The following is a 288,358-nucleotide window of genomic DNA, read 5'->3' as shown; positions in this document are numbered from 1 at the left end:
CATGGAAAGTTGTTCCAGTGAAATGTGCCCCCTCCCCGCCCCGCCTCCATTTGCCATAAAACAGTACGGTTTTTGGTAAATGCTGTCAGTTGTTTATTTTAGAAAAAAAAAACTAGTTCTCCACAAGTCATTTGTAAAGCCAAGACACAGTTCAGATTTCAAAATTTGTGGGAAGTTTTTGGTATTTATTTCCACACTTCCCATAAAAGCTCTGATACTCTTATTTCTTATTAATAAGCAAAAGCAATGACATAAGAAATTGTTAAAGATTCAGCACATAAGACCTTAAACACCCTTATACCTAAAGAAAGGGAAAAGGAATGTAAACACTGACAAAGTGAGAAAGCAGCTATAGCATGTTTTACCAGTGTCAATCTTAACAGAGTTTTCACTTGTTCCACTGAGAAAAATAGACTTCCTCATCATCCTTTCTTAGTTTTAACACATTTGCCAAGAAGAATCTTTTCATACTAGAAACCCACCTTCATTTTTCTTTTATAGTGTACTGTAAACCCACCTATATTTAGTATCTTGAATTAGTAAGGAACCCTAGTCTCTTGGAAAGGGTTTGCTTTTTTTTTTTTTTTTTTTTTTTTTTGGCAGATTCCAAAAGATGTAAGTACATCCTAAAATTTGTCTTACTAACAAGTGCAACAAACATACATGACAACGCATCTGAACTGATGCTGCTTATGTCATGTGGTGACCAGAAGTTACTAGATAAATAAAACAAGCCTAAAACAAACATAAGAATCTGAAAGAAGAGAGAAAAAATGAAATGCATAATATGACTGGCAGGCCAAAAATGAAAAACAATGGCTATATCTGCTCTAGTAATTTAAGCATGCCAGAATGATCCTGGCTGTGGTAAACAACTGACATGTCCTGGACCATGACCATATTATTAAATTGTCTCACCCTCCAAACATGGGGCTGCATGCAACATACGATTTGGAAATGGTCACTGGTGTGTGCCAGCTCCTGCACCGTGCCCAGAAATTGTCTGGCAGTGCCAAGTGGCCCAGGCCTAAAATCATGCTCGGGCAGCTGTAGCAATTTAACAGTACAGGTGATCAAATCCAAGCAGCCAGAAATATTGCCTTGACTTATGACTATGGATGCAGCCAGTGAAGCCACACTGATCATTAATAATATATCACCCTTCTGTTTCTGTGGAAAACACCAGCAACCTTTCAGAGATACAGCCCACTGCATTATTAGCTCTCTATTTTCTCTTTATTTAGTATATTCAAGGAAAAGGCCAAGTCAATGGAAAGTTGTCATTTGAATTGGTGGAATCGTTGGAAAGGAAACAATAAACAAAGGAAGCAGAACTGAAATGTGAGTTAAAGATGTCACTTTTCAGTTTTCTCCAGGGCTGCCCTGGAAAAGGTTATTTTTAGGATTATCTTTGTAGTCCTATGTAGTACTTGCATGCCTTTGCTGCCTTTATGGTTATATAAAAAATGTATAAGTACAAAACCAAAATACAGGTTTCTTAGGCATTCCTTTGCACTCAAGGTCATGAGTTTTCTTAGCTATCTCCAAAACTTGTTTGATTTGGGATTATTATAGGACTTGAGTAGAAATACCTTTTTTCCTTTTAAACTTATATCAAAAGGTAGATTTAGCAAAAGTCATTTTACTGGTTAGCAAAAAAAGTAATGATGTATTTTAACTTATGGTTATATCATTAGGAATATATATTTCAGGGCTGCAACCTTTCAGCTGCAAAATATAGAACTAGTTTTACTTCACAAGCATTTGTCCAAACATTTTCTTTCATTTTGATCCAAATAGTTTCACACCCACTGAGTTAGACTTTGACATTCAGGTTCAAGCAAACCCAAAATTTCAGTCCGCTCCTCAGCTAGAGTAAATTGGTGTAGCTCCACAATGGAGCAAAACACTGACTTCAATGGAGCTACACCGATTAACACCGGGTGAGGATCAGATCCTGATCAAATTGAAACTCAATTGGAATTGCTGTGCTTCACCTGGTGTTTATTCACACCTCACATCAAAACCATGCAAAGCTATGAATTTTGCATTATTCTGATCCAAAGCCACACACCATATTTGCTTAAAATTGAGTTCAGGTCATTCAGAAGTTCCTCAATGCTAAGCAAATCTTTTGATAAATATGGTTTGTGTTACTAGTTTGTAACAAAACTCCACACCAGGTGACTTTTGTGTGGTCTGGTGTTTCATTGTGAACATTTTGCACTGCTCTAATGAAACATGATTTCTAAGACAACCAGGGGATAAAAAAGAGTTTCTATTCAATATTTTACTCGTGAGTTCTGCAATATGCACACAAACTAGGACCACAACATTAAACTCCCAGTGTCTAAACTTTGAAACCTAGTTCCCTATCAAAGGACCTAAATAATGCTGGTGTGATCTTCTAGAGGTTCTGTGCAATGGACTGCAGCTCTCATTAGCAGTAGAACTGCAAGTCAAACCCCTTTGCCTTAGGTCTTTACATAGTCTGGGATTTCACCAGAGCTTGCAAAGGGATTGAGACTAGCTTCTCAGGGGTATTTATGCAGAAAAGTACCTGAAAGTGCAGGTGGCCATCTAGGGCTAGATCCAGTGTAGGCACTGGCCTCTTTAGAAAGCAAAGGAAAGGCCCTGTGTGCAGAGCTCACCCAGTATCTGCCAAGAAGTAACACACTGACAGAAGCCCTTTCACTCTCTCTGGAGCTTTGGTGGCAGTCACAGCGCTGGGCATGTGGGATCACGAGCCTGGAACATAAGGTTGCTTAACCTAGACAAAAGTATTTGCATACACTCACACATTTATTGCATGTACATGAGTCTGCTGCCTTGCCTTTTCCATGCAAGAAATGTGTATGCCACATGCACAGTAGGCCAGATGCCTCCAAGAAGCTTTGAACTTACTGTATTTGTCCTGGACGGCTGATTTGTGTATGTGGGGTAGATTTGATACACACAAGCAAAATGCACGTCTGGGATTCCTGGATTGCTCTAGACAAAGTTTTCAGGTAGAAGAAGAAGATAATATCGAGGGAAACTGACAAATGGCAGACTTATGCTAGTGAGGCTTACAACTTCTTTCGCTGCACTTAGTAGAAAAAGATAAAGACAAAGTCAAGGGCAAGTATTCCCATTCAGATGACTCCACAATGTGGTGGGCAGCAATAAATCCCTTCAGGTGAGGTGAGCATAGTATGTGGGTTCTTCCCTGTAGAAGTGTGCTCTAAGCTATATGCTCCTGTATGCAGACCTGCCATGCTGAGCCTTTCCAAAGAGATGAGAGAGGAATGTATTATTTGATACTTCTGATGAAGCTTTGGAGGAAGATGAGTACCCATCTGCTCAGTTAGGCAGGTGCAGCAATACAGACAACCAAAATTCTAGCCACATGGAAAAATTAAAGTCTACAGTGAGAGGCTACCTGAACCGAGGTGATTCTAGGGTGAGACAGCACTAAGAAAGAGACAATCTCCAGGTTTCGTGTGGCTCAGTTCCATGCAAGAAATTCCCTAATCTTTTGCTGAATGTAGCCTATGATACATTGTGTAGGATTTAAGAAGAGCTAATGTACTGACAACTTCAACAGGGAAGTTCCTTACACTCCTGAAGTTTTGCTATTGTGCCTTTCCCAAAATGCCACCATCTTAACATGGCTGAGCCATACAGGATCTGTTTGTATCTGTACCTCACTAAGCCACTTCAAGTCAGCATTGCTTTCTAAAACACATCATCTAGCACAAGACTGATAAGTCCTCATAAGGCATATAGCCAAGGCCATCTTCTTAAAAATCCTTATTGTGAGAGGAAATGTTATATTTTAGATATAGTTCAATGTTTATATCACTCCCAAAGTACAGGATGCCTGAGGAAAACCCTTTCCTAATCTGTAAACCCTTGAATTTATGTATTCCATCTTTTAGCAAAGTGACAAGCTATGAAAATTCTGCGCATTTCTGTCGCTTCATTTAAAGATGCATCAACATGAGGTTCATCAGATGAGAGCAGATGACCCAACAGCTGCATTACTCCCCTGTTACCAATAAAGATAAACTCCTGGGAAAGGGCAAACCAAGGGAATGAGTCCATGGACTTCTGCTCTCCAATGCCTTTCAAATAACCCTGTGTGGGTCCTTTACTGGAATTTTCAGATATGCTTTCTTGTATCTTTGAGAATCTTGTCCTTAGCACCCTATTCTTATCGCATCCCAGAGTTCAGTGGATTTAAATGTAAGCATTCACATCCTGGCTTATACACCGATTGGTCTCATGTTATTATAATACTCTGAAAATCTCCAATGGTGATCTGACCATTAAACCAAGCTGTAAATTAGACAGATTGGATTAGCATTTTCCTATAGGGAAATAGCATGCTGCTTTATTCAGCATAAGGGCTTACTGCTGGCATGATTCTTTAGGCATGAAGACAAGAATGTATTATACTCAACAATGGTACAGATGCCTGAACAAAACATTATGTCACTCAATTCTCTTGGAAGATTCTCGTGTTGTTTGGATTGTAGCCACACTGGTACTTGACTCTTAACTTCCACTGTCTTTCACAGAAGAAAGTGATGCAGGAACTGGGAGACAACAAGATAAAAATAGCTAAGCTTTCCCCATTGAAATTTCAAAATGTGAGAGAATGGAGAGAACACTTCCTCTGCCTCTTAGGAAAATTAGTCCTGTTATTGCCAGCACCAAACCCAACATCTTCTGTGGTCTAGCGTAAAATAGTTCTCTGGGTCAAAATTACGTGACAAAAATGTTTATTTCCAAAGGCTTTCTATTTTGGGTCTTCAGTGTGTCCATTTACAGAACAGGAGAGCACTAAAAGTTTTGCATAGTACAGCATTTAATTTTACTTAGGCTACCATCCCTTCCCAGTCCCGTAAAAAAGTTTACATACAATAGATCACAGAGACCATAAACTAAAGACATAGATCTACACAATGCTGTTGAGGTAATCCTTTGTGCTCTGCGCATACCGGTGCTGTATAATATTTGAGGAAAAGCATAATAAACTATTATTTCAGACATCTGTTTTTAAGGTTGCAGAACACTACAATGTAAAAAGCAGATGATACAAAGCACTCACATTTCCACCAACTTCAAATGATCCTGGATATTCAGTGGAGAGCACCAAACTGAGTAACTGCTCTCCCAACTGACAACAATAGCATGATGTTAAATGAGACAAAATCTCATGCTGCCAGTATGTTGTACTGTCATGATTTCTTTGCTCTACATATGATGAAATAGGTGGTAAGCGGACTTTGACAACTGTGCATTTGCCTTATCATATTCTCTGTTAATTACACTATTAGGTACTATATCAGATTTCAGTGCCCTGTTTCTAAGAGCACAGCATCTGCTTATCAGAATTTACACCACTATCTCTAGTCAACAGACAGTGTAAATTCTAAATAAAACTGCTTACTACAGCTAGGTCTGTGATTTCTTCCAATATATTAAATACTTTATCAAAAAACAATTCAGGGATCATGTTATAATGAAGCTGAAACAAAGCAGCTTTCAGGCAGCTGCTCAGCATTCCTCCTTCTGCCTTGTTTTCTTTTCCCTAAATGAAAGGAAACAAAGGTTCCTGTTTGTTCTCTAAACCTCCTGCCCATAGCACAGCGTCCTCCATTGCAAGCCAAAAGCACAGCAGCCATCAGCGACATAGCTGGGCTATGGTGAACGCAAATGCTTCACTAAAGTACATTATTCCTTTCAGGCAAGTAAAACAAATGCATTATATCACCTCCACAACTTTTAATAGTCACTCAAAATTCTCTATCATCTCGAGTAGAATGTTTAAAAAGCCTTCTCAAATTCCACATCTGCAGATTCTGGAGAATGCATCGAGGTGAGGATGACTTGCATATATTTGATCCAAAGAGGTCTAATTTTCCCTTAGTGAGAAGAATTCTAAGACCCTTCAGCTCCAAGAGACTTGCACAGAGTTCAAAAATGCTCTTTTGTCTGCTACCACTTTCTGCCATCTTTTCTATACTGTAGATCCTAAGTACTCAAGTCAAAGACTGCTACAAAATACTCCAGGACTTTGTGAAGGCACTCTACCACCTACAAAGCAAAGATATTCTTCAGCTGCTTTGCAGTATATGGCTCAGCAGTGGGCTTCCAGCCAGAGGTCTGCATAGTGATCTTACAGCACTCCAGATTCTAGTATGAAAACATTTGGGGGGTTTGTTGTTAGGTTTTTGAGTTTTTTTCTTAAAGGCTTCTAAAGTGTATTCTTGAAAGAGGGTTTGGCTTATGTTTTCTGTACCCACAGGAAGTATCTAGAAAAAAGCACTAAAAACTAGCAAAATATAGCAGTAACCACCATATACCTAATCAGATGAATTTTTTTTCTTTTAGTTATCAAAGAAAACCTGCCAGTGTCTCTGCTTGTGCTATAAGCTGTCAGTCAACAGCTGTTAGCAAGCCAGATTGTGGGAAGCTAAGGCCCTGCATATTGTGTTCCTTCAGCTGAGGATAATAGCACTTAACTACAGCCTAGGTAATAATGCTTGAAACCTTGGTTTGATTCACTCTTGTTCTGGAGCAGGTAAGTGTGAAACTAACATCTAGAATGAGCTTAGGTCATGGCAATACCCTGAGTAATTTGGTAGTGAATAAGAATGTGCCTTACAGCCTGCTCTCAGGGTTTTTCTTCTGGACAATTAAACGACTCGGGAATTTATAAAAGACTTCAGTATGAGTTTTGCTCTGAGAACATGCTTAATCAATCCATATTCTGATGACAGTGTACCAGTATGGGGACAGATCTGGCTGCTGCCCCATTCCCCACCCTTCTTCCCATGTACATACTCCTGATAAATAGCAGCTTGTAGGCAATGGCAGCATAAAAAAGTTTTCTGAGCAAACTTACCCCTGGTAAGACCTGCTGTGATGAAAAAGTAAGAATAATCCAGATGTCAGTTTAACACAGGGCTAGTCTGAAAAGGACCCAATGTCTTTATGACCAATTATGGTCAAAGAAGCTTTTGTTTTGATAATAGCGCGTTTGACAATATCTGTCTTCAGAAGGAGGATGTAATGTTTCCTATATGACATACCTTCTGTATTGTGTCTTGTTTTCCTGTGTTCTCTCTTTTCCAGGTTCTATTTGCCTCTCAAATCTTTTCTTGAGTGATATCCCATTTTTGTTTCATTGCTTTTTGTTCTTAGAATAGCAGATCATTTATATTATGTGTTGGAAAAATGTTTTTATGGATGTTCTGTCTGTCTCCTGTGCTAAGTAGCACATGAATGAATTTACTAATCTGACAGAATTGAGACTAAAATATAAAGGACTCTCTTACATGTACAATTTAAGTGAAAAAAAAAATCTATTAAAGAAACCTTAGATGTTTGGCACCAGGGTTTTTCTTGCTCAGTATATCTAGCGCTCTGCATGGTTCATCATGAACATTCATTTACATGCTAGACAGGGCATTTGTATATAGTTTTTTCTTTGTTCTCCATCCTAGGTATTTTATATTCATAGAGGCTATATCCATCCTGAGTAAGGATAGGAAAGAGGGGTGCTCACCGACATATTCTGGAGGGGAAAGTCAAATATGCCCAACTCCTGCCAGCTGAAGCTCCCTCTGCTGTGCCCAGAGGAGCTGCTGTAGGTCCAATGTGGCTGCTGAACAGTCACTACCAGCTGGAAGGAGTTAGCTACTAGAAGTGGCACATTCAAAGAGCAAAGGTTGTGTCCAGCAGCTGAAATGTGTCTAGCTGTCAAAGCATCTCAGGGCACTTCTGTCTCTGCAGGGTACATTCCAGGTACACAGACATTTCACAGGCAATGGAAGAAAAATCTACATGCTGCAGCATGCCTTTCAAAGTTGATATGTGTCTTTTCCTTGGAAGAGAGTTTGGTTTTTTCTCTGTAAGTTCCTCAAAACAGGTTACCCTTTACCACTGTGCAATTATCAGAAGAGATACAACTTTTATCTGAGTGGAAGAAAGAGAAGGGCTGCACAGTGATGTGGATGCAAACATACCATGAAACAGTTGTGTATGCCATCCAGCCAGAGCTTATGGACGGATCTCTCTAAAACATCTCTACCCACGTCATTAAATGTGTGTCCAATTACACTCGGTACAGTGTGGACTGGTGTGAGTGGGGATCCTCATCTCTACACAGCTGAAATCAGAGATGTTAGTTCTTTTGCAGGCAAATATGGATATCTCAGTAAAGAGAATGGCTTATAAACTAGTAAAGGTGTATATAGACCTGTGACAGTAATCATTCTGCATGCAGCAGACTCATGTGGATGGGAGTTGTTAGCAGTTCATTTCCGTTTGAGAACCTGAATTAGTCAAATGAAGCTGCAATAAGGTTTATTGGTGCTCAGGCACCACTTCTTACCATGGCCCTGCCCTGACTTTCTTCCTGGCATGGCTAGACTTGCCCTGGCATGCTCTCCCTTTTGAATGACTGGCAACTTCTTCCAGATGTGTCCACTACAGCTGTCACAGCCCAGAAACCTGGGCAGCACTGGTAGCACATGAGATTCAGGCATGTTTGTACCCAAGTGGCATCCTTTTTTTATTGATTTTTTTTTTTTTTTAACATTTCTATATAAAGAACACATTTATAGGAATCAAGTTTCATTTCTGAATAATTACATATATGAAAATGAACTGAGTAATTGAATTCCAATGAATAATTCAAGCAGCCGTAGTATTTGGATCTATAATCTGCCAGAGTGTTATATGATCTTATTTCCACTTGATTCCTGAGAGGAAGTGCCTTACAAGCACTGGTACATAAAGTTGTCTCTAAACACAGACACCATCCGTCGTAAATGTTTAATGTCCAATCATGAATTACAGCACCTGTTTTAAGTGATCAGCTACTAAAGGATATATAAAAAAAAGAGGACGGAAATAGGGGTTTCTTTCAAGGAAGATTATTTCCTGCTGTTGAATTTCTACATCTCAATAAAGTGCCAAATTCAGTCTTTGTTCTTGCAACATCTACTGTGCATATAGCTGAAAACTGAAACAAAGATCTTAGCATGGGATTTCAGTTACAACACCAAATATTTCAACCTCATTTTGCATGCACAATGATTTAAAGCCTTGGCTATCTGTATACATGTGATATACTACAAAACAGGACCCATGAAGCATTGTTCACTTTCTCAATGATTTTTTCATCAGTCTTGTCTACTATTACAATTGGTTTTAGCATTCCTTATAATTCGTAAAATGTCATTTCTATTACACACACCCATATTCACATGCAAAAAATATATTCCACGGATCCTCTATGAAAAATTCCTTCTAATCAGGATAATACCTTGAGAGTTGAGTAACATATAATGAATAATGAAAAGTCACCAATAAGTGGCAAAAGTCAGTGCCTTACTAAAAATAAATAAAATACAGAGGGAAGTAAAAATAATAGGATATAACAGAGAAAGGGGGGGGGGGGGGGCGGGAACCTCACAGACTGTTTTGGAATCATTCACATGCAGAAAAATGGGGAAAAATTCACAGTGGATCTGTTTCTCAGGGAGTTTGGTCCAAGTCTCACTGGCAAGAGTGAAGAGGCAGACTTCAGAAATATGAAGCAAGGAGAAAGACATAAAAAAAAATGGAGTGAGGGGAAGGACTTCGTGCCACTTTTTCCTTTTGGCCTTTATATTCTACACAAATTTTCCTTAACCTTACTCATACTCATTTGTCTGGGGGAAATGTTGGGATTGGGAAGTGATCCATGAGAATGAAGCAGCTTGAAAAGCATTATATTAGTCTGTGGAATAAGTAATACTTCAACCAAGTGAAGTAATGGAAACCGCTTCACCCAAGTCATTTAAAATTGGACTGAATAAGGCACTGGAGATTATGCTGAAGGGAACAATTCTGCATTGGCAGGAGTATGGACAAGATGACTTAATAGATCTAGTGTCCATGTGCCAAATCCTGAGATCCGGATCCAGTTTTTATTACTCTATCGTTACTAAAGTTGAACTTCCATTCACGTTATTGGGAGCTCACCCTGACACAAGGGAAAAATAACCAAGAGCTTCAGGATTTATGCATAAAAACACAAATAAAACTACTCCCGTATCATTTAAAAACTTAACTTGCTACATAATAATTATAAACTTTGAGTGCAAAAATAATAGTTCTATATAGAGCACTCCTTGAATTATTCTTAACAGCCTGCCCACAAAAGTTACACAGAGTTTAACTAGTTTAATTGGTTAAGACTCGCCAGAACCAGTGACAACCCTACTGCTCACTTGAAATAAGTCTCTGTGTGTATGTTATGCTGTTCCTGAAATGGGTGAAAATATCTCTGAATAAAATATTACAATGAAAATTAAATTTTAAGTGTGCTTTGCCATTTAAGCATGGGAACAGTATTAGAAGCTGTCATTAAAAACCACACAATGTAAATATAAGGAACAGCATTTCTCCCTTTTCTTCATTAAATATCAGTGGGATGTTTCAATGTAAATGACAGAAGATTTCAGCTAAATGGAGTCTGTTTTCCTCAGTGTAGAAATGTGTGTAAAGGAATCAAGGCTCTTCAGAGATTGTGCTAAATTCTGATTTGTTTTAGTTTTAAAACAAAATAGTACTAATTAAACCAAAATTTGTCCAGATATGCTATTAACACATTTTAAATGAGAGATCTGAGGGTGCTCTGGGGACAGAGACGCTTATGTCTTTTTATGCACAAAAGGGCTGGTTTAGATGCAGTTAAATAGTTCCAATTTTCACTTCATTCCCTTTCACACCAATACCTGTTGCCTGCTAAGATAATTCCTGACGAGGAAATGGTGAATCAGTTCTCCCTGGCACACTATAGAATGATCATAGACAGAAAAATCAAAGGCCATATTGAGTATATTGGGAAAAAAGCAGTCAGAAAGATAGCTGAGGTAACAAATTCTTTATTTTGTGATATACAGAGATATACATTAGTTACACTAAAGTTAAAGCTTCCCAGTATGGGGGAGAGGATTGGGAACTGTAGGACAGTGGAATTACTTCCCTCCTAACAAAAAAGTTAAAAGTTAGTTGGGGTCTTATTAAAGATTTTTACACTATACTGAAAATTTTAAGAGAAACTTTCTAAAATTTGTCTTTTTAGGAATTCTTATTTGTGCTTATACTGAGCACTAGCGTGCATGAAGGAATGAGATTTTTCTCATATCTTTCTGGAGTAAGGCTATTGCCCAATGCTATAAGGCTATGAAAACTTACATGTGTTCCCAAAATCGGAAGAAGGGAAATCTTATCTGAATATTTCTTTCTTTTCTGGTTTTTGTTTTTGTTTGGGTTTTTTTTGTTGTTGTTTTTTTTCTAGATCTACATAGAGGCTGTAGGAAACCTGACATATTATCTTTAAAAATATCACTAAATCAAAGTGAAACTCATTAGTGAGCACATACGGATATGGAGGAAAGAGCTGCTGCCTTGCAGCAGCCGGAGAAGAGATGATGGTGATGAACTAACCTTGGAGGGATTCGTGGTTGGCCCCTGGGTGTGCAGACAGAACAACATGTAGCCTGATCCTGACCCTACCCCTGTCCAGATGAAGACATAAGCGGGAGGTCCCCTCTTCTAGAAGGTAAGGCTTAGCTGATGCAGCCAGCTGCATGGCTCCTAGCCACACAGGTCAAAGAAGTTTCCAAGGCTAAATAAAAACAGATAGATCTGTCAAGTCTGAGGAGTCAGTGGGACTCGGGCACTGGCTCCTCCCTTGCATGCCCCTGCAAGTGAGGACGCATTTCACAGCACAGTGCAATGCTTCTTCCTCGATGGTCCTACGCGTCCTCCTGGCAAGGGCACAGCATTTTAACTGCAATGTAGAAAGAGGAAGAGAAGGGGATCAATGGCTCCTGCCATGTCCCAAGCTCAGTGGAAGACGGTCCTGAGCTGCAACTTAGCCAAGCTAAATTTGCCCACATGGGACACAGTTTCCCCCTTCCACTGGCACAAGCTCATTTTGAAAGGTATTTTAATGGACACATTGAAAAACTGTCACATGCCAGAGACAAAAAGGTGTTGAAGAAGCTGAGGAGAAAATACAAGTGGTCTGATACTGTTGCTCTGATGGAAGAAGCATTAGGCAGCTAATATTGATTGCACAATTTTAGAGGAGCACAACGGCTGCTTTAATTTGCGTCACCTACCTAAGCAGCTGTGGTTGACCATGGGCATGGAGAACAAGGACAGAAGACATGCAGAGATAGATATTGTTAATATTGTATTATTGCATTAGTACTTCACGAAGACCAAAGCATGTATCAGGTCTCCCCCCAAGCTGTTCAAGCACAAGACAAAAAGACTAATTGCTGCCTAGAGAGCTTACAGTCTATACAATGACCAGTACTCCTGCAGTCCTCCCCAGCTTCAGCTATACCCTGTGGATGCACCTGATTGCTTGGACCATCATTATTTTTAAAGCAAATAAAATGTCTTTCTGCTTCTTTGGGGATGGAAGGCATCACTTTCACAGTATGCGTCATCTGGAATTGTATTTAAGTAAACTCAAGAGAGCATAGTCTATATAGGCAATACAAAATCATGTGTGATTTTTTTGTTGTTGTTTCAATAGACAGGGCTTGAGTAATGTCAGGGTTTATGGCTTTTATTTTATTTGGAGGGACTACTTTTTAACGGAAGCAGGAAGCAGTCCTTGGACACAGTAAGTCACAATGTATAAATAGCTCTACTGAGAGTATAACAAAGGCTCTTTTGTGCTTTTTTACCAGCACAGCCAATCATATATGCAACTTAGTAACATAAAAATACCTCATCCCTACTTATGACACCTCTACCTTATAAAAAATTATTAAGACATCCATTTAGAATTTCTACGAAAAGCACATTGTTTTCTGTGCATTGCTCAGGAGAAATCATACAGGAGTTGAAATTATTTTCTTTAATAATTGTAGAGAAATTCAAGAAATTTGCTGTTTTCTGATTACTAAATAGAGCATACAGTTAATTCATCTTGAATTGGAATACATTTGTGGAAATATGCTTCTCCATATGGTTTCATATTTATTCCTGCAAGGTGAATACAGTGACAGGATTTTTTCAAATCAGACTATACAATTTTTTTATTAAATCAAAACCAGTAGAGTTCCTACTTAGCAAGCATTCTGGACCTCATTTTAAGCCATTTGAAGGAGGTCTGAAGTTTATTGGATTTTAAATACATCCTTTTCTCCATCAAGAGTCTTTTAAAGGATGGTTTAATCTGTCTAATTTACATTCAGGAATTTCATTTTACATGCCAGGCTCTGGGACTGTCAAATCCTTCGGCTTTTCATTCTTATCAAACATAATAAAGTGATCATACATAACCAGTACGATGTCTTTTTTTGATTTTTATCCAAATGCCATTTTCAAATCCAATTTAGGTCATATAGGATGCCAATTTTGTACAGTTAAGAAGTTAGACAGGTTTTCCAAAGAAAGATTATCAGTAGTAAGTATAAACATATGTCAGTTCATTAACTCTTTCAAAATATCCAGCACATCAGACTTCATTCCGTCCTACATTTTCAAATAACACAGTAGGTCCTATCTGAGGGTCTGTAAGGTCCTAATACAAAGACTCCCCAAAACAGTGGAAATCTTTTGCTTTCCTAGTGGGGTTTGTACTTAGGCAAATTCCAATACATCCAAACATTTTATTGAGTGGGATTGATCACAGCTTGAGTTTTGGGACAGGTAAGGGCCCCGTACAGCCTATTCCAGCCACTGGTTAGAATAGTTTCCAGTGAAATATTCTCCAGCTGCTCCATAACTTAAAGAGTTATTATGTCCTACTTACAACCAGAGATGGAAGCTAAATTTGCCTATTGTCAGTCAATCATCCCCTATTCCCCCTCTCTCCTGCAAATGTAATATGCCATTCTTACCTGTCTAATAAAAGAGGCTTTTCCCCATTTTGTTAAAATCAATACAGCTTCTACACAAGGTGTTGATTTGCATTTGTTAATCATGAATATTTTTTTTCCAGTGTTATGATAGAGCTTAGGAAGTATTTTTGTCTCCCTGTGCTTTGAAAAAAAAAATAATGTTCTTTTATTTCCAACTTTAGGAGCAACCAGATCTAAATCCATGCTAATCCCTGAAGTCAAGTAAATTCTAACAACTCCTTAGAAGTAGTACTAACATTACCAATTACTTTCTTCCTTTGCTTAGTGTGATGCAAATTGATACAGACCAATGCAAGTGGGTTTGATTTCCCTGTGCAAATGAATTAGATGGTACACCAAAAATCAGTAATACACCCAACTCGAATTATGTGCTAAGCATCTTATTCCTTGTACACACAGAATATTTTCAGATTAATAAAGTATTCATATATTTCTTAGGCTTAGTAATAAAGTGAGTGTCTTTAGTGGAGCTTTTTACTCTAATGGGGATAGACAGGGTTTCTGCCAAATCCAGTATGCAACTCACATAAGCCACGTGAAGTTTCACTGTTAGCTGTAGTTAAATAAAAGTTATGAGGTAGAATTTCTTATCTCATGTACATGAATATATTTGGACATACAGAAGGAGGACAATCCCTCCTTTCCGCAGTCTTCAAACAGAAGGAAAAAGAGCCTGAGGACTGACTTACTTATTGCTGGTTCTTCAAGCATTTTCTACATCATTAAATCAATCTTTAAGATTTTTTCCAATCCTTTTTTTCTGCAGCCAGCCAGCCATACAGTACCCATTCAGACATGAGCCTGGTGGATACCATGTCTTAAGATGATAATGAAAAGTCATGTAAAAGCCTACACCACTTACTTTAAATTCAGGGATAGCATAATTAATAAAACAAATAACAGCACTTCTCAGCACCCTTTCACAAGAATGGAGCACAATTTTCAGTCTTAAATACATTCAGATCCAAACATTCAAAAGCTTTCAAGCAACCACTTCCGTGCTCTTAAAGGAAAATGTGAATAATAACTCAGAGGGTTAAGACTGTCCCACTACATGGCCCTATGTGAGAGGCACCTCATAGCAGCCTTCTCCCTAGGGCAACCAAGAAAAGGGAGCAGGATTCAAAACGTCTTCCTGGCTCCTTTCATGAGCAGCTGATCTGGTCCCCCTTGAGCAGTCAACACCCTAATCTTCATGCTAGCTGATTTATAGCAGCTGGTCACTATTGTTGTCCACTGAAGTCTTCTTTCACCTCCCATTGCTATAAGCCAACTCCTGCCTCTAGTGACAGAGAGAAAAGGAAAGTAGGCACCCAGGTCATGCTCACCTGCTATTGCCTGGGCTTGCACAGAGGTGGAGAAAGCCTCAATATTTTTCCATCTCTGGGTCTATCCCAGTGTAAAGGCTGTTAGGATAGCATAGCATCAAACTCGCTTCAGAGGCTATGGGCCAATATACATCAAAGGTAACATAGTAAGTAAAAATATGATCTGGACTCACATTCAGTGGTATAGAGTCATCAGCAAACATACAGGGTTAGAGAGAAAGCTCTTCCCAAATACATCACCTGGGGTTTTTCGTATTGCACCTCCTGGGTATAGAAGTGTTTGACAAGATTTATAAAACTGAATACATCAGAGAAAAAGAACCTATAGGTTTAGTAGCATCCAGTCACGAGTCAGGTCAGAGAGACATGGAGAGTTGCTTGTGGTGTCAGGGTAGGTAGTGTCCGTAGTTCCTGATTGTGTTTCCAGCAGCTATCATTTAGAAAGTCTATATCACCTCCAACAGAACAGAAAGCCAATATAAAAAAATTCACTCCAGTATCACACAATATCCACACTTCCACCAGCAAGTAAATAAGATTCATTTTACATTCACACTTGAATTACTGTTGCATGGCCAATAAAAACAAAATATGAAGCCCTACTGAAGAGCAGTTTTAATTTGACAGCATTTCTGAAGTGTCTGGGGAAATCTGCTGTCTATGAATGCTGCATAAATTCTGCCGTTGTTTTCTACTGTACTGCAAAAGGAGAACTTCCAAGTGTCGTTCACAGCAGGAAATGCCTTCAGCCTATTTCTACCCACAACCAATAATTCTTAAGTTAATATCTGGTGGGCCCCTCCAAGCATTTCAAAATAGTATGCTTTCTGCAGTGGTCTGGTAAGTACTGTATGAACTATAAAAATTGGTAGCGTGAGTCGTGCCATTTCATAATGATGTGTTCTCATGTCAGTTTTGTTTACTGTATCAGTGATGCAAGTTGTAATTAGTAAAAAAGGCGCACACAGTAATTAAAAGAGATCTTTTCCTTTTTATGCTTTTTTCCTCTTTCTTTGCAAAAGAAAAAGAAAAAATCCTAGTCAGATACCTACTATCCTATTCCTACTCCATCCTTCCTCAAACCCCTCAGTCATAAATTGTTGATGGTATTCATTGAGATTTAGAATACAAGACTGGGATTTTCCATTCTGCTTATCACTGCGTTAAACTTGCTTCCCTTTCATAAGAAAGTTTCACCCTACCTGTTTATCTTATTATTTATTATCTAATACCAGACTTAAAACACCCCTGTATTTACAACCTTCTTTTATGCCATATGACTAAAAGAGACCAAAAGTCCATTCATTCTGGTAATAGTAACTAAAAAGAGATATCTACCAAGAAATATGAAAAACAAGGCATATGTAGCATGTTTATGTATTCAAACCGATATCACGATTCATACAGATGATAATGACAACTGCACTGATAATCTCATTGTCATCTTGTCCACCAACTTTTGCATCTTTCAAGCTGGCCTATTTCTATTACTCGTATAGCTAGAACTTGAAGCAAGCTAATGGCTGTGACAATTTACGCTAGCTGAGGATCTAGTTCTAAATTTCTAGCCACATCTCATTTAAGATTAAAAAATCCACATCCTACCAAATAAATCAATATGATATTATGAAAAGTGTGTTAGGAAACTAAATTAGATAATTTCTAAAGTGTTTGGTTTGGGGTTTGTATTTTTTAAGAAAGCTGCATGCTGGAAGATAGTTTTATTTATTAAAGTCCATTTTTTTCTATGAACTTTTAAAAGTTCAAAGTAATAGCAACACAAAAACCGCAGAGTAAAAGATAGAGCATTAAAATCTCATTGTGGTGTACACTAGAGTCATTTGGATGATTATGCGAAAAATGAATTTTCAAGCTACTGTCCTGTTCTTTACATTTTAACATCAGCTTCGGGATTATGCATTTCAGAAGCAGACAATACCCACTCAGTTAGAAAGAGATTACCTTAAGTCTACTTTATGAAAAACCAGGGAGAAGTAGGAACCTTAAGCTCATAGCTATGTCTGTTTTAACAGTGCTGACCCCGTTTGTGTTTCACTGCATTGATGCTGAGAACCTTGCTCTGATTTGAAAGGTCAGAGATATGAGGAGCTATTCCTTATGGACTGTGTTCTTGTTTCTGGCTATTTGATCATAGTACTTTTAAAACGTTCACCAAGTAGACCTGCGTTTACATTTTTCAAATTCCATTCTTTAGAAAAGAAAAAGTAATCTTCTTTCAATTCATAAAGCTAAAAAAGTCAAGTCAAAGTACAGAAGTACAACTTCTCAGCCTGTCTGCTCTATCCTTATTTGTTCCATTTTTGAGTGACTGAGTATTTGATTCAGCTCAGGCAGCCACCACTCCCAGTTCCTGAGCCTCAGCCAGGTCTCTCAGGCCCATTCACAATTCCAGCACTAACTTTCCATAATTATTTTATTTCCTTAATCTTCCCAATGGCTGGTTCAGCCCCAGGTGGGCCTCATTTCTCTCCAAGTTCAATAAGACAGTCTCTTACTCCCTCTGCTCTCCTGTCTCCTCCAATTTTGGTTTTTGCTGGCAGCCTCACAGTATCTCCTCTTCTCTCTCTTTTACACACACACCACATGCACGCACACACAATAACATGGGAAATACCACAACCATTTGGAGAGAAACAATGGCAAATTGCAATTTTCCACACCTACAGAAGAACGGAATGAACCAAAGGATGACCAAAAAAAAAGAGCGTGAGGGAGAAAGGAGGACCACAAAACTTTACAGAAGGGAAATGGAATGAAAAACTAGAAGAGTTTAAATATAGCAGTATAAAAACATTGAAAAAAATGTTACTCACATAGGTAAGGATAAGAAAAAAAATGTAAGATCTATTGGAGATGAACAGAAAATGTAAAAACAGAGAAAAACCTTAAGCCCAAATAACGCAAAGCTCAATGTAGCTACTGCAATTTCTACCTATCTGCACAAAATACCTATCTCTTGAAGTATTTAAAAAGATGCAAAAATCCCCCAACCAGTCTCATCTTATTGTCTCAGTCTTAGCTTATCACACAGTATTCCCAAAGTTGAAAATGTTAAATGCTGGATCCTTCCCTCGGCTTTTTCCACAACCTGGAGTTAACCTGGAGTGCAGTATGTATCATTATGCAAGCGTAATGCTGCATGCTACACCCTGGTGTAGCATCTAACTGTAGTCTACAGAGACTAAGTCTGTTGGCTGCAGCTTAATAAACTATTTAAATACATGGCTGATTTAAAGCTATGGCTCTGTCTAACCTGCGGAATCCAGGCGTGCTTCCCAGCTCCTACAGCCGTGCGTGTGTGTGTGTGTGTGTGTGTGTGTGCCCCAGCTGCACCCTGGCTCCACGCTAACTCCCTTCCACCCTCCTCCCCCATGCCCCGGTTTCTGGCCCAGCCAGGTCCCCCCCGGATGATCGGGGACATGGCTATGGCGCACACCCCACAGTTTAAGAGAGTTCCTCTGGGAGTCATCGAGTGTTATGTTTGCAGCAGCCTGAAGCAGAGCTTTGACTCAGGGTAATTATTTTGTGAGCTGAGCCGCGTACGAATATTGTCCGCTAATAGTTTTGCTGTGAAAGAGCATATCTTTTCTCACTCTAAAAAGCAAAACCAAGTTCAGTTCATTTTTTAAAGAAATTCCTTTAACAGCTTGTGCCATATGTAGGCAAAGGAATACTGAACGCACAGCAGGGCCAATCTGGTAACAAAGGACACGCTGGTTTGGTAAAAGGAACCAGAGCATTCACAAGGCCACATCGCCATGCACTGCACTGGAAGTGTACTCCTAGGTGTCAGTAGTTCATGCTTGGCCATCTGTATTTTGTCAACAATAGCAATTCACTTTTTAATGGATGTTTAAAGTCTCAATTCCCCTGGGAGTAACCGCTATAGAGAGCATCAGCTATTGCTGAAAGAACAGGGATTCTAGGAATAAACAGAATATTGTGGAATGGCAAACGGGAACCAGTGACCTCATTATTCTGGAAAATGTCTCCTTTTGAACCACAAGGAACTCTGACAATTGTAAAGGCTTAGTCTTGAACAATGGGGTTTCGCAGAGATAGAGTGAAAGCAAAATTGAGCCCCCAGTGTACTTATGGCAGTTTTTTATTATGTGCCATATATTATCATGTTGTGTTGTGTTTTGCTTTATCGTTGTTGCATCTTTATTAAAGATGGGCCAGAAATAAAACCCAGATGCAAACATACCTGCCTTTCCAAGGCACTTGGCTTTAGCTAAGAACACGGCAGCTGAAAGCCATCCTCAGCACATTTTTTTCTAGAAGGTTTATATTCTTCTCTTAAAACAAAAAGCAAGGAAAACATTTAAAATAGCAAATAAAATCTCACTGTTGTAAAATAATTATGTATTTTGTTGTTTGCTGCAGTTTAAAGGAATCTGGTCATGTAGGTATGGGCAATGACTGACTTTAAAGCGAAATGAAGGAGGATAGCAGTTTTGCTCCCTAGTCTGCAGAATACTAAGAACACAGGACACATTCTTGTCCTGAAGTCAAGGGATTTCCTTTGTTTAGGCTTATTAGGCGAATTACAGACCGGTGTCTTGCAGTCAGACACTGAGGTCTGCACTGGATTATTGAGCTGTAGGACACAAAACCATATAAAGCAAGAGACGTCATTATTCCAATGACAATGGAGGAGAAAAATATCCACTGCTGACAGGCCTACTCACTCACAAGTCCATTGGTGTCAAAGTACATAGCAGTAGAGACAGAATAGCTTAGGAAAGAGTTTGTTACATCTGGTTAAAAGGGAAGTGTAAGAGCTAAAGGGGAGCAAAATACTGTATGTCAATATTTGCCCTACTGAGGAACAGCAGACACATACTGGAACTGAAGGATACCATACATAAAGAAGTAAGTAACCACATGTATTATTTCAGCCCTGTGCCCCAGCTGTAAAACATTATTTGAAGTTATAAGGTTATAATAGTTGCACAGCTGTGGGAAGGTGAGGGTCATCCATTTTACATACATATTCAAATTAAGAATGCAGGGCTGCTGGCACAGAGCAACAGTAATGATATGGCCTCAAAGGTAGGAATGTACAGAAAGACAGTCAAAAATCTCTTTTTGTTTTTTCTTTTGGAGATGGATGTGAACTTTTTCACTCTTCTCTTGGTTGTGCATGGTTAGGCCTGAAGATGGAAAATTATGAACAACCTGGGCACTTAAAGTACAGATTCACAGAAAATTCAGGAACCTAAGTAAAAAAAAAAATCATCCAAAAAGGCCTGATTTACACCTAAATCAGGTGGTGCCTAAATGCCTGAAGTGCTTTCTTTTTTTGATATTCAAATGTATTTCTTGAATCACACATCTGTTCATGGCTAGAACTGCCCTGGCTAGACTTTCCTTAAGCCCCATCTGGATCCAGAAACTAGATGTTTTCCACATATGAATATGCCTGCACAGCAATACACAGGTCATATGTACCTCAACTAGCTCTTAATGAACTAGTCTGCGTACCAGAAGCTTATAATCTATCACTCCCCACTGACTAATTTTTCTTCTTTTGATATGTCTTCATGACCTTCCACTATGTCAAAGAAAAACGGAATTGCTGAGGTTGGAAGGGGCCTCTGAAGATCATCTACTATGAATCCCTGCTCAAAGCAAGGTCAACTAGAGCAGGTTGCTCAGGATCATGTTCAGCTGCATTTTGAAATATCTCCAGATATAGAGACTCCACAAACTTTCTGGGCATCCTGTTCTAGTGTTTGACTACCCTGACCTCAGTGAAAGAGCTTTTTCTTATGTTTAAATGGAATCTCTTCTGTTTGAGAGTACTGATTGCCTCTTGTGCTGCTGGGGCTCAGGCTCATCAAGCTCGGGTTCTGCTCTAGGCACAGCTCCCAGTCCCTTGTCTGCAACCAGGGCACTGAACTTTTTCTGTAGCTGCAGATTGGCAGGCAGAGCAGGAGCCATTTGCCTGATGCCAGAAGTCAGAAGCTTGCAGCCTTCACCATCATGGGGGTCTCTGACACCAGTGGCTCTGCCTGCCTGTCCCTTAGTACAGTTGGAGTTCAGGCTCTTGCAGCTGCAAGGTTTTAGAGAAGATCTCATCAAGCTCCTTTTCTTGCCTCTGATGCTACGTAGCCTGTAGACCTCCTCCTGAAGCTCTTTTACTTGGTGACACAGATAGATTCTCTATCAGTACACACCGCCTGCAGCCAAGGACACCATCTTCCCCAGCCTCACTGAGGCATCCCTGCACCCACGGATCTGCAGAGCCGCATCCTCTCTTGGGAGCCCAGGTTGAGCTGATGCCAGAGGAAGTTGCTTTAGTTGCTGCCCTGTGACAGGTCACCACCATTGCTGAGCATGTGTACACCATCCTCAACAGGCTTTCTGGCCCCCTTCTGTGCGCCCATCTGCCCAAATTGGCACAGACTGCTGCATCTCGTGGTCACCTCCGTCAGCTGCACTCTGTCACACATCTGTATCACACAGGTGTGCCTAAATCTCCTGAGGGACATAACCCACCTGGTTCTCTTAGTACAAGACCAGCAAGACATATCTCCCTAAAAATACATTAACAGATGCTGTCTTCAACAATGCCAACAGAAACACTGGGGAATTAATTCTTCTCCCCGGGATTTGACATTATTATTTGCTGCATATTGGTACAGTTCTAGCCATGTTTAAAAAGCAGACATTGCTATCCTCTATTTTTACTCTGGAGTGGTTTAAAACACTCAGGTAAGCTCTGCTCATATCATTGAAAATAGTTTAGAGGCATCCTTTGACCTTCAGGAAATGGGTAATACCTATTCACCTGCTCTGGGCAGTTCACTGTTTTCCTTTTGACTTTAGGTGCTTCCTTGGTCAACTAGCTAAGTAGTCTAGATTCCGGTTTGAAGCACCTATCTGCTGGGAGTCTAGATACCTAACTTAAGGGACTAGATATTCTCATACAGATCAGAAGAAAAATACTTAAAAGTAATTATAATTTTAACCTATTGAAATTTCTGGAATTTAGATCTGTTGTGGTTTAAGCCCAGCTAGCAACAAAGCACCATGAAGCCGCTAGCTCACTCCTTCCGCTCACAGTGGGATGAGGAGGAGAAAATATAAAGAAAAGCTCGTGGGTCGAGACAAGGACAGGGAGGGATCACTCACCACTTACGGTCACGGGTAAAAGACAGGTTCAACTTGGGGAACACAAAATCAATTTCATTTACTACCATTCAAAACCAATTTCATTTACTACCATTCAAAACCAAAACAAGGATTCTGAGAAGTAAAGCCAAATTTTAAAACACCTTCCCCACAGCCCTCCCTTCTTCCCAGTTCAACTCCACTCCTGATTTTCTCTACCTCCTCCCCCACAGCTGCACAGGGGGATGGGGAATGGGGGTTGGGGTCCGTTCGTCACATGTTGTCTCTGCCGCTCCTTCCTCCTCAGGGGGAGGACTCCTCACACTCTTCCCCTGCTCCAGCGTGGGGTCCCTGCCATGGGACACAGTTCTCCATGATTTTCTCTGGTGTGGGTACTTCCCAAGGGCTGCAGTCCTTCACGCGCTGACTGCTCCAGCACAGGCTTTCCCATGGAGTCACAGCCATCTTTGGGGGCATCCACCTGCTCCAGTGTGGGGTCCTCCACGGGCTGCAGGTGGGCATCTGCTCCCCCGCTCATGTCCATGGGGTGGTGGGGGGACAGCCTGCCGTCTCACCACGGGCTGCAGGGGCATCCCCTCCTCTGGCGCACCTCCTCCCCCTCCTTCTTCACTGACCTTGGTGTCTGCAGAGGGGTTTCTCTCACATTCCAATCTCCTCCCTCACTGCAGGTTCCCCTTCTTAAATATGTCATCCCAGAGGCACTACCACTGTTGTGGATTGGGTCACACAAACCCAAAACAAGGTCCAAGAAGAAGAGTGATGTCCCTAAATACTACTGATGGTATAAGGCCCAGGTCCTTAAATCTCCAAGGACTAGACATTCAGATGCTCAACCCATCTGCTCAGTGCATGAGTCAATGCAGAGTCCATTGCGATGACAAATGAATAAGAGTTAGGAAGCTAGTTCCTGGTGTTGGATTCATAATTGTTCAGCACTCTCCATGAATGTAATTCTCTATCTCTCTATTCCTATTCTAGCAAAGATGAAGAATCAGTAACTATTAGCTGCAGAGAAGAAGGATTTAACACCTTTGAGAAGCAAATTCTACTTTTAATTACGGCGGTGAGAAGAGTAAATGGACCGCCACCATCATGTAATACCCTGTGGTCAACAAGGAATAAAGATAAACTAAGAGCAGTGTCAAGATGAGAAATTCAGTCATTCGTTCTGTATTGGGAATTGTGAGACTCCAAAATAAATCCACCAGAAATAAATTATAAAATATTATATTATATATAATATATTATATAAATTAAGTTGTTTTAGTTCCATTTGGTAAAAGATGTCAGAGTCTGTACAAGTAAAATTTAACAGGCAAATGACCATTCTTTGCCATTAAGGCCAACAATATGGAATTGACTGTGCATATATATTTAAAACCTCTTCAGTTTCCAAAACTGCCTACTGAGAATGAACCATGGTCTCTGCTAGCTTCCAAATCATGCCCAGCTGCTCTTTGGGAGATCAGTAATTGTCTCAGGACAAAAACTTGCAGGGGACTATTCCAACACTTTAATAGCAGAGACAAGCCATTCGGGCACTCATATTATTCCCTGGAAATGTCTAATTTTCCAATATACCCATGACCTTAGAAACTGCTAAATCTAATACCGATTTTAAACTTGAAAAGAGGAAAAGAAATTTAAAAAAAAAAAATCTAAATTCATTAGTTTCTTTTTATTAGGAAATGAACTTAAAGACATAAATTTTTAAATGGAAAATTAGTATTTTTAGTTTGATTTTCCAAAAATAAATCATCTGTAATAGTGCTGTTTGCCTATCCATCTGTCTGTTCAACCTGCCTGTCAGTTCTCCAAAAACTTTCAAGTAAGTGAACATAGAATACTAACCCAAGGAGCCAGACTTTATTAATATTCAGAACAATCTGTATTCCTTAAAGTGAAGTCATTATGTAAGATGTGATCCTCTCTTAAAAGCTTCATTTCAAAGGATAATGCTAGAAGTCGATGTAGGCTCCTTATCTGCCAGCCCCATATAGGTGTTCCAGGTACCCTATTGTGTCTCAAATGGCACCCACCATCTATGTTTAGGCAAGTGAATTGAACCCAAGTTGTTCAGACCAAACACAAAATTTGTGTAATCTTGTCCCACTTGCCATTGTGGAAGCTAGAGCTGGCTCTTTTGCAGTCCCATGTTATATTTCTCTTCTTACCCTCCTCACACCTCATGCTATGGTGGGATGAAGTAAGGGCCTTTCAAAGAAAAAAGCAAAGAAAGGCCTTATCACTTGTTCCAGAGAGAAAGAAATAACCTGGTGACTCAGGCAGCCCAGGCAGTCCTAAGATTTTTCTACTTCCAAGCCAAATGCTTTTGACTACAGAGGTGACCTCAGACACTTCCATCTTTCTCTCTGGGTGTTAAATTATCCTCTTCTTTGTTTTAAATAATATCCATTGAAACACTGGGAGGAAGAGACTACCCACGTGTTCTGTGACTGGAGCATTCACCTTTTCTGAAACCAGAGGGCAGACCTTGCTTCAGTTAATGTATAAGTCTTTATTCACCCCCCAAAATCCAGTAGCCTGAGGCTAGACTATGCACATTTGATAAGGTACAGGCAAGAGACTGTGCTGGAATTTTTTCAGATAAATTTCAGTGAAGGAGAAAGGTGTGGAATATTTTCTGTATGAAGAAGGTTGGGCAGATCAGGACTGTTCTTCTTGGAGAACAGACCACAGAAGTGGTAATAAAGGTCTAAAAAAAACATTGAATGGCAAGAAGAAGACGGATAGAAATAACAGTTCATGGATTCTTCCCATACAAGAACTCGAGATTATCAAATAAAAGTAGTGGCTGGCAAGACCAAAGTAGAGATTTTTCATGCAAGACACTTCATGCAAGGTACATGGCAAGCTCTGTGAATCCTTTTTACAGGGTGTTGCAGGTGGTACAACTTTATATTGTGTGAAAAGTGATTAGAAATATTCATGGAAAAATTGTCAAGGACTATTAATTACACAGTTAAATGGCACATGACTGACTCCAGTTTGCATTGGGACAGAAAATTTCAGTATATGTTTGGCCTTAAGCAGATGCATTCCTTAAGCATGTACTACTGACTACTGTCAGACAGCTGCTGGGTTGGAGAGGCCTTTGGTTTCTTTGATGTGGCCATTCTTATATTTTTAAATCCCTTACCTGAATGAAGCAGAGCTGCACTTTGCAACAAGGCTGCTTCCAAAGAGAGAATCCGAAGCTAACATATGGCTCTGTGATTTTGAGCAGAAACACCACCCTGCAGTTCCAAATCTCCCTTCTGAAACTTGTTCATATATTCCCAGCATTATCTGATGAAAAGAACAATAAAAAAGAACACTTTGCTTAAAAAGTCCCAACCAGCTCCTCTGTTATCCAAACCAAAACTCCACACTTTCCTGAGGTTTCCCTGCCAGAACCACAAAAGACGTTGGCACGTTCAATAGGCTCAGGCACCAGTAAAATCCAATACGTATCTAAAGAAGACTGATTGCCTGTCCTTACTGCAATGATTTTAAGGCCCAGTGCTCCACAGGGGAGAGACACAAGACAGCCAGGAAAGACATTGTGAAAACAGACTGTGAGCATATAAATCACCAGTGCAATTCAGACATGGAAGCTAGGAAGATGACTCCTATTTGGAAGATTAACTACATTCTACATGCTAAGGCAGAGCAAGCAAATCTTTTGATATAGATAAAATGCAGAATACTGCAGGGACAACAAATCCTTCTGCCCCCAGTGAAAACATTGGCTTTATTGAGCCAGGAACTGGAGAGGGTTATTTTTTCTTGTGCTGAAATATAACCTCCAGACCATAGCTGGGAGGAGGACTGGGGCACTTGCCTACGATGATTCAATCTAGAATGGAAAAAATATATGTTCTTACGATGATTTTCTAACACCAACGAATTTGTCTATTTTAATAAGCCCAGAGAATCCAGGTGTCTGGTGATTTCTTGTCATAAATCAGGACCTCATTAAAAAGAAAAAGTATGAAAAGAAGGCAAAGATTCGGGCAGGAGTCTTGAGAAAGCAATTGAAAAGCATTTTTGAAGTTTCATTCATTTTGGTGCAGTATGTGCAAAGGCCACAGCTCTGAGCACTAGTAGGTCTGAAGTGTGCCAACAAAGCCCCTAAAAGCTCCTGAATCTACTGAATTTTAGACCACGGATTCAGTTTTCCGCCTGCGTCTGGATATTGCCTGCTTAGAACGAAGCGCAAAGCTGTGGTTGTGGGAGGGAGGTACAGAAAGTCATGCTACCTGACCAACAGGAAATTCAAAGTGCATCAATTGTAAGAGTCCAAAGAGCTGTTGAAAAGTAAGATAAGGTTCAGAAGGGGATTACTGTGTCCTAAATGTGATATTTTTATTGAGAGGGCAGTGCTTAAATTACATTTTTATGAGCCAGCGTGGCATACCATCACTTTTTCATTTTACTGGGAAGCTTGCTGGGACTTCTCTGGTTCACAGCTGCAGAACGGATTAATTTTATCCTCCCCTGAATGAGACCTTCCGTCCCACCGTAGCTTCTAACTTGGAAGCAGCGTGCAAGGATACTACAAGACCAAAATTATTGCATCATCAGACAGAGTAGAAGAGAAACAGAAACAAAAATTGATAAAATATTAAGATTGATTCAGCAAAAAACATTTATGTGCATGTTAGCCTTTAGCATCCCTGTTTAGTGAAGCACTAAAGCATGTTCTTGGGCTTAATTGAAGTTAATGGGATTTACACAGGTCCTGAAGGTAATCACATGCTTCACTGCTTCATTAAATCCCAATATACGTATTATAGGGCAAGGTTTATCCTCAGGGAATTCCATTGAAATACAGGGTGATACAAACCTATAAATCATTTTAAGGTTTTTATTATTAAAATGCATGCGCAAAAATGTGCTAAGAGAAGTGCAGGTTGCATGAGAGCTGAGCCTCAGAACAGCGCATTGTTTAACAAGATATCTGAGACATAAGACCTGCTTAAGTGTAAAATCAGAAGTAACTACAATGAAGCCAAGGCCGATGCAGCCGAGATCAATATTAAACCTCAGAGAAGGGGATTTTCTAAAAGTATGGGGGGAAGGGAAGAAAAATGGAGAACAGGTCCCCAGAGAACGTGATAAATGATGATGGGTTAGGCAATATAGTTCTGCTTCCAAAAGCCAGGCTTAATCCTCACTCAGGAGTAGACATTGTGCCACATATTTAATCTATCCCTTAGAGAGAGTCAAAAGGATCAAAAGCATCACACAGATATTTGAAGGGAAAGGTCATATTCCCATTGAGGACTAATGACTATATCCGTTCCTGCAAGCATGGGGATTCTGGTGAGGGAACTAAAACTGCAATGTTTCCAGCATTAACTGTGGCTGTAGGGTGTCTGCTGTCACATCAGCTTCTTGAACCCTTCCCCTTCACTCCAAACTACCCTCACACTGTGAGCTTGCAGCTCCCCGTGTTTCTCCTACAGCTTTTCCATACCTTTCAGCAAAGGGATTTCTTTAACAAAACTGAGCCCTGTGATCAGATCACCCGAAGCCACTGCAATGTCTCAAAACTACCAAAGCCTTTGTGGTTACAGAAGAATTGTAGAGAGCTGCTATAATTTAAGAGCAGGGATTTTTTTTCCACTGTAGTGGTTCAATGTGTGTTGTGCGCACACATGTGCTTCAGCACAGATGGAGATTCAAATGAATATCAGACCCTTTGGTGTGAGTTCAAATTTCCTGAAGGTGTTGGAATGTCTGTAAAACATCAGATGCCCTTTTGGTTGTTTTTTTATAAATACATTTTAATTCTCTGCTGATTTGACATTTCACTTTATTTAGGAAAAATGGGGGAAAAAATGACAACATATTGAAAAAAGTTATTACGGAAAAAAAGAATGGGGAAAGGGAAGGAGGCTTGTATGTCCCTGGCAGCTACCTGCCTTTCTTATACAAAGCCACCTATGATTCTTCTACAACCACAAACAAGCCAGGTTTTCTTTGTGCTCTGTCCAGAAAGGAAGTTCAAAATATGTACATCTACTCCAAAGCTATTAATCTTTTTTACAAGATTATTGAGGGGAGTAGAGAACCATTGTCATCTTTCTTAAAATAAATTTTCCCCGAAGCTTCAGGAATCTTTAAAGTAAGGTTTAAGATATTCTTGCTTTTTTCTCTCCTAACACATTCACCTCCTAAAAAATAGTTACCTTCTGACTGATTTACTTCTGTATTAATGATATCTGTTTCTCTGTTTCTTCAGGGGGAAAAAAAAAAAAAAGAAAAAAAAAAAGGAAATCTTTCCCAGCCTGCTGCATTTAGAGCTTTGCATAGCTGGCTTTAGTTTCAGATTGCTACTGTCAACCCAGACCCACAGGGCTGGAGAGGTTGTGCATCCTCAAAGGCTGAAGGGTGTGTAGCATGAAAGAGTTTCTAAATGGTCAGTAAGACCAAAACCACAACAATCTCTGAACCTTTAGATTTTTCAAAATGGTTTCAATTGCATATTGAAAGTAACATAAGGCAAAACAGCAACAAAAATCAGAGTCAGGCCCCTAAACAAATGTCATCACTGCTCAGACTTCAGTGAGGGTGTTAATTATTATCACAAAGTGAGGAAACCACAGAATTGTTGGACCGAACACACGTTTCATGTGGAGAAAGTAGTACAAACAAACCAAAAACATACATCATTTTCTATGGAGCACAGAGAAGATCCATCTATTTATTCAACAAGCCTTAGGGATCCTCCTCCTGTACAAACTATCTAACCTACTACAATACAACTTGCATCCCAAGGCTATTGCAGCCTTCCATATGCCTGTAATTTATTAATTATCTCAGTTATGAGATTACAACTGGAATAATTCTGAGTGCCATTAAGGAGCTTGTTGTGTAAAATCTACGTACACTGAATTATGACACTCACACCAGAGAACCAACCTTCTCCCATATGCTCACATTTGCAATTCTTTAAGAAGCCTTCTAAAGTGAACTTAAGCTACACAATTATTCTGCCTAGCTATAGGACATAGGCTATAACTACAGGAAAGAGTGTATATGCTATACCCTATGGCCATCATGCACATAGTGAAAAACATGCACTATTCTGTGCAATATGGCATAGGGAGAAGTGATGCATATAGTTCAAAAGTTATCCCAGAGAATGACAAATACCAGGGACTTCAAATTAAGGTAGTAGAAAGGGCACAGTAAGTAGTTTTTGAATAATCTGTCTAGAAGGTATCCTCCTTCCCCCTTCATTCTCAAGGTGATTTGTTACCTGAAGCTGAATAAACCATAACATATCCTAGTAGGTATCTAATACAGGAACATTATCTAGCCGTGCCACAAAGATTTTGTTATTTATGGACCAAGCTAGCAATAAAATTACTTATGATGTTGAGGGAAAAATAGAGATTAGGCAGTTCACTGATCTGTAGTCTCAGAATTAAGAAGGACAGATCCTTTCCTGGTATGCGCTCATCACAATGAGCAATTTTTATAGCACCTCTTTGCTATATACTAATGTCATATATAATAAAAAAGCTAAGCTGACAAACTTAGGTTATGTCTCTATTACCACATTTACCTAGATCATAGCCATGCTGCCTGATCTTAATTTTAGACTGAAAACCGGCAACATTTTATAGATATGCACAATGGCTGTACATTGGTTCCAACAGGCAAAATCTAGGTGGAAAGAAGGCAAGGGAAAATCTGCAAGTGCCTTACAAAGGTGATAGAACAAATTTCACAAATTGAAACTACAAGTCAACCTTCTTGAACCCCTAGAAATTCCTAACAACAAAGTCCTAAAACTGGTGTACTGAATACAGTTAAACCACTTTAATTAAAGTAACTTTTAACTGAGGTCATTCAACATTAGCAATTTGAACCAACTTATCTACCTTAAGTTAAACCAGGTTTAACATGATCTAGTTTTTCAACTGGCCCAAAACAATTCAATTCCTATATTTTCTAACTGATGTAGGAATTATTTTTTTAAAAATGTCTCATATTTAAAAATTTGCAAGCAAAGCCAGTGCTGTACAAACCACACCTTTCCTTTAATTTATTGCCATCTTTTTAGAAAGTTTATTTAAAAGAACATAACCCAAATATGTGCTTTTCTATGAAACGTACTTTTCAGGTTCATTTTGCCAGAGAAAATACTTATTTTCCAGAATGGCATATTTCATTTGCTACCAAAAAGGACTGACTGTAACATAAAGCTAGTGGCTCCTTTAGAAGAAAGAGAAACAATTTGACATGGTAGGTCTGGTATCCTTCTGCAATATCAAATGAAGCCCTACATTTTCAAAATGATGCATGGGAATTTAACCACGTGGTGCCCATTAAAGTCAATGCCAGCGCTCATGGTTTATGAGGTCACCAGAAGTCCTTGATGGAATTACACTCCCGTCCTGCACGGCTGATTCTCTTGTATCACAGACGGGGTCTGAACCAAAGCCTATAAAGTCAACAAAAAATGCCTGCAGTCAGTTTGGTCAGGTTTGGATCAGGTATTTCCACTGGAAAGAGAGAAACAAGAGAGAAATAAATTACTGAACAATTTCTAGTTTAACAGCATGGCATGGGTCCTATGTTGATACATATTCCTGTATCGTAAGGGGGAAATAATGTCTTCCTGTGGTCGTGCTGGAGGCATCTGATGGAAAAGAGAAACACTGGGGAATATTCCTTGGAAAAACAAAAGGACTTCCTGTGAGAATGCAATTACAAAGTAATTCTTTAAGCATAGCTAACAGCTATCATACAACACACCAAAGACAAAAAACTTGAGGAATAAATATCCTGGGCTCTGTGCATCACCTGCATTTTTAGAATTTGCTGTACTGGTGCACATCTGTCAGGTTTGTATTTACTGGACTGAATCTTTCAATATCCATCACACACTAACAACATTCAACTTCCAGAAGTGAAAAGTGGAATCCAGTTTGCACAAAGACTTTGCATGTTGTTGTATTTTAAAACATTCAGTAGTTAATAAAGGACTATGGTCTATTGGTGTATTGATTTTCATATTTTCTCAGTTGGAATATGCTCTTGCTTTAGCAATAAACTGATATGTTGATTGAATACTTTCCAATTCTCTAGATTTCAGGTAGTGTTCCTGGGGTTATATCACTAGCAGCAGAGTGACTTGGTATAGCCTCCTGAATCTGTGTACATAAGATATAATAAATTTATTTAGAAAGTAGGTGTTTGTCAAGCTGCATGATGATATTCAACATTAAAACATGGACCAGCTAGTTTCCAGAAGTCTGTGTGCCTATCTAACACAGTCAGGATTCCATCCGAGTACAAAGTATCCTAAGCTAGTCAAGAATTTGGGGAGCAATTTGTACGCACACACACACACTAATACATGCATACCTTGCAAACAAAGGTCTAGAAAAAAAGCAGACATGCTTATGGAAGGAGATTTGCACAAAGCCAATAAATAATCTCTCTGAGCGAAGCAGCAATTTGGAAGCATAACAGCAATGAGATGAGGATTATCGCCTGGTGTTTCCATGGGTGCATGGTGTCTGTGGTTTAGTTAGGTGTCTGTTACCCAGGGCTATATAACACATGAGGGAGGTACCCTGGCCAGCCAAAAACAGACAGTGCAACACTTATTTTACAGCAACCCACAAGACCAGATCAGACAGAGAGCAAAAAAAGCTGATGCTTTAACATGGCGCCTCTCTGAACGAGGGAATATAGATGATACAAATATAGCTGTACTGCTTCTGGATTCAGGTGTCTTCATACTTACTGCCCCGTCTGTCCACAAGCTGGATAGGTCACCCACCAGATAAGTGTGAATTAACCATACAGGGAATGCAGCACTATATCAAATGAATTTCTGTAGCAGCTGTGGAGGCTGTGGCAAAGTTTCAGAGCCTTTAAATGGCTTATCCCAGTGGTACCATGGCTTTTCATTTTCCAAGAAAGATTCTTTTAACACAAGCTGGAGTATATTTTCTTCTGTCTTTTGTTTTAGTCTCTGTTATTACTATTCTTCGGAAAGAAAAAAAAAAAAAAAAATCAGGAAAGTTCAGAGTGGGGCAACTTTTTCATTACAGAGGATTGAATCACCCAGTAAAGGACAAAGTTTACAGCAGGAATCCTGTGAAAGAAGCATTGTGTACGTATGTTCACATCCAAACCTTATGATATAGCCTGTAATATTTTACCTTTTGCAGCGAGACTGCTTCCCTTGCCTTGGCTTAAACGAGCAGTCAGAATACACACAGCTGGCCTGGGTTCTTCCCCTCTCCCATCATTTCTTCACCCCTCTGAACATCAAGCTCCAGCTAAATGTTACCGATGGAGGCAACACTATGCAGAAGGAAAAATACGCATTCTTCATTCTGCACAGCTGAGCAGGGCTAAATGGCTAATAAAAAGTCCTGGGCATCAACTTAAAAGGGGGAAAGGAAAGGGCTGGTGCTGTGGGTGGAACTGGGAGGGGAGGGAGGCTGACGCGGTGGGCTGCGGAGGGGGACGTGTCAGTCCTTGAGCTGGAGCCAATGCCAGTCACGCTACACGGCTTGAACAGCGCTACCTCCAAAGCGCGTGTTTATTTCTGCAAAGCGTTCGACTTCCGTCTAGGGCATTTTGCATGAGCTGAGACGAAAGCTATTTGAAGTCATTTTATAAACAGCGTAACTTGGGTAAGTATTTGACACGGATAAATACTTTGCAAGCAGCACAGAATTATTAATTAGGAATTTGCAGCCTCTCAGCTTACACTTGTGCTCCAATGCCCTGCTTCTGAGGAAGTCTTCACAACCTCGCTGCAAAGGCTGGGCACGCAATCACGGCGCCCAGGCTTTCAATATGCTTTTTAGAAGGAAATAAGCACCTCGGGGCTGTCACTTGAACGCAACCTTCGGGTTCCTTTAGCCTCACCCTCTAAGGGGCTAGTGTCACGACACCCTCGCCACGACCGCCGGCGTGCTCGCCCGTACAGAGCTCCCCTGTTCCTTCCCGTCCTCTTCAACCGGCCGGAGCAGCGCAGCATCGCGCAAACCCTCAACGCTTCTCCAGCGCGGCTTGGGGGAGAAGCAGGCCCTCACTGCCCACAGCAGACGTGCGGCGCTGCTCGGCCGAGAGGACCCTCGGAGCACCCTCGGAGGAGGCAGCTGAGCCGACACCGCTGGCGGCAGGGCCCGTCGCGCCCGTCGCGCCCCGCTGCCGGCCGGCCGGCCGGCCGCCGGCTGCCGCCCCGGCTGCGCGGCCGCGGCCGCTAGGGGGCGCCGTGATCGCCGCCGCCAGGCAGCGCGGGCGCGGGCGCGGGCCGCGCGTGGGGCGAGCGCGGGCGCGGAGGGAGGACGGAGCGGGAGCCGGGGGGGGGGGGGGGGGGGGGATGGAGGTGGTGGGGGGGGGGGGGGTCCCGCTGCAGGGGCAATGTGGAAAGCGTTAGGGAGTCTCAATGTGGAGGGCAGATTGGTTGCCGTTTAAATCGGAGTGATTTCAGGGGAAAATCCAACACTCAGCCGACACATTTCAGAGGAGAACGCAGAAACTTATGAAAGCCATTGCCGAGGATATCACATTTAAAAGCTAATTAAAACAACCCTTTCCGTGCAAAATCTTCAGGTTGCAAATGGAGTGGCTATTAGGAACACTTGCTGGGAATTCAGCAGAGATCTAAAAGCAAAATGTCTTCGTAATTCACAAGTAAAGGAGACATAGCTGAGGAAAGGCTTTCTTTTTTTTTTTCCTGGTGCTCTAAACCCGTGTTTCTTTCTGAAATGTATCCACCTTTTCTTATTCAGTATTTTAAAATCGGGTTTGTTCTTTTTTCTGCTTCAAATAATTGATACAAAATGGATGCATGAAAACAGATTGATGTAAGCTCTGAGATGAGGATCCCAGGGCTATAAAATAGGAAAAACTGAATTAATTATCCAGTTTAAAACAAAACAAAAAAAAACCAAAAAAAAAAAACCCCATAACTCAAAAAGATATGATTTACTAGGAGGAAAAGTAACTCATGCTTTCCTGTTAAGTTATAATATGAATGGTAGCATTCTGAACTCTTGGCCTAAAATAGTTATATTGAGCTTTGATCCTTAGGACGTTAACAGACGGGAAGCAGAGGAGTGAATTGGGGTGAATTTAATAGTATCCAGAGATAGAATAATTAACTCTTATGGTGCCTATTAGCAGCTAGGGTCTGAAGGAAAAGGATTTAGAAAAATAAAACCAGGAAGGGAAAAGAAGCATTTCTGAATATTGTTAGGTACATAAGTTATTGGAGAGAAAATTATTACATCCTTCCTTAATATAAGTCATGAAATGAAGGCCAAGTTCATCTTCTTTACCAGCCACCAAAGAGGATAACTGTCTGCAAAGAGGCTGAAAGGGTTGTAGGCCACTGGTTGCACTCACTGCTCATTTCTTCAGCTTTTATTCTCTTCTTACATTAGTCAACTTTTCAGTAAATCTACTCTTTTCACAATACATGTATGAGTACATGGAATAACAAGCCTTCTTATGAATCATAAGAGCTACAGATGCTTTTCTTTCTTTCCAGCCTTGTTTGTAAACTAGATACCGAATCCTATTTGGTTAACACAGGGACTAGAGCTGTGCAGGCTAGCCCAGCACAGGACTTAGCACTATTATACTCCCCGATTTACTTCTAAGTGTCCGCATCAGTTCATACTGCCCAATGTAGCATCTCTTCCCTGTTGTAATAACGACCCGAGCTCAGGCTGCCTATAAATGCAGCGCCTTTGTGCCTGTTCAGTGGCATTAAGACCCTTCAACGAAGGACTCTGAAAGTAGCTTTTTTTTTGCCAACAGAACATCAATGGGGCTTGGAAAGGGTGTGTTGACCACAGCACAGATAGGCCTAAGTGCAGGTTCAGACCTGTGCTGGAAACACAGGGTGGCTGAACTGATGTGTTTCTTCCTGTTTAATTGCTATGTTAAGCATTGGTCTGTTCCTACAATAACCATCGAAGTGCCTGAAAACAACATGCAGGACATATTCTGTAGCCAACGGAAAGCCTGTAGACTGAGAGGTAAAATAAAATGATTCCATAAATACCAGAGAGTTGTTCTTTACATCAAAAGAAGAAGCACTTCATTTTTCAAAGGCTAAGACATCAGCACAGGTGACAATGTCTTTCAAAGTGTAGAGTAGATATTAACCCACTTCACTAAAGCTACACAAAAACTCAGAAAGATGTACTTCACATGATTATGTATTATATACCAAAGGGCAAAGGAAGGAAGGAAGAAGAAATCTCCCCAGCCTTTCTGCAAATGCATACAATAGAAGTCATTGAAAAGCCTCTCAGTATTTTGCAGTACTGGACAGTAAATCAATGTAATCTGCATTTCTGCAGTAGCAGGAAACTTTCCAAATGATCGCTATAAATGGAGCACATGTTTTACGTATAGGTTACTATTTTTGGCAGTCCATCAAACCCCTTTGATCTGTAGACAGTGGGGTTTCATCCAGCCAGCAGGACAAGAATAAAAGGCCCATATTCTGCCTTGTGCCAAGATCCATGCTAGAGCAGGAGATGGGGAGCCGCTTACAGTCACACACGTCGGCGGCTGCTCCTGTGTCAGCCTGAGCCACAGCAGAATTTAGATAAGCTTGTGTAGTTCGAGTACACCCTAACTAATCCCAGCTCATTTCAGTCCCCGAGATGTACACGTTAAGAACCGAGAGCACTCTGTTCTGCTTCTGTGGGTCTCTCAGTCACTCCCTGTGCCAGCATGGGGAGAAGAATTGGCACAAGAGCTGTTTATACCGCTTGCGCTGGCTGCACAGCTCCCTACGCAAGGGAGCATCCCCTGGGGGCCACTTAAGCCAGAGCTCTGCAACACCTGCACAATACAAAGTGACGGAAACCAGCACAGAGAGTCTGGCCCGTGAGTCCTCAAAATGGAAAACGGCAGATGAAAAAAAAACCCCAACATACCAAGGCAAGGGAAACTAGGCAGCACAGGAGGATTACAAAGAAAAGACCAGAACGAATATTTATAAAATGGAGCAGATCGCTTCCTGACTGCAACAGAGCTGAACTTCAAAAAAAGATCCACTAAGCCCACAGTGCTGCTGCCCAGGACAGGCAGCATGTGAGTGTCCTCCCTCTCCTCTGGTTCCTCATCAAAGATGATGTCAAGATTTATGTCTCCCTCTCTGAACAGTCTGGGAGTTTAAACTGGGCCTGAGTCCATTACAGCCCCTGTATAAAGGAGCAAGCAGCAAAAAGAAGTGTTTTGTCCCACATGGATAATGCACTATGGGACACGAGTGTCCAATATCCATGATTTCATGGCCCTCCAAGTTGATTCCAACCATAGAGAGAAGTCAGTGTTGAAAAAGAGAATTACAAATATCTAATTTTCCCACTACATTCTTTTTTTTTTTTTTTTTACCTCTGAAATTCATTACACTCATGGCACATATATAAAATACATTTTCATTAGCTCGTCATCAAAGCACCCAAATCTTAAAACCCCTCTCCTGTTCTGAGTGACATATTTCAGGAATAACTACTCAGAAATAACTGCTGTAGATGTGTCTGGCTGCTGAACATGAAAGTATGGGTGCTGCTGACTGCCTGGCAGCTGGCCCAGCATTTAACCCTGCTGTTTTAAAATGTCGTAAAATAAGCACAATTTAATCTTTTGAAACCTTTTGGTCAGTGACTGTGATTTCCGCAAAAAATGACTTCAAAGGAAAGACAGGCACCTTTGTTGATGCCTTTTTAAGCAGTCATGAGTTCCAAATTATTTTAAAAAAGGGAAGCAGAAACCTCAAAGTGTGTAACACCTCCTCAGGATTAGATGCTGAAGTGATATGTAAACTGGGCTGTAAAAATCGATCCTCCACTAGCGATGTGGCTCAGAATGATATAATTAAAAGATAATGTCAATGGAAAAAGAATATCATCACAGACTAATGGGCTCCTCCTGACACAGAAATGCTGCAGCAAAGCCCCAATTTTAATGAAAAAATACCACTAAGAAGCCAAGTTATTTTATTTTCAAAGCAGTATGTGTTGAAAATGTTCTACTTCTGTTGCTGTATTTCTATTTTGCCGAATGTCTGACACAGAGTTAACACTTCCACCTTGCAGTGTTCATATAACACACAGCATTCCTCCGTGCCTCGAAAGCACCGTGCTTTACCTGTGCAAAAAGCAACCTACTTCTGCACATAGTGTTCCTTTCTGTTAGTAAACTGCAATCTTAATTTAGACTGAAGGTTTTATTTCTGAACTTAGATGTGGGAAAAAAAATGTCCGTATTTAATCATTTGACATAGATTCCATTCAACTTGATTTAGGGAACGCAGACATTCCTAGCCATGGGACTACGGATAAGGTAACTATTTTTCACCCCAGTCAAAGCTGAGTTAAAAAAGCCCTTTAAACACATAGGAGAGATAAAAGGGGACGTGAAGATACCTTGAATAATTAAACATATTTCCAGTCTACATCAAATTACTCTCTTTACCGTCATAAAAAAAGTAGCCTTTCTTCTCTTCTTCTCAGATTTGGTTTGGAAGAAATGCCTTTTGGCATTTTAGTATTAAAGCAGAGTGATGTGAAGAGCATTTGATCCATCAGTGTATGCTAGGATCCTCTGAAAACGCCTACCAGATGTGGCCCTCAAAAGTCTTAGGCGTCTTCTGCTTAGCTCCTGGCTTTAAACCAGTCTGAGGAAAGAAAGAGCTGATGAGCTGCTCAGACCAGGCTGATCTGGACACGATCTGGACAACTATTGTCACCTACAGAACTTTAAAATCAAAAAGGGAGGTGCCTTGCAAGACTAGGCGCCTCCAGGATTAGGCAGCAGCCAAGCACGGGTTTCTGGAGAGTACTTTTGGATACTGTTCCACCTACATCCTGCCTTAGGTGCCTAAGTCCTTTACTAGAGCTAGCCAGAAGGGCTAGATTCCCATTGAAGTCAAAGAAGGATTTACATTAACTTAAGTGGATTAGTTCAGGCCTTAAAATGAGAACCATGTGTACATCCTTATGAAGAATCTCATCCCTTCTGTTTACTCATTGTGCCTTCTTGCTACATTGAACTGTTCACATGCTCTATTCCACAAATAATACGTCAAAAGACGCTTTGGAGAGTAAGAGAGTTGTGGACTTTCATGCCCATAGCCTGTGCTATTCTCAGCAGTTCTGGAAGCGCAGCAGCCACCCTGGCTAAGAGGCCAGTCAAGCCACATACACCATTCAGGTCATACATAAGCTCTAATTGTATTACTCCTTTGGCTCGTCAATACTTTTCCATGGAGCTGAAGGAGAGGAGGGCATATGGAATAGAGAAGCAGGAAAACTAATGAATGAGGGAATATAACTTTCAGGGTTCTGGCAATGTTTTCACATCCATTTTTTTGCTCCACTCCCCTGAGGTCACGAAAAGCAAATGGCATATTCATTTCCTTCCATCTGTGCTATTCTGAACAGCAAATGGGAACTAATATCTAAACTTTCCTAATAAGCAGGGGTGGGAGGAGAGCCGGGTAATTATTAGCTACTGGCTAGCGATGCCTTGTAGATTATGCGACTCTCAGAACGACGTTCATTGTAGACTTTTTTTCTCCTCCCTTCTCCTGCTTTGCAATGCAGTGACACTTTAAATTGAAAATTTAAAAAAAAAAAGCCCGAGTTCTCCCCAAACCCCACACATCCCGCACGAAGCAGCAGGAGCAGACCCGTGCAGAGCCAGGCCAGCACTGTCCCATTTTCCTTTAAAACGCATGCAATTCCTTGTAAGCACTGGGACGGGGTGGCTGGCCAGGAAGCCCTGCTGGTGTCGGAAGTGTGGCGATGGCCCCCCTTCCCCGGGGAGACGGCTCAGCTCCAGCTGCAGCTGCCTCCCCCCGCTCCGCGCCGCGCCGCTCCGCTCCGCTCCGCTCCGCTCCGCGCCGCGCCGCTCCGCCGCCGCTGGCTCCGCGGGAGGGGGCAGCTGGCAGGGCCTCCCCGCCACCGCGCCGCCCCGGCAGCTCGCTCCCCCGGCCCTGGGCCGCAGAAACCAGAATTTAGTGGCCTGGCGATGCAGCAAATAAAGAAATGAATGGAGCTGGAGAGCTTTCTGGAGAGGGCTGCGGGCCGTGCTTCCCAGCGCGAAGGAGAGGAAAAGCGCTTCTGTAGGCGTCTGGCTGGCTGGGTTCCTGTCAGAATAATGATTTCAATGTTACCGTGACTTCACCGAGCGAGCGGCACGCTGGGGCACCTAGGGTCTTGGTAGGCAGTTTTTTACCGTTGTGAATGTAAATAAGGGATTTATTCAAATTAACCCTCTATTATACGGAGAAAACAGAAGTTGAGAGGAAGCATTGCCGCTTGAGTACCGGATCGCAACGCATTTTTACAGCAGGGAGCAAGCTGGGTGCTGCGCATCACCGCCAGCATTTGCATTTAAAAATGGGATTCACGGACAGTAATTCTGCCACTGACCTGGTTAGCGAGGCAGCTCCACGCCTTAGCTTCCAGTCTGTAAAATGGGCATAATGACCATGCCCTTGCACAACCCCCAGAAAAGACGTTTGCGTGATACGAAAGCACTGGACACACACTGGGCGGGAACTGTATTTCTGCTCCAGCACAATAGTCACATTTCTGAGGACAAAAAGGACCACGCAAAAAAAAAAAAAACCCAACTTCATATTCTGAGGTATTTCTTTAACTAAAAGACTTCTACTAAGCAGCATTGTACTTATCTCATCCTAAAAGATTTCATGTGAGAAACTATTTACATTTTTTTATGCTTCAGTTGGTTTGTTTTCCAAAAGGCAAAGTAATTTCAAGCCAGAGAAGCAGGATGCTATTTTTAAAAGAGAATAAAAATGGAAGGTTTTGATCAATGAAAGATTCTTCCAGATCTTTCATGTCAAAAAATGCATCCAAACCCTTTTCTGTGGGGAAGTTTCATTTTCAATCAACTGGCATTTTTATAAAGATCCATTCCATTAAAAGTTTTCCACCTGGCCTGGTCCACTAAGTACTACTTTGTACCCGGGTACTGCCAAACCTCTGCTGGGCTGTACTCTGATGCCCAGTGAGCTGAGGTCAGCTAGAAGGATCTTTCTGAGCTTGATGAGTTTCTGCCAGTTCCCTGATACCTAGGAAACAGCACTCTACCTCTATGGCAAAGCCTGCCCAAGTTTAAAAGAAGGGCAGTTCCTGCCTTTGGTTAGGCCACTTTTTTTTTTTTTTTTTTTTTTTTTTTTTTAATTTTAAAAACATTTCCCCTTTATTTTCATGGCAAAAGGTATTTTCAATATTTTACAAGAAAATACTGAATGTCCTTATTAGCTTTAGGCCATAAATGCCACAAAACAGATTTAAAAACTGGAATAAGCCCAACATAAATGCTTACTATTGGTGAATATAAGGGCATACAAAACAGGGCAGTAAAGTCACTATACAATATCAGGAAAACCATTAAAAAAATCTGGAAAAGCATCAAGATGGCTGGCCTCTTTGTAGTTTCAGCACAAAAAATTGAGCCTTATTTCTAAATATTTTCCCTGGTGGGAAATAACAGCTTGAAAATAATCCCAGATGTATTCATTTGTGTAACATTTTTCTGCTTGCAACATATAGGCATGGAAAAATTATTGAAGGTTTCAATTCTGGACTTGTATTTTAAAAATGTCAAGCTTTTGAAAAACAGCATCATTTTTCCTTAAAAGCTATTCATTTACCTGGAATGTTGGCCAGCAGGCGTACATTATGGACTTGGTTTAGTTAAGATTGAAAAATTGCCCAAAGGCAAAAGAGAAGTAGGCAATTTTTGTGGCTCAGACTATATACCAACACAAAATACAGCTGAATTGATTTTTGCACTGGCATATAAAAGGATTTTGCAAGTGTGGGATCTTAAAAGTGATCAAAAGCTATCTGAGATTTTTAAAAAGCTCAAGGGTTGTTTTATTCCTGTTGTCTTCTTCACAACCAAAATCTGTATCCTGAAGTACAATTAGAAAGCTCTTATTAAATGGCTACTGAAAACAATAAAATAAAAGCAACCCAAGCCCATAAGTAATAATTTCCAAAGAAGACCAGATGAAAGTATGTTTCTGTTTGCTCTACAAAACAAGTTGTTTACTAAAATGTTCCCATTTTGGGTAGATATTAAAAAAACCCCAACACATACACTCAAAGCTTCAGGAAGTTGTCTTGGTAAAGGAATCACAGTTTTCATTTGTATGGTACAATCTAGACAATCATTTGAAAAGCTATTTGTCTGGATAGTATTTACAGCCCAGTTTTCCGTGACTCATTTTCTGTGACATACAGTAGGTGAGGTTATCATGATATAGTGGCTACATATAATTTTAACAGGTTGGACTTACCAGCGTGGAGGTTTTTTTCCCTGTATGTATACAAAATCTATTTTTTTATGCAGGGAGACTCTTAAATAAAAAGAAAGAAAAGTCAGTGGAAATTCAGGGAATCGAATTATCCTTCAAGAGCCAAAGGTACAGATGTGGGAAGAGGTATAGTGGTCAAACCAATGCACATCAACCCTATAGGGCTGAAGAAAATGCCTATACTCTGAAAGGAGGAGCCAAACTCATGATGAACTAACCAACAACAAGACCAGACAAACTATTGCTGTGTCAGTGCACTGGTCTATATAAGTTGAGTAAATGAACAAGGCTGAGCAGTGTGGACATAATGCCATATGGCCAGAGCTCCTCTGGCTTGGCATGAGTATCTTTGCACAGTGCTGCTGTCCTGCAGGGTTGTGCCAGCCTGCCTGGAGCCTGCCTGAAGAGGTCCAGTGCAACACACCTACAGCCATAAGGAGCATGGCGATCCAGGGCCATACAGTCTATCCTGTTCCCACAGGAATCATTGCCAGAACTTCTCTGGTTTTCTGTTTGAGAAGAATCAAGTCTTTAGAGAGTGCCATAGAGGGTACCCTTCAGGAAATGTAGCTGTTACATGGCTAGCAATATCCAGCTGGCTGGTTATTCTGTTAAAGTTGGTCCTTTTCCTTCTGGGTGCGGACTGCTGCTACATGTGCAGACTTCCTCAAATGCAGAGCATTGGGAGGAGCTTCAGACACAACCTGAGCTCAGCAAGAATGACTCAGAGAGCTCCTGGGCTTCTGGTACAAGGTGTAAGCTTTGCCCTGATGGAGTGAATGTCCATGCTCAGGTCACACATGATACAGGAATGTGGTCCATGTCCTGGGGGAATGGTGGGAAGTGCCATGAGGGTTGTATTCTCTCTCTTCTTCACCAGATGCAATATCTCCTCAATGACAGCAAAATCTATTTCCTGGATACTTCACACTGCCCCCTGTATTATCCTACTGGCAACAAACAGTGGCTCAGCCATACATCTCCTCTCCCATGTGCTTCAAGAAGTATTTGAAACAGCCAGTCAGACAAAGTGGGAAGAGCGAGTTCAGGGGCAGAGCTTCCATATCTGTAATACTGAATCTAGATTAAATGTGAAAGGAAGGACTTCTGACATTTCTTCTAAATGCTTTTCCTTAACAAAACCACAGTCCTCTCTGAAGAAGAAAATGTGAAGAAGACATGCTGATGTTTCTGCGCTACTGAGCTCTCCACCAGCATGCTGTCAGAGAAGAAAAAAAACACTGGAAAAGTACAGTCAACAAGGTCTTATTGTACAGCTGGTGAAGCTGGCAGAGAAGTCCTACCTGATGCCCAGGAGAGCAGTCAGGCCACAAACCTGAGACCTGTAAAAATGCTGGGTGCCCACAGCTCCCAGCTGCAGGTAATTAGCATATCTGAATAGTCAGATCAATAAATATCTCACTGCAAATTAAAGAAAGAGAATTTGTGTAGACATCACTGTTGTCCCCCTGCAGACCAGTTGCAGATGTCTTGGCAGATCAGGGAAATCGAGATATGAGGCCTCTTGTTATATTCTAAGTATAACTTGTTTTACTTACACATATAAATAAGTCCTGGAACAGAGATAATCAGTGTGCAAGCAATTCCCTTGTTCAGGAATCTCAGCTCATCACTAAAATTGGGATTACAAGCAACAATTCCACTTGAAGAACAGAGTTTAATATGAGAACAAGGCAAATAGCAAACTTGCCTTCCGATAACTCAGCTCCCTTCACACACAACTGTATATAACACAAATTAAAAAAATGAGTATATCTTCCCATGAATGAATATATACTTGCATGCTTAAATAAAATAAAAATTAAAAAAAAGAGTCTGGAAGATTGAAATGGCACCACCTGGTGACACCTGCCACACAGTATGAATGGTTGCACATTAGTACTCATGAAGCTACTTTTGTTGTTTGAAGTTTTGTTCAATAGCCTGGTGTATGACTGTAAAAGCCTTTAACAGAGAACTCTTAATTAGACACTGCTTTTTTTCATTCTATTGCCATAGCTTGCTGTAAAGACAATTGTAGACAGGCATGTGGATTCAGATACTTCATTCAGAAATTACCAGAGTAAATCAAGTTATATATAAGACTCACCTCACTCTAATTTATAGTTCAGCTCAGACCATTGAACTTGCAAGTAAAATTTATGGGGGAAGAGCAATAAATTAAATTGGGTAGAAACATAATTTTTGTCCTCCAGTTACTTGTACAGTTCGATTTAACACATAAAAAATGGAGTATAATACTAACTTGTTAATAAAATGTGCACAGCGCTGACATGTAAAAACAGTTTTATAATTGGTTGGTCCACTCCGTTAGCCTTGTTGACAACACTAAATTTTCAAAACCCTACATTAGTAACATTGAGCTAACATTATAAATGCAGAAAGCTCATAAATGCATACAACAGAAATTCATTTGGCCTTTGATTTTTTTGGGGGTGTCTTTAAAGTGAAAACTGTAAAATTACCACATAATAAAAGCCAGTACACTGAACACTAATTGCCCATTTATAAAAAGCTCTTTTCCTCCAATCATGTAGGTGTGAGGCATAAACTTCTTGGGTTTTACGGAGCTGCGATTTATACTTTCAGTTCTGTTTCTCTCTGTTGCATTTCATCTTAAGCTTATAAAAGACGAGCTGGATTTTATTAATCTGCATCAGCATTCATTGGACATTAAATGTACGAAGATCCCTACAGGGTTTTAATTGTGGCTGAATTGCCAACAATAATTGGGCCTCCGACTAACCACGGAGAGCAGCCCACCCTCACTGCCGGGCACAACTGCTAGCTCCAACACCAGCCACGATAGCCCACTTTGTCAGCCGCCCGAAGGGAAGTTGTCAAGTCTGGGACCCTGCTGCTTTATTCCTATAACTATGTTTTAGAAACACCTCACAAGTGGAATTGTGGTTGCCTCATCCAGAAAATGTGGAAAGGATTAATGTGGCATGTAAAACAAATCACTCCTGAGCTCAGCTGAGAAAGTGGGTATTAAAAGCACTCCAGTCAAAAGAGCTTTAGTGAAAGGGTCATGGTGATATACAGTCAGCACATGTTGGGCTGGTAAAGCTGCAGGGTGTTTGGAAATGGTAATGGTCCATGGGTGTAAATTCTTTCAAGACCTCTTAAAGGCACATGTGTTTCTTGAGCATGTTCTCCAAACAAGGACCTGTTATAGGTTAGATTCACTGGAGCTTTTAAACTTTATTGATTGGTTTGTGGTATTCCAGGTTCGCTTACTGGTTGGGTTTTTTTGGTTGGTTTTTTTTTTGGTTTTTTTTTTTTTAATGCTGTTGATAAACACAGAAAAAGATCCTAGTTTAATCTAAAACTTATAAATCTATAAACTATGTGGTATGTAGCTTTATTGTAACATATTTCAGAATGTGTTATTTCTTTTCTTTATGCCAGTAATCACTGGCTTCACAAGAGTTAAGGGTCTATCAACATTTCTTTTATGAACGCAGGTTGGTTAAAACGTCTTTAGTTTTGAGGTTAAAAAAGTCAGACCCTTAACTTTGACATAACATTTAGTCTGCCTTTATATATGTTTGTAACATTCATAACATAATATTTCCTATAGTTATTAAAAAGATGGCTCATGGCAGCTTTTCTTGTAAAGCTGGGAAGACTTAGAGTGCTTAGCGAAAGCTTTGTTTTACAAGTTACACTATTCCTTGTTCTTTTTTTCATTAGGAGTTTCACTCTGATTTAGCAAAAAGAATAAAAATGTGGTAACATATATGTACCATGTAGCCCTTTTCTACCCAAAGAATTGCCACTACAAGATGGACACATTCAGAAAGGGTTTTTAAGCAACAACTCACCTTGACTTCCGTCAGAAACATGAGGGTTCAGTAATTTTATAAATTAGGCCTTCTGCGGAGGGATCACTTCACTTACACTTGAAATGGAGCCATTTCTGAGAAACATGTGTCAGGTGTTGAGCAGAACACAGCCACATCTTTATACAGACTGAGTAGCTGAGAAATGGAACTGAAAAAAAAAGAAAAAAAAAGAAAAAATGTATCTAGTTGCTACAGTATTTTCCATGATATAATTAAAATCACTAATAATCACTTCCAACATGCACCATTCAGTTGAGAATGCAGTTGCCCTGCAGCAAGTGGCCTGCATTCGAAAAGCTTATGACAGTCATGGCCCAAAAGCCAGTATTTTAGGGTTTGACCAGCAGAATGCTGTTTTGGTTAAGAACACTAGAGATTAGGATTTTTCAGTCTTATTTCTGAATGTATTGAATGTATGAATGAAGGCCACCGTTAATTATTTTATGTGGTCATTTAACCTGTGTTCGCTATAACAGACTTGAAAGCAGAAGCACAGATTGCCGTTACATGATGTGGTAGGTGAAAACATTTGTTCTGAATAATTATATTTAATTGAAATCATGTTTAAAAGCACTGAGGAGTTGTTTTCTTGCAAACCCACAGGACTGTTATGAAGAGGGACCATGGTTAAATGATCAAAACCCTACTTAGTTAAGTTAAAACAAATAAATAAAATAACATGTGACCTTGGAAAAGTTTGGGTTCTATGTAGGTTCTGGTTCAGTGCCTCTGACTTTGGCTCCAGCTACAACCATGACTACAAATATTTTTTCACAGGCTTTAGCAATGACAGCATTTGTTACTTTTGCTTAGTACAGCACTGGTGAAAGTCAAGATCAATCGTTCTCCTGCAACGTTTCCACCATGCAATGAAGTTCCAGCCATAAAGCAAAGGGACACACAGTAGATATGATGTCACTGTCTGGCATCTTTATGGAAATCAGAAATCTTTGGCAATGCTGAACTTCAAAATTAAGTTTCCTGTCCTCTTCCCCTTCAGGAAGGTGAAATGTGATGTGCCTGTAACCTATCTTGAAACAGATGTCCTGTAGCTACTTAGGTGAACAGCTGAGGTAACTGGCCAAGACACATTTCAATGTTTTAAGAGATACACAGTCTAAAAAGACAAAAAAAAAAAAAAAAAAAAGTTAATAGCAGACATGGGTTGTTGTAATGTCATTGTTCCACATCGCAATAACATGCAGGAAACTGGACAGCGCTGTAATCTCTAAACCAAATTATTGGTGTTCTGCCCAAACATTTTAAAACCCAAACACCTGCAAGGAGCAGCCAAATACTCTGAACAGAAGACTAGTCCTTCTGGGTTTTTTTACCTTTAAAAGAAAAATTATTAAATTTTAGGCTTAGGAAATGTTTTTCGTTAAGATTACTAAGCTACATGGCATGAACAAAGGCTTTTTTTTTTTTTTTTTCAAGAGTATACAGTTGCTCTGTTAAACCAAGTAAAAGTTTCCTGTACCTAGGAAAAAAGTCACTGTTTACCTTTTGTTTCAATTCTCATTTTATAACAGTCAGTCTTGCTAGTCTTCATTTTAAAACCTCAAATCAGCTGTTTTGCTGAAACACTGAGGTGGTTTTAAGTTGAGATCTTAATAGTACTGGCTTTTTAAGTTAAATTCCTCATAGTATAAGCTCTCAAGTTTTGTTTCATTTTGAGAAGTTTGTTCTATCTCAGATCTAAAGCTGTAGATTCAGATTCAAAGATATTCATTAACACATTCGTCATCAAATCTGCAAGACCATTCAAAGTGAACAAAAAAAGGAGAATATTACAGAAGCTCTCCTTTTGTTATTTATTTTTCTTCAGTCAGTGAGGCTATAATAATTTGATTTTAATTTAAGTCATTGAAAACCTCAACTTTCCTTTCTGTTACAAGACAATCCAGAAAATACCCACTAAAATAATAGAAATAGTAAGTAGATTTAATAGAACATCACTCATTTATGTCCTGAAGATGATATCTTTCTTATCCAGAGCCAAATTTTAACTATGTTGTATCAGCAACCTGAGCCTCTTTGGGAAGTTGGGATTTATCAGACATGTCACTGCCTAAAAGAGTTAATTTGGACAGGAAAGGAGCTCAGGGTGGAGGGCTAAGGAGCTGTCTGTGCAGCTCATTACTCAGCTGTTCCAGTTCTGACCCACCACCCTCAGCTCCCAAAAACTGGTTCAGTGGAGTAGAGTGAGGTCTAAAGCACCAAGGTCTGCCTAAAATTAACCATCTTCTTACTCTTCTGCAGAATTGCCTCAAACACTAGTAAGGAGCAGGGCCTTGCTATGCTAGGAGATGTATAAACATTAAGAAAGCAAATATTCCTTGCTCTGAAGAGCAGATTTATTTAAGGTCTTCTAACAGTAGCAGTCAGTGACCTTATGCCCTCCTAAATAGGAAATCAGGTAAGAAGAGAAAAAAAGAATAACAATTTTCCTCTCAAGTTAGGAATAAATTGGGGGTTGTTTTGATCTGTACCTAGTGAGCTGCATCCAGCTTGTTCAACAAGGCTTTGATGTGGGCAGACCAACGGTTGGTAGGCCTGTGAGCAACAATGAGTAGTACTTAGAGAAAAATGAAACAAAATACCGAAGGGAGTATAACAACAGGGGGAAAAAATTAGCTGGACAGAGAAGGAAAAAATACTTTAGTAAAAATTATTCTAAATCATTTATGTTTGGAAAAAAGCATATTAGAAAAAAACCAAAAATCTACTCTTTGTGTAATTTGTCCAAAAATTATCAAAATACTGTATTTCAGTAAGGCCTCATGCTTTGTTTTAAACAGATTCTAGAAAAATTTATCAATATTTTATGCATTCCATTTCTTTGAATTTTAAATTTAAGATTTTTGGTTGTATATTTCTTCTTCCTTCTTCTTAATTTTTCATATTAATAAAGGAAGAAAATGGCAAACCCAGGGAAGCCTTCATCTGGAACTAAAAAATATCCTGTAATCCTAGAACACACTTTTTTCCCGATAAAGTTGGACAAAACTTTTTTCATCTTTTCCAAGAAACAATAAAGGCAAAGACAAATTCATATCATCACACAAGCAGTGAAATGTGTAAGTTATCTCACATTTTCTGTTGCCGATGTGGGACTGTCCGTGTCTCAGCCATTTCATGAAGGGCATGGACACCTCCTAGCAACCTTGTCCAAAGCAAAAGAGAAGGTGAGAAGGAGGAAAATGTCCGCTTCCTTCTCTCTGTTTTTGCTCATAAGCTGCTGCCAGTGCTCACTTTCCAAACAGTTTTTCTGTGTGGTCTTTTCCACACATTCCATGCACTTGCCACATTTTTCCCACAAAATCTTCTCTCTCCATCTCTGCAAAAAAGTGCTACACAAAGGGCATGAGCACACATCACTTTACAAACAGTCTGATAATGTATGTACATATGTGTGCGTACATGTGTGTTGAAAACATTGATCAGTGTCTTCCTGTGGTACTGTTTTCTTATTCACAAATGCCATACCAACCCCAGGCATAATATCAAAATAAAGTATTCACAATTGAATTATCTGTATATTCTGCTATTCATACATTAAATACAACAGTACTGAAGCAATCTCAAAATGTTATTCTTCACTTCTTATTGGCTATGGATTTTGCCATCATAAGAAACAAAAACCTGGTTAAGACCATGAACAGACTAACCAGCTCTGTCTACTAAACAAAAGGGAGCAGATACAGTAGGCAAGTGCCCCCACTAACATCTTTAAGCAGCAATTTTCAGGCAAACAAAAGGAAGCGCTTTTCATTACAATGCACAATTAAATCATGGAACTCATTACCACAGGATGCTGCAGAAGCCAAAAGTATAACAGGGTTCAAAAGGAGATTAGACTAATTCATGAAGGATATGTCTATCAATGGCTATTAAGCATGGTGATCCGGATGCACCTCTGGTGAAGGAAGTCCCTAACCCACTGACTACTGGAAGCTGGGAGGGATACCGTGGAAGGACTTTGTGCGTAGTTTTTATGTTCATATATATAAAAAAAAGATTATTTTAATTGATCACCTTGGAGAATTGTTTAATTCTCAGACTCACAGTCCTTATTCCTATTTGACCACTAAAATGTTTGCAATGCTCTTTTTTAAGGGCCCTTTTTCAGCAACTTGAACATTATATTAGCCATTTAGAGACAAAGCAGTAACCTCTTTTAACAGATTTACCTGATGTTATTCATCCAACTTGTAGAAATGTCTCTACCTTTGTAAAGCTGCAACATCGGTTCCCAGAAACCTGGTAAGTATAACTGAAATAAAATGTGATATGTGCACACCTGTATAGCAGATGACTACGTTAAAAGTGATTAAACAGCATTTCTTTTGCTTTCTTTTAATTTGAACCTTACTCCCTTATACTTCCACTAAGAAATTGTTAGAGCCAGGACCCCTCTGAGCAAACCAATTTACTGAAGCTGAGGATGCAGCCCTTGATTTTACAAACTGAGGACAGATAATTGTTAAATCTCAAAGAACACATGTCATTGCAAAGCTCTTACAGTAACACTTCTCTTCCCATGACCTTTCATTTGAAATGTGTTTGTGTCATTTACATTGCAGTTACATTCTAATGCAAGATACATTTGGGAGTGTAAATATCAAGATTAAATCTACCTTGAAAACTCGGGCTGAATCAGGTTTATAGCCTAGAGGCAAGTTGTGAATCCCATAAAGCATTGTTCGAGGGACCTGGTTAGTGTTCTGTACACCTGCTTAATGTTTTTTGGGTTTTTTTTTTCATAGTCACAAATGTCAAACTGCTCAGTAACGCATTGGGGTTTGAATGACAGCCATGCACTTGAGCACCAGTTATGTTTTTTCACTACCAAATTGGACTATAAATGATGAAAAAGAGGTCAGAAAGGAAGTATGGAAGCATACAAATTTGAAAGGGGAAACTGCTAATAGTCATAAACCGTGTGCAATCAAAGGACTGGCAAGTCATTGTGAATTACCTGCTCCATGAATTACTGATCTAACTGCATTATGATATGGAATTTTCTAACTCCTTTCATCTGTGGTGCAATGGCTCCTAACAGCTCCCAGATCAAAAGCAAGACTGCCAGCAAAACCATGAAAAAACCCCACAACACTGACTTTCATTATGAGCACTTATTTGTTAAAATTTTCTTAATATGCAGGCTTCATTATTTATTGATTCACTGATTGGATGTACTGTAAGTATGCCACCTACCAAATTTGAGGAAATAGCACAGAAATGATCAGCAGTGTGACACCTCAGTGCAAGTCAAAACTTGTAAGCATGTGCACATAAACACTCATAGCTTGTACATTTCTCCCCAGGTGGTAAAACACAGAACAAACATTGGATTTATATGACCTCCTTTTTTTTTTTTTTTTTAACCCAAATCACCCAAAATCCTTACAAACAATTAGTTACATGCTAGTAGTTTTACTGACTGTATAAAGTTAATGAGACAATTAGCTTGCACATGCCAATAGCACCAACATGAAGACACAGTCTAAGGCATATATAAGCAATGATGAGGCAATTGATTTCTACAGGTGCCTATCATACATGCCCCAAAACAGAATTCTAAGCTCAAGTTATGACCATAACAATGAATCTCAAACCAGCAGACATATTAAGCAAAACGTATAAACAGTTCTTTCAGCTGGGCTTAGAAATTCTTATGGTGTGTATTACAATGTTTAAAAGACATTTCTAATCAAACTCTTTTTTTTTTAATCTGTTTTCCTAGATTGGATGAGAAAAAATTAGTCTAGTTATCCTCATCTGAGCAATTTTAGGGAAAAAAACCATTATACACACACACACACACACACGCGCGCGCATTTTGACAGACATCTCTTTTGTTTGGTATGTTTCTGCTGGGACAACTCTGACTTCACCCAGAGATGAAATTGTGAATTACTTTCATCATGATGACAGTCTGCACAGTGAGTATGTCCTTTTTTTGTGCCTATCATAGAGAATAAACACCTCAGGCACTGCCAGCTGCATTGCTATTTCAGTGTGAACATACTGGATACCTTCCACCTAAGATCATATTTGTAAGTATGTGTGATGCGTAAGCAAAGAGAAAGCAAAGACTGGCAGTATCACCTCACTGGTAGATCAGCCTAGAAAATAGGATTTCTCTCCTGTGGAAAGAATTGATGGTAATTTTTCCTGAAGAATTCGTATTTTTGTAAAGGAAAGAAAACTTCCAAAGAAATGCTGCTGCAAGGGAGCCTACCTGAGAGTCAGTGCCCCCCCCTTTCATGCTTGCCTCCCCCCAGCCACCCCACTCCCAAGGTAGAGGCCTGGTCGGGGTGTCAGGAAGCTGGAGGAGCAGCTTCCTGGGGAGCGGGGAGCCAGGGAGCCCGGGCTGGCATGCGACCAGGAGTGCAGGCTTCCTGGACAGCCTGCATGCCTGCTTTCCATTGAAACTTTCAATGAAATCAACATGTTCCTGTGAAATGTTTCAATTCTGTAAAATCAGCATTTTCCAACAGAGAGGTATTCCACTGGAAACTTTTCAACCAGCTCTAATAAGCAGGGCATCTTTAACATCTCACACAGAGAGTAGAGCTGAAGGACATTAAATTTCCATCCGAGAGACCGTGAGCTAAATGGTCTCCTTGCCTGCATCCTGCCTTAGCCAGGGTCTTCACCTGAGCCGTCTGCGACAGTGGGCTGGTGGTTCTCCGATGGGTGCCACCATACAACAGCATATTCTTATTCCATTGTTACAGCTTGACGGAAATGGTCAAACAGCAGGCACCACGAATTTGATGTGGCCAAATATAGGGCCATAGCCAAGACCACTTGTGAAATCCTTGGGAAAAGCAAGTATTTTTTGAAGTTTGGAAGAAAGTTTAACAGTTTTAAACTATCATAGGAACCACAAGGAACCATTCTCAGATCCAGTCATGACCAGAGTTTCTCTTATGCACATATGTATGTTGGAGCATTTGAGTTTAAATCTCTTTTTTATTTTGGTGGGTTATTTGATTGATTTCCATGTCTTCTTTAGGAGGTGGGTTCATAAACTTGACAAAAAATGTATGGATTCTATATTTAAGAAGATTAAATTCAAGGAAAGTTTTAGGAAAAGAGCAACAAGAATGTCCAGCAAACACAGAAAATGAATGGTTCCTGGCAGCTGTCAGTCAAACCACTGGTTAGAAACCTCTACTGATGATCACACCTCTTTCTGTAACCTACCTTGTTTTCAGTGAGAGATTTCAGGAGCTTGTTCTATTAAGATGAGTTAAAAATTAGCTAGACAAAGGTCTACAAATATAAGATAAATCACAGTAAAAAATTATTCAACCAAGATTTTAAAGAAGTGAATCTGGATGACAGGAAACTGATGCTTGATAGAGTTTTTTTGCAGTGAGCATAATAGACCCAAAAATGTTTTTTACTGCAAGAAATGGATAAGAGAAAGAAAAATGATATCTTTCTGTAGCTGATGTTGGAACTCAAAAAGACAGTGCTGAAATTGCTGTCAGCAAGTGTTAAACAAACAAACTACATGATGGCAATCAAATCAAACCAGCTTTTTAAATTCTATTTTATGACTCATTTTTAAGGATTGGATTTCAAACTACTGGTGTCCTTCAATTTCAGTTTTGTGCAGCTGTAATATTTAGGAGCAAGAGTCATCTCTTAGCAAGTCATGCAATAGACCAGATCTTCTAGGGTGCAATTTCTCTTAGTCTAAAATTGGCCAAATAAATTTCAGGAAGAATGTGCCTTTTTCACTCTGTTAACCATAAAAGGAGGCTATGGTGGCAAGCTTGGGGTAAACATCTACACTGTAGATTATTTAAGCTAGGTGAGATGAAACCAACCCAATTTTCTTTTAAGGTAACTTTTCATGGAATAAATTACTGGTCAAACTTAGGTTGTAGATGACTAGTGTTTATACTGATTTTAAATTTTGCAAGAGCAAGTTTTAATAAACAGCATAGTGACATCTGTGCTTTAAGATCTTGTCATGATAGAGGAATTTTTAAACAGACCAGACTCTGAGGCTCAGTAAATATTTTACTAAGTGACCTCAAATTTAGGGTTTAAGTATTAGGAGTCTCACTCATGTACTCATGTCAACCCTTACAGTAGCAAGGCAAAGGAAAAAGAGAAAATGAAAAAGCATGGAAGAAAAGGAAGAGATAGACATACCCCAAAAAAACCCCAAACCAAACCCCAAACAAAACAAAACAAAAAAACCAATAGAAGAAACCAAAAGACCAGAATAAAAAGAGAAACAGAAACAATCTACTGAATTACCAATCCTTTTTTGTGTCATAGAAAAACATGTATAAACCACAGCAGATAATCTTCCCATCATTACAGGAGGCGGCCCTGAAACAAAATGCCAGATTTAGAAAGCTCAGCAGCTGGGGAACCTGAACCTGGAGCTGTGCTTTTTGTCTGGCACAGCCCTTGCTGCAGGGCTGTGCCAAGCCCCCAGATGCAAACACTCCCCCATGCCGTGGCAGGGGCACTGGGTACCTGGCCAACCTCCAACCCAGTGCCAGCTTTTCCAAGCACTCCTCGTCCTGCAGACACATAGTCATTTGTATGTTGGAAACCATATATCATGTCCACATCCAACATATAAAGTCACTTTCCATCCTGCACATTTTGGGGGTTTAAATTATTCTAAATTTCATGAAATTATACATGCTATTCCAAATTTCCCAGCTGATGCCTCTTAGCTACACCCCCCTCCCCCCGCCCCGACACACACACACACAAAGTAGGGGCATTTAAAATATATAAAGACAGAAAAAACGTAGCAGTACTGCTCTCCCTTGGGTACTGCTTAGTGAAAGAGGGGAACGACACATGCAGGTAGCTGTAGCTGAATACTGGTGACCACTGCTGTCCCTGCCACACAATAAGAGAGGTTACAGGTCCAAGAGGGACACATTTTGGGAAGTATACCAGTGCCAGCCATAGAACATGTGAATATACATGTACAGTCAATGCCTAAGTACCTATATATATATATATATATATTCATACATACATATATGTGTATATATCATGTAAGGTAAGGTGTGGAGAGCTTGGGGAAGATCCCTGGGCGCATACACATGAATTACACGTGAGCATGTTTGTGTATATATGAGAAAGTGGGTAAGCACAGCTGTGCACATGTGCTCCTCATGCGCCCCCAGTATGCCTTGTATTTCTGCTATTTTGGCTTGGTTACCTCAGTGCCTGAGTCTACAATAATGCATGTCACCATTGTGGGTAACATTTTGTTTTAAATCTAAGCATGCAAATATTTGTGTCAAAGCTGTCTACGCATGCAACCAGTTGAGAAGCTGAAATGCCTTCAAGTTATGTAGCAACTGTTTTTATTTTCTCTCAATGGTGTTTCTGTTATTTTCTAACCTCTGCCTTTTTTTATTGTCTTTATTCTGCTCTAAAGCTTGACTGCCTTTCTCTTTGCCTAACTTCTGGGCAGTGAGAAGAATGTGTAGGAACTACCTCCAAATTTTAATAGAAGGACAGCTAAAATTCCAGTCTGTATCAAAACAGTCCCTTGCAGAGCTGCTCAGCATTTCCTTTGTCTACACAAACCTTCTCAGAGAAGCCATAATGCAGTCCTAAGAAGCTACCAGTGATCCTGTAATAAGCACTTTCTTTCTAATGTGGCAAGGGCTTTGAAATTTAAGTTATAAATGTGACAGAAGGATTAAATTCAAGTTTGCCCTATAGTTATAGATATGGTATAGATGGGTATGAAGTCTGTGCCTGTGTGCTCCCCTAGTGCACTTAGTAATTGCCTGGGGGGCCCAGTGCCTCCCCAGCAAAGGTAACAACAACGGGCTCAAGGGAGACCATGGACAGGCTGGAGAGATGGTGGTTGACTGAACCCCTTCCCAGCCACGTTCACTACAAAATACTTCGCTGAGCACTCCAGGAGCAAATCTGTGGGAGTCCTGAGATCCCCGCAGGCAGCTCCCACTGTGGCTAGACCAACAGATAAGCACTACTGGCGTGCTTTAATATTTCATTAACACCCTGGGTGGAGCTCCTGGACACTAAGGATGCTCCCTCAGACAATTCCTGCAGCAGAAGTGACCAAACTGTACATAGACAAGATACTTATAAATAGTAGAAACTGCAGCTGCAGAAATGGTCATGTAGGACAGTCTTTTGTACATAGCTAAAGCAATTAGGAGATGTTTTGCAAATAGCTTAAGATAATCAATACCAATGGAACATGAACATGCTGGAGTGGTCATGTAGAACCACATCCCTCACAGTTTGGGAATTCTCACCTAATCCAGCTAAAGATGTCATTGCAAGATACCTTGCAATGCAGACCACAATCACCATCTAGATAGTGACTGATCATCTTGTTTGAGAGATTTGATTCCCCATTAATACTAGTCTATACAGATAAACTAAAATCTTTGGGGTTTGTGGGGTTTGTTGGTTATTGACTGGTTTTTTGTTTGTTTTTTTTAAATAAACCATCCATGAGTCAATATGCAACACCTCTTAAATGTAGAAAATCCAAAAAAGAGTTAATGGAAAGGGAGGTTTCTGGTAAGCATCTATCTACATGAAGCAACAACAGGAAAATGTGGACTATGGTGGAATTCAAGGAAAATAAATATGAAATTGGCAGGACTCAAAATAAGTCCACCTGTCTAAAGATGACTTCAACTGTAAACACTCTGGGGAACTCAGACAGTTACCACCCACTGTGAAGAGGACTGAAGGAATCAAGATGAACTCATCAAAACAGACCTGACCTTGACTTCCCCCTGTCCTAGCACTCCCCTTGCTTACTCTGTCTTAATCCACTTACAAGGTTTACTGAAGTGAGTAGCCCAAAAGGGCACATGACCATGGCCTTCTAAGCTTAACTCTATTTACTATAATAATAATAATAATACTAACAACAGCAATAATAAGAATAATAATAAGTCTTTCTTAGCATGGTTCAATAGCATTCAGTTACCTGAATGTTCATTTAAGATTTTTTACTTCAAGTTAAGGGAGATTGTGCAGAACAGATGACCATCGAAGACAGAATTCTCATCTTCCTTTTACTGCCATAAATTTGAAGTACCTCCATATACCCCCAAGGAATTAAATGAAGTTTACAGTTTCTAAAATGAAGTATGAATTTGGCCCATATCATATACAGTAACAGACTCTTTAACAAACTGACATTAAGAGGACCCAGAGAAAAAAGCCACAGAAATAAGTAAAGCATGGTCCTTAAGTGAACATCAGTATTTAAAGGAAGGGTCTTCTATGAGCCTATAGGAAGGGATACCCATTCATAAATCCTTGTCTGTTGCAAAGTGATGGGCCGAATTGTATTTAGCTACATCAGCAGCAGACTCACATAAGGAACAGCAGGAGCAATGAAATTCATATGGCTAGCTTTCATACATATAAAGGTTTCTTGTACCACGTGTCACATATTCAGTTTGTAGGAATAAATATATTAGCTATGTTTTTCTAACTGAAAACCTTTTCCACATGGGAACAGACTTAAAAGCACGTTTAAAAAGAAGATGCAATAATCAGATTTTAAACTTTGACTTTAAATTCAAAACAGAACTTGAAGTAAGCCTTTGTGGTTGTTCCTCTTTTTGAAGGAATGCATAATTCTTGTTACCTACTTTAAGCAATGAATGGCAACACTCAGTCACAAAAATGCAACAGAACTTCTTGGGAGTGGGAGAAGGCTATATAAAACACATTTAAACACCAAGGTTGTAATAGCCAGCAAGATTTGGAAAAGACTGAGGCAAATCTTTACCTATGAACCATTACTTGTTTCCAGAGAAATAAATCATGTCAATTCCCTTTCTCCAGCTACTGCACAAATGGGATAATTATTACTGAGAATAACTTCTCTCAGAACTACAGGATCAGTTATTTTCACCAAAGACATGGCCAATTAGGCAACATGCAGAATGAATGTGGTTGATTGGATCTCTTTGTTAAGGACTGGCAAGAAACAATATACAGTAATGGCTAAACTGTGATCAAACAGTAAAAAAAAAATAGCAGTTGCTCATCAGTGTTGTACCCTTGGTTTTTATTTGAGTGTGTGTATTGGGCCCACGTGGGTGTGGGAGCCAGGCAAACAGCATGAGGAAAGAATGGGAGAAAATGAAGCAAGAAGCCCTGGTGATGTGCTGCACAGCACATTTCATTCCCTGGAAGATGCCCATGCAGACCCATCTATGAGTCTCCTCTCGTTTTCCTTTTGTAGGGTTTAGCTTACACCTTGCTGGCTTTGCTGAGAAGCAGGAATTTTCAGGAAAAATCAGCCTCTGCTCATAGATAGATAGTGTAAAAAATGCAGAGCCTGCATTGAAGAACAACAGATGTTAAAGAAGTAGTTACTATTGCTAGAGTAGTAGTTTCCACTTGTAAGTAACATTTTGTTTGTCTTTGATGTGGTCTGTGTATATCCCCTGCTGCAGAAGCCCAGCTAGCAATAAAATACCAACAGAGGTAAGTCCAGGAACTGTAATAAGACAGTACAGGTACAAACTGAAAGGAGGTAAATTAAATCTTTTCCATCAGTATACTGTTTGGACTGGTGCCACAGAAAGACTAACTGCCTAGAAGGTCAAGAGACCTTGGTATATCTTACCTAGGAAAATGGGGTGGAAGAACAAGCAGCAAACACATCAGGGACCTTATTATTGAGCTACCAATCAGAGTGCCAACATGCAATGATTTCCCTCTCTTCTCTTTGCACTAATGCAATCATGTGCTATTGAGCTTCTTTGGCATTTAGGAACTGTTATACACCACCTCACACCAGTAGCTCTGGGAAGAAGAGCACCCTCCCCTCTCCTGTTCCTGTACAAGAACAGGACAAGCATGTTGGGATATTTCTCACACAACATTCTTCTTAGATTATGTCTTTAAGGAGATCTTGAGGAAGAGTTTTTACCTTCATGTTTCATAGCCCTTGCTGGACTCTTCCCTGAACTAGCTACTCTTTTTCACCTGTGTAAAATTTTGGCATTCTGTGACAGTGAATCCCACAGACCAATGGTAAAATGAAGTGTTACTTCTTTCACTGATCCAACACAGTCAAAACATTATGTCATTTATTCTGCCTTCTTTGGCTGACAGTCTTTAAAGGTGAGTGCCTGCTCATTGGCCTCTAAGATAGTTCCAGTTATATGCTGACAGTTTTTAGTAGGACACTCAGAAGTACTACAGGCCTTGTGATTTCTATTTCTTCTATCCCTTTCCAAACCTAAAGTGAATGAGAAAACTATCACACAGACTTTTCATAGCAATAGAATACAGAATGTTATCATATTCTCTATTTTTTGTAAAATCAGCATTAAAATAGTTTTTGCATCTTTGCTGTGTTATAGCTAAACCAAACTATTGTTACAGTGGCAAGTTGTTTTGTTGGTGATGGTTGGGTTTTGGTGGGTTTTTTTTGCTTTTTTTGCCTTCTTTTTTTGCTTTTTTTGCCTTCTTTTTTTGATCATTATTAAATGTAGGTAACAAGCCACAGCTAAAATTCCAGCTAATGTTTTCTTAAAGTAATTATTTATCTTGACTTTTGAGACACTTCTTTTCAAAGCCCTCCTGAACTGCATTGCCCTTAAGTGCACAAAACAGACAACCTGAATGAATACATAACTGGGGTATAGTGAAAATTAAAATAAAGCAAATGCCCTGTGGGAATACATTCATATCACAAATACCATAAGAGCTGGCACTGGTTGATCTAGGTTTTGTCAGTCTCTGTAGCAACGTCAAAGACACAATGTTTCAGAAACGACTGATGAGTCAGCTGCAAAAGGTTGAGAGATTTAGTTCAGAGAAGCCCATTTATTATATAATGAAATATTTCCGTAACATCCCATATTTGACAACCCATAAGAATACCAGTTACAGGCTGAGCTAATAATACTACCTATTACTGAAACTGCAATAACATACCCCACTATCTGACCCTCTTGCCAGCTGCTTATAGGCTTGTAAATTGCTAACCATTTGGGACTGTAATTTTCCATTTTTTCTGTTTTCCTATGACCCATTTTGGGGGTTTTTTTGCAAACTAAAAAAATACTGTGCTCCTTTCCAAGAAAAGCTCTTGGGAGGAAAAAAGTTGTTTTGTTCCTGTGAAATAAGGCATCATGAATTCTTGTTGAGAATCTCTCTGACAGTCATGTTTTGAAATAGAAATATGAAATTTGGGCTATAGGGAAGTTTTGAGGAGTTTTTTTGCAACTCTCATTAAGGTCTTTTATAATTGATCCATCAACTGTTTTGAACTTCCAGAACTAGTTCCTGACACCTGCAAAGTTTTCTTGAGCTTTACGCAGACAAAAATAGTGTTTGAAAGAACACAAACCATTTTAAAAAATTTCTCTTTTCACTTTTGGAAAACAAAATAATATACAAAATAAGGAGTCTAAAGATGGTAAAACACTCACCAGCAAAGAATTTAATAACAAAAGGAAGAAGTATTGTTTCACTTTTCATTATCTCTACAATAAAATGGAAACATGTTTGGTCACATATCACATACAATATGCTTCATGGGAATGTTTCCTGGCCTTATACACTATACCTTGTGGAAGTCAGGCATGCTCTCTATTGCTATGACCTCTCAAATTTACTGCATTTTCACCGGCTAGATGTTTTCAGTCCTTTTCCTAAGCTGGCAATTAAAGCCTTATTTGCAGCTGTGCTTGTGGAGCTGAAGCTTCCATTGTATCATTTTTGAAAGCCTGGGATTTATTTGATCTGTGGAATAGTAAAATTCTTCTTTTGAGAACATAAAAAGTACATAAAATATTAAAAACATCAGAAATAACCTCTATCCCTGGACAAAAACTATTGCCCTACAGCAAGATGATGAACACAAGCAGCAAACATAAAGAAAGGAAAAGGAAGAAAAGCAATAGTAGTAGTTTGTTCTTTTCTGGAAAGTCTGGCTTGCTAGCTGAGTGCATGGAAGGAGTTGCAGGGGAAAACGAAACTAGAGAATATGTAAAGCTGGGAGATGAGATCATCCCCCCCAAAACAATCCTTCAAATTCATAGACACTTCTGGATTCATGAGGTGAGAATAACCAGCACTGAGGACTGTAAAATTCATTTGTAGCATTTGAATTTGTTAACATGCATTTGCAAGCTGTCTCCTCCTAGAAGCGGGAGATGCCCTAGAAACCCAGGGCAGAGAGATGTAACTGTTTAAAAAATGCTTCTTACAATGAGAGTGACAATAGCTTGCATCCAGACAGCTTCTTTGCTAACAGTCTACACCAATCCAATCAAGTGTTACAACTACCTTTTAAGTTTTCATCAGCATATTATTTTGCAACAGTCTGAGCCTGCAAATGGTTGTTCCCAGGTGCATAATCATTCACACACGGAACCCACTGAAAACGATGGATGTCAGTGCATGAGTAACTACCTAGAGGGCTCAGAGTCCTGAAATTGTTTCTGCATATGATAGGTAAGTTGCATATTTGCAAGGGGATTTTCTTTCATATGTGTATTTGGGGGTTTTTGTTTCCAAAACTGAAATGAGGATAGGCCCACGGCAAAATACCCAGACAAAACCTTCTGAACTTTGACTGTGGATACAGTCCAAACCTACAGCAACCTTAAAATTTTGCATGTATAGTGGCTTTTTATAGTGGGTTGGATCCAAACCTCACACTGAAAAAAATCCCCAAGGCAGTAGAACTTGGATCTGTGCTTTCCGGTTTGAACCCAAACTGAAAGTGTTGCAAGACATGGTTCATTAGTTTATCCTGTAGTATTTGCCTCCAGAAACCTGTCATTGAACAAAGACACATCAACATTTGAAAAAAAAAAAAATGATTAGTTATTTTTGGATAACCTGAAGGCCCTCTAAGTGTTCTAGCTCAATATTTTTTGGAAATCAAGGCCTATAACAGAGCTGTCTTAGATCTCTCTACCAGTGCAGACAAGGCTGACTTTTGCCACAATGAGAACATCAACATCACACAAAGTGGCCAAAGTTTATGAAGACAGCAATACAGGTCGTTCCACGAGGTGAAGGTGGGGGCACGTTGAAAAGAGTCAGTCAGATTTTGGGTGACTATCACTAAAAGCAGTAGCTCTTTTCTTTCTCTTTCAACTCTTCTCCTTTATTTATGGTATGGTATTCCTCTACCCCACCTGCCATGATAGGAAGAGTCCTTCCTCTTCCTCCTGCAATTGTCCATTCCCTCTTGGTCCCAGGGAATGGATAGGGGCTAGGATCAGGGTAGGCTAAGAGGAAAAGCCTGGACAAACCACTTTGTAACACAGAGCTTGCTGTCCTCATATCCCACCCTTACCTTGGTAACAACAAGCAGCTGTGCATGCAAGAGGTGGGAATCAGCTGAAACAGCCAACCTTTGTCATTTTAAGTATGGGCAAAAGTAGGCCACAGATAAGAGTGATAGGCTGACAAGCCTGTCCTCCTCCCCAGATTTCCTTCCTAGAGCCACAGGATAGAAAGTGAAGCTATTCATCTAGGTCCTAGCTCCTCATGGGAAAACAACGGAAGTGAAAAATCAAGTATTTGGCTGATTTCTTTTCTTGCGAAGGTAATGACAGACATTTATGTGGTTTATTTTGTCTCTTTCCTTGGTTCAAAAGCTGGTCAATGTCAGAGACAGAAAGGTATCTTAAAGAAGCACCACGTTCCTGCAGCATGCATGTCTTGAGTCCTCTTAATGGACAAATGCAAGGCTTCCCCTGACTTGATGATCACCTTCAGGCACCAAAACATGGAAAGAAGGAAGGTTTTGTTACCTCATGTTTGTGTCTTCTCACTCTTAAAACAGGTTACAAGTCTGCCTGAACTGCACTGGTCATGGTCTCTGTAGCACTCACTGATGGCTACAGCCTCAAAGTAGTATGTCAGCAGCTGAGTGCTGCAAGGGAAGAAGTATCGTTCAGCTGTGCCTCTTGATCCATTGAGACCATTCAGAGATTTCTCTTGGCTGTTCAAACCATCACCAGATTTGGTAAACTATTTTAAAGATCCCCCCATGCCAACCAGAGAGCAGTGTCAAGGACTTGGCCAGGCATTTGGCTGGGATTGGGTTGTATAAGGCCTGCTGCTAGTTCATTTATTTTCCTCCACTAAACTGAACTGAGACAAAGTACAATACTATGCAGCAATGTAGAAGACATTGTCCTGAATTGACAGCCCTTTGAATTTTACTGGGAGTTTTCCACTAACCTCAGGCAGCTTTGGCCCTCACATTGACCCACAAGAGCCTCAGCTCTTCTCCACTTCCTTTCTCCATCAGTCGTTATTTCCTTCATTTTCTAGGTGGCTAATATTTGTGTCCCTTCTTCCTATATGGGGCCACATCTGAGAACTAGAAAACAGAAAATAAAGTAGTATCAGGAAATTAAAACGCATTTGCCTTTTACACTGTTGTGCAATGTTCTAAACAGAAATGTAGGCCTTATCTTTCAATTCAGTCATCATGCTTTATGAAGGAATGCTGTTTGCAAAAATAGATTTGGTCATATACTGATTACAGAGGGTTGATATTCTGATTCTGAAGATGTGTGTTGTGTGAGGGGTTTGTTTGTTTTCTGTTTTGGGGCTTTTTTTTATTTGAAAGGGAACCTTAAATAAACTTTCATAAAACACAAATTGCTTTTAAGTTTTGGCGTAATGCCTTCAAGTGTTTATAACCTGTGTAAGGAAGTCATCTATCTTAACCAGGGTAGGTCAAACATATTTTCCATGTTAATTAGATGTATTGGATTTTATATATCAATAACAGTGCTTCATTTTAATCAGCAAAGATCTTTGCATATACACAATGCAGGTATAGCCTCTCCCAAACTAAATGTAACAAATCTGGAAATTATAAAATCACAGGCACTTGTTCCAAGGCCCTAGAGATGCCGGACACTGGCTTTCTCCATGGGCTCTCACTTGCGGTAATAGAACACTGGAATTCTACAGAGTAATTATCACTAAATTATAATTGCAATAATGGATGTGTTAAGTCACTCTAGCAAGAATCAGTCTCCTGAATATAATCACCTAAAAAGGATGTATAGTTATTTTTGCTTTCACCCAGTGGAAATGTTCAAAATATCCCCGTGATTTTTGAAAGTTACATGCAATCTTTGGTACTTTCCAGAACAGTGCTGATTAACCCAGTAATAACCAGAAGTTTTTTATATCATGAACTTTTGGAATACGCCTCTGTACACTGTAGTCTCTGCTTTTAAGTCATTTGCTGCCAGATGAAGGGGATTTTTTTTAATATATTTTTGGAAGTAAATTCCCAGTGTTATGACAGCTGTTCTGAAATGTGTTGTGACAAAAATATCCACACAAAATGATTTATTTTTTTAATACATTTTCCATTTATTGGGGAATAACTACTGGAATAATTTCTTTGGAGCCTGTACATTTCACATACTAATACACATCTATTACATTTTGGTATATCCATGTTTATACACATAGCCCTTTTCTATGCATATTCTACTACTGTGGAGATTTAAACTCTATGGACTCAAGACAAAATAGTCTTCTCAGGACTGAGCTGTGGCAAGTTCAGTACTCAGTTCAGCAGCTCAACAAATCCCAGCATGTCAGCTTGGTGTGCCTGGTGTCCCAAGCCGATCCAGCTCTGGGGCAGCCAGCAGTGTCTGGCTGAGCTCAGCTGTCACCAGCCTGTCCCATCTACAGCCAGTTCACCTTTTGTTCACATTGTCACTCCGTGAGGGTCAGGGCTTATCAAGCTGCGCCAGTGCCTTTGGGCAGTATTAATGGACATATCGTGCTGTGTCCCTGGCACATTCCACACTCAAAACTAGGGGTTTACACTCAAGAGTCCTTAGGGATGTGAAATTAACACTACTCCCAAAGGCTCCCATCATAGCATACTCCTCTCCCAACTTTTGAAAGACAGCTGGTGTGTTAGTCAAGAAAGCATCACGGCAAAAGATCCCCAATCATTTTTAAATGAGACGTCACTTATTAAAAGGAGATGGAGACAATGGAGATTATATTAAGCCACTCTGGATGCAGACAGGCCTTCTCCTGGTCCTTCACACCTAGAGGTCCTATTCCATGATGCCTTTGACTTCAGTTGCTTATTGCCATTCCTGCTAACTTCTGTTTCTTATGTTTTATACTAGTGTGAGCCTAAAGGAGCCAGAGAAACTGAATATTGTTACCAAGGGTAGAAACCCCTCCAACAGATGGGAAAATGATCCCACTTGGCAAGAGGCAATGTTTGGTACTTAAAAAAAGGAAAAAGCTTTTGGATTTCAGCCACCAAATCCAGTCCCCAGTCTTGGGCTCTGCAGAGTAATTCCCAGAGCTCAAAAATGTAATGTACTGCTGTGGATCATCCATTAAACTGTCTATTGAATGAGGTATAATGCTAAACAGGCTGAGGAGAGTCTATCATTCAGATTAATGCAAGTCCAACTCACAAAACCTTCAGAAATGTTTTTTGTAGGCAGGGCAACTTGGTGCTAAATAAGTTTGTTTGCTGTGAGCGCCAAGATGTTAGAGCATTAGAAGCCCAGAAGAATATGGCTATTTCTAGGGGTTGAATCATGACACAAGTATGCAACAAAATGGAAACAGAGTAAACACTAAGAAACAAAGAAAACTGCATGAATTTCTACCTCTACAATAAAACCTTAGCAACAACATACAAAGCCTTAAAAAAGTGCCACAGATTCTTGCTTTGGAGGCAATTTTTAAAGAGGTATTTTAGTCCAGTCAGTGGCCCTCTAAGAAGCCCACTCTGATTCTCTAACTCCTTTTGCAATAGTGTGAAATGTGTCATTTTCAGCCACTGTCTTGGTGAAGTTTTAAGCAGCCACTGAATGTGTCTCTACTGTTGTTATCACTGTATGAAACACCATACACACAGTATCATAAAAAAGCATCCTAAATGATTGTGGAGAATGTGGATTTACTTAAAAATTAAGAAGAATATCATGTTACTCAAGCTTCTTGTACATTTAGGCAATGGGATATTTTTTTAAAAACCACCTTAGTATATTGAAAAGAATATTTTTCCTCCAAAGAACTTGAACTTACTATGATTGGAATAAAATACCATCATTAATCTGTTTGCCCTCATGCTTCAGTTTCTAGGTGCCATATGTATACAAATGATAAAACATTCGTGACACGAAACAACCAAGGACTGCATTTCTCTTTTATTTGCATGGCTCATGCCCCCAAAATAAAAATGTCTTTGTTATTAGGTGAGTCATTTTAAATTTAAGTCAAATAGTTATCAATTTGCATATAAATACTACAAAATTATTTTGTACTTACTCTTAAGTGTTGACAGTCTGTAGGCAGGGAGCAGAAAGGGACAGGAAGAAGGAAGGAGAGTACACAGAACTCTTTATATGAAGTATTTGCAGTTGCTTTATGCTGAAAACTCAGTTATATTCTTCTTGGTCCACAAACATAATCCATGACCCTCTAATAGCACAGTCTTACTCCTCCATGGTTCTGTTGAACTTAATTATTCAATCCCTCAATGTCCTGTGGTACCTAAAGCAGAAGGGATGCTGAAACATGTGTCTTAAAGACCTGGTCCATTTCTCTGTAGTGGACAATATAACTATCATTTATTAGAATATTATTTCATGGTTATGCTTTGAAGTGAGAAACATGTGGGACCCAAAGATTTTATGCATATTAATTCAACTTTTCTCTTGCTGGTATTTCAGAGAGATAGCCAGATATGGGCATATACATTAGCTTCCTCAGTTTCTTTGTACCTCATGAGTTTCATTCTATTTTAGGTCAGCCTGAGGTATCTGGATGTTGGGTGTTTGTAAAACATCGAAAACAAGTGTACAGTAAGTGAGAGTTCTGGCCTCAGATTCCTCCCTTGAAAAACAAAATTGTTCTTTTTGGATGATGCTGAGAAGCACTGAGACAAAAATTAGAAGAACTTTGTACCTTTGCCCTAGTTGAAGAAAATAGTAACAAGACAACCTGAACCAAACATGGACATAAGCAGCCCCAACCCCCAGTGGAGATTCACATCAAGGTCATCTGTCAAATAAGCAACAGCGAAGTACGTGTGCAGACTGTTTCTTGTGACATATGCCCTTTTCTGGCACTGAAAGTAAGTAGTCTTCATTAGACTGTGGGACAATTTGTTTTAAATTGCAGCTAAAATAGATACATTGAATTTAAAGTGATAGGCCAAAACCAGAAAGAAAAGGTCTTACAAGCATGATTAGTAGGTTTAGCACAGTGAAGGGCTAATATAAAGACTTTTTCAACCAACATGTGGAATCACTTAAGACTCAGTCATTTGCTTGAATTAGCAAGGACTATCCCTTAGCTTTCTGAATTATATTCAAATAGCAAAAACATGTATAGAGAAAGCAATGAACAATAAATGTATAAAATCTACACTTCTTCTTTCATCAACTTTTAGATGCACACTCCAGTGTAACAAAAGGATTCCACTATACACAACCCAACCAGAGAGTACAGGTAACAAGCACTCTGTCCAGAAGCAAAGAGTTTTGCCAAAAAAACCCTGTCACCCCTCTCATGCAAGAAGTATAAACCAGTAATTTAGGGGCCATTTGCTCTTATATGACAATCTCAGGAATCTTCTGTTGTGACTATACAGTTCTGTTTCACACTGTTATCAGATACATAACTTCCCCAGTTATGTAGGAGACACTGAGAAAAAAAATTCAGGTTTTGTGGTGTGTTTTTTTTTTTTCTTTTTGCCTATAAAATTACAATGATACAAACATTAATATTGATATTTCATAGCTGCTCCTAAATATCACATTATGAGAAACAGATCTCCAGGACTCTAACCAAGGAAGACTGAGGGAGTTTTTACTTCCTCTAGGAAAAGGTTTGAATAATGAAATATTTTATTATGTCTATAGAGACATTCTTTCTATAATGCTCTCTCTTAAGAATCTTCCTTACAAAGAATTCAGGATTTCAAATTATTTAACATCATTAAAGTAATCCCTGTATTTGTAGCTCACTGGGTTCAGGCTGTGCTGTATAAAAATTTCTAGTAGCTCTCCAAACAAAACAATTACCTTCTGTCAGTGAGAGCTATTCAACACTGAGGGAAAAAGTCTGATTACTAAAAATAGGTGTCTACTGCCAGCTTAACCCTAAGATGTCAAATACATCCACACTGCAACAGCCTAGATAGCTGAAATGGCATTAGGTACCTTTGTTTAGGTGCCTGAATTGCTCCCTGTATACCCAAGATCTCATCCCTACTGAAGATCCATGAAAGACATGATTATCCACAATCTATTTATAACTGATAGTGTGTAGAAGACTGTGGATGGATGCCTTTTGAGGGGAGGGATTTGGTCTGCCAACCAAAGATGCTCCCAGGAGGCTTGGGGTTCACCAGTGTGAAGCTGCCACTCCTGGGCCCCCCTCAGAAGACACCACAGGAGCAATACTTCTTGTCCTTCAGCACATCTTAACAGCTATGGCCAATGCTGGTGGTTTGAACTAGCCCAAACGACCTTGCCCTAGCTAGACTCAGAAACCCAAGTAAGGCCTTGCACAGCTATATGGACAAGGGTCTTCAGTAACATGCTGGCAGCAAACAGCTGGGGGTAGTAACATCTTAAACTAACACAGCTGTCTGCAAATTGAACACCTGTCCACAGGCTAAGTTTTCAGCTATATAATAAATGGAACAAAATAGGTACACTTTGGACAACTTAAAAATGTGATTCTTACTAGTAGATATTCTCTTAAATCTTACAAATCCCTAAGTATTTCTTACTTATACATATGGCAACCCTCATTTGCCTACTTTGTGTCACAGTTCTCTGTCAACTCGAAGAGAAACAAAGGAGATGCAGAAATCCTACAAAGCCACTTGTACAGGATGTTACTTGCTAGGGATTAACATCATTTACTTTCAGAGCAATAATGGTAATGACACACACATGTATATATATGAATATATACATATATCTTCAAATAAGTCCTCCTAAAACTGAGCAGCCTGTGTTAGGCTTCAAATATGCAATAAACAGAAAGTAAATTGAATGGATTGCTCAGTTCCTAAGACATGTTACTGAGACTATCCTAAAGCCTATGGCAACTTTAAATTGTGCCAGGAATTTGTGACATTAGGGTAGTGGAACAATTCTCAAACAGTGTCATATGCCAAGATAAATTACCTATAAAATCAGTAGCATCTTTTGATGAATTCCACTATGGCAAGACTGTCTTTATGATGCACAAATATTCTGCTCCTGTCACACTGTGTGACCCTATTACTGAGTGACATCTATTTGAGATTAAATACTAGGAACTAGGCTGATTCCATCACACAGACCCTGAAAAGTATTTACAAATAAGGCTTTTTGGCAGATGTTCATTAGAACTGGTGATGAAGGGACAAAATGGTTGAATATCCCATTATCAATCCCTGAATCATCAAGTATTCTTATTCTTTGCTATACATGTAAATCCCAATAAAGGATGAAAAGTGTGTGCCAACAGAATTTTCAACATACAATAAGCACAAAGAAATGCAGTAATATGTGCAACTATATAAAAATCAGTGACTTAGTCAAATAACAGCAATAGCATTCTTTACTGGATATTTTAAGGCCGTCTTTGATCTGACTACATATGTATACATACACACACATAGATATATCTGAGTTAAATTCCTCTTAATGCTACTGAAACTAAATTAATTGAATGACATTTGGGTGCCTTTGTCCCGTTCTGATTACTTATGAAATATTCTTAGAGAGGATTTAATGATAAATAATGTGTAATCTTTAAGCTATTACTCACTAGTAATAACAGCACTTGGCAATAGGACTTCTGTCTTCAGAGCAATCTGTACACATCAGCCCTCACAACATCCTTGTGAAATGGTTGCTGATGGCAGACTTGGACAAACCTCCTCCTTGAAGACAGAGCTGCATGGGTTTGTGCTGCTGTGTAGAAAGAGTCACTTCAACACGGTGAAGGTGCGACCTTCTCTCACCACTATGACCAGTCCCATGATGTAAAGGTGCCTTTTCATTTGTCTCCTGTGATGGCAACAGGACCACAGCTAGAGAGCTTCTGTCCTTTAGATCCTTACACACCAAATGCAGAGTGGCTAAAGTATCCTCAGCCTTCCTGATGAAATTATGCCTCTAGAAGACTATAAAAGACATCAGACGTGCTCACTTTATGAATATAATCTATTGCCAAAGTATTATTATGCTAAATATGGTGTTTAATCTTCCTGATACTTTGGTGACATATGGAAAACCTAACCTTATATTAAAGGTTGGAACTGATGATCAAGACAGATAGTGACCTACCTTCAAATCATTCAGAAAAAAACAGTAGTGAAGCAAAAAATTACACCAGGATGTCCCGTGTCCTAGTCCATTTTCATGTGCATCAAGCTATCCCAGAGCAGCAGTCAGAATGGTGTTTAAGAAGTCCAAAAGCCCAAATTCACAGGACTAGCTGGTGTTCTCTGGAAGAAATGCATGGGTTCCATGATTGTGAGTCTGTATGTTACTTCTCCTTTCCTAATGTGTACAAGGAGTACTTTTCTTATGCATTTTTCACACAGGATAGTGTGACAGTGAGGGTGCTACATAACAGCAATGCACAGACAGCCATTTTTGTGATTGTGGCCTGTGAGGGGCTGTGTGTTTGTGAGCTGCAAGGTAGTCTTTCTTAAGAGACTCTGTTAAGCAAGTTCCTTGCATTTTGTCAGGATGTCATAACTTTCTGCCCCTCACTGGCTCTGTCCCACTGACTCGAGCTGGCAGCAGAGCTTCCTGTTGTGTCTTTATCTCCCAGCTTCCTACCACCAACCTGGCAGGGCTTTCTGCTTTCCTGGGGAAGAAGCTCTTCAAGACTGCCCTTCAGGGTCTATGGAAAAATTAGCTCAACTCAGTCAGAGGAAGCTGTTGTCAGTGTTCTGCTGTCATCCTCTCCCTTCAATACTGCCCTTCAGAATGGACTCCTGTGTTTTGGGGGCTTCACTTGCTATAATTTTCTTCCAGAAATATTCAGCTTTCTCAAAAAAATATTCAGTCATGTCCTTCAGCATTACAGCTGTTTGGTTTTGATTCAAATTACTCCCTGAGTATTCAGAAGGCTGAGACCACCAAACAGTTGCTTGTGCAGTTGTGGAAGAAAAAGCTCATAGTGTGTATTTTCTCCAGTTTGAGTTTCTGTCAACCTTGACAGGCAGGTATGGAAATAGACCTGAAAGTTGAGAGCTCAGGAGGAATTCTCCCTCCTAACCCTCTCTCTGAGCATCTCTCCAAGGCTCAGGCAGCTACTCCATACAACTTTTGTTAAACCATGCAGCAGGTGCCTCCTGCAATAAAATTTCAGCTTTAGCAGTTGGAACCTACATCCTTAGCTGATCTCCAAGGTCAGCCTTGCAAGATGCTCAGAATTAGACTGTACAGTAGACCACAAGGGGAAGAGGGAGTGCTTGCACTGGGCAGTAAAGCAGGACTGGGAGATCTATGTTTGCCAAAACAGCGCTTTGGGACAAGTTACTTTGTTCCTTGCTCCTGCATATCCCCATGTGAAAAGTAAGGAGAATAATTGCTTTCCCCACAGAATACTGTAAGGTGGGGAATAAAGTCCATTATGTGGTTTATGAGACATAGAAAGATAGACTTAAATATAGGTGGATTTGATAATAGTACTCATCCTGAAAAAGTCCCATGGGCTGGGGTCAGGGAGGCCAGTTCCTGGCAGGATCAAACTCAGACCTTTTTCCAAGGGACCTATCTATACTTTATCTAAAGAAAGGCAGTCAGTAGTGCTAGCTTCCCTGTCAATTAATATCTGCTATGCACTTCCTACATCTTGAGGAGCTCCTGCAGGGAACTGCCCTGAAAAAATAACGAGTTAGAAATACAGAAGGTGAGTCCTTATAATTAATCTCAGAAGTGGCTGAACTAGTTTTCTCATCAGTGCTAGGTTTTTTGTTTGAGCTCTCCAGTGTTAGTTTCTTACTTGTACCCATTGCAGGAATACATCATCAAGAGCAAAGCTTCTGAAGCACATCAGGATAGTGATTCACAATTTCCTATGATAAACACCACATGATTTATTATTATTAGCTATCTCAGGTGCATATATTAAAATGCAAGGGCAATGGCCCCCTTTTGCTCTAGTATTGTAAAATATATGCTTCCAGTCACATTACAGAGAAATGATTAGACAGCTGGACCATTTTCCTTCCCATCCTACCCCTACGTTGCCCATGCAGCATAACTGTCTCCAACCCTGATACCTTGTACTGCTCATTTTTTTCCCCTGTTTTAAAAACAGAACAGATCATCTTTTTAAGCTTATGAGCAGACAGAAAAAAAAAAGGAGGAAAAAAAAACCCAAACAAAAAGAAATCCACAAAAAACCTCCACAAGTCCTTCTGTAAATGTAGGGGACAGCATAAGGATGAAGATACAAGTTAGCTGAATCCAGAATTGAGTTACGTTGTTGTCTAGTGCTTTAGGAATTGTAGTTTAAATATGATAGACTGGCTGACTGGAATGTTACTAGATAGAGAACAAATAGTTCAGCTGATGAAGCCAAATGATAACTAGAGACCCTTAAAGTTTCTTTTAAGAAACACACAAATATGGTGTCTCAGTGTGCCACATTTTTGCCCTATTTTGGATTTAGCTATTGAGGAAAACTAGCAAATTAAGCTTTTTTACCACCAGAAAACAGTATTTGAACAGAAGAATCTTTGACTACCAGCCCAAATTGTCTAAAAGCCTTTCTTGGTTTCCCAAGCATGAATTCCACAGCACTTATTATAAGGAAAAATATTTACAAGCTGGGTGGTAGGAGACACCTGGGTAGAGTGAAATTGATAGTGCGAATAGAAATCTGACTCAACCATAGTTAGAGTGAAAAGCTTACCCAGAAAATACAAACGATAAGCCATTAATAGAAACTGCGCTCTTGAGATTCATTCCACAAGTATGATAGTACAGCAAGGAAATAGCATCAGCAATGCCAACTGGCAGCAAAACAGAAAAACAAACATCAGCAGGGTATTAGAAACTGATCTGGGAGAAAAAAATGCCATTTACAGGTAAGATATATTAGGTGAGATTTGTCCTGTGACTGCAGCTCTTTTATGCAGGGAAAAGGCCTGAGTAGTGAAAAAAGCCTATGAAAGCTCCAGATGCAACTGAAGGAGGATTTCCTCCGGCAACCACTAGGAAGGCTTTTGGCTGTCCCTCTAAAAGTCACCAGCGACCCCAGGCTTCAAATAGGCCCCCAGTGGAGGTGGGGGCCACAGAGCCAAACCACACGCATTTCAGGCACATTGAGCAACACTGTCACCAGCAGAGCATGCAAGGCCTCTGGGCTACTTAAATTCTGCAAAAATCTGAAGACTGCCTCAGTGCTTGCAGCAGCCTGGGCTAGGGAGGGAGCAGAAGTGGGCTAAAACTGCCTTTACTTCTCCCTCCTGTGGGGGTGGGAGTCCTGTGCTCTTTGGCAGGTGACCCAGGCTGTAACCCCTTATCTTTTCTCACTGACACTGAGATCCGCATAGAGTTGCCTTTAAATTTAAAGACAGGCATATTTTGAGAAAAGAAGCAAGAATAATAAAGCCAGAAGTCACACCAGGGGAGACGCACATGCATACATGCTCTGGTATCCCACAGGAATGGCATAGCACCCACTGTGCACCTCCTCGCATTCCCATAAGGAGCCAAGCCAAGAAGAACTGCTCTTGTTGGGCCAGGCCCCAGCACACAGCTTCTTCCGCGTGCAGGGTGCTTCAGCCATCATTGGAATAGCATAACCTCATGGGCATCAGAGCTTTGGCCACAAAAAGGAAAGGAACAATTTATCTGCTACCTTAAAATCTCATATTTTAAGACTTAGTTCATGTCAACTCACTTCCCATGACCATAAAACAAAGCCTAAATGGAACAAGGAGAAGGAGAAATATAGGGATATTCTTATTCTAATGAAAAAATTAGTAGGCACATAAGCCTAAAGGGGCACATGGGAAGATGTCATAAGCATTTCTTTGTTCTGACAAACTGCTTTAGCAGTGAGTGCATTAGAGGAGGCTGTCAGTGGCTAAAAAGGAAAAATCCCCGAAGTTGCCACAGCATTCAAGGAAGATTTCAGGTCTGAGTCAGCTGTTAATTAGGTAGCTTGAAATGGGAGAAACCATTTATAGGAAGCCCTGATTTTGAAAAAAAATCCCATGTACCCTATCTGGCATTATGACAGGTCAGTGAATGTTAGATAGAAGAGAGAGAAAGAAATGAGGTAAAAGCTTTAAAGGTGGCTAGGAAAAGTCTGTGACTCCTTATCACCTTCTCATTAACATCTGTCTTCTCCATCAGTTTGCAGCTTATCTAGATACATTAGATTGGCTGGTGGGATGACTCACTCATTGAGGTAAATATACTCTTTCTACCAAAAAAGCAGAAGGTGATAAATAAAATGTTTACCTTTGTGGCCATGATAATCATTCTCCTGGTGTTTCAGGGACAGGGCAGAGAATCAGACGCCATGACAGGCAGTTTTGTGGTGTTAATATTATTTGAAACAAAAGTAAGTAGGGAGAAAAATTCTGCTACCTTCTTATTTCAAATTTAATTCTGTTGGCGTTATCTCATAATTCCAAATTACTGTATTAGGTAAATAAGCTCCCCTAAAATACAGCTGCTTTGACAGGTTCTTGCATTCTGTTGGCTTGTATCTCATTTACTTTATTCCCATTCAATTTGTAGAAGAGACTCTTGCAAGTATTTCCCAATAACTTTTAAATTTCTACAATTGCTGAGATAGTGTCTCAGACAAAGACCTATAGGGCTGAAATAAAAATAGTGAAGGGTTCAAGATGACATCATGTTTTATGAACACAAGACGTGACCACAAATAACCTACAATAACCTTTAAAATTAGTTTTTTCCTGACTTCATAAAACAATATTTTATTTGGCAGGCCCTTATTGGCAAGCACTTTGAACAGTTCTATTTGTTTTCTGTAACCAGGAAGACACAACCAGTGTTTTCACATAGGTTTCCTCAGTACTGTGGTTTTGCCATTTTCTGCCTCTTTATTACTGCCTGCTGCTGTTGAATATTTTTCTTGGGGATGTTTATTAAGAACAAGGATATGAATTAAAAAAAACCCAAACTTTCCTTATAACAGCACCGGTGAGTTTCTCCCACTATAATATTACTGTATCAAAAACACAGAAATAGATCATGGTATCTAGAATGATCTGGTTGCTTTAAGTCTAAAGTTATGTAATAACATACAGCTGGCTACATGTATATTATGAGAAACTGAAGGAAATCAGCCCATATGTCCTTTGATGCATTAACCAAGACCAAGATTTAGAAATCCACCATAACTTGTAACACCATATGAAATGGAGGAAGGGGCTTAGCCAGTCACTGAACTAAATAACAAAATAAAATCTAAGTGTTCCAGTTAGAGTAAATTAGAAATGAACATCACAGAGTGCAAGAAACGCTCCTGGTTTCTTATGGGATTTTACCTGGGATTAGTTGCTATTTCGTTTCACCATCGCCAATTGCCCTGGTTGTGAGAGCCACAACTTGAGATGTGTGTTTTTCATAGCACCACCTGTAACCAAACGGGATTGCCCTCTGTATTTGACACTGCTCAGGCTTTTGTTGTTTTCAGTTGTGCTGTTGTGGAAAAATGGACCATTTTCCCACTACATCTGTAGGAGTAGTTGTTATGCTGCTCCCAGTGCTTTAAATATGTAATCTGGGGGTTTGCAGGGCTTTTTCCTATTCTTAAGGAAAAGTCTCTATAAGATTTTTATTCAGTGTATTTTGAATTAAGAAAGAAATTCAGTCTGCAATCCAAATTGCACCATTCAGCAAATCCCATCCCCCCAGTGTTTTGTATGTTTGAGCAGGGGCCATGCAATTAAGATGAGCTTTTCAGCTTCTGTAGACAGTTTGGACTTCCTGGTAATCCCTCTTTCTTCTGTACAGTATGAAGCTTGAGTGAATAAGGAAAATTCCAATAATTAAACTTGCTCTATTGACCTAACCAAAATTAACTGGCTATGCAACAATGTAGCTGTCCATGTAAAAACAGGAAGTCAGATTTCCCCAAGTAACCCTTATTCACCATGAGAAAAACAGCTGGTGCTCTCCCTTTACATGCGAGTGTGTGGGGCATGGATAAAAGATGTATACTTCTGATATCCTCTCTTTTAAAAGGGTGTGGGTTTTTTTTCCAGTAGAAGTTTTCCAGCACTCAGTTCCTGAGAAGTAGGGCCCCAAGACAGTCTGGTCAAAATAGTTAGAATCATATCTTTGTAAGGACAAGTCTGTGAAAACGAACAAAGAAGCCACATTAGTATAACATGAATAATCCTCCCTGACCTCCAAAGAGAAAATAATAAAGGATTTATTACACTTTTTTTTCTCCCTAAGAACAAGTAATAAGAAAAATCCTCCTTACAACAACAATAACGACTGTTTCAGAATCAGAGCTTTTGTGTCACTGTTTTTCAGTAGTTACGCTACATTTCTCCCAGTACACTGCTGGGAATTTTTATTTTTTATTTTGCTACGCATGCTCGCACATCTGCTCCACATGTGTGATCAGCAACTGGATTTTCTGAGCTGAACGTCCTGTTAAATGGACAGAGTGGGCAGATCATTCCTTAGAGAGCAGAGAATCTGCCTCTGGTGGATTGCCGCCAAATGCAATGGTGTAATAAAGAAAAGAAAGCTGCTCATTCGGATTGCTCTGAAATGAACTGTGTCCTCTCCTAAAATACCATCTGGTTAGGATCCCTGGAGGCACAGTCCAACACACCTAGGTCTGGCAGTCTATATGTTTGATGGCTGTAAATATCTCTGCATAGGTCGACTGGAGGGAAGGCAGGATCATTAAGAATTAGAAGAGGTGAAACAATTGTACTCTCATTCCCTTTCACGCACCCAGACAAAATTACACACGAGGGTTGTGGAGGTGATTGTACTTTCTGTTGCTGAAGCTGACAGCTAATCTTTAAAAGAGCTGTCTTAGGCTTCAACTTTCTATGTATTGTCTAAAAGCTTTGTTTTCAGCCAGTGTAAACCAGCAGCAGTCTGGACTGATCATCTATCTTCAGATTTGGCCCTCAGTGCATTAATCAAGGATTTATAGTAAACTGTATAAAGGAGATTAAAGTGAGCCTTATGGTACGTGTGCAAGGAAATCCAGCTTCCAAAAATCAAATCACACCAGGGACTGATAACAGATATACAAAGTAAGCGGAGAAATTAACAGATGCTTCCCAGTTTGGGCCATTATCACCAATGAAACCCAACTCATATGGTCCATAGGTCACATTAAAGAGTCTGCTGCAGATGAATTTGGCTCTTTCCTGATGCTGGAAAACTAAGATTGCGACTGCACAGTGCTGGATCTATCCTGAATACAAGTTGATTTTCTGAAGTACTATCAGTGCTGCTAAAAGGATCCCTCTGTGGGTTTAGCAGTTAGTTCTGCAACCAGACAAACAAATACTATCACACTGCTTTAATCCATCTCTGTAATGGATGTCCTGTAAAGTAGGAAATGTGACAGTTCCATTCTCAAAAAACCAAATATTTCATTTTAATTTTCTTCTTAGTCTATATCTATCCTGATGAATTAAACAGGGCCTGGGAACATTCCTGGGCACTGCATTATGATCATCTATGGTGTTAAACAGCTAGGCAAGATCCTAGCACCCTCAAGGCTGCTGCCAACTACCCTTCAAACCATTCCCAGGCACAAATCAGAAGCAGGGGATTTCCAGAACCATTCCCAATAGGCAATTTGCAAGCAGCCACCCAGTTTTGAAGGTTAACACTGTTTACTAAAGCTGAGCTGGCTGCTCTGTGCTTGTTGGCATTGGTTCCTGGGAACACTCTGGGAATATCTCAGCTGCCCACCCATAGCCCTGGACAACTCTCACCAGTGAGACTTTATTTTAAGCAGGGGCAGTTTTTCAGGCAGCTTTTTTCTGCTTGGGGAGACCATTTTCTCTGTAAACAAGCCCAAATTATAAAACTCAGGAGTTATTTTCAGGGCTTCCCTCTGCAGCTACCACTTGACAGGGTTTTGTTTCTGTGATTGCCCTGGAAGCTGTTGGGTGACCAAGCCCCTGAAGTAGTGTCACTGATGGGGTAGATCTCATAGCCTCCAGCTAATGCAATCATGCCGCCCTATTGAAACCACCCTAAAAACATTTTGGTTCGTTTTCCTTTTTCCAGAGGTGTTTTAAAATATCTAGTTGTTGGTTATATTGTGACTTCCTATTGTTCTTGTTTATCCATCTGCTTGTAATTGTGCTGGATTAGGTTCAAGATGATTTTTAACTAATTTGAAATCATTAATTTGATTATTGCTTACCACCCAGCAAAGAAATGGCCAAAACCCAGGATTCTGCTTTTGCAGGGCTTTTCAAGAACTTGGATTCAGCTCAAATATAAATGAATTATTATTATTATTATTCAAATTTCTCTTGACTCAGACATGACAAAAAAATGCATTAGAAACAACGACAGAGGGTGTATTGTAAAGAAATTATTCCTTTGGCTCAAGTTGTTATTTTAACTATGTAACTGAGAAAAACATCACTTTCACTAACAGCTGTCCTGGCTTATTGGGTCTCAGACCAGGTATTCTAGGGAAAGTCTCTTGTTTAGTTGGTACTTTCTGAGCTTCCCTGCATGAAGCTGCAACCTGGCAGGAATTCCTGAACTGAGCAGTTTCCAGTGCCATGGAGGGCTTTGTCTGAGCCCAGTGCTTCCAGGCTCCAAGTACCAGCTCCAGGGGCACTGGGTGCAAAGAGCCGGACTAAGGGTCAGGACTCAGAGGGCTTCCAGCCAGCTGGGAATAAGCCCTGGTGCACAAACCTGTGAAGCCAGTGGCATTCAACCTTGACTTCCACTGCTCAGGGTCTCAGAAAAGCAAGGCCTTTGGTGTTCAGCATTCTGGAGTCAGTGAACCAGTTTTCTTCAATTGACAGTTTCTGATAGACCATTTCATGTGATAATTTCTGGTAGAAATTAGTGAAATAGACATAGGGTAGAAAATAAAGCTGTGAATGGATCTGTTTATTAACTAATGACTATGATTAATTAGTAGCATATAAAAAAAGCTGAACTCCTAAACCCAGGTGAAGGCTTTTCGGTTTGGCAGTTGGAGATGGCTGAGGAGGGGGTTTAAATGTTTTCAGCCAGACCTTAGATTAGGTTCAGAATAAGGCAGGATGCAACTAAGGAAATCATACTTGTGAAATAACATTATTTAAGTAATATAAAGAGCTCCCCTATTGTTTCAAATGTACACCCTATCTTGATCAATTATTGTGTACAAAAAGACGATTCAGTAAATAGCTAGTTGAAATGGGACAGAAGCTTTAAGACATATGCTGAAAAAAAGTTGTCATTCATTATCTAAATCATGGTGACAGGGTAATAACTAACGATGAAGTGAAGACATTTAGGTGATGAACTAGATGACTCAGAGCCCACTATTTGAAATGAACCCATTTTGAACTTCGGTTAAGTTCATTTACAGGTTTTCAGTATTTTCTGGTTTTCTTCCTGACTTTTGGGGTTCCCATTGATGCTCAGTTCCCTTCTCTGTTCCCCACAAGCTCTAATCTCCCAGGAGTGAGGTTTCCTTGTTAGTCACCACAGCATCACATGGCAGCAACAAGGCTCCTGCCGCAGCCGGGCTGGGCACACCTGCCTGTGCTAGTAGGGTTCTGTAGTACGTTCTGCAAAGCTAACTTGGGGAGGATGGCAGCAAAGAATCATTTGGAAGTGTACATGAGAAATACAGAGCTGGTTTGAACAGAAAGGATTCCTTCCTTGAAACTTTCCTTATTAGCTGAGCAAGGCACTTTGTCCTACATGACAATACTTTTCCTCATTGTTAGACAGGAGAACTGAAAAACAGTGATTGCCTGTACAAAAACACTGAATTTGAGGCTAATCATTTCACCCACCTTGGGAACTGATCTGCTGCCCTCTGAAGACCTGAAAAGTCTTTCTGCTAGCTCAGGTGGGTTTTTGGATTCGGTACCCTGTATAGGTACAGTAGAAAGCCCATAACCAAGCAAATAATTCTTCATAAAATCAAAGTATTCTATACTTCATAGTTCTGCTATAATACATCTAATAATTCAATTTTTAGCCATTTTATAGGGTCACATAAAGAAGTTCAAAGGGATATGGAGGAAGACATAGAAAGCATAGAGTCCTGCCTGATATATAGACTTGTTTTAACACACTTGGTGGTACAAAGGCAGAGCTCTTCAGAGCCATGCAATAAGCCATGGCAGCTATCTTATACTCCACCTGGCATATGGCTTTCTAGATTTCACAAAGCGTAAGAAAAGGACTCAGTAATACAGTACTGTGCCATACCTGTAGACATTCGTCTGATCACCCCGTGGGACTCGGCACAGGGTCCACCATACCCTGGGCCACAGAGCACTGACACCAATATGAGGATGCTGCAAATGGCGTTTATTCAACTGCGTCACGCCCTTATATACTGTCTGTCGGTCATCCCGCCTCCTTTAACCCTTCTCTTTCCGTACATCGCGAGATCTTCCGAGCGCCAATCCCTACACATACCACATCACACACCTCCTCATTTTGCAAATACTATGACAGGATTATGGACTGGTGAGAGAAAAAAAAACTACTACTGGGGAAAAAATGTTTGCGGACTTTGTCTGTTCAGTGTTGTCAATACAGTTTTTAATTGCATCAGCAAGTAGTCATTAGGTGAAAGATAACAGCCTGCCAAGTCTAGAGAGTAAACATTTTGTGTTGGTCCACCCACAAAACATTCAAGTAAGAAACCAGAGCTTATTCAGCGTAACTCAGGTTTAACTGTCTCATTTTTAACATAGTTCACTCTTCATGGCATTTCAAATCCTGGTTTCTTCATGTTTGTTCTTCAAGTCCTGAACCTTCCTGCCTGCTCTTTCATGTTTGACATCTGGCTTAATCAGACTTAGGTTATCATTATATTTGTGAACATGTCTGATGAAGGTGGCTCTTTTATTACTCACCTGCAGTCTGGTTTTAAACATTAACATCTTAAATGTTGATAGGTTTTATTCTCATTCCCCAAACTGCATATTGTTTACATGTGTTTCTCCTAGGCATTTAATATAGATATTAAAGTGCAAACAAATACACATATACATATATTTGCATCCACACAACATACATTTTATATATAGATAGATATGTGCATACTATATATAATGTATGCAATCTTTGTGCATATTTTTCTTACTAGGATTTGGCTCTAAATGTGAGTATTTCTTCAATTATCACAGCGCCTATTGATGTATCTGTGAGTTTACTTAACAATCAGAATGGACTTGCATCAACAGTAAAGCAGCCCAGAAGCTCAGGGCACCGTGTAATTGATGGCCTTTTCCACATGCAGTTGGTAAGTGAGCTGTACCAGGTGGAAGGTTTGTCTCTGATATTATAGAGTAAGGGGAGGAACAAAATTAAGGGTGCTGACAATATTGTTCTAGGAAATAGAAGAAGGACTTTCCAGAGGAGGTTTCTGGTCTTCTGTGGAAACTGGGGTCAGTGAGATTTTTCAATTCAAAGAAGATCAGAAAAAGGTAATCTGGGGTAGGAAAGAGTCCTCTCACAGGAAAAGCACACCTGAAGCTCATGAAAGTATGGGGCTGGAGAGGATGGATTTGAGGCTGACAATAGCTGTCTATGAAGGGAAGAGGAACTTTGCAGCTGGTGTGGCAGAAGGGAGTTTGGCCAGCAGGACATGCAGCTGAGGCTGAGATACAATCTGGAAATGAGACCAGCTGACCAGGAGTTGCCAGAAGGCTTTCACCATTCTGAGAAGTGCGTGCACTGGTAAGTGCTGGCAGTGGGCTCTTCATTCTCTCCCTCCCTGATGCATGCTCCTGAAGCTACTGTTAGTTTTTACCCCTGAACTGTGCATAGATCTCTAAAGGATGGAAATCTCTACAGTGTGGTAAGTCAACCAAAAAAACGTATAAGCTTTTATCTTAAGACTTTTGTTCTTCTTGGAGCAAAGTAACCTGCTTTGAGATTACTGTAGCTCGTACGTGAGAATTCAATCCTGCTCCACTTCAGAAGACGTGAGTGCAATGGTTTTTCTAGCCACTACTGAGCTATACAGTTTCTTCGTCTCCATCCCTCAGGAGAAATCTGATAAAGTATCTTGGACTATTTGTCAAAACTTCTGCTCTTGTTATCCTTTTAGACCTGAGAAACTGGCCAAAATTCAAGGGGTTTGGACTGTTCCAAAGTGGAAAGACTGGTGCAGGAATCAGTACTTCTCTCAAACAATTTTGTACATTTACAAGGAATGGACTGACCCTCTTTTCCTAAGGAGAAAAACCACAGTTATTCACCACATCAATGTCCTTCTAAGTTACCTCCCCAGGAGGACTCTCTCCAGGCTTTTCAGGGTTGTGCAACTAGCTATTTGTTGGTTTCTGCTCCTTTTGCTTCTATGCCACGCAAAGGAACATGTTGCAGAGGGATCATGAGTAACAGAAGCCAGGCTAATAGAAGAATCAAATTAACACAGTCGTGTTAGGTCTGTGTTGCATGTGAGCTAATAACATTTGCAGAAGGTAGGGCCTATGAGTGTGAGCCCAGTGCAATATGCAGGAAGCTGATTTGTTTGGGGGATATTGTTTACAGTCTCCACAAGGCAACACCTTGTATAGTATGGCTGGACCACTGGGTTACAGTGTGCGATATCTAGGCATGCCTTCTTTTTGCTTCCATTTATTCTCTCATATATGCAACCATTAATTTGAATTATACCCTTTCACCCTTCCACCCAGAGAGCTGAGATTCCTCACTTGCTTTCAATATGTCCTTGTGTTAGCATGAAGACCAGTGCCACTCTGTGAACAACTTCTTTACTTGACTCCAAGTGGTCAAAACTGCCTGCTTCAGGGGAGCTTCACTGGACTGTTAGTGACTGAAAGTACTGGAAGAAGCCACAGCTTCAGCAGCTGTTTTCTCTTTCTATGGATAGTATATACAAAGAGATAGGTATACCATCTGCTGATTTACCAGTTCTATCTGTAGTAACCTTCTGATCTTTAATGTGGACACTATGGATTTTAGTTGGGGTACCTGGAATCCAAACTTAGTCAAGTTTTTTTTTGTGGGGTTTGTTGGTTTTTTTTTAATGTGGCACCTAGCCAAATCCTGTAAAACACCTGGAGTGTCACTGTCTTCTGTAGAAAATAACCAATGAGCTATTATGGAGAGGGGGGTCACAGGAGCAAATTATTGCAAGGAAAGGTGGGGGAAGAGGTGGTAGAAATTCTTGAGCGTGTGCTTCTATCCTGCAGGAGTGGTGTAACTGCATTATCTCGCTGTCGAGGCTGTTGAGTAAATGGAGACTAAGAAATTATGTCTCTCAGCAAAATGGGAACAGCTCTCCCTAGCTATTACACATTGCTTGCTGTTACCTTTAATGAACGTTTATAAAGTACTTGGGGATCTTCCCATGCAAAGTGTTACATATGAGCCACTGATAATTAAATGTTTTATTATGTACTTGTTTAAGCCAATGCTAACAGCAACTAGTGGAAAACTTCAATCTCTATGTCTCAAAAAGGTCAGAATAATTGGAAAGAGCTGACTGGGTAAAATGTATGAAATCTGAAAAAAGCCTGTCTGAAGAGTGTGGTATGTTCTCACAAATGGGTGGAGAAAGGAAGTCTTTCTCATTTACCAGCACTTGTATTTAATCTAATATGGGCGATCAAGAATACAGCAAGCTGATAACAGCCAGAATATTTTCAGCGTATGTTGCACTGATAGCAGCCAGCACTTAAACTGGATGAAGTATCTAAAAGGATCCAGTATCTATATGATATTCAAACATATTATATGTAAGTGGTCAAGAGGCAACTTTAACATTCAGCTAAGGAGTCCAATCAACTTATTAAGAGCTATGAATGTTGTCTGAATGGGTGTGGGGCACTTGTTATCCACACCTCTATTATGGTAAAAACTGAGAACAATACTGACTGGCCCTGGCTTAAACACAGGACCTATAAATTAACATGTGTGCAGGTGCAATTCTGAACGTGCCTTTGTGCATGTGTGCACACATTCAGTGTCTGCCAGACAGAGATCACAGGGAGCTATTGCAGCTCCTTCAATCTCTGCTTGGCCCTGGCAGCAGTTGAGGAGCTGGTAATTGTTTCCCTAAACTATCCACCAGGTGCAGCTCCCTTGGCTCTGGACTGTCATTCACAACACTACACTGCACCCGCTTGGGAAGAGCCCACGCCTTCTGCACACACCATCCTAAAAAAAAGAAGACAAGTGAGAACCAGAGAACAAGTAATTTAGTATTGAACAAGTATGTATCAACGGCCCTTGCTGGCTCTATCCCTAGCCATTAATATGTGATTGTATGACTTTATTTTTAAGATAATAAATTACCACAAATGTAATTTTAAAAAATTTCCTTGTAGGATTGGCTGAACAGTATACTCACGTGTGTTGCCGCGCTTTAAGCTTCACGCAGCTACCTGTGAGCGTGGGACTGACTGACTACATCAGTGGGCAGAGATTTTAGGCTCATGTTCCTCAGCTGGAAGTCCGCAACCTGACCCTTGCGATGTGCCAGGAGGCCGCCTTTTTTTCCCCCCTCCTGCCCGTTCGCTTCATACTATCATAAACTACTTCACGTTAGCTAAACCCATTAACTAACCTTTATCATAAACAGCATATAGATCATACCTAGTAGGGTTAAGTCTCTAAATAGTTCAATGGATGAAAACGTGTGCTTTACAAATGGAAGTACCGACTAAGAGGTTACACGCTGTAGAGCACCCGCGGGAGTCCCCCGCGGCCGAGCAGGCCGCCGCCGCCGCCAGCCGCTCTCCGCCCGCCATTTCTGGTGTTATACTCCCTCTGCAGGGCGAGCCCGGCCGCCAGCAGCCGCCCCTCCCCGCGGCTCCGCCGCCCCTCGCCCCCTCCTGACTCTCGCCCGCTTTCAGGCATCTTTACTTTCCGTCCCCGGCAGTTACCCACTACTCGCCGGCATGTTAATCAGAGGAGTATCCCGCTGAAAAGGCTGTTAAGGAGTAACACTGTACGTTTAGCACAGGAACAACCTTAATCCCGTCATCACTTACTTTCCCTCCTCTTGCTCGGTCTTTTAAGAGTTTCACCCCATTTCTTTATGGCTCTCAGGTGCTTCCAGGGATCCTGTTTTTCTCCTTCCCTTACTTTCTGAGTGCCTTGGGGTACAGCCTCCCGCTGCTGCACTGCTGCCCGCGAGCACACCTCTCAGTCATGCCCTCTTGCTACCGGTCGGCAGTAAAAGCTGAGGGACGTGGATGATTTTGTTTTTTTTCTTAATCCCTCCATGAATTCTGACATTTGAATATCTTCAACCTAAATCAAAGCCAAAAAGTGGCATTTGTATTTTTTCTTGGTGTGAATAGTGAGAGAAAAAGGGAATTCTGAAACATCTGCTGAAGTACTTTCAATCAAAGTAAAACATAGTTCAGCATCTAAATGCAGCTGGTTTCAAATGCGGTGTCTTAAACTGGTATTAAACTGCATTTTCCTATAACAGTGTATTGCCTTATGGGAAGAATATTTGGCTGTTTAATGCCACATCTTGCCTATGGAGTAGTCTTCCCGGCCGAACGTCTTTCACAAAGGCTTCAGAGTTGTCCAATTTCCACCCTTTGCTTGCAGCTTGCTTAGAGGAAAGTCTGCATTGCATTGTGGAAGATGGCGTCCTTCAGGCACCTGGCCAGAGGACAGTCGCGGGAATGGGGATGAGGGCCTGAGCCGCTCTCCTTTGAAATCAGCATAGTGGTAAAGAAATGCAAGGCAGTGGCTTTCGTGAACTGATTTAAGCCCACGTGTTTCAAGTCAGCTAAAAAACCTGAAATATTCCAATTCGGTTCCATGGATCATTTCAACTATGTAGACACTGTGTTTCCTTCCCGAAAATTCATTCAGGTGGAAGATTCCCAAGGGTTTTCTCCTCCTCGTCCTACCAAATGTCAGTCTCACCCCCAGGCAGAGAGCAGGCAGCTGTGAAGAGGGATGTGGGGACTGTTCCCCACTGAGGGTCCCTTGGAGGAGCGTGGTTCTGAGCTCAGCTACCGTCCCAGCCAGGGGTCTGCTAGGCCGGGCTGTGGCACCTCCCCGGGAATGGGCCAAGCCGGGGTCAGGGTCGGGCCCTGGGTATAATGTACCTGCAGCAGAGCCCTTGTGGGGATCAAGAAGGAGGCTTGGCCTGGAAATGGCTGCCAGGCAGGGAGCGGGGGGAGCCTGTCCCCCAGCCCTCTCCTCAGGCAGGGAGCAAGCTGGCCTCCAGCAGGCCCCAGCCTCTACTTTGGGGGGCACGGTCCAGGCCTGGCAGGATTATGCGCACCCTGACTGGCCTTGCTCCCCTAGCACTGAACACACAAGTTGGAACTCCAGTTTCCTCTATTAAATGCTTTCAAAAAAACACAGTTCTTAATAATGTGGTCATCAATATGAGTGACAATCCTAGGTCTGTCCAAGAGGGATTTCAGCTCAATGCATGTTGCTGATGCAGAACATAAACAGGGATGAGCATTCATAAATCTATTGCACAAAAATCAAATGAGAAACATGGCTGGATAATTTTAGTGCACTGATAAGTTCTGTGGTCCAAGGCCCTTGCCTGTATTTCAGGTACATGAGTAATACCACCTATTATCTCTAGAGCCACTGAAAAATGAATACAGGCAAAGAGAGATTTCCATGGTTCAACTGGTTACTCAAGGGTTCCCTGGCACACAGAGTTGTTTTCAGCACTCAAGTATTGTCTCAGCAGTAATAAATTTTAAAAGACAGCACTTTTAAGGTTTTATAGTTTTCAATTTACAAAGGACTTCATAAATATGAATACAATCACTGTACCAAATACTGCCGTGAAGTAGCCATTATTCATATTGCACAGAGGAAGACACTAAAGCATAGTGATGTTTACTAACCTGCCAGTGCTCGTCTTTTCCTGACTGGGACTAGCACCCAGCTCTCCTGACTCTCCAGTCTGTACTTTAAACCTGGAACCATGTGTGCCATATGCACTTTGCTCTTTTAAGGGAGAAAACAGAGATAACAGTGGGGGCCTGAGGGGTTTCTGCGATCTAGCATTGGCCGCGCCATCCTGGAACCTTGTCTTTCATCAGGCAGTCGCTGGATTCTTGGCCTTCTCCAAGTCTCCTTCCAGCACCTGTGTTCAGCCTCACTCCTTGTGTTGTTTATTTAGGCCATGAAGTTCCTTGGAGAAGAGGCTGTTTCAAAAGTGGCTGACATATTAACGTCTCGGTCAAGATCAGAAACTCAAAGTAATGTATTCAATTTATAGTGATGTATTAGTTTCCTCAGAAATACTTTCATTAGACGAACATCTGGGTGCAAGTGTTGTACCTACCAATGAACATATATGACAGTGACAGCCATAGCCCAGAGAGCTTACAGGAGGTGTTATTGTTTCAATTACACATATATATGCAGAGAACCTGAGGGCACAGGCATGAAATTACCTGTTCTAGTCCATGCTGGAAGTCCCTGCCAGAATCGGTAACTAGTGGTCGCTCTCCAGAAATGTAACTTGTGGGAAAAATAAGACATCTTTGATGTTTTAAACAGCAGATCATCCTCTCAGCACTGTTTACTTTTTTGCTGCCTCTAATTATTTTTATTATGATTATTATTATTACTGCTGTTGTTATTGTTGTTATTAATTCTTTGGCTGAATTAGATCATACTTGTTCCTTCCTCCCCAAGAGTCCTCTTCTTTGGTATTTCAGGACTAATCTTTTTCTTCAGTACTTCAGGACTGACCTTCTTTGGCATTGTAGAAATAAGGAGGAACATATTCTTCAGACTACTTTCCAATAAAACTTTTATTTTCATGCACACGAGGCATCTCCACAGATAGTGAATATTGCGTGCTTTTTTACATATATTCTAAAATGCTTTGCCAGAGTAGGTCCTACAAGAAAGCTATTTACAGTCCTTATTTTCATCTGAGTGAACATTTCTTCTTTCCTCCAATGACATTTTTTATGCACTCTTGCATATTTGTCTTCAAATGCAAACAAAAGGGGTATGATTCTCTATATACAATTTTTATATGTCCAAAAGCTAGACATCTATGAAATTAGTTGAATGTAATTGAGGTACAATCAATTGAAATAAGACACTAATCTGGTTTTATAACTGTTTTGAGTAGGATGAATCGCTTCCTATGTTTCTATGCATAAATGTGATAAAAAAAAGTTACATGGAATTATGAGACTCGCTATTGTTTTAAAGTAGTTCATACAGTCATCTGTACATAACTTCTACCTTACAGCAAACATACATGAAAATCCAAACCTGCATGCATGTAGTGAAACTTAGTGTGCACCAGCAAAAATCTCATTCAGGAGTGCACCTCTCTTTACTTTTGTGCTCTCAACTCTTGCTATAAGCGGTATCACTGTGTAAGAACAAGATCATCTGCTTTACTGTACGTAATGCTTGCTAAATGTGAGTAATAAAAGCCACAACCTAGCCTACAGGCAAACCAAAGAAATTTCCAACAGTATTTACTGCTCTACAGTATTTCATTAACCTTGGGTACTATGTTCCAGAACCTTGAAAAACACAATTTGACTGCACAGACACAAAACAGCATTTTAACTGCAGAGGGCATGAAAGAGCTGCTGAATAGCACAGTGGTTTACTTACAAGGCATTATTACTTGCAACATAATTTTCTACAAGTTTTATTTCTTTCACATTCAGTATTTACAACACTGCATTTTAGTCCTGAAAGATCCCCTGAGGATCTACCTGATTGCTTTCTTGAGGAAAAATACAAACTTAAAGAACATCAATTATCACATTCATTCTAGAGGATATTTCTTTATGATAATCATGGACTAGAGATCATTCTGTTATCATCACTGAATCTAATGGATGTCACTTCTTACTGAGATTTTATTTTCTGTTTTACTTCGCACTCAAAACCACTTTTTTATTAATTTGCATACAAGACCGCTAATGTAGGATGAGCTGACATTTACCTGCTTCCCACTTAACAACGCTTTGAAAACCCCCAGCCATTCATTAATGCTTACTGGAGTCACTGACCATATCCAACATAGTGCAGTGCAGCTATTTTCTAAAACTTATCTGATGTTTAAAAGGCATTCATCAAATTAGGTGTAAGATTCAAAAAAATTAAAAATAATAATAATAAAGTTGAGATTTTAATTAAATTATCATTCAAAGAAGCAGTTGAAGATTCATAATTTGAACACAGGATTGTCCAGAACTAGCCCATTTGGGCTGTATTTTAGGTTTTTCCAGAAATCTGAAACAAATCTTACTCAGGGTGCGTTTTCAGAGGAATGAAAAAGGTCTGCAAAAACCGCTACCAAGAATCCAGCCCGAGGCAGGTACATGTTGGCAGGAGCAGTCTCAGCTGATAACAAATGCTTTGCCATCCTCCACCCACACAACCTGATTAGCGTGAATCCCCATTTATCCATTAACCCACATGCTAAGCGTGTTTTCCAGCCTCCTCTTTAAGCTAGTCACATCTTTGTTATTCACCTTGTAGTCATTGGGGCTGATGTGGCGTCAATGGCTGTAGATCCCACCAGGCTTGGTGTTTTTTCAGCCCATCTCAGTACCTCAGGTTATCACTGCTGGGAATCAGCAAAGATGGAGGGCAAAATACTGGCTCTTTCTCTATCAATCAGCAGCAGTGCTTGTCTTTAGTTAAGTTGGGGAAGATTTTTGATAAAATGTTGATGGACACCACCAGAGGGTGCATTGCTGCCACTGTAATGCCCGTTCTTATGCTGTAAGTAACCGTAAGAAACCATGCTGTGGTGTAGCAAAGCTTTGGACAAATCCTGCACCTTCCATTTCTGTGGAGCTGCCTACACAAGGGTGCACAATGGAAAGCAGGATTAAATACGGAAGTCAGTGAAGCCAGTTGCTTTAAAGAAGAAGAAAAAACAACAAGGAGAAGTAATATGCCTTTTCTGTTGTGCACTCAAGGCATTTTGCAGCTTTTCTTGAAATATCCATCACGAGAGTACTTCTTTGATCTGCTACAAGCAGCCACTCCCAGAAGGGGTGAGAGACACCTCGTTTCCTTCCTTCCTTTTCTTATCCTGACCTACTGGTCTGGAATGCAGTTCACCTCTGAGCATTTTCAGATGTATCATTTTCAGAGAGGCTTGCATGTCACAACACACAACCGAGGCTTACTTCACTGCTTACAAAGCCAGCACATGTCAGCCAAACAGAGGAGCCACATACTGCGTCTGACCCTCCCGTGCTTCACCTACATATATGCCCTTGTCTGCAGAAGGGGCATAACAGTGTTAGAATAACAAATGTTCATCTCGCCCTCAACATAGGCGGGACCCAAGACCGCAAAGTTAAAAACCTCATGCCCCATGGTGCCGTTGAGTGGCAGTTCAGGCGGATCTATGCCTGTATTGCTGCAGCTCTATGGGCCCCCGGCACACTGCTTTGGAACAGGAATCATGACGTACTTCCTCCCCCAAAGTTGTCCCACCTGGTGACTCCGGGAAACCTAATCACTTCTTGCAGGGTTAGTTTCCAGCCAGATAAAAGTTAGTTTTTCAGCTTCCTAAACTGACTTGCTACACAGCAGCACAACCCTCAATTCTAGTGTACAAGGCGAGAGGGACAAAACACTGTGCCCAGAAGAGATCAAGACTTTTTCTAGCCCTGCAGACTAGCTTAAACCAAGCACAAAATCGCCCTTTTAGGCTTAGCTGTCACTGGATTCAGAGTGAGTCTTCAGAGAGAGATTTTAAACTCTGAATTGCCCTTTAGAAGTGCCCCTATAACGCCACTTACCATAGGCCTGTGGGTGCTTAAGCTGGAGTCACAACTAAACTCCAAAACATAGTTGGCATTAATCAAGACCATAACGTTCCCCCACCAAATGGCAAGGGGGTTGAGCACAGCACAAATACACACTTAAAACTGCAGCACAATAAAAATAATGGTAATAATAATAAAACCCCAGGAAAACCAGTATGGTTATGTGTGAGTTAGCTGAAGATGGCCAGAGGGAGGAGATGCCACGCATTCTTGAGCGCACTGCAAGGAACTTTCAGTCCCATTGACTTCAATGGGGCTTCAGTCAGGCTGTGTCTCTGCTGTGGAAAGGAACTGCTTAACACAGCATCGTGGGGGTCCTTGGTTTTTGTCTCTGAGCAACTCCTGGCAAAGCCACTGGTTAGTAAGTGAAAACACACTTTTTCCAGTCGCCAGGGCTGCAAGCCGTACCTGGATTTGGCTTCCTTTCTTTTCACTTTTTGTTGTTGCTGCGATTCTGATAGATTTGCAAATCTGCCTCCTTGACTAGGTGCTGACTTTACAAACCCAAGTTTGGCTACTGAAGCCGGGGGGGGGGGGGGGGGGGGGGGGGCTGACCTTGGAGCGGATTATTTCCCCTTCAGTGGGACAGCTCTGCTTGCAGCTTGACTCCAGCTAATAAGCAGCATTCAGTGTCAGCCCAGCAGCTGCCATGCAGGAGGTCTGTCCCTTCGGGCAGCTGCTGCTCATCTGCCTGCAGCTGGCAGCGGAAGTGACATCTGTTCTCGGTCCCAGCTGTGAGCAGCGTGGAGGTGCCAAAGACCAAATGCTTCAGTTCTCGATCCAGGAGCAAGGAAGGGTTTCTGATGCCAGACCACGGCCTGGCTTGCAGAGGCAGGGAGTGGGGGATTGTCTCCTTCAACGATGGTGGGCTGGGAGGAATGGAAAGAGAGTGACAAATAGGGAGAGAAAGAACAAGTAACAGAAGTAGGGGAAAGGATGGGAGAAGAGCGCGGGAGAAGACAGGAATGGCTGAAATGGAAAGGAAACATGAAATCTGAAGTGACAGGGCCAGTCTGAGGCAAGGAAACAAAAGGAAGGAGGCAGAGTAATGAAGAAGAAAGAGATGCAGAAGTAGCAACAAATAACTATCCAAGAGAGCCAATTATCTAAAATGGCTGCTGAACAGGGAAACGCCTTACTGAGCTGCTGTCTCAGGCGCTACTGAGCCTGGAAGGCTTTCCTGCCTGCAGCCCTTAGCGTATCATGCCATTCAAGGGGTCTCCCCTGCAGATTTTGCCGTCTGGAGGAGTTCTGGTATATTCTCTCTTGCCTCCTTGCTTCTTCATCTTATTTAAATTCACATCACTTTTTCTTTGTCCAAGTCTCTTACTCTCTCATTTATCTTTGTAACAGTGTTATAATTCAGTGTTGTGGCTTCTTAACTGAATTATAATTTCAGTTTCTGACACAGAAATATGTGCAGGATGAAGGACAAGATCCATTTTAATCTAAACATTGAAAAGCATACTTAAATTAACCTGGGAATAAATATATTAAGAAATGCCACTTTGCTTCCCATATGTTCTATCATAAACATATTTTCACAGTTGGGACTGTTTCCTCAGCAAAGGCACTGAAATTGTGTTTTTCAAATCTCAAAACTAATTGAGTATTTCTGGAAGAAATAACCAAGGAAAATGTATATTCGACAAGTGCTTTACAGCCTTGTCAATCAAAATCAACTTACACCAGGAAAAATGCAGTGTCAGTGACTGCTTCTTTCCCTTGGCGCTTGCCAGAAGCACAAGACAAACTGAATTGTGGTAAACAACCCGGCTGAGGAATGGGCTGAAGGAGATAGACATCATAAAAAAATTACCAGTCTGAAATTGAAAGTGCAGGCATTGGGGACTCAAAGATTTGAACCCATTTTGATACTTTGCCTTGCTATCTTACTGTAGGCACCCAGAGTGGGGCATTAGTCATCTAACTGGGTGCCGTTACAAATTATTCAAAACCAGGTGCAAAAGATTGGATTGATTGAGTTGGGCATGAATAATGAAAGCAGCTTCTCAGTTTCTCAGAATTCAGCTCTTCAAGATTGGCTTTAATGTAGTTATAGTTGATCTTTATATATCACAATCATGTATTTCTATAAGATAAAGATAAGATACATATTTATATCGTAATATTTCATAACAGATTTTACCAATGGGAACCCTTAGAGATATTATTCTTTTTACAAGTCTCAGCAGCTCTCCCTGTTTCAGTGAGAATTGTTTGTGGTTTTAATAAGTGATCTTTGAAACAAACAAGAGGAAATTCCTCTGAATACCATTCTTTTGTTACCTACACAAAGAGAAAAAATCGACCATCTAATAAACTGCATCTGAATTAATCAATCTAATAACTAAATACCTTTTTTCCAGTCAGGCAGAAATAAGACTAGTGCATCTGTCATACAGACCAGAGAAAATAGTCAGAAATCTTAAAAAACATAAGGTTGAGACACTACTAATACTCTGAAGGGCTCAGTTCATCCTGTAACACACAGTTTTTACAACTACCAGTCATTTGTATGTCCCAATCATCAGAGCAGTCACACTGGGCCAGGTCAAAGGTAGCTCTCGCCCAGAATTCTGGCTCCTGCAGGAACACTGTTAACATGAGCCTATTCCTGAGCCCCAAAACCTTCCTTAACAGGAACCAAGGGAAGCATGCATTGTCTGCACATCTTGGTGGATGCTTGGTAAGATAAACTAGCATTTTTCAAATCAAAGTTATGGATGAAGAGGAAGGTGATATGAGATAAAAAAACTTTTGCACTTCTGGAGTAAATGTGCTTTTCTTCAGAAGTAAAACCTGAAGAAAAAGCAGTGACCAGTAGCAAGTGTCCGAGACAGAGAGAACAGAACAAACTATGACCCTTCTCTGGTGGAGTGACTGTCCTGGTTTCAGCTGGGATAGAGTTAATTGTCATCCCAGTAACTGGTATAATGCGATGGTTTTGAGTTAGGTATAAGAAGAATTTTGATAACACTGATGTTTTCAGTTTTGCTAAGTAATGTTTAGTCTAAAGTCAAGGATTTTTCAGCTTCTCATGCCCAGCCAGCGAGAAGGCTGGAGGGGCACAAGAAGTTGGGAGGGGACACAGCCAGGGCAGCTGACCCAAACTGGCCAACGGTGTATTCCATACCATGGGACGTCCCATCTAGTATAGGAACTGGGGGGAGTGGGGGTGGGGGGGATCGCCGCTCGGGGACTAATGGGGCGTTGTTTGGCAGGTCGTGAGCAATTACACTGTGCATCACTTGTATATTCCAGTCCTTTTATTATTACTATTGTAATTTTATCAGTGTTACCATTATCATTATTAGTTTCTTCTTTTCTGTTCTATTAAACCGTTCTTATCTCAACCCACGAGTTTTACTTCTTTTCCCAATTTTTTCCCCCATCCCACTAGGTGGGGGGGGAAGTGAGCGATCGGCTGTGTGGTGCTTAGTTGCTGACTGGGGTGAAACGACGACAGTCCATGTTGGCCTACAGACAGGAAAAGTTGCTGTATCATCAGAAAGTGCTAAGTGGTGATCAGGAGCCTTACATGTCTTTGGAAGCTTCTGTTTGGATGGCACCTAGAACAGCATTGTGGAGATGATGAGGCTCTGGTGTCATACAGAAATACAAACCTGAATGCACTAAAAGCTTCAAGGCATCCAGACACACTTTTTGTTCTGCAGCCTACATTAGTTATCAAGATGAGCTAATACAATACAATATTACAATAGGGTCACATCTCAGTTTGTTTCTCCTTTGATTTTGGGGTGGGTTTTTTGTTGGTTTTAATTCCACCATCTTCTACCCTTTTCATTTTTCAGCCTTTTTTAGAGGACCATCAAGCCATCTTTTTCAAGCTACGTAGCCTGGAAAGCTAAAGAAAAAAAGATTGTAACTAGAAATTCTTCTGCCAACTGATCTAAGACAAATGAAGTAATTTAGTTTTCAGATTTTGCATGAAGTGGATTGGTTTCAATATACAAATCTAATTCACTCAACTTTGCAGTTATGAAAAACATTTCTAGGTCCATATTCTGTATTCTCTTTTCTGATGATCACTACCCAAGGCATACTAATTGGAGTGCTTGAGGAGTAAGGTAAGCAAGGCTGGCAGAGTCTGAGCTTTTATTTACTCTGTGTTATCTCTGTCCAAATGTTCAAAGCAATATGGGTGGTGACTGATTCACTACTTAAATTCAAAACAGCATGTGTGTACAAAAGGCTGCCAAGTTTCTCATGCATATAGCTATTTGTGAGTAGCTATGCACAGACAAAAACCAATCAACCAGTTTCTTAATTTCATTTTATATCTTTATTCCCATTGTAAGTATTAACAATAATCCAAAAGACCATTTAAATTTGGTTTGGATACACAATAGCATTAATCACAGTCCGTTTTCTTTTTTTTTTTTTTTTTACTGCAGTTCTAGTATTTTGTGATCTGTTTTAGTAGTTCTGTTGTTGGTGTATTTGCTTCCAGCAAAATACATTTTTTAGTGTTTGTAGATTATTTAAAAAGATTGTTAAAGAAAAAAAAATCCATAATGCAATGATTAACAGTACATTAATAATGCTTATCTTAGATTAGTACTAAGCATGTTTGATGACCTGAAACTAAGTCCATAAACAACCATAATAAAATTTTTCATCACAGCAGTTCATTGAAGTAACATTTTTAATTGGATTAAAATAATTTTAAGAGAATGAGGTAAGTAAAACAACCCTACAACATAAAAGGTTTTGTTTAAGCAAATGGTAAGTTACACACAAACCAATGCTAAGGCAGTATCACAATGTATAAATTAGAGTGGATAGAAAACATGAAGGATTTTCTAAATTCACTTGTTTATTATTTGGGGAAAACACATCACAGATTTTATTTTAGTCTTCAAGCGAAGAATCACAAAATACTGTCAAAGAGACTTCTTTCATCATGTCTTTTAAAAGCTTGTGAGACAAATTACTTCATCAAATTTATTAATGTAAAAGCGAATTCAGAAAACTTATTTGTGAAACCTGTCCTGTTAAATTATGAATACCAATAATAAATTCTTTAGTTCCTCATTTATTTGCATACTCTGCGTATGAACAGCCACAAATATATACATGAATAAAATATGCCTATTGTATAGCCATACACAGAGCTAATATGGATGCTTATGTTGTACGATGTCAGAAAAGGACAAATTATTAATCGGAGAGGAGAGCAAAGCAAAGAAGAAAGCAGATGATGCATGAGAACTTTGTTAGTCGTCTTAGGATGACTTCTGTGTGCAAGAAAATGTGTGCTTTGGATATAGAACAGTCAGCTAACAACTTTATTTTATCGTGCAATGAAGGAAGTTTGGGATCAATATCAGTTTCTAAAAGGGATTTAAAACAGAGATACAGATAGTCAGGTGAAGGGAAAAAGGGAGGGGACCATGCTATCCTAAGCTTTGTCTGAGCACCAGAGGGAGTTGGAACATGGTGGGAGTAAGGGGGGGAATGCTGGTTTCAGAGGGAAACTTGCTGAACTGACAGTGGTCTCGCTCAGGACAGATTGAACGGGGGACTCACTGGACACTTCTGGTGGGGATACTTCTCTAAGACCTTATTCCAATCCAGCGGGTATGCAAGACATTAAACTAGTCCCTTTACAAGTTGCAGGAGAGCTGGAATTCCTGAGTCTGATGCATAAGGAGGGACAGGTGTTTTCAGGGACTGTCCTCTTCCTGTATTGCTCTTAGTGGTTGTGATACCTGGAGATAGTCCACATAATAACCATTCACCATTTCACCTTCCTGCCCCAACTTTCCACACTTGAATATCAATGTAGCATATATTTGAACTCATAACATCAATGTAGCATATATTTGAACACTCAGTCCACTACTATTTAATACATACACGTGCTAACCAGCAAGAGATGAAAATTGTATACTTGAAGATCAGCTAACAGAATCTTCCTATTTGTCCATTACCTACAGATTGGGTTGCGAAGCATTTCTTTCAGTCTTAACCCTTTTCTCTTCCTTTAAGCATGCATACACACATACATGCATATATGTACACACACGTACAAACACAAAGAGTACATGTAATACAGTACTCAGTGGAGCTACTGAAGCTAGTTCGGAATGATGGCACATGGCTACTGGAAGAAGTGTAGCACTAAGGAGCGCTACAGCCAGACTATACTGCATCCAGAAAACTGGGGTTTAGCACCTTGTTGTCCCCATGCACATCTTTTCTTTGTTTCAAGGGTACCTTCATTCCATGGAGGATGGGGACTTGACCTTTCAAACACTTCTTGCAATGTGTGTTTCTGTTCACATCAGGAAGGCTACACTGTATAATGAACTCTACATTCACTAATAGGTATAGCAGCAATTTTTAAATAATTTCATATAGAGAAGATGATCTGTGCTTTAGGATTATTTTTTCTTAAATAAAATTTAATTCATGCAGTCTGAGAGTACAACACACATATATGGGTTAAAGACAATTCTGCATGAATGCTTTGGTGTCCTCTGTGCACCTTTTTACATGACCAGTACCTCACAAAAACATTTCAGTATCATTCCTCACAGTATGTACCCAGTGTATCTCAGAATGATCTGTATTTAATTTTATACTTTATACATAATATCAGACTTGTATTTTAAGTATTAAAAATATGTTGTTAAAAGATCTTAATAGTAAATGTCATAAATCCAGAGTTTTCATCAAAGGGTAAAATGATTCAAGACCTTTGGTGAATGGATGATGAAAAAGAAACATTTCCAAAAGCTACACTTGATTTATGGTCTCACGCTACCAACAGCTGGCCAATCAGCTCCGGGTTTCTGTCCTTTATTAATGCCATGATAAGAGCAGCAGCAGAATTTACTGTCTCCTGAAGCAGCAAATTGTCCTGGGGAAAAAAAAAAAAAGGGGGGGAGCAGGGAAAACAATATGTTAACAAAAGTGGAAAAAGTAAGTATTTAAAACTGCAAAACTACCATATGATTCTTTAAAAAACATAAAAAAATGTATCTGTACTTTCTAGAAGAACTTCTAAAACTTATATTTTAAGCAAACACCATTTCATAGTAATATCAATTTTCCAATCTCCATGATGATTTAAAAAGCAAAATTATTTTTCTAAAAGGAATGTATTTTAACTGCCAGAATTAATGTGATGTATCTAGAGACCAACAAAAAAACCAGAAGCTTGATTCTGCCACTTGCTTCCTAACTGATATTTAAAATCTAAAAAAGTGGTAAAAATTTCAGGTTTGAAAACACTGGAGCAAAATGGAGGATTTCATTCATTGAGTAGCATAGTTAAAGCCCTGTAACTTTAAGCACCCACTGAATCCCATCTGTAGTCTGCAAGCTACTTAAAACTCAGAAAGGCATTTAAGCACTGGGACTTCAGTCAGTTTTCAGGCTGATCCTTGTATCAAATAACTTTAAAAAGTAGTCTGGTTTTGATAGGCAAGTATAGAGACCAACACAGGAAGAAGTAATAAAATGAGACTTTGATTCTGTGCTTCTAACTGAGCACTCCAGCTCACATTTGAAAGAGTCCTTTGTCTAATTGCCAAGTTTTCTTAATTGTATTGACTATAAAAGGTTAGCCTCTTGCTACCAGTAACCTTTTCATTTGCGCACTGGGAGAATATCAATAGGTGTAGCCAGCCACAGACACATCCCTGGAGAGAGAAATAGGAGGGAACAATTTCTGTGAAGCAACAGAGAAAAAGAAAGGTCTACAAAACTCTAGGGAGAATCTAGAAGTTTCAAATACAGAAGGGGAGCTACAAAAAGAACACAGGAGCTCTCCTCCATAGCTATGATGGATAAAACTGGAAGCAATAGGCTTAAGGGAACTTAAACTGGGGTATAAGAAGTCAGGGAAGTCGTTTTAACAGTAAGGACTGGTATACAATGGAACAGATTATTGGACAGATCAAGGGAACTCATCATTAGGGCCCTGTAACATGAGACCCGCATACCTGTAAAATGGGAGGCAGGTACAGCTTCCTGCCTGGGGCAGGAGGATGGAGCAGTTTGATTCCATATTTTTTTCACCACTATTTTTCTAAGATGCTGCATCAAGGAAGAATTTGTAGAGGATGTTTAAGAAACTTGGATTAATGGAGAAAGAGGAAACGGTTCCAACAACTTATACAAAAACACGTTAAAAACTGCTTTTTAAGGAATAAGGCTACTGCTGAAGGGACTTAACCTATTCAGCTAGCACAGAGGGGAGCTGGAGACTAAGAAGTTGGGGTTGAAGGAAAAACTGAAAGGGGAAAGGTGTCCCTGGAACACTCTCAATGTTGGAGCAGGTCCAGAGGAGGGCCACAAAAATGGAACACCTTTCCTATGAGGAAAGGCTGAGAGACTTGGGGTAGTTCAGCCTGGAGAAGAGAAGGCTCTGGGGACACCTTGTTGTGGCCTTTCAATACTTAAAGAGGGCTTATAATAAAGATGGGGACAGACCTTTTAGTAGGGCCTGTAGCAACAGAACAAGGGGTAATGGTTTTAAACTAAAAGAAGGTAGTTGCAGACTAGATATAAGGAAGACATTTTTTACCATGAGGGTGGTGAGACACTGGAACAGATTGCCCAAGAGGTGGTAGATTCCCCATCCCTGGAAACATTCAAGGTCAGCTTGGACGGGTCTCTGAGCAACCTGGTCTAGTGGAAGATGTCCCTGCTCATTGCAGGGGGTTGGACTAGATGACCTTTAAAGGTCTCTTCCAACCCAAACTATTCTATGATTCTACAATAATGCTCTTATTAACTTTGTGCTTTATGTAAATGACAGGAAACATGCCAGAGAGGTAACTGGATAGAATTAGTTTATACCTGATTCTTTTATCATTCCTGGAAAAATTATGTTTGTATTTGACTAGAATTTTGTCCTAAAAATCATCAAATAAGTAAGCTGTTACAATTTGAAACCCCCAAAAGATTACACTCCTAACAAATTCATGTTATATATTCTAATATGGAGTAAAATTATTTATTAGTGTTCTAAAAAGTTGTCATAGGGTAAAAATGTTCACCACAGCTGTATCTTACTGAGTGACACCTCCCATTCAGTTAAGCAAGGAGTGCAGAAGTGTACTCAGGTCCTGCTCCTCCAGTACCTTTTGTCATGGACCAGGGGTGCAAAGAGGAACTTAGAATCCACTACTCCAGTTTGGTAAGGTTTTCACTTCCTCATTTCCCATAGGTATAAATTGCTGTATAATGTACAAGGAGAGCAGAAGTCATGTGCATACACCCACTCAGACGGCAAACACTGCAGTCGCTTTCAAGATCTAGCAACACATTTCTTGCTATTCAGCAATGCCAATCTCTTTGCACCCCTCATCGCTTTTTGTTCAGTTTGTTTCGAGAAGCACTTCACAATTACAGACACTGTTTTCCAAATGGGCTTCCAGCCATATCTGAAGTTGGCTGGAGGTGTATATTTTTTTTCCCCCATTTCACAAAAAAAAAGAAATAAAATACACCTGGCCAGGAATGCTCTTAATGTTTCTCCCAATAAATCTTTCCACATCCTCTGTTGGTTACTGGATTCAGTACACATTCCTTTGTAGTAATAAATTATTTAAGTTTTTGAACATAAAAGGAAGCAAGAGAAAGAAATTTAACTTTCACAGGAGAGATTGAAAGTGACACCATAAGATTCCTTTAGACTGGAAAAAGCTTTTTCTAAAGCTAAACTTAAGGCTTTAGTGCTAATTTCCATGTTTTGAAGGAAAGGCATGCAAAAAATTGAGTAGCATTTGTAACGCAGGCAATGCGGCACAGTAATGCGTACAGAAAACCTGCATGGAGAAGTGGTCTATAAACCACACTGAAATTGACTGGTGAATTGCAATTTGTTCAAAAAGAGAAACACAAAAAGTAAGCAGCACAGATGAAAATGCGTTTGCGAGTTTTACAATTACTTGACTTCTAATAATCTGATTATTAATACTACTATTATAACTCTTCAAGAAACCTACTGGTTCCTGTCTTTCTTGGAATCAATCAATACAATGGCAGAAACAATGAACTGTCAGATGTGATTGGCCCCTGTGCAGGATTGTTTTTTGGAAATAACCAGAAGTGTATTCTTTAAGTGAATATACATTATCTTATTTAAGATAACAAATGTAATAGAAAAGATATTCTTAATTTTATACAGTTACAGTTGATGGTTAAATGACATCGTGAAGCATGTACTGAAGAATTCAACAGGGCTAGGGATTACTAATTTTTAGATTTATGCTGTTGCTCCTTCCTGGTAACACTGTCTTACTCTGATCTCAGGGTCACCGACTCATTGAAGAGTGTCCAGCACCTGGGCCTACGAGCCAGCCTCTGAGTGAGGAGAAATCAATGCCACAGAGGTCAAATATGTGCCAAGTTTAACTTGCCTGATTCTCACAGCTACAGTCTTACTGGAAAGAGGTAGTAAATAATGTGAAGAACTGGACTCTTCCAGGAATTTCAAAATCATTGTACATCCTGTATCTTTCTGAGAATCAAAACTCACTCTTATGCTAGGAATCATTAGTGTAGTATCTGATGGTCATAGCCTGTGCCGAATTTATAACTTTTATTGATCATTTCTAGTTCTTATTATCATGAAAAAGAAAACAGAAAAAGAAATTCTAGCAACTGAAAGAGAACACATTGTTCAAAGTGTAGGCATAACACTGACTGACACAATGGTTAAGTTATAGCTTAACTATTCTTTCCTCTCCTCTGAATCCTGCTGGGAATTTATTTCATTTTAGGCCATTACTGTGCACGTAAGCGGATATTTTCAATGTGCCACAATGAAACTTAGCTTTTTCCTAAGTTGTTATATGTAATTTGGATGCCAGCAGTGTTTATGAAGAATATTAAAAAGAATTAAAATGACGGAATTCAACAATGACCCAGGAAAGAAAAAGAATCTTGTGGGTCTTTATTAATTTAAACAAATAAGTGAACACTTCAAGTCCCCCGGCTATACCCTTAAAACATCCATATTTCTGACACTGCAATGTTATTTCTGGCAACAGTGCTGATTACAGCTGATAGTGCCTACAGGGAGGCTTCAATAAGGATGCCAGGACAAATTTAATCTACCACACCTAACTCCATTGCACATACAGGCCTCTGATCCTCTTTTATATTCAATGGCATAGCACTAAATCTTTCAAAAATCTCATTATTAGTTGCAGGAAGTCAAATAATCAAGCAGAATCAGGTCTTCACATGTCTAATTGCCTGACGTGTTTGCATATATTGTAACCACGATAAAAAACAGGATGTAAGAACAGAACAATCAATACAAATCCTCATGTAGCCCACAAGAGCTCTTGCACGTTATTGCCCACCCACTGCTCAGTGTTGCAAATTCCAAGTAGAGAACATACTTCAGCACGCTAGTCTGAATGCACATCCGTGCACGCGCTGGATGGATCAAACACAAATAGTTCTTTTCCTCATCAACAAAATCCTTAAAAAAGACCATGACCTTTAAATAAGACTCAGAGGCAGTAACAACTTTAATGGATTAATGACTGAAGTTCCACATGATCAACTGGTGTGCCATGATCCCCCCTAAACCATTGTGATATTCACTGTCTATTCATTTCATCCAGTTGACTTAAATGAGGCTCTTGTAAAAAAGAAAAAACAAAACCCCCTAACATTTCTTGGCCATTAATAAATAGAAATTTTTATTGTTTGAACAGATGATTAACTACATTTATAAGCTAAAACCAAAACTTTTACCACTTTATATTTATGTACTTTGGAAAAGAAAGTACTCAGAAACACTGCCAACCTTATAAACCATAAATCCACATAACAGCACTTTGATTCCAAAATAAAATATCCACTTTGTCTGTTATTAAATAGTAAAAATATTCCAACATAACCATACTGTGTGATGGTTATAAGTCATACTCAGAATTTATTTGATGTAGAGTTACTGACTGTAGGGGTTTTCTGGACTGCAGAGTAAAACTGGGAATGGATACAGGGACAGAGTTAAAGTTGTGTTTGGAATATGCAATCTGATATTTTACAAATGTGCATTTATTTAAGAAACTGTGAGGATATCTGAATATTTACTGACATTCCCTTAACGACTCATTTCCTTGCTTCAATCTGTTTAGAACACCCACCCCCCCACACCCCCAGCTGGAACTTCACATACATGCATTTCAATTTACGTATGTGCTAGTTCAGTTTAAGCATAGCTTGAAAAACACAAACTACCCTTTTTAGCTCAAAAAAAAAAGCCTCTGCAGGTATTACCTCTGCCTTATACTGCATCCCTCCAAAAGAATGAAACAGCTGTGTTCCATTATTTGCACTCTGTTTTCCTTTAATATTTGACTTTCCATTTAATACAGTTTTTAAAAATGAATAGGATTGTAATGTTAGCGCTGCTTATACGGCTGACGGGAAACCTGAAAACATGATTTAAAGACGCTGCTAAACTTAGGGAACATCAATATTAATACAGTTATGTTTGTACCAGGAACAGAAGGAGGGCCGGGGCACGCATGGGCATGCCCCTGCCCTTGCTGTTCCATTGTAAGCCCGCTCCCTGGCATAGCTTTGGCTCCTGCCAGCTAACACGTTCCCAGACAATGGCTGGGCACGGTTCAGGGGACAGCGCAGGCCAGGGACTGCTCCCAGCGGACAGTCTGAATGAAGCCACCCTCTTTTGGGAAAATGAGAACTTAGCCATATGGACATGGGGCATGCTGTGCCTTTTAGCCCTAGGACAAGAGAACCATCCCTGGCCTGTTTTACTTACCAGTATAGATGTAGCCTAAGTATCACTGGGAAGTCACAGTTGTGCCTTTCTCTCCCTACCCAAATGCATCAAGAATACATAGAACAACAATCAAATAATCCCCCCCCACCCTCCCCCAGGAGTGAGGCACAAATCCCATGTAGCTACCACATAAACGCAGTCATTTAAAAAAAGATTAACTGCTCTGTGGACACCTTTCCCAGCAAAACAGAGAAGGAGAGGGGGACGAACCACACTGCAAGACAGCACTTGTGCTGTACTGCAATTCCTGCCACGTTACAGAAAAAGGCTGGAGCCAGCAGAAGGACCCCATGCCCACTGCTCCCTTTTGCAGGGTAGGCCTGGGTGCACACCAGATACACCACGACGCATGAGCAGAAGAGAAAAGAGCTGAAATAGTCTGCGTTCTGGCAAGCATCTTGCAAAAGACTATGTTGGTGGTACAGGAGGAGCTGCTGTTAATTTAAAACTCCACGGGATGCAGCAATTTATACAAAGGCTATAACAGGTGCCTCTAAAACTCACCTGATGTCACACACTGACAGTGTTTTATTTGCACTCAGAGAAACTGAGTAGAGAATCTAGCCTCAGAAACCTCAATACTTGACATTTTCTTCTTCAGTTAGTATTTTTCATGTTAAAAGATGATCTGGAGAGGGACTGAGCTTCTTCCACTACCAGAAATCAATCATATAACATGGTTTGGAGGAATTCTGTGGTAGATTCACAAAGAAGCATTTTTTCCTATTCAAGATATGTAGTGGCATGCATCTACATATTAAAGCAACCTCCATTTCTGTAGCAGTACAAATTAACCTGAAGTCTCCTTTCTTCTTAAAATGCTTCCACATCACATTTTTGAATCCATGTGCCAAAGGATCTATTGAGAAGTGACACCTCATACATAATATCAATGCAGCAGTTTACCTCAATAAGAAGATAGCTATGCAGATCAATCTAAAAGATAAGAAAAGTATTTCTCTGAATATTTTTAGGTTTTCTTTCAAGTAATATATAAATAATTAAGGTAGCGTTTGAGTTCAGATAGGTAGCTGGGCTCAAAATTACTCCAGCAGGTTCATAATTGAACCTCTGTATACACAGCCTTGCTTCCTTTCTGAACTAAGAAAATGCAATCAATTCTTCATTAGTGGATACTCCTCAAAATAGAAATAATTTCGAAACCTAGATACTCAGGATGCAATGAGGATTGAGAAAAGAGATGAGTAGCACTGGAAGAACTAAATTGTCACTGTGCTAATGGAGCCTAGCAGACCTCTTAGTTAATGAACTCTGATAGATCTGAGTTATTTCACTGCAGTTAAACGGTTGTACATCCATGCTACAATCAACCCAAACCCGGATAAATTGTGAATAAATATGTGATACTGCACCGTACCTTTCTCTCCTGTACCAGTGATCAACCCTGCCTCTTACAGTTTATCGTAAGAAAATGGAGAGCCATCAACATTTAAAATGACTCTGTGGATGCACTGAGGACAGGCAAGTATTTTAAATCTTACAGAGTCTGTCAGGATTATGTCTCTAATGCTATTGTGTATATCTTTTCACCTAAGATTGACAGATTTAAAACTGAAGTTAAACATCGCTCTTTTGTTAAAAAAACCAACATAACAGCACAAACAAACAAACAAAAACCCAAATAGGATTAATTCCTTTCTCCAGTATGAACAGAATAGACAGAATTCCCCTAAATCAGCAGTTTTAAAACAGTTCCATTATCTACATGTTCTGCAGCATGTAGGTGACCACGGTTCAGTTCCCTTCTTTGTGTGAGGTGGTTAATCCACCCCCCAGATCACACTTCTTTTGGATTGGGGTTAAAATCCCTGTGGAGGAATACCCATTCTATGTACAGTCACTGTATCACAACAGAAAGATGACAAGACTCCAGCCTAGACACTCCTCCAGACGCCTGGGGAGCAAGTGAAAGCTCTATTCTAACTTTTGCTCCAAAAGTTTGCTCATTTGATGTAAAATAGACAAACAGTGTTTGGAACAGACATGAGCTCAATGCCAATGCCTCTGTCATCCACAGACCTAGGCTTTATATTTCCTTGTTCTTGTCCTCTCCAAGTCTTTTTTTTTTTTTTTTCTTCCTGTAAGAAAAATTGTCACCGTGATCATACTGAATAATCAATAAAAATTCCTGGACCAAAAAATTCTCTGAAGAGTTTGTTTTAAAGAGCATTTTCAGCACATTCAATCATTGCAGCTTAAGCAAGAGCGTTCATTCAGCACTTACCATTATCTGATCTAAGCTTTTGGCAAGAGTGAGTATGCCAGTAGTGATAGCACAACTGTCTGTCAACCATCTTTCCCTCTAAATTGTTTAAAAAGCTACAAAATGCTTGAGCTAGCAGCCAATTCTGCCACCTGTATGGGATGGTACAAAAATACTGGCAGAAATAAGCCATTTAACAGATGTGGTTGTCTGCAAAAGTATATTATGTGTTTGAGGTTTCTTAGAGGTGGTCTCTTAATACAGTATGTTACCAAAGAAGACTATAATATGAAATGTATTCCTATTAATATATGTTAGTGTACTACCTACAGGCCCTACAACATATCACTCTGGTAACCTTGTAAAACACACCAAAAGGGTTTTTAGGGGGAAGGAAAAAATGTTTCTTACTATCAATATAGGAAAACTGAAATGCTCCTGAGGCACAGGAGACTTGCTTTCTCCTCTGACAACCAGCTCTGCAAGCTCCCGAAAATCTAAGATTGGGCTGAAGTTGAGTGATGCTGTGGCAAGTCTTTTCTTTGGTTTCAGAAAGCTTTGGATCAATCTGATAGCACTAACAAATTCACGCGGGAATGGGATTTAAGCCTTCCACGCAGCAGCAGCATGTAACAGCGTTTCCCTCGGCGTGTATGTGTGATGGAACCTCTGCTGCCTGTTCCACTGTGAGAGTCTATAAATACTTCGACAGGCTGTGCGTTAAGTTTTGCAGGCAGCCAGGAAAACATAGCAGACCCACCACACATACGTACAGAAAAAATGGGTTAAGTAGCGCTGGCCTCCTGCAAAACATAACACCCCAATCATGCAAATCATTTACAGACTGTTGCAGTACACCAGGCACCAAGCAAAGTCGGAGCAGCTACGGATCACGTATGAATGCATCTGACACATGCGGCTAGCAGCAGAGCAAAAGCAGTTAAGCACAGTTTAGCTGTTTTTCTCCTATTATGAGCTGAGAAATACAGCACCTTCAAGCTCAGTTTCTCCCAATGACTAGTGTTTTAGCCCTAGTCAGCAGGAAGTAGGAAGGCAAAAATGCATATGTAGGGAAGACAGAGAGACGTGGTGGGGGAACAAGGTGAGAGAAAGGGGAAAAGAGGAAATGACAGAGATAAAAGATTAAGCACACAACCATCTCAATCCTCAAAACATAAAAAGACATGTCATTGCTAAAGATCAGGAGAGATTACTATGCCAGAGGATCTAACTGTGTCATATACTGCAGGTAAAAAAAAAAATCTTCAAAGAACAGAGTAGGACATTTCTACCCAGTGACGTCTGAGGTCATCAGCGTGTAGGTAAGTATCACATATCTGAATGCTTCTCCTTACTTTTACAGCACTGTGACATCGTTACTTAGGATCTGCAAAACCTACCTAATGGGGACAAAGAAAACAATACAGCACTTCTTCATATAAACTTCTAGCAAAAGAAAAAAAGTACATATTTTATGGTAAATTTAACACAGTATATTTCGATATTACAGGTTTTCCCTTTCTGTCCCATATTATACTGACAACATAGATTGGTCATCATACTTTTCAAGAAATAAATTAACACACTAGTTTGGAAACATCAAAGTTGCTAATATGCAGTACAAGACATGAAATGCTTTAGCTATCACAGGTTACAGAATTTTGCATACAAATATGCAGGATCAGTTTCATATAATTTGTGACATACATTTTGTGATTGTGACTATCAGTGTTATATAGAAAGACTAGGCAACTTTTAATTAGTGATTGTAACAAAACAGGAAGGTCTTTGGAAAGAATGAGTGATGCATTTGAATATCCTGGGGGATGCTGAAAATCAGTGCCAAGGAATTGTGAGCATTTTTTCCATTCTTTCAGTCTAAACTACACTTTTCTCCCCTCCTATAGGTGCTGACTTCATATGGAATATTATGCATAATAGACATCCAGCTCTCCAAAATAAGAAGAGGCATGCTTCCATCCATTTCAATATAAGCATTCTGTTCAGTCATTAAAATCTTCATTATACAACTCCTACAGACTGAATAATCTGAAATACAAGCACAGTACACAGTAACTAATTGATTAGAAACATTCCTCTTGATTACAGATAATTTATTCGAGATGGTTCAGAGGAAAAACTGTATAGCCTGCTAAAAAACAAAATTAAAACTTCTCCTTTGGGGAAAGAAATAAACAAAACCCAAGAGATTCTGAGGGGCAAAGTATGCATACACATGTGCTGGGCTATTGTTCACATCCCAGTCCTGTGGCTTCCAAAACTTTTAGGATGATAATATCAGTTCAGTGGGGTAAAGGCCACATTCCAATCCTGGTTACAGAAATACAAAATAACTACAGTATTATGAGCCCAGTTACTTTGCAGTTGCAGAGACTGAAATTCAACTTTAACTTCTGTGTTTTGCTACAGAAGACCTAATATGTAATTGTTTTTAAACTGCTCTCTCAAAATTTCAAAAGCAGCTTTAAAGTAAGTCAAATGTCAGTGTTCGGGAGTGAGACACAGTGAGAGGGAGTTGCTGTCCAGAAGTTCATTGTTAAGCATTTGGTATCACAGATTTCCCTAATTTGATACTGCTAATTGAATCTAGCCAGTTGCTTGCAAGTGGCTCTCAAGTTGCATCATCTCATTATTCTGTGACGAAGGACTGATTGCAGAAGAAATCATTAAAACTTCATGTTTAAGTTAGACACTGAAATTTGAAAAAAATCCTGGAATCACAACTTAACATTTAAAATTGAATGTCCATCCTGTATCTTTCATCTCATCACTCAAATCCCACTTCTTTGACTGCATCTGTGTGATGTTTAGGCATAGTTTATGTCCCATCTCTGAATTCTTTTCCTGTCTACAGCTGAGTGTCCACAGCCTACTAGAAGGCAAAAATTATAAATTCCTTACAATTCAAGATTTTTACGTAAGGCCAAGCTAGTCTACCCCCAAAATAAAAATACCAGACTGATGAAGAAGTATCCAGAAATGAGACAAAAAGTTACAAGGACATGAGGTGACATCTCTCCTTGGAGAGTAAAAGGAGAGGAGTCAGCAGGGTAAAAACAAGTTACAACACAAGTTGTTAATAAAGATTCATTCCCTTTGTCTCTCGCACCAATATGATGTTTTAATACATTAATTTTGCGGTAATTCTGATTGATCTCAACACCCCTTTGCACAGAACACAGGCTTGTTCCCTGCTCCAAAGCAGTCTTCGTGCAGTGAATGTAATAAGCAGGAAAGTAAACTGCATTTCTTGCAAGCGTGAATAATTCTACGAGTAAAGGAGCTCTAAACACAAGTAGACTCAAATATACTCAAATACACTCAAAACTGCTATGAATGAAGATAGTCTATTTGCCTCTATCTATTGTTTTCTTTCAGGTATGTTGCCTACACAATGTTTACCTACACACTGAAGACTGGACAGTTTATCTGAGCAGCACCCTAGGACATGAACTGAATGAATCCCTACCCAGTATGCATGACAAGATAATAATTTCTAAAAATGTTGATCCAAACCCTCAATTTCTCTGTTCTCCATTTCTTTGTCCTCCTTAGTTCATAGCCTAAAGCCAGTGCAAATAGAGCATGTGCCCTTGTTAAAGTTTTCAGCTAAACAATGGAGGGAGCACACAAATTTTGAAAAATTAATCCTAGAGGAAAGATGGTTCTTGAAGTCTGGTGTGAGCAGAGGTGCTGGGTTCAGAAAGCAGCAGCAAACAGCCCGGGTCCAATCCAACAGACAGGGCAGAGAATAATCGCAAAAAACACATTAGGAAACCACTGTGGCAAAGGGCTCTGTTCTCACCGAGTGGCTGAGAGGAATGGCAAGCACCGGACACACCGGACCTTTCCCTGGAAGCATGGGTGGTAGGAACGGATGGACAGGGCTGAGGGGCACAGTGCAATTTTTAAAGATACAGTCAAAATATCCTCAAGCCAGCTAACTTGCTAGCAGTATGACTGGAACAGCACAAAATGTCAACATGGACTAATCACATGCGCGCTTGCTCACTTTCCCAGCTGGCTTTCGCAGCCCCTAGGGAGCTCTGATGGCTGCTCCGAGTCTGGGCCCCCACCTGATCATCCCCCCACAGCCTGAGTCGAATGGAGGAATCTCTCCTGCCACTAGCTGCTGATAAAACTACCACATAGCTGGAGAGCAAATAGCCAGTTTCAGAAAAAACTTTTGAGTACAAGCCCAGTGATAGGAAGGCAGAAGAGGGCCCCAAACTCGCCTTGTAGCTAAAACACAGCAAACAGCTAAAGCAGAGAGTGTCACTCCTCAGGGTTCACCAGTAAATCCTTACCCTTAAACTCAAAATGTACGATCCTTACAATTGTAAGGGGACAGATATACTTGCTTTTAGATTCTAGTTCTCTTTTAGGCTATGAGAGTCCAGCTACACCACAAAGATAGAGCTCACAGATGTTCTCTTACATAAAAATCAGGGTTTGCCAAGACAGGCTTCTCTTTCTTTCTGCCAGCTAGTATCAGCCCAAACCATGTAACACAATAGCCTGTCTATATACAAACAAAGGCACTCAAAATGACAATATATTCGAGTGATAAAACTCTTGTAAAATAACAAAAAAAAATTTATGCTTTTAGAAAAATGGCTATTTTAAAACTTTAAAAAGAAACAGAAAGAAGTAGAATATAAACAATAAAGAAATAAAGGAATGAGTCTTGCTTTAGCAGATGGATTAATTGTAGTCCATAATTAAGTCCTTTTATTCAAAATAAAACAGATGAAATATTTTGTTAGTTATGAACACATCTCTTTTTATGCGATTAGCATTCAGTGTTAAGCTTATTCTTCAGGTATGTTGCATCTTGCATTGCATAACAGAAGAGTCTATGTTTTATAGCCTTTAACACTTTCAATTAAATTGTTACCAAAGTTTCCTTTCAAAACATCCTAAAACGATCTTGTGCCTACTTGCAACTTTAAATATGTCTGTGACTGTCTGCAAAGATAAGTTCGGTTCTTCCTAGTATCTTCTCATAATAGGCATTTGATAAAGAAACTATTTATGACAGTTTCCAAGAGCATGACTAAACATGATGTGTAAGAGTTTACCACATCACTTACTCCTCACTTTAAAATTTGGGTTATCCAAAGCTATTTGAAATCAATGGGCTGAGAACAAGCGACCAGTGCTATTTTCACGGTGATGGGCACAAGTCTTTTTTATAAGAAAAGGGATTGCCATTCTTCCAAGACGGTAAGGTAAAAGAGGTGATATTAGTGTCTTGCAGACTGCCTGCATGTGGAGTGTTTTTGGTTTTCAGCTTTCCCTATAAAAGCTGAATATTCAGCTAAATATTACAGTTGCCAATATTTAGAAGTGATGCAAGAATCATCAGATTGGATATTAAGTAAATACCTGTATAATTCACTTGCAGGATCTTTAAAGTATTTTAAAATATGTTAATTGGCAATATTTAAAATGAATTAAAAAGAATAATTTAGAGGCCTTAACAAAATTGTTGGATTATTTTCTGAATATAACTGTCAAAAATGAAAGCTAGCAGAACGCTAAGTAGTTTTCAATCTGATAGTAATTTTGACAGCAGTTAATCATTACAGATTCTGGACATAAGACTACAGAGGAATTTTAAATTTCTTTTTAAAAGCCATTAGTTTTTTGTAAAAACTGTATTGTAATAACATTTATGTTTAAGGGAAACATAGTAGCTCAATTTTGTTGGGCTCTGGTCTCGATATCCACAGCTGCCAAGGAAGTAACTCCCATGAAATGGTACAGCTACTCAAGTGAGAACACTAGATGGCACAGATATGAATCCAAGCACCCACTGTGTAAGCCCAGCTATTACAGCCTGCAGAGCTGTTCTATCACAGATTTGTTTGGTTAAGAAGAAAAGGAATGTAGCTCTGTTTAAGCCTTATCCAGAATTAAAAACTAGTTCAGCTGCTCAAATGAGTTAGTGTTAGTTAAGAAGGAATCTCCTGGTGCTTCAACTAGAAAGCACAACTTTTAGTCTTTCTCCGACTTTTACCGACTTTCTTTTTCCTTCCAGCTTCAGTATTTGCTTCAAAGTTCACAGCTGCATTTACAACTCCATGTATCTTTTTACATGGGCAATGATTTCACATTGTTCATCTCCTCAGCCTGTATTGATTAGATGAATATGTGGTTTGGCTTTTCATGGACATATTTTAAAAGTTTCCTCTGGACAAAAGAAGTAATCTCAAACTCCATTTCCACTAATTCCTCTCTTGACTCAATATCTCTTTTGTCTTCCACAAACTGTAATCCCTTGTGCCTGCTCTTGGCCTCAGCTTTTACCCTGCATGCTCTACTTCCATAAATCTGCTGTCTATTCATCAGTAAGCAGAACTGTGTCTGCAGCAGTATGTACGTGCCACAGCCTCGTCTCTTAACACTCCTAGATGTCTTCAGTCACAATGTCTCCTTCACATTTACTACCAAGCTTAACTTTCTATTATTTACTTGAAGCTTACCTGTTAGGAGCTTTAGCATTAACTTTTGCTGCTGAATACCCTTTTATACGCTCAAAGTGAGGTTCCATTCTCCCAGTCAAACCAATCTGCTAACAAACAGAGCTACACGTTTCCTTCAAGGTCCATTAACAAAACACAGGCTGTCTTGTGCTCAAGACTGTCTGTGGACTTGCTCCAGTCCAAAGATGGGACTTAAAAATCCGTACTCTCTCAGTTACTGCTTTCTGATTATTTCCCATTGGTTGCCACGTAGCCTTTCCTTTAACCAGATCTGACACGAGCAGAAAGGTTTTCCTGAACTGTGTAGCCTAACCTTCATCTGAAAAAATATTCTTCTCTTCATGCCTGTTATTTTACTCTTTGTATAATATTGATGTTGCAGCACATATTTTTACATAAACTATATAGCATAATAGAAACATGTGTTAGAAAAAAACTTCCTGTCTTCCAGTCCACTGAAATTTTTGAAATATTTTTCAAATCTTTGCTCTCTTTACCAATACCCTAGACACTATAAGCAACTAGTTCAGGTTTTCCCAAGAATCCAAAACCTACACTTTCAAGACACAGACCTTTTATATAGAGACTCATCAGGTCCAAACCCACTAGTGAAATCTTCCATAGTGGTAATGCATATATAACATATGAAGAGTATTATTCAGACTGATACTAGAATATCTGACTTATTTTTCCTTTTTTTTTTTCAAATGTTTTTTACACAATTTATAGGATTATATTAGTAGGATGGAAATTTGAAGTGTCAATTTAAATTTTTGTCTATTTGTTTATGAGCAATCTCAAAGACTTATGAATATACACTAGAATTAATTTGTTCAAACAAACTCAAAAGAAAAAAGAGGTTGTAAAAGATGGTAATAAATATCAGTTAGGGGCATTATTAATAATTTTGCAATGACATTTAGAATGACTAATCAGGAAGTTTTTTCTCTCTAAAATGCAACCCAAATATCAGAAATAACATATTTTAAAATGCAGAGCTATGTATAAAATAAAATGTAATTAAGCCAAAATCATCTTTCCCAGAACATTTCTAGATTCACTCCATGTCATTAGGATGCATTTAGGGAAGTAATGAATTTAAAGAATTTTGTATAGGAATCCTTGTTTCTGCAGCTATCATCATATTGAGTATATATATATATATATATATATATATGCGGCGACCAAATTCATATTCTGCACTCAGTAAATACCAGGAGCTCTAAAGCTAAATCAGTCTCTAGAAGCAATCCGTTAATGTGCTTAACGGATATTGCTCTGAGAAGGCTGCCATGGACCTTACAATTTTCCAAGTCCTAGTGTTGGCCACTGTGATGTTACTTTCCGCTGTGACTTTAGTATGTGTTTAAAGGAACCAATATTGTATTTACACAATAGATAATACATAAACTGTAAGAAGTTATGACAGGCATTGTATTTCAAGACAATTATAAATTGCCTCTAGTAGCTTTATAAGGCATGAGACTAAATACCTATTGAGTTTTACCACCCAAGAAGTACTGTTTTGCACTGAAATGCCTGGATTATATTACTGATATAAAATAGAAAATAAACTTCAAAATAAGGAAAACAGGCTACATACTGATTTGTGAATGATCTCATTGCACACCAGCTCCAGAACATTAATTTTATCAAGAACCCTGAAGCTATTTATAATGGCAATTGCTATCAGTTCATTTTCAATTTCTTAATCTGTTAGGCAAAGAAAAACACAGTTCAGCTGAAAACAACTAGAAAAGATTCTCGTAAACAGCATTACAAAGCAGACGTACTACATGATTGTGAGATTCTGCCAGCACCCACTGTTTGAAGATCATGCACTAATATGATCTTATTTGTTAACTTAGAATCCGAAAATAACACTTTAAAAAGTGTTATTCAAATTTACAGAACAGTGCTAATTAATGACCAAAGGCTCAAAATTCAAGAAGCGTATTCACATGCATTCATTAAAAAAACAGTCCACGAATCCTTGTATCTAAGTAAGGTAATTCAAACTGCTATGTAATTTGCAATTACAGTTAAGGTTTGTTATTTATGAAATCTTCCAAAGTTTATTTTGGAATCAGTTTCTTCTCTTGCAAGAACTGTAAAAACATAAAAAGCATCACAAGTCGCCAAAATAGATTATTTAGTTACTGCCCAGGTTGTCAGTCCCACCTTATGCAAAGACACACATCCAAGATTCAACATCAACAGAACATCAAGACTTTTGGGTGAAACAAAGTACCAACAAAGACTGTTGGTAATTAACAAACTCAATCAACCTTACAGTAGGTAGATACATACTCTCTGAAGTTACACATAAAGAAGGTTTCAGTCATGTACTTCAGGTGCAATAACCGAGGATGACTTTTGGCAAGTGCATTGCAAGGCTCTGATGGCATGCCACGAACATCAGCTTTTTTCTTGGAAAAGTGTAAATATTTCTGATATGAATTGCTCATTTGTCACAAACTTGTCCATACCGTACTTAAGCGAGGATTCTAAATCTTATTGGCTTTAAGACACAAAGCATTATTGATAAGTATCTGTACCTCAAAAATATTTTAAGTTAGTCTTGATAAAACATGTAAAACGCATACCTTTGTTTCTACTATAAACAATTTCTACTGCATCTTTGAATGCTAGTCATCAAAAGCAGAAATCAGCATGAACGATGTTGTGTTCACCCAAAGTACATTTTGTTCACCACTTCTGCTAGTTGTCTACTCTGTTCTCTCTTTTGCAAATTCCGCTTTGCAACTGTGGCTCGAGACATCACATGAAAAGTAAAGAATGAAAAACAGAAGGTAGAACACCACTATGCAGCTTAAGCAGGTGAACTGTATAATCCAATTACATAAATCAAAGTAGGAATCAGATTCCAAAGGCAACATGAAAAAGTGAGAAATCTGGTTTGTATACCAGTCAGAGGTACTCTTTCATATTTTATTTAACGTAAAAGGAGTTGAAAGTAACAGTGAACTACAGCCTCCTGGGGTACATCGATACACAGTGATTGAATGACAGCAGAGTTTACTGATAAGGATAATATATCACGTGTATGTGCTTATATATAAAACCAGTTAATAGATGAATTAACTTATAGTAAGAATAAAGTCAACTTTTGAATACAAGACCGCCATTATTTCATAAGGATTCTTTTGTTAATATTTATTCCATGTCCAAGATCAGAATTGTTTGTGATAGTATTTAGGAGAGAAGGCAAACAACTGGACAGTTACAGATAAAGGATTAACACTGAGGTGATACAACCTCACAGATAATCCCTAACACACCCTATGTAATAATTTGATCTGACATATATGGAAAAATGCTTTAAAATAAAGGTTTTTAAAATATCCTTCTGTGTAACAAATAGAGCATTTAGTGTCTGTTGTGATGAAAGTGATATGCAGCTACAAAAGCCTTCTTTAAAATCAGACAACCAGATCAACACAATCCACAAGAAAGTCAGAATTACAAAACTAGGCAATGGGAGAACAGCTCTCAAGGTAGTTACTAAAATTCACTACACCAGATGACAGGATCCAAAACCACATCAGATTCAGACACAGATTCACAGAACAGCTTTATGGCTTTCAGTAGATCTTGGACAGGAAAAGGGTGCTCAAGTCCAGAAGTGTAACTTTCAAAATCCAAGGATAGCCGCAAGTCAAGTACATCACATGTTTTTGACACTATGCTCCTGAGATACTCTGGTTTGGAAGCACCAAACTGCTAAAAAGCAGAATTGCTAAACCTAAAATCTGCTAAATCTCTATATACTTTCTCTAAGTTGTCTGACTTACTCTACTCCAACATTGAGTGCAAAAAAATGGATAAGTAAATCAGGAAGCCTGTTTCCCCTAGACCCCTTTTACAGGTATAAACGAACCTCTCCTTCCCTATAAAGTGATTCAGATCAGGAGCCTAATGCCTACATCTTGTTTAGATATCATAGCTGAATGCCCTAATCAAGTGATTGTAAAATGGAAAGAATAATTTTTTTAATTTTTTTTCAGATTCCATGCAGAACTTTGCATTTCTTACAAAAACTTGTTTAGCTGAGACAAATTCTTGTGTGGGAGAGGGACATTTTAAAAAATCTATTCTAAAGGCAAATATAAGATGATATATATATAAATAAAAGCAGCAAAACACTAAACCAAGTCCCACAGATTCTTATTTTTCATAAAAACTGCACTTAATCTGTCTGTGGTAATAAAAGATAACTTAAGAAATTATTACTTGAATAGACACTGAAAGTAAAAGCAATATATTGCAAAAAGTGTTGTTCCATTAGAAAACTATATCCAATTTTGTACCTGCATTAATTGTCTCCCATGCACAGAAAATTACAATAGAACTTGATAGATTTAAATTGCTATAAACGATACCTAAGAGGGTTTTTTTAAAATTTTACTTGTGACCAGTTGTAATACCTCCTCACTAAAATAAGTTTGCATTTTCTGTCCACATTTGCCTTGCAGGTTTGTTTTCAATTTCCCATTTACTTAGTGTCTGGGTAAAAGTGCTACAGGTTAAGTAACAGATATTTTCTTAAAGACCTGTGATGAATTATTTGTTTTCAATTTTATTTTTTGTTTCAAAGCTTTGTATAGTATGCATACATAAGGAAATTCAAGTGCCACGCTACTTGGTTCCAAACATATTTTGGTGTAGCAATGAAAGTTCTGCAACACAAAGTGATAAATTCAAATATACAGTGGTTTATTTTATTAAAAATTGTTAATTCTTAGAGGAAATTTTATATTCTTACAATTATATTCTATTGTGTTATTTTTACAACTTCCATAGACTATCAATATGTAGAAAATTTTTTAACTGAAAACAGAACTGAGTATTTATATCTGGTAAGAATTCAGCAGAATTTGAAATACCTCAATAATAGGATGGAGATAAAACAAATTAAGAATCTTGAAAGTGGAAAAAGTTTCCTTTCCATTCATCCTTGTGGTCAGTAATAGGGCTGGCACTGCACATTAGAAGTCTCCATTTGCAGTATTTACTACACCAATCCCCCAACATAAAGTAAATTAATAAAACATGAACATTTAAGAGTCCTAACAACTAACTGAGCATAATTGAGATGAAAAGAGCAGTTCCATAAACTCAGCGATAGTCAACATAATATTAATCTCATTTGCATTTCTTAAATGCCCAGATTTAATAAGTGGAGGACAGAGCATATCAGAAAAATGAAACATGCCTGCCAGATACTGTTGCTTAATTCATTGGAAGGTACACAGCAAAGCAACAGATGAATGACACATACTGTATGTGGTTCACAGATACCGCCAATTCAATCAGAAGTTCATTTTAACAAATGAACAAAAGCGCTCTAAAAATGCCAGCTGCATTATCTGTAACTGCATGAGTTTATTAAGTCTATTCCCAAGCCATAGCTATCACACCCACTCACTTAGGCAAATACAATTGTTAATGAAGAAATATTTTCTAGTTCAATCTGTTCAACCTCTGCTACAAATCTGCATTCAGCAGAGCACTTCCAAGTTGCCTGAAGCCAAGTTTCCAAACTGCATGCATACATTCTTCCTGTGCCATACCTTGGTTCCTGATACTTCAAAGTTTGAATCATTTCTCAGTGAAGTTTTTTGAGTACCACCACCTTCCTATACTGGACTTTGTTTTAAAAAGTGCTTTTTTTTTGAACAAATCATACCAGGCAGCTGCTGTTATTATTTTTTTTTTTCTAGAAGGAGTATTTTCCCCAAAGGTTTAGAAAAATTTTTAGCCAGGCACGTGCTACAAAGCATACTGTTCCTTAGAGTATAGTATTACTGAAGAAATGCCTTGCTTAAAGTTGTATACGTGTATATCTATGATTCCACTCATCCATTATTGAGATTATTGAGACTACTGAACAATATCAGTATATAAAATACAATGTACAAATATTTAAGACAAAACACATCTGTATACTGACTACAATGTGAAATAAAATCCAAGTATCAAATTCTTGATTTCTTTGATATAAAACCACATACGATGTGGTTTTTATACGATATTGACATAGTTTTGTAAATGCACACATATTTATAAAAAGGGACACACTTTAAGCAAATTTCTTGAACTAATAAACTTTTTTTCTCTTTCACTGAAAAACCTGTTGAGTGTAAGACTAAAATCTGTATAGAATTCTCCTTTGTTTTGTAGCATCTCTACTTTTAAGCAATTCAAATATGAGAGTATATCCACCACAGCAACACATTAATTTTTAGATGCAAGTAACTATGTGAGGAAGGCCATTACCCATCACAGAACAGGCTTTCCCATCATCTCTTTCTTGATAACAATTATGGAAAGAATGCATCTATTGATTTTTCTGTGAATTCATATGCTGTTTCAAATTGTAAACCTGCATGCTCTAACATGTTCAGATGGTGGGAGGAGAACAGACACACCTCTCTTTTACCATACCCAAGAACTTCTTGTGGGTTTTCACTCTCTAATTTTGATTGTGGAATTTATTTTAAAAGCACTTTTTAAAAGTAACTCTCTACCCTAATTTCTACTCTGTTCCTATGATTTGTTTAGAACACAGGGGGCCTTGGTCGTGCTGCCATTCAGAGGGACCTGGACAGGGTGGAGAATTAACCCAAGAGGAATCTTACAAAGTTCACAACAGGGTAAATGCAAAGTTCTGCACCCCATGCAGCAGTACATGCTGGGGACTGACTGGCTGGAAAGCAGCTTTGCAGAGAAGGACTTTGGGGTCCTTGTGGACAAGAAGTTGAACAGGAGCCAGCCACATGCCCTCACAGCAAAGAAGGATGAACAGCCCCCTCAGAAGAATTAGGCAGCACATCACCAGCAGGTCGAGGGCGGTGATCCTTCCCTGCTACTCAGCACTGGTGAGTCCACACCTGGAGCGCTGGGTCCAGTTCTGGGCAACCCAGTGCAACAAAGATATGGACTTACTGGAATGAGTATACAGGGATACAAAGATGATTAAGGAAATGGAGCATCTTTCATATAAGGAGAGGCTGAGAGAGCTGGGACTCTTCAGCCTGAAGAAAAGAAAGCTCAAAGGGGCTTTAGCATAGAAATAACTGATGGATGAGAATAAAGAAGAAGCAGTCAGACTCTTCTCAGCAGTGACCACTGAAAAGACAAGAGGCAGTGGGCACAAATTCAAGAAAAACCAGGAAACTCAATCTGAGTACAAGAAAACACTTTTTTTTTTTTTTTTTTTATACTGTGAAGGTGGTCAACCACTGGAACAGTCTGGCCGGGGAGTCTGTGAAGTCTCCATCTTTGGAGATATTCAAAACCTGACCGGACAGGGTCCTGTACAAGCCCACTGTAGCTGACTCCACTTGTGCAGGGCAGTTAAGACTAAAAGATCTCCAGAGGTCCCTTCCAACCTGAACAATTCCATGATTCTGTGACTTGGAACTACAGGGGAATCATTCCTGACAGTGCCGTAACAGGCATCAGCCTGCGGGTATGACTGTCAACATTTACCAGAATATGAAGCAGAACTGGGGGCAAAAAGCCAGTACAAAAGCACAGTGCACCTTATTATACTTACTAAGCAGCATCACTCTCAGCTGTATAAAACATCTCAGTGGACTAGTGAAATCACCGCACGTACATCCTCGCTGTTCTCTTAACAGACTTCTTCCAATTACGTACCTGTCTTTTAATTTTTAGAACGTTATTTTGCATAGATGTTAACTCTGACATTTCATATCAAACTCAGTCCTGCTTGTTTATGTTGTTGGAGTGTGTGAGTGGTTTAAAAATGTGGTATTTGCAGTGCAAATAAGAGTACTGGTGGAGACACTGTATGTTGCTGAACATACGTCTTTGGTAATTTCATCTTATATTACCACAAAAAGATGTTAAAGTATTAGCTTTCCTGAAATAGTTGGGTAGTGTGCTTAACCTGGGCACAGTAATATTTTGTAAGGTATAGGTACATTGCAGCACTAACGTAAATCTTGGTCTGGCTAGATTTAAAACCAATATTATACCACTGTAACACAGTTTTCAATTGATCATACACTGCCGCAAGGATGGAATCAAGCCCAAAGCCTCAAGTTTAGTGCTACAACTTGATGTGTTTTAAAACTCTGAGCAGTGCTCTCAGAATAACAGCACATGTAGTGTTCAACTTCGATGGTAAAGTTAATGTAGATATTGACACACTTCTGTTAACAGTCTCACCTGTGGAGCGCAGTCCCCACCATCATGAGGTTTCAGGAAACCTTTCAACATGATAGACAGAAACAAAGTTGAAAAGGCATTTATGGAGAAGTTGTTTAACAAATGCCTCACAGAACACATTATTCATAGACGAGGCTTATAATTGTTCATCAAATCAGAAAGTCACCAACCATTTGCCTTGTATACATTGTGAGATAGGTATTTAAACTTAAAAGAAAAGCATATTATGAAGTCTTAGCATTAGAATTGACAGGATGTATAAAACTGTACACAATTGCTATGTTAATATCACTTGGCTTTAACTTTCAGTGCATACTCTGATAAAATGCTTTTTTCCCATCACTTCCAACATTATCTATTTAATAACCAAAATACTACTTAGCAATAACAATGCTTATTGTTTCCACATTCTTTTCATCTTCAGTCTATCAAAATAAATTGCCATGAAAAAACCAGATGATGAAGTCTGCTCCTATCAAGAGAAGATCCTTATCTACATAAAAATTTTTAATGATGAATTGAACTTTGTGAAGCATTTCCCATCACAGTTTGCTTTGCACTCAATTTTAGGCACACAATTTAGGCACAACTTTACTACCTGCAGTGTTGTCCTCCTTGCTACACTAGCGAGCACAGCCCCAGATATCCACTGGGCAACTTGGGTCTGTGTAGGCTGCTTGTCTCACTGTAAAAGTATGTGAACAGCACTGAAACAAAGCCACCAGCTCCACTTTGGATCATGCTGCTCTTGAGTATGCTGCAGAATGGCTCAAATTCCCACACATATTCAGTGGAGAGTGCTTACTGCTCTTTGGGACATGTCAGGAAGTATTTCTAATTATCGATATTTGAGCAATACTACCTGTTCAGGCCAGCCTGCTCAGGACTTTTTCTTTTGATGAGGGGCATGAAAAAAATAACACCTGGAAGTCTCTTACAGCCCCCACCCCCTTTTTTTAAAAAAGATGTCTGACGATGATTCACTGTTGTAATTTTTCTAGTAACTGGCAACTTTGTTGCCAATTATTTAAATATCAAAATAATATATTTGCCTGAAGTAATAAAAAGCAATAAAAATAAGTTGGCAGTTATTACTTCCATTATAAAAATCTTGATCCAAAGAGTTCATCCAATTAGCAAAAGAATAAATTAGCTAAAAGGTACGCTAAGCAAAGTGTTCGATGCTGTTTTCATTTAGATTGTATTTGTGTTCAAGTCCAATAGCAAGTAGAGAGAGTGACAGGGATCCATTTTGCAGATCCATCTGGCACAGGATCCCTTGGAAGAGTCACAGAACAACTGTTTAAGCACCAGATGTTGTCGAGGGAGACAGACTACTTCTGTGAGGGTCATGGAGGGTAGAAGAACAGACAGATGGGGTGCTCAAAGGGCTGGAAGACATCTTCTCCCAAGCACAGCCTCTACACTAGCAGCATCCAGGCTTTTAAAGTTTCACTTAACCAAACTACCCATTCCATACCAGTAGCTAGAGGCATAACAGCTGAGTGGAAACTTCTAGGCAGGGGTAAGAAAGTAAGGGAAATTAAGATAATTGAGAGTAAATAATAAAGGTAACAGGTAATTCCATTGCTGAATGGAGTAAGGGAAAGGGACTATTTGCTTACAAAAGGGATGCTGCTGCTGCTGCAGGTGAAAGTAAGGAAAAGCTGACTACATGTACTGAAAAGATGAAAGGAGAGGGGGAAGTTGCCTGGCAAGGAAGAAAGGGTGGCAGCTGTTGTAGGGAGAGGAGAGAGTTGCCTGCTGCTTTCCAGTGCAGGAGGGACAGGTAGCTGAAGTCCAGGCATAGGAAGGCTTGGTTTAATATTTTAACCCAAGGAAATCAGGAAAAGAATAGCTCCTGGAGTTTCCTAAGTTCAGACCTCTTCACCAAGCAGGGCAGCACAGTAAGAGCAGATCAATACAGTGATGCAGTTGCTGCTGAGGACCTTGCAATTACACAATACACGTTCTGGGGATTTTGCTTCAGACTAGTTCAAATCTGAGCCCCAGATCAAGTATTCCCACTTCAGCAGTCCAAAGGAAAGCTATCTCATAAATCTTTGGTTTCCAAAGAGCAGATATTTCAACTAGATACCCTGGGAAGCAATTCATCGTCCTTTTCCCTCTCACACAGTAACACTAGGTGGCAAGGGCAGTGAAATGCATCTCCCTCCAGCCTCAGATATGGAGTCAAGCCTTATTTCTGTTTCTCTTCCTGTTTCTGCTCTGCGTCTTTCTGTCCTTGCTTACACAAAAGTGCCACCATAAAGCCATCAGGAGTTTCCTACCCATTTTGACCTCGCACCACTATTTTGTCAGTGACCAGTACAGAAGGAACTGTGGCCCTGCTCCTCCATCCATGGCCGTTACTCCATGAGGATACCCCAGATAAACTGACTTCAGGCGTCGTGGAGGCACTTTAGTCTGAGGAGGGAATGTCTTCTCGGAGTCTCTAGCACCACTGCTGCTTTGCCTCCGGTCTGACACCACCTGGAGGTGCCAAAACCTCTGGATGGGACTGCATCATCCTGGGACGTGGGATGAAGCATACCGTATGTGCAGAACTTCTGGATGCAGAGACACAGTCAACGTCTTCTGCCATGAGCTGGCAGCATGATTTCACCATACTCACCACAAATTTCAAGTTCCTATAATTGTGTTCAGTTACAGTGGGCTAGCCCAGTGTGGGCAAAGTCATAATCAACATCGCTGGGGGCATTTTGCAAACCATGTTCTTTGAACAGTGTATACATAACTCTATATGGAGAACATCCTTTTCTTACGTGAAGCAATATGATATGATCAAGTCTTGAAACTAGAGATGTTCACACTACTCACGAAAACTCCAGTGAAATTTGTACTCAAGGGACAGTAATCACCGGCCTTGAAGTCAACAGCAAAGACTATGAGATTTTATTAGTCTATGATGGTACGAGCAGGACATTTTGGCAGTATATTCCATATGCAGCAATACAATATATTATGATTCCACAGAGGTTCCTTTTGTTATACTAATGTTAAAACTTAACAAAAGCAAAAAAAGAGGCAAAATACTGTTAACATACTTAACATTTGTCAACTATGCTAATGTTCTACAATGCTAATACCAGTAGATTATTTTGGGAAGATCCACCTGGGGCTCCACGCTCTATTCTGCTCAAGTGTTGAAGTGGCCTGAAAACATTTACATTTTGCCAGCCTAAAGCAGCAATGAATAACTAAAAAGCATCTCCAAACCCTGTTCTGGTGTACCACAGTATAAAACTAAAATTCTGCAGTAAAAATGTCCAAAAAATATCATCTACGATTCTTAAGGGAGAAGCTTCTTTTTCTTGCAAGTTTTAGCAAACCTGCATATTTATTTTAATGGACTTGGGTTTTAAATTTTACTTTGCATTAAAGGAATAAATAGCCCTGCCATTGCTTTCTTTAACCTTTATAATCTTGCATTAAAATGTTGTTATCATTAATAATGAACTCTCCATTGTCTTCAAAATTAAGAATTTTACTTTGCTAATCTCAATTTTTACAGTATTAGCAACCAGTCTGCAAGCACAGTGATTTTTTTTCTTTTCAATAGGACATACCAGCATCATTGCAGAACTCGGGTTAATTGACACTGAAATTATTTTTCCCTCAGCACCTCAGATGATAATTGGGTCTCCACTGAACATCTTCATCAGTCACTGAGAAATGCTTTTTAACATGCATACACAGTGAAATACTATGAGTAGTTTGGCACAATCATTTTCATAATGGAGTAGCTGTTAGGAATTCCATTTTCTTAAAGAGCAGCGTAAAACTGGAGGAAATCTTCACAGTTCTCTAGTCCAAACTCTTGCTTCTGAGCTATGCACAAACAAGATTGCTGAAAAACTGAAGTATCATTACTATGGCAATATGGACTGTAATATTAACTAAACCCTGCTTCTTGCAACCAGGCATGCAGACAAACCCTCCATTCTCCTGGAAGGACTCCTGGGTTCCAGGCTTCTACTCAGCCTACCTTAAATTCAGCTTTCTTGAATACAATTAACCAAACCCCACATTGTTTATATACACACATACATACTAGAATAAGGTACCAAAATAAGTTCTGAAATACTGCATAATTAATTTGCATGCCACAAAGAGAATATATTTCAAAATAACAGTATTTTCTTTAAAGACCATGATTGTGGAATATCAAAAGGATGGAATAAATAAAAATAATACAAGGTAAAATAAAACCAAACACAACCCCCCCACTATTAAGCCTAAAAGCTCAGCATGACATAGAACCTTTCCTCTATTTCAAGCTTAAGATGAAGAATTCCTCACCACTTTTTCTTTCTTTCAAATCTGATCCTGTGTGTTCACTCCTCCCAGATCTTCTTAGAAAAGATGACAGAGAGACTAAGATCTGTATCTCCAGATCTGACCAGACACAGTATTCCCTAGAATGTGTTCCCCCACATAGAGCACAGCATCAGTGGTCCTGTCATCAATCACTAATGCAGAGAAAGGAATATAAATATGCTTATTTCTAAACCTGATAGCTTGTTGATACTTGAAAAGAGATAAATCACTCTATGAGTATCTCATAAATAGTGTTCACTTAACAATGAAAGCATTACTAATTCCAGTAGTATATATAGAGTTATGCAGAAGGTGATTTACCTATCCCAGTGTATGGAAAAGAAAAAATAATAGTACAAACAGTTCTAAAACTCTGAGAGGCACAATAAACTTAAAAGCTATAAAAGGCTGTTGGAGAAAAATGCAGAATCACACTAAGATCTTGTGAACTAAAGCTGTGGATCCATACGCATTTTACTCCTCCACAGATGCTTGCCCCGGGCTACTACATTTCTGAAAGAGAGTGTCTGTGTAGAGATTTACAAATTAACTTCACTTGATTTTCAAAAACTGTTATTCATCATTGCAAAGTGTTTTCAGTGAGGGCAGTCAAAGAAGCTAAAATGCTTCAGCTGAAGCCGCTAAGTATTTGCTAACTTGATACTGATGTAGATTCCAGGGTGGAAAAAAAGCCCAGAAATTAAGGATCATGGTAGGCCAATTTCACAAGAATTTTGAAGAGAACACTATTTTCTTTCTGACTTTTAAAACTCCTTTCTGCTACTTGAATTTCTACTAGGGCTCTTTCTTCCTCTTTGTTTATACTAAAAACATTGCATCCTAGTTTCTTCTCTACTGAAAGATGCTGATAATCTCTAGTGAGCAGGAAAAATGGAATACCTAGAACATAATCTGCATCACTGGTACTTTTATTTATATCTGACAGTTTGAGCAAAAAAGAACAGTTTTGCAGTTGCTCACACTTTAGCCTTCGATATGCCATGATGAACAGACACTGCTAAAAAAAATAAAATATTTTATCCATCTAGGAAATAACTATAGTTTAGGAAGTGAGACGTTCAATCCATTTAAAAAAAATAAGAAGGACATACCATGTTTCTTCAATGTAGTGTGCCCTTGTAAACTCCTGGTAGGCCTTAAGTGTTCCTGCACGCATAAGCATGCGTAGGAATGTCTTGTTTCAAAATAAACATTAGAAACCTGGGTAATAAATATAGAATTATCATCTGGATAAAATCAGATGCCTAAAATCCTATTGCCTCTGAGTATAATTATAGTAATAAAAGTATTGCTGACTGATGAAGAAATGTAGTATTTATGCTGCAGGGATTGCAAATCAACACTTTTTTATACACAGCCAGTTAAATAATCCAGCCTGCATTATAAAACTTCATTGGTATATAAAATAATTCACCTCTGGACCATAGTGATTAATCCTTCTGGCTTTCTCCTCCTGTATTGTCTCTTTCCTATGATTTACATTATTGTCACGATAATAAATTCATCAATTCAAGATAATACTTCGTCTTTACTGGATAAAACATGTTTATATAAAATGCACGTTCATTGTCCTAAATCACATCTTTAAGATATCTTTCATATGTAGTAAAACATTGTCTCAGAAGATTAGAGCAAATATTTCAAAACATGTCTACAAAGCACAACCCTCAGAAACTTCCTATCTTATTTTAAAATCATATCTTTAATCTTATTTTGCTCTCTATATCCCTGGAGTGAATATTAAAAAGAAGGCCTATTTTACAGTTGCCAAGTGGGGATACATCATCTGAACTGCAAATTTAAATTTAAATGCTTTAGATCTTCTAGAAAGATTAAAAACGTGAGTAGTGTTTTCATCTATATTTATGAAGCACTTACTGATAGAGTTCCCAAATTCTGTCAGCAGGGGTAAAAGAGCCTTCTCTCATTCAGAGATGATGTGGATATTGCAGTGCCTTTCCTGTTCTCAGTGGAAAAGCTGTGGGCAGTAGTCTACATTCAATTGAGCCAGCTCATAATTAATTTTACATTAGATCATTTTTTGAGAGAACAGAGGAAATATTTTCTATTTTAAAATACAAAAGTTCACTCAAATGTCAGAACTCCAATAATTCAGGTTTCTCTGTGCAGCCTATTTCAGAATACTTTTGCATAAAGAGTTTTAATATCATATGATTATTCACTTTTTTCACCCTACAAGACCCCTTGGGAACAGCACTGACAAGTGCTGCAGACTACTAGGACTGGTAAAATGATTGTGGACACCATGATCTACTCCACCTGTGCCATAAAAAGCTAAGTTCATTGCTGCTGCCCTGCTCCCAGCCTTTCCTCTTTCCATCTCCTGCAATGTTCACTCCTGTCTTGCCTTTTTTCTCCCCCTCCAATTAAAGTGTCTGTTTACCCCTTATCCTCTCTGCTTGACACCAGGTGCCCAAGCTGAGGGGCATTGTGAGTGCACGAAAATCATTCTACCCCATCTCAACTATTACACATTGTAGAACAGCACCAAATGGGCGCAATAAGCTGCAATGTGTTCCCTGGGAAAAAATGGGCGGACCCCCCCCCCCCCCCCCCCCCACCAAAACAAAGCCAGTGTGGGTCTACTCAAGGCTTTGTGGAAGTGTCAGCCATAGGGAAAACTGGAACCCAAGAACAATAAACCATGATGAGTACAGAGGAATGTCTGCAAATTTCAGGGCTGTAGCTTTCACTAGTATCAACAGTGTATGTATAAGAGAGAATGTTTATATAGCTGCATCACTTGGCTAAATCTGGATTAACGCTTACAGGAAAAGAGGAAAAGTTATTCCTGATATTATCTTGACCCTCCCTACCAGGATGCAGCTTATCTTCCTCATTAAAGAAAAGTGGGAAAGAAGGATTTAAAATAAAACATAATTCATTTACTGTGTCTTCCAGTCCCAGCTTAGCTCATGGCTCAGACTGGAAGGAATCTCCATCAGCACAGACTCTATCAAGGATTCCTATGAGGGGACAGAAGCTAGGAAGCTAGGACACTTCATAGTGGCTGCATAGGAGGTGGTGATAATCTGATACATAAGAAAGTATGTCTGATGAACGTAAAAACAGGATTTTGCTCCCTCTTCGCAATACACAATGTTAGGACAGGCTACAAGTATTTGCTAAATAAGTGAACAAACCACACAGCTCAAACCACGCTGCATACAGTAAATCTGCTTTCATCTGCTAAGAGAACTATACAAACAAGAACATTCCTTTCTTAATTGGAGAACCACCTTTATGCATAGCCAAGACAGTTTTTCCTAATCTTACCCAACAAAAGCATCCTATGTTTAAGTGAGAAAGTTTTTGGTCAGTTTTACATTCATCTTGTACTTACCTTAGTTACCAAATAAAGTCAAATCCTAGAGATAACAAAAATTTAGACTAAAGACAATGTGTAAGGATATCAACTTGCTTACAGGGCTCACTAAAGCTTGTAGAAATAATAATCATGCTGCTACAAATGATAAAATCATAGTACCAAAAAGAGCCCATTGGACGAAAACTGTAGGAGTGTACTAGCCAAGACTAATTAACACCAAAGTACCCAATGATAAAGCTTATGCCAGAAATTAGCAATCTCTGAGCTATTCTGCCCAATGTTCCCATCCCAAGCGAATATGATCTTTCACATGCCTAATTACCCTGGCAAGTACTACCATAAACACAGCTATACCGCTTCTAGAAAACACTTCTGACTTGCAGCTCTTGCATATTTACATCATGTGGGTACCACTCCCCACCCCCATTCTGAGAAACACTCATACAAGCATTCTGGATAATTCCTTGCACATTTTCCAGTATCTATATCAAATATGGACTATTGACAGAGAAACTCTGAAAAAAACACGTTGACGGTTTCACCAGTGCTACTGCTTTTTAAGGAAAAACCTCTTATTTTAAAATAAATTTCCTGTTCCATTTTTTCTGTGAAGAAAAACCTATCTTAGATCTGCCCTGTTGTAGCACTTTAGTCTGCGATGGCCTTTGATCTGAGGCAAGAGTGAACATCATTTTCAAAAGGCAACATGAAGAAATATCTTGACTTATGAAGTAAGATGTAACTGAACATTAGTGTGATTTGGGCAGATGACTGAAGGGGAAAAAAGGTTGCTTTTCAATAATAACCCTGAACATTTCAGTATGTCTGTGTGTTTGAAAAGATATTGCTCATGTCCCACTTAACCAGGAATATGTAGGCAGTAATTAGGCACTGAGCCAGTGAGCCTCCAAGCAGTTTCTCTTAATACTGTAATATTAATTAGTACAAAATATGTCCTTGCTGAATAGAAGGGGAGAACAGCCTAATTCATATCAGAAAGAATTACGAGAGGAAAAATAACCAGAGTTAATGACATAACATTTTTTGCCAAGCAGTGAAAAGCTGAAATAGATGGGTATACAACACAAATACACATTTCAGATGAGCTATATCAAGTCACCAATGCAAGATGGATATAGGTACTAAAACCAACACAGAAGGAAGTCAAAGACAATAATGTTCACTTGAAGGAACAATCTTGCATGTAGAGTGGAGAAGGCTAGATGATAATTTTTTCTGTCTCTAATTTCTAACTTTCTATGTATAAAGAAGAAGAAACATTGGCCACTGATTCTGTTCAGCACTGAACATTCAAATCCATCTCTTTTAGAAACAGACCAGTTTCAAGCTCTTACAGACAGAGTTACAAAGAGCTGTTGGCACATGAAATCATACCCGCTCTTCCACTAGACATACAAGCCCTGTTAACAACAAAAGCATGACTACAGCTGACAACAGAACTACCAACTTGCATGCCTTTGCTATTGCTGTGTCTGACACACAACCTGACTATGAAATGCTCTATTAGAATAATTAGAAACTTTCAGCAGCTACTTTCTTACATCACTGCATTTTATCCCCACTCTCATTCTTGGGATGAACTATTTCAGCAAAGAGATTATACTGTTTCAGAAAATGAATTTATCCAAGTGATAGAAAGCCATGTTTTTCCAATTCATGCCTGCAAGAGTGGGGTGGCAAGGTATCTTGTAGCAAAATTTTGACTGGTCAAAGAGAGATGGAATTAAGGAAAATGAGGAAATCATCTGACTTCACTAGGCCAATTGTTCAATAAGCTCTAGAAAAACAATAATTAACATTTGTTGAATGATTCTAGGTAGTGAAATGCACTTTTCTCAATCACCGGGGGGGGGGGGGGGGGGAAACAACCCAAACATCAAGTCACCTAAGCTTTCAGCAGAATGTTAAAAAGCTAAGAGGCTGCACCTACGGACAACTATAATTGTTATCTTTTCCAAATTTTGTCTCCTTTGCAAAATTTATGCAAAATTTGCAAAACTATTGTGACATTTGCCATCCCTTACTGTGACACGCCCGTAAGAGTTACTGGTAAGTTAATCAGCAAAATCTTACATCAACTGGATGTAATAAATGCATGGTTAGCAGCTGTTTAGTAACACAGGTTACTACTTAAAATTTGTTTTGGAGTAAACTTTAGTAAGTCGAATTTTAACATACAAAAAAACATGTTTAATGGAACTTCAGAAGCTCCCAAAGAGTGCAGTAAATCACCCCAAAACATTTTGAAGCTTTATAAACAAAGCAGATTTATGTCCTCTCCAAAAGATTTAGAAACAGGAAATGCAGAAGACATTTTATGTTATTCTATAAAAAATTAACTCTCCATGCTATTTCTTCTAAAGAAATCCTAGTTAAAATTATTTTCATGGGAAGAGTGTAGAGGGCATAGAAGCAGTACTGCCACTTTCAATATAACTTCTAAACAAGGTTTTGGTGTGGCTTTATGAGAATGGGCTTAAAATTTACTCTTGAGCTACATTGCATCGCAAGACACGTCGATAAACTTTTAAAACACCTGAGTCAGATATATAAGGCACTGACAAAATTCTCCTTTAAATCAGGCATGTAACTAGTACCAAGCAGATATTGCTGTTCTGAAGCAGGTTTTCACCAGTAAACTCTCAGTAACAATTTAGCAGTTAAGTCCTGTTGCAGAAATGTTACTAATAAAGCAGTTTTAAAGCTGCCGAAGGTTTACTCTCAGTTCAAAACTAAGCAGGTACTAGTTAGAGACTGCAGCTCTCTGAGCATATCCATTAGTTAGAAAGCGGCTACTCTCACTGAAACGTCAACTTTGCTCACTAAAAGTAAAGAGCTTTTAAACTGTGCACCTATCACAGTATCAGAGTAATTATAACTCATTATCTACTCTTATGCACACAGATGGCATGATTTCTGTCAGACCAAACCTGCCTGGCCAGAGATGAAGTGTGGAATCTTGAGAAGTGACCCACAGCCTTACGTGGGTCTCCCATGATGACCGACCTAAAACCATGCTCTGTTTAGAGTTTCATTTACTTCACCCTCTTCTGTGGGATCAAATACCTGTATACAAATTTACTAGATTATACATATAGCATTAATAATCTGCCTTAGCTACCTTTGCGTTCCTGAAAATGTGCATGTGATAAAGTATTGGCTGGTACACTAAGCTTCTCCTAAAGATGCATTTGCAGGACAGTGTAACAAAATGAACAAGCAGTTTGGGAGAAAATATGTCACAAAATCCTTTTCTATCCTAAAATACTTCCTCCTTTAGAACGCCATTCCCTAATGGGATTCTAATAATATTACGAATTTTTTTCTTTCCTAATGGATAACATAATGCTTAAAGAATGTTTTCAGCCTAAAACATTTTATCCATAACATAGTATACTCCACTTACATAACCTGAAAATACTTTGAATCCAAACTTTTCACTGGAAACTGTTTCCATTCAAATTTTCAGATAACTAGACCCTTCATACCAACCACTGTTGAACAGGTTCTGAAAAATCAAAATCAGTAAAGTTTATTTGCAGTAGTATACATTTATTTGAACCTCAGTATTCAACCTCTTTGCAGGACTGTAACTATTTTAGGCCATAACCATTTCAGTGTGTTAATTATTTGTCAGGAAGCAAAATAACAGTTACATTCCTGTCTAATGCAAGCATCTGGAATATTTTATGGATGGTTTTAGAAATCCAAGAAATAAACACAAACTCTGAAACACCAATACATTTGCTTCAGTTTTTCTTCTGCCCAAACACAAAGTACCAAGGGCAGACTCCTCAGCTACTGCCACTACTTTTAGAAACACAATTCAGGATCTTTCATCTCTACTCTGGGTAGCTGCAACATATTTTGCCCAGCTATCCTGTATCTTACATAACAAGGACTTAAACCTCCAAAAGTTATGTCACTATGTAACATATGCATCTAGTAGAGGAGGAGGGAAAATGTTTTCATTAAAATTTCTTATCTACAGAACAAGGGAAAGGTCCAAGCGACCAGGAGCCAGCACAAGAAATGGAGCTTCACCCTGACCCAGACAGGGTGGCCCTTGAAAGGGGCCTTGAAAGAACTAGTTCTTGAAAGAACTAATTTACCTTTTACAGAAGAAACTAACACCCCCTCTTCCTCCAACAGCAGAATCAAAAGAGGGAGGAAGGTTACTCTCAACTTCAGAGGAAAAGGCACACGCTGTCCCTTTTGACAGCACCAACAATTCTGGTTCATAAACTCCATGAGCTCGTAATGATAGTTATGCCATAATTTCACAGGCTAATCTTTGTGCCTTGAACTCTGCAAGCACAGAGCACGCTCTGAGGACAAAAATCAAAAGCTGAACTATGGAACTGGTATCTGATCTAATCAAAGGAAAGCTCTGAAGCCATTTTACCTCATTTTGGATAATGAAAGATCTCACAGGACAAAGAGAAGCTTCTAAAATTGCACAGCTCAGGGAGTGAGTGGACATAAAAGTTTGTGTGTCGTCAGCCTTACAAAGCATACTTCATTTTACTCCTGTCGCTTAAGCAGAGATCATACATTATCTCTGTCTCTCAGATGTTTTGCTAAAAATTTTGCCTACACAATTCAACACCTGGTCTGATAAATTTAAGCACAGAACACTGGAATTAAATACACAAGTGAGAGATACTTGAGCACATATCTGCATAAGAATGGAAAAACTGAGTCAGGGAAAAAGTTGAAGGCAGAGGCTCTGCCAAAAATGAGCACTCATGCTGCTGCCAGTACCACACAGGTTGAATCAAACTCAGATGTAAACAATCCAATTTTTTGAAAGATTCTGCTTGGTGGAAACTTCAGAGATCAAAACAGTTATAAATCAAGCAGATTTATTTAAGCACATTGTGAAGTAATGGGCTTTGCCTCTCAATAGAAAGTATGACTTTTCTGAGCTGGTGGGAAATTACTATGTAAGGCTTAGAATATACCTAAAATGTTATTTAGGAGAATGAATAAAAATTGGCTTAGAAAACAACAGCTCAAAGAATGTTTTAAAATCAAATCTAATTAGTTCAGACTGCAAATGCTGGAAATTCTATAATGTTGACATTTTCCACCTTTTTCTAATCCCAGCATATGATAGGAAAATAACTTTCAGAAAATACTTCACGACAAAATTCAGATAAAAATCACTAGCCATGGAGGTTTCCTATGATCTACATGTCTTTCTCTGAATGACAGTATTTTTTTTCTAAAATATAAGAATACCTCATTCCACCTCTGTTAATCCTAAATTCATGCATTTCCATTTTAACAGAACTTTCACAGTAGAGATTAATCTAACTTCAAATGCTATGCATCTCACAGTCTTGAGATATGAACATATCTTCATACCCAGATGTTCCAAAACATGCTTAGAAGGAAGCCAGCCGAAATGTTTAGATTTAACATTAGTGAGATGAAGTTGCTGCAAGATTTGGTCCTGTTATCTTTAAATATTAAAAAGTAAATAGCTCTCAGCAATCAGAAGCAAGCAGCAGAATGCACTCAGAGATTGTTCTGGCCTTTCCCTTGGTGAAGAGAAACAACACGTATTTATTGGCTGTAAGTGAACTTGTTTGCTTGTCTCTTGCTTGGTGCTTGCTTGGATTAGATACTGCTTGCAGCAAGGTCTGTGAGCTCTTTGGTGTGAATATGGGTAAGCAATGCTGAATGAGCAAGGGCATATTTGCACCTTTGAACGCAGTAACAATAGATAACATGAGGCAAATGGCTAGATGGGAAGCGATGGCTGACGAGGGCACAAGAGCATGCTAGGAGCTGTTCGTAAACATCAGGGGAGCTTACATGAGAATGTTCTCTCATCGTTTCTATAAAGACAGAGATATACAGGCAATGAAAACAATACTCACATAGCAAAAAGAAACATACATTGAAGCTGAAAGATAGCCAGTATACATGAAATACATTGTGCTAGAAATCTCAGAAGGGAAGATTCAGCTACAACATGAACTTGTGGCTGAAGAAAGAAGAAAAAGCCTGCCCAGACAAGACAAAATCTGCAAACATCTGCTGAACAACAAATCCAAGGTGACAGGCCACAATAGGAGCAGGAAGATCCACAGAAGCATAGGACAATAAAGACAAAGCAGAAAAAGAAAAAAGATAATAGAAAAGAAGCAGAACTGAAGGATTGTTTCCTGTTCCAGTAAGCAGGAAAGAAACAGGTCAAATTATAAGAAATCTTGCAACAAGAATCAGGTAGTGCAGCTAGACCTAACAAGAAGAGTCAAGATCCTGGCTTCTGAAAGAGCCAGGATCAAAAGCCAAGAAAGAGGAGGCCAACATTGCAGACTGAGGAATAAAACAGAAGACAGAACAAATTGCAGATGAGTGGAAGAGAGAATAAGGACATCAAATCAACACAAGAAGAAACAATGTTTTGTATTATATTTTGAATTCAGGATACAGATCCATCACAGAATGGATCAAAGCTAAGGCAAAGAGCCTAGATTACATACACTGATTATAAAATGATGAAGGGACAGAAATGGAAACTACATAATGAAAAACTTAGGAAACTTGTTAAAAAGAAGGTAAATAAGCAGCTAAGGGAATTAAATCCTCTCAGGAAATATAGAAGCTCCTAAGGGTGACCATATTGAAAGCACAAAGCCAATGGCTGCTGCCTGGGGGAAACGCTTGAGGAAGGGCAAAAAGAGGGTGGTATGGTTAAACAGCAGGAGAAGGGAGATTGTAAGAACAAGAAGGCATCCTTCAAAAATATGGAGACATGCCCAGATAGAAAAAAATAGAGAACCATAAATTTTGGCATAGTAAACATGAAAGCACAGTAAGGCAAACAAAAAAAAGATTTTGAGGAACAACTAGCAAAAAGAATCAAAACCAATAATAAATCTTTCCTCATACACATCAGAAGCAGGAAGTCTGCCAGAGAGTCTGTAGGGCCAACTGATGATCAATGTGTACAGTGAGCACTCAGGAAAGACAGAGCTATTGCAGGGAAACTAAATTAATTCTTTGAATTGGTGTGGGGAAATGCACATGCTGGCTCCCCTCTTTGTTAACGGCCAAATAACCTGCAAAATTGCAGTTACTGTAGAAGAGGTATGGAAGAAATTAAAAAGAGGAATGTAACGAATCCTTAGGACTATATGGCATTCACCCAACAGTTCTGAAGCTCAGTTCCTAACAGTGGTGCATAATCTCTAGTTTAAAAATCGCCTTAGTAGGCATGACTGGGTGGTAGTAATTGCTAATTTAAAACAAGAAAAATCTGCAAAGATACAGAGAACTATGATATAGAAAGCTGTAAGCCTGTATCAGGCAATTTAACAAAAAATGAAATACTGGAGAGTGGTAGTAGATGGCAAGTTAAAGATGATGGTAGAGTCAACCTGCCTTTCTTTCGAAGTTTTACTTTGCAGTCTTACTGGATTTCTTCAAAGGAGTGGGTGACAGTTGATTGAATGTACTGGGATTTCCAAGACTTTCAACAAAATTCCCTGCCAAAAGTTTTTAAGAAAACTAAGGTGCCATGATATAAGATGGAAGTCCTGACATGGATACATACTTGCTCAAAAGGCAGAGTGGAGAGGGTAGGAGTAGTCAGTTCTCAGAAAAGAATCTGCATAGTTCAGCTGGGACCTGGTATAGAATCTACATTGTTCAACACATTCATAAACAAACTGGAAAAACGAGTAAGCAATAATATGAGTTTGTTTATGATACAAAATTTATTAGTCTAGGGCTGACTAAATGAAATGCAGAAAGACCATTATAAGCTAAGTAAATAGGCAATAAAATGATAAATTAAATTCAATATAGATGAATATAAACCAATGCATGTGTATTTTGCATTTTAAATGATGGGATCTCAGCAGACTATTATTACTCAGAAGCAAGATCTTATGATTAGGACACTATTTTGTGAAGAACCCCCTCTCTTTCTTTGGTTTCCAGTCTACGTAGTTGTTCGTTACAGGGTGCAGTGGATGCTGTAAGTTTACATGGACCTCGGGGGACCAGACAAGAGCGTGGAATAGAAATCTATTAAAGGCTAATAATTCCATAGAAAACAGCTCTGTCCCAGGAGATACTTACGTTAACAATAACTGAGTATAGGGAGAGAATTAGGGGTGTCATATATGCTTTCCCTGATCTGATTCTTTTCTAGGCATTTCTTTACAGCTACTGTTGGACACAAGATAACAGCCTAGACAAACTTCTGATCTGATCCATTATGGTCATCTTTGTTGGTAATATCGCAGCATAATAAAGCCCACTTCAACAAAGAAACCCAAACCTGGGATGTATCAGTACAGGTACTTCCAGATGAGAGAGGTGACATAGCCGTACAAATCTCAAAAAGCTTCAAGTACACAAAGGAGCTACTAGGATAGACAGGCTATGACACAAAGGGAGGACGGAAGAGCTTGAATTCTTTATTCTATAAAAATGTCTGAGAAGGATATGACTGCACTGTAAATGCAGAAAGAGATAAAACACAACTCGTCTTCCAGTAAAAATGAGGGATGCAGAAAAACTTAAGTCATTTTGGAAGAGCACTTGACTGATTAATGAAAAGAATGCAAGACTAGGAAGCAAAGGACTCAACTCAGTGTCAGACACTCTTTTCCAGTTCTGTTTTCTTAATGCTACAGCTTTAGCAATTTTCAACTGCATTTTTGAATGTAAAAAAGGTTATGTTAGTGGTTTTAGTCGTATTAAAAGAAGCATTCTTAATTAGCTGCAGAAATAATAATGTGTGAAAAGGAAAGCTCTCACTCATCCTACTATGTAAGGACGCATCATCTTTCATTCAAAGAAAAATCCTACTGCGGTCAAGAAACACAGCTGTCATAATAGAAGAAAGTAAATGGGGGACGGATTTATTCACAGCTCTTAGAGAATCTAAAAGAGAAGCAGTCTCATTTGAAGACAATAGAAAATACATGGTGGGAAAGACCTCCAGTAGCAAAAGCAGGTTTATAATTTGCTGTTGTTCTATCAGTTATGCTGAGAAAACAATCTTTATTTTAAATAAACTACAAAAGTTAACTGATTTTCTGATATTTTCAATAAAAAATGTCTGTTATGTTTTATTTCTTTCTTCCCAAACAATTTTTAAAAGTTCATTGGGACCTTAAGGCTGTGCACAGGCTGGGGAGTAAAGAGCATTTTTCATTCTTGACGTTGAAGGGCTTTTACTATGAAGTGTAATATCACATATTATTTTTATACACTTCAGCACTGGGTATGTTCCATAATGGATGACTTTCATATGAACAATCTGATATAAGCAACAAATAAGGTTTTGGGTTTAGTATCTCAAATCTGTACAGAAATCTCAAGCACAGCTTCCAACCCTTGTAAAGAAATCCCCCAAAACCAGCCTGGGGCTGGATTACTTGATTCCTGCTTGTAAGTAGTGGGAGAGGGTGAAAGTGGGAATTAACACTCCCAATACAGATTTGATGGCCACTGCCTCCGCTGCACAAATTTTAGGAGCTACCATACCTTGAGGACTGCTGCAAAAGCTGCAGAATGTTTTCAGTTACTAGCAATGTACAGCTTGATGGGGATGTCTTCTTGTGTCTAAATGGCTGAAGATTTTTGTAGTTTTCCTGGTCAAATACAGTGATAAAAATGTGCTACAAACTGAGGAAGTTATTTGGTTGAAGCATGAAGTTACATGTCACAGTAAAAAAAAGTTAAAGCACAACCAATATCTTTATCATTGGATACAAGTAAATTCATGGAGAAGAAATACTGATCTTTGCCTGTAGAAGCCCTGAATTCCACAGAAATGTTACATATCTTTGCCATATGATTAAATACAAAACCTATACAGCAACAGAGAACACATCTTTCTGAGATGACTCTACAGTAAAATATTGATCAGCATCTGTATTACCAGCCAAGCTAGCACTGACTCTATAAAATCCTACTGCCAGAGTTGCTTAATACTTCAGCTATAAAACTAAAATTTGCATTGAAACTGGAAAAAGTTACTTGAAAAATTTTAGCCATATTTTTCACTAAAAAAGTGCATCCAAATACAAAAGATTAGGAAACTAACACAACAGCAACCTGGCAACATTTTCAAAATGTCTCTTAACCACACATAACAATTTTAATAAGCTTGGTTTTTATTGTTGTTTTATGTATTCAGACCTAAGCCATAAAAACCATCTCTATATGGTTTGCATACATCTCTATATGTACTCATCTCTATAGGTGAGTATTTTGGTTACCTGCTAAATGATGCTTCTAGGGGATAGCATGGAAGCAAGGTGAGAAGACTAATTTTTGATGCCCAGCTTAGACAGTAAAAGAGTACAAGAGTTGCTTTAAGCTGAGAATTGCAGCACTAACAGTTCAAAAGTGCAACTCTCTGTAAACAGATACAATGCACTTCACAGGTTTCTGTTAGGCAAGCTAGCAGTGGAAAAAACAAGTTAAAAGCAGTTTGCTTGCAAACAAAATTTCATCATAAATGTTTACGTGTTTCCACTAAGAGATAGCAGGTCAACATCAAAGCTTTCATAAGATGGAAAAAAAAGTCAGAATAATGCATACTAACAGATTTGAAGATGAAACTCAGTTTTGATGCTCATAGTATTTGTTTTTGCAAATGGTTCCAATCCAATGTTTATTTCCTAACACATTAAAGTATCTAGCATAATTAATACATACAGACTTTTCTAAGTTGCTATATTGTATATTACATATTTTCCTTTCCTCTAGAGAGCTCAGCATTTCACCTTTTGAATCCACTTGTTCCCCCCAATTCCACTCCATAGTATTAAGCTATTTTAGTGTAATACATTTTATACAATTAAAATGTCCACAATAGAAACAACTGGCAACCTTTATTGTCTATTATTGGCAGAATGGCTGAACTGGGCTAGAAATGCAAGGAAGTTTAAAGACTGTTTATGGCAACCTTTATTGTCTATTATTGGCAGAATGGCTGAACTGGGCTAGAAATGCAAGGAAGTTTAAAGACTGTTTTATGAAGACATGACTTTTAAGATAAGTCTACATGCCTTAATCATTTTGGATGACAAAGTGATGGCAGAACTCTGATTTCTCCAATTATAAGTTCAATAGCTGAAGTAAGTCTAAAAAGGTTATGTGTAAAAGGCATAAAAAGTTAATCTCATCATTTTCTGTGCAGCTTGTTAAACTCCTAGAAGCTGTAATAGCAGAGACAAATTGAGCAACTTCCTAACCTTTCTCTGATAAAAACCTATAGAGTTATTTAATGAAAACCCCAAAGGTTACCAATTATTTTTCTAAAAAGCTCATCTTCCTCAGACTGGGAATTTGCTACTGCACTGTGAAGTTAGCTTGTGGAAATGCTTCATTTGAGTGTGTTTAGTAAAGTTGCACAGTTGTAATAAATCCACTAATTTATTACCTGTTTTGGCTACGAGAGGAGGAAGATTCAAGGGGAAACAAGGAAAGGCAAGGGAGAGAGAACAACGGAGAGAGAAAGCAAGAGAAAATGAGCAAGGAAATATAAAAGCATTTATGGATGCATTCAAGGTAAGACACACTAAAACCCTGAAAAAAAGAATAACAATCACAATAAGATCCAGTATCAGGCTTCAGGATATCTACTAAAATCAGCAGCAGTACAGGCAAGTTTCTGTGCTTTCCACAATGCTACATGTTTCAAGCAAGACAGACTTCTAGGCTTGGTGTTAAATAATTTAGCACTCAAATGTTTATGTCCCTTCCTGACTCAAAACTGTGCTGGCTTTGTCTAGCGTAGAGTTAATTTTCTTCATGGTAGATGGTATGGGGCTATGTTTTGGATTCGTGCTGGAAACAGTGTTGATAACACAGGAATGTTTTCCTTACTCCTGAGCAGTGCTCACACAGAGCCAAGGCCTTTTCTGCTCCTCACCCCACCCCACCAGTGAGGAGGCTGGGGGGGGGGGGGCACAAGAAGTCGGGAGGGGACACAGCCGGGACAGCTGACCCCAACTGACCACAGGGGTATCCCAGACCATATGGCGTCATGCTCAGCATGTGAAGTTGGGGAAAGAAGGAGGAAGGGGGGGATGTTCAGGGTGATGGCGGTTGTCTTCCCAAGTCACCGTTAGGCGTGGTGGAGCCCTGCTTTCCTGGAGATGGCTGAGCACCTGCCTGCCGATGGGAAGCGGTGAATGAATTCCCTGTTTTACTTTGCTTGCGTGTGCAGCTTTTGCTTTACCTATTAAACTGTCTTTGTCTCAACCCACGAGTTTTCTCACTTTTACTCTTTCGATTCTCTCCCCCATCCTGACACGGGGGGATTGAGCGAGCAGCTGTGTGGTGCTTAGTTGCTGGCTGGGGTTAAACCATGACAAAAGCCTAAAGTTTAACCAATACTTTGGTAAACTTGTAATTAATATATTTCTTAATTGACTAATGTTCCAGAGAGGTGACCTTTTTTAATTTCTTGCTTCAAATGGTACGAAAAAAGATGGAGAAGGTTGGTTTGGTTAAACAGATTTCACTTCAAAGTAAAAAGCCACTTAGGTGGTTTATTATTTCTGTATGTATTACATAGCAGAAAAAAATATTCACACAGAGAAGTATTTCTTTGGAACTACTTGGCTTTCCATCTTTCACACATTAAATTTGGAACTGATTTTCTGTAGGTAAGTAATATAAATATTTCATTGACAGAAATCTTAAGAGAACTCTCCATCAATTTTGATACTAACATGTAAAAATTATAGAAATATGTTGTGCTAACAGGCAGTTGTTACAAAGAGTATGACTAAATCTATATTTTAAAACTGTGCTATTTTCAGAAGTTCCTGTAAATGTGCTTTCATGTGAACAAGTCTGACAGGCAAAAAATTCCAATGATCAAATCAACCAGATGGACCAATGTTTTTTTATCATACACTTTTTGAACAAAGCCTGTTAAGATTTCCACACATTCACACAGTAAAATACATGAATGAACGATGAGCTGTTGGAGATTTAAAAAAAAAAATCAAAGACAAAATTATCAAGGTGAGTCAGAAAGTTATCTGTAACTGTTTGTGTGTGTGAAGTACTGATGGGGCACAATGATTCTTCCCCATGAAAGTATCATCTTTTTCACCAAAGCAAATTAATCTGCTTCAAATAATCTCCACCTGACTGCAAAATTCAAATATGAAGATAAGCTAAATACTGCTGAAATTACTGAAGATCTGAAAATTGATATATGCAAAATATCACCTATAAACTTTTTATTCCATAAATTCTATTACCAACTTTGGAGGGCATTAAAAGGTGATGTGACCGATTCAGAATATTTTCCTCTATGAGCAATCTTAGTGGTTTTGTGTGAGCCACTCCCAAGGTAAAAGGACAATTTTATGTTTGATTTCTTGAGTTGTTCATAGAGCCCCCAGTTCTGTATCTTTTATTTACTGAAAATTCCATCAAGTGTGTCTTGTAGTTTTATTTTAAATTCAGTGTCTGTAAATCTTTTTCATTATGTCAGTTCTACCTATTGCAAAATACATAGTCGTGACTGATCTCAGACAGCAGTAATAATTATTAAGAATTAAATCATGTCCAGCCTCCATAAATATCAATCTCTAGTTTTACCGGTGAAGGACTTGCTAGGCCTTTGTATTAATATACTTACAGATGATGATTTCTATGAGGTTACTAATGTAAAAAGTTTCAAAGTGGATTTGGTTTCCCTCTCTGTTCCACACTGTGCAAGCAAGATCACTCTGGCTCATCACTCATTTGCCCAATTTTCCTTGATGAAAGAGTGAATAGTCTGTAGGATCATGCTATTTAATAGTTGGGTTTCTGCCTCTTGAAAATACTAAACAGTAATTACTCGGCCTTAAGGACTTCTATGAATAGATGTAGGCTTCCATATTCATTACAATCCATTATGTCATTGCAGCTGAAATAAAAAAAAGTGTCATCTTGAGGAGAGAGGTCTCCAGGCAGCATCCCAATCATTCTAATCAGACTGCAATCATTTGACCAATTCTATGCTGATTATTAAATGAATTAAGAAGCAAGCAGGGATCATTTAGGGCATGGCTCACTTGTTTTCAACAAGTTATCAGACTTTCAGTTTGTGGTTTTACTTAATTTGCCCTTCAGGCTCATTATCTCAATACTGGTTGCCAAACCACCTTGTGCTTTGCCACTTTGATGATGCCCTTTAGGGTTGTAATCCCTGTTTTGAGAACCACTGCCTTAATGTCTGCACATAATACTATTTTTAAGGGATCTTTGATGAAAAAGCAACTGTAAACGTTTACCTTTCTAGTTTACCAAACCAGACAGAAAACACATTTAGCACTCTAAGTATTTCTTGAGCCATCAAGTACACTATAGAAGGCCTCTTGTCTTCAAAAAGTCTTAAGGACTACAATAAATGTCCAGTATGTTTGCATAAGAAATCAACCACGCTTCAATTTCCGTTTAGTTTCAAGCAGCTTTGTAACGATTATTCTATTGCATCATTTGTCTCTTTTTAGGTATGGACTGTGGTTTTTCTGGCTGTCAGTGAAGAGGTCCTTAATCAAATAGAGGTTTCAGAGGCAAAAGTATTTGGGGGGCCACCTTGCCCTAGGCAAGCCTTAGCATGTATTTGCTGTTCTGACCCAACATTCTGTCAGTGACTCTCTGAAGTAGGGTTATTTAAAATTAATATAGTTCTATAACTAAGATATATTAGTATTACTTTCATATTTTAAAGCTTTCTGTGGCTTCCTATGTCCATCCATGCAGGCTTTATTTTGGATGATAATTGTTCCTTTTTATTCTCTGTGAAAAGTAAGAAAGTTATTACCGAAACTTTTAGACCAAGATTTTATTATTGCAACCGTCACAAGCTTCTGAATTCGCACTCACATATTATCAAATGCTGCTTATATTTTGTTTTTATGTGTGTTCACTATGTTTTTCTAATTCAGTCGTAAGACATTATTATTTTAAAAGGCAGAATAACAGTAAATAGACAAAATAGTATTTTTTTAAAACATTACTGTCATATTCAAGTATAAAACCATTAACTACTTAGGATATGTTTAAAGATAATAATGCATGTGTTTGTGAGATCAAGGCCCAAGTTCAGTATTATTGCAGCATTGCTCAGAACACAGATCAACAAGTAACTACCACATGCAACTGAGGTTCCGTCCCAAGTCTTACAGTTTGAATGACATAAACCAGTGCTTTCAAGATTAATGTATTTCCAGCCCTGCATGGATGCAATGTCTTGACAATACCTTCTGTATTCTTTGGCTTCTTAGCAATTCTTAACACCTCTTTTAAGTAAAACTTTATTTAAGAGTAACTTGGCTTCTTTTTACAGCTTTTCCTCCTAATATTCAGAATTGGCTGTTCTGCATTATACCCTACTAGACTGACTACTATTAAAAAAAATTCTTATTCTGACACATAGTAATACCATACTCATCATTGCTATTTTCAAGGTAAAGTACTCATTAAATCAAAACAGTTGGAATTTTACTAACATTGCCATCAACAAATGCCAGTTATATCTTCCATAAAAAATGGATTTTCATCCCTATTTTTAATTCACCTTGCTTATCAGCTATTTCCTTCAACTCATCTGAAAAAAACCCAAAAGCTAACTCTACAAGTGCAGACTCTGGAATTGACTAAATACCCTTTTCCCCTCTGTGTTTTGAATATGAAAGACCATTTCTAACATTGCAGAACTGTTTTAGAAAAGAACTGTCTTTAAAAATATTTTCATAAGTGAAATTTAAATAAACAATACTTTCAGGATGCAAACTAGAGCTGTTATGAAGTGGATCCAATCTTTGTATCAATATCAGTAATTCGGCATTCCATGCATAATGTTTATGAGAGAAGTAACTGTTTGTGTACAAGCCATGAACATGCACTTATTTTGAGCAAATGGAAGGTACAAAGCAGGGAATTTATAAAGCACATTAAAGCCTTTTCCTTTAATTTTCCTGACTAGCTTCTTGGAGTATCAAATATTCATAGAAGTACTTGATATCTTTTTCTAAATACCAAATAAACACTGCATTTAAGAAATTAAAATGAAGACTTATACTTTTTCTTAGGCCTTCATATCTCCTTCAATACTGTCAAAAATGTACTCCTAGGTTTCAAAAGCATTTCACTTTCATTTCCAGAACATAAAACCCAATTATATATCTCAGAAAATATTTATTTCATCAAATTTACTTTTCTAATGCAGAATCTTAAAGAGTGCCCCCATATTCTTTTATATCAACATATCTTCATACCCACTTAATCATACAACCCTTCTAAATGCAAAATAATTTCACCTCAGTATTACCATGGTCATGTGTCTCAATAAATTATCTGCCCCTTACATTTTATCCCTGTTTTTGAACTAGTAAAAGTGTGTATATCAACCATGCATGTCTGGTAGTGATGATATAAACTGTCAGCTAGAGGGAAGCTCCATGAAGTAATCTGTCATCACTTTTATTGAAATAAACTATAGCTTTCAGGGACTTCTGGAAAGCGGATACTGATAGAAGTTATTGTGACAACAGGCTGAGTATCCTGCATTACAGCAGCAGGTGCTTTTTGTGTTTCCACTACCTTTGGACCCCCCATTATGCCAGTATGAAACTTACCCTTCCATCCTCAAGCATGCAATTCACCTATGGATTAACCTATTAGCTAATGGGTTGTACTAAAAGTAAATTACCTTGGTGACTCTTAAATCATGCTTTGGAACTAAAAAACGACCCCCACCCCACCCCCCACCCCCGTTTTAAAGATGTCTATTCACTTAACAAATTGCTTTTGTTCACAGTGCTCCCTTCTCACTCTCCCCCAGACCAGCAATAAAGTTTGGGTTATGTCATTTCTAGATTCATATGTCAAGTCTTTCCACAGGTCTTCACCTAGAAACAATTCTGTTCTTTGTAGATCTGCAGCCAAGAGAAAACTTGACACATGTATCACATATATACACATGATCTGTATAACCTATTTGTTACTCATCTATCAAAACACTAACAAGCAGGAACTCAGGACTATATTACCATCTTTCGTGAGCAGGACATGTTTTAAAGCCATTTTAAAACAAGGTAGTTAGTGGTAGTTTACTTACTTTGCAACGTGTTTTACTCTATATAATATTTTTTCCATGCTAATAAATGACAACTCTGCCTGCAGTGATATTACATAATCATTCTAAATTTTTATTTTCAAAAAATGGAGGTAACTTTCTGCTATAATTCTCTTACCACCAAGGATGAAGAATTTCCATTCAGATGTCACATTGTTGTTATACATGCCTGTTATTGATACAAAGTTTTGGTGCCATGGTCATAAAAATCCACTGAAGATTATAGAAGTTTTTCCTTTTTTCCAGTCAGTGTTACTAACTGTTGTTATCCACATATATATATTTCCATTTACATATAAAATCATATACACTCCCAATGAAGTTTAAAAGGAAAAAAATGTACTTACACTAAAGCAATATTTGCAATGTTACTTTTTACCATGATAAGGTGCCTCTTAGAGCTACTTTTCAACAGTTATTCAAATTATTTTTACCAAGAAAAGCCAGAATTCACCCTGGAAAAAATGGGGTTTGATAGTACCAGAAAGAAGATTGAAAATAGTTGTATGCCCTTGTGTGTTCTACAAACAAGAGACAAACTAATGTCATATAATAGCATTATTCATATTCTGTTGGCATTAGAGGTCTGTAAAAACATTAACTGATAGGTATTGATACTCATAGCTCTTAATAAAACCATAGAATTTGGAGGGAAAACAAAGTCTTTGGTATACCAGAAAAAGATACATAAATATAGTCATGTTTAATCAATTATATATAAACCCAAAAAACCTAACTCAACCTTAAAAAAATCAGTTGAGATTACATTTATTGTTCTTTATTAAAATTTCCATTGAATAACTTACTTCTTCCTTCACTGTTGACTAAGTTAAGAAGCTGCAAAGACTACAACTGCACTGGAGGCAAGGCAGCCCACTTTTCTGGCTGGCACAACACATTTCCCGGGCAAAATGGTTTATTTTGAGTAGCTTTTGTGAGTACAAAGGATGCTGGAGGGCTAACCCTTTTTGCCCCCAGCTGAGGCAATTTGCAGCTATTGCAGACATGGACACTTGTTTCAACACTTATATGCCATGCCCTTTCTGTCACCTGAATACCAAACACTACTTTGAAGAGGAATGTAAAATTCTGCAGAACCACTGATCAAATGCACTTTTATTATGTTTTACTTTGTCAATGCTGCAAAAAGCAAGTTTCAAGGCAGAAAAGCAAAAAGAAGAAGGGCCCTGACATTTTTGCATGCTTCTAAAAGATCTTTACCATTTATTCGTCTCTAATCACAATGCTTACATTTTTGCCTATAACTACAGGCTCTTCTGAATTTTGAACAAGAACAGGCAAGAATCTTCCCAAAAAATATTTTCATGTCATATTTATTTCCTTTTGATTTTGTTTTAAATGAAGATTCTATCATTAATCATATAAATCAGAGATAATTTGCACATAGAAAAAGAATACATACCTTATATTGGATAAGGAGACCATAAACCAAAATATTTTTTTTTTTCACTTCCCTTGCAAATTTCTTGATCCTAGTTAGTTCTTCCATCCCAATGCTGAAAGAAATATTTTCTGAAATATCCAAGTGCACCTGCAGAGGAACAAACAAGAAAAAAAACAAACCCCCAAAAATTCTGCTTTTTCCATTGTATCTTATTCTAGACTTCCAGCTTTTAGTATCTCATTTTTATATGTTAAGCACACATAAAAATACAGGCTAACAAAGGTTTTTCTTAGTTAGTTTCTATTACTATTGAATTCCAGTACTTATATATTTAGTGACATGAAAATTATTTCTTTTCAAAGCACAGTGAAACCAATACACCAGAAGACATCGGAATACAATGTTTTAACTGCATATTAAAAATATTCAATTAAATCAGAAAAAAAGCCAACCTTCTTTTCTAAGCTCTAACTTTCACAGATTTCTTTCTTTTACTATCAGGATACTAGAGAAATACAGGTGTTTTTCTTAAGCATCTTAAAGGTTTTCAAAATGGAACTGTATTATTTAAAGATTTAATTTGAATTTACCACCTTTTCAGCATAGCATATTAGTTGCCTCAATTGGATTAACTTCAAGATAACACTTCAAGTTTAAAAAGCAGAAACTACTACAAAAGAACATAGGGATATGACTGTCCTGAGCTCTTGGGCTGGGAAAGGCAGGTCTCATATCCAGCAGGGATGCTACACAAACATGGTGGGTCTTACAGGACCTGAACTGTTATCTCCAGGGATGTATCAACTAGCTCAACCCTTTCCCAAAGCTTACGTGTTCCACAGTTTAATCAGCTTACTTTACAAAGTTTCTATTAACTGTAGAAATCAAAATTAAGGATGATGATTTCTACATATAAAGTTTCAGCATCGATTAATATCAGAAATACTTTTCCCTTTAAAAGAAAGAGAAAATATTTTTCTGGCTGAATGATTCCATCGATATAAAACTTATCTGTAAGTACGACAGAGAGGCAGGAGTATAGAGGTAGCCCCAGAGATCTGTGCTTGGGAAAATTATTTAAAGTTCTCTTTGTACCTTATGTTCAATTTATCCTGACAGATAATAGGTTTCTACTCATTTTCCCTTCCAATACTTTTTAAAAAGCTGTTTATTGTCTAAGTGTATATTCACCAGGAGCAAAGCTGTTGTTTTCTACTACACAGGCAGAGACTAATTTTCAAACACTCACTATTTTGTTATTTTTTACCCAAAACAAGGCAAAGTACGGCTCATTTACAGCTATTTACAAGAAATTTTAAAACCTATTATTTTGAGAGAACACAGCCTAACACCTATTTACCATTAAACTGTTCCACAGCTTTAAAAAGGGATTTTTCTCAAACTTAATTTTGTACTGAAATGCAAATAATGGCAACTACAGAGCTGAAGTACTAACTTTCCTTTCTTTCTAACCCTAAGGAATAACAACAAAATAAAAATCATATCTATTCATAGCATCTACAAACGTGAACATGTGTTACTCAGAAAAGTAATGTCAGTTTAAGAATATGATTCTTCTGGTTATAGCAGATAGGATATTGTTTTGATGCAGACAAATAATTGCATGAAGTTTACCTCTGTGCTTCCTACTTCTCCTGTAACATTAATCTTTCCTTTTCTGCTATGTCCAGATACGGTAGTCCAATTGCTGCTTCAGCTTACAGATGCCACAAAAAACTCCAGTCAGGCACCAGGATAAAGGATAGACTTGGAAACCTGTGGCAATTTATAGGCAGGAATATGGACAGAAGTCTTCATGTCCAGTGCAAGCTCATCCTTTTACTGGGATAATTCTCCCCGGGCTAGTGAAACAGACAATCTGGCTCAGTAATAACACCTGTCATTTTTACAAATAAAGAAGCTGAATATCGGAAGCAAAAAATAAAACTGACTTTCTTAATTATCAGATTGTTACAAAAAATTTACACGTCCTGAAATGAAAGAATAGACAAGAACTTTCCAATTACAAAGAAGTCTACATTAGACTGTTCTTGATTATGAGGTTAGAACGGAAGCAGTTAGCTGCTCTCCTCATTTATTCTTTCAATTCTTCACTATCAGGAATTCTTTTACTTTTGAGAGTAGAAAATAATAATGTTTCCCATACAGCTAGTACCTAAAACCTGTGCATTTAAATACCATCATATTGCTTAAAATTCTGAGTCACATTTGCCTGAGAAATATTAATGTGCCCTTTTACATCAAAAGAAAGTATCTTACAAGACTTTTCACCAACAATACATTCAGGTTTTTTGTTAAACGAAGTATATAGTGAAGAATAAAGCTGAGGAAAAATCCCGCTCATAAGCCTTAGTGAGGAGGACACCCAACACCAAATTTAATTAAAGACTGCTGAAGGAAGTTTCCATCCCCCAGCCATACCATCTGTAATGAGTTTTAGGGATCAGAAGTTTAAAGGACTTATATAGTTCCCACTGATTAATATAAGACAATGATTTGTTTAGCTAATTCTTCAGTCATTTAAAACATACTTTCCAGTCCTCCTATTTCTTCCTTCTTGTATGTCTAAAAAGATGGTGTGGTAACTCTATAAAATTTGAAAGTGAAGCATAAAATGCCTTTTTATAGTTAGGGTACTTCATTTTTTTAAAGATACTTTTAACAAATATATGTGTATCTGTGTTTTAAAGGTTAGCAACTGCTTCAACCTAGTTATAAGACTTTTCTCCCACTGTCTAGTTTTAGGAAATTTCAAGTAGTTGTCAGGAACAACGGATTGATCTGGAGTACAGTAAAGGGATTCAATGTATCATTTTCTCCTGAGGCTATTTTAAAAGTTGTCCACCTAAATAATTTATGCATGCTGCAGGCTGCTCAAGCAAGTACACATTCATTAAAAATGGTGCTGGATTCTACAATGACTTCAAGATCTAGTATCTTAGGGGCAAAACCTAAACTTCATGGTGAGCTTGTGTAAGCATTATTTGCATTCATACCTATTTCTCAGGAAATATTACGTCCAGAATATTTATAGCTACAATTATTAAAGCAAAGCTCTCACATTCCATGTGTCACACTAAAAAAAGTACTTAATTCGAAGTCCAGAGTAGGGATTAGCTATGAATCGGGCAAAAAATAAGCATGCTTTTAACACCATAGTATTACCTAGTTGATTAACAATTCCAACTTTATCTGCACACCCCCAAAATCTAACACAGACAGAAATTATTTTTATATTCTTGATAGAGGACTACTGAAAACATTCTCAGTCTAGAAAAGAGCATTCTGCACATCCAGTAGCCTTGTATATGGGCAACAGAATTGGAGGTGTGCCATTGTTCTGATTATAAAAGGCAGAAATAATTTATCTTTGATAATTCAGTAAAATTAAAGCCTCACTCTGAACTTCCTCAGAAACAGGGTCAAGAAAAAAAGGTGGTCTAGAAATAAAGTGCTAAATATTGATGTTCATAGAATCACAGTAGCTTACTCCAAGACAACAACAGACAATAGGTGAGGATATAACTTTTTTCATTTGTAAAAGTAATTGATCTTCACGATATCTCATTTATTTGTTAGATCAGTAATGAAATTTCATCACTTAGATTTCAGATTAAGCCTAAAATTGAGAAGCAAGTGCTCAGTTTTACCTCCAGATCACTAGACTATACACTTCAGAAACTGTTCAGGCCCCATGTAAAATAACTATTTATTCCTTTTTCAAGAGCTTCATATACGGAATTGTATTTTCAAATCACAACACATTATCTTGTGTTATTGCTGGAGAGTATAATAAATGTAGTCCAGAGGCACAGTCCTTGTGATATATGGCATTAATGACACTCAATCCACCCAATACTTCTCATCCTTACCTATTAAGCTAGAAAACATAATGACAGAATTAATTGGATCTGGTTACACTGCATGGAGACTTTCAAATCTACTCCTTTTTAACAGTCTGAGTAAATAAAAGTCATGTACACCTTCAGCTGTCGTCCACATGAACTGTTAAATTATTATGGCAGCAATACTCAAATTTCAGCCAAAAATATACTTTAAAACTTTTGCCACATACCACAACAGATTTTTCAGTCTTACAACATCTCGATAAGTATGTATTAAAGTAATTTTGCAAAGTACTTCAATGTTAGTTTTTAATACTTGGACCAGAAAAGCAATAATAATTTTAAAACTTTGAATGAACCACACAGCACAGAAAAAAATAAAGCCACTTAAATCTGTTTCAACTGAGCATTCAAGAAGGGTACATCATTTGCAGCATCTCCAGCAGAGATGGAGTACAACAGCAATGCAGGAGTTAACAGTTCAATATGACTAGCCACAACGAATTCTTCACAGAAATACATAACTAATGAATTGTCATTTGCTAATGTTGGTTTATTTCCTGACAGCATGCAGTACATTTGCAAGTGCAAATGATGCTCTTTACAGTCCAATTTACTGTTCAAATTTACAATTTTATTCAGAGCTAGCAGCAGTTTAAATCTAGTCTAACATTTAAAAGTAATTCATTAGATGCTTTTTACAGTAACTTACAGGAGTTACCTACCAAAATAAGGACAACTGGATATAACAGAGGAATATTTGATTTTTCCAACATATCTACTAGTTGCTGGGTTTCTTGAATGGCACACTTTTTACCCTAAATGAAAATAAATGTTTAGAATTACTGAAAACGTCAAGCAATGATTTCATAAAAATGGAATTCAAAGAGCTGTTCTTTACCAAAAAAAAGATGCAACACTTTTTTTGGGTTTGGGGTTTTTTCTTTGGTTGGTTGGTTAGTTTTAATATATTAGTAATGCTTTTGTCTGGTAAAGTTATAGCTGTTTGAAAAAGACTGAGATTAATAATATTACACTTAAGAAATATATTTTTATATATATATATATATATCACAAGTTTAAAGATCTTGATTGGTCTCAGGTATGGTTCATCTAAAACCTTCCTGTTCCCATACAGGGACCCAAATACACATTGCATGGCAGGCATGTGTCCAAAATGGGAAACGCTAATTTAGACCACAGTAGCAATGCACAGTTAGATGACTACACATATGACATACCTCTTCTTGAGACAATTCACTTCAATACGATATCTATAAAAGGAAATTTTAAACTACTTCAGTTGCACCCCTCTTGGGCAAGAATTCATCGCTAGTTTAACAACATACTGATGGAAGTGCAGAACCAGGAGAGAAAGAACAGACCAGTATCTCAAAGTTCTAGTTTGGTGCTCATCAGAAACACCAAACATCGGAATGGATACAGCATTATAGAAATAACAAACAACTTATTACTTGAATATGTAACTATTACTAGTAACTTCTAGTGCAAAAGTAAAAGCATGCATCCATACTACTTACTTTTACGCAAACAAAATTGTAGCACTGTCCTGAAAAGATGTTTTGGAGATGGCTATCATTTTTGCTTAGAGATATTGATATCGCTTCAACCTGATTAGAAAAAAAAAATGTTACCATGTCACAAATTTGACTTCAGCTTTAACTATCTGCTAAAGCTTCCACCATTATGGCAAAGTTTGTTCATTTAAATGATTTAAAATTGGCATTTGTTACTTCCATTATGAGAATTAAAAATTGATCAAATTTTTAGGTGACTCAACACTGAAGTATGCAGTGCAACACGCTGCAGGTTTCTGCAAGTTTTTGCTGAAGCACACTGTTAGAGGGAGCCATTCCAGAAACAGCCCTGCAAGTATCAGACACTACCACTGATGCCTGGGTTAGGATGTTCAACTGTTCCCAGAGATGAAAACACTGTTCAAAGGATCAAGATGACCTAATGATTTTAGACCTCTGAGAAAGTCTCTATAATATTCAAATATTTTGTCTTCATGCAACTAAAAATAAATTAAGAAGTACTTATAAAAGACCAGGTACACAGGTATTCTAGGATTCTGCATACAAGACACATTTAGAATTTCTCCTGAAAATAATTTCCTCAATGAATATTTTAAAATACTATCTTAATCACAGACATACTTATTTTGCAACCTTTAACTATAACACCAGCTAAGAAATGATCTTATCCTAATTAAAATAAAAAGTAGATTCTACTACATTATTGGCTTCAGGATTGCCTTAAGTAAAAGAGCAAACCAGGTAGTAGAAGGGGAATTTGTTCCCTACGAGAAGATAACACTTTGAAGCCAATAAAAAAAAACCATGAAAATAAGGCCAAAAAACCTTCACGTTGCTTCTATTAAACCAGCAAATCTCACTGTTCCACTGCTCAGATGAGCTTTATTTCTGCCCAGAAGACTTTATGTGTAGCAGCAAACAACAGAAGCAATACACTGCTGTGTTCCCTTGAAATGTCACTTAATCCACAATCCAACAGAAGTACCAAATACAACATTTAAAAAGGCTTTGTGCTGTTATCTAAAGCTGTATTTGTTTATTTTTTTAATACTTGGGGATCTAACTTGTTTGCAAAGGAAGGTGGTTTGAAACCCAAAAGTTGGTATTTATGCATTGAAGATTTTAGAAACATTTTGGGCTGAAAATTTGGTAACACAGCCCCAAACAGTTGACATTTACTATTTTAAAGAGATTTAAAACAAAAAATCAAAGAAGGCAAGAATTACTTGAAATATTTTTAAAATGCAATACTCCAAGGCTCTCCTGGCTTGAACTTCTGCAGAAGTAAAATTAGAAATCCCCAGTACCTTTACAACCTTGCACATACTTAGATGAACAGCAGCATACTGCATGCCAGAGTCTTTTCAGAAGGTAAATAGAACATGACTCAAGGGAGAAGGCCTACTTTTTTTTTTCCTTGAGATATTACAATACATGATGCTTAAGTATTCCTGAACATTTAAAACTTAATTGGGTGTATCAGAGTTTTAATTTAACTTGAACAATTTGATAAAGCAGTACACTGAGCCTTTGTTTTATAGCCATATTATCCAACAAGAATTAAATCAGATTTCCCTCTTGGAAAAGTAAGCACAGCTGCCTAACTAGAAGCTTCAATACATCATCAATTAGCTAAAATTAATTCTTATTCTATTTGGCATGTTAGTGTCCTATGCAATTTTTCAAATTTTTTTTTTGTATTTTTTTTTAATTTTTAATTAAAATTAGTATTAATCAAAGTTGCCAGCTACTTGAGAGAGCAAAATTTACCTAAAAATACCACCTCAGTAAAAAGTGTTTGTCAGATAATGTTTCAGTGTTTAAATAGAAAAAAGTATATGGATTTGCTTAATCACTTCTGGTCATTGTAGCAATTGTTATCCAGCTAGTATAAAGAAGCAGAGATGGCAAGTTTTTATGAACATGAAGATAGGAATAATAAATATGTTTAATCTAAGGGTTCATAAAATGAATGACTAAGGATCTTTCAAAGAACAATACAAGACAGGGATCTTGATGGAGTTCTTTGGCAGGTATCACTGCAGGAATGTTTTGAAAGTGTTGAAGAAAAATTTAACAATCAACTTCATTATGAGGAAAGACAACATGGATCAAAAAAGAGAAGAATGGTGCTAAAAATCATCAACTAAATAAACTGGTTTAATAGAGCCATCAGAAAAATTCAGTCCCATATCAGTAGGAATCCCTTAAATTTATGCCCTCATTACCTTGTTTGTGGTCATTTTATGTGTGTTTTATTCAAATGCACTGTAGGTTCAGGTGCCTGACCAACCCAACAATTAACTGGTTTTGCAATAAAAATTTGAAAACATGTTGTAAATTTTAACTAGTTTTGGTGCCAGTCTGATTTGAGGTTGCTAAGTTTGGAGTCACAGTGCTGGCTGATCAAACATAATGCATTCTTTCACTTTTATTACTGGCTTGGAAGTGTTTCTCATGGTATGATTAAAGTGGTTATATGCAAACATAATATATAGATATAGTTAAGTCAGCACTTAAAGTAGTACTTTTTTTCTATTATGGGTAAGTGATGTACGTCTTCCTAGTAATTGCAGAATAGTTTAAATGAAGAGAAAAAAGGAAGAATAGCAATGGTCTGGTATCAGTGAAATGGAAACATACTTCTGCTTCATTATACAACTGTTCAGACAAGAAAAGACCTTATTCAATTCTGCTAATGTTTTGCACTTTTAAATGTAGACATTTAATAGACATAAAGCATGATTTTCCATGCTAAATACAATTCTTTCCAAACAAAAACTCTAAGTACAATGTCAAATGACATTTCTAGATATCAAATAGCAATCCAGTTTGCTACAGAAGAACATCCTACTATTAACTAAGCACACAATGCAGAAGATCAACAGACATGAATAAAACCATTATAGAAGTAACACTATGCAAATCACGAAAACTGTGGTTTTGAACAGCTATTCCCTGTCTGCTTCTCTGGCTAATAGAAACATGTGATATCATCACATAAGAAATAATTAAGAATCACCCCAAGATCAGTCAAGATTTAAGCAAATACCAAATATTAATCACCTTTGGGAAAATGAAGATATGTGGTAGTTCTATTAGTAGGAATAATGAAAAAGGAAAAGATAGTTAAATGCCAGTAGAAAATTCCATCGATACCCTACAGCAAAGGCTTCAATGAGCATTCACTATGAGTGAAATGTACCCTTATCTTTGCAAAAAGGCTGATTAATTTGACTTTGTATTCACAGTTCTGCAGGAGTACAACTTACTCTTTAATTGGTTCAGACTTTAATTCAGACTTCAAAGTAACAAAAGCATATCCTCTGTAACATATTTGTAACAACTTGGGCTTACTGAATTCATAAAATCTAAAGAAAATGGCCTCTCTGTTGTCTGGATCCAATTTCTCCTCTAATCTAATATATACATTTTAAGAGGATCTGTAAGATCCCCCTCTATAGCATAATTGGGCAGAAGATGCTTCTTTCTTGGTAACTTCCACACCTGGTGTTAATTCCTTGTAATTAATACTACAGTGACAGAGAAGGTCTCAGTTTCTGTATTCACATTATTTAGACCGTTTCTTATGAGTTGTGACAACTAGAAACATTAAATTAGTTGTACTGTTTACAGCCATAGAATCGTACTTACTTTTATTTGGCTTTTCAGACATTCATGAAGGAGAAAACCTACTTGTGCAACAGCTTCGTTCACATCGGTAATAACACAAACTTGTTGTGATAGGTTGTCTGTGATCAAGAAGAAGACCTTAGTATTTCATGCAAAGATAAATCAGTCAAAATTACTAATCTGCTAAACATTACCTTCAATCCATATACTGCTGTCTTTTGAGAACCTTTTCAATAGCTCTAAGTTTAATTTTAAGATGACTTTTTTCAAGGCACAGTAAATATAACTACATAATTTATATAACACATATGTCAAATATAAAATTCATATTATATTTTATATGATTTTGTACAACATGAAAACATCACATAAGGCCTGTCCCCAAAGCCCATTTAAAAAAGGGACTTCTATGAAAAGGTATTTGTTCGGGTCCACATTACTGACACTAGATGACAACCAGGAATGTAACATTTTGAAAACTTCATACCACTTATCACTTCAACAGATCACTAAATGCAGTGTCAGCAATATTGAAAAAAGCAAAAAAAACCCAGGAGATAGCATAAATCCTCTTCCCAACAATATATACTACATAATAGCCAAAACAAAACAAAACAAACAAAAAAAAGTATTGAAGATACTGTTCAGGGGAACAGTAGATATAACTGTTCACCTCAATATCAAAAAAGTTGTAGAGTCAGTGACATAGATCTTGGCCTGGGGAACTTCTTAGATCTTTTACTGGTGGTGGAAAAAATATAATATTTTGTTAATACCAAGAACAATAGTTTTAAATTATTGCCTGATCTGCTCCATAAAGCAAGTATTTCAGAAAGTTAGTATTTTCTCATGTTATTGACTACAGTTTCAAGATTCAGTGAGCATTTTCCTTTCTTTAAGCAAACAAATCAAAATAATTCAAGTCTGGAACTCTCACTTCTAATTCAGGATTTTATCCTTTAGATGCTGAATTAATATGCAGACCAAGCCAAAAGTTTGCAATGTCTTTGAAGTAGGCCTTCCATAAGCAGCTAGAAAATTCAGAAACGTAAAGTCATTTATGTTTAAAGCAGACCTCAATGAAACTTCAGGGACAGAAATATACAACTACAAAATAAATTAGTAGTGAAAGACAAAAGAAATTATAAAATTATGGCCTAACTGCTCTTCAAACAAGTCTGAATATAAAGATACATATTTGTTGCACGCGGAAAGTTTTTTTGTAATTACATACCACACAATAAGTTCAATCAGATGCATTACTTAAGTAAACATCTCGCTTTCTGTTGTAAGCTCAAAGACTTCTTTACAAAAATAGACATACAGACCTGAAAATTAATTTTAAAGCTGCTGCGGAGTTAGCATTATTGGAAAGTGACTTGTGATTTTTAAACAATTTTTTGTCAGCAGGAAAAGTGAATTAAGCACTGAGGATCCCAAAAGATAATTACAGTGATTTTATGAATCATGGGCATTTATTATGTTCAATATTTATTACGTGACAACGAAAATAGTGGTAGCAACTGGCTTTGTATTAAGTTAGCAAGAATGGGGAGGGGGTAAGAAAGAGAGAGAACAATAAACATCTGCTTATAAATCATCACAACCAGATGAAAGCGAGAATTAAAAAAATGCATGGCCAGTTCTCACAGGACTGGAAATTATGGGATACCACAACTGTGAGAGAAATTATCTTCCCATAGATTCACTGGGCAAAAAAATATACTGAGCATGCATCAAAGTTGGCTTCTACTTAATACAGAATAACTTTACAGTCTAAAAAAGGGGTCAATGGGAAACCATATTGAATTAATTTCTTATCAGCAGAAAGAAACCGGTGGGTAGATTGAAATCAGAGCAAGAGCCACTTGAATTTAGTACTGTACACGGAATGCAGATACACTGCAGATATAAAATAGATATACATAACAAACCAGACTGGCATATCAGATTTCAATAACTCAGATTCTATTGAACTAAGTAATTTAATGAAGAAGGTCAGATTGGAGCTATTACAAAAATCCACATGTGGAAGAAGGCTGTGGAATCCAAAAAGGCACCATAACTTATGCTCAGACAGTTCTTTTTAAAAAGAAGTCAGTTATCAACAAGCGTCAAAAGTAACCTCACAAGAGGCTGCTCAAAGACTGCAACTATAAAAGCCCATCTCACTCCTCTCCCCAGTCCCCTTAAACCTCTGACTTCCTGTAATGTAGACGAGAAAGGAGAGACAACTGCCAAAACAGCAACTAAGATTTGCAGGTTGAATTTAATAAAGAAGAAAGCAAAATTGAATGAAATGTGAAAAAGTGTATTTTCAATCTGGAGGAAGAACTTAAATGTTATAGGGGGAAAGTCTATTAATAAAGTATGAAAAAAAATAAAGTAATGGTAATATACACATTGAAAAGTTGCTACATGCTTTTAAATGATCAAGAAAAATGAATAAAGGAAGTCTGGGAAATTCGTCATTTATAAAATCATCATAGCAAAGCAATAGTTCTGTTCTAGTTGAGGTTTAAAACTCAATTTCCATTTAAATCCCAACTGTTTCAAGCGGTCAAAAAGATCTGTACGTTGATTTAGACGGTCTGCACCTTTGTTGTATTGTGGGAAGGAAGGCTGAGTGGAGCCTTCCTCCCCGAGACTGCCTGTGTCCCACCTCCGGGAAGCTGATGGAGCTCTCTGTCACTCAGCATAATCACACTGAACCCAGCGAGCGCAGCTGGAGCGCCGGCTCATAACTCCACGGATTTCATGAGTTCCGCTGACTGCCAGTAAAGCTAATCACGTGCAGAATTTCATTCCTGGTTTTCAGAAGTCTGTCTGGGTGAACAAAACAGTCATTCTGGAAAGCCATGTCATGGCCATGTCACAAAGAATTTTAATAATCAACTAACAGAATTTCGGTTTTCATCAGACCGCTGGATAATTCAGGCTGGAAGGGACCTCAGGAGGTCTCAAAGTGCAAACTCCTGCTCAAAGCAGGGTCACCCATGAGGTCAGGCCTCGTTGCTCAGTCCCTTACCCCCCTGGCACTTGAAAACCTTTCAGGATGGAGTCTGCACAACTTCTCCAGGCAACCTTTTCACTGCTTGATTGTCCTCATGGTGAAAGAGTTTTTCCTTTTATTAAGTTGGAACTTCCCTTGGTTCAATTTTTGTCTGTTACCTCTTGTCCTCCCACTATGCACCACTGTTCTACTTTCCTACTTTCGTGCCATACCTTCCTTTTTATTTGCCCAACCTTTTATTTCTTTTTCTCTCGCTATTACATTATCTATCAAAATCTCTCTCTTGCTTTGGCCTTCTCTTCCTCTACTTACTTTAAACTTCCTATTTCCCTGGAAACCTCCTCTTCCCAATGCACATCTCCCATTTACTCTAGGCTTCTTTCCAGCTGTACCTGATTATGAAGTAACCTTCCCCGTACTGCATCACATTTAACATCCACTCAAAGCATATTTTTTTCATAAAATTAAGAATAGTTAAAACTTTACACTGCCAAATTCTGTTAGGTTAAACACTCAATTTCTCTACCAGGAAAGGGGGAGGAATTTTCTTCATTAAAGATAAATTTGATGCAGGACTTCAGAATTTGTTCCATTAAACCTTCTCTCTCTCCAGCAGAAAACTTAATTTTCAATTTTTCTGTGCCGTTCTTTGATATCCTGAAAGCTTTAGGTCACATTATTATTCAGTAACACCTGTTACCGTCTTTATCGTATGATCTCACCCAAAATTATAAATTAAAATGTGCGCATGTTTATGGAACTACCTTAGTTAGATAATGTTTTAAGTGTACTCTAACAAATGACTTAGAAGTTTACCCTGAAAAGCATGCCACAAACAAGCAGCAATTAAAATAATACTTTGTTTGAATAAAGGTCATAAATATCATATCCTAGGGAATTAATACCATAAGAATAAAAATGCATCTGAATGGTAAATAGGTTTTAGCCTAAAGACATAAATTTTTTCTCTTAATTGCACATTTATGTGTATACATACACTTGTTTTTGTAAACATATGTTCATAACATGCCATTCTTGGTCTGTCATTACAATTCCTACTCTTTTGGAGGCACACCCTATTCAACAAAATACTTTTGAAGTTTGCAGTAAATTCAAAATAGTAAATTAATTTATCATAATTCCATTTTCACTTTCTACATAGCAATGGCTTGACTGGTCTGGAAATTCAGTATGATTCTCCCTGGCATTTTTAGTATCTCATAACAGAGATGTTTCTACCACTGTAAACACAAGAAAAATGAAATAAGTACTGCTAAGGATTTAGTTCATTCATGCCCAAGAGAATGAGTTGAAATTGTTATTCATATAACATAGGTAACAAAAAATATCTAACAATTCTGTTTACCCATTCTACATTTCTCAGTAGCCACAAAAAACAAAAGCTAAACTTGACACTGTCCCTACCAGTACTAGTACACAAAGAAGAGAGGAAGATTTTTGTGGAAGAAGACAAGGAAGAGGGTTGTTTTCACCTGACAAGAACTATTCCGAGGAATACCTCCCCACCTCCCAGCCTATTTCTTTGTCTCACAGCAGAGAACAGCCACTGGTTAATGAGCATGCCCATGAAAATGCAGCGCACCTGGAGTAAGATATCTGTCCTTTGATAAACGAGGCTTATATCAGGTTTGGGGTTTTTTTAATAAAAAGTCATGTGGGTTCTTCATATAACACAAAACATAGTATGTAGCTCCCAACAGTCATAAACAGTTTGAAGGCATTACGATATTTTTCTTGGCACTTGCAAAACATAATTGTATCTACATCATCAGATACTTATTTAGCCAAATGTGAGGGCAAAATATCCAATCTGCAAGTGCATGCTCTTGTGAAAAAGTCATTGCAGAAGAAGGGCCCTTAAGAAAAGAAAAAGGAGGTGGAGAGAGAGTCAAACTCTAAGTTGCAAACTTCTACTGAGAAACACCATTTAAAGTTTACATGTTGGAACTAGAGTTCAAAGATACCTACCCTGAGGGCAGTAGTCCTAATGGAAATTTTTTAGGATGTTTTGTATTAGCCTGATCTTAACTACATTTCTCGATGAGTCACCCTTATTGTAAGATGATGTTTTCTTACTTCAAGACTATTAAAAATAGGCATGTGCCACCTTGTCTGCATACTCTACAAGTTCATACCTGCTTAACTAAAGAAAAGCAATAAATTTACTGTTTATTAAACAAATATTAGGACTCAGAATTTCATAATACAGTTGTAAAAGAGACTTGAGGAAGCAAGCAAATTAATAAGACATGTTTTAAGAAAACAGTCTCAAAAGATAAATAACTCATTAGTCTACTGACATTAGTGAAGTGTTTCTTTGTATTGCCTTGAATATGAATGATATTTATATACGTATAAATATCTAAAGTACAAAAATGTATGTATGTATGTTTTTCTTACTTCCACCCAAGTCAAGTTTAGCAAGCTGAAATTTGTCAGTTATTATGTTTCATTAGGCCAGCAGTTAAAAATCTAGCTGTGCTTCTACGAAACATTTGAGACTTGTTACTTAGGTAGAATTACATTTGTAACATAGCCGACTAAAGCAGCAGTCTCATAATTATAATCACAGGATTAGCTGTATTTTTTCAGACATCATTTAATTGCCAAACACATTACTATAATAATTTTTCTTCTATTTAATTTGATTAATTACAGAATTATAATTTAATATATGTACAACAGACAGAAATGCAAGAGTACCTTAAAGATAAACAGGGTAGCAAAATAACATGTCAAACTGAACCACAAGGAACCTATTCCTTAGAAAAACTGTCTAGAGGCACAAGTGTAACCTTAATATTCTAGCATGAAAATTTAAGTATTTAAAGATCTTTTGAGGCTCATAATTCAAAGCAAAAGAAAAAAATACTATTTGAAACCAGAAGTTGGACAAATAATTCTCATCAAAACAAAGACTTTTAATATAGCTTAAGTGGATTTTCTAAATAATACTAACAGGTTAACAGAAAAGATAACTGTCATTCTCTGAAGCTGAAAGAAACCAAGTTTCAGTCACTAATAAATATAACTGTAGGTGACATGAAATTTGGAACTGTAGTCACAAAACTAAATGTGTACACTCAGAAGTTCTTCATCACTGCTGAATACATCCAGTGATAAAACATGCATCCAGCAAAGTAAATTGGATCACTTAATAATACCAAAATCAGTCGTGAAGCCTGGAAGAGTAAGTGGGGAGCTGGTGTAAGGCCTGTGGCCTCCGTACCCTCCATTCTCCCAGAACCATGCATTTGGCTTCTGGGACATTTCCAGAGGACCTTGATAGCATGCAAGGTGGCATGCCGAGAGCTGGGACCTTGTGACCTAGCCTTACAGGGTCATGCAGGACCTCCCCTTCAGGCACTCTAAGTGGTCCAAACCTGGAGTCTGAATCCACCTGAGTACGTGATACAGGACTGTAATATCCAGTGCGCAATGCTGCACTTCAGTCCTGCGTGCTCTTCAACAACTTGACACAAAGAACCATCATGTGGACTCCCATCCTACGGGTAACACCGTTTATACCCGAAGTGACACACAGTGTCAGGAAGAGGCACCCTTTTCTCCACACTGGTAGGAAAGATCACTGCCAGCTGTGCTCAGCAAGGTTACAGACATACTAGGAGCCAGTGCCAAGCAACTCGGTGCTCAACTGTCCACTACAAAAATAAGTCATGTTGTATCAACCTGAAGATCTGGTAATTGAAGACTTTTGAAAGGCACAGAACAGATAAGGCACAACTCTCAAACTGCAGACTTGGTGCTAACACTGTCTATTCAAAACCCCATTAAAGATAATTAATTATGCAAGATAATCTGTTATGGGCTGTCCTAATTAGCTATGGAGGACTCATTATACTGCTTGCATAACGAGTAAACGGCTTCCCGAACTTCCTGAACTCATGCAATGCAGCAAAAAGAGAATCTAAGCTTCAAGGTACTTACAGGTTTTCACACAGACCAGGCATAATAAAGACTACCGTGATTCCTGAAGCAGATACATTGCATGCTGCCAGAGTAACAGGACATTAGAAGGAAGGGATTAGCCTGATTTACCATGAAGGTCTTCATTTTTACTTTAAGCTACATAAACTTTTTATCACGACCAACAGCTGGAAAAGATTGTATTGGCTTTAGTGAAAACAAAAAATGTGATAACATGATGAAATACACAAGTAGAATATGTATCTATCAAGAGAATGACTGGTCATTTACAGTGGTTTTGCTCCAGTTACAAACAGAAATAGTTAAACTTAGTGAATGTTCCTTACATTTGAATAAGCTGCATTCTCATTTTCTACTCAAGCAGTTTTAGAGAAAGCTGCTTGGAATGGATCTTATTTTTTAAATAAATTATAACTATTCTTCTTTAATGACTTATGAGATTATTGAAGCCCTTGTACACACAGGAACATGGAAATTCATTTGTATGGAGGTTGCAGTATTGTTTCAGGTTTATAAATTTTTTGTATGAAGTAACAGTGTGTGTTACATAAAATTAGCATAAAATACTATAAAATGTCTCAAAATATCACCAATCTGCTTGTTTTTCTTATAAAGAAGAAAGGATAGCACTGATTAAAAGAATACAAGAAGTCACCTTTATAAGGATGAGAGGGCAGCAGAGGGAGAGCACAGAAACCATTGTTTCACATTGTATTTGTTTCTAGTTTCCCCACAAGATAGTTCCCACCTTCGCAAGAGCTGCTGTCTAACGATGGGGATATGTGGGGAAGGAGGCATAAGCAAATGCGACAGGGTGTTGTCTCCTTCTCTGGCTACATAAAGCAACTTATTTTACATAAGGAGGCCATCTGGCTTTCTCCATGCCCACTGCAGCTAGAAAAGGATCAAATAAACTGCAAGAAGATGTACGAGAACATTTTAAAAATATAAATCAGCACTGGTTTTGATTTTTCTTTTCCTTTAGAGTTTACACACCCTCAGTATGTCCTGAAGGTCCTCTGAACTAAGTAATTCTTAAATATTTGAGTAATACTGAATGATACAGCTCAATAAATTGGCCTTTGTATTACAGAAGAAGTACAGTCTACAGTTAAGTTCAAGGAAAATGGAAATGAAAATGGATCTACTTCATTCATGATAAATTGGCATTAGATATTGAGAACATACATGGTAAACACATATGAAAAATACACAGGAAAAGGGAAATAAGATCAAAGTTAACATAGCACTATGAGTTTGCTGAGATTATTTCCAAGTTGAATATTGAACCTTTTATCAAGATATGACCAACATAGTAGATTCATTGAGCTGACCCATGGCATTCACGTCATTTCATGCTGGCATTACTGGTTTCAGCAAGCTTGACAGACAGAAGTACGACAACACTTGTTACAGCAAATATTTACAAATATTGTAACAAAACAGCACATCCAAGCAGCTGAATAAGCTTTCTACATTGCCTTATTAACATTACCATCAGAGGGAATTTTTGTCAGTCTCTGCTACATAGATAATACTTAAAATTAAAAGTAGTCTGCACTGTAAAAGCATGCATACACTCTATTAGAATTAAAAATTCAGTGAAAACGGTATAATAGGATCTATATTTTGACTGGAAAAAAAGAACCTTTTTTTTAATATAATTACTTTTGCACTTCTCAAAGATTGGAAGCTTCCCTTTTTTCCACTGATCTATCATTCAAGGTAAAGTATTCGTTCCAAGTCTTATTCATCAAGGAGATAAAATCATTGCCTAATTTTATATCATACTGTACCATGAAATCCCTCTTTTGCATACCGATTCATTCTATTAACTATTTTTTTTGTCTTATGCGTCATTTCGCTCGTATGACAACCACAATAACAACACTTGAGCTGTTAAATTTCATGAGACTACTGTTCTCCCATTTTTTGAGCCTGTCAAGGTCCTTCTGAATGGCAGCACAACTAACTGGTCTATCAACTACTCCTCCCAATTTCACATCATCTGCAGACTTGCTGAGGGTGTGCTCTGCCTTATCATTCAGATCATTAGTGAAGATATTAACCAACACTGACCCCTAGCATAGACCATTAGTGACTGGTCTCCAGCTTGGACTTTACTGTTTAAGCCTGGCAGTTCAGCCAGTTTTCAATCCACCTCACTATCCACTTTTCTAGTCTGTACTTCATTAGTTTGTCAATGAGAATGCCAAGGGAAATAGTGTCGAAAGCCTTGCTGAAATCAAGTCAAACCATATCCACTGCTCTCCTCTCATCCACCAAGCTAGTCATTTCATTGTAGAAGGCTATCAGGTTGGTCAGGCATAACTTCCCCTTTCTAAATTCAGGCCGACTACTCCCAGCCACCTTCTTGTCTTTAATATGTTTGGAAATCCTAAGCTTGAAAGATAGAGGAGTGTGAAGCCTCTAAGAATCCTACTCAAAACAAGATTCTCAAAAATTCCAGGCCTCCAGCTATGGAGATGAGAGGCCATTCCCTGTCAAAAACAGAACTTCTAAGGTTTCCCAGCCCTACCTCCTTGATACATGCCGGAAAAATTCAGTCAGGTACTTCTAGCAATGCATATAATATGCAATATTTGCCCCGTGTAACAACCAGAAACTTCTTGCATTCCTGGAGGTCTAGTGAAGCAGCATGCAGAATACCACAGCAATATCTGAGCTCTGTTTAAGCTTTCTAGCTTGTCTACATTGACAGAGCTGATCTTGGCATAGTCCAGTTTACCCAAAGCAGAAACTAAGCCAATACTGGATCTTCTAACAACACATGAGCCAACAAAGTGGACAATTAGCCAGCCACTCACCATGCCCTGAAAGGACATGTGTTTTGCTCTGTTTTTCTTAAATAGGAACCAAGTTTTTTTTCTCTGGAAAGGTATTTTTAATCCAAGGGGAAGTCCCTTTCTCTTCATCAGTTTCTGGGCTTTTATCCCTCAGTTCTCATCAAGGAGTCAAGCAACAGTCCCCTGAATCAGTGCCTATCCATTTACAATAACCATCAGTGTGTTCATTATACAGTACTTAAGAGTTCTTCCTTCCTACATTGTTTTTAGATTGAGTCGATCTGGATAAAGACTAAATCTAGTCTTTATGTTAAACTGCTATGAAACCACTGTTACCAGTACAGGAAAAGGTTAAAAAACAGTTCAACAAAGTACTTCTAAATTAATGGAATACCTCAATATCATATAATTGCTATATCAATTTAGATAACAAGTTGCTGTATGTAAAAAGTGAAGAGCCGTAAAGAGTTAATATTTAATTTTCAGTCTACTACTTAGATTAGAAAGATGGAACACATTCAGAATTGAACTGCAAATGAAAGAAGAAAAATGTTTATTCCTTATAAAGCCATTCAAAATTAATCTCTGACTCTGTAATATACACAGCTTTTTATAAGGTTCTCTATTCTAAGAGAAGTAAATAAAGGTAAATAATGCATAATATAAGTATTCCATTGAACAAGCTAAAACAACTTGCCTAAGCACATTTTATTCATCATAAAACTTTTCTTAAAGACATTTAAAACTATAGCACACAAGATTCTTAATTAGACTCAGGAATATGCAAACTGATCAGGAATATGCAAACTGACAGCCACAAGGACGAACACATACCCTTAATAATCGATTCAGCTGCATATAGATCCCGCTTGTAGGTCACCTAAAGGACAGACAAGCCTCATTAGATTTAACATAGCAGGAAGGAATGTAAAACCAATAAAACAATGCCCTGAAGGCAATTCTTTACATTTGAAATACCATAAACAAATGATATTGTCAATTCCTTAATTCTAGTAAAATATGACTGGCAAGTCATGAGAACAGAAGTTGCAGAAAATACTGGAGACTCGAGAGAAACCTTTTTTGAAATACTTAGATCTGCTTAGAACTCATTTGAAACCTAAAACTCTTTTTAACCCTTTGAAGAATCAAAAAACCCCCATGATATTGCACCTATTTTCACACATCCATTCTATTCTATAATTTTATTGTGAAATATTTTTTTATAGGACTTGTGATCATGAGAATGACAGCCAGGAAGAAGCCTCATTATTTCTTTTACTAATATGGGTGTAGTTTTTCAGTAGTGCAAGACTACCACTGTTAATGAGAGTCCAATTAATCAGTGGGAGTCAGTGAGATTATAATAGGCTTTGTACGAGCTTTCAGAGGATTAAAAACCATCAAGATCTTCTTGAAGACATTCAGATCAAGTTAGATGGACAATAAGATGGATGAATACTTACTTGATACTTGCAAAAAACCACCTTTCATATATGCCTTTGTACCCTCACGGTGGTTGACAGTCCCAGTATTAGGTTTTGCAAATAAAGTAACAGAAAACTAAAGACAGTGTCTACCCAAGACATTAACAGTTTTCGCTAGCAATGTCTTTGCAATGACATTCAGTGACATGATCTTATATAAGAGTAACTCCTAAATACTTGTCTTTGTTTTTACTGCAACTTTCTTTTATGTTAAATAAACTATTACTGGATTTTCTGCATTTGTTTCTCTAGAGTCTGAATAATTTTCTTCTATCTTTTTGAAATGGACTGAATCAGATTCCAAAAGCTTAAGTGCTACAAAGTAAATCTTACAGCAGAAACATACCATTGTAGGTATTAGCATTTTAGTCTCCAAGTAAATGATTATTTGATTTTAACATAAGGATTCCTGTAACTGCTTTCTTTTCCTTCTCATAAATTAAGCTGTGTATTGTACTCAGAAACAGATTTATAATATTACCTTTCTCATTACTCATCACTTCTCCAGGAATTATATTATTTTAAAATTAAAATTAACTTACTTCCCTACAGCTTGTCGTGCAGGAGAAGTGAATCTAGGCTGAGAAATCTCAGGTGTCTGAGTTTACATACTGTTGGGAAGAATCAATGTCTTGAATTTAAATTTAAGGATAAAGAGTTATTGAGTGACCAATTTTGTTGCAAGGTTTCTTTCTAATTACCTGTTTCCAGAGGGCTTTTATACTGAACTTCCAGTAAACCTGTATCAGATTACCATCTAAAAAACTTTCAAGAAACAAGACTATCTAAGCTCTGTCAAAAGTGGTTTAACATACTCTAAGGTTCACAATCTCTTTGATATGCAAAAGTATTTTTAAATAGTCTGATTTTAAAAAGAAGTTACTTCATAAAGTAGGCCCAGTCTTCAAGAAAACAACAGAGAAGAATAAAAAATTAAGAATGAATCTTTAAAATCACTTCTGAAATTCTGAAGCAGACATCAGCAAATACTTTTTAGGATGGTTTCCTAGAGAAATAAATAATGTGAGAACATATCACACTATCCATATATATTTCTTTCATAATCTTTGATCCTATAAGCCAATTTCAGATACAAGCTCCTATAAGTTTTATGAAAATAGTAAAGTTGACAGAGGGAAAAACCCTGCCAGCTACCACAGGTGACCACCACATACCAGTCAGGGAGGGCGGGATTCTCCACACCTATTTCAATTTTGAATAAGATGCTAAATCCAACCAAAGTTTCATTTTAGATGAAACTTATTCAAAAGGCAGGCAACCAAAACAGAGACACCCTTTTGTTTAATTCTAACCATTGATTGGTTTAGTATGAATTTGTTTTAAACAACTTTTAAGGATAGTCAACATGAGAGCTCATTGTTCTGAGCAGCTATACTGCTTTATCTCTAGTTTCACTAAAGCGGATTTGCTTTCTAGGCTCACCCCAGCAAAAAGCAATTCAGATCTAGGCAAATCAACCAGGAAGAATACTTTAACTGCCACTCTATACCATAAAGTAAGATGGCACTCTCCACTCTCACAGCCCAGGTGAGGTGCAAAAATCACAGTGGAAAAAGAATAAGTAAGAAAAATGACACACAGGAGGTCTCTTACTTTGCAGAAGAGAGATCTTCTACCTCATCCATTTCTGGTTTTGTTTTTAATATTACTACTAAGCTAAATCTCTACGGACTTACCAAATCACCATTTAATCTTCTTTTTCATGCTCTTCTCTGAACCTTCTCTATTTATTAACATTTGCACAGAGCTTGAGTCTAGATTTGACGATGGTATTCTAGATGCACTTGTAATACTAGAACATCTCTTCTAATTTCATATTGTTTCTATATCTGTGGCTGACATAAGGTATTTTGCCCACAGTGGAAATTTGATATCCTCTGTCATTCCTACACCACTTTCAAAGTCACTGCCTTCCTAGAACAATTCTCTAAATACGGCCTATACTTTTTTTGTTTCTAAAAACACTTCTTTACGTTTTGCTGCAATGAAAAGTAGACCTTTTGTTTAAATTGTTTTCCAAGCAATCCTTATCAATAGTTTACTTCTGATCAACTATATTTTTATTTACAAATCCTTAAATCTTTGTGTTGTCTGCAAACTTTATCAGACAAATGTTAAATAGCTTAGAAAAAATAAGAGTTTCTGCAGAACTGTATGTGGTGACAATTATCTGTTGAAATATATCAGTTATCCAATTTTTAATCTATTTAATGAGGACTAGTCCAATTACAGTCATCCTATTTTTAATTAAGATGTAACAAGTCAAACTTCTGCCAACCATATATTTTATCAGCACTACCATCTTTATCAGGCAAGACTGTAATCTTGTAAAAAAGGCTTGAGGTCAATTTCAGAAAATAAGTAAATTCCATGTTGGTTGACATTAATTACATTAGCCCCTTAACTCTTCATTAATCAAGTTCTGCCTGTGGCAGTGCACTCTTTTGTTTTGTTGATCAATATCGAACTCACAGGCTTCTAACTAGTCAGATTCTCTCTCTTCATGTGACAACATTAATTTTCACTTTGTCCTCTTGAGCATCTAGTGTTCCAAGATTTTCTGAATGTTATTGCTGCAATCCAGAATATCGCTAGGCCAAATACTAAAACTCAACACAAATACCTCTCTATCACAGAATATTAAACCATAATCTGTTTGGTTTTTTTTTTGGCAGACTAATCTTACTTATTAAACATTTCTCTACTTTTCTATATAATAAACAATCTACTATGTCTATTTAGTAAAGCCTCAAAATCATCAGACAAGGGTTGGTTGGTTGGTTGGGGTTTTTTCCTGTGTGCCCTTCTCTCTCAATAGTCAGACTGCAACTTTTCACTATCTAGGAAGATGCTCTTTTAAAAGTCTCTCAAAGTTCTTCCCATTTAATGATTAGAAGTCTTCAAAATGATTTAGCTTGATGAACATTTCAGATTTACAAAACTCTATGTTAAATGTAAAACATAACTCTTTACCAAACAAGCAAAATAAAGTTATGATCACACATACACAAAATGCATGGCATTTTAGTTTAATGAAGCACTTCCCTCTGTTCTATTACAGTATCAAACATATCTTCTTTGTATGGGATATTTTTGTAGGATTAGAAAATAACCTTTCTTTTTAGGAATGGTGAGGATTTTTTGCACTATCAGCATTGAGTCTTTAAATGTGTATCAATCTTTTAAAAATGTTCTTAAAATGCACTTTTCATTTGCATTATACACACACACATATATATTAGACTCCAACAATTACATTCAGTTACATGATTTTATACTTTATTTAAGAGGATATTGCCCCAGAACATATAAGGTCATTTTGTTTCAAAGGTGTCAAGCACAGAGAAACTGAAAATGTGGTGTTGATAGTGTCATTCTGTTTCCTTTTTTGCCATCCCGATCCTAAATATCTTATAAATAGTTATATAATAACTACATTTGTAATAGAACTTAATAAATATTTATAACACTGAAGTAATTTGAATGTTCCTGCTGGTTGTTGTCACTACAAAGAATGATTTTAATTTTGTAATTTGCTACCAGAAAGTAAACAAACTATCTCTTACTTTAGCTTCAATGGTAAGTAACTTTGTAATGTTACTTTTTCTAATGCACCGTAAGTAGACAGAGCTCAGGTGAAATAGAGTTAATTCAAGAAAACAATATATCTGAACACATAAGTAACTTTTTCCCATAGCTCCGAGTCATTTAATGTTATGTAGGTTGTGCACCTAATAAACAAACTGAACTCTTACAAATATCAGATCTGCTCTTTAACGATTTAAGCTCCGCATAGGATGAAACTGGTTTGTAGTACTTGGACTTTAGAAACTGTTAACCAGTTAATAGACTGCAGTTTCTCTGTTACAAATCCTCTGAAACCTCAACTGAACAATGATTATTTATTTCAGTTTTCATTTATCTGGATGGAATATCTTTTTGTCTCTTTTGAAAAAATAAGACTGGGGTCATTGGGAGCACATCAGTTCTTGGCATACGAAATATAATTTATGTCAGCATTGAAAAGCCTTCCAGAAAAAAACAACATATTACAAATTACATTATTTTGACAGCTAAGAAAAGACAATTCTGCTTCTAGAAGGTGATTAGTAACAAACACTAACAGCTCCTAATGATTTTGTAGGCAAGCATCACTTGAGAAAACTGGCAGTCTTCTGCACTTCATCAAACTGCACAAACCAAGCACGAGTGTTCTCTTCTTTAATGGTACTGCTCTGAGTCACCTGCCAAACACCCCAGTACAGAGTGAACAATACCAGGGTGCTATTCAAGCAGGAAGGAGCTATCTTCCTCTGTGGCCTCTATTCTGATATGAGTATTTGCTGCAGAAGCAATTTACTATTTTGCAGACCGCGTCATTTTTATGCCTTTTACTTTCAATGTCTTCACAAGCCACAGAAGACACCAATGACTTTTAGCTACAAAATAAGACATGGAATAGGATGTGAGAAGGTACAGGTACTTTAATGACATGGCACCAGCATCTTTGTGTATACTATATATAGCATACTCGCTGCTTCGCACAGCCTGCAGCACAGTATCTGCATGCAAATGGGTGTGCTGTTGCTACTGTCACACTGCACAGTACTGTCAGCACTGAGATTCTGTGGTGGGTTAACCTTGGCTGGATGCCAGGTGCCCACCAAAGCCACTCTACCACTTCCCTCCAAAGCTGGACAGGGGAGAGAAAATATAATGAAAGGCTCGTTAGTCAAGATAAGGACAGGGAGAGATCACTCGCCAATTACCGTCACAGGCAAAACAGACTCGACTTGGGGAAAATTAATTTATTACCAATCAAATCAGAGTAAAGTAATGAGAAATATCTTAGAACACCCTCCCCCCACCCCTTACTTCTTCCTGGGCACAATTCCACTCCCGATTTCTCTAATTCCTCTCCCTGAGCGGCACAGGGGGAAGAGGAATGGGGGTTGCAGCCAGTTCATCACGCATTGTCTCTGCTGCTCCTTCCTCTTTACCCTTTTCCCCTGCTTCAGCGTGGGGTCTCTCCCACAGGAGACAGTCCTCCACAAACTTCTCCAATGTGAGTTCTTCCCATGGGCTACAGTTCTCCACAAACTGCTCCAGTGTGGGTCCCTTTCATGGGCTGCAGTCCTTCAGGCACAGACTGCTCCAACGTGGGTCCCCCACAGGGTCACAAGTCCTGCCAGAAAACCTGCTCCAGCACGGGCTTCCCACAGGGTCACGGCCTCCTTCAGGCACCCACCTGCTCTGGCGTGGGGTCCTCCCTGGGCTGCAGGTGGAGATCTGCTCCACCGTGGACCTCCATGGGCTGCAGGGAGACAGCCTGCCTCACCATGGTCTTCCCCACGGGCTGCAGAGGAATCTCTGCTCCAGCACCTGGAGCACCTCCTCCCCCTCCTTCTTCACTGACCTGGGTGTGTTGCAGGGTTGTTTCTCTCACATGTTCTCACTCCTCCCTCTGGTTGCAGTTGTGCAGTTTTTCTTCCCCCTTCTTAGATATGTTATCTCAGAGGCGCTACCACTGTCACTGATGGGCTTGGCCTTGGCCAGCAGTTGGGTCCATCTTGGGCCAGCTGGCATTGGCTCTATCAGACGCAGGGGAAGCTTCTAGCAGCTTCTCACAGAAGTCACCCCTGTAGCCCTCCCACCACCAAAATCTTGCCACACAAACCCAATACAGACTCTTTCACCCGGTCCACAGTATTTTCAGCTTTTCTACCTAAATCTCCTTCTTCATGATATTCTCCAGTATGTCACCAGCTAAAAAAAGTTCTCTGTCCAATATCCGATCACCTACAAGGAATTCACTCTTCACATGTTACCATTTTCCATTTGTTTACAGGCCTCTTTAAAGTCCAGTACTACTACAGTAGGTCCCACATGCTAGAAGGTTAACAGCATCAGGATTTCATTTCACCAGCAATGCTGGAGTGGCACTAACGCTTCAACAATTCTTTTTTAAAACAGAGATGTGCACAAGCTCAAGTCTGAAGTGTAACTAGGGGCTGGTTACTAGTGCTATTCCTCAGGGGCTGATACTAGGGACAATACTGTCTAATATCTTTATTAATAACCTGGGAAAGGGGAATTACCCTCAGCAAATTAGTAGATGACAACAAATGGGGAAGTATTCAATATGCTCAAGGGTACAACACTCATTTAGAGGGATCCAGAAAGGCTGGAGAAAGGGGCTGACCGAAACCTTGTGAAATATAACAGACACAAATACAGCATCCTGCATCTGGGACAGAATAACACTGTGCAGCAAACTGATTGTGGCAGCATACTGATGCCAAAATATAGAAAACAGCTTTGCAGAAAAGGACCTTCTGGACAAACTAAGCATGAGTCAGCAGTGTGTAGCAGTGGAAAAAAGGAGTGCTACTGACTGGGCTGTATTAGTAAGGAAGTAGACTTCATTACAGGGAATACAGGGATTATTCCCCTGTATACAGCACTTCTGAGAACACACGAGAGTACAGTTTCTAGTTTTGGGCTCCCCAGTATAATGCAATGAGGAACAGGAGGAAGCCCAGCAAAGGGCTCCTAAGATGGCACGAGAGAACTTGGTTTGTTCAACCCGAAGAACAGAAGATGAAGGGTGGGGAAGGGTCATAATTAATGGCCATAGAGAAGGGTAAACTGGACTTCTCTTGCAGATTTTTCTGTTGGCCTTTCATCCTTTCCCAGTGCAAGAGACAGTAAGGGAAATGCTGACCAAATATTATGAAAAAAGTTTCCTCCATATGGGGGGATATATATCGGAATTGTTTTCCCCAGAGGGTCTGTGAAATCTCCATTCTTGGAGGTACTCAGTACTCAACTGGACAAAGCCCTGCACAGCCTAATCTAACTAACCTGGCTCCACTTTCAGCAAGGTGTTGGACCAGATGACATCTACATGTTTCCTTCAGTCCTAATTATTCTGTCATTCTAAGTCAAAAGACTACACTTCATCTGCTGGGCATCAGTAGTATCTACAGATAGTAAAAAACTAAATAAGCATTATAAAGAACTGAGTGAACATTATGGGTGTATTTTGTTACCCTTCACGTAAGTACCATGCTTTGCAATGAGAACAATGAAACCATCCAAACAGTGATGCAATGCAAATACACATGACATAATCTGTCCTTTAGAAGACTGAATAAGAAAACAGACAATATACTCTTTAAGAAAGACTATATCCCAGAAAGATATTGAAAGAAGTTGCTGTATGCAACCAACGTCTAAGTAAATTTTGCTGCTAAATTGCACAGGAAATTTGCACTGCAGATTCAGGAAATTACCTTTCTGTGTAAGATTTAGTGTCATATTATTAGAAATCATGTCCTGTTGGAGGAAATTTACTGTCAAAGACAAATGGAGTGATTTTAGCTGCTTCCGGATCCTTCAATGTGGTAATGAATAAAATAAAAAGAAAAAAAAAGAAAAAAGAAATAAAAAGAAATAGAATAAAAAGAAAAAAAAAAGAAACACATAAAAATTGCATTACACAACAGCTGCTGAGAAAGAATAACATCCCACCATCCAAAACAGTGAAATGGGATTCTTCTAAGCAGCAGGGATATATCCTTTGGCACCTGTAAACACATCTGCTTTGTCAGTTGTCAGGAACCTACAGATTATCGGACAAGATGAATGATGTTTAAAAAATTTTAAAAGACTGAAGAATTCTTAAACATTACAGTGTTACTGAATGTAATGAACTGCTCTAAAAATCAAACTGTTAGCCATGTGTTTGGCATCAGAGAAAAAGTGATGTCCTCATAGAAAAAGTGGAGGAAAATACACAAAAGATATAGAAATAGCAGGAGAAAGCTCATCTCGTAAAAGAATGATCTTAGTTTTAGAGATTATGGAATTATAATTTTACAGATTCTCAGGTTATTCAAGTACCTAGTTGGTTTTTCTACTTCCAGATAAATACTGTCTTCATTAATTATCTTGGGTGACACCTGCCCAACTCTGTCCACAACAATGAGCTCTAAAAAAGCTCACAATAATCCAAAAACAATTCTGAAATTTGGAAGAGAAAAGCCTAAATATTACAATTGAAAACACATCTGAATTTTTATGGTAGTGTGAAAATTTTATTAATTTTAAAAGATATATAAAAAATAGAGAATCTTATTGCCTTTACCTTCCAGAGGTCAGCTGTTCCTTCAACAAGTTTGGCATTTGTTTTACAGTATTTCAGAGCCAGATGTAAACATTCAGTGCCATAATCCAGGTCATAGTCTGTACACTGTAGTAATTTAAAAACGAATAAATATTTGTAATTAGTCTTAAAGAAATCATACTTTTAAGCAATAACAGATTGTCTTTCATTAATTAAACCTTACATCTCAACAGTCCTGTCCAGAATAATACATGCTGTATTAGGTAGGCAGGTACAGGATGGTTCAGAAATAAAACTCTTCCAAGAATCTTTTGCCAAATTCTAGCTCTCCAGCAAAGTGTTAGAGAAGAAAATAAACACTTCATAACCACAAATTAATTCATTTAGGTGCTGGAAGTATCTTGCTACACCTTTATGTTGTTAACTACATCAATGAGAAGTTACATGTATACAAAAAATTTTGATAGAGTTGAGGTCTCACCAAAAGAAATCATCAACCTTCTAGTGACAAACTTTTAGAGTATGGGAACAAGTTAATAAATTGTAGAAGCATGACTCTTCAAAAGTCTTGTCTGGTTTGGTTTTTGCAGAATCAAAAAAGGATGGTATTATCTAAGAACCTCTTTATTCCTTACATGTTTCCCTCTGTATTTTTCTGCAGCTATCTGCACACAAAATAACAAAGTTTCATGCTGCCCCATGAGCCTTTCAGATTAAAAAAACAAACAAACAAAAAAAACCCCAACAAATTGTCCATTTTTTAGTCATTTAGAAGAGGCATTCTTCTGTCAACACACCCTTCCCAAGCAGTTTGGCTTCCTATATTTAGTGATTATAAGAATCCTACTGATGGAAAACCGAGTAGTGCGCAGAATCTCTCAAACCAAAACATAGGTAGGTACAAAAGCAGGAACTGGGAGCTTATCAGACAGGACTACCTCAAGATGAATTGGCCTGATTAAGATAAGAAAATTCTAGCCTATTTTCATATTGCTAAATTACCAGACCATCCAGAAACATGAATTACATGTAACAAGGGAGGATATTTTAGATAGGGTCTTTCATAAAAATGGATGTATTTGATAAGACCACAGGCTTGCTAGCCCAGTATCCAGTCTCTAGTAGAGGTTGACAGTGGGTAGTCAAGGATAAGTAAATAAGAACACAGCAATCATATTTTCTTACAAATAATATACTCTGGTAAACCCTTACTCTTATCCCAAATCTGTTCAGTTTCCTTAAATAGCTTTTGGTAAAAGCTTCAGTGAAACATCTTATTATGCAAGTAGGCTGTTACCAGCTTCAGCCACCTCAAACAAGAAGGTGGTTATCTCCTTAAAGAATGACAATTAGCTCTGCAACCATTTCCTTTACAAAGCTTTCCTTTACAAAAGCTGAAATAACCCTTCCACTGTGTCAAATTTAACCATGTGTCTACAAATTCATGTTTCAAAGAAAATGTGACAGTCCAGATACTGTGCTCAGTAATTCACTGTCTCCTCCAGGACTCAAGAATTCAAAATTCTCAAGACTGCAAAAACCTAAGTGGGTTAAAGAAGATCCAAATAAAAGTGCTGCAATACAACTTGCTTTTTTCTTTAATAATTTCCTCAAGAAGTTTAATAAAAAAGACGAAGAAAATTTTTAGTTTCTATTCTTGTTTTATACTGCATCAGTGAAATTCAAGGAATTCATCAGCATTACACAGCTGAATTGTATTACTAACACAGACATCTTAGAAAAATCATCATTATCACTTTTATAGTATTTAAATTAGTATTTTTTGTCATTTTAGTTGGTCATCACTGCAATCAAAAAGAAGATCCTTTTACATAGCCTGATTAGAAAGAAACGTAATTTAAGTGTTATACTTCTCTACAGAAGATTTTAAGTGCTTTGAGTAACAAAGCAAAACAGACACAAGAAGATAATTTATAAAGAAAGACTTCTTTCAGCATACTAAAGAAAACAGTGATTTCAAAAAGACACTTTGAAATATTTTTAAATTAACCAGAAATTATTTATATTCCTTAATCGAGATACAAAAAAGATCAACAGAAAATAGAAAGGAATAGGGAACTCTAGCTCCAAAATATTTAAAATGGAGCGAACTCTTGAGTAAAGAGGTCCAGAGATAAATTGCCAATGAAACCAGAATTGGCCTAGTAACTTTCAATTCCAAATATTTATTACCAAAATGTTTCCTTTTTTGTTTTGGTTTGGTTTTAAGGAAAATTTTCTGGTAGAACGCAAACTATTTTCTACTAATGTGAATAACATACAGATTAAAAAAAAAACCCAAACATATATATATATTTATTTTTCCTCAGAATGGAAGAGAAAATTTCAGAAAAAATTATCTATAAAAGAATTTACTTTGAATTAAAATTAAGTTACATTTTAAATATATGGGTAATGAATGATATTAGAACAAGACTAAGCAATTCCAACTTTTTAGCAAGGTATTAATTACAGATAATTAGTAAGGAATGGAGAAGTTCCATTAATGGTCTAAAGCATCTTGAGGGTATTGCTGGCTTGAAGGGATGAAATATGACACAAAGCAAAGTAATAATTAAAAACATATTTCACTAATACTTGTACATCATGACACTTACCATTCTAATTATCTGTAATTGTTTAAACCTAAACATATTGTCACAGTGTACTGTTCTGCAAGTCTGATATACTGATGTCAGAGGAGAACAATGAAATGGAACTACCAGCTCAAGACCAGCTTATTTAATATATTATCCATATGCTAAACAGCTCCACAAGTGAAATTTTAAATCCATATTTCAGGTGTAGAATTTGAAAGCTTCTATATTGCTCTAAGAAATTTAGTTAACAAATTAAGCATTATCAGGGAATGCCTATAATAAAAAGTTGTAGAATATCTACAAGGAAAATTCTTACTGACCCAGGCATGCAAACATTCTCATTCTAAGTCTTCTGTATGCATTTCATTGTACATCTAGAGCCAATTTACATTACAACAATCTGTTTAAAACTCTTACTATTTCTAAAGTCTCTTTTTTGACTGAAAGGCTTTTTAACATAAAGTTTGACAGAGTACAGTTAACTGAACTTGACATGCACACATAGCTTTGTGAAACAATAGACATAGTCTAAGTTTCAGACCGCAGATTTGAAATGGTGGAAACAGCTGGAAATATTGGCACAAAACATATCCACAAAAGAAAGAAAACAGATTAGTTTAGCTCTTTAAATGACACAGAAGGAAATATGTTATTTAGAAATGCTTTTGAACTGTTGAATATTCAAAGGCATTCTAATAGGTAGTTTGTGGGACTGACTTTTTTGTGGGTGGTTTTTTTGTTTGTTTGTTTTCCAAGAGTGGACGTTTGAATAAAGTGCTGTGGGTGGAGTGAGATCCAGATTTTAGCATTACAACAATTCTTCTTCCCCTGCCCCCTAGATTAGTTCGAAAATATTTTGATAAATAATATTACTTCCTAAAATGCAAGCTATACTGTTGCTTATCTGTAAACATGGAACAAGGGGTTAGAGAAAAAAGCAGCTACATAGCCTGTATCTCCCTGGTACTTACTAATAGTCCATAAACTAACTTGTTTCCAATGTAATACTTTGAAAAAGTAAAATTATAAAAAAGCAGTATTTAACATTAACAATTTATTTTACTGTTAACATGCACTACTTTACTGTATCTTTATACTGATAAAAGATTTTGAAAGGATATATGGGAACTGGTAACAATACAGCGGAACAAACACAGATGCAAGAAAGTTTTTCATTACAGCACTGTCATTTTCTTATTTTTCATCATTCCTTAGTTTTATAATAAGGAAACAAAATCAATATTCTTTACATATTAACTGAAAGAAAATCTTCAGAATTGCTCCTTTACACAGGTACCCTTAAAGCCTGTATAGATGCAGTCTTTTACACTTCTGTAACCATTGGCTGTGTCATCTTTAGTACTTTTTCCATTGTCAGCAGTGTCTCCATTTTAGTCTCCCATGTAAATCCATTCTATAACAATATCAGAACACTTGCAATTAAAATGCATAACTAATTTACAATAGCAGAGCTTTATGATTTTTCCAGATCCTTGCAAATCAAGTTTCCACTGCTGAAGTGCCAGAGTATATCATGAACATTCATCATGAGGAACATTTTACTAAGTTAAAAAAGAAGCAGACACAAGCTCTTGCTGAACCTTAATTGGCCTACTTTTATCATATTTTATAAAGAATTTTTTTTTGCCATGTTCATTACCATGGAATCCAAAAAATGCTGAATCCAACAGTGGATTTGCAGTAAGCACTCAGCCTAAAGCAATACACCACAGCTAAATGAGAAATAACAGAAGCAGCAAACAGAATGAGGAAACACGTGAATGAGGAAACAATGAGTGTGGATAAGCTCATCTCTGAAACAATTTCTGCTGTAGTTAATTATTAAAACTGCTGTGACATACATCCAGATGCAGTAGTGCTTCACAGTGAAGAGAATAAAGATACAGCAATTTACTCTGTAACAGAATTAAGCAAGCCTGTTTTTCTGTAGATATAGATCTGTATCTATATCCCAATGCCTTTCACTGCAGTAACTGCAAGTGCCCCCTCTGTACATGCCATGATTTCCCTGCACTCTACCATCAGATCCCCTGAAAACTTCCTGACCACCCACTAAAATATTTTGGTACTCAAGTTGCTTCTGAGTCCACTAAATACCCATTAAAGCACTTACGCATTGGTTGGTACCAAGATCCCATGCGCTAAAAGGTATATGACCAAGAAAAACAGAAGATAACAGCTGAATTCACATTTCAGCCATGGAGCTGAAGGCGTAAGAGCCTGAAGGCTCTGAGGCTCCAGCCACATCTCAGTGAAGGCATTCATTTGGGTTTCCCTCCTCCTCACACTCACTGATTTTTCAAAAACTATATAGGGACTTAATATCATTGAAATCTCTATGCCTCCATCAATTTTGATTGAAATCATGATCTTAAGGGTCTTTCCCAACTTAATGAGTCTGTGATTCTATGAAATTGAACAAAATGTGCAAGTAAAGGTTTAAAATATTATTGAGACAAGGGTTAAAAACAAGTAATGCTTTCAAGTATCTTTTCAATAGTAAAAGTTACAAATGAAAGAGTAATGTTGCCTCTTCCCTTTCTGGAATAAATGTCCTGGGTCAGAGAACACAGTCCAGACTGCCATCACCAGCAACCATGTTCTATACTCCTGATGTAGGCATATGAGCTCCCAAGTCAAGTCAGATATGCATTTTCTTTTTATTAGTCTTCTCTGAAAGCAGTTTATAATCTCTCTTTATGTTGAAGCTGACAATTACTGTTCACTGTACACAACTTGCTGCTAGGCAGCAGGAGTCCCGTAGGCAAGAATGCAGAACATAAACACACAGTGTGGGCAACATGAAATTTGCTTTCCCTATCACAAAGTTTTAGCTACTAGCTAAGGTTGGGGATAAATCCACTCTTTTTTTCTTTAAACACAAATTTGCTTGAAAACCTCACTGTCACAATATGTAAAAGCAGAAACTCAGTGGGATTTAGAAATGCATATGGATGCAGAGAACTAATATTTATATCCAAGTTTGCACTTCTGAGCATAAATTAAACAAAAACATTGTGTAAGATCATGGAACAAAATTTTTATGTGGATATTTCTGTCCATTTTGGACAGGTTCCTTCAACTTTCTTCTAAGCAACAAATCACACATGATTCTGTCACCACAAGATAGGATCTAGGACTAATGAGCTAGATTGAAATACCCTTGTTTTCAGTGTCCCATTCTGTCAAAACCACTAAGAAAAAGGCATTTACTTTGATTTAGATTAATCTAGAAATCACTACAACAAAAATATTGAAATAAGGTAACCAGACAATTAGAAAAGATACCCGGTTTACTGACTGTCATTTTCCAGCTCTGCCTCAAAATGAAACAGAAGCTGAAGTATAATCACAAGACTAGGTCCTAGCGCCAGCATCCTTATGTGTGGCTCTTGATAAACAAAATAGAAAGATCCAAGTTTTAAAATTCTTTTGAGAATGCATAAGAGCTATCTTTTCTGCTCTTAAACCCATGCCTTAAGATACTTGCAGATACCCTACACTATTATTACAAGTGTTTGCATCATTGCCTCAAGTTGCACCAGAGGAGGTTTAGGTTGCGTATTAGGAAAAATTTCTTCACCGAAAGGGTTGTCAAGCATTGGAACAGGCTGCCCAGGGAAGTAGTTGAGTCACCATCCCTGGAGGTATTTAAAAGATGTGTAGATGTGGTGGTTAGGGACATGGTTTAGTGGTGGACTTGGCAGTGTTAGGTTAACAGTTGGGCTTGATGATCTTAAAGGTCTTTTTCAACCTAAACAATACTATGATTCTGTGATTAAAGCTTACTCTTTAAATCTTAATCTTACTCTGGCTGCTACTGCTTCCATCTCTGCAAAAGGAGAGGTCCAGACAAACCAATCACCCTGTAAAATAAGTACATGTGCTCAACTTTACACTGAAATCATAAAAACACTAATACCTACATTTTGAAAAACCCTAGTTGTCTCTGAAAATTAGTTGGACAGACCTAACCCCTATGTACGCAGAGTAACCCATAATTCAGTCATTCCAGAAAATGAGGTCTGCTATGTTCTCCTAGACATATCATGATCAACCTGTAGAGAGAGGGGGAAAAGGGCAGCTTTGCTATTTTAAGGAATGAAAACTTAATCAAGAATGACTGGAGGTACTTTGCCGAGGAAAGAAGGGTACCGGTAGGCAAAACTAAGTAATGTCAAGGGTTGTGTCCACATTACCAATTTAGTGTGCACAACAGGTTCTTGTCGGTGCAAGTATTTCCTGCATCCCTACTCGGAATCCTACAAAATGCACTTTGCTGCTGGAGAACTCAAAGTCATTTCCCTTCTAGTGGAATCAAGGTGAAAGTCATATGCAAGGGCACCTGCTAAAGCACATCATTTGCAGTGTGGTGCCCTACCAGCCAGGACTTGGCATGCATTGTGTCCATATGACTGGCAACTGGGATGAATATCACTGCTGGTAAAGTCCCAGTTTACACATACAATCCTGAAACAATAACGGATCACCAAAAATCAAACCTTAGCCTTTCTCTCTTTGAGCCACACCAGTAGATACATTCCTAATGTTACTCCAACGAAGTCCACACAAACTAGCATAATGAAAATGAGAATACAAACCAGGTGAGAATAAACAATGGTACTGGTATGAAGATGAAATACCTGATGCAACTAAGAGCTAGTTATTAATCAGGTGGACTTCACAAAACACGTCCTGACTAACCATGAGAGTATTGGTTTTTTCAACATCAGAAAAGGACACAGGGGTCATTTTAAGTGTGCAGCTCAACATGGAATTTCAGACCTCATATACAAGTTCAGCTTTTTAAAAAGGTCATATTTTAGTTACAATGTCAAGAAGAAATAAGAACATGTTAATATTATATGTGCCAACTTAATAGTCAAAACACTGAGTTAGGACTCATTGTTTACACTTTAATAAATTATCTTGTAAATTGGAAAAATACTTGGAAAAGAGTTATATGGACAATACAAAGACAAAAAAATCTTGTCCCAATGCAGAAAACTACAGATTGTTTAGGTTATTCTAAGAAAATGTAAAGAAGTGATTGTTCACATTCTCCCAGTAAAGAGATTTCTAAATATATCAAGTTCTAAAATTAAGCAACCAGCAGAGAATTTAATCAGGCTTAGAAGCAGAGGTGAGCCAAGTTCAGGCCAAGTTAAAATGCATGTCTTATTTTTAAATTTTTTTGAACAGATAAGATTATTCACTCTTGGAACAATTTACTTAAGAGAATCACCTCTTGAAATTATGCAAGATCATAAATGGTCCTTTTCCTTGCCTTTCAGTACACTGAACTGTCAATAGGTAAGAGATTAAAAGCTCTAGCATCACTACCTTGTTTTCTTTTTGCTCTCTCAAAACAAGCAGCAGATGACAATTTAGATGGGTGGTCTCCCGTATGCTGAATACAGTGATTCTCACTCAGTATTCAGCATTTTTTGAGCCTGTGCCAAATGGGTGATCCTTGTGGATACAGTACACTTATCACAGTAAATCCAGTAACACTTATAACAATACTCTAATAATCCAGTCTAACTTCCAACTTGAATAATTGCAGTGTGTCTCCCTAGCATACACCCTCCAAATTATATCTGAAGACAAAATGCCTTTTCACTGCTACAGAGATGCCAGACTTCACCCAGGGTGTGGCAGCTTTGCACCACTGCATCAGTTTCAAGAGCTAATATGTGAATTTGCAAAGTGCTTTGAGATCCTACAGGATGAGGAGTGCCATAAAATGGAAGTCATTATCCCATTAGCAAAAAAACTTTTTATTTTTTTCTTATGCAAGGCATTAGAATTTCTCCAAACATTCTTGTGGCAGAAATTAATTAGGGCAAGGTGGGGATTCATACAATATCCTGGCTCCACCATTGTGCCAAAGAACTAATCAAGTACAGAGCTATCTAAACTAGCAGTTTTCTCAATAGACCACCAATCTAGCTTCAGGTTTTGAATAAATGAAAGCATTACTGACAAAATTCATTTAGTATATTAATCTTAAAAAGAATTGGGTATGTTTTAAGGATAGGGAAAGGGGAAAAAATATTTATTCCTCTAAATCTCAGGACAAAGCTGCTAGGGTAAAAAGATGCCAGATGAAGTAACTGTAAAATCTCTTTGGAAAACATCTCAGAACTACAACCTGAAGATTGTACAAATTAGGATTTTAACTTAGGGGACCCTGCATTTAAGCAATAGTCTGTGTGCCTGAAGATGAATGAAGAAAGGCAGATCAAAATCCTTTGCAAAACTGCATTATTAAAAAATTAGCTCCATTGCAATTTTGCATCGAGCCCAAAAAATTACCAATTTTCAGCAGGAATTAAATGGAACAGAACTCAGGTTCTACTAAGTTCCAAAGAAATATTTTTTTTTTTAAAGAGGACTAAAACCAGAGCTAAAATCCAAGCCAAAATGGATCACAACAATGAAAGGGTGATGTTAATAAGTAAAAACTTCTCATGTAAGGAGGAATGAGATGCTAGGCTTTCTTGCAATATTTAGGAGCTACACAGATTTCCTTGTCAAACAGTCAGATCTAAAATCCTGATGACCCAAGGACAAATCAGCAGAAAGGCTTCCTTTGTTAGGTTATTTCGTATGCTTAGATTGCACATTGAAAAACTCACAGATATTCCCCATCTTGATACTAGTATACAGCTAATTAAAATCTATATTATTATACTATCAAAGGAACTGGAGCAGAAATTTCAACAAACCAAAATAATCCATGTTACTTTACTATTCAGCCAAGTAGGTTGAATTGGACCAACCAAGTAGGTAGTTACACTAAAACTGTAATTACCTATTACATTTCATAAACAGATGGAAGTATGCCACCTTTAGGACCCCATACAAAGAAGAGCACTGGCTTGTACTACTGTCCTCATACAAATCATACAAGTAGTAGATTACTATTAGTTTAGCTAGCTACTGTCTAATTCACAAATAATTTCTTGATTCAGTATTTCAGAACACAGTTGATGAGAAGGAAGAAAAACCTATAGACATAAACTGGAATGCAGAATTAGGAAAAGCACAACAATGGTTGTGGTATATATTTAGAAGACCTGAACATATAACTACAAAATACAAAAGCAAAGTGGGTGACCAAAGCTGGGGATGGTGGAAAAGGAAGTGGATCTCCATACACACACACACAGAACATATAGAAACTGCAAAATACATTTGAGAACAGTGAGGTGAACTGATTATCCTTACAATATAATACACTTGATAAAAGATGTCTGATGCTTTTTTTAAAGGATGAAGGCCAAGAAACAACCCATTACAGCTTAGGATAAAATCTATATATCTTATCTACTTTTTGTCATATGTTAAAAACAATGGTGATCTCTTTTTCAGTGTTTTTACACTACAAAAACGAACAGCTTTGACTCACATCACCAATTCATGATTGAATAGCATCAGGCAAAATTTTTTTTCTCCAAGTGAATGTCTACAGGAGGTAAACGTTAAGCTGTTCAGCCTTGCCAACAACTTAGATGCCTTAGAACACAGAACGTTTCATATTTGGTGAATGTTAAAAAAACAAAAAAGTTGAGGTGTCTTGAAGGTGCCAGATATCTTTAGTCTTAGGAAGAAGGCAAGCAGTGTTTTTTTTCAGGATTCCAACATTAGACTTAAATGCCCAAGTTCTGCCTCACTTACATTTTGACCCTTCAGTCCTTTTTCTGAATCTGACCCTTGCTCCCACAGTTGCCAAGGTTTTAGTCAACAATTTGTCCGCTACTGTTCATTTAATCGCCTGTTGCTCCTGGCAATGTTAATTTGACAGACACTGATTTCTTTAACAAAGAATGAACCCACAGGAAAATCCCCAAATCAGTCTAGACATTTTGCCTCGAAGGACTTGCCTGACCTATGCCAAAATATTACTAAACTGCTACAGCTGATTCCACTTCCCCTGCTACAGAGGATACTAAAATGCTTCACACATGTTTGAAGAAGAATCCCAGTAATATTGTGCCCTTTCAAAAAGCACTTTAGAAGTTTACAAAATCCACATGGAATACACTGCCTATTATTTACATACAGAAAAGACAATACTTTGAGCAAATATTTCTACAATGGGCCTAACAATAGCCAACTTCCTTTCTTACTCTGGCAAAATCTTCCCTGAACATTCTCAGGGGTTTGTTAGACAAGAACAATTTTGGGATTTCCTTTTCTTCCACTGAGGACCAGGTTGGACAGTTTGCAGAATATCTCTTCTCCCCATCTCAACCCCAGCTGGGGACATCTTGTAATGATTTTTGGGGGAGTGGAAGAACATCTGCCTCCCAGAATTTAGCATCAAAGTATTTGCATTATTCTCCCTGACACACTATTATTTTGTATCTTGTCATTACTATGCTTATATATAGCAGCTCTCTCCTATGCAGGCAGATGCTGTAACATCCCATAAGTAAATGTGATTGCTTATTAGCCAAAAAGCGGGTAATGTTGGCTATGAACAGATGTATTAATTCAGTGTAGTCCCAAAAGTACTAATCTCTACATAGTTTCTACACAGATTAGGTAGAATCCCTAAAGTCAGTCTGTTCCGTGTGGATGTCTGTAAGGAGGTTATAGACACATCAGAGAAACATCTCTAAACATGTTGAAGGTCATCCTCCTTCAATGAATATTCCTGTTTCCTGTTCCTATTTTTAATTTTTTTAATTTTTTATTTCAACTTCATTGTTCTGATTAGCTAAATATAAATGTCCATAATCTACAAAAGGTCTACTATCAACAGAAGATTAAACTAACTACATATGCAACACAAACACCCCCCAAAAATGGTGTAGCTTTTGTAGTAAATTTTCCCAGGTACAGAAGATCTTGAGTCTACGTGTAAAACAATGTATAAAAGATTACTAAAAAAAAAAAAATTGTGTATCAAAATTATTTTTTATATTAAGATTGTTATAAACCTATCACTCTATCTTTAAATAGTCATCAGACTTTGCCACACCATCCACATGTGAAGGATTCCTGCAGAATCACCTTCTAACATGTCCCATCCCTTCTCCAGCTGTGTGTAGGTAGCTCTTCCTTCTTACAAGGTCCTCAGCTTCACCAGGCTGGTCACATTGGTGAGCAATTCTATTCTATCCCCAGCATTCATGCTGACAATTCTCTAACCATCATATCACCTTCCCTAGGCTGTTTACATCTCTGACGTAGAAGCTAGCCAGGATCTTTTACCACTCCTCTTCTGCTTCCATTTTCAGTTTTTTCTCTGCCAGATCAGGAAAGGCAAAGCTTTTTAATTGTTCCTGCTACCTTCCTCACCTTGGCAGATACATCTCAAAAACACAATGCTTTGTTAAGTTTGGGTATTTCAGCCTTTGTATACTGTGGCTGTGTTATTCTGTACACTAACACGACACAACACAACAAGATGCTTTGTGTTAAAGACAAAAGATCTCCAAGATCTCTGTGCATTTCACAATATGTCAGAAACAGGTATTATAGAAATCAGTCTCAGCCTACTCTGATTAAAAGAAAAAGGTAGTCTACCTGACTTCCTGATACTCTAATTCCTTAAAAGACACTGCTCCAGGGGAACACTTGACTTCCAATAAGTGAAGTCTTCCCTCCACCCTCCTTCTCCCAGGCTTACGGGATCATACTTCACATTTGCTACTATTTAATTTAAAGAGCTGAACAGAAACATGAAACTACCTTAAGCAAAAATGAACAAGTCTGGTCTAAGGAATTTATCCTTTATTTGCTATCTTTGGAAAGGGTGGATTTTCAATTAACACTTAAACTTTTCTGATTTCCCTTAGGGCTGATAAGAATAGAAAAAAAACATGCATTTCCAAAGATCAGGAATTTAATTCCTATTAACCTAAAAAAAAAAAATAAATAAAAATCCAGGTAGGTTAGAATTGAAGTAAATCATGGGGTTTGCAATTTTACAACTTTTCAACAAGTTTTACTAGTTATTAGAGATTTTCATTTTTTATTTTAAAAAGTTTAACTTGTCCACTACTAAAATTTACTGAAAGTTAGTGGTATGGTTCATTACATTGTGCAGGAAACAAGAACTCACAAATTTAGACACACCAGAACTAAGAGCACTAATGCAACATTACGTTTATCCCCTTAACACATTTATACAGCCTTTTACCCAACATCCCAAGGAACATCCCTGGCTAAGGTAAAGCCTTCTGCCTGCAAGATACCACACGCATTATAAATACAGTTCTTTCTCCCCTTGCAGTTGTTTGCATCTCTCACTTGTCCACCTTGTGTCAAGCATGCATTATATAAATAAAAGCTATAACTTTTATAAATTTTATAAATTTAACAAATTGAAGGGTATGAAAGCAGTGCTGTACTTCATAAGAATATGAGGTGAGGAGGGATATATATGATGAGTGACACAATACACTCACAGGCATATATAAGGAGGCTTGTATAATTCATCCTTTTCCCTCCTCAGAACCATCCCAACACCAAATTCCAAGGTCTTACTACAAAGTGGAGGCATCAGAATATTTCACTGAAGTAGAAGTAAACAGCTGTTTTCCCATGCTTCATATAACCAACTGAACACAGAGATGTGCAACAGAAAGGATTAAGCAGCCTTACATACAGGGATACGTGCCTGTATCTGCCAAAATCCCATTATGTCTATTCATTTATTATAGTTAAGTGCTCTATCTAGTGACACATAAGCCAGAATAGTGAGGCCTTTTAAGATCAAGACATCATTTTAGCTCCACTGGCTGTTGTGGGCTCTGAACAGTTGCTTAACTTCAATATTACTCTTAAATGTTTTTAGTCCGGCTTATGTGATGTCCAATACAGGGGCCAAGAGGTATCCTGACTTAAAAGTAAAATGTACAACAATGTAACAGAAACTTTATAAAGATGTTTAAATCAGTATCACTGATCCATTCTGGGGTGGAAGGAGTAGCTTATTTCCTGAACAGTGGTCTTCTGATCCTGCTGCATTGATGCAATTATCATTTGAGGCAGAAGAATATTGAAAAGATTTCCCTTCCCTGTTGCACCTCCACTTACCTGCTGCATCACAAAAAGACAGACACAAAGTACTCCAAATTCTTCTTTCACCAAGAAACAACAATGGTTCTCAAACTGCTCGAATTCCCCCAGTAAAAAAGTAAAAATATGGGACATCCGCATGTCTGGGGTTTTTTCCTCTCAAGCATATACACAGACAAAAAAAGCTGCTTCCACCACTAGTTCATGTTAAAATTGATGTTAAGTGAAAAAGTCTGAGATTATTTTTAAGGAAATATTTTCATAAAACTATACTATTGTTTCAGTATGGTTAAAAAAAATTGTTCAAAATTAACCATCCGAAGACCTAGCAGTATCCAGTACCTCACCAACATTTTTTGGATTGCTCCTCCCATTTCAGATTTTAATCCCCTCTAGGGATTAAAAACAAACAAACCAACCAACCCTACACTGCCAGTAGAAGTCCTTGGCTACCTTACAATAGCAGAGTAGAAAGATGAAATAATTTCCCCATCAGGATCAAGAAATATTATAGAATTGCGAGAGGAGGACCATCCCAAAGAACAGAAGATTTCGAGTTAATACACCTAGCAAAAGGAGATGAGACTAGTGGTGACAAGAAACCCTTTTGAAAATAATATAATGTGTACCTTCTCGCAGAACCTAATTCTCTCACACAACAGGAGCAAAAATTAGAAACAGAATGGAAATTATTTCATAGCATACTTCAGAGGTAATGGATTGAATACTTAATCCCATTTCTGGGTAACTGACCAAACAGACTCTAATTTGGTGTTACTTCCAGTTCAACTTTTTTTTTTTTTTTTTGACAAAATGGTTGTAATAAGGAAAAACCAAAGCCAGAAAAATCACATTAAAAAAATAAAAGTACTGGGTTTTAACCTTTGAAAAGCCCTCTTAAAGGGGGCTTAAATATCAGTATGCAAGTGATGAAGAATCTTTGTTTTAACGAGCTTTCAAAGTCATTACAAAGACAACAGAGTGCATGCAATTTTTGAGCAATAAAATTTAAAAGGTTTCAACAGCAGTACTACAAAGCTGAGAAGTTAACAGTTAGGATGTCAAATCTTGACATCATCACAGTTAAATCAGAAAGCAACATATATCTGAACAAAGAAGATCTGTTTGGAATACGTATGTTCTAGGCAACAGAGAAGAGGTAAGAGTGAAAACTAAATTGAGATCCAGCACAAAAAACCGAGATGCATCGCAATGAAATGCATGCAAAATCCTGGCTGAACATCCTCAAAATCTGTGCTGGATCTTTGGCACCAAATGTAAAGGAAATTCACTGTAGTATACATATATTTTAAGACAATATTGTAAAAAACCAGTCTTTGGCATTTGTTGTATCTACTTCAATTAATTTTATGTACAAGGCATGCCTTTTCTCCCAAATCTAATTACTATTATTTTTTAATCAAGCAAGAAATAGAAAAAGTTTTCTAAGGAAATTACTTTTAATTTGATGAAGATCATAGAAAAGTATTTTTACATATTTTAATAGTGTTAATAGCTTATTCATTTCTAGTGCTAAATACATTCAAAACAGCAATAAAAGGAGAAGGAGCACTAGTCTGCTCTGCCCAAATTGGTACAAGACAAGAAGAGCAAAAAAGAATATAGATGGCAAACCTGTAAGGATCAGATAACTGACTTTTACTTGAATGTTGCAACTTAGAGGTCAAGATACTCAGAGATCTTGCATTCATGAAAAAGAACACACGTGGAAGTAAACTCTCTGAATCTACCTACTCACGTCAGAGGATGCATTTAAATAGAGATGGTGTTTAAAAGCAGTGTTCCACATTATCCACAATGTAACTGAAAAGCCTATGTTATTTGAAGCAATAATTCAAATGGACAGTTTCTTTCTAGGGAATGCACGTTTGACTGTTGTTTTTCCCCACACTGTTGTTGCATAAAGGCCACAACTGTATAAAATACACAGGAGTGGGATCATGATCCCATGCCTAGTCAGCTAAAATGAATTCCATTCCCAGCTTTGTGAATGACTTGCAACACGAGCAACAAAATTATTTTATCTTTTTTTGTTCATCTGTACAATTATACTTACCTACTTCACCAGGTTGTTGTGGGAACTAATGATGGATATGTAAATATTTAGGAAGCATAAGCTGCATCCATTCCTACAAAAATCTGCCCTACAGTAGCTTGACAAAGTTTTTCAGGACAACGATTATCTATCTTTTTTTATTTGTTTGTACAGTTCCCAGAACAATAGGGTCTTAATCCTGGACTTGGACAGCTAGGCACCATTGAAACATAAATAATTAGCAAACAATATGAGTTGAGAGATTTAGCGAAGTGTTATCCTTCCCAGAGCTCCAAGGCACAGAGCATTTAAATTATCAGAATTTAGCCAATGCGAAGGGAACTGGGGACAAGGAACCATAGCCTTGGTTGCTTGCTAACAACTTTGGTGGCTTGTTCTTGAAAGAGCAGGGATACAAAAAAGAAGACTGATGGAATGCATATGTGACAAGAGAACACTATTCAGAGGAGCATAGGGACTGCAAATATAGTTGCCTTTTGAGCAAGGCATTTAGGGTAAAAGCTTTTTATGTATTTGCCAGCTCTACTGTATCTCCAAACTAAGAGCAAACACAGTAGGAAAGAATAGGAGTTTGTTTTGGTTTTTGGTTTGATTTTTTTTGAGAAACAACACATAAACATGCAATTTGCCAAAAAGAGATACACATCGACAAGAAAGAAACAGTTGCATAACCAACAGTAGCTGTTGTCTCTTGAGATGTGTTCTATGCATGTATATGCTGCCTTTATCACGAGTATGCCCACCACATTCAAGCTAGAGTCTCACTTAGAAGTATCAGCTGTGCGTTATCATGCACACTAAGAACATCCCCCTGCTTCCTGTCAGAAGTAAAAAGGTTGAAGCTAGTCCAATCACTTGAGTAGCTCTTCATCTTGGACAGCCCTTCATCTTCAGCATCTAAGAACAGCTTCATGTAACAAGCATAAAGGGTATGACCTGGAATTTGCGCCAACATTTCTAAGTAAAACAATTACTGAACAATTAAGCAACTGTTTCTTCTTCATTGCCTGTCCATGCATTTGTTCTGTTGTTGGTGACTTCTAAGCCATGTACTCTCTGAAAGTGGATATCAGTAATTTGGGCTTGTTTACTCTAGAAATGAGACTGATGGGAAGCATGACTGTCAGCATTACTGGAGTGCAAAATACTTCCTTCCAAGTGACAAATAAAGAAATGCTCTGCTTCCAGTCAGTCTGGAAGATACCTGGAGGACAGGCAATTTCCACAAGGTGATGAATGAAAAGGAAGTAGAATGCTGAGACGAAAGCCTGGAGCGTTTCCAGTGAATGCAGGGTGGGGCAAACAAAAGCAGTCTTCAAGAGGTATAAAGGCAAAGAGTCAGGGTTTAACACACTACACACAATTTTTATTTTCTTAAATAAAGAGCATGTTATTAATCAAGCAATTAGGAAAAAAAATGGAGACATACAACAGGGACCAAGTAAATATTATTTTCAGCCACTAATCAAAGTACATACAATACACACACAACACAAAACAAACTACATACTTATTTACCTAGATGTATTGAGTTAATATTATCCCAATATTTTAGAACAGCCTGTATCCCATGATTTTATTATATGTCATTATTACACTGTGCATCCAAAAATCTTTGATACCCTCAGTCAACAACACATACTTACTACATACCTAACTTCAAACACATTAACCCACACATTTAAGTAATCTGTTTAATGCACAATAAAAATCAAAGCAAATCTATCTTTCCAATAGTTTAGATCCCTCACCCCCTCTTGTATTTGGCAGTTTGATAATCGAAAAACTTGAATAAAATAGAATAATAAAGCATTTTCATCAAAAGACTACAGAGAAGTAATATGCATACAGTTTGATGTGATCTGAAATAGATGCTGGATCTCTATTTTTGAAATAAGAGAAATAAAGATAACTTTTTTCTTTTTTACCTAAAGTAAATGGAAAAAAAGTCTTGGAAAGTCTCAAAGTCTTACCTGTTGGTATGCTTCATAGATTATATCAAACAAGAAAGCCTGAGGCATTTCACTTGCTCTGTACCTAGCACGCTCCAATGAGTGGTCTAAACAGCCATCTGCAGCAGAGGCAATAACAGTAGAAACTAGAGGACGAATTGCTCCTGCTGCCTGTGGAACAAAACACAAAGAGAGGCCTAAATGAATTTATTAAGATTAATGTATATCAGATAGCTGCAGTTAAAGCAAGAGTTTTAAAATACATTTTCTACTTATTTATCTTTTATGTATCTCATAATGGATAAGTCATACTACTTAATCTGTATGACACTTTTAATATGAATATAGCAATGGAAGACTGTGTAAGTACAAACTGAGAGCCAATAACAAAAAAAAAAAAATCTTAAGTCCTTCATAAACATCTAGTGCAAAACATGTACAGATCTGCGATGTTCGTTTTTCAGACTTTCTTCTACCCACATATTAGGTGGTTTCTGTGAGGACAGTTCTAGGCCTATTCAGATATCGAACAGCAGGAGACACACCTGAGACCTCTTGACAATTCACAACACCTACTCCTTTCACAGATTTCAATATGGCTAAACTGCTCAGAAATAAGCAACAAGAAAAGTTTCAGAAAACTGAGCTTGTTCCTCCATGTAGAATTCACCCTGTGAAATACTGAGCAACCACACTTACCAGCAAAATCACTGCAAACACACTACATACATCAGAAACTATTCGATATGTGGCAGCACTGTGCCCCAGAACAGATATTTAAATGCTTATATTTCAGTTTTGGTTTTGCTTAAGATTTTAAACTAATTAAACATGTATCTCTGATCTTTTCATCAATACATAGTATTAAAGATCTATGGCATCTCTGAAACAGAACTCTTCTAGCTGGTTTTAGTCATTTTGATACTAGAAGGTTACTCACACTTCATCAGTCAGTTATCAAATACTCACATGAACTTTATATGAAGCTAAAGGCAATTGGGACAAGAGTTGTCCATACAATAATGAAGAAAAGGATGCAATGGCAGAACATTGCTTATCAAGTCACAAGGCAAAAAGCATGCTCCCTAACAATGCTAACCACTGAGAATGGCACCCTTACACTATACTGTTTATTATCTATTTTTAAGAGTACTAAAAAAGAATAATTGATACTGTTCCAAAACATCTGGAATTATCCAACATCTTAAATCAGTATACCTAGAAAACTACTCCCAATGGTGAATTCTGACACTTTTCACTGCAGTCACAGAAGATCTTCTGAGGCCTAGTGAGCTTTGACACAGAAAAAAAATAGGTCTCATCACATAAAATAAGAGCACTGTTATTGTTTATCTTCTGTTGGGAAATCCTGCCTTCATACATATGAGTCCTGTCCATTCTTACACTATTTCTGACCTCAGATAAGCATACAGTGGTGGAATGAGACATAAAGAGTGAGCCCAAGGTCTTTTTCTTCTCAGAAGAGAAAGAACTAGCTGTCTTCCCTCCCCCTTTCACACTGCTGAACAATAAGAGGAATGCAGTCAGCGTGTTGAGCACTTTATGAGCTCTAAAATACAGCTTCTTAGTTCATTCTTTTACAAAATGAGGACAGAGATGTGAAACAATTTCTAATGTCCAAAGAGTTCTGTTATGCACGAGCTACCAGGGCAGGGAGAAGGGAGAGAAAAGATTCAAAAGATTAATTTGACGTGAGAAATATCTGAACCACTTTCTCAAAATCTGAAAAGCGCTTTTTTCTTTCTAATACATGGGAAGAGCTATCTATATAAAACACTACATGGAGCAAAACAGTATCATTCAAAGGCAAAACATGGTACAGAAAGATCAGCGAGAACTATGAAATTACAGAACTGCCTGTAAAGGATCTCAAGAGGCCATCTAGTCCATCTCTCTGTCCTAGGCAGGATCAATTTTACTTCTGTAATAGAAAAGACAAACTGACAAAATTGAACACCACTATAATTTTAGTAATACGTCAATGTATTGAATGAGGAGTAAATTTAACAGATGTACTTTGAGGAAAAGCTGTGCATAAGCAGAAGTAGAGAGACTAAATTATCTGCAACTTGTCCCCTCTCTGTTTCCTATCATTCCAGGACATGGATTATTACCTCTACATCCCAGCTGCTGGGCATTTGGACTATGTTATTTTGCTCTGCCGTCATATTTTAATTGGTCACACACACACACAAAAAATTATAAAATTAGAAGGTCATGGGAAAAGAGACAGAGCAGCATGCTAGCCACAGCTTTTCTGTAATTAGTTAAGTCTATTTGAAATTTTTTTCTGAAACAGTTACAATTCCAGAAAACCAGTTAGCAAAAGAGGATTTCTTAGGCTGATCCAATATTTTATTACAGTTTTTAACAGTCATGTCATGTTACATTTTAAGCATAAAACAGGCCAAGAGAATACAATGTGACTTGCGCAACCAAATCTCACAAGTGAAACACGCACTCTGAGGAACAAAAAACCAAACTGCAATTCTAAATAAAATTGAAATACTCAAAATTATATCTTAAAAGAGCTCTGAAACACATTGTTTTCTTGACATCTGGTTTATTGCACAATAAAAATTCATGAATGTCTGTATCTGTATCTTTGTGACAATACTGAACCACATCTCCTGCTCTGCTGAGGCCTAGCTCTTCCAGAAGATTCAAGAAGATCTAATTTCTAATAAATCCAAACACATCATTTTTTAAAAACCCCAATTAACTTCTCAAGTAATTGAAAGCTTCATGGCACCTAAAATTTAACAAATGGCATTTTTTCAAACAACTACACTTTTGCTTTACATTATCCCAGCTCTGAGTCCAGTGTGGCAGGCTGAGAGCTTCTCACCTGTCTTCCCTCCATTTCAATGAGAAATCACAAGTCAGGCAAGTCCACTCAAACTATACCTCACATGGACTGAAAACATGAAGTTTAATACAAAGAATAAGATTTATGGCTGACTTCTGATCATGCAAGGGATGATTACTATGTATGCAGTAACAGGATAAGTAGCAGTCATTTGATTAAAAAAAATCAGCTTTTATTTCAAAAAAGGACAACTCAGCCCATGACTGCTCTATGGTCTAAAAGCAGAATGCAGAGCTCTAGTACTTACTAAAGCCAGGCAGCTCCTACCGCACAGAAAACCTTCATGTGATGAGCAGCTGGGGTCCAAAATCCATGAATCTATGAGCTAGAGGAGCATACTTGCCAAGATGCAGCACTGAGTTGAAACCTTAAAATCCTGAGACAAGATACAGAAACTGGTTGGTTGTTTTGCTCAGTACTGGGTCACCTTTCTGCAGGACCTTCCTCTGTCTCAGTTTACACACACTGGCTCCCTCAACCAGATGATGTGACCCAACGCAGGGCTGAGTTTACCACCTCAGTGACACAAGATCTACGTTAGTTCCTAAGGCCACTTTCAAACTGGGTGAAACTGGGATCGAGCAAAGGAAAATATTGGCTTCTGTATGCCCTGTGCTGTTTTCATATGGGACAAGAGAGCTGACTGAGATCCTAACACAGGAAACCTTGCATCTGCAGTACTTCTGGTGACATTCTCTAGCTGGCATGTACTGACACAGCTGCCAAACCCGAACTGGCTTAGACAGACCTCACCGCACGTGCTTCTACTTCCATAATTGGCTCATGGGTATCTTCATTCATGGTGTAAACATAATATTTGACATGTAAAATCGGAAGAACTGAGCTGTGAACTTTGTTCTCATATACAGGCCAAAGAGGGGCACAGTTTAAGATGTATGGCTCGTTCTGTGGTATTTCCTTCTGCTTAGTGCAAGCATCCACCCTACTCAGCACAAAGCTATTCAGCACAAAGCCTCTTCTGAATTCCACTCCTAGCAGTCTTGCAATGACCTAAACAGGGAATTTAGGTACTTAAGACAGGCTACAAGACCACATTTTTTAGTTCAGAAACTTAAACATTAGGGCACAGTAGGGCAAATAATACAATGAAGCATCACGGTATCAAAAGGAGCTTTTGCCACTGATGACTGTGGAGTGTAAGTGAAGAACACAATCACCCAGCTAGTCCATGTCTATTCAGCTACAATACCAAATATTTCATTCTTTGCAAGGAATTTCCATGTTGTTTTTCTGGTTATGAATCAATAACAAAGAATTACGTCCATATAAGTAAAGAGAGTATATACTGAGTCTCAGATATATGAATTTTATTTGTTCTAATTCGAGAAGCTTTGACTTGCTATTTATGTCAGGAATGTACAGGTATTTGGCCCGGCTCTCAGGCAAGAGGCTCAGACATGAATTTTAAAAAAATTAATTAAAAAAAGAAAATCTGTCCTCATTTAAAATTATAAGTACTTGGTAGTGTCGCTATAGTTTTACAGACCCTTTTTTTTTTCACTTTGAACTAGCCTACCACAAAATAAATACACATCCTCTGCATCTAAAGCAAGTGGGTCTTACACTAACATTTCCCAGAGTACTCATCTTCCAATTTCTAATCATTTTGACCCAAAACTCAAGTAGCTTTGCTTTCAAAATCATACACCCTTCCTGAATGTGAAGTGGATAGTTAAGCTGAATTTTTTAAATGTACACTTTACAGCCTTCAAGCCACTCCACTTGAAAGACAGTCAAGCACTAGTTTTGGTGAATCTGGCATGTCCAGGAAATGCATACACTTCTTTCCCCTGTTTTTATATATTTTATTAAATAAATTAGTTGAAGTATCAAAACATCTGTGGGCAAGCTCTTAAAATATTCTTCCATAGCATAACAGACACTGAAACAAATAATGCTAACCAGTTAGTTTTGTTTTGTAGACAAAATATTAGAACAAAAACCATCCTTTTAATCTATCATTTCCTTAAAACAATCCTAAAATGTCCTGAGAATGCAGAATTCCATCAACTGCAGTGGAAGTGACAGACTGGTATCTCTCAGAAGCAAGCTCATCCATCCATTTGCTGAAAACTGAACCAGCCTCTGGATGCTTTTAGAAACAACAGGTGTCTTATAACCCATTTTAAACAGCACAAATAAAAAATGTTTACAAACATGTTCTCAGTTTTGCATTCAGTTTTTTGCATAACTGCTTAGAGCATAGCATACATTCAAGATTTAAAGATTTGATGGTGACTGAAAAAAAGGTAGAGAATGAAGTGCATCATGCAGGTCAGTATAATAGGTTATCATAAGTATTTTCAATAGATTCAAGGCATACTAATGCACTTTTCCACTAAACAGTAACACTGTATTGCTCTTATTTTATCATACTTTTATTCTGGTAAGAAATTTTTTAGATGCGTGTATTCAGGGTTTATATGACCAGGGTGTGTTTTAAGATCGGACAACACAGTCAACACAAGGAAAGTAAAATCCAAGCAGTACTGATGACATCTTTTATTACAAAATGAAGTATGAATGTTTAGGCCACAGAAGCCTACACACAACATAGCAACCTGACTGACACAATGCAGTATAGCTTATTTTTACTGAATATTCATAAAAACTGAAAATCCTCATTTTATTTAAAAAAAACCCACAAAACAGAACCCACTAAAATTTCCAAAAGAATTAGGGGGGCAGATGGAGCTTATATGACAAGCAAGAAATTATCCAGATTACAAATACCCCCAACACATAGTGCATTATTCAGCTGAGACCAACACTCCACATGTAGAATACAACCTACCAAGAACAAGTTATCAGAGAGCCAGAAGCTCCAAAAGAGCATGAAAACCAACACACCCACATCACTGATTTGGTAATTTTTGATAGCCAGAGTTGAAACACAACAATGCTAAACAGCTGCAAAGCTCAACAAGTTGAGTGATGTGGACTAGAAGGAGAAAAAAAAAAATAATGCAGTGGCACAAAATCCTTAAGAAAAATACCATAAGTACAATTCCTTTTGTTTTACAACAGTGTGGTAACAAGCTCAGACAACCACAGATCCTGCAAGCTGGCGTACTAAAAAAAAAAGTATGCTACATCTTTGACATGCCCCTGTCCCCAGTAGGCCCCAAGTACTGATGAAGACCCAAAAAGCTCACTTACACAGCCAATGTGCAACCCTAAATTTCAAGTGAGTGGGAATCACAGTCTAAAACTTTACAGAGTCTAGTCCTAAATAAGCAGACTCTCCCATCCTTCTAGCATGACTCCCTTCTACATTTAATTACACCAACAATACTTTTCTTCTCCATTCAGCCTCTATCTCCCCTGAAATTCATTTTCCCTATGCTTTCTATCTTCTCAGCTGTCTAGTAGCATTAAGTAAATGTACATTTTATATCTTACTCACCCTAACTGCATTAGACTCAATGTTTTAAATTTACTTAGGAATAGACCTGATGTCAAACACATACAAGCATAGCTTATGAGTGCTATCTTTAAAAGAATGTCCCTATTCTCATGTTTTTAATGTTTTCTCAATATTCATATTTATTAATTCTTTAATCAGAGTTGGTTTCAACTGTGACAAGCAAAATAGTACTGAACCAAGACTCCCAAATAATTTAGTCACCCTGCCTTAGAAAAAATAAACTTGTCTTGCATATATACACTGGAAATAGAAGTATATTAGAATATATTTTCATCACTTCAAAGCAGCTGACTTCATCAACACTGTATGCTGGAGATTGTGCGGCTAGACACACTTAGTAGGAGAAATACATCCATCTTGGAACTCCATTAAAGTCAATTTTGTAGAGGAGAATTTGGTAAATACACAAACAATTTTATCTTGCTTTTCCATGAAGGCAAGGATTGCATTAGGACACTGATCAACTACGTAACAATAATAATTGATGTTAATTTAGACAAGCTAGGTATCTAAACAGTTTACAAATGTGTCCTGGAATGTTTTTTATTAGGTGGAAGATTATTTATAAGTTACCAAACACTACCATCTCCTAAGGATTTCAGTCTAAATTAGGTCTGGCTATGTACCAGTGAAAGAAGCTCAGAATAACTATGATTAATTTCTTCTCATTTTATTCCATCAAATTGTTTCCACATGTTACTACAGGGAAAGTATTCTTTTACACAGATCAAACTACTTGCCATGAAGGGCATTCACAGCCAACTACAGTATGAAAAAATACAGAAATAAACACAGTATCTGTGATGCATGAAACAGGTAGAAACATGCATTTCTATTCAGACATCTGCACTCAAACTAATTGTATCTGTAGTAATCAACATGCTTCAGCCAGACTCAGTAATTACCATTTAAGTTAGAAGAATTGTCTCTACTGAAAGATTTCTTATTTCAAATTTATCAAACAGAATCTTCAAAGCAAAATTCAAAAACTCAATTATAAGATTAAAATATTTCACATATTTAAGAGGATGTTCTTTTCAAATCTTTTATATTGTAAATCTGAAGGGGAGAATATCTACTTAAAGTCATATAACTATCTTTGTAAAATAAAGCAATAAGAGAATTTCTTCCAATGCACATTCAAGGTATCACACTGAAATATGGCTTTTCTTTTTTTCCTTATGTTTCTTTTTTTCTTTTCCTTTTCTGCATTTTGTATCCAGCTGTTGTCTAGGGTCACATTTTATCTTCTCTATAACCAAAAGTTGTAATCTATGAGAAGTTTTATGATTCCACTGCAGAGGTGGAAGACTTGGAGTATTTCCTCCTCCAGCCTACAAAAATCCTGGCAAAAGAATTCTATTTAGATGGAAAAGATCAGGACATAGATGAAGTAACAACACAAACTATCAGCTACCACTCCTATACAGTCTACTTGATAACTACAATTTGGCTATACGTGCAAAGTTTTCTAAACTTAGGTGTGAACACACGTTCAAGCCCAAACTAGCCAAACTTCCAAACTGAACCAATCCAAGACTGCACACAGTCCACAGAGTTCATAACCTCCTTCTGCACCCAGAAGCCACCTACTTGCTGTACAGCAAGGCAAGGCAGCAGTCTGGCTGCATGGGTTCGACTCAAACCTGTCACAATCTGCCCCCACAACTCCTTCTGTTAATGTCATGTCAAAAAGACACCCCCCAAACCAGTACCTCAGCTGCACTCTTCTTTTGAAGGACCAGATATGGCATAAGTCAAGTCTACAGGACAACCAGGATGACTCACTCAGTAAAGAACAGCAGACCACAATAAAGGTAGAGGTACTCTCATTATCATGCAGAAACACAAATTTGAGTCCAGGGCACATCATACTTTCACCCACACTCACACCCAGACTCTACCATGTAGCACAGACATAATTTGCGTGGCAGTGCTGTGGTGGGGACAGGATTCCTTCTACCGACAAACAAGTACAATCCGCAGCCTGGGCTGTGTATCCATTTGGAGATTAAGGCTGAAGAAAAAAAGGTTACCTTCTTTCTGCCAGGTATCTTCCTTTTTTTAAACAACAAGAGTAATTCTTAAAGTACTTTATTTTGAATTTTGTTGGAAAAAAACCCCAACAAAATTCATAGTCATTATGGGCACACCATCTTTGATTCTCATTACTGAGATACCCACTAAAATTTCTTCGATGTAGGCAGTATCACCAACGAGTCCAATTCCAGCTACCTTGACATATTTGTACTGGCAGCTTTTAATTGCCCAAGGAGAACACTGCTTGAAATGTTAAACAAGCCTGGAGTAACACAGATATTAAACCTAATCATCAGCCAGACAAAAAGAAGGTTAATTAGAACAGATGTAAGGAGTTTTGAACACTATGAAAAAAGGTTTGTATGCTAAACTTCACCTCATTTCCTTAAAGTCTGTTTACCCAGCTGGCTAGGAGCAACAGTCAAACTCACTAAAATTGGGCACATGTTAATCTTAAACCAACACCAGGAAGGAAGAAGTTATAATTGTGTTTATTCCTAGCTGCAAAAGAGGGGATGTTTAATCAGAAATTTAATATACACTTTGATCCAATGTTAATGAGCTGACACTATGTTGTACATTGAACTGACTTCAAAGACACAGGATGCCTTAAACAAATGTAATGTATATTTATGACACTGTTTAAGAAAAAGAAAACATTTCTTCTAATGAGGTCACCTTTATCAGAAGATACTATCTGAGTAACTGGGGATAGTACATGTACATCAAGACATGTCAGAGCCTCAATTAGCTATAGCAAACTAAAGAAGATTACCAATAACAGAAACTGTTGCTCAAAAATTAAGACTGCAAATGTTTTTTACTTTACATAATTTTTGTTCTTTTGTATTTAAAGCATTTACCTCTACGTGTCAGATCTAATTGACAACATGCTAAATTCTAAATGTTATTCTGTGGAAAAAGTAAGATTTCTCAAAGAAAATCAGGAGGATTCCCCTCAAAAAGACAGGATGATAGGAATATGCAACTGAAAATATATATGAGGTGGAGGAAGAAAGCAGAACTAGGCATATATCTCAGGCCACAATTCTTCAACACACAGCAGTGAAAACAAGCTCAAGAACATACTGAAAGCGGAAAAGAAGCAAAACCAAGAACATACATATGTACTAAGAAAAAGCAAAGAGAGGTACTGCAAACAACGATACAACTAGTTTATGTAAACATTTGATTTCATATTAAAATTGTATTTTTTTAAAAAAGCAGATTGAAAATAAGTCTTAAGAATGTCATTTATGTTGCTCTTATATCATGAGTTACTGCCATAAATCAGATGTACTATTTTTTAATACAATAAAGAATAAAATTATAAAAGTTAGCAGGATTAAACTAATACATACATTTATAATGGTGTCATACAAATTATATAGCATTTCTTCTCATGCGTTCCTTATCTGTGCATTCCTTGTGAGAAATAAAAGAATGGTAGAGGAAGTTCATGTTTTCCATAAATACAGTAGTACTGTATATTCAATAAAATATATTTTAGCATATTATTAGCCAAATAAGGTCTTATTACTTTAGTCAACATATTCAGCTGATTTTTGTCATAGTGCCAATAACTGGTAATGTTTAACAACATGTTCTCATTTATTAAGGTTTTGGGTTCTTCTTGATAGATTTTTTTAAAGTACTTCAAAGTTTGTATAAAGCCTGCATAATGCTACCAAAGATCCATACTAAGTATATGATCCAGACCACACATAGCATCCCTTACCTGAAGAGCAGCACATGTGCGACAATCTGACAAATTATAGTCAATGTCTCAAACATTCGTTGAAGAACTTTGGTGAAGAAAACGGCCTCTGTGAAAACGCTGGAGTTTTGTGAACAGGACAATGTGGCCGAAGGAGAGGGCCCCCCAGAGGGTGGGACCGCACTTCTCCAAAGCCGCAATTCCTTATCTTAAGTGACCAGGAGAAGGAGCACAGCATATGCATCAGGAGGAGGAGGCCCCATGGAAGAAGGGACTGTGCTTCTATCTTAAGCGGTCATGCCAGCAGAAAAGAGAGGCAACTCTGTAATGAACCCCCCCTCCCCCAAAGCTCTCCAACTGATTTCAGAGAACCCCGGGAATGGGACTGCGCATGTCAAGACCATCGACTAACACACTATAAAAGAAGGGAGAACGAGTCCTCGGCGCGCGCCCTCCAGAACTGGATCTCTACGCTGGCTGGACCAACGCTGGACCCAAGACTGGTGAAACCCTTCTCTTCTCTCTTTCTTTCTTTCTCTCATTCTCTCTCTCCCTCTTTTCCTCCTCTCTTTTCCACAGTCCCTACACCTCATCCTTTGAAACATAAACCGTTGACCAAGTCTGAGACTAGGAGTGGATCTAGCCACCCCTGAGCTCCTCTTTGAGAAGGAGTCCAGAAAGCAAGGGGGTCTGCTCTGAACCTTGTGACTCAACGGGAGGACTCTCCTTCTGATACATTTCATGTTCCTTTTACCATTTCATTTTTCTGTATTTCCCTCCTCTTCTCAAACAGCGGCTTAATGACATGTTGCAAGGTTCATATGAACAAGTTCATGTGTACTTGGACAAGGATAGCTAGGTTGAATAAATGTTGGGTGTTGTTTGAACTCCCCTGGTGTCGTTTCACCTTAATTCTGACAAAGAAAATCCACGAACCTGAGTCGCTCTAACTTTGGGACACGACAACATGCTGGTATATTCCTTCAAGACTTTCTTAGGACATATTTAATCTTTTCAGTTGTCAGCAATAGTTGTATATGATACACAATTATGATGGATTCTATAACACATAAAATTCAGTCTAAGCAATTTAAACGTTCCAAAGCAAACCACGTGGCCAGTATGCTACCAATAGTTTTCAAAATTTTTAGAAATATTTTAAAGTATACTTACAGCTTCAAATTTTGGCATTCATTCAACATAAGATGACAATAAGATGAGCTACCAGCACTCTCTAGTTCTAACTAGTGCTATACTGCAAATCTGGGTGGCAAAAATTAAACAGAATATTTGCTATAAAAATTAATGAATCAAGAAAACAATCATTTTTGCCTCTAAAATTAACAAGACTGTTTATTTTACTTTGACTGCACAGTATTATCTTGCATTAACAAGTAACAAAACACATCTTACAGTCAGCAAGCCACCTTTCATAACCTAATTACTGATTTACATTGCAAAAAGCTATCAGAGTGCACTGTGCCACAAAGGATTTTGCATATTAGACTAAGTCAATATAAAGAAGAGTTAACATTTGTATTCATTGGAGTAGAAATCTTGAAGCTACTGCCACAGGAGTTACAATTACAGTTAAGAAGTTATATTTTACCACCAGAAAGTCTACATCATTACAAAATCAGCAATACCATGATGTGAAGTCTACTGATCCACTGCATATCATTAAACACATAATTTGCATCATATTACGAAGAAAGATGAAAAAAAATCTTGAGATATTGTAGGAGGACTCTTGCACAATTTAATCAACCAAATGCAAAACTGCAACGTTTAATTAATAACTCTTTCCCACACACACAAGCCTGAGCAACCAAAACCACAGGCACTATAGTTTGTGGTCATGCAGTTCCCTAAGCAACTCTGCACCTGCTTATCAAATGTCTTTGCCTTCTGAATTTGCTCAGCTGCTTCTCTCAGAACTGCTTGTGTCCTCTCCTTGCAGGAAACCTTGCACCCAAGCTTCTTTCTCTCACAGCCCATTAGATTCAAAATTTCAAGTCACCTTTCTATATGAGTTTCATCCAAGACCTTTTCTGTTATCAAGGGCCTCATAAAATGGATCATTATACCTTACTATGCAAGTTTGGCTCAAATAGTGACTCTAATACTTGTATGTATGAATTTGATACCTCATGAATTCTCTCCGACATGCTCCAATGTTCCTCAAGGCAGTTTTAGTTCTATCTGTACCACAACCCACTTACTTACCTTCTTGGAAACAGGAGGATAAGCACAGAACCAGTCCAGCAAACTATTACAGCATATGAAACAGGCCAAGTTGGCTTTCAGAAGTTCACCTAACCTGCAGGGCTGGTGTTGTCCTTGCCACAACCACCCGGAACACCAACTCAGCCAAAATGCAGCTGGGGGCATTTCTGGATGAAAACTCAGATTTCTTTTCAGTGCAATATTTGGTGAAAAAGGGAAAAACTTGGGGAGGTGTGCATGCCTAATCCTTAGCCAGAGAGATATGGCTAAGAATCTCTTCCTGATCTTGCCATGTAGAAGTGGCTAGAATGATCCAAGGCCTTTACTTAGCTCCTCACACATGCTGGACAAGCTGAGTTTTCCCTTATTTTACTTTCTTTACTCCTTTGATCTGCTGCAGGAAGGACAAATCTGAGTACTAAGTAGATGCACCTTTGCTAAAGGCTGCTTCATTTTCCAAAGTCACATTGTTTTCTCAGATGAAGCATACAGATTTTAATTAGCCTAAAATCAACAGCAGTGTCATATTTGTAGTTTCTCTAAATTTAAAGGAGATATATTTTATAGACATTACATAAAAATGACCTCAGCAACCATTTATGTACAGGAAGCTATACTCAAAATTTATTTCCAGGATAACCTAATTCTACCCCCAAAAAAGTAAGGTAAAAATTACTGTATGTGTAGACTTTCCAAAAGCTAAAAAAATGTGGGATTAAGTCACCTTTTTTAAAAGGATGAAATACTAGTTGTATTAGGCACAGCTGACTCTGTTAGTACAACACAGAAATGCAGCAAAGAAGAAAGGGAGATTACAATTTAAGTTTCTGTCTATGATTTATGTATTTCAGTTGGTTGAGTTGCATCCTTCCTAATGAATGCAATGAATCATCTAAATCACTTAAATTGAGACTGAGAAATGACAAAGCTGTTTCTCTCCTTACCAGTGCTTTCCCACCACCAAACACTGCATCTTGTTAGGACAAAGACTTCAAGTATTTGCTAACAATACATTAGTTCTCCATTCAACACAGAAAAGAATTAACAACTTGGGTGAGAAGGTTATAACTTTCTATGGGACCAATAATGCCATAAGCTATGGAAACATCAGTATATTTCCAATAGTTATCCGTTACTACAGAGTTGAAAAAGGAATATTGCATTGTATAACTATTTTCCGTACAGCAGCAAAACCACACTTGATTTGTTCACACATTCAGAAAAGTTTCAGGTCTACTGAACAGACTCTGCTCTACACAATAATGTAGCTCTTCAAATGTTGTTTTCTTCTAAAATTGCTATATAACACCCCTACAATTCATTAATATGTATTTTTACATTGACATAAGTCAGAGTCTACTAAACTACAGAACTAATTCCACCAGTGGAATAAAAATCATGTCAAGATGGTAATATGTCATCAGTTCTTGATTCTGCTTTTGCACAAGTGTCTGACAGGACAGCAGGAGCCCCCCAAAGTATCAAGCTTACAATGAAAGCAAAACCTCTAAGAACACAGGCACAGGATGACTTCAGATGACCCAATGTATAAATATGAATCAAAAATGGTCTGTTACTAATGCAGCCATTACAGCTGGCTAAAATCAGTCTTTGAGTATAACAAAGAGGACAAAGATCATGTGTAAAATATTCCACATATGGCAAAAACAGAGGAGATAATAAGAAAACATAAAAAGATAACTGCTCCTAAGAGAAAAAGAACAAAGAAAGGACAGAGTGAGCAGTACTGCTCCAGCATTGCCATCCCCACTCAAGTATACGACACCAGATCAGCTATTTATCCACCCAAGTCCTCCTTTACCCTCAGTGGAGAAAAAGAGGTATGTTTTGATTTGCCACCCACCATATTTTACTAATGCAACTCAACAATCATACATAAAGCATTTTATTTTGCTATCTATCTGGGTGAAAGAACAGCATGTGTATGGGTGCATGTTTTCTGCTCCAGCATTCTGATACAGTAAGACTGATAACCGCAGCACTGAGTCTGAGTAAACTCAGAGACAGGAACAGACTGAGCATAATATGTAGTGTTTTCTGTCTGGGGGTATTATTTTGACTGATTGTGTATGTGAATAAGAGTCCATGAGACTGAGTAGCACTGTACATCTGTATTGGCATGTATGCTTTGTTCAGATCCTTGCTAAAGCCAAGAATAAAGTAATGATGTTAGACAGCTTCCAGAAATCAGCTTTTAAGAATGCCATTTTGATTCAGTCCTTTCAAAGAAATAAACTATACTTTCAAATCTAGTTTATGTTAACTACAGAATGAGAGAGTCTTTGACTGTATGTGACTTTTTTTTTAACTCTCAACAGCAGAACTGACAAGTTCCCCCCCCCACCTTCCTGATTTTTTTTCTTGTAAGCATTTTTCTTTTTAGTTATGTTGTTTAAAATGCAATGTTGGCAATGAGATATTGCTAGAGGCTTTGGACTGATGCCTTCTGAAGCTTCCACTTTTCCCAACTTTTACTAGCAATAAAGAATTTGTTTCTAGAAACATGTAATTTTAATTACAAAATTACCCCCAAAACATAAATGGAATTTAATTGGTTACAAAGTAATATTTTCACATAATCAAGGGATTGTTTGGGGGATTTAAGGCATAATTTATTAGTTCTGGATAAGGTGCACATTTTGATTCCTACAGGCAAATAACAAACTGATTAGTAAGTGTAATAAAGCAGTTTATTTGTCTGACAATTGGCAGCTATAAGTGCAATAACTTACTTGATCAATTGCCATTTTAAAGAACATTAAAGCTTCTTATACTTATGCTATCTATATGGTATGCAGATGAACAACAATACAGCATTACCCCTATTACACCAGTGATTTAATATGATGTTTCTGCCAGGTTTTGTACCTTTCTATATAATGCAAAAGGAAGTAATTACTTTTTGTACTGAAAGATTGAAGAATTCACTCCCTTTTAGACATGCAAAGAATTTTACTATAGGAAGAACTAAAGATGATAGCTTCTCTCGATCAGTTTTTTTTCTGATATTCAAAACCACACGTATCAGTTTTGAGAAAGAGTCTAAGCTTTCCAGTCACTTAGTTCTGCAGAATTCTGTAGTTGTCAAGTGAAGATAGCCACCTCTCTCTGGCAGGAAGCTTTTCCTATTTATTACATAAAATTAAGTTCTTCTCATGTTCCTTAATTCAATTACTTTGTCAGGTAACATCAGTAGCTAACAGCTTTTGGAGTCCAGTTCCCTGATAGCCTAGCCTCACTGAATTCAGTGGATCTAAGCCAACACAGGAAGCCACCACAGAGCCAATAAATACCACGCACATTTCAGACAGACATTATACAATGGAAAAGACTATGACAAATGTATAAGATCACCTTTTTGAGATCAAATGATACCTCAGTGATCTAGGTAAGAAAATATTTACCAGTCAGAAGTTCAGACGAACTAGAGTACACTGCCTTGAGAAGGTCAGTGGAGATTGCCTTGGTTCCCTACTGTTTTACTGAAAATGTCTTACACCCAATTAAAAAGAAAACCAGGAAAAAATATTACATTAAAATCACACAAGTTTCAGAAAAAGTGAACAAGTTAAAAAACTTAAACACAAAGACAAATGAAATATGATAAACCTTAACATGCAAGACAAGTAAACACAAAGACATTGGGAAAAGTTATTCTCATTGCAACTTAACATCAGTACAATTAACCCCATTCTTCTACTACTCTCAAAGAATCTCATTTAAAACAGATTTACAAAGCAGGTCTATTTTAAAGTCTTTGGCAGACAATCAATTCTGGAAAGCTATTTTGTGCTATATGAGAAAGGTCAAAAACCTTATTAAAATTCTAACAGAATTTAAGTTTTAATGACTGGAAACTTATGTTCTGTATCACTGAAAACTATAGAGCAGAGTTTCTATTTATTGCCATTTTTTATTAAGCCAATCTACAAAAGTACAGCCCTACGAGTAAGAAGCTCAATATATTTACATTTCTAACACAATATTCTGAGACCTTACTTAATTTAATTTTCATAATGAATATTTTAACAAGTGGTACATTCCCCTTTTACACTACAAGCTTTCAAAAAAAGGTGGAGGAGCACTAAGGAAATACCACAACTCATTCTTTCGACTCTTTATGGCACTGTCAAAGTTGTGAATTATCTGTCAATTAACTTATGTTTTACCTCATTTCCTGAAAAAGTGGTAGATTTTCCTAGCTTTCTACTACCCAAACAATCCGCTGTCACTAATGACTTCTACCTCAAATCATCTCCTTGAAGTAGAGAAGCATTCTACAACGGAGAACTGAAGTACAAGGTAAAGATAGCAAATTGTACAATAATAACTCTACCATTCTACTTGCATAATACAACTTCTACCGACACTTCCCCTTCACATATCACTTACTTTCTCAGAAATCTTTCAGGTTCCTGTGAATATTCCTAGTCCTCAGATGCAGTGATGACCAGGAGGATCTCCAACCTACGGTTGGAGGCTTACTGCTTCCCCTTTTTCCCAGCAGTTTGCAATGCTTATGGATTCTAGAAAAATTTAGATTAATACAGAGATAGCTCTCTTGCCACTTGTTCAGGATTTGCATATAAGTTTGAGATGAATACACATAAAGTTTGCAAGTCAACCAATGCAGTACTCTCTTTAGCTATTATTAGTAATCACCAGCTGAACTACTCTAGCATTAGGCAAGAATTCTGCATGGACAAAAAGGTAAACTATCATTATGTAATCTACCTTTCAACTAACAAATTGCTGATTAATTTAATCTCTTACTGATAGTGTCTATGACAATAATTATTCCCCATAGCAAATAACGCATGCGGCATTTAAAAATGTCTCCCTCCCCCATCTGACCTCTCTGCATAACAGGGATTCTGAATCTGTTCTACTTAAAAATCAACATAATACATTAATAAAGTTGCTAGGAAAATCCTGATTTATCAATTGTGTTTTTACACTATACAGTATAAAAAGCACTTCAGAGTTGCATACTATTGCTGTATAGTACATACCCCATGTTCTTTAGCAGCCATAACCACTTTTGAAAGAATATCTTCTTCAACAAATGGCCTCACAGCATCATGGATAATCACTACTTCTGGTTTCTGGAGATGGTTGGAAAATTCATTCTCTGCAAATACTTTCAGTCCATTGAAAATTGACCGATGACGAGTTATTCCACCTTTTACTATTGTAACTCTTTTGTGGCCATATCTTTCAATGATAGACTTCATTATTTCAATATTTTCAGGAGAGACCACCACAATAATGTCGGCTATCCAACTTATCCTAGAAGAAACAGTACAAAACCAGAGAAAGTAGACATGAATGACTAAATAAAAGTACAGATATCTCCATGAAACAATGAAATTAATATAAAAAGAAATTCAAGCTGGCTAAATAAAGCATTTTGCAATATACTCAAGTCCATGTTTTTGTGTGTGTATTAGCACTCCACCCTTAAAGGGAGAGCTACATGAGAGGATCTCTACCAATACATGGATGTCAACCAAAGTAACTGGAATTCTGGGAAGGGACTTGCTTCCAACAACCAGTTTGCAGGAGGAAAAGAAAAAAAAAAAAAGCGCACCTTCTGATAACCCTTCGAAAAGCCTTCAAAACATTTCTTACTCCAGCCTCGTTCCTAACTTCAAACACAACTTCTAAATCAATTGGCTACAGTCTGTTATTTTAGCCTTCTCTAAAATCAGTCTCCAATAAACTGGTAAATTCTGCGACCTGGAATACTCCATGTTCTCCTGTGTAGTACACTGTGTTCAAGTGAATAAGAGGATCAAGAAAAATTCTGAAACAAAGATCACAATGTAAAACCATAGCTATGCTAGGTAAAATTACCATAATATGAAAAGTATATTTTTAGATAACTTCAAGCTTTTACTGTTGTTATCAGCCTAGCTCTACAATTGAGGGGTGGTGTGAGGGGAGAATGACCCACAATTCACAAGATTAAAACCAGTCATAAATAAGTTAGGCTGAAGTCATACTTGTGTCAAAGGACCTAGGAATACAAACTATAGTCATATGTGGCATAATGTATGTACTTCAAAATAAGAGAAACACCATAATTGAAATCAAACTATTTGAGTGCCTTATTTCCTAAATACTATCTAGAGAGCATAAAAAAGGATTTAAAATTGTTTTATTTCCTTTCTGTGTCTCCACAGATGACAGGAGGATTTTTTAGCATGACAGACAAGAAACTCATCAGATGAGCAATGATTACAAAAACAGTTTACTATTTACTATAGTAAAATTACTCATGTGTAGCCTACATATCCAACTAGGAAGGGAGACACACAAGTATGGTATATTCTCTCAACTAAAACTAGTAAAACTATTGAATTGAAACCAATTTTGCCGACACAAGACAAAGGTACTAAATACTTTCAGTTGGAAAAACGAGAGTAAGAAATTTACAGTTCAGAAATATGCAGGCTCAAGGTATTGGTTTCTGCAATAACTCATGAGAAGGCATTGCCTAGGAACTATTCTTACTCCAAAAGCAGTCATCTGTGATACAAACCAATCCCCTAGAACTATGTGAAACAACAGAGCATCTTCCACCTTCTGTATGTTTTTTTGTAATTAATAGAACTCCATGGAAAATTATTTCAATGAATTTTAAAATAACTTAATAATAAAACAAATGGAAGTGCTATTAGCATTCTTCAAAAGAAAAATATTTGTCCTTATGTTCATTATATTATTAACAAAGGGAGAAAATACAGCCAAACCAACATATTCTCAGCATTTTTTTTAAAGTATTGAAGTTGTCCAAATGTAAAATCTGAAGTCATATGGTTTCAAGTTTCATTTCAACTTGTCACTCACCACAGGTTCATGAAAAGGTTTTCAAATTAGTCCTGGCATAGTCCTACATTTAGCCACAAAACTTAGCACCTCTGCACAACTTCAACTCACAACTAGGGCAAACTAATTGGATTCATCTCAGTTCTTCTTTTGAATATTGAGAGCCAGTCATTTAAATAAAGCAAAATTTAAGAAGAGCTATTTCACACTAAATAAGAGCTCTGCACTTCTATTTGCAGAAAGACTATAGCCTTACACAGTTCCCAGAAACAGTGGACAGTCTGCACATTCACTAGTGACTGTGTAAGAAGAGCACTGACATTTCCCATTCTGGAGTCAAAGGAAACAGATGATGAGGCAACTTGGTAGTATACAGCACCTTCTGAGAAGAAGGGAAGAGAACAGAAGCACTGGCCAGCCTATGATAAATCTCTGCACAGGCAGGGTGGAATGGCTCAAGGCCTCCAGTGATACAATACACCAAAAAGTGACAGGATGCGGTCACAGCTCCACCCTGTGTCTGGATAACACATTTATAAACTTGAGTACATCCTCCTTAAACTCATTCTGGACTAATGTCTATAATTAGAGCTGAGATTTAGAGATGCAAACTATTCATGTAAGAGTATAAATGTATCCTCTAGACTGATTAGGTACAAGAACAGCTTAGGCTTTGAAGCCTAACATGTCCCACCAAAACTCATGAAAAGTACTAATTCAGTAAAGTATACAACAAATTCTCATGAATGAGAACTGTGCACCACACAGGTGCTTACTCTTTAAAGACCTGCTTATGGAAATGTTTCAAAGGGTTTTAATGAAGTAGAAAGATATCAATATATACTCAATCTGACAGTAAATGGATCTTTTTTTTTTCCCTCCCTCAATTTGTCACCCCCTTTTCTTCAGTAAGATTTCATACTAAAATAATAAGAAGCTCAGGACCTGTTCAAAACAAGTTTACAAATAGTAAACACCTGTGCCGGTTTTGTCTGTGACAGAGTTAATTTTCTTCATAGTAGCTAGTACAGGGCGATGTTTTGGATTTGTGCTGGAAACAGTGTTGATAACACAGGGATGTTTTCCTTACTGCTGAGCAGTGCTCACACAGAGCCAAGGCCTTTTCTGCTTCTCACCCACCCCACCAGCGAGGAGGCTGGGGGGGCACAAGAAGTCGGGAGGGGACACAGCCGGGACAGCTGACCCCAACTGACCACAGGGGTATCCCAGACCATATGGCATCGTGCTCAGCATGTGAAGTTGGGGAAAGAAGGAGGAAGGGGGGGATGTTCAGGGTGATGGCGGTTGTCTTCCCAAGTAACCATTACGCGTGCTGGAGCCCTGCTTTCCTGGAGATGGCTGAATACCTGCCGGCCGATGGGAAGCGGTGAATGAATTCCCTGTTTTACTTTGCTTGTGCGCACCGCTTTTGCTTTACGTATTAAACTGCCTTTATCTCAACCCACGAGTTTTCACACTTTTCTGATTCTCTCCTTCATCCCACTGGGGGAGGCGGGGGGGGGGGGGATGGGGAGTGAGCAAGCTGCTGTGTGGTGTTTAGTTGCCAGCTAGGGTTAAACCACGACAACACCCTTTCGATTTTATAATTGTAGTATTAGATGAAGATAATGCAAGCTTCAGAAAGAATCAGCACAAGGCATGAAAAATACTGTACCCCAATGTGCTTTAACAAGCACTAAATACAGAACTCTAGTGCTTCCATAGAACATAGGCTGTAGTTCTAAAGTGGAAAATCAGGTCTGATCAAATGAAACAAAAGTAACCCCAGTTGTAATCACTCTACAACTGCCTTGGGAAGACCTCAGTATTAGTAGAAGGAAAACAATGAGGCAGAAAAGGACTATATGTTTGTTTCCTGTAGCTGTCCTTCTCATCATTACCTACAGACAGGCAGACCAGCTGCCTAGTAGAAAATAGCATTGTTTTATTAAATTTCAAACAAAAGTACATACATTTATATTAGCTGAGCTAGAACTCAAAGTAAAGGAGCTCATTAACTCCGTACAGATTAAGCTATTAAATAACTTCACAACACAGATGGTAGAGGAAATGAAACAACCCATGAGTTACGCTCTGAGACTGTACCACCTAAATGGCATGCTCAGGTACAAACGTGACTGAGGTTTAACCCTCTATCTGTTCACTTGCACACAAACCAGTGCTGAGCCCGAAATCTGACATAAGACTTAAATACTCACACTCAGTTTCTTGCAACTCTTACTCAGACTAGTAACAATCTGTTTAACATATAACCTACTGAAATCAGCAGTTGCGCCAGCAAAACAAGGCCAGAACCAGGCAGTCACTACTGAGATGGCTTCAGTAGTGCAAGACATGATCTTTCACTGCCACAGAAACTCTTCAGAGGTACAAAATAAATCATTATATTACTTTTGCTGATCTTATTATTCAAGCAACAAATGAGAAAAAAAGTGTCAAGAACAAAATGCATTTGCAGAATGCAAGCATGACTTCCTTTTGCTCCATAACAGTTTTGTTATGACTTTATTGATAAATAAATACATATGTATCTTATACATTACAAAAGTGGACCCAGGGAGCTTTTAAGTCAGAAAAGTTTCACAGGTACCGTAAGAAAGTTTTAAGCATCTCACGTACAGAAGCCATTCATTTTTTTCCTGAAAGATGATGTTCCTTATTAGTCACACAAGATACCAAAGATACCTTCATAAAGTTAAAACAATTGGATTGTTTGCTATGCTTATTTTTAGCTCATAAGCAATATCAAGAACCAGCTAATGCTAACTGGACAAAAAGAACTACCACAATAGATACATTTAACAAAACTGTAATTGTGTGACCTGCAGAGGTAGTGAACATGCATCAGTCAATGGGGAAAAATACCTGGCAAATAAACTACACAAGACACTTCCGAAGAGGCAATTCTTTGGAAGCTTCCCCAAGGTGATTTTTTTTTATATCAGGCCACCTGTTTTAAGAGACTACATTACAGTAAACAAAGTAAACAAAGCTGTCTGAAACCTTTATGGAAAATTTTTATTCTGCCAGTAAACATATTAACTCTGCTTTCCTCTTTCATAACTTCTCACTGTACTTTCAACAACTGGTAAAATATGAGCACAGCAAGAATAGCAGCAGCTTATTTGTCCCACAATGATTTTAAAAATCAACCTTTACCTTGGTCTGTTTTCCTCTCTACAGCTTTAGTAAAATATGTGTGCGCATGTACACAGAGCTGAGATTTCTCCATCTCAGAAAAGGAACTGGAAAGGTTCTATTCTAAACAAACATACACACAAAAAAAGTAAAATTAAGGAAGAACCCTACTAGTTTGCACAGAAGCAAAAAGGAGGAATGCCATTCTAGTTCTGTTGAACTTGATGCAAAAGCCTTGCATAGGTCAACAAAAGCAGAAACAAATTCAATGGGAAAAAACCAGACATTTAACTACTGTAACACATTTTAATTTTACCCCCAGGATAGGACCTGACCTTCCTATCCGTGCCACTGTACTGGCAATAAAACCCAATCATTTCTCCTCACCTTGTTTTTTTCTCACCTCCTCTTCCTAAGTGCATCATCTTTGATTATTATTGGCAGGACAACATTCTACATGCTGTCATCCTATGCAACAGGATGCACTGCTTATTCGTTCATGTCTGCTCTTGTCTTGTCTGCCAGTTTTTCCACATCAATATTTAAAATTCTCACTACTTCCAGCTGAACAGTGTAAAAATCTTTTTATCCTGATTTTTAAAAAGCACATGCAAAGCAGCTGCAAATTCTTGATTTGCTCATGTATTTCTGTCTATATGTTGCTACATTTTTTCCAGATTAAAAAAAGCTCAAAACCAGCTGCATTAGCTGAGATAACCAGTTCAATATAAGTTATTACAGGTTAATGAGTCAACGATTCATTCAATTAGAGCAGATAAACAAGACATCAGAAGATAGTATCAAGCTAAACACAGAAAATCTGCCACTTCTGGGTGATATATATGACAAACTGCAGTTCCTCAACATTACATTTTTGCGCATACATTCGCACAAAAAAGAACAAGGTACCTCCTTTGCGGTTTCAGAGTCAGAAGTGTTGAGATGAAAATGAAAGCCATTCCCAGCTTTAGAGTACATCTGTTCCCAACTCCCCATACACATACATACCAGCCAACACTCCAATTCAGTACAAAGATGGCAGAAAGCTCTGCCTGTGAGAGCACTGGCACCAGTTATTGCCCTTCTAAAGTTGATCAGAAGCACTAGGTTGTTACTCTCACAATCAACTTGGGATCACATGCCTGGTTGGACTGTACAATTAGAATTCAACCTTCTAATTTTCTGCAGCTTTAGGACATAAATATAATACTGTTGCTCAAATAACTGTTATTTTCCCAGAGCTTACTGGCAGCAAAAATGAAAGATTTTTTTTTTTTGTAAATGAATAATGTTTTATTTTCCTATGAATATCTTTTCCTCCCCAAACCTCACTCTGTTCTCTTTTCCAGGTCTCCAATACACTAAGTGAGAATATTATTCTTCTCTGTAGATTCCCATGACATTTTGGCAGAAATTACAGCTATGACAAGCTTTGGATTGGAGGTTTTGCTTAGTGATGTGTTTAGCTTTGTGACTGGCTGTTGAAAACTAAATAAAGAAAACAAGCAATATTTCTTTCATAAAGTAACAAGTGACCTGAGGGAAGCTTCTCTGGGTGGTAATGGAAAAAGAGTCCGCAATTCTGACGTTGTACAAGTTTCCATCAGTTAAGAACTTTGGGAGTTGTTGGCAATTCCATTTCTTTTCACTACCCTCCACTCCTCCCATTTATTCTCCCTAAAATCTAAAGGTTTGCTTTTCTACAAGTTACTGCAAAACATCCAGATCTGACACTCCACTCCCACTTGCAGTGTTTCAAATGACACTAGATACAAGACTTACATTATGTTAACATTTGACAATAATACATTAACTGTCAGTCACATGCCTAGAACTCAACGGTCTTATGAAAAGGAAAAACCTGACTGCTAAGGTATCCTATTACTTAAATTCTTTGCTCCAATGTAAACAAAGAAAATTTACGCATGCCGCTATGCCAGCTATCAGCTTCTAGCCCAGTAAACCACATCTTAAGCAAAAACAAGGGGGCATTTAAGCTTCTTGCTGCAGCGGGGCATTTCACCGTGGGCTGTAACGGTGAAGCCTAATGCAGCGCTGTAGACCTGACTGAGTTCACCCCGCTGTGAAGAGCAGATTCTTGTTCGAGGCCTCTGGACACCATTAAGACCGTCTCCGACGGCCACGGCCCGCTAGATCTTTCTTTTGGGGCCTCCGGATAGTATTATGACTGTCTCCAAGGGCTATGGCGGGCGTGTAGCTCACCAAACCAGCCGCTGCAGCTACAGAACCCTCGAGCTTCGAGGCCGAGGGCCTCGAACAGGTCTCCAGCAGTAACGGAAAGCGACACAGCTTCAAGGCGCCGGCGGCGCTGGGGAAAGAGGAAAGCCGCCGGGGGCGGCGGTGACAGAGCCAGGCTGGGACGCGGGGAGAGCGCCCAGCTCCCGCCCGGTACCTCTCCCCAGCCGAGCCTGCCCAGCCGCAGCCGACAGCGCCCCCGGTCCGCACCGGGCCTACGCGCCCCCGGCCGCCCTGTCACTGATCGCACGTTGACTGGGCGCGGCGGGAAGGAGATCCCACCGCAACGCGGGACCAAACCCTCCGAGGGGCGGCCGCGCCGGGGGGCGCCCAGGGCCGTAGGCGAGGGCGGCGGGCGGCTGCCGGCGGCTTTCTGGGGACTGAGAGCACGGCGAGGGCCGGCGAGACCCGGCGGCCGGGTCTGAAGCGGCCGGGGGGCGGGGGGGAAGGCCCGCAGGGCGCGGAGGGGGAGCCGAGCGGCGCCTGCCTCGTTACCTCTCCATGGCCCGCACCGTGTAGCTGACGAGCGGCCTCCCTTGCACGGCGCAGAACTGCTTGGGGGTGGCGCCACCCAGGCGCTCCCCGCTCCCGCCCGCCGGCAGCACCGCCGCCACCGGCGCAACGCCGGGCCTGGCGTCGCGGCTCCCGGGGCTGGGCTCCATCTGCGCGGGGCGCCGCGGCTGCTCCGCTCCTCGCCCTCCCCGCCCCCCGCAGCAGGAACGCGGCCGGGACGGCGCAACCGCCCGCCCGCCCGCGTGTTTATTTGCCCGCGACGTCCGCAATCCAAAGAATCCAGGGCCCGCCCGCCCCCAGCGGGGACCGGGCCCTACTCCTCGCCCACCCCGCGCTACGCGAGGCCCCGCAGAGGCCTGCGGGCCCAGGCGCTGCCGGGCAGCCCCGCGGCATGCACCTCGACCCCGGAGGGAGGGAGGGAGGGAGGGAGGGAGGGAGGGCGGGCGGGCCGGCCAGCCCGCCCAGAGCACCCCGTCCCGCAGACAACAAGCACACGACACCTCAACAGGCATACTGCAGCCGCTGGCCCTTTAAATGAGTGGTCCCCCAGAGCGCATGCGCGACTGAGGCGGCTTGCTCCCACCTGCGGCGAGCCGCGGTGGGTGGTGCCGGCCGCGGGGAGTGCGCGCGGCTCCGGAGCCGTCAGACGGGGCGGCCGCGCGGGGCAGGGCGGGGCGGGGCACCCCGCTGAGGGGGCGGTGGGAGGCCGGCGGGCGGCCCGCAGGCTGTGCCGACGCCGCGGGGCGGTGGCCCGCCCGGTCCCGTCCCCGTCCCCGTCCCCGTCCCCATCCCCGCGGGGAAAGGCGGGGGAGCCGCTGCCTCTGCGTGGCCCGTGTCGGGCTCCGCTGATAGGGGCGGGATGCCCTGTGCGCCCGTGAGGAAATGGATAGCTCCAATTCATTGGAAGCGGGGAGAAGGCGGACCGACCTGCCGCCCTGCGCCTTCGTGCGAGCCTCGGCCGTGAGAGGTCTGCTTCTCCGCCGGCTGGCTGTGTGTGGGGCGCCCGCCAAAATCGGGTGTGCGTTGCCCTTCGTCCCGGGAGGGGGAGGTCGAAATAGCAGCAGTCGATTCACTGGGAGAGGCTGGGATGTTCCGGCTCGTCTTACGGTGTTGCTGTGGGCAGTAGCTGAGACGGGTTGATGGGAAAACCCCCAGGGCTGATACCCATAAGGTGGCAGAGGAGGCTTTGCTAAGCGTGACATCGGGGCACACATTTGTAATCGGCAAAACAGGCCTCGGGTTGGTATGCCTGGCTTCTCTGTACATCTTAGGCTGTAACTTGAGCGTATTTGAACACTTGTTGCTATGCTCTGTCCTCATCTGAAAGTTTTGGACATCTCGCTGTAAAGGTAGCCTTGCAGATTTGAAGGAACTCTTGTGAGCTTGTTGCTGCTTGTTGGGGAGCAGTGAGGGCCAGCCCAGCCACCCCAAAAGGGAGGGGGAGCCTGGAGCAGAGCGCAGCATCGAGGCGGGCGAGAACAGTAGCCTCACCAACAAGGAGCCAGGATGCTAAGCATGAGTGAGTGTCAGGATCGGACCCTCATGGTCGGGCATAGTTCAGAGATCACCCGGCAAGGCCTCAGGTGGCAGGTCGCAGGGCAAGTCGGGAAGGAAATGGGGGTGTGAAGAAGAGGAAAGAAGAGGAGTTATACAGATGGCTGAAAAACTTCTGGAATTGAGACCCTTTTCACCAGTGAAAGCATTAGCTAGAAGTTGAACTGCCTTCCTCCCGACAAGTGTTGGTCTCATTGTCTTCAAGACTTTATCATGTGGGATTTTTTTTTTTTAGAAAATCCATTGCCTCAGAAACTGTGTTTACCTGATTCTTTACCTTTGTAGTGGGTCTTATATTTTCTTGTCTTGGAAAGTATTTCTCTACACCTAATTCCTGACTGATGACATATATTTGTCTGTTGTCTCTTTTCAGGACTTCCAAGTTTTCCCTGACTCATCCCTTCTGTGCAGATTTCCGTCCATTCAGCATCACTTCTCTGTTATCATATGCCCAAAATGAATTTTTCTTCTTAAGGTAGGCACCTCCAGCATCCACAATCATCTTGGATCGCATAAGTGACATTATTCTGACTTTTTCTTGCAGCAGTTCATTCATGGCAGGTTGTTCTGCAACATTCTCACTTTTTTAAAGTGTAATAGACATTCTGAATTCCTGACTCAGGTCAGGAATACTTCCATTCATAAAGAGCACAGACATTAATCTAGTCAGCTGTAGCAAATTTTCCAGACTTTTTTCTTGTTTGCATTATTATAAGGAGCAAAATAAGGTCTTTTTACTTCCTAGGGCTCCTCCCACTGTACATTGGTTCTGAGGAGTAGGTAAGTAGGATGTTCCCAAACACAAACACAACCTTCAGAACTATTTTCACCTTCCTTCGTGACATTGTTTTTACACGTAGAATCATAGAATCGTTTAGGTTGGAAAAGACCTTTAAGATCATCGAGTGCAACTGTCAACACAACACCACCATGCCCACTAAACCATGTCCTGAAGTGCCACATCTATGTGTTTTTTGAACACCTCCAGGGAAGATGACTCCACCACTTCCCTGAGCAGCCTGTTCCAATGCCTGACAACCCTTTCAGTAAATAAATTTTTTCTAATATCCAAACTAAACCTCCCCTGGTGCAACCTGAGGCCATTTCCTCTCATCCTAACCCTAGTTACTTGATAGAAGAGACCAGTACCCACCTCACTGCAACCTCCTTTCAGGTAGTTGTAGAGAGCAATAAGGTCTCCCCTCAGTCTCCTCTTTTCTAGACTAAACAGCCCCACTTCCCTCAGCCGCTCCTCATAAGACTTGTGCTCCAGGCCCTTCACCAGCTTTGTTGCCCTTCTCTGGACACGCTCCAACACTTCAATGTCTTTCCTGTAGTGAGGGGCCCAAAACTGAACACAGTACTCGAGGTGCAGCCTCAATAGTGCCGAGTACAGGGGGGGACAATCACTTCCCTGCTCCTGCTGGCCACAGTATTTCTGATGCAGGCCAAGATGCCGTTGCCCTTCTTGGCCACCTGGGCACACCGCTGGCTCATATTCAGCCGGCTGTCAGCCAGCACACTCGGGTCTTTTTGTGGCAGGTGGCTTTCCAGCCACTCTTCCCCAAGCCTGTAGCGTTGCATGGGGTTATTGTGACCCAAGTGCAGGACCCAGCACTTGGCTTTGTTGAACCTCATACAATCAGCCTTGGCCCGTAGATCCAGCCTGTCCAGATCCCTCTGTAGAGCCTTCCTCCCCTACTCCAACAGACTGTTATGCCTAGTACCTTCTCTCTCACCCAGCCATGTTTCCCTACTTTGTTTCTTTCATGCATATTCATTTCTTCTGTGAAGGATAAAAAGGCAAGAGAGATCACAGAAAGAGGATCACGTGCCAAAATTATTTCTGTTCTTGTTCTGAAGTCCATTTTCCTTATTATGCTAGGTGGACGAGGCTTGATCTGTCCAGAAGAAATTATATTTCATAATAACTTTGATGGATGCAGACTTCAGTGTCATCAAATATATTGTATATTTACGGTGAGATTTGATGATCCAGCCAAACAGCACTTCGAAGCTGCTTTTGACTGCACTTGAATGTCAGATGCTTCAGAAGTTTTCATGCTTTTCACAGCCCCTATGGAGTCAAAAGATTCTTGTCTTGTGTTGATAGCACCTGTTAGTTCTTCAAGAAGCCCTTCAGTATAAGTTCTTGGAGTCTTTGTTAGACTGAGCTTGTTACTGATATTTCTCCTTTTATTTTCTGTTTTCTTAGACAATGATGCGGAAGGAAGAGCATATTTAACATCATTATCAATTTATGCTGTGTCTTAGCATGAGTTAAGAAAATTGGGATTTTTTTTTTTTCATCTTTTTAATATTAATTTGATAGTAACATGCAATAAAACACAGTGGCATTTTTGGAATACATAATTTGCTTCAGTTCCATTCCATTTTGCATTTCTTATTGAATCAATCTAATAATTTGGTTACTGTGCATATACGTGCATGTTCATATATAAACATTTGAAGTAGGGTAGAAAGTAAATTCACACATATTGGAAGAAAAATTTTACATGGTTTTTAGTTAGATAAAGAGGGACAGAGGCAACATTTTTGCCTCAAAGCAAATAAAGAGCCAGCTAATCCATCATTTCTGTGCAGGGGTATAACATCTGAAACTACAGTAGTAGTTTGCAATTATGCAGTAAATATGCCATTCATATGTTTGAAAAGAAAAGTGGGGTTTTTTCTTTTTTCTTGAAGAAGATATGTACAAATCGGTATCAAATTACAGAAGTGAAATTCACCTGAAAATTTAACTGCTGAGAAAAAAAAAAATCTCTTTCTATAACTGAAACCCATAATAGTGTTTCCAGATAACATTAAGTTATTGGAGTGGTAGAAATCATACCGAAAGGTCTCTGTGAAAAATGAGTAAAAGAGTAAAACTTCTTAATTTAAAGTTGCAGTAGAGTCTTCTGCAGATGACTGAGAAATTGTCTGTCCCTTTTTCAAAGTAATTTCTAAGCTCTTGAAGCATTTTGTTTTTAATGCAGGCAATATAAGATGAATTTACCTTTTGACTAGCAGCAGTGTTCACTATTACGTGTTTTAAAGGCAAATGCATGCAGTCAAGGAACATTTTGCAAATTAAAGTGAATTGTAAAAGCAAAATTACAAAAAAATACAATACTTCATACTGTGGAAGTGCAAGATCTGTAAAAGACAATATAAAGCTAAAAATATTTTAAATCTGAAAGCCATTTTTGCAGCTAACAAAGTATGTGCAGCATTCTGAGCAGTGAGGCAGGCTTTTAGCCAGAACCTTGTGTTTGCAGGATTGTATTTCACTAATTTTATCCAGATATATAAGTTATTACTTCAGTGGTGGCAAGCCATAAAATGAACACCCAGACCTGTAAGTAAGCAAGTGGAATATCAGTTCTCTTTAGAGAGTTTTTCTGTTCAAGTAGGATAGCAGACTTGGCTTTCTTTAAGTCACCAATAATTGTCTCTAATTGCTGAAGTCACTGTTACAAAGACAGACACAGGTTCTTTGCATATTTAAAGAGATTAGAAAGTCCCCAAAAAGACAGTATTTCAGGTTTTAGCTTGGATGTCTGTTGCTATTTATAGCAGTTTACACGAGATCTCAAAGTCTTAGGCTTCATCATAATTTCTACATCTATTAAAAAAAAAAATAAAAAAAAATATAAAGCATAGTCTCGGTAGGCGTTTTGTTTCCAGATATCTTATTTCAGTTCTGATTGATCACTAGAGAAAATAATCGTGTGATAGGGGGTTTTTATGCTCTTCACAATCTTTTTCTTGTTGCCTGCAAGTGAGACCTAATCAACCCTCCACACAGTTCTTTTGGACTGACTTACATCTTCGCTGTTTCAGTCTTTGTTGCACAGCAGCTGCCGCAGAGTATTTGCTCCGTGGTGACAGTGGTTCCCAAGTCAATATCATGTCATAGGGAACATACAGCTTGAGGCAGTATAATAGATAGTGGAATGTTGAAAAAGGCGAAACTATTTTCCCTCCAAATTGTAATTAACACCTTCAGGGAAATCTTATCTTATTTCATATTAGCATATTTTTATGTTTGTATTTTTACAAATATGATTGCAAAGGGTTATTTCTTGCTCTGAGATTCTTTGATGAAAGATGCTATAGATGTGTGGAATACTTACATAAAGTATTGTGCTATTGATTTGCTCCTATTGCTGTGTGGAACAGAGATCAAAACAGCATGTATTCAGCAAGGGAGTTATGCACATGCATAACTTAAATGATGTAAATAGTTGACTATCAAATATCAAAGAGTGCTTACAGGCCTAATATACAGCGTGCATAGAATCACCTATGGAACAGATCCCTAAGGGGGATTCTAAATGCTATTGCCTTCATATGCAGTTCTGCAAAATATTTCTGATGTATGGTTTTGATTTTTGACAAAATGGTGTAAGGAGACACAAATTTTAGTTAATGAGGTAGAAGTGTTACGTGATTTTTAGGTTGTTAATAGTTGAAGTGTAAATAGAGAGTATGAATGCTACAAATGTAATGGAAATGTGGTCTCCAAACACAGTGGAGTGTTTCCATGCTTGCACATCATTGTAGGTAAGTGTTGAAAAACATATGTTGAGTTTCACCTGTTGCATCAATGTGTTTTATGTCACACCTTTGGTATTGTTTTACATGGTTCTGGTAGATAATTTTTTTCTAGAGTCTGTGAACAGTTGATACACAGAGGAATCATCTTGCTTATGTTCTGTGCAAGAGCTAGAGAAAAAGTGGACAGAGATTTCGTTTGATGTTTGACACACATTTTAGAGCTTCACCCTAAAATGTTATATTCAGCCTAGAGTGTTCATCCGTTCTCTACTTGATAATCCTTTAGGCTATTTCTCTGGGGTATGGAAGGTTAGTTAGCTCAAGAGCTAAGGAGTATTTTGTGTACACAAAGTAAAAGAATTTAAAGATAAGAGAATTACTCCATAGTATCTAATCCAATAATTCATGAGAGCGAGCTCTGACTGCAGGAGTTTTTGTAAAATTCAGAAATGTTAAAGACTTGAAGAAAGTCTTCTACTACTTTGGGGAATGCTTTGGCAAGTAGGTGATGAGGTGGAGGCCTTGTAATTTTTCATTAGAAATGATTGATTAGTCTTAAACAGTTTGCTCCGACAGGGTCTTCGTAGATTCTAGATAGGTTGGTCAGATGTTAAGTAAGGCCACGGTTGAGTAGGGCTATCTGCTCAGCTTTAACATCACCATTTATTGTGCTGGTTTATAGGAATTGTGTTTTAGTGTGTTCAACTGTTAGAGTACATTGTATGGTGACCCTAACAAAGATTAAGACATGCAAGTTGAGGGATGGAAATCCCAGAGGCTGTTTTCCACTGTCATTGTGACTTAACAGCAGGCACCAGGCATTAGAATAGTGCCCTATCATCTCAGTAAAAAAAGAAATGTTTAATTTATTCTTTTTTGACAGGCATGCAGTTATTGACTGGAAAAACAGTTACCTCTGAGGAAAGGCTAATGCTAGTTTCCTTTTCCCAAAATGATTCAAAGCAGAGATAGTCTATGAACTGGTTAAATATGTGGTATTAAGCCACAGATGCCAGTGATACAGAATGATGTAGTGAAACATTAGAGAATACTTAAAAGCTGAAGTTAGATTTGCAACAGAGTTGGGATTTTCACTGCTCTAAATCTTGTTTGTTTTAATTTTGGTGTGTGCATGTTATCATGTCATGTTTTATTGCTTTACCATGTTCTGTGTTATCTCCATGGAATGCTTATGAAGCAATGTGAAACAGTTCACCAAATTTGAAATGATGGAGAGAATCAAACACAAGCAATGAAAATTTGCAGGCTTGGTGTGAATAGGAGTACAAGTTTTACTATTTATTACTACACTGAAAGTATTGCTTCTGCATCTCTTGTCATGTTAATAATGGTCCTTACTCTTAGAATGCTAGGAATGTTATTCATTAGTCCCATGTCTGGAGAACCTAGGTGAGCTCAGTCTGGCAGAGTTCATATAGGAGGGATTCCATCCATGTTAAGTTTTTACTTAACAAATGAAGACTGGTCCTAGCTATACCAGCAGGGACTGAAACTGGAACAGGTGAGACAAGATACTATCCAACACAAAAAATTGGACTTTGCCTTCATTGTGGATTTGTATGGTACACATTAGACAAAACAATCATGTGGAGCTAGTTCATTTTTTCTCCTCTTCTTTTGAATTTTTATTGTTACATTCTAACGTTTTTCGCAGTTTGTAAAGGAAGTGCCTTAAAATGCAACCTGACTTGTGGAAAGGTTTGTGAATCTTTTTTTCTCTTTCTACACAGTTGCTTTATAGTGAGCAAAACCTGCAGGATGACAGTCCCTAAAAAGAGTAGTTCTGTCCTAATCCTTCGCCTCATCCTTTGCTGGCTTGTCCAGTTCTAGTATGAAAATGTCAGATTAGAAAGGGTCAGTCCTTTGATCCTGTTCAGTTTTTAGAAAGATTAAGGTTACAGATTTTTCCCAACTGCAGCAATGTGGCTACCTGTCATCCAGCAATTATAGAGGCTCAGCCTGTTTAACATATACCACTGAGCAACCATCAAAGGTTAACCATTTTCCAACATACTAATCTAGCTGGATACAAACCAACTACTTAATGAAAAATGTTCTGTATCCTGTTACTGTTTTTCTGAGTAATGCAGTCCAACTCTTCTTACTTTAAAAATTCTTCCTGACACTTACCTGTGCCAGTACACATGTGTTTCCACATACATTGTTTTCTTCAGTACTGAACACTTCAGAAAATGGATTAAGTAATGCCTCCTTTTTTTTTTTTTTTTTTTTTTTTTTTTTTTTTTGTGTGTGTGTGTCTGTGTGTGTGTTGGAACAGAATTATGGGACAAGTAACCTGACTACTAGAAAGAAAAGAGTTTGGTCATTGAGACACCGTGGGAAAGAGGATTTACATTTTGCCAGAGCCAGAAGTTTCAAAGTGGAGGGCAGAAGCAGGCAGAGTTGCAAGGAGCTGCAGTATTTGAGTAGATAAAGACTACCACAAAGTACTGCATTCTTAAGTTAAGATTCAGACAGTGGCTTGAATGGTCTGCCTAATGAGGGCTTTTATGGAAGAAGTATGCAAAAAAGTATTTAATTAAGCAAATAAAAATGGAAATCCATCTTAATATTTACTTTATTTGTGGCAAAGGATGTTGCAAACATTTTCTTCTGGCAGAAGTGTCAAGATTCAAAACTGATTACAAAAAGTTCAAAAGAAAATACCGGGACAATAGTTGCAGAGAACCTGAAAGAGGTTATATGGATAACTCACTACCTGTATTCTTAATGGTCTTGTTCACAGAATCAGATTACTGTAATTTCATAAGGGTAACACTGAGAGGGAATCTACTGATAGATTTTATGTAGGATGTAAGCAAGATTTTGAGCCAAATTCTTCAACAAGGAAGTCCAGGTGTGTGGTAGATCGATAGCTTTCTAGGAAACCTGTTTGTGAACCTTTTCAGCTCAGGCAGTATTTTTTCTCCTCAGAAAGAGGAGGCTGTGGTTGCCCACCAGAAGATATGACCAATGCAGTGAAACATGAGTTTCTGTGAAGATGTCAGATTCCAAAGTCTCCCTGACTTGCTCTGGTTCAGTATGGAATGTGTGGATGGTACAGGCACACAGAGCTGTGCATTCTTCCCTTTGCATGGGAAGAGAGGACACAGAGACAGTCAGAAATGGTTATCTACCATGTGAATTTAGACTTGGCAGTCTATTAAATCCCAAGGGTAGCATGTGCATTGGCTAATGTTTGGCTTGGCAATCTGCAGGTAGAGCAGGTCTTTTGGAAATCTCATGAAAGTTGCAATGATCAGAAGAAAATGAAGGACATGCAGCACATGCTGTCCTCCACACGTCATTTTGTTCCACCTTTTTTTTAAAATCCATTTTCTCTTCTTTCTCCTCTTCTAGACACACCCAGATTCAGACATTTCAATATCTGAAAACAAAAGATGCAGTGCAGCAATACAACCTGTTCCTTGCTGCTATAAACTGTTCTGGCTACCGTCCTAAAAATTGCAGTAAAGACTTACAAAAGCAAAAGTTTCAGCAGGCTTTTTCAGTGGGAAAAAAAAGTGCAAGTGATCCTTGCTAAAACCAAAATTTTTGCAGCTTTACATTTTAGAAACACTCAGACCTCTGTTCTCCATCCCAGCTTAATGGCCATAGGGAATCTAAAAGAGCTTTCTTCAACCCATCCCAAAAATAAATGAATAAATAAATAAGTAAATAAATAAAATAATAATCTAACAAGCAACAGATGTTTAAACTTGCTTCAGCTGCAATTAAAACAAAGTCTTTGTGCTACAGAGTCTGTTTTAAAGCTCTGCATAGTCCCTCCATTTCTCAGTGGCTGTTCCTGTGGTAGGGCTAGACAAGTACTTTTCTCCTTAGGCCCTCTCCCTCGTCTCTCCACTGTTTCATATAAAAGAACTTTAATGAATGTGCCTGGCTAGCTCTTCTTTAGCCGACCAAAGCATCGGACTTCGGACTGGTTTATGCTTTTACTAAGTTTCTTTGCAATTTCCTCACTAAGTCACTTTTCACTGGGGCTAACAAAACAAATCAAATGTGGAACTCCTAGATCAAGTCAGAGCATGACTTTTTCTCTCAGTAGTCAAAATTAAAAAATGATGCATCCAGTCATTCTAAAAAGAGATTTAAAATATTTCTGTATCAAAAAGCAAGTGTGCCATAGTAAGTACAGTTCAGAACAGCTAAAGGTTTAAACAATGAGACAATAATATACTATTGTACAACTACTAAAATGGGGCAAGGGACAAGAAATAGACAAAGTGTTCAACAAAACATTTTTAGGTGATTTAATATTTTGTACTTAAGTAGATGTAACAAATGTTACTTTTTGACAGCAGTTTTTTGGGGGGTTTAGTAAACAGAACTGTATTATTGTTGCAGTGTATTCTGATTTAGGACTCTTATCCAGGGAGCTGAATTTTTTTATTTTCCTTTACGTTCATGAAGTACCATATTCCACAAACAGCCCTATTAGTGCAAAGTGAGTGGTCCTGATTTTCATTTATATTAAGACATCCTCTGTATTTCTTTGTGGTTGTATTGAGGCATTAAGAAGGCCTGAACTCCAGCTAGGTAATATAACACTACCTCATTTGCTATAATAGGTTGTCAAACCAAAGTTAGTTAAGAAATAACAAACTCCCAAAATGGAGTTAAAGTTAAGTGTTTGTAGAGATTTTTCTCAGCAATTAGTAGAGACTAGTTAGTTTCATGGAATTTAGTTTGATGAGCATTAATTAAGAATGAAGAGTATTTTCTTGTCATGGAAGTACTGAGGAAGGTAGATGTTGGAATATTAACTTGGTGGTAGGCAATATCACTTGTAAATCACATTTTTCTAGTGTGTCACTCCATATAACTCATACAATAAGTGAGCTGAAAGGCTGGATGTCTTTCAGAAAGATGCATGGGCAAGCTTTTTGTTGTGGGGGCGACGTTCAGGCAAAATTAACAAATCCAGTGACAGAATGTCTGCTTAACTCATAAATCTCTAGAGAATTTTCAGTTTTAGCCTGGAGCGATGTTTATATGTGTGTCACTGAACTTAAAATCAAAGCCCTTTGCCTGGCCTACGGGAAAGGAAATGCATCATGAGAATAGGATACCTTCCAACACTAAGGATTCCTTATAATTTTCCACTGAACACCTCCAGGTTAATACTGTAGCAACAAGAGTCTCACAGTGGAATGTACTGAACAGTCCTTTCTTGATTAATGCTGTACTTCGTCAGGAAGGATATAAAGGTCAAGGTTGGGAGGACTACAGTGATTTACTAGCAGGAATCTGTTAGGTATTTTGAAGGGTGTTATTCAAATGTCTGCTTTATTTCCAAACAAATGACTGAACTTGGATTGGGTGGTTTTGACTCCAAGGCTGCTGGAAAGGAGAGAGCAACAGATTTGTTACTATTACTAAAAAACTGAATAAATAAGCTTCTCAAGGGCTTTTCTACTCTAGACTGCAAGTGTCAGGCCCTTCTGACTTCTGCAGTTGATTATGCCTTAATGACACATACTATCTACCACTGCCTCTACGAAGTGTGCCTCTGAGTGCTACATGCTATCAAAACAATCAGCATCTGGCTAAGTTTGTTTCTAGTGATGTCTAAGGAAAATTGATTTCTATTCATTATAAAACAGTTTAGCCCTTAGCTGGGGGCAGTTTTCATCAACTCAAAAGTAATGAAATAATGATGGCAGATTAACAGATTATTTCTAATTTATTCACTTTTAGTTTTATAAAGAAGCAAGTATGAGAATTTATAAAATTATTAGGTTCTTTTTAAGACACTTGAAACACTTTTTAAGAAGCTGCTGGACTTAGTGATCTGCCCATATGGTAGGATATTATTGAGAAAGTCAACTTCTGTATATTCTTAGTGTAATAAATCTGGACTATTAGTGGTCTAATTTGCATAAACTTACCTGATCTTTGCATTGTACTTTTTCAAAACATTTACATGCTTCTTGTGTCTATGTGGCTTAATATTTCAGGTGAAAATGAAGAAAATTCTGGCAAGTTTGTCTTTCCTTTTTAACTCTGAAACAAATATAAGAAGATGTATCAAATTTAAAATTATTTCAGTTTAAGCAGTACTATTTTTTTCATTGAATCTTTGAGAAACTTTGGCATGATTCTCCACTGTAGATACAAGAGAAATGGCCCATATCCTATCCACTGCAACTTTACGTGTTGGAAACTCTCCATATAGAAAAAACTAGTTGGATGTACTTGTATAATGCCTTTTGTCTGGATCCTTGCATAGACCCCTGTGAGTTCACATGTAACGGGATGAAACAGAAGGCAGATTGTATAGGCTAGATTGAAGCATTCAGAGCTAGGAGATGAGTCACAAAGAGTAATGTTATTCCTTAAGAAAATGCAAGATTAACATATTTCTAACACTGCTTTCCTGCAGATCTCCCCCACAAAAGGCCAAAGTCATGGCCAAAGAAGAGACCATAGCTAACTCGGATGACACTTCAAAGTTAAGTCACTGCTGATGGACAAAGCTCCTACTGGCTTCCCTCATGTTCCCTCAAATATGCTAGACTTAGAGATGGGCTCCCTGGTCTTTCTACAGCATATCCAGCAAAATATCATTAAGTCATCTTAATGGAAGTGTGTCAAATTATTCCCCTTCAGGTAGTTCTGCATGAAAAGACAAACTAGGAGTTATTATCTCTATTGCTAAATGCAAACGCCTTTTAAATGTGCATATTATTCCAACAGTCCAGCTTCACTGACTGTAGAAGGGTCATGAGCAAGATGTGTGGGTTTTTTTCACAATCTTATTCCTGGTAGTCAAACACGGAACAGGCAGGGCAACATTTACTGATGTGTAGTGACTATTGGCTTTGAAAATATTTTTGGTTAAATGTTGGTCCATTATCTAATCTTTTGTGCTTTTTCATCTTGAGGAAGTAGCTGGAGAACAGTCTAAAAAGGGATAGGTATTTGGCATTTGGGAATAATCTTTCCCTCATAAAATGGATTGAATGAGATAATAATGTCTGTTAAAATAAAAAAACTATGATATCTGTAGGTCCACTGGACTGATGATATGTCTAGGAGCAACTTCATGACACCTCTCTTCCTAACTCCTTTGTACATCATCTATCCTCTTAGGCTTAAAAGAAGCACCTTTGAGATCAGAGCATTTATGTATAAATGGTCTCTCATCTCATTGTTCTGATATTTTCACGATCACAGAACTAAACTCGAAACAACTATGTCATTAATGCAATGTTTTTTAACTGCCACCATGTAGAGCATTTAAAATGGGTGTAGGGGAGAGGGGGGCATATATATCTTTCTTATATATAGCAGATTTTAAAGAGAATTCTTGAAAGTAGCTTTGAGGAAAAGTCATTACGTTTTGTTAATAAAATTTAGGATTCAGTAAGTCAAGAAGTAGCAATGATTTTCAAACAGTTCTACGTTAATGACCAAGGAAGATCTCTGCCAAGAGCTTCGTGATGAATCTTTTGGAATTAAAATGCAAAATAGAATGAGATAAAGAGAAGGTCAAGGAGAGCTTGTGTGAGACCTTATCAGGCAAGAATTTTCATTACTCTCTTCTTGTGTAATCTTTTCTTTGGGTGCAAATGGGTTGTAAAAGTTAATGATTTAAGAACAGCAGAATCCCATGATGAAATCTTGCCCATAGTATTTCAATATAGTTTGAAAGATTAAGAGCAGGTGATTCATGGACTATGTGTTGAAAGATAGATTCCTTACTATGTATTTCCTGATGCATTCTATAAGAATTTTTGGATAATGTGCAGGGCTCTATTGGCACTATGGGAAAGATGAAACTGCATGTTATTTTTACCATTAGTCTTTGACTTGATCATCACTAATGAAAAGGAAAAAAAAATGGTAGTGTCTTACTAGCTTGTAAAACTTCCCAAATACACACTTCTTCTGCAATGTACAACTTGAGAATTATTAAATAAGAACATGGCTTGAACCATTAATAAGCGCCATCTGTTAAACGGCCATATAAGTTTTTTGCATCCAAAAAGACTCCACAGAAAGATTGTTTTAATGTTAAATATAATGGGTAGATTTTTTTCACCAAATAACGTTCTCCCACTTTTTAAGATTAAATGTTGTGACTGATTAAAATGTGTGCATTTTCATACATAGAGCCAGACAATACAGTTTTTTAGCAGTGTTTATTTTTTTTTTTTTAAAAAAAAAAAAGGAAACCAATGAATTTGAAAGGAAGTCATCATATCTGTCTTTTGATTGCACACTTTTAAACAAAAATAATACAGACAGGAGAGTGAAAAAACCCAAATTTTATGTTGCTACTTCAAAATAACACCTAAGTCTATGAATGTTCAAAATGAAAATATATATACCTAGAATGCTAAAATGTCTATTTTACATTATCTACAAAATGTATGTTCTAATCCAGCCACAAATCATAGGGAAATACTTTGATACATGAGGAAAGCTATAAACATAAGAACATTTTGGAGGGAAATAACACACATAAAAGCTCATTAAATAATTACAACAACAAATAAATAGTTTGTTCAGCTTTACTTTTTGATTGCTGCCATGCATATTTTAATTTTTGGTATACTGAGATAAGAGAAAGGTCAGCATGCAAGGCATTTTTTTAGAATTAATCTGAAAGCAGATACTAGGTGTTGTATTTTTAAGCTGTTGTCAGAAGTTCATAAGACATGATATAGAAGGCAATAGACTTGATAACTGTTCTCATGAAAACACACAACAAAGCATCTTTTTTACAAAATAGACTTCAGTGAATATTTATGGCAAATTTTCTTTGCCTCCATGGCTGGAGAAAATGTAAAAGTTTATAGTGTAGGTTTGGAAAGCTTGTGTTATTCCCCATCTTGAGCATTTGGAAAATCACCCAAAAGGTCCACATGCTGAGAATGCCCCTTTTGATTTTGGTCAAAGCAATAAGCATGTAGTGTCAGCTGAGAACATAGCAATGGCAGACTTGTCTTTAAGCAGTCAGAATGGTAAAGCAAATGATTACAGGCGAGTTCAGTTTTAGCACGAGGAGAGGGAGATGAGAGAGGAGAGAATGTCTGACTTCTAACTTGTACTATGTTTACTGGATTTACTGGCTCTTTTCCTCTCTTTGTGGTGCTGGATGGGTTTTGCTTGAGAGGTTCCTTCAAAGTTGTGGCTGGACTCATTGTGCTGTCTGGTGTATCGCTTGCACTTGCAGGCTGTGACCACAGTTATTTTGTAGGTTCTTATACTTCCATCCTGGCACTGAAGCTGGATCCTCTGGGTGCGAGTTTTGTCATTGACACATCTCCACTCTTGTGAGCTCCGCCTGCTCCAGTACTTGGTTCCATAACCTCCTCCAATCCAGTTGGGGAGCAGTGGCAAAGGGAGGCATTCACCAGCACACACCAGCTCCTTCAGTGGATTGATGCTGGTGCACTGGCCGTCTGAAATGTACTTGGTGGATCTCAGTTCCCGACAGCCAACTTGAACACGATCTGCAGAATGCACAGAATAATAAACACTGAGATACAGAATGAAGAGATTTCCTTAACCTGTCATTTTTGCATTAACAAGCTATGTTTTGCAGAAGTTAAAGTAGGCTGTAATCTTTACAGGACATCTCTTTACTGTTGTGTCCCCCAACATAAGGGCCTCAAGCGCTGATGGTATCTCTGGGTATTACCACAGCATAAAGAAATCATAATGATATGCACTTGAGCAGTTGTGGTAGAAGAGGCAATTTTATTCTCTATCCTTCTTCTCAGGGACATACCTTTTAGAAGAGAAAAAATGCCCCAAGGGAAGAAATGTTTCCTGCTTGTTCGCAGTCTAGGGAATCTGCTCTGTGATGTTTACAACAATTATGTGGGATCATTAGCAAGGGGGAAAATAGTGCTTTGGAAACTGTTTATACACTTTTAAATGGATTTCAAATAGTGCGTTTCTTCTCGTTCCACAGTTACAGTGCACTGAGTCTCCCATGAGCGCTGCTGCTCTGAACACAGATACTGCAGAAGCGATAACAGCTGGAATTACCAGGGAACGGTGTTCTGCATATATAAAGTTTGAATGATTAGCAGTAACGATTTCAGAGTGGTCGTTTTGCCTTCAGGGTAACACCATCTTTGTATCTGTAGTAGTCTTTATATTATGTGTAACATAGAGGATCCTGCAAATTCTCTCAGGCGACTGACATAGAATCAACATGCAGAGCTTCTCATACAGGCATGTTTGTACCCGTCTGTATGTGCAGCTCTGCACCCTGCAATAAACACAACTGTTTATTTCAGTAATTACACTTTGAAATAAACGCCCACAGTGCGCTTAATTTTAATAAGCAATCTTTACTGGCTGTGCTCTCCCTCTTTCTGAAGGACAATTACGGCGCAGATTCTACACACAATGCAATTAACTAACGCCTTTAAAATAGAAGTAATTACTAGAAACATTTTAGAGTGAATCATAAAAGGCTTTGAAGGTACATCTACATATCACAGCTACAGGCTGCTTCTGTTTCTACTTGGATTTTTGGAGGCAAGTCCTGAGCAGGGGCACTGGGTTAAGATTACTTCACCCTGTCCCCCGTGTCTCAGGATGGGCAGTCAGAGGGACTGTAAATCTGCAGGCTGATCCGAGGGACTGTTTACGGGGCTGTTTTCCTGCCTGCCTTGGAGAGAAGCTTCAAGCTTGCCTTCCTGCAGCTGCACTCAGGAATGTACCTGGAAGCAGCTGGTCACAGAATTGTCTCTCCTTCTGTTTTTGTGTCTTTCCTGGCTCGTCTTTCCTCCAGTGACAGCTCATTGACAATGAATACCTACTGGGCTGCTCCAGTAATCTCATAATGATGAGATGTTTCCTGTGCACTTAAACCCCTTAGCGTTCATAGAAGCTGACACACCTGGCTTAGCTGAAAGGTACCGGTGTCACTTTTTGCCTTCGCTTTCCAGGGGTGAGCCTATTTTTATCGAATTGTTGTGGGTGGGTTGGGGGTGCGTTTCGCTATTTGGATTTCTTTCGTTTCAAGGAGGCGGGCAGGGGAGGGAACAGATAAAGTCAGCGGAAGGTTTCCAGATCCCCATGTATCTGACATATATACACAAAAGTCAGCAGGAAAAGACTAGCTATAAAAAGGCAAGTCAGAGCAGAGATCGTAGGTAAATTACGAGCTGATTTGTTTACTTCTGCTGGAGGTGTTAAGCAGGTAAGTGCTACAGCAGGAAGTAAAACTAAGCAGCGGGAACAAAATTCAGCGTTTTTTATTGCGTTTGAAAAGTAGCCCAGACACCTCCCCTGCCCGCAGTGGGAGGGCGAGTTCGGAAAGCGAGGGCTTTGGAAATGCCTCTCACGCCCGTTCCTTTATCGTGCTTCCCTGCCGGATAACCCGTAAAACCCGGCGTTCCTGGGTGAACCTCCCTCGGGAAGTAACCTGCCCGAGAGAGCCGGTCCTGCAGGACTCGCACGGGGGAGGGAGGCTTGCCCGGGGGCCGCCCGGCGAGGCCGGTCCCGGCCGGGCACCAGCGGCATCTTCCCTCGCCCCGGCTTCCCCGAGGCGCCGGTTCCCTGGAGCGCCGGACGCGGGGCGGCGGCGGGGGGGCGAAGCGCGCTGCAGCGGGGCGCCGCGGCCGCGGCTGCGGCTGCGGCTGCGGCTGCGGCCGCGGCCGGGGGGGGGGGGCTCCGCTCCCGGGGCCGGGCCGGGAGGGGCTGCCGCCGGGGCGCCCCGCCGGCGGAGGGCCGAGGGGCTGCGGGACGCGGTGGGAGCGCCGCCGGTAGGATACTCACTGTTGCGGTCGGATCCAGCGCTGGTGTAGTGCCTGCCTCCGTTCCTGGCTTGGTTCATCGTGCTATTGCTGCTTGGGCTCGCTGCGGCAGGTTTAACGACGTGTGAATAAAGTATCTCTGTGGCATCGTTCTTGAAAGCCAAGTAGCTTTTCGTGAAGATGCAAGCTAGGAGAAAGCCGTAGAAGTGAATGGCAGGGAGAAGCATGGTCGGTTCAGCCTCTGCCTGACAGAGCTGGATGAAATCTTTTTCTTCTGCTGCTTCTGGGTAACTCTGAAATTGCTCTTGAAGGTTTCCTTTATATATTCAGAGAGGCTTGGCATTCATTCAGGTGTAAAGTTGTGGATAGCTTCAGAATGAAAACCCACAAAAGGGGTGGGATCCCTACATGAGCCTGCGAAGACCTTTTACCAATAGGAGGGAAGACTGCAGTAAAGGAGGAGTTAGATGCACTAATTGCAGGATTCCTATTTGGGGCTTTTGAGGGTATCAGAAAACTCTTAGGCACCACGCAGCAGATGTAGAGGCTGCCGGCTCTGCCCTGCCATTCCGTATGGCCCTGCATGCCTGGCATTTTTGTGTGATGTGACTAACAGTGTCAGTACGAGTCTCTCTTGCTCCTGTGAGGCAAAGTTACGTCCCCTCTTCTCGAATGTGACTTTCAGAAAACTTGGCAGCTCTGTAAGGATGCAAAAGTTTATAGAACTTACAGAAGACTGCTAGTTACACAAATACTGTCTGCAATACACCAAGATCACTTACAAAAAAAATACTGTGAATAATTTAAAGCTGCCTCTAGATGCTTTAAATTATGCAGCTTTGATCAACAAGGAGCACTGCTAGAGAAACTACTTGTTTTAGGGGAATATTCTCTCCCTGGTGTGCAGAGTTACAAGTATGTATTTCTGTATCACCGCACATAAAAAGTATCTCCTCTAGGCTCCTTAGTACAAGCATCCATATTCATAGCCTCTCACTATGCTCATTCACCAAACTAGGCTTTTTTAGTTTTGTACATTGCCTAGAGCATTCTTCTATTTTTAATGTATTATTTCATGTGATAAAGAAAACAAAGAGGAAAGAGTAATCCTTATTTTTTCATACTATTTTACTATGTCACACACTTAATTGATTTTACATAAAATTACATTGCCCAAATCCAAATGCTAGTGTAAATTGAGATGCTTTCGGTAGCGCAATGCTTGGCTGCATCATGGTGAATGCTCTATAGATTTTCATTATAAATAAAACAACAGTGATCAACACTGAAATCTATAGCGTTCTGATTAAAAGGAAACCTTTTTCTGGGGAAAAAGCACAACCACACAGGAGGCCATATTATGTAAAGGTCAGACTCTAATCTCACACTCCTTGTAACCGAGTTGAAATCTATAGTCATCCTGGATTTGATTTGCTGTAACAGAAGCAGAAGTGGAACACAGGCCAGTTACCTCTACTGTCAGGGTCAAAATCTCAGTCATTCAGAGAAGACAACTTCCTTTCATCCTAGTCACAAGCAGTCATTTGTCTGTATCAGCAACACTTTCCTCTTGCATCACTAAAAATGTTACCCTGGATTTCAGCAGCAGAAAGGACAGATCCACAGTAAGTGCCAAATTGATAGACTTTGCTTAAAAGACACAGGAAAAACAGGAGTGTTGCAAGGTGACGTGAGTTTTACTGGCAGAGCTGTGTGTGGGGAAGTTGAGTTGATTGCCTGCATCTATTATGACTAGCCCAACCCAGTTCTGGAATAACAAGAATGTTGCAAGGCAGAGTGAGATCTTTCAGCAATGTATGGAGGAGTGGGATCACTGCTAACCCCTGACAAACTCCAAGTTCCACTCTCATAGGACATCTTTAACCACAAAAGCAAAGATGTTCATTTTACCTTCCTTTTAAAAATAAGCAGAAAGTTTCCTTAAGCAAATTATCACTCATGATATGTACATTACAGATCATTAATTGAGCATTATTTTTCTTCAGCACCAGCTAACCAAAGGTCTACTTTGTTGATGTTTAAGTCCTACTTCATTTTTTTCTCTCATATTCACAGATCATACAGATCTTCACACATCTCACCTTCCCTGCAGGATAGTCTCTGTGGTGAACTGAGCCAATATAATTGAAAGCATGGAACCCATTTTCCAGTTATCCACAGTACCTGTGGATACCAGTCAGGGGACCTCTTCCTAGTAGAAAGATTTCCCCACATTAGACAAGACTTGTGAAAGTCAGAAGTTTCCCTGAGAGCTCTTTTCTTTGAAATAAGGCATATAATCTTCTCACAGGAAAAGTGAGTGGGACCTTGAAGTAGCTATAGGACTGGGTCTGCAAGGAGCTTGCTATAAGCCTCAACCTCTTCAGCTTTCAATGAAAGCTAAAACTCATCCTTTCAAATTTGGACTATTTGAAACCACATTTGTCACATACTTCTTTTGGTCTTCTCACTTAGAGAAGGAAGACCTCAAGACCAGCCTCTTACAGCCTTTTTAAAGGAAAAGTTTGCCCCTGAATTTGCCACAGGAAAGATAATTTGGATTACCTCATTTTTCTGTGCACTAGACACAGAGTAGACATTATTTTAATTTCATTTGTATTGTGCACTTGTTACAAATACTGTACAAACATTTAATGATTTCAGTTCCTTGGTCAGTATTGTCAGCCTCCATGCTTTGAAAGGTAAGCAGGCTTTTGAGGAGTTTGTCAGTTAATTTGATTTATACTTTTGTTTGTCAAACCTAGAGCATGCGGACTTTTACTTTTTCTGAGTCTTTCTGAGAGAGATTAGAAGTCGCGTGAGGGGAAGCATTGCTGGTCAGTCAAATTTGGTTGTTCTTCCTGAGCGATCTTCATAATCAAAAAGTGTTTCTTGATGCTTAGCTCAGAATATTTTTCGCTATCATTAGTTAGATGATTGTGATAAGTTCTCAAAGGTGAAGGCTATAAGTTACTTGCGTAGCCTCCGAAATAGACTTATACAACATACAGTCTGTCCTTATTCTAGTCAGATTCGATGGTTTGTGTAGAACATTGCTCTGTGCTTAATCTGTAATATTGGCCATAAGGAATATATTACACAAGGTCTTTGAAGTCTGTACTGGCTTCCTTTTTGCCTCTGGGCATAACTTGGGATGTTCTGATTGATCTATAAAAGCCTATATGCTTTGAGTCCTAGGCAATAAATTCTCTCTCCTTTATCTTCCATTATGATGCTTAAGATCAGCCAGGGCATACTGACTATACCTGGGTGTCTGGAGAGGTTGAATGCTCAGCATGAAAGGCCCAGGAGACTGGATTTCACTGCTCCTACGGATCCACGAGAACTCCTTTCTGTTGCTTGGCATGGTGTAAAGGCCATTGTTTAGTCAGATCCTTGAAAGATGACTGTGAGGAAGGTTCAGGGAAGAAACCCGTTAACCAGATTAATTTAAATGTTTGTACATTTACCCAGGTAAAAAGTGCTACATTTAACTGCACACTTTTTTCAGCTTAACTGCTTCTTGCATCTTAACAGCCTTGCTTCTGAATGAACCTAAACATAGTGGTAAAGCCATCCATCACTCTTCAGAGAGAATGGTATCCAGAGTTATCCACACCTTAAATCTTTCTTTCTTTATTTTCTGTGATGGAAAAACTACATTTCTCTCCATAGACACAGAATAATATAAGGCATATGTTCTGTAAAGATCCCAAAAGAGAACTCCCTTCTTCATGGTCATTTATAAGTCTGTCACGATCCTATCCTCCATGTTTCTTAGACACTATAATGATGTCCAAAGGGCAAAGTTTTGTGTGGAGTGCACACACCTGTCTAGCAGCACAAAACAGCCACAGGGAATAGAAGGGTATGCACTGACAAGTACAAATGACTGCCAGAGAGCCTTGTCTTTGCAAACCACATGATCACTGAACATACAGAAAATAAGAAGGAATTCCCAATTTTTCATAAAACTTGGCCTGCCCAGTTTTAAAAACGACAGGGAAAGGCCAGAATTAGAATGAAGGCTGCACAGAAAGAAAGGTTCAAAATTTGGTTTTATATTTTTATTGTTAGTCCCAAAGAGAAGACCATTAGAGCATTGCACTTCTGACTTGCTTCCAAAGGCAGATACTTTAAGTACAGGCTCAGATAAATGACTGCAAAAAAAGAAACTGACATTTATTACTTTGCACCTTAAAACAGAAATGACTGTCAGGCTATTTTCTGTTAAGCAATAAGCATATTAGTAATGTACTTCAAAGCAGCATGAAATGTGATTTGGAGCATGATAAGAGAACTTGTCTGAAAGTGAGGTAAAATGGTAATAAATGCAACTGTTGAGAACTTGTAAGCTGTTGTGCAACAAGTTAGCATAGTTTTAAAGCTCATACAGATAACATGTTAGAGAACCAAGATACTGTCCCCACCCCTCACAAATTCTCAAACCAGATTTTTTGAATACTGAGGTTTTTCTGTACTAAGTGGTACTTTTTAATTTTCTCAGTAAATTACATTTGAGAGATTCAATGGAAAACATAACATACATTCTCATTAATGAGAATGACTAATTAGTTCTGATTTATGTCTTCTTCATCTCCTTAAGATTTCTTATTACAATTTTATTTTTTTCTACTTGCTCTTATACATAATGTAGACAGAATAATTTAGGTCAGGCTGTGGCTTCAAAGGAGGCAATTTATCACTTTTATCAAAAAAGACATTAAATAGACTGAAAAAGGGGAAATATTTAAGTTTATTTTGAAATTCTAGGAACATTTACAGTAGAGTGAAGAACTGTCTGCACTAATTATAATTGCCACATCTTCTCGAACATTTGCAGTAAGATTTTAAGACCAGATGGAAGACAACGTGGCTTATTATCATCCAAAACACATTTTATGATTTCTGCATATATTGAAGAAGAAAGAAAACCAAAACGGGGTTTTACAAATGAAAAAATATGAGAATAACAGCATGTTTATTTGCGGTAACATTTTTGGAAGTTCTTAGGCGACACTGAAATCTAATACTTCTATTTTAAAGAGATTTAGGGCAATAAAGCAGGATTTTTTAATATACATAGACACTGATGTCAACTGGACTTCGGTATCTACATACTTTCTAAAATGTTGCCCTAAGGAGTGAAAGTCCTATTGATTTTCAGTGAGCCAGTTGCTTAAATGCTTTTGAAAATTTTACCCTCAGGTTAAAATTCTGAAACTCCTACTCAATGTTAAGCAGGCAAAGTCCCATCAACATGCCCCTGTTGCAAATAAAATGGAAACTGAGTAAAGGTTTTGAAGTCTGACTTGTTTCTTTACATGTAATTAACTGAACTCTTAATATATCACTATGTTTCAGTAAACTGCTTTGTGTTTCTAATTATGTGGTCTGAAATGATTACAGTGTATTTAAAAAATGCACACTCTACAACAAACCAGCTAAGAAAATCTGGCATAGTGTCAGGATTTCCTAGGCAAACACTTGCCAAACCTGTTGTTAGATCCGAAGTCGTAATTTAAAAACAAGCCTACAAGGTATCTGGAAGAAGATCCCTCTTTCCTTCCTTCTACTCCGTCTCCCACTCCCTTACAAGGAAATCATTTTACCTTATCAAAACAGAACAGTTACTGACATTTGTCTTCTGGTAAGAAACCTATCCCTGCTACGTTCAGGTTTTAGATTTGGCTAGTGCATATTCTTGTTAAGGAAAAAAAGTTACCTTCACCAAGAATGTTAGTGTCCAAATTCTTCAATCAGATAAACATGCACAACTCCCTACTGAAATTAAGGAAGTACCTGAGGGCAAAACCTGGCCCCAAATTAGAATTTTAATAATTGTAATACTGTGTAATCTTTTCCCTGCCAAGAGACAGAAATGGCCCATCCTGCACAACAAATTCACAGACTTACCACACACTTGGTATCAGGGTTTCACCTATAAGCTGTGAATCAATATAATCGAACAAAGTGTATACAGCTTATTTTATTAAAATTAATCCGTCCAATATTATGGCGCATTTGTAATGATGTTATAATATATATATATTATATAGAATATATATAAACCAGCAAATGTTTCCACATTATCACCCCAAACACAGTTTTAAACACTGGGAACCTTAATTAAAATGGAGATCTGTCTCTTTCTCAAAGGATCTATAAGAATATCTTCATGGGTTGGTTTTTACTCAGCTACTGATATTTCCTTCCTACCTGAAGTTAGTTGCCTAGTTCTCTTTTAAGTCCCAAACTGTTTCATGCAATCAATGAATGAGTCAGGCTGAATGAAATTAAGACACAGAACCAAATATCATCTGCCTACGCAGACACTACAGCCCATTCCAGACTTCCTTTCCAGCAATTGTAATTACCTTGAATTCACATGTAAAACAAAATGTAAGAGAAGGAGCTGATAGATCCCTGCCAGTTGAAGATCTCCTCACTGGAATGCTCTAGGATCTCTTTGAAGACAAAAAAATTACTAAACTAAAGCTTAGTAAAACTGGCTACAGTACAGCCTTAACTAATAAAGTGGCAAAATGCACAGCAAGAGTCAAATTTCCAAATTCCTAGGGCTAAGGGCTTAACTTTTTTTAGGCATTTTTACAGTGAGAACATTTTGTTGTTGCTGCTGACTCACGTACACAAATATAATCTATAGAAACACATGCACACTCAGTTTGGCTAAGAATGTGAAAAATGCTATTGCCATAAAATTGAGAGGTGGGAATGAATATTTAGTACATTCTCTGGGTTGTATGTAAAATTTAATATCAAAACACTTCAAGGAAGACCAAAGAATGGAAATTCTTTGCAGCAGTAGATGTCAAGATTTCAAAATCTTTTCTTTGAGTCAGAAAAAATTCCTCACATCCTGAGACTTCTTACAGAAAATATTTCATGGAAAAAAGAAAATCTAACCAGATGTTACATTTTGATTTTTTTTTTCTTTGATTAATCTTGACTTTTAATAATGGAGCTTCAACAGCAGCAGCATAATCCCTGCCTTAAGCATGATATTAAGTTTTAAAGGATTATTTATTTTATCTTATTTTAGCTTAGCTTAGCTTAGCTTAGTTTAGCTTAGTTTAGCTTACCTTAGCTTGGAAGTCTCTCAGTATACTTTTATGGTAATAAACAAATATTAGCTGTACTTGCTTAATCACAGAGTTTTAAGCAAAACCATCCTCTAGCCTGAAGTGCAGTGGGATTTCAGTCTTCAGCTAATGTTGTATATTTCTATATGATCACAACAGATTAGCATTTAGAATTAAAATGTAGTTAAAGTAATATGGTTACAAAACAACTTAACAATGGGGCCGCTGTTATGAGAGAAAATCAGCAATAGTGAATTTAAAATGACTACTTCTCCAGAGATTAAACTTTGTCCATACTGTTTGTAACTGACTGTAACAGTAGTTCTTGTCACTATTGCACCTGATGTCAGTGTCCAGAAACGGAACAGGCTCCATAATGAATGTGTATTACCCCATATTCAAAACGTTGTCACTATTTACTTCTGTAATCTTCAGGCAATGAAGACATTCTTTTTCCAATGCAAAACATGGTTGTTGTGAGATACATTTATTTTGGGACTTCAGTCTTAAGTCTATTTGGAATTACAAACTGGTTTAGATGACATATAAAGAGTATTCAAGAAAGGAAATTTCAGAACATTCTGTTTGTTCACTTGGCCTTTCTGCAATTCTTCAAAGCTTTTCACAGGCTTGCTTTTCTAAAGTGTATCCTAACATGGAAACATTATACAAATAAAGTTTTCATAACTGTCAACATATGAATTTGTTTTTCAGGAGGAATATTTCCAATAAGTTTTCCATCTGAGGAAAAACAGAATAGTGTCCTCCCTTCTGGTATTTTTCATCTAAAATGTAGCTCTCATCTCACACATTCATGCCTGCCTGATTAGAACAACATAACAATTTTTACTGTAAATGGAAGATCCTGCAGGTGAAAATCCCTGGCGTGATTCTCCCCTGATGGTAACCATACTGGCCTCCTGTAAGTCCAGGAGATACATGTTTCCTTTTTAAGGTTGGATGTAGCAGGACACCATTGTATACCCAGCCAGTAAGAGATGGTGTTTTGCATGATTTTACTTTTTCTTTTGACTTGCTACCTTTGCTACTTCTTAGGAGGGTAGCATCATGAAATCTTGCCTTCCATCTTCCCTTCAGAGTTTTACATCACAGATGCTCATTTCCATCCACCCGTTGTGTAGCCAAACAGAATTAGCATCCCATACTGACTCCCTCCTTTACTTTTTCCATTGCAAACTCTGGAAAGCTGTTGGAGTGTAAGAGGTGTGATAGTGACTGCCTGGCATTTCCATGTCTGTCCACCTAGTTCCTCTGTGCAGGAAGCAGCTTTAGCAACCAACAGAGGAGACAGAGGATTGGGAGGGCATCTGCAGAAATTTTTTTGCACAGTGGAAGCTTCAAGAGAGAAAAAACATTTCAGATATACTTATTAAGGCTGCATACTTGCACAATGTCAGAAAGAGCCAGTACATCAGGCAGGTCCAGGAGGCAATCTGGGGGCAAATTTTATAAAACAGGTATTCTGAGGAGATTCTGTTAACTGGTAGGTGGCAATGCTTTTTGCACACATTTATGCCAAAGATGAGTGGAAAAGAATCTTGAAAGAAAAAGAAAGTTGTTTCTACAACAGCTGAAAGTATCTGTTGCTGTAGAGCTCCTTACAATAGTAAAGAACCATATCTGTGATGGTTTTTTTCCTTTAAAGAAATTACTTAAAGGAAAATTACTTAAAAATTACTTCTTCTCTGTGTACAAGAAGTTATGCATAATTTCTGTTTTATAGCTGTAGAGAATGTCGGTAAATGCTGTTATGCCTACATGAACTTTTAGGTTGTGCCCACTCTAGCCTACATCCAGTTTTACATCTGCTGGTTACTTGAACTGTTCCACATTTACCTACGTAGCATGTTATAAACTGTGCACAGAATAGATATTTTGTGGTCCTTCTAAAAAATAATACAGAGAACATAAAAGAAGGCTATCTTACTCAGAATAAAGTATTTCATTCTGGCCAACCCAATACATAATTCTTGTCAACACTCAGTATCATTATAAGGTCTGTTAAAAAAGCACTAAAACTGAACTACTGGAACTAATTTACTCAGTAAGACTTTAATGACTTTCTCTGTTCTTAAGTGAAGTGCGGAAAGTGGTTATTTTATTACTATTCATTTAGTCAACAAGTATAAACAAAAATGAATGGATGTGACGGTTACTAAGGACAGAGGTATATATGGCCATGAAATACTTCATTTTATTTTACCTTCTAGAAAACCCTTACTGTCAAGAAAAAATTGTTTACGATAGATCATTTATTTTATAAATTGTCAGAAGGAAGAACTATGCATGCTTTTGCTGTAGCATTAACTGTATTTAAGGGTCCAATTCAAACCTTGTTGAAGTCAATAGAAATCCTTCAATTGTCTTAAAGGAAGTTGGGTTTAGAACCTCCATGCAGTAAACAATCACCAGGAGACTAGCTGGCAGTGTTCCGATAATAAGTGTTCAGTGTGCACATTAAAATAATTTAAAACATCTGTCCAGTAGGTGGCATATGAGATCTCCTAGTCTGAAATGTAACTAAAGCAATGGCATGTCACAGTCAACACAGGAAAATGACATTTCACCAGTTAGGTCTGAAAGGCCAATATGAACTATAACTGTCTATATGCAGCAACTAATGTGGTCTTTTTATTAGCTTTTATTTAATTAGCATTATTAGATTCACATTTCCATGTTAAAAGGAACTCATCTTATTTATGAGTAGCATGGTTATAAAGTATTTGATTTATCCAGCTAGTTAAAAATAGTTTACATTTTTCAGTTTTTCCATTACTTAATGTATATTAATAATGTCAGCACACTTGCACTTACAATGTGATGGCAGTCTTTCCCAAGTCCTCGTTCCAAACCTCTGAGAGAGGACTTTTCCTCATTCTTCCTGACAGGAGTTTTAGTCTGCTTAGAGATCATTAGTGAATGCATCATTTCCCTCCTATATGCATTGCTTCCTATGGACATTCAGCACTGAGACTCCAATTTCAACCTCATGCCACATGCAGTAATGCCACTGTAAGAAATCTGGGATTGTCCTTTGGAAGGGAGTCTTGGGAATCCTCTGTTCCCGTTTGAGTCCTCTATGTATCACTAACTGTTCTTTATTTTGATGCAATAGGTAATGTAGCAGTGACTTAATACCACATCACCACATAAGACTAAACACCACTTTGTGAAACTACAATACCTGAAAGAACTTCAAAATATCTTAATTATCCCACACACAAAGATTAAAGGAAGGAAGACAGTCCCAGGAATACAGAAACTGCTTAATGTAATCATACTTCAGGATTACTCTTGGTTATTAAGGTCCTTTTTGGCTAGGGATGTTGCAGAGTATTGAAGTCGCTCATTGTTTGCCTTATTACCTTCAGCAAAACATCTGAGGAGCAGGAACACTGAGTTTGCTCTCCAAATCTAGCCTTCAGCTTTGTGGCGCACATAATCTTGGCATGGTAAAAGTTCAGGCTGTATCCCGAACCCTAATTGGTTTGGGCTCCAGCATCAAAAGTTGGCGGTGTACTTGAAAATACCTCATTAATCTAATCTTGTGATTTTGGGGCCATTACAATGTTTTTTATGTCTAGGATTTGCATCTATACCGTCAAGCATGTGTGGATCTCCGAATATTCTCAAGACCTGACTCTCCCACAATTCACACCACAAACCCTTAAACTAATACCAAGGCGTTATTCTAGCATGAGTGCCAGGAGGTGGAAAAACTCTCGCTATACTCAGAAACACCAATTATACTCAGTGGCTTGTGTGGGCCAAGCTTTTGTTCAGGCAGTCTGCCTGGCCTCCACCCAGGCAAAATCAATCATAGTAATGGTTCATCAGCTAGTACTGGAAGGTGGTTTTTCTTTATAACAGCGTAGATTATTTAAAACCAAGCTGTGAGTGGGCTATGTACAAAAGTAGAGATGGAAAATTTGTGGGACAAGTGGCTTAGTGTGCGCATGTGTGCAGTCAAACCCACTTTTCAGTTTGTAGTCTAGACGTGGCCTTATGGCTTGGATTTGGAAATACTGAACCTCACAGAGATGAAAGTAGGGTTTAATACCCTAAGGCAGATGGACTGGAATGTGGAGAAAACCTAATAATGCAGGTTACTTTAAAGTCTGCAGTATGACTGTGGTCAATCCCGCTCTTTTAAATTGGGAGGGGGGAATTTAATCTCATCAAAATTTGGCAGGTACAATTCAAGATAAATAGTTTGAATCTCTAGTGACTGTGGTTTGGAAACAAAATTAAGCTTCTAATAAATTTCTGTAAATTTTCTTTCCGAATGTTCTGTTAAACACAACTTCTCTCTTGGAGGCAGCTGTAATAATACGGTATTTTACATTTATAAAGTGCTTTTCATCCTGAAAATTCCCAACAGACTTTGCAAACTGCATTTGTTCAAAATCACCTAAATGTGACTAAACTGCATGGGGAGCAACAACCAGACATGGAGGCACAATACATACCTTGGACCACTGAAGTTTTGGCCAAAAACACTAGACTAAAATTCTATCGCTATTGAAAGGATAATATTTTTTTTTTTTTTTTTTTATCTACATGAAATGACCAGGACCCCGGATTTTTCAAAATACTCAGTTGATTGTCAACTTTACCAGCCCACTAAGTACCTGGGAAGGTAGAAACAGTGAAATGATTTGGTTGGGACTGGAATAGTAATAGCCGGGTGTCTTAAAACTAATGCTTAGAGTGTTAGGCTTTCCTTGCCAGATGTATCTGGATATTAGTTCCAGATCCCTGTATTTTGCATGCGGATGAGACAGTTTTGGGGTACAAAGCCTTAATGAGGCTGCAGACAAGCAAAAGCACTTTCCTACAAGAGGGTGATGAACTGAATGTTACTAGCAATCATTTGCCAGACTAGTATGCTCTGTTAAAAATAGAAAATACTAAACATAGCAGTAATTTAGAAAGAAAAGAAGTACTGCGTGCAAACAACTAATGCAAGCAATACTGTTAGGTGAATGTATATGTTAAGATCATGAGCTTTTTCATTACAATGGAAATAAAATGGAGGATATAGTGAGTGCTCATTTTGTTAGCTTACAAAACTGTCATATAGCATTGTATTTTGGCATCAAGCATGTTGAAAGATCCAAAAATGCTCGATACAAGTTCAACTCAAATGTCTACTTCTTTAGAAGAAAGAACTCTCACAGAGTTCAGCTGAAATTGTGCATAAGTGAGGCAGGATCTAGCTTGCTGAAGAGTAGCTGCACCATTCAATGAAAAGCTGTTAGTTAAGACTGGAAGAGTAATGGACTTAGTACATGGCATTAGAAATATTAAATCAAATTGAAACTACATCTTTGTACATTGAGACAGAAGTCTCAACAAAATAAAAAGGTATTTCACCAGAAGAAACAGATTACACTGATTCTTGTTTTATGTACTCCATGCTACCTCACTCCTGCCAAAGGGCCAGTCCTTATCCAAGCATTTTAAGTAAATTATCAATAGAACACTTATGGACAAAGCACAACTCATATGGTACAGATAATAAACATGTATATAAAACATTTTTAAATGTACATTTACTTTTTCCCTTTCTAATTGTAAACTATAATCTACATACTTTCCCCTTTTTTTTGGTATGAGTTTTTGGAAGAATTCCTTAAAATTGGACCATTTTAATTTTAAAAGAAAGTAATGATAACAATTGATGTTGTTTCTTGTGACCTATTGTTCATTAAAATTGTTTTTTTTCTTTTCCACACAAGGTCTACTGGCCAAGTTGTGTGTTGTTCTGTACCACAGGCTGTAAAGTCTTTTATACAGTATTTCTTTGTTTCAAGGACAACCGTTTAGAAAAACAGAAGGAATATATTTATTTTTAAGTGTATGGAATGCAATTTTTTCTTGTTTCTGAGACTGTATTGCAGAAGAAACATAAAAAAAGGAAAACTGATTTTGGCTGAAGTCTTTAAAAGAGCCAAAGAAAATCAGCTGTCCACCTCCGTTGGTTCATGAGGATGGTTTAGTTTCTATCAGTTTTACATTTGCCTGAAAGAGACAGCCACTAAGACAAGGTGCTATTTTTCATTAGAGCCCAAGAGAATATGGAAGCCACAAAAAATTATGCAAATTACTCATTCTAAAGGCTACAGATATGGCAAAATATTTGACGCACACATGAAAAGTATTTAAATGTTATTTGTTACTCTTTTTTAAATGGAAGAGTAAACAGAGCATGGATCCAGTTTTACTGCATTTCCCAAAGCTTTTTTAATATTGGGAGGCCAGGGGAGATTGCTAGATGATTATATACAATACATCCAGGTACTTTTTGTACTAAACTTCATTACCTGCAGTTGACTAAAGAATGTGTTTCAGAAAGGCACTGAAATGTGAGGGAAGACTACAGCAGATGCAGAATCCATCTCCTCTGGTAATTTGGACATTCACCTTTGCTATTAACAATGTATGCCTTATCTGTAGTCTGAAGGTTTGGGATTTCATTTTCTGGCTGCAAAAAGATTTGTCATCTATAATACTACCCAGTACTTTCCCTTGTAAAGGTACAGGCACACTAGGTTTCAGTAAACTCTAAGTTGTCTTTTATTTCTCTCTCATTTATCACTGTTCAGTGTGTCAGACAGCTACCAAGCTACTCAGCTGAACACAAAGGAGTTGTTTTTGTCTCTAAGAATATGGTATGAGGCCTACTATACACAGAGTACAAAACATCAAGGCATTCATGACAAAAATCTCATGGAAGAACAGTGCTGTCAAATTCTCAGCAGTATCAAAGTGAAGAATACCTTAATAAGAACAGTTATATGTGTCCCCACCTTTTACAAGCTTTGCTTCATCATGCAAATAGATAGCTGGAAAATTAATTAGTTGAGGCAGACCCCCCCTTGCCCCTGTTTTTTTGACATATAAAGATCATATGACATGAACTGTGCCTGTTTCAGGCTGGCTGATGATTTTTCATTGGATGCTGGCCATTTGTACCTCTGCACAGTCCAATTATGCATTCTTCCTAGAAACCCTACAGTAGAAATTCCAGAATCATTGGTCTGATTTCATTGAAATGTACTGATTTGTGAATAAGTAATACAGACATTGTCTTTGATTCTAAAGCTAGACACAAATCAAGACATTGGTGATTTCATGGACATGAAACTCATGCGTTCCTAGAAGTTGTGGGATGAAGATTGGTGTCATTTGCTGTGAACTGGGGGCAAGGTTACATGTTCAGGCGAGTATTGTGGTTTCAGACCAGAATTTCCATCCCCTAGAGGTATATTTCTTCTGCATTTCATCAGGGCAAACTCCTGAATCTGCAGAAGGCCTTAGCAATTATACTGATGCCCCACATACCAGCAGAGTGCATACCAAGGAATAAAGGCAGTGAATGCTGACATTTTAAACCACTTAAGGGTACATATAGTTGTTCCTCACGTTTCATAAGTGCTGTGGAAGTCACTGAGAAGTAAAAAAACCCCCACTTTTACTAATAAACAATGATTAAATACAAAGATTGGAGACTAATTAGAAAATTGGAGACAGAATATAGTGAATAAAATGATGGAGCATACTATTAAATAGGGTTCCAAATAGCTGCACATCATTACTGATCACCTTTATATCAAATTATGAGCTCTACCTCAACCATTTCATAGAAATCTCTCACTTAAAGCCAAAAGAAGCCCGAGTTCTTGGGGTTTTTTGTTGTTTGTGTAACTGTTACTTATTTGTCATTCCGGGCCAGTTCTCCACATAGAAGGTCACTCCCCATGAATCACGCTGCTTGAAAAGTGGCTAAAAGATGGATGAGGCCAAGGCACAGAACTGTGCTGAGGGAATGTCTGCTGGGAGAAGGACTGATATGCACAGGGCAGGAGCAGAGGGAGGCCATGGAGCAGTGGAGCCACCTCCTGAACCGTGGTAGCTCCAGAACCTTCCTCCTCATCCAGAGCAGATGCTGGAAAGGACACCAGGAAAAGAAACATTGACACTCTTTGAAGTTAACTGAATCAGTTGCAACTGTGACTGTAGGACCTAGGTGGTATGGAGTCAACCATTCTTTACCCATGATTATGTATCTACTTGTCCAACAGAGGAATTGCCTGTTGGCAACAATTCTCATACTGCAGAGGAAAGAGGAAACGGGAGGGGAGAATATCTTGGTGAGAGCAGAGGCAAAGGTGAGCGGAAAAGTTTGCAAACCTATGTAAGTTATATTAAAATGTTAGGCACTGTAGTTCTTACTGACTCCGCAGATATGGTTGGGCACTTGGTACAACTGAGAATCAGACCATTGATTTAAGAACCAGCTTTAGACTCCTAATTTTGAAAAAGTATTGGAAGTGTTGGTTTACATATCAAGAATTGATGAAGCGTTCTGTACAGATAGTAATAGAGCCTATTGCCATGAGCTCTTTCAGTTTAGTTAAGAGATACATAATGAATGACACACTACAGGAACCATAGATTCTATTTTTATTTTCTATTTGTTTTTTTCCTGTCTTACTGTTCTGCTAGTAGAGATTTTAAACTGATATTGTATACTTTTGTAAATACAGAACCAGATTCCACTCAAATACACACCTGTAGCCCTATTCAGTAAGAAAACTTAAATTCTCCTCTTCTGGCTTTCTGTGAGACTTTTTTAGTCTGTCATGTTTCCTTTCCCTATTGTTACTACAGACTCCATGGGGTACCATAAAGTGAAGATTCACCAGAATTCTCCCTTGTAAGATCTTCCTTTTGTGCTGGCTTTTGTCTTGGCAGGAGATAAACCATCTCTTTCACTTTGTCTGGGACACAGATGGGTATGGCCAACATTCTTCCGCTACTGAGTAATTAATCAAAAGGATCTATTTTTCCAAAGTGGTGTCCCTTTTTCAAAATTTTGTCATTGAGTAGACTGTTGAATATTTTCTATTTATACAAGCCCAACCTTTTCCTAAACCAGCTTGAAATGGTTAGTTTAGTGTCAATATTCTCTAAACTGTGCAGTTTTTGTACACTTTTAATAAAATACGGACACTTGAGAGCTTCATGCCTTTGTGGCTCATTGAAAGCCAAAAATGGGCAAAATGTAATGCAGCAATAAAGAGCACGGTTTACCATTACTTTTTCCAGATACAGCATTTTCATAAAATTTGAATTTGTCCTTGAGCATTCAAATATTGAAAAATATTTGTGAGTTTCAAAAATCCAGTGTTGGCATCTGTGAAATAGATGTAGATCCATTCCTTGTTCTTTCAGGCAGCTCCTAAAGGATATGTTGGGGGGCACCATCTGGTGGATAAATGTAGTTAAAGCAAATATTTATATTTGCAAACAAGTTCTTTTTTTTTGTTCCATGAAGTTCATATTTGCTCAGATATCTTACAGTTTCCCTAGCCTTATCTATTCTCATCCTAAAGGAAGGTTAGAAGTACTATTCTGATGAAAATCCTTCACAAGCATGGCCTCTAAGTAACCCAGCCCGTGAAAGACCTTTGTGCTTGAAGTACTGAAATGTAACTAAGTTTGAACGTTGATGATACCCATGGCTGTATTTCACCATTAGCATTTTAGTATGTGCCTCTGTACTATTTATCATGCTTTTATTCACATCATGAAGCAATCTCAAAGCATAGGAACTAGGTTGCTTTTGGATGAGATCAAGCTAGAAGATATTCCACACTAGGAGGTGTTCCAGAAGCACACACCTAATGCCACACTCCAGTCACTGGACCAAGCTAGAAGAACCCCTAAGTAAACCTTCCTGAAATGTGCAGTGTGGATGTTAAGCTCTCAGCACTAACTCTTTCATGTCACAAACCCTTTCCCACTAGCCTGCTCTACTTTCCTAATGTAGACATCATTCATATGGCTCACCTGTCCCTACCTGCAGAGTAGAGACTACCTAGATGGGCTGGGTGAATCTGACTAGAAACTTCATCCAGCAAAGTGAAGTTCAAAATGGAAACACAGATGGGGCAGGCTTGAAGATTTGTCACATGGATCTAAGGTATGTAATGTAGTAGCTAAGTAAAAAGCCCTGGATCAAAACTTTTATCCTTAGTCAAAGAGAGTCCAGAACAATTACTTTTCAGAACATGCTTTTTTTTTCCCCCTTCCCCTTGGTGTGATAGGATGAATGTTTTGTGAGATTTCCTTAAAAGCAGGGTATTCTACCAAATTTCTTCGCATTTTGAAGACAGCGTTACTGATACGTATGTTACACATTTGCTTGAAAAATGCATTTTGTCTGCTACTTTCATATTTCTCACAAAGCAGGCAAATAGAGAGATAGGGTGTCTTTTTTTAAATTAAAAAAAAATGGTGACAGAGAATCACATCTGTGTGTAATTATAGCTAATGTGCTGAAAATTTACAGATCTTTTGTGAGCTCATCCTCCACAAAACCTCACACAATCATCCCCTTTTTATGCCAACAAAATGAGTTTTATAGCCTGGACTTTTCTACATCATAAATGCAAAAATAAAGCAGTATGTTCAGAAATATTATTGGCACCACCACATTTCTAATGAGCTATAATACATTGCTGTGTGCTGGTTTCCAGGTTAAGCCTGGCTGTAAATTTCTAAGCACATACAACCATGTAGTACTTTCACCTTATAAGATACAATATAGAATCTTAAAATATAGAAGCTGTATATTTAAGAAAAAGTAACCACAAATTCTTATAATTCAGAAAGCAGCAGTATTCCTGTAAAAAGAGGACATAATTTACTGAAACTGTTTTTACTAGGCACACACAATTTTGACTTTTATGAGGCCGAGATAAGTAACACTGCTTTCTTAAGTTGTTTTAACAACAAACTAAACTATTCAAACTTTACATTCACTTTTACGATTAGTAATGCCTATCAGATTGATGCTTGCATTTAAATAGAGCTCTTAATTTTATTTTAAGAATGTAAGAAAGGCTTTACTGGGTCAGAGCAATGGTCTGTCCAGCCCAGTTTTCTGTCTGCAGCAGTGGCAATCGGAGGAGAGGCTATTCACAGAGAATAACAAGCCCAGCTGTTTTCAGAAGTCCATTCCTCTTTCACTTCCCACAATACACCATTGTTGTGTTAGGGATGCCAGAGGTACTTCCCTACCCTATGACAATACTGTCCACCGATTTTGCTAATCCCTTTTTGAACCTGTTGACACAGTTTGCCTCTACAATCTCATGTGATAGCGAGTGCCAGAAGTCCACTACCTTGTGTTTAAAGAAATGCTTTATCTGTTTCAAGACGATGTTCTATTGTTTTTATTAAGTTCTCATATTACAGGATAGAGTGAACAGAAGTTCTGCCTTCACCTTATCCACTATTTTCATGACTTGTTACCCTTCATCACGTTTCTTCCCAGCCTTCTCCTTTCAATGCTGAAGACCCCCAACCTTTTTAGTCTCTTCTCATAAGGTAGCTGCTCATCCCCTTAATTATTTAAGCTGCCCTTAGAGCTACATGTTGTTACACAGAATGCCAAGATATTTTTAAATTTTTTGGAGAGCTTCTCAGCAAATTCTGGGATCCAGTTGTCATACTGGTGAAAAGAAAACTGAAGGTTTCTATATTATCAATCTGATATTTGCTTTTCTAGTAAGACAGGTTACTTTTCCTCATTGCTTATTCCTAAGGGTTCAAAAAAATTAATTCTGAGGCATACAGTTTGATTTTCATCCTCACTGATTTCAACCTACTTTTTTATATGTAATGCTATTCATTAACTTCAAATTTAAAATTTTGAGGAGTACCTTATTTTTGCTATATATATTAATATATTTAGCTGTGCTTCAGTAATCCTTACACTTTCCTCTAATGTGCTATTTGGTTATTCCTTTAATGCGCTTATCTATCTACAGGTCTTTTAATTATGTTAGGCTCTTTTGGAATGTCTTTAAAGTTTTCCTCAAACACTGTGAATCATATATATTCATTGCCTTCTCTGACATTCAGTATTTCTCCTGCTCTAGCAACTTAGGCTGAACACTGGTTTTGAAAACTTTCCCTTTTGCTTTCATTTGAGGGGTGTTTTTTCCACCTCATATGTTACAGGTTTAATTTTATATTAGTAACAAGTATTATGTACAAGTACAGAAGTTCATGGCCACAGGTAGCTATCTTTTTTTCTCTCGGGAGAAAAATACAAGCATTGTGCTGACTGTTACTGATTTATAGAACACAAAGGCCTCATTCATTCTCATTTCAAGGTCATCACTATGTGATCTTCTTTGAACAACTTTGCAGATAAACATCAAGAAGTCCTCATGAATAACAATGACTAAACTGTCAAGACAGTAATAGTATGATTGAAGAGAGCATCCTCTAAATGTGACATATACTAAGGAATGTGGAGAAAACTTCCATGCCTTACAGTTGTGATAAAATGGGATGTGCCATTTTTAATGTAATGGTGAACTGGATTACTGATTGGAATCAAGTCTTAAACGAATGGCTTATTTAGCCAAGAAGAGAGGGATTTTGACATTTTTAATAAAGCAGAGTGATGTGCAGGAAGCTCAGAGAATATAATATCTTTCTCTGGCTCTTTTGTTCCTCTGTGGGAGGCCAATGTATAGCATTCAAGAAAATTTCTTGATGCTGCTGAGTTTCATATAAGCAGATTGACAGGATGTACAGTTTGTCACAACTGTGTATTTCTGATCAGGATTACAAATAGCAGGGGTGGCAAAGATCCAAACTGGCCTATACTGGTGGAATAATTCAAGTAATTATTCAGGGAACCGTACTGCAAACACATTTAGTCCTTTACTTTCACGTGGAGTTCAAAATGCTGCAAAAATCTCATGGTATGCCACACAATTGTGAGTTCCATGCTGCGCACGTTGATTAATAACATGGTGAGGTACCACATGAGACTGAGACAAGAAGATACATACGACAAGGTTCTAAAGTGTGATAAACTAGGTTTATTTAATTCCAAGATAAATTTTATAGAAGTAGGACACATATGTGAAAATTGGATGGTAAAGATTCCCATGCCCAGTATGACTAGGAATGTCATGTATACTAATTAAGCAAACAGAAACAAGAAAATAGTTTGTATGTATTTTTGAGGTGCATACAATTCACAATAGAACAGGTTTCCCATCTCAGTGCCAGATAAGCCTAGCCAAAAAGGATAATTGATTGGTTTTATGCACCATTGCACAGTGTCTAAAGGCATTCATAATCTATGGTTGATTGCATTTTGAATATTGCCAAAAGGAATACAATCCCCTCACTGTTGAACAAGATCATAATATTTATATTGACAATTGAGAACTTTGAATAATAATAGTCCCATCACGTCTTTTCTATAAAATTAAGACTCTTTTATGTCCGAAATCAAAAACAGATTGCACAGTCCAAATAGTTAGGATTTTGTCAACATTTTTTAATTAAAATTGCTTATTTGTATAAGCTGTGTCTTTGTCAGATAAATATGAAAATACATTCTCACAGTATGGACTTGGATTCAATTCAACTTCCAGTTTTTCTTGTATGTTCTTATAGTAAGCTATCTGCCCTCTCAAAATGAGATGTAAAGGAAGTTCTTAGTTTGTGAGGCTGAGAGAATAAAACAATGTTCCCATTTAAAAATTCTTTGTCTCAAAAGTTGGTATTAAATACGGAGACATGTTTCAAGAAGAGTGACCAGATTCACTTTGACAAAGCACAGGCTGAGGGCGAGTATGTTTTCTCTCTCTGAAAAACATCCCGCTTTTCAGCCAAAATTTGGAATAAAAAGTTATTTCAAAATTTCTGATGGAACATGGAAACAATCACTATATTCTGTGGGTGACCCAGTCAAGCAAGAATATAGGTTCACTTTTAACGTACCAGTTTTCAGGCACTTCAGAAAATTCTTCTCAGACTAAAACTTTACTGCATGCATTTAAGTATTTTGAAAGCTAAAAACTATTTTATTAAAATATCTTTAAATCCACTTTCTTTCTTTTTTTAGCAGTGCCCTGCTATTTGGGCATAGAGTTGAGAGTCAGTAGATCTTAATTTTATTTCCATCACTGCCATTCTGTGCTTTTAGAATTCTGTGCTTTTAGGATTCTCCATGAGTAAAACATGGATAAAAATAATTTCCTTGGTATAAAGCTTCAGGATTTATTGATCAAAGTATCTTTTCACACAGACCAATGAGATTAATTTTGGCTGCTGGGCTTACAAAAAAGATGTAAGTTAGAACAATTTTAAGATATAAAATGACTGATCTTTCTTTAAGGAAAGAGTTTAACAAGCTTTCACCTGCATGGAAGGCAAACAGGCTATCCCAGGCCAAGGCAAAGTCAGCACCAGCCACAGCCATCTTTATTTAAGGGAAGTTTTTGTTGTCAACAAAACTTAAAGCACAAAAAACCAAACAAGTAAGTGGACTAGCCTCACCATTGCAGTGTATCCAGTGGACCAGCAGTTACATTTTGCTCATGGAAGGCTTAGATTGAAATTCCTGCTGCAAATCTGGCAGAGGAGTGATTTGGGGCCCTCTATACTCATTGAATTTGGGCCACAGAAGAACTTCTCAGAAGAAAGTGCACACAGAAGGATTGATGCAACTGGCATGTTGTACTGGATAGTCTCCGGGACAAGGGCAGTCCCTTTGAGTACAGTGCCCCTGCCCAAAAATGACCTCTGAATGTTCTCTTCATTCTTTACAGGCAGAGGAAAACGTCACTGGGCTGCTTTGGGCACCTAACTCCCACAGAAGCTGCAAGTTGCATTTTCTGTTGGCTAGCTTAGTTTACAATCTGCCCTGGAAACTGATTTCAATTAATTCCCTTCTAGACACCTAATTTTTCCAGGGCATTGAGCATGGCAAGTTCACTCAAAATTCTGAATTTCTGTAAGCAAGAGGGTTTCCAGGAGTCAGGCACAGCAATACTAAATTTTATAACTCATATGTCTCCCTTTGAAATCTAGATAAAGGTCTTCTGCTTGTGAGTGTTAGATAAAAAGGAGATAATCTTTCCTGTGTCAAGAATGCCACTGAAGCGAGGCACTGCTTTCCCCTAATTTTCACACAGTTATATTTCATAACCAGATTGCTAAGACAAGGGCACTTATTTCTGTTTTTTTCGTCTTACCTTTATGTCTCTATGATTCCACAACTTAAACTTTTTCTTTCTTCTTGTCTACTGTTCCTCCACTACCCTTGTGACACAAAATGGCATGGGCTATACAACCTAAGTATACTGGATCGCTGATGTAAATGCATCTGCTGAGGGTCAGAGTATAATGAGAAGCTGCACAATTAAGAACTTTAAAGACCAACAGTGAGGTTCTGAAGGCAATCAGAGCATTGAGGATAGAGGTATTGCACTGTGCTGTTGTCAGGGGGCTGCAAAGGCACTTGGCCATGCTGGCTGTTCTGCAAGGGCCATGAGGTCTGACTGCCTTGCTGAGGGGACTGAGGATGCTTTGAGGTTACGGAGCACCATTTTGGAATTTTACTGTGTGATGTCTCAGGTACCAGTTCCAAATTCTCATTTGTATAATTTTTGAAGTTCTGTGAGAATTCTGCAGAACTGCTTTCTACCTTTGTTGAACCTATTTCTAAAACATTAATTGGGACTTCTTTGGTTCTTTTAGGCAGTATGGGAGAAGATCAGAGAAAATTGTTCAGGATGTGATGTTTAATTTTAGCACACACATTGTATGCCAAAGTTGCTTATGTATGTGGTTAGAACAGTAATAGAAAGGGGGGAAAAAACAGCAACAAAAAAAACAAAACCAGAAAGCCAGTTGCAATGAATGGCAGTTTAGCTTGTTCTTGTGGTGGGGGTTTTTTGCTAGGGCTTATTTGGGAAAAAAGAGTATTTAACTATAAACCCATCTACCCTGGAGTTAAATATTCGGCACTGCTTACTTAGTGACTAGCATTAGCATTAAAAAAAAAGTAAGATTTACTGGCAGTTATTGTTCTAATGTTATAATAGTACATGTTTTAGACTGTTCTGGGAGTTAAGATGGTTTGTATAAAAAGCTTGCAGATACACATCCAACTCCAGTAAATTCCCAACAATGCACTGGCAGACACAGGAAATCTTGTAGAAAACTATGCCAGTGCAGACTAGGGAATATTTCATTCCCGGCCCTACAGAATTCCCCTCAGAATACTCTGTTTCACCTCAAGTACTGTGTTCAGTTTTGGGCACCTCACTACAAGAAAGATATTGAGGTGCTGGAGCGTGTCCAGAGAAGGGCAACAAAGCGTGCACCATGCAGCTGCTCGCTCACTCCTCCCCCCACCCCCAGTGGAATGGGGAGGAGAATTGAAAACAAGTAAAACTCGTGGGTTGAGATAAGAACAGTTTAATAGGTAAAGCAAAAGCCATGCACGCAAGCAAAGCAAAACAAGGAATTCATTCACCACTTCCCATCGGCAGGCAGGTGTTCATCCATCTCCAGGAAAGCAGGGCTCCATCACACGTAATGGTTACTTGGGAAGAGGAAACACCATCACTTTGAAGGTCCCCCCAGTTTATATACTGGGCATGATGCCATATGGTCTGGGATACCCCTGTGGTCAGTTGGGGTCAGCTGTCCCGGCTGTGTCCCCTCCCAACCACTCGTGCCCCTGCAACCTCCTCGCAGTGGGGTGGGGTGAGGAGCAGAAGAGGCCTTGGCTCTGTGTGAGCCCTGCTCAGCAGTAATGAAGACATCCCTGTGTTATCAACACTGTTTCCAGCACAAATCCAAAACATAGCCCTGTACTAGCTACTATCAAGAAAATTAACTTTACTCCAGCCAAAATCAGGACAGTTACTTTCTGAAAATCTGAAAAATTAAAGTACATTAAATTGTGTAAATATAGTAACAGAAAGTTTGGCATGAATTTCATGGAATATATGTTCTTTGCTTAGATTTAAAAAATTGGGGAAATCGAGGATTAAGGTTATCCTTTTAGATACACTAATTTCTTCTTGATTGTGTGGACTAGTTTAACTGGGGTGTTTTTATATATCTTACACAGTTAAACTGAAGAAATAATAAATACTACAGTATTCCACCTTAAATTTAATCTATGATTTTTTGTTGTAACCAGGGAAAAGAATTTTGAGATAGAATAATTTGAAGGCAAATAAACCCCAGCTGTATTCTGAACTGTCTGACAAAATGGTGATGGTACTGGAAAACAGAACTACAATAAGCAAGATCAAACTTATGTCACTACTGAAAGACAGTAAGGAAACAAAGAAATAACTAGAAGGCATCCACTCCATTTTGCAAAAGTATTTCAAACTTCTGAACTATGTCCTTGTTGAACAGAATATTTTAAACATTTATGTGAAATGCTTTGTTTCAAAGTGGTATTTTTTAAATCCAAAAGTTCAGCTCTTACAATTCTCCTTGCTATTCTGAAGTTACTTAAGTTTGCTGGATCACTAGAACTTCCTAAAAATGTTTGGCTTTAACAAAACAGTATATTTGAGTAATATTTTTAGGTGAAAATCTTATCACCTTGAATGAGCTAAAATAACAAAATCCAATGCTATGTATATATGTGTGTGTGTGTGACTAGAAGTTTTTTATCACATCAGACATACACCTTTTAATGGAAAGTTATTCCTACTCATAAATAAGCAGAGACACAAACCAGGGAGGGAGCTTCCTTATATCAATAACCCTTAGAACTAACAGCAAATCTGTTTCCTCAAGGCAAGCAATCTGGTAGCTCTGACACCTGCAACTACTGGAAACATTTGTCTAAGAAGGAATCAAACTAGTGGGAGCCTGGGGAAATATAAATACAGTAAATGGATTGAAAATACTTCAGCTGGTGCTTAGACATTGTACAATCATGAAGTACTACTCTTTGGTAATAAAAAAACACCCTAGAACTCACCAGAAGTTAGCTTACTGTGGTGTTGGAGCAATTACCAAACATATTTAGAAGGGGAGAAAACTGTATTATGAATTAAGGCACTGTTTATATACCAAACTATATGAAGGTAGAACAGCTCTCTAAGATGACAATTCCTTTTAAGGTCTGCTGGTATACTTTACAGAACACATCTACCACTTTTTTAAAAATACAGATATTTCTGTAGAAGTGGAAGTGGGCTCTACCTATATATGATTTTATAACTGTACACATCTTTTTAAAAAGAAATCACAAACTCAGCCTGACAGGCATAAAAGCCAAATTCCTAAAGGTACCAGTGTACCTGGAAGTCCAAGTAGGTAGTTGTCTAAAAGCTCTTTATAATTCATGTAGTTTGAGTAATTCCTTTGTGTTTGACCACTCCAAAGAGTCCATATTGGAGTCAAATTATGCTCTGCTACAATGACTGTTACTTGTTTGAGTTCCCTACCACTTTTACAAACGTACTCTCAAGTATTTTTCTCCCTGGTACAGTTTTGTGAACTTGAACACATAATTTTGTTAGTCATGGGCCTAAATAATGCCAATACATATCAATATACATACCATGCCTCTACATATCAATATACATACCATGCCTCTACATATCATTGCAAGATAATACTATGAAAAATGAGAACATGGGCATAAGAAAACTTTAATCTAAATTTATTAAACTGTTCCTACGTGACAGTGAAATCATCATGCCTACCAGCTGTAGAAAAACCTCGAAAGTCAATCACAACTACATAGTTTGTGAGAATCTTGCAGTTCATGAAGGTGCTCTTCAAGTGCCTTCTCCAGCCCTTCATCATTCAATGTTACCTGCTCCCTTTTTCTCAAACACGAAGACAAGAAAGAATGAACAGAATCAGAAACAGTTGTGAAATGTAATTATGCTAGTTTCTTTCTGCTGCTAATTGGCAATAACATAACAAATTTATGAATGTGATTATATGTACATAAGAGGAAAACAGTGGACTTGATCTAGAAAGTCTGTTGCCTGCCTGTTTTCTGTGCAGGACAGTACTGTAATGGTGGTTTTTGCCATGTACATAGATTCAAAAGATAACTGAGAATTAATCCATTAATTGGCTTTGATACACTGCTACAGTGTGCAGATGTCATTTGATCCTAACTCTTTTACTAGCTTTAGCTACTTTTCAGTACTGAGGTTAGGTACAGTACTGAGTATATGGTAATAATGGAGAATAAGAATAGTAGTAGTAACCTAGCGTGTAATTAATTCATTCACACAGCTTAGATCAGTAGAACTTTGACAGACTAAAGAGAAGTTACAGGATCCCAAAATACCAAATCAGTGAGACAGATGAGTCAGGGTTTTCTCAGGGCAGAAGGCATGAAGAAACTATTTCAGTGCCAGGTAACCAATAAACATAATTTATCCCATATTTAGATTAAGATGCATAATCGGTATTATATAAATTAAGACTTTCTGTAGGATTAAGATAATAATTTTAAGAGTTCTGGTATTGTCATCTCACTCGTTTTCCTTTGAATCAATGTACATGCAAGTTCTTACACATATAAACTGAAACTCTTGTTCAGACTTTAGTTTTATTTTGTATTTGCATATAATCATTTGTATGTATTTCATATTACAGTATGAATTCACCACAGAACATGTATTTGCCATGTTATATCTTCATGGCATTAATTGAACAATTAAGTTATTACACTTTTTGTTGTTGTTGTTGTTACTGGGAATGCCTGTGCTCTCTGAACACATTTCCTGAACCCTCACGGTTCCACAGACAGTGTTTAGGGGCCAGCAATGGATACAGACCTTCCAATACCCAAGGTAATTCATTTCGAACTGCTTCTGTGCATCTCTGCCATGTAAACATAGCCTCACTGCCAACATATTAAGAAGGCAGTATACCAGAAGTTTACATCTAAAAATTACTTTGGCAGCCATCACAATTAAAAAATTATTTTAAAACAAAAAGTTAAGGGCATTTTCCAATATCTGCACATTATGAACAGCCCAGTGACAAAGAATTCTCTGAATTAATATCAGACATCAGTAAGAACAGTATCTACAACAGAACATGTAGAGAGCCCAGCAGACATTATCCTTTTAGAAACAGTTATTACTTACAGGCTAAGGTGGTCAATTTTGTTAGGAAGCAGTATTAAAAGTTTTAAACATGCATAATATGTTTTTATGAAAAATACCAACAATGGTGGTAACTTGATTACAAGTACTGAATACAAAAGTTTTACATGATTAACAGCGACACTTTTATAATAACTTCCCTATTAAAATATCTCCCCATGAAGCCTCAGGCATTCCGAGCTTGCACATTATAGAGGACCAAAAAATTCCAGTTATCATGTTCTGGAAAGCATATGTGATCATAGCAATGGAGATTATTTTTGTAATATATATATGTTAGGATAGATACAAACCATTGTGGAAGTGCACATACAACATTTTGAAACATTAGGATGTAAATTTCTGAGACTGGAGTAGTAGGATCATTTGACATAATGTTGTTTACATACCCAGAAAAGAGCTTGCAGCAGACAAGAATTTCTCTTCTGACTGTCAATCAGACTTGGAAGCTGAACTGGAGGAACAGTCCAGCATGCAGAATGGGCTGAGAACAAAGTTAAGAGTTGGTTATTTTGAAATGAATAATATATCCAAATTGTGCTGATAGAAAAGTAAGACTGAGCATTTATGTAGCTGTTGGAACTCTTTTCCATCAGGCCTGTCACATTTGTGGTGGTGGTGGCCTTTATTCTCCAGGGTAGTATTCAGATCTCAAGTCAGGCTGAAGCTGGATGTGAATGAGCTTATTCATCCATATGATGTAGTCTGCCGGGCCAATATTGCCATCGGCTGCATGTGGACTGTTTCGCCTTCTTCCCTTACACTTACCATTGTGTAGCATACATTAATTTATATTACACATAATACTAGAAAAACAAAAGAATTCAAATCTCTCATTTCACAGGCAATAGTATAACCATTCTAGTTAATCATTACCTTTAAATTGAAAATAGTCTGAACTGTTTAAATATAGGGTCAGGCTTGCATTATTTATTGGAAAAAAAAAACATTCTCCCAAAATTCTGCTCCTGAACTTGTTAGAGTCACTGTGATATTGTCAGTGCCATCAGCAAGATTAATAGTATGAGTGAGAGAAGTAATTCAAATGCCTGAACGCTTCAGACAGCGTGGAGTATTTGAAACATCTGTATAGGGCTTGCAGCTACTGGACCTACAGGAGACCTGCACTCTTCTGGAGCAATAGCTGGAATGCAGGTGGGATATCCTACTGATCTTTCCTCAGGCTGCTGGGTTTCACCTGATAAACACTGATAAAATATTTCCGGTAAGAAGAAGATAAAAGGAAATACGCATTTATCTACATATTTTGCATTTACTTCACACCTTTCCAAATGAAATTTATTTACAACCTCAAAAGCAAGTTAATTGTACTAGTTTCTATGTAGCATTAGTGTAACACAGGCAATTTTAAATTTGTCCTAGATAATTCTCTTATTTTTGATGGATGTTCTGTAAGTATGCAGAACTGTACAGACATGAGAGATGGAAAATAATTCTGTAGTAGGATCTGCTTTCTTTGGGGGGTTGGACTGGATGACCTCCAGCAGTCCCTTCCAACATAAATTAGTCGATTTTATAAAATAAAGATGCAGGTTTTAAAAATAGCTTATGTGAAAAAGCCATGGAGCACAGTACCTATGATGATAAGTATTTGATTATAGAAGATAGTAAAGAACTGTGCAACCACCATACTCTATTGGTGACTATTGTATCCATTTCTTAAAAAAAGTGGTGAGTGCAATCTTACTATTTTGTTTTTCATTATTAAATATTTTTCTTTTTATACTAAATAAATACGCTGTAAAAATGCAGGCCTTGTCAGGGAGATGCATTGAAACACACTCAATGTTAAACTGGAGTCAGTAAGACTACAAAGGTGAGACTAATATGCAAGTAGTTTCAATTATCTGTATGAAAATGAAAATAGATTTTACTTAAAATATTTGGGACACTGCATGAAACAAAAATCTTACTAGCATAATATATAGAGAAATTGAGATCTTCAAAACTGTAATTTTTAGAAATTATACAGGACTTGAAAAACAGAAATCAAATATAAACCCTAAAAATAAAGAACAGTTCTAATATCATAGGCTGAATTTTGAAGATTATAAACTTTGGTGATTAAAAATATCACATATTAGACATTGGTTTTAGCACGTTGCATCTTTCACAGCTATTGAACAATAGGTTAAGTTACAAAGAGCTATTGTGCTATTGATTTTTCAGGGATTTTATCAAAATCATTGGGAAGTCAAAAAAACCCAAAATAAAACATGGCAAAACTGATTTAGCCCATCACCTAATTATTGTCCAAGTGTCACTTACTGTGATAAAACTCTTCCCACCATATTTTCCCCAGAAAGGATGGAGAAAGTGGGAGACTGGCCTAGAGAGCATCCAAGCCCATATACAGGGGCTCAGCAATGTGGACAGAGACAGGTTATGTTTTAAACCAGGTTTAATCTGAACTTTATTATCCAGAGCAAATACATGTTTCTATAATGTGGTCTCTAAAGTGATACAATGACAATCCCCTCTACCCATGGTGTGCAGCTGAAGCACAGACATACTCAAAGGCATGAGGAGGCCTCTGAAGTACCTTAGAGAACAAAAGGCGTTGCTGTGTGGGTCAGATGAACTCCCTTAGGCATCTGCAGTCCTGGTGGCTTACAAAGTGAATAATCTCCTGTTCTGTCCTACCACCTTCTCCAGTAAAAAGAGAAGATGTGTGCTTTCCCCTATTTTTATGTTCATTGTCTTGTTGCAACTGCATATCCATGTATAAGAAAATGAAGTATTTTTAGCACAGAAGTATAATGAGAACTTTCTGGAAAAACATGTACAGCAAGTAAGTCATTATTCTGAACGTCCCAAAGGACAAGTGATCATTTATTCATTAATGCACAGCAGTCCAGGAATAGGATTAAAGAGGTGATAGGTGATGTGTTTTGGAAAAGGACAAGACCTAGTCAGTATAAAATATGGTGATGGTTCAGTCTGAATAAAAAAATATTAATTTTCTGCCCAAGTTCCTTTAAACTTAGTGGGGATTTTAATTGTCAACTTGCAGTGGCAGAAAGAAGAGATTAACTTCACTGAATTTTAAACAGTCTCTATTTAGGCATCCAGAGTAAGTCTATAGCTACCAGTTATTAATAAAGCACCTCAAAAAACCAAAACATATAGAAACAAACCTCAGCCCATGTATGTCACACCTCTGTGTTGCAATGCAACAAAATATCTTCTAGAGGTTCCCTCTCTCTCCACACTTTAGATTACTGGATTTGTTTGTCATACCATGTTAATTGGACTAATTGATAATTTCATTATTAAAGTTGACTTTAATAACCATCTCGCCTTTCACAATTCTGAAGTGATAGCTTTATCTTGTTGATTGAAAACACAGAATTCAAATGTAAAATGAAAAAAATATGGATTTCTGCACCAGTTTCTTATTCTCTGGTACATTTCCTGTTTTTTAATACCCTAGAGATATTTTTAGAAGCTAAAATAAGTGATTAAAGACATTTCTGTTGTCAGTTTTATACTTTTAAGATGCCTAGTCTTTCTAGTTGAGGTTTCTATTTGTTTAAAGCTATCTAGCTGAAATGGAAGCCACCCACACAATTTTTCTGTGAAAATTATATATTTGCAATATAATACTTGTACTGCAGTTCCATTCCTCCATCATACACACTACATCTAGTTTCAGTGGTCTGAACAAGCAAAGGCATGTACATAATTAATTCCATGAGGGACAGCTTATTCATATATTTGTGCACACACACAACTCTTGCTCTTTGTGTATCAGTTGCACATAATTTAAAATGACTCTTTCTGCTAACTTGAGTACTCTGTGTAAATTAAATTCTAAATAAAGCTCCAAGTTTTCAGACATAATTTTTTTGTAGCTTGATCAAACATTTTCTATTGTCCTACATACACATAAGAGTGCACACACACACACACACACACTGGATATGGGTTTTTTCTGTGTTTCAGCTTGTGCTATGCAGTAAAACGGTTATAAAAATAACATGGCAACGCATGTGGATGTCATAAACATTTTGTGTTACTTTACAACCAAATGCACTGTCGCAGCAGCGGGCCCATTCCAGGAGCGGGCATGGAAGACGTTTCCTCAGGCACCAAGGCGATTTGCAAGTTGCAAACGAGCAATACATACGGTGTAGATTAGTTGTAAATTAAAGTCACAAGTGTTTTCTTTGTAAGTGACATATATAGATACATACATATAGGATCTGTACTTAAAAAAAACCAAACAAAACTAACAAAAACCCAAATCCACACAGGATTTCTTTTTTTTATTTTTTTTTAAAAGGCAGCACACTTTTTCAGGATGGTGAGGGAATACGACCCAGAAGCCTTCCCCGAGGTAAAGCAGGTCTCCCTCCATTTCCCTCAGCCGTTGCCGTACCGGCATCTCCCGCAGGGACACCCCGCCTCCGACCCCCGGGCCCCCGCTCTCCGGGGAGGGGCCCCCTCCCTCGCCACCCACCTTCTTCCCCCGACACGAAGCCCTGTCTGTCTTAACGCCCAGGGTCGGGCGGCCCAGCCCCCGTTTCGGTGTTAAAATGGTACCACCGTTTCTAAGGGAGCGCCGAGACAGCGCTGCCTCCGCCACGCCAGGCTACCCTCTGTCACCCCCGCGGGGCGGCCCCCTCCCCCCCTGCCTGCCCGCCCCCCGCGGCTCGCGCTCCTTCCCCCCGGCCGCCTAGGAACGGGACTCTAAAATGGCGGCGGCCGCCACCGCCGGCGGGCAGGTGAGCGGAGCGGCGGCCTCTCCCCACACCCCGCCCCGGCGCGCCGCCAGGGCCCGCGCTGCTCTCCCGCCTCCCGCCCGGCGCCCGCCGCCGCTCTGAACGGCGGCCGCCCCTGGCGCGGGCCCTCGCATCCCGCCCGCCCCCGCAGCGCCCCCGGCCCAGCCCCACAGGCGGGCGGCGCCGGCCTCGCCCCCTCGCTCTGCCGGGCGCGAAGGAGAGGGGAAAGCTCGCTACCGCATACCGAAGGAAGGCGTGCTCAGGTCCTCCCGCGGCGGCGGAAGGAGCTAACCTCCCCCGCTCGCCCTGGCAGCGCGGGCCGGCCCCGGCATCCCTCCCTCCCCCCCCCCCGCCCCCCGGCCCCCCCGGGGCGGGAGCGGGCGGCTCGGCTCCTCCGAGAGAGCCGGCCCCAACCCCTGCGCGACAGCCTGCCCTGCCTGGGAGGGATTTGGCCGGGAAAAGCCGCGCACCTGAGCTCTGCCGGAGCAGCTGCGGGCCCTGCCGGGGCCGCGGGCTGCTGTGGTGGAGAGCTGGGGCTGACTGGGAAGGGGGCTCCCGGCGTGGGGAGAGCGTGAGACCCCAAATAACGGAGTCTGAGGAATGCAAATCTCGGGGCACGGTCTCCTTGACTACCTGCCGTTGTATCGGGGATTTCTGTTCTCCGAAGTAGGTGTGCGTTCCCCATTGGTAACGCCCGGCAGCCGTGCGCCTTCTGCAGTCCCAGGGACAGGCGTCAACGCGCTTGGGGTTGTCGCACAGCTGCTTTTCTCCGGACAGCCCTTCTTGTTCCATCTGCAGATTTTGCCTGTGTAGAAAGAACAATACGGCCATTTGTCCCAGATTTTTTCCCCTACTTGGCAGCTGCAATCAGGCCGTATCGAGTTCCTGGGCAAATGGCCACTGTCCCAACATCAGCTGTGTGGGGTAAGCAGCTAGGGTGCACGCTGCAAGTCCCTGAGCTCCTTGCTTCCTCTGTTCAGACAGGTCTGGCACATTTGCAAGTGCGCCCACAGTTATTTTACGTATGTTCAATACACCCAGAACGCGCTGGAGTGATTGTGCAGCCAATAACAGGCCGCTCTAGGCACGCCTGTTGGTGCTTCCAAGACGTTTTGTAGTTGCAAAGTCGCATCAGTTTTGTGTTTTAAACAACGGTGATCTTTATGATCTTGGGCATAATAACTCATGTAGTAAAACCTTTTTTTTCTGATAGATATTTTACTTTTTATCAACCACTAGTAACTTGAGATCCATAATCCTTGTTACTAGGATTCATCGATTTTACAAATTACAGCACATCAGTAATACACTCTGAAAATCAAAATTGTGCCTACATTTTTCAACATTAAATGTACAAGCAGAGTTTCTGGCTGCACTGTTTTGTCATGTGCATGAAGTAAAGTTGCATAAAATAAAGTTGCAATTGTATTGCAAGGTAAGCAGTTTTCTTGTTGATCGCTTGTACTGGGTTGGCTGACCTGAGTGAGAAGCCCATTCTCCAGTCAACATACTTTTTCACTTCATGTCTATGAGCTATGACTCTCCACTAGAAAAGAATATTAGTGTAACATAATTGTTGGAGTATTTTTATCAATGTAAAATAGAGACTGCTAATTTAATACCTCTTTGTCTCTCTTAGACTATGTTATAGTTTGCGAGATGCTGTGATGCATATATTAATTTTGGTGTGTGTATTAATTTAGACACAATATGTATATGTTGTAATGAATCTGTAATTATGCAGTATATTATGCTGACAGATGTACTGTATACTGTCAGGCAGTAGAAAAACAGCTGAAGATCTGTGGCTTTAAGAGGAATGTGGATGTCTTGGTATTGTATCTGGCTGGACAGTAAGTAAAATATGTTTCGTGGTTTGGCTTTTACTACAAGTAGAGCACACAGTAAATGGTAAACTTTCATGGTGCTTTCTGTATCAGACACTATCTGAGCATCATTTATATGTGAAATATCAGCAAATCATATTTATACCTAGTCCATACATGGTGTGAAGGAAGAAATGGTGAAGATACACCAACATACACAGCAGAGCTATACTCACAGTGAAGTAGTTAGCTGCCTCAGCCCTAGATACACGATCCTTCTCCAGCAACCCAGAATTGCTTGAGGGTCTGTAAGTTCACAGTGTTGTGCCTGAACTTCTACCACAGGGAGCAGAGGAGTGAGGCTTAATGGGCTGATCTCTACCTGTTCTAACTGGCTTGTAAGGCTGGGTGGAAAGAGTATCAAGAAGGCAAATGAAAAAACACAGGACCTGCCCAGTCTAAGAACTGCCAAATTTCTGACCTCCCTGAAGAAATCTGTTATTGCAACAGTAAAACTCCTTGGTAGCACCTTTGAAATTACCTGCATCTCTACTACTAAGAATTGAAGGGAGGGCAGGGCAACATGAAGTGAGTACAAGAACAGTTGTTTGGGGCTGGCAGTACTGATCAGAGAACTGATCTCCTCTGAGAGCTTTATGAAACAGCTTAAGATGTAGGGCAGATGAGGAGAATAAACCATGCTAAGTGAAGGAAGGCAAAGCTTTCATGAACCTGTGGGTGATCTAGGTTGATAGAGGTGTATATTGTAGGATGAACATGCTGAGAGGCTACCATAGAATGATGGATACGTGACAGGGCATACTTCAAAGTTTTTGGAAAGCATACTTTGAATTTCTGGCCAGGGCATAATTCCAAGTGTTGCATACCTGCCTGCAGCCTCACAACTGCATCTACTCTTTGTATGGCTGATACCATATATAAAGACCTAATGTAGTTTAATAATTCAGGGTCAAGGTTTTCAAGGTCTCTAGGTCCTATGAATGGGAAAAAAAAAAAAAAAGTGTTGAGGGATTTCAGTGTTGTCTAGCTGGTTTTAGTGGAAATCAAGTGGTCTTGAAAATTTAAATGTACCCACTAGTATCTTTAAATTCCTTAGCACATCTCTTGATTTACATCAAGAAAGTATTTGACGCTTTGTGAAAAGAAAATGTAAAACATATAGTTACTGTCAAAATTATTAAAATATGTATTTTAGAAAGAAGAAAACATACATAAAATCTAAGGGAGAAGTGTAAATAATGAGAAAATTATAAGATTTACATGTATATTTTCTAAACAATGCAAGAAAATTATTATAGTATGTATGTGTAAAAGAATTAAAACTGTGTATACAGTCTTAATAGGCACATTTTCTGATTTTAAATACTTAAATGTGTGCTCTCACTGGCTTTGAAATATTTTTTGATATGGAATAAAAAGAAATGTTCAGATAGCAGATATAGAAGTGATCTGTCTTCCCATGAAAACATTTTGAGAAAGATGATGCGAGCTGGCTTCTCTGATGATTGGAGAGAAGTGAATTCCTTTTATTCTATACCAGTTTATATAAACCTTGAACCTCAGCCAATCTCAGTATCAGATCATGCCTCCTTAACTGTTGGTCTGACATAATTTTCTGCTGGCTGAAATAAGAAAATGAAAAAATAATAATTAATCAAATAAGAGGGAACGAGTTTATATTTTTAAACCACTACTATTAAAGGGACATGAGAAAATGTAGTTTTGGACACTGAAAGCTGTCATCCTGATTAACTTAGCAGTAGGTAAGAAAAGAGTGCTGTAGGCCAAAAAGAATCAGTTTGTAAGAGACATGCAAAGTCTGGAAGGCATATAGAAAGGGACAGGCTCTTTTAAAATGTTAGGGGAATTAAGCTCTACCCGGGGCAAATTAAATGCCTTAATACTACAAAAAACCAAAACAGATCAAGGCTTGGAGATAGTCAAGATGAGGCTGTTTCTAGAGAGGGAGTAAAGCCAATTAAAATGTAAACCTGTAAACTAGGTATAGAACAGCAGTGACAAAGAATATGAGGGTAATTTTGGCTTTGCTACCTGAAAAATAGTTCAGGGGTGTACAGATAGAACTATACAGAAGAATTAGATAGTAGCTCTGTAAGAGCTCTGTATGTCCTGTCAACACACATCTGCTTGTGTTTACTACTTGCAGTAATGTATTTTCTTGTTACTTGTGACAATAGACACATAAATATGTATCTTCAGAGTTTGTTTTTATGGGTTATTTGAGGAAGCCAAGTAAACAGTTTAACAAAGTAGCAGCATGGGATAATCTGGTTTTCAGAAATACAGGAGAATAAAAGTACTGTACCTCAGCTTTGTAGGGTTTGCTCTTGACAGAGTTTTTTTTCAAATGCAAGATCAGAAAAGGTGTCCACTCCCCTTTTGTCTGTATCTGGAGAGTTTGTTGAAAAAAACCGAACGAACCATGGGAAATTAGAGACTAAACTTCATAGTTGGAAAACAAACATCATTTTAGACTGATACTGTGAGGTTAACTTTTATCAATCCCATTAGTTCTTTCTGAAACACTGTCCCTAGTCTTACAACATGTTAAAATCCACGAGGAAAGTTTTATGTCAATTAAAATTTGTCATCTAAAGGTCATCTATAACTGTTCTAGTGTAAATCAAGGACATTATTTAAAGCAATGAAAAATAAGGAGGAGCAATTAGTGAAGATTACTTGGCAGCTCACTAATATTCCCTGTTTACTAGGTAATTTGTTATTTATAGTACACTAGCAAGCTCAAAGTGCTAGATACACAAGTAAGCAAAAAACCCTACCAGCACATAGGAGATAGTTCCAGCCTCAGTGGATGTGCAGTTTGATTTAAAACAAGACTGTTAATGAATATGAGTAAATACTAAGTTTATATGAGGACATGAGAGAAGAGGGGTGAAAAAAGGGCAAAAGATTTCACAATATGCGCTAATATGAAAAATAGTAGGAAATGTACATTCATGTGCTTGGTGTGTGTCTTCTGTTGGCTTCTCTGGCACTGTGGCTGAACAATCCACACTGCACCTTCAAAGCAATTTTCCTTTTAGGTTTGTGTCCCCAGGGTGCCAAACTTCTTCCCCCATGTTTTGAGCAGGATTTCTACAAACTGCAAAGTACATGGGACTCAGTCCTTGGGAAAATAAATGTTGTTATGGAAAAAAAAAAAAAAGTATCAGTTTGTTCCCATTTCTTTGCCACCTGCTGCTTTATTATGTTTTCAGGTGTGTAAAATGCTTACACTGTCTCTGCCATCTTGTTCTTTATGTCTTTCTCTGCTATGGTTTCTACAGAAGTGTGACTTTTTAGTGCTTATATAATATTATTTATAAAAAATTCAACTGTTTATAAAGTGATTAAGTTCCATTAATGCTAAGAAGTTTGTTATTCTTTTTTTTTTTTCCTCTTCCACTAGAGGACTAAGAAGTGTCCCAAGTCTTTCACGGTTTCATAGGTTAAGGTATTTGTGGATTAACAACAACAAGGTAATAAGGTATTCCTTTAAAGAGCAGAACAATGCATCTGGACTCTCTGACTATATTATTTCATAATTTCTCTAACATAAAGTATTATATAATTGTCAAGCAAATAAATTATTTTTAATTTCCAGGCAGATTTAACTGATTTAAATATGTCAGATTTGAAGAAACAGTATTTTTTTTTTACATTACAGAGTATGAACTGATATCTTTTCCTTTAGATTCACATCACATTTATAAATTTTGTGTGTTTAAGAAGCTGAGGTTTTGCAATGATACCTTAGCAATAAAAATAAAGATTGAGTGTGTTTAGAACTGAGTTATTGGCAAAATTGCCTGATAGCGTACTGATACCTGAGGTCTGGGATAGCAGTTTCCAGTGTAGCTCATAGCAAGTATACCCTGCCCACCAGAGTGGGCAGCTCTTGGAACAGACCAAGGGGTGATAATGGCTGTAAGGTGTTCTTAGAACAACTTCCAGGCTTCCTAGTTTTTCAAGAAAGGAGTGGACTGCAGGAAATGCATAGCTCTTTTTTCATGCCCTCGCAGACATGCATAGTTTATTTCCTGGCAGGCTGGTGGTTGAGGTGAGACTCCTTTTTGCCCTCATGAACACAGGTGACACATAACTCTTTCAAATGTGCTTTTCCCTGTGCACAGGGAGTACCACTGCAATGCTAGGGTATTGATGGGGTATCTTCTGCCATTATGCAGGCCATTGTGTCACCTACACTTGTTTGATGTAAGAGAGATTTCCAGGAGAGTGATTAGAGTATGGCATTGGGCCACATTAATTTCTCTTGTTTCCAATGCATTGTGTGGTCCTAAATCAATTACACAAACCACATGCCTTACTTTCTCCATCTGTGCAAATCTAGATTATAGTATTTATTATATCCTGTAGGGGTTTTAAGACAATGCTCTGTCAAAATCTCCGGACACTAATGTTTCCAGCCAAATCTAAGCACATTGTATCTTACACAATATCATCTACTTGACAGCAGAATTAGCTGATTTAGAAATCTCCAAATACATAGCCAACCATTATTAAATGTTTGAATTGAATCCAAACCTTCACCATTAGCCACTGGTAATTAAAAAGCAAGAAAAGTGATAAACCCCACAAATTTCTAACCTGCTTTTAAATATCTTACCTGACTTTCACAGTGGGCTCAAATTCTTAAAACACCAGAATCGTTTGCTCAGGTAAATAAGTAGCTCTGTGAGCAGCAGAAAAAATAAATTTACATTCCATGTCACTTAGGAGTGTATGTGTATCTGCTGCCCCAGGCTAATATCAATTATATAGTATCTTATGTTGACTTGACTAAAGGACCTGTGGTTATCCAGCTATTTTCAAAAAAAGCAAAAATATGGATACATTGAAAGGTTGAACTAAAATCACAGGTATAATAAAGCTTTCTCTTGTATTTCTAAAGGACACTAAAGAATAAGAAGAAATGGCGTGATGACTAAGCAGAACTGATCTTGCTGACCATAAAAGATAAATCTGATTTTTGCACAGACCTCACTTTCCTACCTAAGCAGTGACAAAGAGCATTCTTCTGTTGTTCTATATAATTTGTGTGAAAATGTCATTTTCTGTATAACTTGCGTGGAGAAGCCACTCAGTGGCTTTTCTTAGGAGAAGTCCCAGCTAAATGGTCTAATATGGGGAGCATATTTTTCTGAACTCAGAAGATCTGAGATTTTTTTTTTTCTGTTCTTAAAAATGCATCACAATAATTTTATCACCAAAAAAAGTAAATTTCAGATGATCCTAAAAATCCCAGTCTCATCAAGGAAGGAGAAACACCACTATATACAATAGGTATGTGTGGGCTTTACACTATACAAGATACAGTAATCACTGTGAAGTGTAGGATTTTTTTATTTGTAGCATACTGCTGTTTTCACTGAACCAGGTTTTTCTGAGGTGAAGCAAGACTCAGAGAATGGCATTAATTTGAACTTTGAAGTATCTTTTCTCAGAGGATTTCAGAGAACTTTAGCAATGGAAAAACCTGTCTTATTTTCCTCCTTCCAGCTTTCAGATACTGTTAATATACAGAGCAAAGCACATTTATTTTAAAATCAGTGGCACAATTCAAGGACTGAAATCATTCCCCCACTAACAAATGGCTTTGCATCAAAGAAATCAAAGTAGTGTCAGGAATAAAATTCTGTTTGCTGTTCTTGCATTTGAACTGTAGAATAAATACTTAGGCACCTTTAGTACTCCCAGTTCTCAACTATTATAATGGTCAACTTGGTATCCCATTGCATATACTTTACCTTGCGCTGAAGTCAAGACAATATTAGAACTGAGCTTCTCCAAGCAAGGTTCATAGGGACTGAAGATAACTATTGGGAATATACCCCTACATACCTTTTTTGTTTTGTTTTGTTTTTTTGTAGTTGTAATTGATTTTGTATATCTGAGTAAATGTCATTTTTGGACCTGCTGATGAAGAAATAATTTTAAAACTAGATGTGGGGCTTATTCCAAGGATATATTTCAGGAGTATTCTTAAATCAACATAGAATTATTACATCCTACAAGGGTGTTCTCACAATAAAAAAATATTTCAAATGTGAATAGAAGTAAAAGAAAATGTGAAGAGAAGTAATTCAATAAAATCTGTTTCCAAATATATATATATTAAATTTGTAGCTCAAAAAATTAGGTAAGGCTGTATTTGATGTGTAATTAGTATTTCTAATGAACATTCAGCTATCAAGAGAATCCTTAAACCAAGAGTCTTAAACAGAAATATAAGAAACTACCTATATTAAAACAGTTTTCAAGAGGCCATCTTTATACTTCTCCAAAATTAAATTTAGGCTGACATATAACAGTTTTCCTAACTCTAATTTCAGATCCAAGATTTAACTTTCTTGAGCAAAAACTATTGCTTGACTGAACTCTATCTCAACAATAAGGAACTGACAGATATATCAGGTACCAGTCTTCCCTTTTTATACTGTTGAGCAGAGGCCTATACTTTCTTTTCTGTGTATTGGCATTCAAATTTACAAAAGTGGACAACAGCAAGTAACATGGTTAAAAGCTCCTATGTGTGCATAACAATACATGTTAATTATTAGAGATTTAATTGTTCCAGCATACTTGAGTGGCAATAAGGTGATATGTTTATCCTGGTCAAAGGGATGAAATGTCATTCACTTTAATGTCAGGCAATTGTAAAATATTTTTGAACTTACATGACCATATTTCATATTGAAAGTGAACAGGCAAAGCTCTTTTTACGTGATGATTTGTAGTCCTCTTGCTGGCCAGGTACTCTGTAAACAGACAGAAATACCTTTTGAGAGCCATTTATGAGAGCCATTTATGTTTATATGATGAAAAACTGATAGCAATGCTGACAGACATAACATGAAAATAAAAAGGTAATAAATTAATAAGTTATCCTGCTTGTAAGGTAGTCACTAAGGTTCTGCAGTTTCTTCATGAAATAGTTACATTTATAATCAGAAGTATTTTGCAAAGTTACTGCAAAACTGTTTTATTGTAAAATTGCATCTGTCTTACACTTCTATTTCAGTTTTGCTTGCTCTTGTAGATTAAATTGGCTGTACAAACTAGTGAATTTGTGAATGAAGAGGCCAAAGCATAATAAATTTGTGTATTTTTGAGGCATTTTAAATGTTAATATTTTACTTTTCTCTATCCCTATAAAATGTGGGGATGAGAAATGATCTTGATTAGTTTCTTTGAGATTTTGAGAAAAATGAATCTTTAAAAGAAAGAAAATGAGCACAAGAGACAATACAGAAGATAACAAAATATGGGTAAACAGAAGGGCAAGTATCATTGGTAGAGAAATGTGGACAAGAAATACTGTACAGAATTTGGAAAATGATATGTCTAAGCCTGATGTCGTGTGAGGATGTGAACACATAGTCTAGGTTAGCCACAACAATATTTTCTAATAACATTTTCATACATTAATAATTATTTGAAATTGAACTATTTTCTGAGGAATTCATTATTTATTGTTTGTGAGGCAAAGGTAATATTAGGTCAGGGTAAAAGGAAGTGAAGATGAATTAATCAAAGATTACTGGGATATAGGAGGAAGGAAGGGAGGAAGAAGGGAGGATGCAATTGATGATTTGTTGAGGCAAGGATGATGGGGACAAATGGAAGGAACTGGAATGAAAAAAGGCATATATTCAAAGGAGTGACTAGAAAGATGAAAGTGATATTGAAATCTCAGATAATTTTTTTTTTACTAATATCATGCAAGGTGATACCAAAAGGCAGGCATAGATGGATAACTCGAGTATCAAATTCAGTGTGCAACATAACAAAATAATTATTTAATAAAGGCAGCCAAGTATGGTGAGAATAATGAATTCTTTTTAATTTTATTTCAGGTGCTCTGAAACACCTATGTGCGTTACAGATTCTGTTGCTTCACAACAACCAGTTAAAAAAACTTGGCAAAACAGTGAAGGAATTGAAAGGAATGATAAGCTTGCAGACCCTAAGTAATACCTTATTTTTATTTTGCAGAACAGTGAGCAGTATTCTTCAGTGTTTCTTATCAGGATGTTTCTTGTCCGTTTCCGCATCATTTGCCAATAGCTTTTGAAGCTAATTGTCAATTTCAACCAAATTTGACAGAAGAAAGAGATCTTTAAGACATGAAAATTCCACAGAGAGTACCTCAACTAAGAAAAAACTGCCAAATGAGTTCAGAAGTTAACTCTTTTTGGCTGCTGGCTAGCTAGTCTCCTGGATGAGTAGCTTGGAGGCAGTCAAAGCAGTTTACTGCTGCCTTTTTGTAAGGGAACATGGGAGTACAATGACATTTATCATAGAGATGAAGGGAGCGGAGAAATGGGTGTTACTGCTGTTGAGAGTGTGAGTGATAAGTTACAGAACCCAAATTCCTGCCTCGTGAATTCTGTTGCTCATAGAACTTACTTTTTGCATCTTTTTGGCAGACTGAATTTCTGGAGTCTAAGAATAAATATACAATAGATACTAAGTGTAGAGTACTTTTTGATATACAGGCTGGAAATTAAAGTAGCATAGGCTCTGAAATTTCAAATTAAGTTATACAAGACGGTGTTGGCACCACTAAGTTACAATGTGGGAAGTAGCCTCCAGGGAAGGTAGGATTATATGCTATTAACCTATTGAAAGTAAAAAAGCAAGCCGTCATTTTCCTTGATTCCTAAAGGAATGTCATTATAGGTCCTGCCAAATGCTCAGAACTTTGAGAAAACAGGAAACAAGTTTTGTCTCTTAGTGACACAGTTAATGGAGGTGGATGTCATCAAACCATACCTCCTTATGCATTCAGAAAACTGAATGTCTGATTGCGGGAAAAGAAAATATGGCTTGAAAAGTACACTTTTAACTGAACTTGACACTGTGCCAGAATTAAAAACCAAATCAAGTGTTTAGGAAGACAACATCCCAGCCAAATTATTGTAATTTTTTTCATTATATGCAAGATTGAAAAAATAGTCCATTTAAGAAAGCAGTTGTTTGAAGTGATTAGGCAAAGTCTGGATAGACATCCTATATATGAATGGTCCAATCACCTGAAGTTAGTGTTACAGCCCTACAAATTAATAAGGAGCTTCAGCACAAGTAGGGATTTTGTTGTACTTGTTGCAACAGTCTGTGGGAAATAAAGACAAAAACCAGATACTTAAAGTGCTGCCAAATTTTTATGAATGGCTATCACAATGACATAGTGAAAATTGGGTACATATTGGACTGGCCACCACCATAGAAGAGCAAGTGTTTAAGAGAAGTATCAAACAATGTATAGAATATACCAACCTACCCTGATAAAAAAATTGTTCTTTAGTTTAAAGATATGAAAGTAAATGCTAATCAGTGGAAGAAACTTAATAACCTTACCTTTACAGTTATTCCTTTTTGACCTTTGCAGTCATGAAAAAATTGTCAATGTGTTTGTTTCAAAGAGATTTCATAATAATGAGTTCTCAATTAACAGGCCTTTATTGTTTTAACAAAATGCGCAGCTTCTGAAGATTTACTGGATGGGTTGCTCACGAGTGCAGCCTTTTGAGAGATATGGAGGGTTTCTTTATGGGCTCACCTTGTGCTTACCTCTCCCTTTTGGAATCCAGAATTTTTGTTATGTACTCTGTAAATGGCCTCAACTGATTTATTGTCTGCAGCTGATAACGTCTTGCTGCTAGACCTCAGAAAAGTCTTTCTGTTCTTCACTACGTTTCTACTGCAGTAGTTCCTTTCTGCCCCATGTGGGATAGGCACACTGTTTTCCTATGTTCCAAATAAAGAAAACAGACAAAACTGTGGAGGAAGAAAGCATTATCCCTAATTTGTAGAAATTGCATGACCTTGACAAGAAAGTAGATAGCAGAGCCAAGAATTGATCCCAGATGTTTTGTAAAATAAGACCATCTTGATCCATACAATGGTTGGATTTATTGTAAGAATGAGCAGTAGAAAAATTCATATACTCTTAAAACAAACCTATGCATCAGTGTTGATGAGGAGGGATGTGCTCCAAGTAGCATCCAGATTCAGAAATACTTAGTATCAACCCCAGTTTGTGCCTTGGAAAAGTCTCTCTTGAATCTTCATTCCATTGCACTACTAAACATACCTGCTTTTAGAGATCTTTCTGAAACATTTTTTCTCTCTGGAACGCTATCACCTATTTTCTTGACTCAAGAACAGACTTACCAGATATATACCTAATATTCTTTCTGATGAGCACTTTCTAGAAAAAATAGCTATATACTACTTTGGTAAAAATGGAACTTTATTTTGCTGCCACCTTGTGGGTCTCTTAGCTACTTCGAAGTACAGTGATTTTTTTTAAAATTTGTTGAAGAATTAAAATATTTTAAGTTCTCTTCTGTATACATGAACAAGTGTTTTCTGTGTAAGAGATACCAAATGCCCATTCTAGCCTTACTGCACCCTCAAAATAACTGCTAAATTGCATCAAGCAGTGAGCCCTTTGGCTGTCATACTTATCCTGAAGAACATGAAATGGCATCTTGTAGTTTACAAATCTGTGTGGAGTATTTCCAGACTTTTTTCTTCTTCTAGTATCTCTTACTTGCTTCTGTAATGCCATCTTTCCCTCCCTAACTGCTAAAATTACATATAACAGGATTTTTTACCCTAAAGTGAATATTAGCCACAGCCTTTCTTCAAAAAGAGAAAAACAGACCAGTGTAGACCTTGGTAGAAATTGTCAAAATTATTAAGATTTCTTTTCCTCTGCTCTGATCTCAAGGTAGCAGCCTCCTGATTATTTTTACTGTCTCTGAAGAACAGCATTTGTATAAGGATAAAAATAGCATTATTATGTTTTTAATTTAGAAAAAAAAACCCCCACGCAACAACACTTTATTTGTTTGTTAACTGATTTGGGAATGAGCCAGTTTCTATTTTAATCAACCTTAGATATCACTCTCGTGAAACAAACTGCTCTGGCTAGGCAAATGTTCCACGTCTGGCAAAGCAGCAGCATAGGACTGATACCTGTCTCTGTGTTGCAAAGGTTTGGTTATTCAGGTAATGTGAACCTGAATGTAAGTATTTTAGTCAAGTTGCTAATGGGCTTTTGGAGCTTAGTTCTCAGGAACTTAGGCCCTTTTAAACATTTCACTCTTTAAGTTTCTTGAGTTTTCAACCTCATCAGAAGACTGGGTATTTACATTTTATATTGTGTCTATGGGATAAAATCTTTATATCAGCTATGATAAAGCCTTAGGTGTCTTAAAGCTCATCTGATTTTAATAACTCCCCCTACAAATTTTGTGTCTTACCGTTAAGCCGTCACACCTAAAAAACTAGTGTTTTTTAAAGTAGGCTTCACCTAACAATACATAAAAATATCAATGGCAAACACGTAGTGGTTTTGTCTATATATCATAAAAAATAGAAAAACTTCAAAGGTTTGGAGTGCATGATGGAACCTTTACTCAGTTCTTGCCTGTGGTATTTTGCATACCCTGCAGTAAGCCAATTCTTGCAGTCCATGTTTAGTTGAGTAATTTTGCATGTGTAAGGAGACTATGCTTTGTTTACCCAGCAGAATAACAATTTGAATTTGATAATATTTTGTACAAAATCTTTGGCTGCTATTGATCTTTAATTTTCCTGCCTTGCTAAGTTAGTTGTTTTTCTTTGTGATGTTGTTGGTTTTTTCTGTATACATTTTGCAGACCTATTCCATAACCCTCTGGCACAAGACCCAGACTACCGGCTTTATGTGATATACTTCCTTCCTTCACTACAGCTCCTTGACAGGAAATGTAAGGATTTTGTTCCTCTTCTCAGAAAGCATTGACAGTTGCTTTTGATTTTAATCAGTTTGGAAAAATAGGTGAATTAATCTTGCCTGTTCTTTTATATACATTTGTTGATATAGCAAAAGATCTAATGAACAGATACCCATTTTTTTGCAAGATTTGTCAAGCAAATAGAGGTTGCATGGCATAAACAGTTAACTTTGCCAAATGCTTTTGATTTCTTTTTCTTTTTCAATTGTTTATGCTTATCTTGTATCTTGGTCTATATAATTTTGGGTAAGACAGATAAAAGCCTGTGCTTAGAAACATATACCTACATTTGTGCATTCAAACTGGTATATTCACATGGGTGAGCGTGTTTACTTATATATGGATAATATCCTCAGCTATCTACATGTTTCTGTACACTTTAAATATGTATATGCATATGCCTCTTGATGAGGTACATGCTGACCAAGCTTTCAAATATAAATCTTCATAAATCATCAAGAGAGCTTCCACAGCTTGTCTACTGTAATTCTACAGAAAAAAAAAATTGTCTTAAGAGTAGCCAGATAATAAATCAGTCAATCCATAAACATGCCACAGTGGACTCAGAAAATCAACTTTGGTGATTTTTGTCTCTAGTGTTTGGAGAGCTATGTGATTAGCAGGAGGACTGAAAATTACTGGAGAGCACTGAGAAAGGCATTGATTCCTACCCCAGCTCTACCTTACCAGAAAGTAGTAAGGAAAAAACCATGTCACCTTGAAAACCTGCTCCCAGTCTCTAGGAGAATCAGGATGCAGGACTTGAGCACGGCAGCCACAGGACATCTGCAGGGGCTGGCAGACTGTGTAGCTCTGTCATGAAGGAAGGCTGGTGGTTGGGCCACAGCATGTGTCAGGGTTTGGTGAGAAGCTGCTGGATCCGACCACATGGCCATTTGCTTACACATTCATTTTGCACTGGTACCTCCAGCCTCTGGAATATTTCGTCTTGTGTTACACCTGTGCTTAGCACATCTGTCAGACTGTTTATTAATGATCATTTTTGACTAAGAAGCAATGACTGAAGCTTAATGTGCTGGAAAATACATGTTGCACTTACAACTTTAGAAACACTTCTGTAAAAGTTCCTGGACTTAATCTCCTAAATACAGTTATACTGTAATCAGTCCTGGATTAAGACTTGAGGCCCTAATTTATATCAAGCTGTACCCTGGGCTTTGTCTTTAGTGAACTGTTTCTCTAATATTACAAAGCTTCTTCACCATCTGTGGAACATTACCACAGCATAGTCCTGGCTGTCTCCTTTACACAAGACATGTGCTCACACTTCTGTTACCTCCAGGCATGGCTACTGCAGTTCCTTTCTAATTGTTCCCCTAGACACCATGACTTAAAAACTTCCCTGAATTCAAAATGCTTCTGCCGGCGTTATTTGTGCTAAACCTTTAGCTCACTTCTGTTCCATAGCTGAAGTACTAGATTAGTATGCAGTTCGTATAATTGAAGTTAACATCCCCTATTTGACTTAACAGTCTCAAACTCTTTGTTTAAAACTTATTTTTTTCATTAAAGTGCAAAACAGGAAAATTTGAAGCTTTTCTTTTGATTTGAGAGCACTCCTACAGTTTTCTCTGTAATTGAGCAATGGGAATTGAACTGGCCTTGAACCAGGACTTGGTTTTGCTATTCATAAAAGAAACTTGCCAATCTTTACTGACTTCTGCAGTAGATCTCACTTAAATGGCATGAAAAGTCTTGCTTTCTAGTTTCTTGGTTTAAAACTTCTGATCCTACTGCACTCAAGAGAAAAAACTCTTTATTTTATTGGACAGGGCTTCACTCAAAGCCTTTGGAAGTATCACTCCATGTTCCCATTTTTAATTGTTGTGAAATTACGCAGATTTACACTGCTGTTGTTACAAAACTCTGCACAAAAAAAAAGTGAATCACCTTCTGCATGCAGATAGATAATACCAGCATTTTCAGTTGATTGAAAAATTAAAATTTTTATATCCCTTTTAACAGCAGTTACACAAAGAGAAAGGGAGTCAGCGCTTCATCTTTATAACCGTGAAAGGTCTTGTACCGTGCAGTCAATAGCTTTTGGAAGGAGAGTAAATACACCCCTGGGAGCTACAGTGGGATCTAGCAGGTGCAGTCAACCAGCCAGAAGACTGATGATGCCCTCAGGTATTTATAATAATGTACGGAAGGCATACATTTTTAGGTGATTTGAATTAAAAAAGTTCTTTTCATTCACCTGATAAAAAGTTACCGATTTTAGTAATAAAGTATAAATGCATCAGGAGCTCAACCAAATTGCTTCATAAAAGGAGTAGGAGTAGCAGCAACAGGCAACAAATTAATCCTTCTACTAGGAGTATTGTAGCAAATAAGTTCTAGTCACTCCCTGTAGTTACAGAATTCTCTTTAAAGATAGCTGAACAAACAAAATTTCATTTTTTTCAATATGTGTCTTGTGAGCGTTTAGTTTTACTTTTATTTAATTAAAAACATCTCAGTACACTTCTAGCGACAGTGATCAGCATCATAGAGTTTTGATGCCCTCTAGTGCTTTTACAAAATAATCTCTTGAAGAAAGTATTTGCTTCCAAATGCTGTGTTAAATTTTATGTTATGTTGCCTAGTTTTGTAAGCAGATTCCTTTTTATGCTTTCCAAGCTGGGAATATTTTTATGATGTCTTATAATAGCATATGAATAATTTTTAGAGTTCTTAAAACTTTCCGATCTGGAAGACAGCATGATCCTGGCACAAGAAAGCAGGTGAATACCACCTGGAACCTTGTGACTTGTACCGTATGACAATCCAGAACAAGCCTTGAAATCCCACACAATCTCATCTGCTTTTTTGATGTTTTAAAGATAAGAAAAACAATATTGTGCATAGATGACTGAAATGGTAGCATGTTAAACAGTAGTGTAGATGAAGTTTGGAACAGTAATAAAATACCTGCAGGTTTTTTTTAATATATATATCACAATAGTAAACCTGAGAGCAGTGTATTTAACAATAATTTTGAAAAGGCTGGGAAAAAAAGGATAGTTAATCATATTTAATGATTTATTTGTTTTGCTGATAATTACCAAGGTAGGCATATAATTGTCTTTATCACTACCATGCAATCATTCACATATATAGGCAGTGGCATCATTTTTCTGTGAAAGAAAAAAAAAAAAATGCATGGAACTGTATGTCTACAGGAAATAAAATATAAGAAATACAAGAACTACATAAACTTAAAAAAAAACCCCAACAGATACTTGTTTTCACAGTAATTTAATAAAAGATGATCTTGAACATTTCAAGTCTTCTGCTAGTTTTCAGTTCATTTGAACAAGTAATTTAGGATCAAGATGGTAATCCTCAGCTAGTCAAAATGCTGTACAGCCATTAATGTCTTAATTTGAACTTTTTTTGTTATAGGTTGTGAATTTGGAAATCACACAAATAAGTAAGTAATTTTTTTACATTAGTTTTCTTTTGCATCTCTGAAGCATTTACTTAATTTCCTCTTCTTGTGCCTAAAAAATACCCTAACCAGAAAAAACCTCCAGTAAAATGAGCTTTTGAAAAAATTTCTGGTCTTTGTATTTAACATAGTTGCAACTCTGTACCATTCTGATGAGACACCCTACCCGCTGCTGTCTGAAATTTAATAATGAAAGATAGTCCACGTTTGGAAATGGGTATATAAAAATGTTATTTATTTATAAGATCCAATACTGATCACTAGAAAAAAGCATGCTTTAAGTCTTAGAGCATCAGAATAGCTGTTCTGTATTATGGCCCAGAAAACTTTCTCCTGACTGGCTGTTCAAAAATACATATTCTCTGGAAAATATTATGACTTGTAGAATGAAACTTTTTTAGTCTGTACTTGAAGTTACTTTTATTCTGTTCGGTTTCAAAATCATAGAAATAAATGTAAAACATCTCTCATCTCTGGCAGTATGAAGGATGCATTTCAATGTGATGACATTTTAGATGCTATCTTTATAAGAGTAAATTTACAAACTTCAGTTATCAGGCTTGTTTTTACTTTCTAGCTTTACACACGAAAATATTTGAAAAATTTATTAAAGGAAATAATAAAAGCCTACATATGATGATATCCTTTAGCAATTTGATTTTATTTAGCTACTCACTTTGAGTACAGCTCTTTAAGTTAATTTCTGTTTAAAAATTCTTACCTGCTTTCAGTGGAGTTAGCTGTCTTTATTGATAGAATGGATGTACAGCTTCCTCTCCATCTTATTTATGTAGATGCTTAGGCTTTATACCTTTTCATGACAAAAGTGTGTTATACTTGGCAGAGATAGTCCCATGGTTTGTATTAGGTGTGTTACTGCAGGTACGTCTTTGAGAAATAAGTTCTTGTAAGATCAGGTTTTAGTGTTGTATCTATCTGAGTTAAAAAGTTTTGGTCTAAAATGCAGTCCTTGTAAATTTTGCATTGAAGTTGTGTGTCGGCCACTTTTCTCTCCCAGACTGCAGCTGTGGCAGGATACATGAACAACACAAGCTCAGAGTGTTCTAGATTCAGAGCTTGGAGAAGTGATGTTTGCATGGTGGTTAGTTAAAAGATCCACAGTGAAATAAATATGCATTTAAACTAATGGGTATCATATCACTATGAAATCATAAAATTAGTTTTATGATTTCCATTGAGTCAGAGCATTAAAAGTGTACAACAATTATAATTTTTGTGGAAAAAAACAACCAGTGAGAACAAAAGAACATCTTTATGTCTACTATAAATGTATTTTAAATAATTTATAGACTGATTTTTTCCTTAGAATCCTGTGATTCTGACCTTTTCTCATTTTGTTTAGCTTTCTTAAATATGGTAAAAAAAGGAAACCACCTGAAAATTTTAAATTTTCAAATACTCACTGCTGGTGTCATCATGACTTCTAACTTCACTTTCTACAGTGTGTGTGCAATAAATTAGCTCCAAAGTAGTTTGGAAACATTCAGATAACGCGCATTTGCTTTGTTCTTTTTGCAGAGTACCATTTGAGAACCCCGAAGATGCCGTTTTACTACGGGCAATGACAAGATCTCTAATGGAATTTTCTTCTGTTGACTGGAACAAAGTAGCCACCTGTCAAGAAAGACGGCTTGAAAACAAAGCAGAAGCAACCCATGAGAAGCTGACAGTCCAATTTAGATGAGTGCTTTCTTCCTTAAGAAAAAAAATATTCCTCTCTCTAGTGTGGAGATAAGCCCCTTAAGTAAGTTAATACCTATAAAACAAGTACACTAAAACATGCATCCAATTAAATGAACTTCCAGCAAAAAAAATATTAGTGTACCATCCCTTTTATCATCAGATGTGTAATATGGAGAGTAAAGAAATTAAGAAAGCAAATGATAAATAGTGGCAATGTTACAATATATGTTGCTTGAAATGCAATTCTTAACATACTTTTTATCAGAATTTATTAAAGCTAAACTGCAAGTTAATTTTTAAGAAACTAAGGAAAAATAATTTTATTCTTTATAGTTTCTACTGGGGAATTAGACGACCGTGTTCATTACCAGTAATTTGTCTTCCTCCATCAAAATAAAGATAGGAGAAAGCAACCATTAAGCTTTTCTCATTTCTGAGAGGGATTAAAGTTTCAGTTTGCTAATTTGTGTGCTGCATGACTGCACTGAAAACTCTTAGTTTTATGAGGATACTCATTTGGTCTCAATACAGTGGAACCAAGAGCTCTTAAGCAGGCTGATACCTAGCTCTTGTCTGTGGCTGCTAATGTTCTCCCAGGATGCAGCCTCTGCTTATTGGTCCTTTTGGAGAGACATACTCAATGCACTGCCCCAAGACTGCTGACTGGTTTTAACACAGTCTTTTATAACCACATGGGTCACACAATGCTGTAGCACTACACCTGACACTTTAGGCTTCTAAAGCATGTTACCACTAAAGCATGTTCCTACCACTAAGGAAGCTAGTGGGAAGTGTGCATATAGATGGAAAATAATACATTTCTTCACATCTTTCTCCCTCCATTCTGCCAAAGGGTTAAAGTCAATGCTATCTGATGTATCAAAGCCTTCTTCAGCCTGTGGCTTGCCTTCTGAGTTCCTTTTTACTCTCCTAAGCACATTGTCACAGGACCATCTAGGTTGGCAGGGATGTCTGGAGCTTATCTAGTCCAGCCTTCTGGTTGAAAGCAGGTCTGAGCTTAGGTTATCCAGTGCCCTGTCAAGGTGAGTCGAATATTTCCAATGAGGGAGGTACCACCACTTGGCAATCTCTTTCAGTGTTTAATTGCACTCCAGAGCATTTTTCTTATAGTCAGATGGAATTTCACCTGCAGCAACTTGGGCCTGTTGTCTATTGTCCTGTGATAGTGCATCCCTCTTCTTCTCTGTAACTACCTCTAGGTATTGTAAGACGGTGATTGGATCTCCCTGAGTCATCTTTTCTCTGGGCTGAACAAACCAAATTCTTCCAACCCTCTGATCATCATGGTGGCACCCTCACTGGACCTCTCCAGTTTTTTAATGTCTCTGTTGAACTGAGTTGACCAAAACTGGACACCGTATTCCAGATGAGGCTTAGCAACTGCCAAGTCAAGTGGCGTAATTACGCCTTTGATCTGCTGGCTGTACTATACTTTTGTCTTCACCAATGGCACAATTTACCTTTGGTGCTGCCAGGGCATATTGCTGGTTCCAGGTGAGCTTCCTGCCCTTTCAGCAGACCCAGACAGATCCCAGTTTGTACTGCTGCTTGGGATTACTCCATCCCAGATACAGGACTTTATCTTTGTTAAATCTTATAATTCCTATCACTTTTTTGATGTTTTGATGTTAGATTCCTTCCTTTTTGCTTTCAACTTCCCTATTTTTCTTGCTTAAAGTTCCATGCATTTTGTAAATGCCCTTGAATTAGCCTCGTCCTTGTAGTTTAAAAGGAAGATCAACACCTTGGTTTCGATTAGGTTTCAAGAATGTTTAATTTCTCAAA

The 288,358-nt window shown here is 38.3% G+C and overlaps 4 protein-coding genes across 6 annotated transcripts; 1 reads left to right on the top strand and 3 right to left on the bottom strand.

Moving 5' to 3' along the window:
- Nucleotides 1–94,985: 94,985 nt before the first annotated feature.
- CRPPA (CDP-L-ribitol pyrophosphorylase A) lies at nucleotides 94,986–218,369 on the bottom strand. Of its 3 annotated transcripts, none has more exons than XM_049798806.1 (10): nucleotides 217,948–218,366; nucleotides 210,219–210,495; nucleotides 192,886–193,035; nucleotides 175,199–175,303; nucleotides 166,376–166,421; nucleotides 155,774–155,871; nucleotides 152,102–152,191; nucleotides 151,286–151,378; nucleotides 146,713–146,841; nucleotides 94,986–97,554 (listed from the first exon to the last, which is right to left on the bottom strand). In XM_049798806.1, the coding sequence occupies exons 1-10, from the start codon at nucleotides 218,112–218,114 to the stop codon at nucleotides 97,450–97,452; spliced, it is 1,260 nt and encodes a 419-aa protein (XP_049654763.1). In that variant the 5' UTR covers nucleotides 218,115–218,366; the 3' UTR covers nucleotides 94,986–97,449. The 3 variants fall into 3 exon arrangements, with proteins under 3 accessions (XP_049654763.1, XP_049654765.1, XP_049654764.1); XM_049798807.1 differs by lacking the exon at nucleotides 94,986–97,554 and adding an exon at nucleotides 145,671–145,744 and having other exon boundaries at nucleotides 217,948–218,369; XM_049798808.1 differs by lacking the exons at nucleotides 151,286–151,378; nucleotides 152,102–152,191.
- A 14,575-nt stretch (nucleotides 218,370–232,944) lies between these two features.
- SOSTDC1 (sclerostin domain containing 1) lies at nucleotides 232,945–236,097 on the bottom strand. Its single transcript, XM_049798941.1, has 2 exons — nucleotides 235,870–236,097; nucleotides 232,945–233,585 (listed from the first exon to the last, which is right to left on the bottom strand). Exons 1-2 carry the CDS (start codon nucleotides 236,072–236,074, stop codon nucleotides 233,170–233,172), a joined length of 621 nt encoding a protein of 206 aa, XP_049654898.1. The 5' UTR covers nucleotides 236,075–236,097; the 3' UTR covers nucleotides 232,945–233,169.
- Nucleotides 236,098–263,328: 27,231 nt separating this feature from the next.
- On the bottom strand, nucleotides 263,329–268,586 carry LOC126037963 (uncharacterized). Its single transcript, XM_049798942.1, has 2 exons — nucleotides 267,961–268,586; nucleotides 263,329–263,455 (listed from the first exon to the last, which is right to left on the bottom strand). The coding sequence occupies exons 1-2, from the start codon at nucleotides 268,545–268,547 to the stop codon at nucleotides 263,404–263,406; spliced, it is 639 nt and encodes a 212-aa protein (XP_049654899.1). The 5' UTR covers nucleotides 268,548–268,586; the 3' UTR covers nucleotides 263,329–263,403.
- Nucleotides 267,461–286,862, top strand: LRRC72 (leucine rich repeat containing 72). Its single transcript, XM_049798940.1, is given in 9 exon segments — nucleotides 267,461–267,634; nucleotides 267,636–267,719; nucleotides 272,994–273,063; nucleotides 275,938–276,019; nucleotides 277,462–277,575; nucleotides 281,278–281,367; nucleotides 283,381–283,545; nucleotides 284,803–284,830; nucleotides 286,388–286,862. Coding segments are annotated over 9 exon segments (903 nt in total). The 5' UTR covers nucleotides 267,461–267,530; the 3' UTR covers nucleotides 286,554–286,862.
- The last annotated feature ends 1,496 nt before the right edge of the window (nucleotides 286,863–288,358 follow it).

This window comes from Accipiter gentilis, chromosome 4, assembly GCF_929443795.1.
Source record: "Accipiter gentilis chromosome 4, bAccGen1.1, whole genome shotgun sequence".
NCBI lineage: Eukaryota > Metazoa > Chordata > Aves > Accipitriformes > Accipitridae > Astur > Astur gentilis.
Note: the sequence above shows the minus strand (reverse complement) of the source record. Positions and strands in the feature narration are given on the sequence as shown.

What these genes read in the sequence shown, in the direction of transcription:
- CRPPA (XM_049798806.1), bottom strand. Translation starts at nt 218,114, where the DNA reads ATGGAGCCCAGCCCCGGGAGCCGCGACGCCAGGCCCGGCGTTGCGCCG. An exon ending in GTCTGAAAAGCCAAATAAAA is followed by an intron (nt 152,192 to 155,773) that starts GTAAGTACGATT and finishes TTTTCTAATCAG; the next exon opens with GTTGAAGCGATATCAATATC. An exon ending in GTCTCCTTATCCAATATAAG is followed by an intron (nt 97,555 to 146,712) that starts GTATGTATTCTT and finishes TTTTTTCCCCAG; the next exon opens with GACAATTTGCTGCTTCAGGA.
- SOSTDC1 (XM_049798941.1), bottom strand. Translation starts at nt 236,074, where the DNA reads ATGCTTCTCCCTGCCATTCACTTCTACGGCTTTCTCCTAGCTTGCATC. An exon ending in CGCTGGATCCGACCGCAACA is followed by an intron (nt 233,586 to 235,869) that starts GTGAGTATCCTA and finishes TGCATTCTGCAG; the next exon opens with ATCGTGTTCAAGTTGGCTGT.
- LOC126037963 (XM_049798942.1), bottom strand. Translation starts at nt 268,547, where the DNA reads ATGGCCGTATTGTTCTTTCTACACAGGCAAAATCTGCAGATGGAACAA. An exon ending in CCTGAGCACGCCTTCCTTCG is followed by an intron (nt 263,456 to 267,960) that starts GTATGCGGTAGC and finishes CTTTGTTCTCAG; the next exon opens with CCCATTCTGCATGCTGGACT.